General features: G+C 36.0%; 2 protein-coding genes and 2 non-coding genes across 6 annotated transcripts; all 4 read left to right on the top strand.

The window, feature by feature from the left end:
- Positions 1–39,129: 39,129 nt before the first annotated feature.
- Positions 39,130–121,680, top strand: LOC131855931 (uncharacterized). Of its 2 annotated transcripts, none has more exons than XM_059210875.1 (20): positions 39,130–40,580; positions 66,765–66,899; positions 67,098–67,244; positions 67,381–67,471; positions 77,187–77,305; positions 85,545–85,735; positions 85,945–86,155; positions 109,923–110,166; positions 110,631–110,819; positions 110,931–111,172; positions 116,058–116,253; positions 116,582–116,790; positions 117,410–117,763; positions 119,256–119,348; positions 119,522–119,740; positions 119,832–120,071; positions 120,160–120,369; positions 120,470–120,709; positions 120,794–120,997; positions 121,172–121,680. In XM_059210875.1, the coding sequence occupies exons 2-20, from the start codon at positions 66,786–66,788 to the stop codon at positions 121,331–121,333; spliced, it is 3,675 nt and encodes a 1,224-aa protein (XP_059066858.1). In that variant the 5' UTR covers positions 39,130–40,580; positions 66,765–66,785; the 3' UTR covers positions 121,334–121,680. The 2 variants fall into 2 exon arrangements, with proteins under 2 accessions (XP_059066858.1, XP_059066859.1); XM_059210876.1 differs by having other exon boundaries at positions 39,133–40,580; positions 110,946–111,172.
- On the top strand, positions 102,534–102,604 carry TRNAI-AAU (transfer RNA isoleucine (anticodon AAU)). The gene has a single exon. It is a non-coding gene; the product is annotated as a tRNA-Ile (tRNA).
- A 2,715-nt stretch (positions 121,681–124,395) lies between the features above and the next one.
- On the top strand, positions 124,396–157,411 carry LOC131061900 (uncharacterized). Of its 2 annotated transcripts, none has more exons than XM_059210877.1 (7): positions 124,396–124,988; positions 149,186–149,429; positions 149,894–150,082; positions 150,194–150,435; positions 155,321–155,516; positions 155,845–156,053; positions 156,673–157,411. In XM_059210877.1, exons 2-7 carry the CDS (start codon positions 149,312–149,314, stop codon positions 157,042–157,044), a joined length of 1,326 nt encoding a protein of 441 aa, XP_059066860.1. In that variant the 5' UTR covers positions 124,396–124,988; positions 149,186–149,311; the 3' UTR covers positions 157,045–157,411. The 2 variants fall into 2 exon arrangements, with proteins under 2 accessions (XP_059066860.1, XP_059066861.1); XM_059210878.1 differs by having other exon boundaries at positions 124,398–124,988; positions 150,209–150,435.
- TRNAI-AAU (transfer RNA isoleucine (anticodon AAU)) lies at positions 141,797–141,867 on the top strand. The gene has a single exon. It is a non-coding gene; the product is annotated as a tRNA-Ile (tRNA).
- Positions 157,412–268,113: the final 110,702 nt, after the last annotated feature.

Here is a 268,113-nt window from a genome sequence, read left to right as displayed (position 1 = left end):
TCAGGCAATAAGTAAACCTTGTAATGTCCCAATTTGTGCATCTCTAGCATAAATTACACCTGCAAGGTTGTTCCCTATCCATCCCCTCCTACCTGTACTTGGGGCATGTCCTATCTTTGACCTTCTTATCCCTTACCCTAAGCGTGTACCTATGGCTAAAGACCTAGTTGGGGTTATCCACCTCTCTCACTCAAAGCCCTAGGAGGTAGTGGTGTTGCTACAACAAGTACTAGTCCTCCTCCATCTCCATCTCTCCCTTGTCCTCCATCCCCACCTTGACCTCCACATCCTCCTCTTCTCCATCTCTGCCTCCTCAACTAGTGTCCCTCTCCCTCTATATCCTCATCTATATGCGGGTGTAACTCCTTTGTATTTGTCATTCGTGAAAAGGGGTGTGTTATAAATCAAGCCTCAAAATCTGAAATCATGTCCCACTATACAAGAATCGAGGCTTAAAACTCTGCAACAACCACATCATATGATAATATCGGACCCCATTGAGGCATCTCTCTAGCTATTCATGCAAACTTTGCAGTACTTTATGGCTGACCCTGCACTGAGCCAAACTATCTCAAAAATTTGTTTGATAGATGGTTCTTAATTATATATTGTGTGTGCCTAATCAAACATCAAGTCTAGGAGCAAAATAGTAGCTCTATGTCATCGTCCTCCCAATCCTCATAGTCTAAGTATGGCCTCCAAATCACTACATCAATACCATCTATTACATGTCACCAATACTCCATCTTTTCCAAGTTGGGTTGGGAAGTAACCATGTTGTACATAAATATATAAGGCTATCCCACTCCACAAAACCTCATACATATTGGTCTCAAAACTGCAATATGCTCATAGGCCCAAACATGTAGTAATGTCACCCCAATTGATAAGTTGCACCTACCCATGTAGACAAAATGGTGAAGATCATGATATAGATGAGTCAATAAACATTGGCCCTACGCCAACCGAGTACCTCATGTGATCATCATCTCCATAGTCTAACCCTAATTGACAGACAATTCGTGAGTCATCCTGTTTGGACAGATACAACCCCTAATGATCCCACCCAAAAATGTGTGAAGTACCTCACCAAATCTCTCCGTCTCAGCCCAACTCACATATCCCCCTTAGATCTCCAAGTCATCATCTCCAAATGCTCGATGCAGAGCATCTACATCTCCATCCCTATCATATGTCACCAACTCTCCTACTATTAGAATCCATAGTTTTTGCCATACATCCTCCAAGGTGATGGACATCTCTCCCATCAATAAGTAAAAGGAATTGTTCTCAATGTACCATCTCTCAGCTTGTGAAGAAAGCATCCCTAGGTTTCCCCTAATCTCAGGCATAAATGTCACATTTCATAACCCTATCGAGCCAAGGACCATGTGCTTTGTATAAGTCACCTCAAGTCTCAATGTTTGTGTTCTTGGGAATCTCTCCCATGACTCTAATGGTGACAAATTAGCCTATAATCATAACAAGCACTACATCAACAATAACTTAATCAACTAATCACATTTGAGCACTTGTTTGATTCTATCAATTAGACAGTTATTGTTCTCAATTGCATCTGTCTATTTCATTTACATCTTTATCCCCCAATTGACCAACTACACATTTTTATTTATCATAAACATGTTTTTAGACCATTGACACACTTTCATGGTGCATATATGCACTTTAAGCCATATAAGTAGTTTTACCTACCATATATGTGGTTTCTAACCACATACGCATCTAAATACCACACATGTAGTTTTAACAACCATAGACGTGTTAAGAACCATATACATGCTAAGACTTACCATATACATGGTTTCACACCATATATGTGTCAAAAAAGACCATACACACATTTTTTCCTAAACCCTAATCTTGTTGCATTTTTTGCTATCCTAAATTTGACCCTTATTAATGACACAACAAATGCATGAAATCAACAAAAGGAAGATGTATTTATCGACTCACTATACTCCTCTGGCCATTTTTATCATCGCATGCACTTGAACCCATGGAATCACTCTGTAACACCAACCATCTCTGCAACTACTCTTCTCTCCTTTCTAAGCTCTTCTATGTGTCTTGATCTCTAAAAGTGTTAGATGCAAATGAGGAGATCCTTCCCCAAAGCTCCTATATATAGGCATTGTAACCCAAATCGGTCATGATACCCTTTCATGGTCTCTGTGATCCCTTGTGGCCTCTTATAACCCCATTTTTTGCCAAACTAAACTGTATCTTTTGTTGCTTTGTCTACCTAATCCTCTCTTTCTATCAAGAGATTTTTTGAACCTTTTCTGCTTCTTCACCCAATCTCTCAAGGGGGCATATACCACCTTCCAAACTGAGACATGTATGAGTTAAAATCTTATTCTTTAAAATAATGTAATAAATTGTGTTGTCTCAAAAAGGGACAAAATGTAGACACCTAAAATTATCCTAACCCAATTAAATAAATATTTATTTTTTATTTTTTATTATTTTATCTATTAATTAAATAAATATTTTTATTTATTTAACTAATTCATTAAGCATATTTTTTAATTTAAATAAATTTTTATTATTTATTTAGATCCCTCGTTTCCTAAATCAGATAAATATCTTTATTTGTTTAATTTATCATAACCTTTTTCCTTTATTAATTAAATAAATAATTTTATTTATTTAATTAATTCAATTGCATTTTTCCTCTTTAATTCTAGCCCTCCAACTTGTTCACATGGATCATAATCTAAATTCATAGGCATGCGACAAGTGTCAACTGTCTCTTCATTCACTTTGTGTTTTCTCCAAATTCAACTCATCTATTAATCTCATCCCTTCATCTTTACCTAACCTCAAATCTTATTGATTCTCTTTCATCTATGAGATCTTGACCATTCATAATCTCACCTTTTTAATCCAAACCCTCCATTCTTAGGATGATCTCTATAAAAGAGGCTTTCTCCTCTCATAACCCAACACATATAGTTGGAGCATACTTACATTTTGCCAAAATCACTCCAACAATACATCATCACAACCATATCTAGTCTTCCTTGATCTCTTGTGCAAGTGCATACAAATTTGATAGCACCCATCATCAAATGCAAGATCATGAAGGATAGGAGAACAATCGAGACAAGCCTCCTATGCATGTGAAGGTATATTTTTCTTATTTCATTATCATTTGCATGCATTTATAGATCTCCATTGAGTTTTGTTGAATGCATTTGTAGACCTAGGGTTTGATTGGATCTTAGTTAGGGTTTGAAAGTAGGGTTCAAATTCAGCCTAAACATTTCGACACGCCAATTGGGACTCTTGTCCCTTGTTTCTAACATTTTTTCTTGAGTTTTTAGGTGTGTTCAAATTTGTAGGATAGATTTGCGACGATTTTCTTTCGTTTTTGCATTTCTAGCAGTTTTTGTTGCATTTCTATATCTTCTATAAAAAAAAAATGTTGTCGCGTATTTGATCTTTTTTTGCACGTATATGGTTGTTTTCAACACGTATTTGATAGATGGATGTGTGCAGGATCATGGAGGTCCAAATTAGGCCCTTGAGTGGCAAAGAAAATTTAGAAAATCAGACCTGAAATAAAAAATTGAATAGGTTATTAACATAATTTGAAAAATATGTAACAAAAAAATTTATAGAATATTGAATCCAATTCCTAAGCTACTAGTTGTCTTTTGGAAAAATCTAAATCTATTTGGTGAAAATTGAAATTTCAATGCAACAATACTAAAATTCCAGGGAAAAAATAAAAAGCAAGTGTATGTTTGTGAAACCTAAGTACAAACAAAACATAATATATTTTTCTAAAACTTTCAATATAAGTAGAGGACACATGCCCAAATGTGCCACATTTTTAAAAAAAAAATTGGCAACTAAATAATTAGTTATGATTTTTTTATTAAAACATTTTTAAAAAAAAACCTTGTATGTTTGTGGACCATAACTTGGTCAAAAATCCATGAAATTCAATTTTATTTTATTTATCCTATAGTAGATAAAGCATAGAATGTGCAAAAAAAATTGATTTTGAAAAATGTTTAACCATTTTAAAGTTATAGATGTTTTTCAATCAGCCCATCAATGAGGACTTTAGACATATTGTATGTATAAAATCAATAATTTTTATTTATTAAATTCAAAATAAGGAAAAAATTATATTGGTGGAAAGCTAGCAATTTCCTTAAAAAAACTTTTTTGTTTCATCAATTTTGGCTAAAAACAAAATCGTCAATGACATGGACGAAATCAGGAAAACCAAGGAAAACTTCTAAACACATTTTTTGTGTTGACTTTCTAGGATTGGCATGTCCAAGCCAAATCCCAAAGCAAACTCAATGGAAAAATAGAGAAAAAAAATTATGCTAAAATAATAGATATCTGTTTCCTAATATCATTGTTGTGATTTCATGTTTACGAAAATGGATATCCATTTAAAACAGATATTTGTTATAAAAACCAAAACGGGCATTTGTTTTGAAAAGTCTAAAAAAACACATGTTAGTAAAATAGGCATAACTTTTACATTTCTTATCAAAATTTTGAATTTTTATAGGCGTTGGAAAGGTGATTTAGATCTCTACACAATAGAATAGATAATTTTTCTATGTTATGTATTAAAAAATAATTATAATTAATTTAAATTCATCATTCATTTTTGAAATATAAAAAGCTCACAACTTTTGCATATGAATTCTCTCTTTCGTGAGTTTTTTTGTAACATTCATTTCAAAATAACTGAAATATTAAATGAGTAATTAATAATAAAACATTTAGGCATTTTACTAAGGAGTGTAGTAAATTTTGGTGAGCCATCATATCTCTCTTTGTTCCTTTCTCTACCTCTCTCTCCTAAGATCTAAACCTATCACTCCACTTGTCTATTGCTCCCTCCATCTCGTTTTGTCCATATTTTTACATCTCTCTCTGGGTCTTTCTCTCTAACTCTCATTGAATCCATCATTTGTTCTCTTTCTCTCTCAATCTCTACACATATTTCTACCTCTTCATCACTCCCTCCATCTCACTCTCTCCCATAAGATTTAGACTTGTCTCTTTACATCTCCCTCCCATCCTTAGCAACAAAATTCAGAGGGGAGGAAGAGAGGGGGAGAGAGAGAGAGAGAGAGAGAGAGAGAGAGAGAGAGAGAGAGAGAGAGAGAGAGAGAGAGAGAGAGAGAGAGAGAGAGAGTTGGGGGTAATTAGGTGATAGGAGGGGAAAGTATCAACAAAGGGAGAGAGAGGGAGATCTAGGAAGAGAGGTGGAGAGAGAGAGAGAAAGGGGGGAGATGGAAGTATCAACAAAGGGAGAGGGGGAGAGAGGTTAGAGAGAGAGGTTGATTGGGGTGAAGAGAGAATGAGAGAGAGAGAGAGAGGTTAGAGAGAGAGGGTGATTGGGGTGAAGAGAGAATGAGAGAGAGAGAGAGAGTTGGGGATAATTAGGGGTAGGAGGAGAGGGGAGAGGGGAAAGTATCAAAAAGGAGAGAGGAGATATGGGGAGAAAGGTGAGGAGAGAGAGAGAGAGGGAGGGAGTAATTATGGGGAGGGGGAGAGAGGGAGAGAGGTGAAAGAGAGAGGGTAATTGGGGGGAAGAAATAATGAGAGAGAGAGTTGGGGGTAATTAGTGGATAGGAGGAGAGAGAGAGGGGAAAGTATCAACAAAGGGAGAGAGGGAGAGATGCGGAGAGAGGTGAACAAAGAGATATATAGAGAGGGTAATTATGGGGAGGGTAAGGGGGAGAGGGAAGTATCAAAAAAGGGATAGATAAAGAGAGTGTAATTAGGGGAATCTCTCCCCATCTCTCTCTCTCTCTCTCTCTCTCTCTCTCTCTGGACCTCTCTCCCCATATCGCCCTCTCTCCCTCTCCTTCAACCCCCTGATTACCACCAACCCCCTCTCCCATTCTCTCTTCCCCCAATTACCCTCTATCTCTCTCACACCTCTCTCCCCCTCTCCCTTTACCCCAACTCTCTCTCTCTCTCCCCCCCCCCCCAATTACCCCCTGTCTTTGTTGATACTTCCCTCTCCCTCTCTACCCCTCCCCCTAATTACTCTCTTTCCCTCCCTATCTCTCTCATTCTCTCTTTCCCCCTAATTACCCTCTCTCTCTCTCACACACACACCTCTCCCCCTCTCCAATCCCCTTAAATATAGATATAGATTTATAAATATAAAGATACAGATACAAAGAGATATAAGGGTGAAGATAAATAGAGAGATAGAAGGAGAAATATAGAGAGATGGACATACCTAGAAAAGAGATAGAGGCATAAATATAGATATAGATATTAAGGTCTAGGAAGAGAGAGGGAGACATATCTATAGATAGAAATGAAGATAAAGGGAGAGGAAGATGAATAGGTATAGAGAAAGAGATAAAGACAAAGATAAATATATAAAGAGATAGGGAGGTGCAGATAGAGAGGGGTACATAGAGTGAGACACAAAAAGGAAGAGATAACTCAAGATATAAAGGAAGAGGAAGATGGATAGATAGAGAGATGTAGATAGTGTGATAAAGAGATAAATAAAAATTATAGATAGGGATAGATAGAAAGGGAGAGAGAAAGAGGGAGAGATAAAGAGATATATAGGGGGTATAGAGAAGGACAAAGGGAGAGAGCCAAAGATATGTCAAGAGGGAGTAAATAAAGAGATAAAGGGAGAGAAAGGGAGAGATACATAGAGAGGGTGATAGAGGAAAAGTAGGAGAGGTAGATTAATCATGTATAGAGGAAGAGATATATTTATAGAGGAAGATATAAAAAGAGAGATGGATAGGGAAAGAGATATAGATGTGAAGAGGAGGTAGAGATAGATATAGATAGAAAGTGATAGAGATAGTAGGACACACATAGGACAAATGGAGGTAGAAATGGAATGCAAAATAGATATTTAGAGATAATGAGATATAGAAACACATGAAAATAGATCTATAGGGAGATAGAGATAGAGGGGACAAGAGAGTTGATAGAGACAAGTAATAAATAGAGAGAAGAGAGATATAGAAATAGGGGGTGATAGGGATATAGTGGGATAGGGAGAAATAGGAATAGAAAGAGGGAGACATATGTAGAGATAGATATAACTTGGGAAAAATCTAGATGGGATGAGAAAAGGAGTGAGATAAGTAGAGGAGGAACAGATAGATGAAAGATATGTTTGTGTGTTTGTATATATAGAGACAAGAGAACTTTGGAGAAGACTCTCACCAAGATATCACTGAACTAGTGAACGTGAGAGTATAGTGCTTATCATATAGAAAAATAATAACATATACATCCAAGAGGTGCATTAAATCCCACCTCCATAAAAAGTGGGAGGTTTTACCTACTACCCCAAAAAATGTGGGAGGTTTTTACCTACTTAGTAAATGTCAAAACATGTGGCATAACCTCCTTACATGAAAACAAAAAAAAGGAGTTATAAGAGGTGACACATAAAGCTGAAAGACAGTGAGAAACCCAACTACACCATAACCCACTTAGGAAATGACAAAATAGTTATTATGAGAGGTGGCACAACAAGCCAAAAGAGGGTGTGTAACTCAACCAACCATGTGAGGTGGAGAGTTACACATGTATTTGAAGTATTTTGTCGTGTGTCCTCATATTAACCACTCCTAATAACCTAAGAAAGCTTAATATTATATGTGCAGGAAAAATAAATACCCCCTAACATAAGGAAAATAAAAAACCTACACTAACACCCCCCTTTTAAGCATAGCTTAGGTGGGTGAAAAGATGGGTCCCAAAAAATGAGGCCATGTTAGGTACCCATGTACATAGATATCCCCCCAAAAGAAGAAGCCCCCCATAAGAGGAATAACCGCTCTCCCCTCCCCACCCCCCTAAAGAGAGAGAGAAAGAATGAATGACTAAGAAACCCCTCTTGAAGTAGACACCTGTCACATCCCAAACAAATCTTGCAAATGAAGAAACTTGCTTTCAGTGAAGGGTTTGGTGAAGATGTCTGCAGTCTTCTCTAAAGTAGAACAATACTTAAGATAAATGGTGCCTTTCTGAATCAAATCCCTTATGTAGTGCATATGTATCTCAATGTATTTCGTCCTCTGGTGATGAACTAGATTTCTTGAGATTTGTATAGCACTCTGATTACCACAAAAGATGATAGTAGGATTTCTGATTGGAATACCAAACTCGGTGAGAATATTCTGAAGCCAAATAGCCTCATTGGTGGCATTGACTACCCCTTGATACTCAGCCTCTGTTGATGAAACAACACTTGTAGACTACTTCTTGCTCTACCAACAAATTGGACTAGAACCAAGCGAGAAGAAATACCCTAAAGTAGACTTGTGATTCTGAGAATCACCTGCCCAATCTGAATTTGTATATCCCACCAAGTCAATATCCATGCATGTTGAATATTATATTCCATAATTGTGAGTACCCTGAATGTAGTGGAGGATCCACTTAGCTGCTTCCCAATACAATTCACGTGGCTCTAACAGGAATCTAAAGACCATCCCACAACATATAAAATATTTTTTCCTGTGTGGGTCAAGTAGATGAGGCTCCCAACAAGTTGTTGGTATAAAGTGCCATCAACAAAGGGTGAAGAACACTTAGCCTCAAGTTTGACCCCTGACAAAATGGAATTGGTGCAGGCTTACAATCAGTCATGCAAAATCTAGAGAGTATATCAAGTGCATACTTCAGTTGTCTAAGGAAGATACCTAAAGAAGACTGAGTGATCTCAATCCCCAAGAAGTAATGTAGAAGACCCAAGTCTGACATCAAAAATCTATCATGTAGAGCAGTTTTCACTGCCTTAATGGTGGATGAGTGACCCCCTGTGATCAACAAGTCATCAACATAGAAAACCAAAAAAGTGAGTATCATCCTATTGTAGAATGTATGTGTTTAGATAAGAATGACATCGAGTGAAACCAATTGTTAGAAGGAAAGAGTCCATCTTGGCATACCAAGCTCGAGGAGCCTGTTTGAGGCCATAGAGAGACTTTAGAAGTTGACACACAAGTGAAGGATCCTGAACAAACCCTTATGGTTACTCCATGTAGATTTCCTCCTAAAGGTCACCATGAAGAAATGCACTCTTCACATCCATCTAATGAACCTCCCAATGATGGGTTGTAGCTATAGCAAGGACAAGTTGGATGGAATTCATCTTAGTGACTAGAGAAAAATTCTTAGAGTAATCAATCCCTGAAACTTGGGAAAATCCTTTTACTACCAAGCGAACCTTATACTTATCAACTGACCCATCTGCTACAAATTTTGTTCCATAGATCCACTTGCATCGAACAATTTTCCTTCCCTTAGGAAGAGGATCTAAATCCCATGTGTGATTCCTTTCCAATGAATTAAACTCTTCTTGCATTGCAACATCCCACTCAGGAACACCTGAAGCTTCTCAAAAATATTGTGGATCAAAAGTTGAAGCAATGAAGAGATGTGGAGCCTATTGAAATTGTGCCCTTCTTCTTCTAGTATTTGATGGATCACCAAGCCAATCTCACGCTGACTCAAATGTTTGTTGAGCCCAAAGAGGCATTGAGACTTGAGAGTTTGGGGGAGAATCATCAACCTCTTAATGATGACAATTAGAGGAATGTGAATCCTCATCATCATTGTCGCCATCTGAAGTAGAAGAAGAAGATTCCTCATCTAGATTAGGAGGATTAAGATCCTCTGAAGAACTGAAGAACTATCATCATGATGAAATGTCTCTAATGTGACAATGGATGGAGAAGTGGTATGAGAAGAACTAGAGGAACTCTCCTCAAAACAAACACTCCTCTTAATGAACAACTCATGAGTAGTGGGCTGGAGAAGTCTAAACCCTTTGACATCATTTGGATATCCAACAAATATACAAGGCTTGCTCTACGAATCCATAGCCTTGTGTTTCTCTATTGGAATGTGGGCCCATGCAAGAGAACCAAACACTATGAAGTGCTTAACTATAGGTTTCCAACCAGTCCAAGCTTGAAAGGGAGTTACCCTCTTCACAGCTTTGTGAGGAACTCAGTTTTGGATGTAACACACAGAGTTGATCGCCTCCACCCAATACTAAGGTGCTAAAGACTTGGAGTGAATCATACAATTGGCCATCTCCTTCAAAGACCTGTTCTTGCATTCTGTGACACCATTTTGCTGAGGACTATATGAAACTGTGTGTTGCATGTTGATACCTTCAGAAGCACAAAAATTTTCAAACTGATAATTAACATATTCACCCCCATTATCTATACGCAAAATCTTGATGAACTTCGCAAATTGTTTCTTTGCAAAAGATTTGAAATCTAGAAAATTCTCCAAGACTTCAAAGTTTTGTTTTAGAAAGTAAACCCATGCTTATTTAGAAAAGTCATCAATAAATGTCAAGACATGTCTAGCTCTACTGAAAGATGGTTATGGAAATGATCATGCCAAGTCATTGTGTACCAACTCTAATAGTTGTGTAGCTCTCCATGATTTGTCTTTATCATACTTCTCCTCAGGATGCTGACCAAGAATGCATTCTTGGCAAACTCCATCTGAAAATTGAGTAGAAGGCAACCCTGAAACCATGCCTTGTTGACTAAGCTATTTCAAGTAATGGTAGTTCAAGTGGCCAAACCATTTATACCACAAGCAACTCACCTCATCTGCAAGAGTGAGTAACGATGTCGAAGGAGAGTCAAGAATAAAGTGAGAAAACTAATATAATCTAGAATAATTATATGCTTTTCCCATAAAAAAAAATAGACCCATTATGCATTTCATTGATTACCACTGTATTTGGTGTGAACTCAACTCGCTTTCTAGAACCAATGTGAGTGATCTGAAAAACAGATAGGAGATTAGTTGATAAAGATGGAACACAAAGGACATCCTGAAATGTTCCTTTGCCCACATCAACAGACCCTCTCCCATGCACTTAAACAACAGTGTCGTCACCCATTAGGGTGGAAAGCATAGAACATGGCTCTAAAGAGGTGAAATCATCTTCTGAAGAAGCCATGTTGTGCGAAGCACCCAAGTCAATTATCCAAGAATCGGTTTGTGAAGCAACAACAACTAGGGCCTTACCCTTTCCTTTCCCCTTACTCTTATCTATGTCCTTCGAAGATCCTTCTAATGAACTTTGTTTGACTGAATCAGACACCTTGATATTATTCTTTTCAAGAAGATGTGAAAGGTGATCAATTTGTTTCTTTAAACATTTATGTTCATCACGACCAGGCCTCTTACAATAAGAACACTTGACCTTCTCCTTCTTAGGTTGTTCACCTTTTGATGAAGAAGTCCGATTATCTGCTTTTGAAGCAAATTTCTGATCTTTCTTCTTCTCTCCTTGGTTCTTTTGTTTTTTATCTTTCTTATTAGATACTTTATGTTCTTTTGTGCCTTGATTTACAACTAAGGCACATGACCTAGAGGGTTTTATTGTACCTATTTGAACCAATTTGTCTTTCTCCCTAGTGAGTTCTGCAACAAGTTCATCTAGAGAACACATTTTGAATGTGGTACCTAGGGCACATTTTATAGTATAGAATGTAGAAACAAACATTGAATAGTTAGGACCAAGCTTAGAAACAATACTCAAGATTAGTTGCTTATCATCTTTCTTAGTTCCACATTGTTCCAACTGTAATCTTACAGACTTGAATTTTGTGAAGAAGTTTTGTATAGTGTCAAAATTGGTTGGATTCAACCCTATGAGTACATTCTCCAACTGATGACCTTTTAGCTCATCTTACTTACCCAAGAGATTTTCCAAAGTGGTCCACACTCCATTTGGTGTAGTGGTATATTCAATGTGAAAAAGAAGGTCAAGGGAGACTGACATACACAGAGTACCAAAAGCTTCATCACATTTATTAAACCATTTAATCTTTTTTGCATCACCCTGAGGTTCAGTTTCAAGTCCCATAGTAACATGATGATATCCATGTCTTTTCAGATATATTATCATCTTAGACTTCCATTCAAAATAATTATATGATGTTAAAACAAGAACTGTAGATGCATCCATGATAGCAAAAAAGAAGATTGCAAAGAACTGGAACAAGAGCAAGAAAGAAGACACAAGAGACAACCCCCCTTTCCACTAGTCTCCTAAATCACTCCCACTTTCCACTAGTCTCAAAAATCACTCCCCCTTTCCACTAGTCTCAGTAATCACCCCCCCGCCCCCACCACCCAAATATTACAAGGTTGGCACTTTATAATTAGTGTGTTTACAAGGCTTTTTATCTGATTATAATGCTTTTGAAGGCTCCAATGGCCAAAAAATAGAAAGTTTTAATACAAATAAATTTGATACAAAATCTGAAAAAAATAGCCTTATAGTTGCATCATACTTTTCAATACCTTTCCAACAATTATTTGTTTTTAAAAAATAGAGTTGTGAGGTGAAAGATATGACTTGTAGAAAAAAATGCAACTGCTTGAACCTGCAATATCTGATGGAAAAAGGAAGAATTTTTTCATGAAACCTATGTGAATGGAAATTTCTTATTTCCATCTTTCCATCAAGTACTCATTTGCAAAAATATGACACCCGAGGCAAAAGCTATGCAACTTTTAAGAGAGGTTGTTGAATCTGCCAGCTAGAAAAATGGATCATGCCCTGTTCAAACTTGATTTATGCAAAAATTATTTATTTTTTGGGAGCAAAACCAAAAGTTTTTCGATACTAGGAAGAAAACCCAAAAATATTTGTTCCTGCAAATGAGAAGAAGCTGAAATTTTGAAGCCAAAATGAAAACAGCTCCAGTAAAAAATAATTCACTCTAGTTTTTTTACAGTGTCCTCCAAACTCTAATTTTGGTGAAATAAAAGTCACTTTTGACTTTCTCAATCCTTTTGGACACTCTGGAAATGTTGAAGAATCTTCCAATATTACCAAAAATTTGCAATCACATAGATCTCAAAAGAACACATATATATAAAACCAAATTAGAAGCTTATTTTCCTTTAAACTGTTATGATTCTCTAGGTCACATGAGAATGCAGGAGAAGAGAATTTTTGGTTTATAAGGAAAATATTAGCTATCTAATAGTCTCGAATCTCTCAAATATATTAGAAAAATAATGAGCTACACCAGACAACACAACTCTGATACCATGTTAGATTCGGCGAGAACTAACAACCGAGCCAAGATCTGATGTTGATCATAGATCAGATGAAACTCCAAGCAACAGATGATCAAAGATCAAAATAGCCAAATGAAGATAAATCTAATATGAGAAGAAAAAAATAGAGTTAGAATAGAATTTTGGAGAAGACTCTCACCGAGTTATCACTGAACTAGTGAAAGTAAGAGTATAGTGCTTATTATATATAAAAATAATAGCGTATACATCCAAGAGGTGCATTAACTCCCACCTCCATAAAAAGTAGGAGGTTTTACCTACTACCCTAGAAAAGGTGAGAGGTTTTTGCCTACTTGGTAAATGCCAAAACATGTGGCATAACCTCCTTACATGAAAACAAAAAAGGAGTTATAAGAGGTGTCACATAAAGCTGAAAGAGGGTGAGAAACCCAACTATCCCATAACCCACTTAGGAAATGACAAAATAGTGGTTATGAGAGGTGGCACAACAAGCCAAAAGAGGGTGTGTAACTCAACTAACCATGTGAGGTGGAGAGTTACACATGTAGTCAAAGTATTTCGCCACGTGTCCTCATATTAACCACTCCTAATAACCTAAGAAAGCTTAATAATATATGTGGGAAAAATAAATACCCCCTAACATAAGCAAAATATAGAACCTGCACTAACAAGTTTAAAATTTGTTTGTTTCCCTGTTGCCAATTTTTTGACCCTCATGATCCTGCACACACCCCCAAACAAGATAAAAAATAGATAATCCAAATAATAGACATGAAATAAATGGATGTGTGGTAGAAACAAACCTTGTTATGGAGGAAAATTTCTATCATGCTAAATAAAAGATGTATAGACAACTTTGTAAAAGACAATAAAAGAGAGCATTACCAATAGCTTGTGGATCCTCTCTCGAGACAATCTGATAGACATGACATTCTGGAAGATGAGAAAAGTCTTGACAGTTGTTGATGCTTTAAAGACATAAGAATATTTTGATAAAGCTTCACTATGAGAAATAAAGAAAGAGTGAAATGAGCAATAAATGTGTAAGAGTTGTGAGAATGAAGGAGAAAGAAGGTTTTGTTTGGTCAAATGGTGAGGGAATCTATTAAACATATGTTTGGTTGCTACAACATGCATGAAGGACAAAGTACGTAGAATATTCTAATTTAATTTTAAAAAATTATCGAGACATAGTGTGTTGTGTAGATGTCAACACATCACACTATTGTTTGAATAAAATGTGTTGATTTTCAAACCAAATACTGATTAATGCTTTGTCATTACCAAAAGCAAAATATGTAAGTGTGAAATTGACATCAAGTGTAATTTTTTTATCATAGTGGTGATTGGAGGGTCCAACTAACCATGACTCGTTGTAAGTTTGATTTTAGCCAATAGTATGAAACCTTACTTTCATCTTCTAAAAGGTCCTCTAAACACACACAAGCCATATATCTTCTTTTAACCTATCAAGATCAACGATTGCCTCTTTGTTATGCCCATATATACGAGAAATACAACTTTAGAGATCCCAAGAACACCTGCAAGCAAAATACCTATCACAAGAGAAGAATGGAGGCAAAAAAGCAATAATGGCTCTGAAGAAAAAGATTATCATTAAGAGAGGGAATCAACAAAAAAGTACAATACAATCCTTATAAAAGGATATTAGCAACCCTGAAGGTGTGCAACCCTAAAGAAACCCTAAAGGGATAAAGTGTATTTAATAATTAACATAATTATTAAATACCTACCATATTATTAAATGCCTAAGTTTAGCTTAAGTGTAGAGGATAATAGACTAATAATTAAAAAAATAATTATTAGTTAATACATGATAACTCTAACACCCCCCCTTAAGATGAACTTAGGGAGTAGCTAAAAACAACTGAGGACTAAAAAATGCATGTAAAAAAATGCATGAAAGTAACAATGGATCCCAACAACTAGGCCTAATGAGGTACCCAAGTACAAAAGATCTTTGTAAAGTGAAGAAATAGAGAAAACCTCATGGGAAAAAACTCTACTCCAAAAAGAGATGAAGGCTAGTGAAGGATCAAGAAGCCTCCGAACTAGGAAATGTCCAAAAAAAAAGGAATAAAGGATAAACATGAAGAACACCACTGAAGCATGAAGCTGCAAACATTGTCAAAGAATAACTATCGATCTCAAGAACCTCCACTGAAATAGAAAATGATCAGGTAGAGAAGATTGTAATATGCATGAGTGCCCTCAAATAACACTACTCAAATCAGATGGCAAACAAAGGCAAACAACTGAACTCGAAGATACAGATGGCAAAAAAACACCAAATTCTGAAGAGCTGATGAATCGAAGATGGAATATTGCCTCCAAAAATAGGAATTAAAGAGTGTCCATATGGTAAATGATCCATCTCACTGAAATAGATAGGTAACCAGCCACTGCATCTGCCTAGTACATAAGAACAAATATTGAATACATAGCTCACTCCAACGAACCAAGGAAGCATTAGAACCAACAACCAATAGGAGAAACCCCCCCATAATGCTGACAAGGGAGAGGTGTCAGGTACACTGAAACTGAATGCCAAGAAAAACTGCATGACGAAGAACCAGGAACATCGAGAGTGCAACAGAAAGTACAAACACATATAAAAGCTAGTGTCGTGGAAGGAACACTCACATGAAAAAATGTAGATGGCAAACAAAGGCAAACATAAACCCCCCCCCCCCATGGCACTTTATAATGGAGTGCGAGTACAATAAGGCACAAGATGTGCAAGATCCCAAGCATGCAAGGCATAGTGGCACTTTATCTTAGTGTGTTTGCAAAAAGGAAAATTCCTACAAAAATAATGTATACAATGCTCAAAGAAGACAAAAGGCCGGAAATACATGAAGAATAGCCAAAAACAAGTCATCCCACGCAAACGAGAAGCTTCCACGATCTCATATGTCCAAGTAACTCGCCAAAGTGTGAAAACACAAAAGATTGAATAAAATGTACCTGGAGCAAAATTTGGAAAAGTTGCATAGATGGTTGTGAAGAGCTCTGAAACACCGTCCCAACGCCTCTAGAATCGCAAAAAACGGAGAAATTGGCTAAAAGATATGAGCTCGGGACTGAAAACAACACCTTTGACTTCAAATGGCTATAGAATGTACCAGCAACAAAATCAAGTGATAAAACCCACAAATCTAGAAAGTAGACGAAACCATCTTTCTGACGATATCTCGTTTGCCAAAAAACGATATCGTATGCCCAAGTTATGTCCAAAAGAAAGAAAAAAAACCCTCTTTTAGGCCACAAAGAGGGTCTCAGGGGCCATGCAAAGTTGTCCATACTGCTGTCATGCTAACGTCAATAAAATATTCCTGGAATATTCCCTACCTGTTGGAAAAAAAAATGTTGCTTGAAAAACACGCCTGAAAAAAAATGTCGCCGGAAAAATTTGACGGCTGCTGGATAAAATACCACCTATCAGAAAGGGATCGTCGGTCAAAAAAAACATCGTCGGAAAATATTGTTAGGCATCGAGAAAAGAGCTTCTGGAAAAAAAATCTGATGGGTGGGGGCCTCGGTGGCAATGACGGCTGGGAGGTGGGAGCTAGGGGCCGGAAGGCGATGGGCAAGAGGCGACCGAGCAGGTGGGCAACGGGGGCACAACAAAAATTGTCGGCCTTGCTGCAACCGGAGGGAGCACGAAGGGGGGGGGGGGGGGTGGGGTGTATTGCAGGCCATACGGATTAGCAAAGACCCCCCCCCCCCCCCCCATTTGCTTTGCAAAAAAACTTTATTTTTTGAAAAAAATTTACAAGTTTTTCATTTCGCCCTGGGTATGTCGTAAAACTACCCCCCAAAAAAAATTTAATAATTTTTTTAATGAATTTCGAGTTATTTTTTTCCAGAGGCTAAAGTTGTCCAATTTGGACAAATTTTATATGAAAATGGGGGTTTTTGGGTGTTTTGAGATCAACAGTGAGGTCTGTTTGAGCCCAAAATGCCCAAAAATAAAGAAGCACCCCAGATCCAAATACAAAGCTCTGAAAAAACTTGAAACCCTAGCCTCAAAAAATCTTCTAAAAAATCAAGAATGGGCAGCAACAGATCTGAACTCTGATACCATGAAGAAGTTGAGAAATACAACTTCAAAGATCCTAAGAACACCTACAAGAAAAATACCTGTCACAAGAGAAGAATGGAGGCAAAAAAGCAATAATGGCTCTAAAGAAAAAGATTATCATTCAGAGAGAGAATCAATAAAAAAGTACAATACAATCTTTATAAAAGGAGATTAACAACCCTAAAGAAACCCTAAAGGGATAAAGTGTATTTATTAAATGCCTATGATATTATTAAATGCCTAAGTTTAGCTTGTGTAGAGGATAATAGACTAATAATTAAATAAACAATTATTAGCTAATACATGATAACTCTAACAATTATGCCCATATATACGATCAAAATTTAACAATAACTTTGGTAGATGACACCAAATCAAGAACTTTTGAAGTAATAAATAGGAAAACAACTTAGAATCAATTATGTGATCCATTTGTATTTATAAAAAATTGCCACATATGGTATTCTTTGCATTATCCTATATACAATTACTTTTCCTCTTTGTAATTTGCTTGATTGAAGACCTTCAACATTGGTTTATTTAGATGCATGCTCCTTATTACTCTCTTAAGAAAGAAAATATGTTTTGAGTGATCATTTTATCAAAGAAGTTGATAATGCACTTTGAGATGTTAGATCTTGAACTTGTTGAAGATGAATACTTGAAAATCTTGGGATGTCTAGTTCTAGAATCCATTTCGACAGAAGATTACTTAACCGAGAGAACCAAGAAGACAACCTAAGCACAAAATGACTGATATCGGGTGAATTGACCAAGCAAACATGAGAGATCTAGAAAATACATGCAAGAAGACAACTCTGGACTGACAGAGATATAACCCCATACAACAGTTTAATAAGCTCCAGATGACAATTTAGATAACAGTCCTCTGGAGTGACTATAATCTCACTCGTAGCTAAGTGAAAAGTGTTGGTGTCACTGTGCCACCTCTTTGCCAATGTTGTCAGTAAACCTCGGTTAATGATATACCGAGGCATGTCCAACAAAGAGGACAACCCACATCTCTCAATAATATCTCTATCTGCCTATGTCAATCGTGGAATCAGAGACCATGGCCTCGAAAATCGCTCTCGCGACTGAAGAACCCCAAGCCGCTCCTATAACAAACAAAAAATGTCCAAATATCAGTTCCCACATCAAATCTGATATATCCAATCACAATTCCATATCAACTTGAAACAACGAAAATCAAATCAAGTTTCATATAAGAAATTGAACCCATATCCAATCACAAATTCCATATCAACTTGAAACAATGAAAATCAAATCAAGTTTCATATAAAAAATTGAACCCATATCTAATCACAAATTTCATATCAACTTGAAACAACGAAAATCAAATCAAGTTTCATATCAGAAATCAAACCCATATCCAATCAAAAATTTCATATCAACTTGAAACAACGAAAATCAAATCAAGTTTCATATCAAAAATCGAACCCATATCCAATCACAAATTTCATATCAACTTGAAACAATGAAAATCAAATCAAGTTTCAAATCAGAAATCGAACCCATATCCAATCAAAAATTTCATATCAACTTGAAACAACGAAAATCAAATCAAGTTTCATATCAGAAAATCCAACCCATGTCAAAATTAAGATTCATATCAACTTGAAACAAATCCAAATCAAATCAAGTTTTATCTATCAAATCCATATCGAGAAATCAACTCAAATCCATATCGAGAAATCAAAATCCATATCATAAGACTCATATCAGGAACCATATCAGAACTCATATCAGACATCATATTCACGACAAAAAAAAAATCAAAGATCTAAAACAAAAGACAATCAGGATCATCATTCAATCACTCAGCTTGGAAATTCAACAACAAAGACAAATTCAAAATCTATCAAAAAATCAGACATCTGCACAACAGACACAAAGATTGGCTACCACACCCATCCAGGAACACTTGGCAGACACCTACTCACCCCAACCTATCTCCCTTCCTCTAATTTTACCCCGCAACATCATATTTTCCTCCTAAATCACTGTATTTTTTGCCCACACGCTAAGACATCTTCCCTATGCACTAAGTTGTCACCTATGTGCTAGCTAAACTCAGCTACGTGTTGTAAACTTTACCCTACGCGCTACCCTATTCCACCCATGCGCCACCATCTTTCCCCTACATGCTAGGTCTACTCTATGCGCTACCCTTTTCCCGCTATGCGCTATCCTGCTAGCCATATGTGCTATCCTACCCCCCATGCGCTAGCCTAAACCTGCTATGCACTACCCAACACCCCCCCCCCCCCCCCAAGCGTTAACACGTGAAAATATGACAACAAAAAATGAAAAACGTGCTCAAAATCGACCAAACAAAAAGCAAAAGGGGCAAAATTTAGATGACTTATAGGTGGACCATATGTGGCGGGCCTCCAGTATCGATGAACGTGCTCGAATCGATGCAAAGCACAGGGAACCGACATTTTGTCACTCTCCAACTGTCACTATCTCCAAAAGTCAACAAGCACAAATGATGCAAATAAAATCACTTTTCACCTTTTTATAGGGTAAAAGGAAATTAGGGTTAGTAGGAGGGGCATGTATTTTTCTCGTGCTCTCGCTTATAACCCTAGCAAACATCATTATCAGGAGATGAATCAATTAGCACGCATTCAACACAAACAAAATTCTAAAATGCGCTTAAATATACAACAATTATCAACAACAACCAACTTTCAATTTTTTGATTCATCTCCCGAGGGGGCATCATCAATACCATTTATCAAATCTACGGCATGACGTCGATAATCTCGACACACGATATCACACCAATCAAATTTTGGCGACGCATCAATTTTCTTTGAATCAACATGTGCACACACGTCACTTCAAAGAGGGGCAAAATGTAGACGTATAAAAATGATCACTTTCCTAAATGAATATTTAATGTTCATTTTATTCTCATTCCTCTATTTAGTTAAATCTAATTTAATTAAATCATCCACATTCCTCTATTTGATTAAATAAATTATTCAATTTATTTATTTAAATTCACCTAAGTCTTTCATGTCATTTAATTGAATAAATCATTTTATTTAATCCCTTCTCTCTCCTTTTAATTAAATTTACATTCAATTAAATTATTCACTTCAAATAAATAAATCTAATTTATTTAAATCCCCCACTTGCATCTATTTTGTTGAAATAAAGCAATTTATTTTAAATTAAAATTATCCTCCATCCACTTGCATTCTCCTACATCTCCCACATGTCTCCTAACCCTCTTTTTAGATTCTTCTAGAACCTATCTAATCCTAATCAATTAGCCTAAACCCTTCAATTATCCCCTTTCCCTAAATTTGAGGATGTCATTTCTCAAATTTGGAGTAAAGTTTTCCAAAGGCATTAAAGCCTTTATGCCTTCAACAAGCTAACTTGTTGAGTTCCCCCAAATTTGGAAGGACTCTTACAAATTTGTCCCCAAAGTCTTCTAAACCATTAATGGTTAACTAACCCTTTTGGCATGGTTAGAGACTTTTTGCCTAACTCAACCTTCATCTAACCCAAGGGTCTCATCAAGCATTCATGGCTTTATCCTTGGTTATCCCTTTAACCCTTGCACAAGAGTTTATCCTTTGGGTAAAAGCTTTATCCAAAAGGTAATCTTAACCTAACCTTAACCCTTACCCCCTAGGGTAACCATGAGGTCTTCTCAAGCATTTAATGCTTCTTACATCTCCTCTCAAGTAGTCTCTTGTTGACAGTTGTCACCATTTCATTGGTGAGAATTGTAAACATGGATTGATAACTTTCAATCCTGACCCTTGATAGGATCATCCAATCTTGACCCTTCATTGCCCTATTTTCCCTATAAATAGAGCCCATTCCTTCTTCAAAAGAATCAAGTCTTTAGCATCAAATTTATAGACATTTTACTAAGCATCTAAATTATTTTTATATAGCATTTAACCTCTCTTTGATAGAAATAATCAAATCATCTTTATTTGTATAATCATGGTAGACTAGTATGATATGCTAGGATAGTCTTGTTACCAATCCTTTCATCTTATCATCATACGCATGCTAGTTAGTTCATCTTTTAATATCATGCACATTAGGATTGCATTCATGTTAGATTGATCAAAAGTATCCCTCATTCTCATGATTGTCATCCCTAAGTCACTTTACTCAGTGATCTGAGAGCAAAGGCATTGGCTTAAGGGGTCTTGTGAGATAGAGAATAATGAAACATCCCTTGGGAAGTTGAGCTATTCCATATAGCTCCATAACTTGCACCAAGAGTCCCAATGGTGTGTGGACTAGTCATGATTTCATAATTTTTGTTTCATTGCACCACTTTTCCCACATACAATAACAATGCTTGGGATGGGATCCTTTGTGCTCCAAAATGGGGAATATTTATAGGATTTCCAAGGCCAAGGGTGAGGTGGCAGGAATCAATGGTCAAGATTGAGTCTAGAGATATTAAGAGTCAAATTGGAGGAGGTTGGAGAAGAGGTTGGAGGGGGGACACTTGTCATCTTTGTGGTGACAAGTGCCAAGGAATCTTGCTCACGAGAGGGCAGGTGTCCAAGGGAAGAGACATGGCAAAAGTGTCATGTGTCTCAAGGGGAGAATATCCAACCCATAGGAGGTTAGGACAAGGAGGTTAGGATGTGCAAGATAGGATAGGGTTAGTTAAACCCAGGATTAGGTGGAATGGGTTAGGTTAGGGGGTAGTTATAAATTAGGAGGCATGTGGGGAATTTGAATTTAAAAATTCAAATAATAGGAAAAAGTTAATTAAATTTAAACAACTCGTAAATTGATTTGTTTTAATTAATTAGGGGATTAGAAGAATGAATTGAATGGGGGGGGGGGGATTAATTAATTTAGATTATTAATCAAAGGGGACTATTGAAATGGACTTATTAAATAAATCCTTAGATTTATTAATAAGTAGATGAATGGGGAATTTAATCAAATTGCTAGTGAATTCAATTAAATTGGGAAGGGGGATTAATTAAATAATTACTTATTTAATTAATTATCTTGAGACCATTTTTAGGTGTATACATTTTGCCCCTCTTTGAAGCGAGGTGTGATAATGCGTTGATTCAAATAATAACTCGATTGATGATGTTGATGTGATATTGGTTCAATGGGATGCCCCAACCATTGATTGCTAAATTGCGATACTATGATGCCCCCTCGGGAGATCAATTTAGATAATTGACCTTTGGAGTGTTTGGATATTTGCGAAATTGATTTCCTGATTAGAAATGATTTGATTTCTGCAACGTTAATTGATGAAAGTGTGAGTTCTTCGATCACTTTGATGTGGTTCTTGATGTGATGATTGATATATTTTGATTGAATTGATAATATTGATTAGATTGATGAGATTGAGATCAAGTCTAGTTTTTGGAATGACACCTCCTATATAAGACAAAGATGATCAAAGCGACTGGTTTCAGGAACGATATATCCTATATAAGACTTGATAAAAACATCTGGCTCCAGGAAGGATACATCCTGTATAAGACATGATAGAATGGATCAGATGAGATGGATTGATAGAATTGATACGATTGATAAGATTGATTGGATAAAGAACTAACATTTTGCTGATATCCTGTTGCAGGAAGATTTAGATGTGTTGATGTTGGTGCATTCGCGGGAATAACATAAGATTCACTTTGGGTCGACAACATCTGGAGAGAGATGAGTCATTGTTCTGATTGTGTATCCACCTATGATGACACATTGATTATTTTTGTGATAGATTTGGCCTTGGATAAGATGAGCTTTTGTGATCCTATGCAAGAATGAAATGCAAGCTAAATGCAAATGCAATGCAATGCTGCGATCAGACCAGTTACTGGGTTATTGCTTTGTGTCATCATTGAGCTTTTTAAAATGTGGGAAGTGAGTGCAAACATCGATGGTATAATTGAACCATGATGATCTGAGAACTACTTTCCTGGATTTTGATATTGCAAGTTAGCACAAGCATCGAGGTATAATTGAACCTAGATGACCTAAGTGTTGCTTGCATAAAACAGGCAGTATTAACCATTTCTATATGCAAATCAGAAATGTCTTCGATGATACTCCAATGATCATGTCCTGAGACAAATTTGCACATTAATGATTAATTTACAGACAACAGACAAGAAATCATGTTTCTTCCGTGTTCCTCTAGTCAAAGACATCCTCGAGTCACTCAGAAATCATGATAGTGAAAATCAAGATAGACAAGTTGAACCAAAGTGTTAAAATCATTAGTCAAAAGATATCAACCATTGATATGTGTGTGATGTGCTTAGACTGGCATGTGATAGTTTGATGGTTGACAAATTGATCTTGTGTGCAACGTTGGTTGTGTCTCAGTTTTCGCTCGACAAGTGTTGGCTAACAGTTGTTCTACCTTTTTGATTAAGCTCAAAACGATTGAAAATGTTTGCCCCTGACTAGGTGCAGAATTTTGCCCCAAGCTTAAAAACAAATTTATTAGGATACACCCAATGATCCAAACCATGGTGAGAAATCACTCATGATGCTTGCATATTTACAAAGGCTTTATTATGAATACGAACAACACTGATGAAAATAAATGCAATCGGAAGGATGCACGAACTAACAAATGGAAGAGCTAGTTGATAGATAGCACCTGTTGCCAGGTTTTCACCATCTGTGTTTATTGCACTTTTTTCTCATATTTGATTTTTTTTCCTCTGTTTTCGTTGTTTTTGTATTTTCTGATTTTCCACTATTTTTTATTTTTCTTCTTTTTCACTGTTTTTTATTTTTTTTATTTTTTAGACATAAAAATTCTTCAGATGCATGCTATTGATGGGTTCTTCAAGATGATCCTCGTCTGGCATTGATAGTTGATATGCTCCTGACCCAAATGTTGTTGTGACCACAAACGGACCCAACCAGTTTGGTTCAAACTTCCCTTTCTTTTTTTTATCTAACTGGTTTCGTGGATTTTCCTTTAGTACCAGTTCTCCAACTTGAAAGGCTCCTGGTTTGACCTTGTGATTATAACTTTGACACATTCTTTGTTGATACACCTTTAAATGATCAAAGACATTTTGTCTTTGTTTATGGATCAATTCTAACTCTTGCAGTCTAGATACTCATTGTTCTTCATCTGGGATAAAGCCTTTTAACGATACTTGTAGAGAAGGTATCTCTAATTCTATTGGCAGTATTGCTTTTGATCCATAGACAAGAGAGAAAGGTGTGGCACATGTTGGTGTGCAGATACTGGTACGGTAGGCCCATACAGCAAGGTTTAATTGAATATGCCAATCTCTGCCAACATCATTCACTCTTTTTGAGGATTTCCAAAATAGTTTTGTTTGATGCTTTTGCTTGCCAATTCCCTTGTGGATAGTAGGGTGTGGAGAATTTGTGTTGGATCTTGAGTTTCTCATATAGCTCTTGTACATCTTGATTCTTGAACGATCGCCCATTATCAGTGATAATGGTCATGGGTATGTCATAGCGACATATGATGTGGTTCGAGATAAATGTAGCAATTGTTTTCCTATGATATTTGTGAGAGGTACTATCTTAATCCATTTTGTGAAATATTTTGTAGCTACAAGAATGAATTTGTGACCATTGGGTGAAGGAGGGTTTATCTTTCTTACTAGATCAAGACCCCTTGGCAGAAAGGCCATGAGGTTGCCAAAGCATGAAGTTCTTATGCTGGTGCATGAATTAAATTTCCATGGATCTGACATTGTTTTCATGTTTTAGCTATCTGAAAAGAATCTTGTTCCATAGTTGGCCAATAATAGCCCAAGCGTATGAGTTTTTTGGAAAGGGTAAGACCACTTGAATGAGTGCCACAAATGTCATTATGGACTTCATTTAAGGCCTTCTCAGATTCTTCTTGCTCGAGACATCGTAAAAGAGTACCGTCCAGACCTCGTTTAAAAAGGGTATCCACAAGAAGAGTATAATGGGAAGATTGGTGGATGAAATTTCTCTTTTGGTTTTTTGACAAGTCAGGAGGGAGGGTGTTATCTTTCAGGTATGTATAATTTTGGCCATAGCGGGAGGAATCATGCCCAACAAGGTGACAAATAGTTTGGGAATTAGGACAATTATGAATAGGGTAAAACAACTCTTCCACTAGGAATTCGTAACACTCTTGATTTTCCCGTGTTTGAAGTAGAGAAGCAAGTGTTGTCATGGCATCTACTTCTTTGTTGTCATTCCTCATAATCTACTCAAAAAGTTATTTCGACAAAGTACTTCTTGACATCATCAACCCTCTTCTTATAAGGCATTAGCTTTTCATCCTTTTTTTGGTAATTGTCATTGATTTGATTGATGACGAGTTGAGAGTCTCCAAAAACCTGTAATTGTGTAATGTTCCATTTTATGACCATTTTGATTCCTGTGATCAAAGCTTCATATTCTGCTTTGTTATTGGTACATGGAAAGCTTAATTTGTACACTTTTAAAATTGTATGACCTTGTGGCGTGATGAATAGAATGCCTGCTCCTGATCCATGTTGTGTATATGAACCATCAAAGTACAATTTCCATGTCTTTGTGCTGGCCGTTAAGATATCAACATCTAAAAATTCAATGTGTAAAGGACAATCATCTTGAAGTGGTGCCTTTGCTAGATGGTCTGCAATGACTTGTCCCTTGATAACTTTTATGTCCACATACTCAAAATCAAACTCGCTTAGGATCATGATCCATTTTGCTAATCTTCCTGTTAATGTTGCCTTGCTAAGAAAATACTTTAATGGATCGATTTTAGCAATCAGCTTGATGGAGTGAGAGAATAGATAGTGTCTCAATTTCTGAGAAGCAAACACTACCGCCAAGCATGTTTTTTCTATTGATGAATAGTTGAGCTCATACCCCACTAATGTTCTACTGATGTAGTAGATAGCTCGTTCTTTTCCTTCATTATCCTATTGTGCGAGCAAAACTCCTAATGATACTTCTATGATTGATACATATAGTAACAACATTTTTCCTTGAATTGGTGACATTGGGACTAGTGGTTGCATGAGATATTCCTTGATTTTGTTGAATGCTTATTCACATTGATTATCCCATTTGAAATGGACATTCTTGTGCAATAGATGTGTAAATGGTTGACATTTATTTGCTAGCTAAGCAACAAATCTTCTGATTGACTGCAGTCTTCCTTGAAGTGATTTGAGTTGACTGATATTTCTGGGAGATGCCATTTCCATGATTGCTTTAACTTTAGTCGGATCTACTTCTATACCTCTAGCTGAAATAATGTATCCCAATAGCTTACCTGAAGTGACACCAAAGGCACATTTCTTGGGATTGAGCCGTAGCTTGTATTGTTCTAACCAGTCAAATATCTTTTCCAGTATTTCTAAATGTTCTTCTTTGTTGTATGATTTTGCCAATATGTCATCCACATAGTCTTCCATGAATGTATGCATCATGTATGGAATATCATTGTCATAGCTCTCTGATATGTAGCACCTGCATTCTTTAATCCAAATGGCATGATGTTCTAGCAAAAAGTACCCCATGGACATGTGAAAGCTGTCTTTTCTTGATCTTCTAGAGCTATTTTAATATGATTATATCCTAAGAAATTGTCCATTAGAGAAAACATGGAATGTCTAGTAGTTAAATCCACGATGATGTCAATATTAGGCAAAGGAAAGTCATCCTTTGGACATGCATTATTGAGATCTCTGGAGTCTGTACATAATCTGATACTTTTATCTGATTCAGAAATAGGAACTATGTTTGATACCCATTGAGGATATGCTACAAGCTTGATGAATCCTGCATCCAGTAATTTCTTTAGTTCTACTTTGACAAGAAGAGCAATAAGAGGATGCATCTTCCTTAATTTATGTTTTACTGGTTTAGCTCCTAGGGTGACATTTAGGTGATGCATTATAAGATCTGGATCCAACCATGGCATGTCTGCATATGACTAGGTGAAATTGATTTGTCATCTTTTGAAAAATTCTAGATATTTATGCATTTCTTGTTCTGATAGGGAGGTTGCCGGATGTAGAACCTTTGGTTTATCTGTTGTCCCAATGTTAACTGCCTCTGTTGGTTTGATCAATATGGATGACCTTTCTTTATGATATTGAGGTAAGGTGTCAAATCTCCCATCTTCCGATGCCTCGAGGAGGTTTTCACCGTTAGATGTGTCCTTTCTTTTTACTTTTTTTTGGTCTAATGTTGCAAATAAATGGTTTTCAGCATTAGACCTAATATTGTTTTCTTTATTTTCACTTTTGCAACTGGGAGATTTGGCACCCACTTGACTGGAAGATGTGTTGTTGAAATCCTTGGTGAAAGTTGTTGCGGGTTCGATTGGATTAAGATATAAGGATATGGCATGGTCATTGGGAAAGGTATCAATGGCGGTATGTCTTTCATTTTCCTAGTCAATAAGTTCAGGATGGATTAGAGGTAAGGGGTCCTCGGGTTGAGATGCTTCAAAGGTATTAAGGGTCATGATAGAGATGTCAAAGTTTTTGATATGTATTTCAATGTCTAGAACGACACTCTCGTCAGAATGACCTCTCTCAAGTAGCTCCTGATTGTCCTCGATTAAGTCCAAGTCAACCGAATGTGATTCTAATTCAAGTGGGCTAGTTCCTAACGTTTGTCCTGCATACACATGAACTACATCAACACCTACATCTTCTTCAAAGCAAGTTTCTTCAGTTGATTGTTTAGAATGATAGGAATCCCATTCCCATTCATTAGAATTTGTCTCACTTGCAGCTTGCAATCTGCAAATTTGTTCATATAGTGTTTGATTTGTTTCTTTTGTTTTTCTTACTAAATATTTTCTTCTCTCATATTCAGCTTCCTATGGGCTGATATTGAGTTTTGTCAACCTTGCTATCAACTCTCCTTGATTTATGCTAGCTTCTTATCTGTTATGATTAGGAGTTAACTCTTCTTGGGAAGTGCCTTTAGTTTGTTTTTCCTGTTGATTAGAAGCTTTCTTCTTTTGCCATTTCATGTTTGCTTGTTCTCGTTGTTTGGCAGATGTTTCTTCCCTTTCAATTGCAAGTTGCTCTTGTCTGTAATCATGTTCATCTTTTTGTTGCCTGAAAGATGTGTCCTCTGGTAGATTAACTTGTCTATACTCTAAGCTTGATTTGTCTGTATCCTGCTGAGTACGAGGTTGTATAGGTTCTGAGATATGTTCTCCCACATGACCTATTCCAGTGTATCCCATTTTCTGAAGGATTTTAAATCCTTTTCCATTTTTTTTTGTGGGTATTCTGACATTGTTGATTTTTTGTTGAACTTCTTCATCCTTATATAGACACTGTAGCATATCTTTGTCTTTTGTTTCCTCAGATAATGTCCCAGCACTAACAAATGCTCCATCAAATATTGGAAGATGTTTCACAATTGGTTGTTGTTTAGAGTTTGATGGTTTTCCATAGGATTTAGGAGAAAGTGGTAACTGTGACAATGAATACTCTTCACTCCCTCGATCTCTTAGCTGCATTTGTTTTTCCATACTTGACAAAATTGAGGCAAATGATTTTTCCTTGGATTGTGTGCTTGAAGATGATGCCTCCCTATCATGAGGAATAGTGATCTCTTGAGCCAGTTTCAGATTATTGCAGTACTGGAATGGATTTAAGTCTGCTGAGATCGTGATTTCCTTCCCATTGTATGGAAAATTTAGGCAATGATAATATGTTGACGGAAAAGTTTGTATGTCATGTATCCACGGTCTTCCCAAGAGTATGTTGTATGATAAATCCAAGTCTAGAACTTGGAATGTTGTGTCTTTCTGCAAAGGTCCCACTCTGATGGGTAATACCACAATTCCTTTAGAGGAACGCTCTTCTTCATCATATGCTTTGATGTTGATATTTTTTCGGGGATCAACTGCATCTTCAGAATAACCTAGAGCACAAACAAGACTTAATGAGCAAATATTTAGGCCAACTCCCCCATATAATAAGACACGTTTAACACGCGTCTTATGAATGAGGACTTCAATATGCAAGGGAGCATTATGGGGATGTTGCAAGGACATGCCATCTTCTTCAGTGAATGATAAGCAGTGAGGGGTTGTGAGGAGTCCCGCCATGGGTTGGAATTGATCTACATCACGATCTTTGGACACTATTGTATCTACTAATTCTCTTTTTAGAATTTCTTTGTGTGCAGGTGAAAGCCTTAAAATTTCTAAGATGGATATTTGTGCGGAAGTTTTCTATAGTTGATCCACTAGACTGTATTGTTTTGAAGTGGATGACGTGCTAGTTGTAGGCCCAGACAAAACAATTTTGGCTTCACTTCTTGTGATAGCATGAGCAAGTTCTTGTTGTTGTTTTTCTTTAACCGCAATCACATTTACCACATTGTCATATGCACGAGCATAGTTCACCTTTGCTTTACCCTTACCATTTTGTGTTGCTGATAATTCACCCTTCTCATAGTTAGGAAGCAGAGTTTTGAAAGATGTATGCGATTTGTTTGTCGTGTGTCCATCCACAGTTATCACTCCATTATCAATCAAACCTTGGATGACATGTTTCAATTGCTGATAATTATCCATTTGGTGTCCTTTATTTCGATGAAAATCACAATAATGGTTGTCATTCAACCGAGAAGGTTTCACTTGGGGTTCAAATTTTCTTCCTTCTGGCAAGGTAATCAACTTGTTCGCAAGAAGCGTCTTTAATATTGACCCAAGTGGTTCACCAATGTTTGTAAATTTCCTACAAAAGAAATTGTTGAAAGTTGATTTGTGGTGATTGTTGTTTTGTTGAGTCACTGCTGAGTGATTGGATAAATTGAAAACTAGTTGCTTTGGTTTCACATTATTGTTATCAACTATCCCATCATTGATGACATTTCGATTCCTGTTCCAAAATTTGGGCTTATCATTGTTGTTGTTGCTAGTATTGTTGTTAGGAGGATTAACTCCTTTGCATAGCTTCAACTCGCCCTTCTTTATCATGGCTTCCTCCATCTTGATTCCATTATCAATCATCTTTTCAAAAATTTGATGACATTGCATTTTTAGATGATAGCTCATTTGTTTGTTTAGGTTGTCAATGAATATGTCCATTTTCTCATATTCTGACACCGTACGAGGATATCGTGAAGCTAACTGTCTCCATCTCTGTAGAAACGTCATGAAAGGCTCTCCACTCTTTTGTTTAGTATTACATAGGTCTAGTATTGTGACCTCATGTTGTATGTTGTAAGAGTATTGTGAAACAAACTTATCCACCAATTTTGTGAATGATCTAATTCCAAGTGGAAGTTTGGAGAACCTAGTCCACTTAAGCTCTTTGGAAATAACCTCAACAGGTATGTATCCTCATGTGCAAACTCCATACCCATCGTGCAAAATTCTCATATATGGTCTTGGGGATCAGTGCTTCCATTATATTTATCATATCTAGGAGTTTCACAACCTATAGGAAATGGTATCATGTTTAGATTTTTGTCAAATGGGTAAGTACATATCTCTTGAAGTGAGTACCTTCTAACTATTCCTCTCTACATATCTTGAATTCGTGTTTGCAACGTTTGTATTTTTTGTGTAAGAGTTGTGAGAGGATTATCAACATGATTTTATTCTTGCATAACCATGAGTTTGCTTTCTAGTATGATCTCGGTCTCTTCTCATATCATCCCGACTCTTTCTTGTGTCCTCATTAGATTTGGCATTGTTGAGAATTTCTACATCATCCTTTTTGGGAATGGAAGTTTCCTCATTAGATCTTGTATTATCAGGAATTGATGTGTCATCCTTTTTGTGACCGGAAATCTCCTCATGTCATTCGTTATCATGGAAAGGGTCACTTCTCCTTTGTCCTAAATTGCTCACATCAAAATCTTGGGGGAGTGTAGCACCAAATTTTTCTAACATTAGGAAGTATTTTTCTTTTTCTCCCTCCAATATTTTCTTCATAAATTTATTGAATTTAGGATCTTGTTTGATTTATCTGATATGTTGATCTGTTATGTCCTCTTCTTGTATTTCGCTTTGGTATGTCATGTTCCTATGATCTTCATCTATTTCAAATGTTTCTATTTCTGTTTCTTCGATCTTTCACCTTTACGCTCTAGTTAAAACGAGCATACACGTGTGTTGAATATTGTGCAAGGATTCAATTGTCTAAAAGGTGTTTCGATAAGTGATCGACTATCAATGTAGATATGATAGAGTGATATGACACGAAAAGATAATTCAAGTATTTGTAAGTTTGTAAGGTTTTCGATCTGAGGTTGGAGTGCAGTGATGACGATTTTGATAAGACCAAGTCCAATAGGAACGATATATCTTATGATATGGGATGAGGTTATCTTGATCAAATGTTGTAGTTTCGTGATAAAGAATGATAGATCCTGATGAGAAACTATTTTTTGAGTGATCAGTTTATCAAAGAAGGTGATAATACACTTTGAGATGTTAGATCTTGAACTTGTTGAAGACGAATACTTGAAAATCTTGGGATGTCTAGTTCCAAAATCCATTTTGACAGAAGATTACTTAACCAAGTGAACCAAGAAGACAACCTGAGCACAAAATGACTAATATTAATTGAACTGACCAAGCAAACATGACAGATCTGGAAAAGACATGCAAGAAGACAACTCTGGACTGACAGAAACAAAACCTCGTACAATAGTTTAATAAGCTCCAGACGACAATTTAGACAGTCCCATACGATAAAGACAAAACCTCATACGACAATTCAGAAGCAACCATACGACAAACCGATAACAAAGAGTCCCTACTAATCTGACTCGTACGACAATTTAGACAGAACAAAATAATGAACTAGCTTTCTCGTACGACAAAGTAGGAAACTCGTACGACTTATGACAGAGTAGAGACAAAATTTTGACTTTGACAAATTTTTGACCAATGATGTTTAATGTTTTGATAATGTTTTCCAGTTTTAGATGTTTTAGTTTCAGTGCCAAGGATGAAAACACATCAAACACGTGATATGATAAGTGATCTCAAGCACAACATGCTAAATCCTAAGGAAGTTGGTTGAGAGAGAAAACCTTTGCTTGCAAACTTAGGTACACAACCAATAGCTAATCAAAATATGGCTATTGAGTCTCACGCAATGGATTGTCAACGTTGTATTATCCGACTCCAAATGCTAATGGGGGCATGATATGACAAGTGTCTTGGGAGAGTTACTATCTCTCTTACACAAAGATTATCCCCCTTTCGGAGGTGAACTGAGTAGCTTCTATCTTAGGGTTCTTAGTAAGGTTTTCTGTTTGGAATTACCCCTTGCAGTCATGCAAGCGTGATTTAGACACATAGCCCAACAAGGTATCGAAACAAGAAGTAGTCATGCAAGCGTGATTAAGATTGTGAGGCCCTACTAAATGTTCGATATGAGAGATCTCAAAAGAGAAAACTCAAATAATCCCATCCTCTGAGACTTTAATCCCGAGAGGCCTATTTTTTAGAGTGAGTCAAAAAGCTTAGGTCTAGTTGTACTCACTTGGGTCGTTCTCACAGGGTGATTACTTTTTCCCACTATGACAGGCTCGCTAAAGGTATTCAAATCTCAAACTAGAAGCGCTTCAAGGGTTGGGATTTCTGATTGTCCATACGGACAAGAGCATACTCTCCTACCATTAAGACAACTTCTCAAGCATAGAAGACAAGATTGTTCATTTACCAATAGCAAATTAAGTGTGCCTAGAAAACTTTAAGAAGACATAAAGTTTGGTTGATTTTCCTTAGGCAACCTACAAAACCAATACATTAGTAATCACATTTATTTTGAGTAATTGATTCTTTGGCCCGCGTAATCTTGGACAAACGTTCTGCAGAAAACCAGTTAGGTTGCTAGAAAACTCACTAACAAACCAGGGTTAGCATTAGTAGTAGCCAATTTTAAGCATAAAAACCCTAAAATGAAGTCTGTTTATGAACAGATAGAAACAGAAACTCATACGAGTTTTCTCACCTAGCAGTACGAGTATTCCAACATACCCATACGAGTGCACAAAGAAACTCGTATGGTACTAAAAAGGTACTCGTACGAGATTCTAAAGACAGTACAACAAGATATCTGTGAGATTGAAGATTTAAAGATGCAAGAGGCCAAGAATGAGATTTCTTGCCCCACGGTGGGCGCCAAAATGTCGTGAGTGTGAAGTAGGGTACCTGCAACTACAACACAAACACTCAATAGAACATTACAAGCATGGTTAGCAAATTGAAATCAAATAAAAGATAAACCATGGCAAAGCGACCTATCACCTCCTAAGAGATGCGAGTGTGGATTTGCTCTCAAATCTACATGAGCAATCCCAGTGATTTGACTACACCAAGATAGAGGATTTAAAATGATATGATGTGCAAGCAAGATGAATACATGATTAAGCTAGATTGATCCAAGAAGCTAAACATGCTAATGATATGCATGATTATGCTAAATGATAGATGCAATTAAACTAGATAAGAGATTGATTATGCTATATGATTAAGCAATTATCCTAGAAGATGATCAAATTAAGTTATATCTAAGATGCAATAAATGACAACAATGCCAAACTAGAATGCTAGAAATGATATACCTATAATAACAATGCTTGAGATGGGATCCTTTATGCTCCAAAGTGAGGGATATTTATAGGATTTCCAAGGCTAGGGGTGAGGTGACAAGAATCAACGGTCAAGATTGAGTCTGAAGATATCAAGAGTCAAATTGGAGGAGGTTGAAGAAGAGGTTGGAGGGAGGGACACTTGTCATCTCTGGTGACAAGTGCCAATGAATCTTGCTCACAAGAGGGCAAGTGTCCAAGGGAAGAGACATGTGGCAAAAGTGCCATGTGTCTCAAGGGGAGAATATCCAACCCATAGGAGGTTATGATAAGGAGGTTAGGATGTGCAAGATAGGATAGGGTTAGTTAAACCCAAGATTAGGTGGAATGGGTTAGGTTAGGGGGTGGTTAGAAATTAAGAGGCATGTGGAGAATTTGAATTTAAAAATTCAAATAATAAGAAAAAGGCTAATTAACTTTCAACAACTCATAAATTGATTTGTTTTAATTAATTAGGGAGTTAGAAGGATGAATTAAATGGGGAGAGGATTAAATAATTTAGATTAATTACCAAAGGGGACTATTGAAATGAACTTATTAAATAAATCCTTAGATTTATTAATAAGTATTTGAATGGGGAATTCGATTAAATTGGGAAGGGGGATTAATTAAATAATTGCTTATTTAATTAATTATCTTCAGACCATTTTTAAGTGTATACAATTATTATATTATATTTTAATATTTTTATTAAATTTTAATGTTGCGAAAAAATCTATAAAGACTATATTATTATTATTATTATTATATTATTGTATCATTATATTTTTATTTCATATCATTTCTTATCTTATCTTGAAAAAAATTAGATTCTATGTAAAGACATTTTTAATCTCCATAATTAATAATATTATTTCATCATTAATTATACTATTATTTTATTTTGTTATTTATATTTAAAACCATGTATAGATATATTTTTTATTTTTATATATATTTATTAAAAATATTAATATATTAATCTTATAATAAAATAATATAAAATTAAAAAAATAATAATTAAAAATATTATATTTAAGCCGATAGGCTTTTTGTATGGGGGTTTGCTTGCCGAGAAAGTGTCAGCTATCCGGAAAAGGCATCGGGAAAAAAGGCGGCTTATAGTTCACTTGTCGGAAAGTTGCCACTTGCTTGGCAATGACATTTATTTGACCGGACACACATTTATAATTACCATTTGGAATGATATTTCACAGGTTGCAAATTCGAAGGTAAGCTCTGGGTTTACACATATCTATTTGTCAACATAGTCAGCATCTTATATATCTTCTTTCGAAAGGTTTTTTTTGTGTGATTAGCCATTAACACTTAGCCTTACTAAATCTTTTTGCAGCAATGGAAATTGCAGTTTACAGAAGAGAAGATAACTGCACAATGCCGTTTGCTTGCTATGGTTAAAATCCATGTCGTATCACTGGGTGAAATTGCAGCGAACCTAAAGAAAACCCAAAAACATCGCTTTAATTCGCTCTAAAATTCGGACGGAAAAAGGCTTAGGGTTTTGTTCCTTGTTCGTTCTGCAAATCTTTGACATTCGAGAGTTTATAGCCTGTTCAAACACAACGTGATTTTAGTGTTGCAGAGTCCAGTGACGGCTGCTGGAAGAGGTAAGAAGCGTCTCCATTGCTATTTTAGGTTTGGTTTTTATTTATATTTAACAATCTAATACATACTTCTGGATTTCATTATTAATCGGCGATACCTATATTGTTGTGTATTTTTTCCCGAGCAGACGGAACTTTCCTTGCCTCATGCTTGAAAACAAATTTCACCGTCAGATCTCTGAATCAAATGGGATTGAATAGAATGAAGCAGTAACTCTAGGGAGATTTGTTTTTGTTCGTTTTAGTTTAAAATAATTATGGCATGTTAGGGTTTCGTAAATTTCTCGTCCAAACTCTGCCCATTTTTCCTCATCGACATTGTTGACGGAATCTTGAGGTAAGTCACTTGCCATTGTTTCAGTGAGTTTAATCTTTTGGAATTTGTACACGGCTGGATTATTTTTTTCCTTGTGTTTTATTTCATCCTAAAACAATTCTTCTATTTTAATTTTTCATTCCCCACTTGACAATAGCTCCATTGTTCGCCATTTCTGTGAGCATTGAATTTTGTGTTGTTAATAATTCTGGAGTAATGTTTAATTTCCCATCATTTCAATTCTAGGTTGTCGTTTCATCACTCTCATGGGAAACTTTTTGACTTGTATGGGACTGAAACAAGACATCTTTTTTTTTAAACCTCTTTCATCTGGGTAACGATAAATTTGTTTTTGAAATGTGAGAGAATGGGTATGTTTGAAGTAAGTACAAGGTTTGATAAAGTGGTTACTGCATTGGAGATCTTGTTAGATACTCTGATGTGAAATGGGTAGGATTCAATGTCATTTCATTGGCCAAATTTGCTGGTAAGATTGTTACTGAAGCAAGGATTTGTTTTTGAGCTCGTCTGTTTGGAATAGGGATTTGTAAAAATAGGTGCTAAATCTGAGGGCTTGATAGATATCTTGATGATCATAAATGAGTTTTTTTACATATGGGTTTTAGTTTCATGGTCTAAAATCTAGATTAGTAATGGTACAAGGATTGTTTTCGTTCCCCTTTCATTGGCTAGGGTGTATTTGCATTGAAATGTGAGAGCAGGAGGTAGGAGGTAATTCTGAATAGTGTAAATGTTTTTGCAAACTATTTGTTGTGTTTGAGGACTCGTTTGATAAATGGATGCGAATAAACTGGGATTTGTTATAATGGGTGGTGGATTATTGAGCAAGTGAAAGATATTAAACCCCACTTTTTTAGAATATGCTATTTGTTGCTTGTGAATTTATTGAAGCAGAAGCTGTAGGGAGATTGGTTTTGGTTCATCTCATTATTATAAAATTTCTGACTTGGTAGGATTCCATAGTATTTTTCAAATCCTGCCCGTTTTTCCTCATCAGCATGGTTGATAACTTGATAGCAATACACAATTTCTGCATAATCTTAAGGCAATTCACTTGCCATGGTTTTGGTGTTTTTTTATTATTGGGTATCTGTATGTGGCCAGATCGTTTTTTATTGTGTTATCTGTTATTAGAAGGGATTGCTTCTCTGATTTTATTTCAATTTAGTTTCTCCTCCCATAGCATTGATCCCTGTGTCAATTGAAAACACAGGCTGCTTGCTATTTATGGTATAGTGGGTACAAGCCTATTCCTCCATATGTGAATGGCCGTGGTTGCCCACTTACAATTTCCCTAAGTCAGCATTCACAATGTTAAGTTCCTATTAATAACCAATTTTTCATCAGAATATTTTCCGCCATGATCGCTCCAAATATTCTTCTAAACAACAAATTGTCATCTAATCAGAGTCAATCTCTTGTCAAATTTTTCCTGTCACCAAATATTTGAGCCCTATATATTGGTAGAGAAGTATGTAACACATTGTAGCATTTAGTGAAATGACCATATTAGCATATTAATCTGATTGAATTTGCAAGGGTAGCTGTTTGCTGGATAATATTTAATTTATTTTGAATCATTTAGGAAAGGTATAGGTTAGCTGAATAATTAGCATTTTATTCTGTGATTTGCAAAGAAAGGAGTTTTGCTGGATAATGTGCATTTTATACTGAGTGATTTTGCAAAGAAGGGTTTGGTTGAATAATGATTGTTTAATTTTAAATGAGTTTTTGCAAAAACAGGGGTTTGCTCGATAACGAGTGAGGTTATTTATATACATTAAGGCTGTTTAATTTGAGTGATTTTCTTATGGCAGAGATTTACAGGATGATTATGAGAGGCTGTTTTATAACGTGAAGGAGTGTCTAAATGTAGTTTTGACGGATTTTTGAAAGGCAGGGGTTTGCTTGACACTTACCGAAAGGTTATATTCAGAGGCAAACATAGTTTTATTTGGATTATGGAGAATTTGTTTTATAGGTAAAGCTGATATGTATAGGATAATTAGTGAGAGGCTGTTATATGGGCAAAGTGAAATTTAAATATACTTTTATTTTGATTAATTTCATTAAGACAGGTGTTGTTGGATACTTAGAGAAGTAGAACACATTTTTTTAAGTGTGTTGAATTATGATATTTTATAAGACTTGCAAGGGTTGGATAATTAGTGAGATGTTACTTTATAGATAACGGTAAAGGCAGTTTTTGGGTTGTGGTCAACAGACATTCTTTAGTTATATGAGGCTGCCTTTATGTAAGCATTTCACAATGGAATTGTTTTTTTGTTTACCATCTATATTATTCAAATGAGGTGGGTAACCCATCAGGGATTCTATTTCAACCAGGGAAACACCATTTAATTTTCCATTTCCTCCTTACTGTTTGAGGTATCTCTTTATCTATATTACACTTCCTCCCATTTGTATGATTACATTGCTGCTTGTGCTTTATTAATAACAAAAAAACATATTGAATTGATCTTCCAATCTACATACAAAGATAATAGTCGTTCACAACTTGATACTTTTTTTTTCAAATTAGATCTATTAAAAGAGGCCTAATTACAAATTCCTTGAATTCACAGTTCACTGCACTAAAAATTTGTTCAATAAATAATACAACCTTTCAATCGTGTTTATATTTCCATTTTATACATGGTTTCTGATGAATATTTTGACAATTGTAAGTGGATGTCACAAGTTCTGCTCATCTCATACAATAGATTCCTGAGATTGATGCTTAACACCCTCTCTGAGACCAAAATCAACTGGTACGCCGTTCTTCCTTGCATTAATAAGATTCTTTGCATTCTTCTTTCTCATTTTTAACTATTCTGCTCTGCTAATGATGTTCCCTATTTCAATTCACTACTTCCTTTCTCACTTTATCAGTAGTATAACTAATTATTGTCATTTTGTTTCACAAATAACATTACAGGCCCCCTCTCAACCTTTCTCTTTTGTGAACGACCACCACCACACTACTCTTCTCGGTTTTCAAATCTTTGCCTCTTCTCAATTCTATTATATTTGAATTTTCTATTTTATGACGTTTTGCTTACGTCAAGGTATTATCGTACTGTACAAACCTAAGTCCCATGTGTTAACTTTAGTGTTCTCTCTTTTAGTGGAGTTCATCATTTAGTGGATTCCAACTCCCATATAAGTTTTACTTGTAATTTTTTAATAAGATGTTATTTGTTTCAAGGATTATTTGTTCAACAATCTCCATTGTTATTATTTAAATATTCGCAGAATGCTCCATCTCTGGCTATATAAATTCACATTACAAATGTGATGTACCTACTTCTCATTTAAAATGGTAACGAACATACCTCCAACTTTAGAGATGATTTTAGGACAGCATACTGTATGGTTAGATAGAATCCTTAAGATATAAATAAACAAGAGATCCTATCATTGATTAGCAATTAAAACTTGGTTGGCACTTAGAATTATATGTTTCATAAATTCAATAGTTCATTATTTTATAAATCGGTATGCTTGGAAAAATGGTTTCTATTACCACATTAGAGTCTAACAAACTATTGAGATGGTGAGCACCGAGAGTATTTAATTATATTTTGTTCATAGATAACCTCTTTTTCAAATACACAATGGGTGCTTATCTTCACTTCAGGAAATTGCTTCTGGTTTTGGTCATGATGTAGCTATGCCTAGGCATACAAGTAGAATGTTACTGTATTTAATAAAAGTCGCTTTTAAATGAATATACTTTTTATTCCAGTAACTTATAATCTTCACTGGAACTTCCTTTTTTGAAACTGCTCTGGGGATTTGGAAAACCACTTTCTGGGAAATAAATAGACTATTATGAGATAAATGAAACATTCTCTGTAAGTTTGATTTATGTAAATGCATACTTTTCTATAATGCATCATTGCCAATCTTAATGATATTTAATTTTGGACATACTACTTTGTGCTACACATTTTTTTAAATGGCATCCACACAACACTCCACAGTTCCAACTTGTATTTTCAACGATTTAGAACAACTCTCATATTTGAATTTTTATTCACTTGTTTAGACTTCGTCATACAATGTCCACTTCCCACTGTTCCATTTTACTGCAAGAAAATTGCTTTTCTATATTAAAATATTTCGAAATGCTTGAGTAACAATCTCGTTTTATACATTTATCTCCTTCTCTTCTACTTCCCTAATAAATAAAAAAGATCAAATATAATGAGTGGTACACTTTCAAAAGTACCCATCTTCCATTTACACAAACTCCGCCTATCGGCTTCCTGTTGCAGGCACAAAGCGTGCAACTGCTAGTTAATACATTTATTTTTCATTCACTGGGTAGTGTAATAGGCCTTCGGCATAATTAAAATTTTTTATGCCCAAATACAGCGCTTGTGATGTTTGGAGGAAAGGGCGTATTTTAATTATGCCTCTATTGTGGGTATTGGGGTTTGGGAAGCTCACAAGAAGAGGAGGGTTTATCAGGCTTGTTTCAAATCCTTTGGAGGTCGATCATTTCGTTCGTCGTACTCTCTGCAAATAGAAACCTAAAATCAGTGTTGAGAGATTGAAATCTTGACCAGGACTTGGAGAGGATTTGGAATATATTTGGAATAAGCAGTAAGGAAATTTTTGCGTCCAGAATAGAGGGAAGGGAAGGGCAGATTCATAGCGACGCTGTTGGTCTTGCCAGGGCCGTAGAAACCTATTCCTTCTGCTCCACATGGTCAACGATTGAAGCCAAAGTTCCATTAAGGGGTGCTGCCAACCAGTCACCATTTGTTCAAAACCATACTAGATGAAGGATAAAAGATAGTAGCCGGAAGAAAACAATCGGGAAGAGGTAAGCTAAATAAATCCCTTTGCAAAGTATAGGAAAACTACTGTTAATATAAATATTCATTTACATTTTAATAGCAGTAGCTGAGACGCGACTCCATTATTGTTAAAACCTCGTTCTCAAACTTGGCACAACACAGGGTATTTGAACTTGTTTACAGAGTTTCATTTACTGTTCTCTACTTTGTCTTAAAATTTTAAGGTGCAAATTTGTCGACATGACTTTATTTTCTTCAGCGATTTTACACAATTAAAGGTAATGTGCTGTTGTCGTTGTACGTTCGTAACATGCCTCTGTCACCTTCAAAGTCTCTTAGATTCAGTTTACTTTTGCCATGTTGTGATGGATGCTTGGGAATAGTTTAATACTGTCATGCCTCACCATAAAGAGCAAAATCCAGATTTACCTATAGACCTATTAATACAAACTGGGCGGGGGAATTGATAAGGGCCGACCCAGTTTTTTAATTGAAAAATAACAAGTACCAGCAAAGGGCCGACCATAATTAAAGGACATCATTATTATCTAAAGGGCAATCAGCAAACAAATGATAAGCAGCGATTACTTTAATTAATGAACAGCGATTATACTTCACGAAGCAATGCTTAGAGTTGTGTCTCTTAGAAACGAGATATTCAAAGAGTGTTGTAACACTTCAAATTGAAAAGTTATGACCCCACCGTTGAAGGTATAAGAGTAGGAAGATTCATTTTTTCCATCCGATTCCTAATATGGTTGACTATGGGAATAATCTATGAAATAGATATGAATGATCTTTGGATACTTCAATTTTTTGTATATGATCATAGATTCTTGATATTAATGCCTTTATATTAATTAATATTGTTTTTCTTTAAATTTATATTACAATTATGTAATTTTATTATAGAATGCTATTTGTAAATGAATTGTAGTTGTTGGAATTGCTATTTTTTGGCAAAATCAGGTTTATCCCAAAAGGGGACATAACAATTGGTATTAGAGCATTGATCCTGCCAGCCTGCAGGGGAAAGATAAAACAATGGATGCATTCTAGTCAAAGAGACTTGAAGGTCTAAGAAGGGATCTATTAATTCAGTCCAAAAATATAGTTCAAAGTGTATAATGATCATATGATATACTAGTGCTTATAAGTAGATGACGGTAACCAAGTAACAATGGCAAGTTATGAGGGAGCTTAATTCCCCACGGTTCAATATAGGCCAGTAAATGATAGTATTATGTTTTAAAGTGTCAAAGGGTAAAATGAAAACCAAGAGAGCCAAAAGATTCGTGACATTGCAGTGATGTTCACTATTCCTTTGGTATCTTGTTCTTCAACACATCTTTGAGGACACGTGTTAAGAATAAAGACAATTATAAGATATGCATCTACCCAAAGATACATCGGTAGGTCTTGATCATGGACCATAGGTTTGGTTGTCCCTATGGTGGACCTGTTCTCCCTTTTTTGATGTTTGCTTCCCTGCAATAAGTGTCAAACTCATTTAGGGAGCAGTTTGCATTTATAAATAGCTGCTCCATGTCTTCTAAAGATTTGATGTAGCTCATCTATAAGAAGGGTATACGCTACACAATTTTGGTAATGACTGCAGTTAACCCCAGCTACCACCTAGGATTACCTGTACGTCCTATTACCTATTTTCTCCCCTTTGAGCCAAAAATAGCCTTCTAACGAGTCATAGGTCATATTTAAAAGTTTTAAGGGGTTTTGAATGGTTAAGAATGTCAAAGTATTAATCAAATGCTTTGGGTTTTATTGGGATGAGTGTTAGAGCATTAAAATTCCGCTTTTGTTGGCCAAAGTCTTGAAAAAAGGCAAAAATCATGGTTCCCACATTGAACAAACCAAAGAAAACTCATGTTTTAATGCAGGGAAAATAAAAGTTTAAAACAATAATCTTACGTTGCATTTAGGGTTTCTCTGAGTTTCACTTTGAGTTGGCTTCACATCTTGCCCTTTCATTGTGGAAAATGGAAGTTTCTGAGAATAGGAGCTGCATGCAAGCTTTTCACACTGCTGTTTCATCGCCTAAGATTCACCAATAAGCTGTGATCTGAATCATGCAAAGGTTTTAAACGTGAGAAGAGCAGTTCCAAGGTTGTTTACAGTAGCTTCAGAGCAGTCACGGGTTTATTTCAAGTGTTTTGGAAATGAAGCATGCATTATGACAGTGAGATACACGTTGGAAAACCTTCTTTGAACCTGCAATCAGTCATGCAAAGCCAATGCACACCATCAGCTTTAAAGAAGGTCAGTTTCATCTTTCAAAAACCTTCCCATTGTCATTTGTAGAAGAGAACTTAAGGGTTGCATGCATAGGAAAGGATTGTATCTTTGTATCCTTAATGCAAGATCATTGTCATATGAGTAGATATTCATAAAATTAATGTTTTGTCTCAGTCATAAAGATAACGGTTTCAAAAGAGTTGTTACAGTCATAATGCATAAAGGGTTTGTTATTGATATATTTCTATAAGATCTTTTCCCAAAACCCTACAAAGACATTGAAAAAGAAGGGCAAAAAGATTGTCATGTAGCCATGAAACATCAGAAATAGACAAAGATCAGAAAGACAGCCCTCAAGAAGCTACAAAGCATGATCATATTCAAGGGAAATCAATTTGAACTTCAAAGCCATTATAAGAAATGCACAGTGTTAGTGCCAAGATTCCAATGTAAAAGACGGATGTCACTATTAAAGCATAAGATACTCAAGGAGCCGCTGTCCTAGTAACATTCTCAAGGAGGAAAATAGTCTTGAAAAACCCTTCAAAAACTTTCTGAGGATCTTCCTGCACAACCAAGAGTAAGAGCAGATTAGACCAATGAAGTCAGATCTAGAAAATGTTTGACAGTCACTCCATAAAGAGTGAATAAGGAAGCAATACTAAATAAGGTGCAGAGACAGCTCGCAAGAAGAAAGAAAAGTACAAAGGCATTAGTTAGAAATAGAACTCATCATGACATGATGCAAGAGTGACCTAGGATAGTGAGATGACTGCTCAAAAGGGCAGAGATATAACAATGCTTGGGATCATTATTGCAGCACCATACCTAGTTGGCAGTGAAAGGGACAAAGTGTATTGGAACGGGCAAAATGACAGAGAAAAGAAGTTGCAGAGATCCCAGTCAAAGCAATCCAAAGATCCACAGTCCAGTGGCAGATTGGGGAAGAAAGGACAGCTTGAAGAATGATGAAATGCTGCAATAATGATGGACTGCCAATAATAGTGACAGTCATAATGATAAATAGAAGATGCAGGCCTGTCAAGGTTCTTAGGAGCCATAAATGAAGACATAAAAGCAAAGAAGGAGCCACAACCAAGGATCAAGACCTAAACAATGAGTTTAGACAGTGCTATGATGCCATGGATATAAAACCATCAAGAGCACTCTTATCAAAGACTCGCTGCCATCGGCAAAAGATAGATATGAGAACATGGTCACAAGAAAGACAGAGATCAGTTTCCAAGAGACTGTTAAAAGAAAGAATAAAGATTGCAGTCCATGTTAGGTTACAGTCTCTGAGAAATTATATCATCATAAATCTCAAGAATAACAGTCCATATGACTGTCATAAGTTTTGACAGAGATAAAGATCAAATGCATAATACAGAGTAAAGAGCAGACGGCATTCTTGAAGATTTAGGGTGGCGATTCATAAAGAGCAGTCCTAAAAAAGACACAGAGTTGCAAGTTGAAGATTATCAAACTTCATTCAGAGGATGTCAAAGACCTATAATAGTATGCTATGGACATTTCAAAGAACTTGTCACAGCCACAAGAAGACAATGAATGACAGAGAGAATAAGAAAGTTTTAAGTGCATGACAATGATTGTGAAGAAGTGTATGAAGAAAAGGCATTGTTGCAACATATGAAGGCAGGGGACAATATAAAACCAGAGCAAAAGGACAGTAGCAGCATCTCCGAAAGACAGTGGGCATGTAACAGTTGAAAAGACAGTCCAAAAGATAATGAATGTGCAGAGGTTTGGATTGTGAAAAGATAGAATTCCATACAAGAAGAGAACAAAAGAAAGACACTCCTATAGAAGGCCATGACAAAATCCAATCCTAAGGATAAGATGCAATGAAACAAGGAGACAAAAAGCTTGATGACAGTCATAGGATCTTTTTCATTTCCATTTCAACATTGAAAATGCACAAAACAACAAAGGGCATGACAGTCACATAATGGAATATGGCACAACATTAAAAGCCATGAATATGACAAAATTTGACAGAGAACAATGGAGGACAACAAGACCCAATTCTCAGAGGTATGAAGAGACATATAGCAGATTGAAGGAGCAAACCCTAGGGCAACCCTAGGTCTGAGACAAGAAAAAGGACAACAGTCGTCAAGAAACTTATGAGAATGTACCTGAAAACAATTCAAAATACAGTGACACAGGGCTCAAAACCATGAATGCAGTCATAAAGACAACAAAAGTAATGCAGTCCCAAAAGAGTATGTTGCAGAGACAATGATGAGTGATCATACATCAAAAAGGCAAAGGATGAAAACAAGGTAAAACAATGGTGTTGAAGATAAGTCAAACTCCATAATCAAGTACACAAGTTGAGGGTCAGTTCAAGGTTTTGAATGGTGGAGTGTCAAGTTGAGGGTCAGTTCAAGGTTTTGAATGGTGGAGTGTCAAGTTGAGGGTCAGTTTGAGGTTCGAGGGTCATGCACCACTTCAATTTCTTGAAGAAAACCCCATGCCTCTAAAGGCTAGTGTGAGTGTCAAGTTCAAATGCAACTCCTCATATCATGCAATCACTTTAAAATCAAGCCATCAATTAAGGATCATGCATCAGGGTCAGTCAGAGAGGCTAAAAAGGGGAGTTTTGAGACTTATGCATTCAGTTTAGGCCCAGTTAGAGTCTCCATATAGGTAGTGCATCAGTTGAGACAAATTTTGGAGCTGCCAACAGTCAGTTTGGGGCAGTTTTAAGGCCTTTTTTGCATATTTTTCAATCTTGTACGACCAAGAAAGGCTTCATCATGCAAATTGACGAGAGAACAAAGCCAAGTCAGCTTCAGTTCAAGTAGAGTTTGAGGACATCATTGAGATCAAAGGTGGAAGTCCACATTAGTTCCATCTTCCAGTAAGAAAAAAAGGCTTCTTTCAGAAAAACATTCATTGTACTCTTCTTTTCTCAGTTCTTTCTTTCTTTTGTGTTGTCAATGAATGATCTGATGGGATTCTTGTGGTTTGTTTAAGAATCTTTTAATTTGTCTATTTTCAATATTAAAGCAAGAACATTCATGTTAGATGCAGGTTATAGGTTGTGTTATTTTGATTTCAGTAATTTGAAGTTGTGAAATGTGAATCAAACAAAACCTCTTTGATTGAAGTTGATTGTGAGATTAGGCCAGCAAGTAAATTCATCATTTCGGTGCATTAACTCCTAGATTAGTAGTTTTCAGCTCAAAAGCAGTCTTTATATCCTTTTTCTTGTCAAGTGCAGTAGTTTTAGGAGGTGTTTTAGGGAATCAACTCTCTCTAGAGGTTCATCCTCACCACAGGTCACCCATAGCTTGAGGATGATCCCATGTTTTACAGAATAGTTGAGTTTTACACTAGGCCAATTTTTGATCCCATGTTCCACAAGATAGTTGAGTTTTATACTTTGCTTGGGTGCAATTTTTTGTGACAACATGCCCATATCTAGCCATAATAATCTCATGCCAAAGGGGAAGATCAGATAATTATCTTATCCAAGTAAGTCTTGACATATCTAGCTTCACAAGGGTATAACATGTACATGTCAATCATTTTCGTGTCATATAAGAGCCTAAGGCTGAACCATTCATTGATCCTAAGGCTGAACCATTCATTGCTATGCCTATCACTAGCTTAGAAAAGAAAAAACAAGTTTAATAGCTACAAACAACTCACTCTACAATTTGCTAGGGAATTGCCATACAAAAATGAAGATAAAGAGAGCGAGACTTCAATCATCTTCTAGATGTATCTTCTTGCTTTAGAACTCGGTCATTTCTTTCATTTCCTCTCAATGGGCCCTCCTTGATCCATCTAAGTCCAAGCAAGACTTGTATGAGAATCTAATGCAACGCGGCGTGGTTTGAAGCCATAACAATTCTCAATATGCTGCATGCATAAAGACGCGACACAATCAACAAAGCCCCAAAGGCTTCAATATAGGAACACTATGATCTAAATCATGGAATGCCAATTCCACCAATCTGAAACATTACAACAATCACAAATTCTAGAAAATGTTGAGCTACTGGGGCCTATCAAAAGACACATGCAAACTTCGGGAACCAATTATTTAGATCTTGTGAAAATTCATAGAGCATACTTGTAAGTTAAGTAAAACAAAATAGTCAAATCTATCTCCAAACTAATAGTGCAGGTATACTCAAACTCATCTTTGGAATGTCACCAAAATTCGTATTCAATATCCCAATTACAAATTGACATGTCCAAGTTAAAATATTCATGCAAACTATGTGATACAAAACTCAAGATTGTATATTACAAAATGTATCCACAACTGATTAGATTCACTTATATCCTAATAAAATTAGAACCTCAAGATCTAGAAACACTATCCAATTGATAAGATTGATCTCAACATCAAATTTTGAAATATATCAAACTTGAAATCTCAATCCTAAAATTTCTTCTATTAGATGAAGGAAAAAGCTCTTCATGGATTCCTCTAGAAGACACGGAGAGTCTAAAATACAAATGCCAAATCCATGATTCAAACTTATCCCATGTATAAATAAAATGATATAACCTAGGTGATGAATTTTTGGGTTTCCAACTTAATGAGAGGATTCAGTCAAATTGCCCCTTTGAGTTTTCAATTTTTTAAAACAACTTTACAGTTTAGATTACCATATTATGGTAACATGTCTAATTGAACATGGTACAAGATCTATCATAAATATAAATTCTTTATCAAATTACTTGTTGTCATGAAGGATTGCACCCAAGACAAGTGTAAAACTCAACTATTTTGTAAAACATGGGAACATCCTCAGGTTGTGGGTAACCTATGATGAGGATGAACCTCCAAAGAGGGCTAGTTCCCTTGAAAGACATCCTAAAACTACTGCACTTGACAGAAAAAGGGATAGAAAAAATAACTTGAATTGAAAAACTATAGCCGTAGGAGGTGATGCATCGAAATTAAAGAATTTGATTGCTGTCCTAACTCATAATCAACTTCAATCAAAGAGGTTTTGTTTATTTATGACTCAAACTAGATCATGAAATGCACGAGTAGCCTATGACCTACATCTAACATGAATGTTCTTGCTTTAACACTGTAAGAATGAGACAAATTAAAGGATTCTTAAACAAACCACAAAAATCTCATGAAATCATTCATTGATATTACAAAAAAACAAGAACAATTGAGAAGGAACCTGTTGCGTTTGATATTGAAATAAAAGGATTTTTTCATACAATACTGAAAAATTGAAAAAATAATTGAGTTACAATGCTTCTTGTTTTTTGTTGTGTGTTGAAAGCAAAGAGACAGAATTGAAAAAATAAGATTACAATGAATGCTTTATAGGAATGAAGTCTCTTTTCTTGACTGGAAGATGGATCTGTTGTGAACTCCACCTTGATTTGCATGAAGGACTGGAACTCTGCTTCAATTGATGGTCTTCATATTTGGTTTCTCCTCAATTTGCATGAAAAAACCTCCTTTGTTTGTGCAAGATTAAAAATCATGCAAAGAAGGTCCTGAAACTGCCCCAAATTGACTGTTAGTGGACCTAGAACTATCCTTGATTGATTTCACACCCAGGTGGGGTCTTGGATCATGCTTAAACTGATGCATTTGCCTTATGAAATCAACTTTTAAATCTTCAAACTCCTCCTATCAGTTTGCATGATGACTTCAACTAACTGAATGGTCTTCTTAACTGCTCCTTGGTGACTAGGACAAAACACCCCCTCTTTGATCTGCATGAAGTTGAATTCTCTTGGTCGCGCAAAATGAAAAAGCACCTATTTTAGGGATCAAAATCACCTAAAACTGCTTGATTACTCTTCCAGAACTCCCCTCATCAGATGCTTGGTCAACATGGGACTCAAATCAGGCCTAAACTGAGTCTATGACCCCTTAAACTCATCTTAATGCATGGGAAAAGGATCTGCCTTTAATCAAAGATTATGTATCATTTTATGGCCTTCAATCCAACTATATGTATGTATTCTTTTCTCTTGTTACCTCTATTCTTTTAGGCATATGCATATACTGTCATATTGCACTGTAACCTTCTTATGTGCAATTAAGTTTCTTTGAAGCCCTGCAACTAACTCATCAAGGTCTCTGTATGATGGTGGACTGTCACTACCTTTGTAGCTCTATATCCCTTATTCATTGATATGACTGCAAACATTGGTATAATCATTCTGCTCTTTGTACCTTTATTGCCGTTCTAAATACCTTCATACTCTTGTGACTGTCCTTCCATTCATGATTGTGCCTTTCATACTTGTCTTTTGTAGAGTTGAGCATATCACACTTGTCCATTTGGTGTCACCGTTCATCATTATAGTCTCTTGGAAATTCTCATACTTTGGCTCTTACCGTACAACCATGTTTGGCTATCAATTACTCAGTGTGACTTTGATCTTATGCATTTCATGCCATTTACTTGTCTTGTAGCCCCATTAGGACTAATCATTAGATATGCATTGTACTTTTATATGACACTTAAGGTCATGTGTTTCATGACTGTGATTGGCACTGCTTTTTCTTTATTTCTTTCAGCCTTTCAGACCTGCAAATCTATATGTCATTATTACCATGACTACATTACCAAACCTCCTTGAACAGTCTTCTTGCCTTTTTAATAGAGATTGTCCTTGCATGCACAGTAATAGATTGTCCTTTATAAATACTGCAAGTCACTGTTACAAGAAATTGAAAACCATTGTTATCCATCAAAAGGTCAAGTAGAGTGTTATTTCTTCATGCCTTTGAAGGTTTGCTCTTAAAGTTTGCTTTCTATTCTCTTTTCTCTGATATGAATGCTGCTCTGTATCAAGAGTTTACCAATCATTGATCTTCTGTCACTGTTTTTCACAATGGATAGACTTTGCTTTTCATCCTCTCACAGCTCTTTGAAGAACTGTAATTCTTATCTCTGTCTTTCTTTGCTAGGAACTGTCATAACTCCTCAATTTGACTGCACTCTTCTCTTCAATCTCTATGCCAATCTCCATGCATACACTTATCATTGGCTTTTCAGTCTTTGTAGCCCACCAAGATGACTGTCTTCTACAAGGACTGCACCTCTGTCATTGAATCTCATGGGGATCCACCGTCTTTTGATTGCAAGAAGCTTTTGTGACTGTGAATGAAAACTAAATACTGCAACTATGTTATGACTGTGGATATCTTCCTTAAATTGCTTTCTTGCATTGTGACTGCAAACTTGAGATCTCATTGACTGTTCTATGCTCAGTCATTTACTCATTGTCATCAGCTTACAAAATGCTTTTTAGGTGGCTTCCCATACCCACTGTCAAGGTCTTTGCTAGTAGATTTGTCTTCCATTATTATTGTTGTTTGTTATGGGACTTTCATAGTCATACAATACAAGAGACTAAAGACCATCATTGTTTATGCCTTCTCCTTGGACTGTCATTAAGCTATTTCATTGTGTCTCATGACAGTCAAAATAACTGTGGCTGCATATGGAGGTCTGAAAATTGTATCCATGCTCTAATAATGCTTTTAGATTATTGACCTCTTCAATATATCTAGAACGTTGACTATCTCTGATTCTTGACTTTGGTGACTGCATTTTACATTGTTTCTTTGGACTGTCATTTGTAGGACCTGTCCTTTGTCACATCCTATTATGCATAGGAGACTGTCATGTTTGTGACTTCAAGGTCACGAAGTTTCATTACTGTATATTAAGGTCTGCTTACTGTCCTTGACTTGTCTTTCCACATGCTTACTATCATCTACACCTTTTGGTCTTGCTTCAAGGGGTTTCCAAAACAGTCCTTTTCTATGGTCTTTCTTCTGTCCACTATCCCTGATCACTCTTCTCAATCTTTGACTGCATTGATCTTATAAAGCATAACAATAACAAAGCTTTCTTCCTATCACAACTGTAGCAGTTTTGATATTTCTCATATGATGAATCTGCCTCAAGAATCAAATACAGAAAAACCCTCCATGATGTGCACAAATGACTATATTCTTCCTTTGTTCTTAGAAAGAACAACAAGAGAGTCTGAGAGATGAAAACAGACCTGGCACATGAGCTATGCATGCATGATCACTTTGCATGGCATAACTATAATGATCTTCATGTCTTGCTCAAGTCTTTCCATTCTCTCTTCTCTATCATATAAGCATATTTCATATTCAAAACCCTTACATCAACTCTTTGGCTGCTTTGAAACTGTTCTTTGAAGCCTTAGGACTGCTCTTCACACGCATAGATCTGAACTTGCTGCTTTTCACCATTCCTTGGTAAGTCTTTGATTATGAAACAGAGGTGTAGAGGGTTTGCATGGAGCTTGTTTATCAGGAAACTTCATTTCCATGATGGAAATACCAAAACTGAAAGAAGACTCAATGCGGACACAAAGAAAACCCTAAATGCAACGTGAAGTCTAATGATTCTCAACTCCTACTTTCCTCCAAATGCTAAAATGAACTCAACCTTGACCTCTTTAACGTGGAAAACTTAAAATATATAAATATTTGGCTCCTTCCATGTTAAGCACATGACTCTTCTTTTGAAATAAATGAGGTTTTTACAAAACAAAGGCTTGGATTTTTATTAAAACCACCTATACATAAGAAATAAAAGGTTCTTGATACAAATTTTTACCTTTTTAATCTCCTAGGGCTGTATGAAACCTCCTAATAGGACTTAGGACCTTGTATGATGTTATTTTTAACTTGAAGGTGAAAAATAAGTAATAGTACCTGTTGATGTGTTTTTTATGCACCTCAAACACAAAATAAAATACCAAGGTATCTTATCTTTTCTTGAACAAAGTCTCTCAAATGCTATGCTTCACGATCAAATGAGACAACTCCAAGGTTCTGAAATGTTAGGTCTTGACGTATGGATAATGAATGCTAGAATCACAAGGGGACTTACGTTGTACATGAATGCTTGAATGTTGCTGGAACTTGATCATCCGATATTGCAATCTTGTGATGCTTTCTCTCTTAAACTAACTTGAATTGGAAAAAAAGGACAAAAGGGGAAGGGTTTAGGAAGACCAATCTACTCCTAGGAATGTAAGTAGTGAATGACTTGGTGAAACTCTACTAGGCTTTGCTTTGCCATGCAACGAACAACTCCACTAAGTTTAGTATGATCTTCTAAGGTAAGCATAAGGCGTTCAAATCACCATCACCAACTTAAACACCATCAAGACGATGCATATCAATGAAGAGATAACAATTGAAGTTAAGCTTGAATAAAAGATCTAGTCAACTATGCAAAACACTTTACAATCAGCAAAATGCTAGTAGTATGGATATACGAATTTCACCATTAAGCACCCACTAATTCTTCCTTTAATCTAATCAACATTAAAACAAATGAGAAGTAGAAACCATGCAACTTGTTGAGACAACACATTTCACCATATCTTCAATGAAAAGAGTATATTCATTTACAAGTCTTAGCAACAATTTCTTCTTCTCCTACTCTACTCTAACTTCTAACTTCTAATCTATCCATTCTCCTAATTTCTAGCTCTTCAACTATTAACTCTTAACCTTTACAAATGAGAGAACTGAGCCATATATAGAGGTCTCATTACAATGAATGGCTCAGATTGATTCAAGATCAATGGCCAAGATTACAAGATAAAACCTTAATGAGGGTTTGTTACAACCACCATTACATTGACCAGTGAGAGATGAGGTTAGTTGAGATGACCAATATTTGATGTAGTGCCACGTGTCACTTGTTTCATTCTTGAATGAATGGTGACCTGGAACCCTTTGATTGGACGAATTGTGATTGGGATGCCACCTCAGCTTGCCTTGTAGACTTGATCATCTCTTCTGAAACTATCTTTCTTCTAGATCAAGTTTGTATTTTTATCTCATACTTGTAATTTCGTCCTTGTGTAGTATTTCACCTTGAGTCCTACATTGATCTCCACTTAGACTGGAATTCTTTGTGTTCACCCCTTCACTCTTCATCGCCTTGTTATCTTTGAGTCCCTTATCTTTAGTTTATCATCCTCTCATGATTTCAAACCTCAATCCCTCTTTCTTGCATTGTATTGTTGATGAGAATCCAACTGCGTGGTAGAATCCACTCTTCATTATGTTGATTGCTAAGAGGGAGGGTAGTTGGTTCTTCGTTCCATACATCCTTCGTTTCATCTTTTTCCTGTCCAGGTACTCCATGTTTGTGTCTCCAACCTTCTTCCATTTGGAAGATATCTGGGATTTCAGGTATCCCTCAAGTACTTTCTTCAACTGGATCTTCCTTGCAGCTATCCCTGCTTTCGACATGGTACTCGTATGAAGCTAGAAGTCAATAAATTTGAACAAGTAATTTTCCAAAATTAAATTAGGTTCTGATTTTAATTGATTTTCAGACTTATCAGCTTTCTAAAATCAGAAAATTGAAACTATGCAATGCTCATTCTGGAAAATACAAAGGATTCAATCTAAATCTAGAAATTTTGCTTTAAGGAAACCTGATTTTCAGACTTATGAAAGGTTTGATTATAACTTTTAAGTCTGAATATATCCTTCAATTCAGAATTAGGAATGATGCTGCAACCAAATTCGCTGTCTAAGTCTGATTTCTGAGTGTGAAAGGTCTGAGACAAAGTCTGAAAATTGTTCCTTATTAGCCAAATGTTATTCCTTTCCTTGTGCGACTCATGTAGCTGATACAATTTGCATTTGTATTGGCTGGAAATGATGCAATTTTCCCTTTAGGTGATGGCTGGAAATGGTGTCTTCAGCTGGCAATATTGCCCCCCTCTATGTGTTGCAAGACATCTTCAATGGTGGCATCATTAATGCCTTAGGCAAATGTCATACCCCTTCCTCTCTCTTGCTGACTTAGGTGATTCTAATCCCTCTTTCTTCCAGCTCACTTGGCATCGAATCAGCAACTTAATGATTATTTTAATGCTGTGATTTGTACTTTATTCAGCGTTTTACCTCTTGTTTTCACCATAGAGAAAATGTGGGAAAAATAAAATGTCAAATCAACAAGGTAGGAAAATTGATGGGTGCAAGGACATTTAAATTCGGCCATGTTTCCCTTTGCCTTTGCCCACCAAATGAAATGGTGGAGAATCGATCTCCATCCAGACTATTTAACTTCCAATATCATTTTCTTTTTGGCCTTTGAAAGTTCATTAAATTTGCAAGGGGAAAATCGATAGCCATTGGGACTTTGTCTTTCATCATTAATTCACTTTTCCTTGCATATTCCCTCCTGAGTGGAAATCCACCTTGCATCGGGATTGATTGTCCTTAAAAATCTCATGCCATTTTAGTCTCCAGTCCCTTGGTGGAAAATCGATGTCCATCAGGATACTTAATTTTGGTCAAATCCTTGTAATTCAGGCCCAAGTGGAGAATCGACCTCCATTAGGGGCACTCTATCCATGTTGTTTTTGCATCATTTTGATCCTTTACTCTCCAAGTGGAAAATCGATCCTCATTAGGATTCATGTTTCCTTGTGCATTTCATCATCGTAAGTCAAGTGGAAAAACGACCTCCATTGGGACTCTTAATTTCCATTGTTTTGTCTTGAGTGGAGGATCCATAGTCATCAGGATTTTCACAATAGAACCTTCATTTACTTGTAAATTAAAGTCTTGGAGTGGAAATTTGACCTCCATCACGACTTTTCTTGTCCTTAACATTGAATTGGTAATTTGATGCTCACGAAGAGGTGGAAAATGTCCTCCATCGGGACTGTCTTGATTTTCATGCTTTTTAAGTCCAAACTTACCCAATTTCATTGATTTAGGCAGTATAAATTCTATTTTCATCGGGACTAATAACATTTTCAAGTTCATTGCTCTTCCTAGGAGTGGAAAAACGACTCCTATAGGGACTTTTTGCATTTTGACACAAAATTCACATCAATTGGCAACATTTTCATCATTTTTGCTCAAATTCAAAGGAAACATGGAAATTCAATTTTATCAGGACAACTTGACTCATCTAGGCAATTTAGCACTCAAGATGAATTCTTTGCAATTTAACAACTTTTACATCCTCAGCCAGGTGACAACTTTGATCCCGATATGACACCCTCTCATAAGCAAAGGCTAAAACCGAGAGATTATTGCTAAGCCAAGACAATCTACGCAAAACACCTACCTAAAAAGTGAAAAAGTGGGGGTCCCCATTTGCAAAGGGGCGATGTGTGAAAGCGTCACAACAGTACCCATTGTCAATCCAAGTTAGTCATTGAACACAATCTCTACTACAAATAAGGCAAGAAAGAAGACAGTTCCCGGAACTATCTCTTAACTTTCTAACAAAGAACATTGCATATAAGGTTATAGATGTGTCATATTACTAATCCTCATCTTAATATACAAAAAAAGCCCATCCCTTGCTTTCAGTTGAAGAGATATCTATGACATTATGCAAATGTTGGATCAAGCAAATTGGTTCTTTGCAAACATAAGTGATGCCAAAGAAAGAAATCGATCCTCAGGATTGATGACCTTTTCTCTAAAGACTTAGGGACCTTGCTGATTTCCAACTCTTGGTGATGTTGTTGAGAGTTATTGACAAAATATATCATAGTTCATATTTGTAACTTGAGATAATATCAGAGCTGTGCAGCAGAAGCTAATTACATCATAAGGAGGATTACAAATCTCCAAAGGTAGGCAAAAGATTTAGTTGATAAGATTAAAATTGACATTGCTTGAAGACAAGCAATCTTGGGAAGGGTGGACTGTCATGCCTTGCCATAGAGAGCAAAAGCCAGATTTATTTGTAGACCTATTACTACAAATTGGGCGAGGAAATTGATAAGGGCTAACCCAGATTTTTAATTAAAAGACAACAACTACCATCAAAGGGCTGACCATAATTAAAGGACATCATTATTATCTAGAGGGTGAGTTAGGTTCAATGCACCTAGACATGTTGATTTGGAATGACTGGATTGGTTGATGATGAGTGAGCGCCACCTCAAGCCTTTCACTTATCCCTAGCAATATCTCTTGATACTCAACATTACCAAGCCCTCGATGTGATGATGATGGGTCACATTCCCTAAATTGCATCATCTTGATCAAGTTTTTAACTTTGATTAACTTTGATCATATTTCACTTTCCATTTTCATGTTTTGGAATTCACCTTCTTGTGATGCATTTCCACTTTCAACCTTGGTTTCTTTAACCTTGAATGTTCTTGACCGAGATTATTTCCTTGTTGCGTTGACTTTGATCTTGAAAAATCCTTGATTTCCTTGATGTAGAATCCTGTCAATTATATCTTGAATGTCATCGACTTTGACTTCAAGATTGTTGTAAAATCCCCTTCATCATTGCAATGTTGAATCTTGCTCTTGTTGCAATGTCTTGATCACTCTCTTCAAGTGATGAAGTCACTCTTCATGTCATGTTTTGTTCATCTTCTTGCATTTGTGGATGTTGTCTATTATTGGTGATGAATTCCTCTTCATTTGCCATCATTGCTTGTAAATCTCAAACTCTTTCTTGCCTTGTGAAGTCTTGCTGTTCATCCTTTGCAAGCCTTAGCATATACATTTTTAGCCACAATTCCTTGACAAGGGCAAAATTGCAAGGACCTAGTGGATTAGTGCCCTTCTTGGTTAGGATTGCAAGTAGAATGTGCAATTGTGCCCTCTTCTCTTGACTTATCAATGCTACCTCTTGGGCGAGATTGCAAGCTTCATGTGCCATTGCGCCCTTAACAAAGCTATCCCTTGCACTCTCAATGTTGTCATATTCCTAAGCGGGATTGCAAGGGATACAAGGAATTTTGCCCTTTTCATATGACTTAGGCAATTTGCATTGTTGAGATTCCATGACTTGAAAGGCGGAATTGCAAGGGGAAGAAGAAACTCTTCTTGAGCGGACTTGGATCATGGAAAGGAAATGTATTTCTTTGGCGGGATTGCACTAGGAAGGTGAAATAGCGCCCTTGCCAAAATTCCTCTTTCTGATTCCTTCATGTTGCAATACCTCGAACTGTTGAGTTCTTGATATCCTTGCAAGTTGCGTCTTCCTTCTTCTCAAGCTTGAACATTGACTCCTTTTGTTGTCATTGTTGTAGAATGTAGAGTCCTTCAATTTGTATTGTTGAATCTTCCATCTACCTCTTCAAGTTTCGATCCTCTAGAATGCATTGATGACATCCTCGCCCTCAAATGCAAACCCTCATGCTTTTCCCCTTGCACTAAACCTGAAAAAGAACACACTTTGAATCAAGAAGAATGAAATAAAATTCAAACTTACACATTCATAATTCATGAAATAACATTAGCACTTCACTAATCATGTTTCCTCTCTAAATTTTCCTTGAACTCGCTTAAACAACTTCTGATTTTACCCTTCAATGCTGGAAGTCTGCTTGAGAAATCTGGAAATTACTTGGAAAAATCATAAATTTCTGGAAATGCTACTCTTTCAAGATCTGAAATTGTCTGATTAATGGATAAACCTCCTCAAGACTGGGTATATTCCAGTTTGTATTCTGCTTGAACAGCCATCCCTTGCAATTTAATCATCATCTCCTTTGTCACCGTACTAATTACTCGATCAAACTCAGGTCTCTTGCTGATAATTCTTTATGAAATATTCTTGACAGTCTGCCGTAGGTCGCATTTTCTGCTCTGCTCCTTAAATCAGATCGAATTGCTTTGAATGAATGAGAAATGGTTGATTTTGAAAATCTTATAGCATCTCTCAACTTTGAATTAGTAATTCCCCTATTAGGCCAACTTTTTAATTTTTGCAATTAATTGCAATTGAATCACCTTTGGGTCGGCTGTCTCTGTTTTGGAGCACTCAGACCTTAAACCTCTTGCACACGTTCCTATAGGAGATTTAATTATCCTAAACCTTGGGTCGGCCAGCTTCATTTCACCTATTTTTGCCTTTTAAAATTTGATCCCAATTTAATCAGTTCGGCTGGGTGAGAATTTCCCTTGTTTGGATGTATATAAATATGAGATGGGCACTTACCTTGGAATTCACATCTCAACCATTGCATTCCCAATCTGAAATTAAACCTAGGTCTGCTTTGCTATGCGAATTTAAATCTGTTCTTTAGGATAAACTCAGATTTCTTAGATCTGATCCTGCTTCACTTTAGGATGATTTGAGATCATCTTCTCTGCAAGAGCCGACTTGTTGACTTGATTGATTGAAATTGAATGGGTGTCATTAAATTGTATGCCTTTTCTTTAAGGGACCAACCTATCAATCATTTGGAGCACAATTTCATGATGGTGAGGAAATCATGCCTTGGGTTTGAGCTCAATTGCAAGGCAATGAGGGAATTCCACTTGGAGTTGAGTGCAGTTGTAAGGCCATGTTGAAATTCTGCTCTCTAACCATTAACTTAGTCCATTTTACATTGCAAGCCTTGAGTGCATTTCTATGTGGGAAGGAAATTTTCATGTTTTGAGTGCGGGATTGCACTAGGGCTTGGATATTCCACTCTTACTTAGTGTTTTTCTAGAGTGCACTTTAAGCATGGAAAGGAATATTGATACTTGGAGTGCAATTCCACCATGTTTGTCAAGAAATTTCCTTGATTGGGGCGTAAATTAGAGGTTAACAAGAAAATCTTCAAGTGCAATTTCATATCCTTTAAGGCGTTGAGCACATTTCCTATAGTGTCAAGGAATTTTGCCTAGGAGATGAGCGCCTTTGAGACATTGTCAAGGAATTTTCAAGTTAGAGTGCATTTGCACACTGGACAAGAACACATGTCACCTTGAAAGGAAATTTTGTTGGTTTGCAAGGAAAACTTGATGATTTAAAAGGAAGAATTTGAGTGCAAATTCCTCTTAGAGAGGAAAACTAAAACTAGGAAGGAATTCAAAATTTTATCCCTTGGAGAAGGAATTTTCATATTAAGAATGTGGGATCACTTCACTTTCCTTTCAAATAAACCTAACAATAATTTTTTGAGGAATAAATTATAAAACCTAATAGTAATTTTTTGAGGAATAATTTATAAAACCCAGAAGCAATTTTTAAGGAGAAAATCGAAAAAACCGAGGAGAAAAATTGATAAAAACCCAGAAATGATTTTTAAGGAGAAAATCACACAAAACCCAGAAAGCCGAAAAAACAGATAGAAGAAACGACCGTTAGAAAATTGCAGAAGAACAGAGTTATCGTGGGAGAAAAAAACAGCTTCATAGGACCTAAAAATAGTGCAAAAACATTGAAACCTAGGTAGAATGGGCAAACACTTGGATTGCAGAAGATACGAATGCGAGAATGGAGAAAACTTGCCCAAAAGAAAAACATGGTAAGGGTTTTTGTGATTTTGCAGAGATCTCCAATGCCAGAAAACCCTCAAACGCACCAGAAGGAAGGAAAGCGGCTCACGAAAACTCCACTTGAAACCCACTACCAGAAACCCTAAAAAAAAGAGTTGTTCTTTCCATTAAAAAAATGATTAAATTTTTTTGGAATAAATTCTAGGCAAGAGGTTGTGGATTTTTTTATTTATTTTTAAATTGCCAAACTTTATAAAAGCACATTGGTCCATTTTGATACCATGTAATGGTAATTGTATATCCAATAATGAAAACGGAGTTTACATATATAGGCAATTACATTATGATGTTTCTAAACGAAGCAAATGTAAACAAAAGGCAGAATTAGAAACTACCTGAACTAACTAAGATGACCATTAGAGAAACATTACATTATTTTAATAATTTTGGCACTTGTATTTTCCTTGTTTTACTTTTCCTAATGACATTCCTCGACAACAATTGACAATTTTTAGACAACTTGACAACTCTCTTACTTTAACAACTCTTCATCTTGTAAATCTCTTCATCTCTAATCACATTTCCCAACATTTTAAAGATCGCTCTACTAAGGATCCTATACTTTAAGTCTTCAAATCAGTGATTACCCCTGGCAAGGACAAACTTTTACATTTACTCTGTGGATTGAACAATGCATTCTCATCCCAATCGACAAAACATCACCTTCCTTATTAGAGCTAGGAGACAAGATTGACTGCCAAGCCATGCAAACTAAGCAAAAACACCTATGCTAACAAGCAAAAAGAGGGTGTCCCCCTTTGCAATGGGGCAATGTGTGAAAACATCACAACAGTAACCCCTGATGTCATTTTTCTTGCATTGAATTGATTCAAGATGGATACCAAGCACCCTAGATTTATACTGAACTTTTTTATATTGTGAAGGTCATATGCCTCAATATTCCTTATTGTACATCATCTTATTAGTTCACTCCTATCAGCTATTATTTCATCTTAATTCTGAGGCAATGGATCTACCATCCAATGGGAGAAGTCTCATTTATTACAATATTTTTTTATTGCATTATGTTGTAGGACACTTGAAGTTTTACCTAATTGTATGCCTCCACATTTTGCATACATGTCCACTAGGATAGTTGCAACTATAACATCTGACAAAAACCCCTCTTCCTCTATGCTTTGATAGATATCCATACATTTTTCCAAAGCTTCCATTTTGGCACAGGCAAGGAGAATGCTGGTAATGGTTGTTGAGTCTGGCTTTACACCTGCTAATTGCATTTGATCAAGAGTTTCTAAAGAAACTCATTTTTGTGCATATCCTAGAAACATTGGAGTCCATGAGACCACATTTCAATGAGGCATTCTGTCAAATGGTTCATTTGCTTTGTATATACTTCCACATTTTGCATATATGTCTATTAGAGCATTTCCAACTATAATATCTGACAAAGTTCCCCCTTCCACTATGCTTTCATGGATTTCCATGCTCCATTCCAAAGTTTCCATTTTGGCACAGTTAGGGGGTTGCTGTGTAATGTCCCCTAATTGGCCCTAATTTAGCCCTAAATCACAATTTCCAAGTAAAACAAGAAATGGAATAGAGGAACATTAACTTAATCATATGATATACCTCATTTATTGATGGAATTCAATTGTAGGGAAGCTAGGATAAGGTGAATCGATAAGGTACCTTAGAGATCCTCTACCCTACGCCCAAGAGCAGATATACCATCCCTTTTGCCTCATGTGGTCCGTGTCATCCATATGAGGTGGTGTACCTAGTGAGGTGTCCTATAACCATTCCCCTTCATCTTGTCATCTAATCCCACTTCCTATGATTGGACTCCTTAGCATGTTGATCCACCATGACAGAGGGTTGAGGTGTATTTACAATAGGTTGCCCTGGGAGTTCATCCCTTCTAGGCCCAAAGGCAGTACCCTTTGTACCCCCTTGGCCTAATGGGACCATTTGGTCACCACCATGAGATGGCGTACCTAGAAGAGTACCCCGTCGCGGTTCCCCTCCTTGTTCTCTCATTGCCCCTATCATGACTGAATATAACAATCAAGCAGGATATGCAATGAACCCTAAGCAGTCATAAACAGTAAAATATATATTATAAACAGTTATAAACAACAGCATATTATTAATCATCAATGAGCAGATAATATTCATCATGCTGCGCATAAAGAACTTATACCCAAACCCACAAGTATATTCGAACTGCTGTATATTTAATTATTAATATTCAATCTAATTTCATTCCCTGATTTAGGTCTGCTCCTAAATCTGCTCTTTCTTCCTGCCCTTCCTTTAAATGATCTCTCCTTTACACTTTATTGGTGGAAGAGTCACCACCTTTTAATAGGAATTGAGGCCACCTTCCATAACAATTAGGTCATTTCTGCTTTTGACAATAATATATTATTCTCCAAATTGACCTCCCTCCCCCCTTTTACTGAAATGAACTTTCTTCCTGTTATATCTTCCCATGTGAGGGAGAGGTCACATCTCTTCATCATGCCTGCCCCTTGGCAAGAGACACAACCTTTTACAATTAGTACCCTTTGAAATAGTACAACCCTTCATAATTCTTGCCCTTTGAAAGAGACACAATCTTATCTACTTCCCATTCCTTTCTTCCTCCTTTAATCCTTCCTTGATTCGCATGCTTCCTTCATTTCTTTCCTCCTCCTTATCACTTTTCAAATGATCTCTTCGCCCTCTTATATCTCATGTTTGAAAGAGACAACTCTTCATTCCATGCCTTTTGACCGTTCATTAACTTAATTACATTTTAATTATATTATATTATATTATTTATTATTTTATGTCTAATATTATTTATTATTAAATCCTATTTCAAAATGGGGACATTATATGCTGGCAAAGGTTGTGGCTTTGCACCTGCCAATTGCATTTGCTTGAAAGTGTTTAGAGCCTTGTAGACAAATCCATTTTGTGCATATCCTGCAATCATTGCATTCCATGAGACATCTCTTTGAGGCATTCTGTGAAACACTTCACTTGCCTTGTCTTTGCTTCAACAATTTTGCATACACATCTATCGGGGTAGTGGCAACTATAACTTTTGACAAAATCCCCTCTTCCTTTATGCTTTGATGAATGTCTATACCTGTTCCAAAGCTCCCATTTTGGCACAGCCAGGGAGGATGCTCACAAAAGTAGTAGGATTTGGCTTTACATCTGCCATTTGCATTTGCTTCAAAATTTCTAAAGCTTTTCCAAAAAATCTATATTGTGCATATCCTGCGATTATGGCATTCCATGAGACAACATATCTTTGAGGCATTCTGTCATGCAGGTCACATACCTTGTCTATGCTTCAATGTTTTGTAAGCATCTCTATTGTCTACCAGAGTATTTCCCAATATAAAATCTGACAAAAATCCCCCTTGTATCATGCTTTCATTAATGTCCATACCCTGTTACAAATCTTCCAGTTTAGCACCGTCGGGGAGAATGCTGGCATAGGTTACGGATTTTGCCTTCACATTTCCCAATGGTATTTGCTTGAAAGTTTCTATAGCCTTATCAACAAGTCCATTATGTGCATATCCTGTAATCATTGCATTCCAAGCGATTACATCTCTTGAGGCATTCTGTCAAGCAGGTCACATGCCTTGGCTATGGTTCCATATTTTTCATAAATGTCTACCAGGGAAGTTGCAACAATAAGATATGGCAAAAATTGCCCTTCCATTATGCATTGATGGATGTCCATACCCTGTTTTAAATATCCCATTTTTGGCAGACAGGGAGGATGCTTGCAAAGATCGTTGAGTCTGTCTTTAAAGCTGCCAATTGCGTTTGCTTGAAAGTTTCAAGAGACTTTTCAGCAAAATTATTTTGTGCATATCTTGCACCCGTTGCATGCCATGACATCACATCTCTTTAAGGCATTCTGTCAAACAATTGACATGCCTCGTCTATGCTTCCACATTTTGCATACATATCTACTGGAGGATTTGTAATTACAACATTTGACAAAATTTCTCTATTCTTTATGCTTTGATGTTAAGTTACCAAGTAGCCCTTAAGGCATCCCACACCCATACTAGGTATGTTTGGGTATGGATTTGTTGGGGGTATGCCCAGGGTATGTACCGGGCATACCCAAAGGCGATGAGTGCCAAAAAGCGACAAAAAAGATATTTTTTGACCCTTTTTTTGCATCCAAAAACCCTAAATGCCCCTAAAAGCATTATTTCACCAATACAAATATCATTTTGCTCTCTTCACTGTCTCTTTTCTCATTTTCTGGTTAGGTTTTCTCACATCTAACACCTTGTGCAACTTAACACTATAAAATGAAGTATCATACTATCAAGAACTTACACAACTAAAATTATCACCTTTAAATGCCAATTGATAAAGATAAATATTAAATATTTAACTATAAATTGGCATTTAATAATTATCTTTAGCACTATAATTTTGGCATTTGGCATTCATGCATTGATCAATGGTGAAGTCTCATACTATCAAATTTATTTAATTTTACAATTCTGTATATATCTTTAAATTTTACACACACACACACACACACACAAAGTCATAGGGTTCGCCAAATTTCGCCCATGAAATTCAAAATTCAGTGAACTTCAAAGAATTGCTGAAAAATCGTTGAAATTCACTACAAAATTCGTACGGATTATATGGCCTAGCATTTTTAATAAAATATATTTGAGTAAAACGCTTTCTATAGGTGTTTTTCCCGCTTCTTAAGGGTTACATAGGATTTTTTTCGCCTTTTTAGGGTTCCGACTTTATCGAGGGTTTCAATAGTATTTCCTGAAGATGGACATTTTGAAGCATTTGAAATATGGCAGCAGACGGACATTCTGAACCATTGGAAATGTTGCGGTAGGCTTTTCTAAGGACTCTGCAACAATTTGCGTTGAGAGATTGATTACAAATATTTACTCAACATAACTTTCAAACTAGTTTTTATATTATTAATTTAGGAATTTATTAGACTTAGATTGTTTCGAAATATTTAACATAACTTTTAAACAATACATTAAGCGATAGTTTTATTATTATTAATTTATGAATTTTTTAGAATTAAACTTTATTATTTTTATATTTAATACATTTATATTTAAAGTTAAATACTTCTAATTTATTAGTGTAATATTATTTGTCTAAAATATTAATGTAAATTTTAATATTTTTAATCAATAAATATAATATCATATATATTTAAAATTTAATATATTTTAATTTATAAATTATGTATTTAATTTTATTAAATATATGGTATATTTTATGTATGTGGTATTAAATTAATATTTTAATTTTATATGTTTTTGTGTGAACAAATTTAAATCTATTTATTAATTTTAAACTATTTTGAGCATTTTGTGAAAATAATATTTATATTTTAAATAATTAAATTTATATAAGGCAACTTTAATGCCAATTTTTGTTTCGAATTGTTTTACCCTCTTCGAACTTCATTTGAATTTTATTGTTGCGGACTCGAACTTGAATTCGAACCTTGTGACTTAGGGTGCATGCACACGCACACACACACACGCACATGTACGGACGTATACAAACCCACACACCCAAGGGAAGAATTTTTTTTCCCATACCCACGTAATGGGTTCTTGTACCCGTACCAGCAACTTAGCTTTGATGGATGTCCATACATTGTTCCAAAGCTCCCCTTTTAGTATAGGCAGGGAGCATGCTGGAAGAGTTTGTGGAATTGGGCTTTACACCTGCCAATTCCATTTGCTTGAAAGTTTTTAAAGTATTTTCAACAAATCCATCTATACATATTCTGCAACCACTGCAGTCCACAAGGGCACATCTCTTTGACTCATTCTGTTAAACAGTTCACGGGCCTTGTCTGGCTTCCATATTTTGCATACACGTTTGTCAGAGCATTTCCAACTACAATATCTGACAAAAATCCTCTTCCATTATGCTTTGATGGATGTCCATGGCCTGTCCCAAAGATTCCATTTTGGCACAGGCAGTGAGGGTGTTGGGAAAGGTTGTCAAGTCTGGCTTTGCACGTGCCAATTGCATTTGCTTGAGTGTTGTTTCTAAAGCCATTTCAACAAATCCATTTTGTGCATATCCTGCAATCATTGAAGGCAAAGAGGACACATTTCTCTGAGGCATTCAATAGATGGTAGGTTCATTGTTTTCCCCAATTTTATGATGCTTGATATTCATGGCCAGCAGTTCAGATTAAGTGCAACATTTTTTTTTATAAATACCTTGCTGCTTGATGTGTTGTCCATTACAACTGAAGGTCTGACCAGGGTTGGGGAACTGGAAGCACTTGTAAAATCATCCAGTTTGGGTGAACATGTTTTGGGTTCAATCCCAACATTTGACACTACTCATCTGTATTTTGTTTTAAAACACTCAAAATTTACATATAATCGAGACAAATTGGATAAGACAACTCAACACTATATAGGAATTGATCGCATTCTTAAACTAAAAGAATTCAATTAATTTTTCTCAAGCACATTGGACATTCTTTGCTCTTTCTTTCATCTTGTTGACCTCTGGCTTTAGATACAATGAAAGTGACAGTGTTTTTATTTTCTTTGCCACATTTACAATTTCTCTCAGTTGAGGAACACCTAGAGTAACATTCTTGGCATTAGCACCAGCATAATGGAGAGTATCCAACATCATCTGAGTAGCAAGTCGACTGATGGATTGTGCTGCAACACATCCCATCTTTTCCCCTGGGGCAACTAGAGATTGAAGGAAACAAGATTCATTTGCACCAACAACCCATTCAATGCTTCCTTTGTGAGGTGGTACTCCTTTTGGATACATTTACTTGCAAATGTACTTGAAAAAGAGTGTTGCATTCTTCCATGCACAAAATTATATCAGATGTCTTCTCTACAAGAAGCTTTCACCTTTCTCCCCTGAAAGTCTAAGATCTGCATTCCCATCATCTTCCTCCACAATGGTAGCTGCATTTTTTCTCCCTGAAAATTTGTCATCCTCGTACTCAATTTTCTGAAATGACATCCTTGCATTAATAACCTTATTTTTCTTGAGCAAAAGTGTCTGGTCCAGATCAACCTCATTTTTTTCTATTAGAAGAAATGCATTCACATTGCATTTATTTTCTTTCTCTGAAGTGATGGGCTCTGCATCCCCATCCTCCTCCTTGTCATCCACACCAGCCCCCTTCACCTCACTTGAAATTTCAAAATTTGCACTCCCATCATTGTTCCTATTGCTTTAAATCCCCAATTCTATGCACACATATCTCAATCTTGTTTGCTTGAAACCCTAAATGTGGAGCTTCCATCCTCTACAAAAACCTTACTCAAGCCTCATTTTTCTCTCTTGAAATCTCAAACTCTGCACGCCAATCGTTCATGTCAATCTCAATTGAGGCCTTGTGGTTCTCTATCTTCTCCACAGGGCTGCCATCAATTTCTGGGCCATCATCAGCCTCTCCAGTGGGACTCACAAAACTAACCCTGCCCTTTTCCTTTCCAGACCTCCCATTCAGAAAACAAAATCCCTCGTCAATAACACCCGTGTTTGCAAGTCTCAAATATACTCATATAGTTCAAATATTAACAAAAAATGTATCAGTTGGTTAGTCAATCTAGGCCGAAGTGTTTTATGTTTCTAAAATTGCATATTTGACATTTTATTATTGCAGGTTTGCAGACTCTAGAGGGCAATGGAGCAGTCTCACAAGGCTCACAGAGGCCGCCAATCAGGACCTTCTGTAAAGAAAAAGGAGAGAGCAGACAAGAAAAAACGTGGAGTTTCTAATGACAAGCATAATCCCAAGGTTTGTTGCCTACACATGATTGTCTTCACTCTTCTCTAATTAAAATTTCTAGCCAAATACCCTTAACTTCATTTTTCAATTGAAAATTTTAGATTGGTAAGCATTTGAGTACAAGGTTGAACCTGATTGGATAGATATAGACATTATTATCATCCTTGAGAGCCCTAAGTTACTATGATTATCATTTTGCTTTTACAGGCATTTGCTTTTAACTCTTCGGTAAAGGCCAAACGTCTGCAAGCTGCAGCAGCAGAGAAGGATCAACGACGACTTCATGTCCCCACAATTGACCGTTCTAATGGGGAACCAGCTCCCTATGTAATTGTGGTACAGGGTCCTCCGCAGGTAAAAATGCAAAAGAGTATTAAAAAGAGCTTATAGTTATTGATGTGCCACTAGCTTAATTTACTGACTTTCTAGTGTGCAACCTTTATTCTTAAGTTCTTGATAAACTGCAGTGATCTTTGGAGTCTTTTTTCAGGTCGGGAAGTCTCTAGTGATAAAATCCCTTGTAAAGCATTACACCAAGCAGAATCTTTCAGATGTTCGTGGTCCAATAACTGTTGTCTCAGGTTTGTTTCTAAACTGGTAGAATATTCAAAAGTGATTTTTTCATCTTCACAGATATATTTGGTTTTCTAAAATATTAAAAGATCATTTTTATTGCTAAAAGGACATTGTTAGAATGAACTTCTAGATGCAAAGTGGAGAGATTCTTAGTCATAAGAGAGAGGTTGTTTGTTTGTTGTATATAATGATTACTGGGCTTTCTTTTAGGCTTGGATTGAATTATATCAGTCATTACTTGCCTTTATTTTTGAGCTTGTGTGCTTAGTCATTTTAGTTTAGTTTGGTGGACACACCGCTATTTTATATGCATGCAGTCAAAAGAACAACAGTGATTGTCAGCTACATACAAGTGGGATGATTTCTAAATGAAAATAACTGCATTCACGAGGTTCGTCACTCTAAAAGGCACTAAACACCCACTTAATTGATGCAAGGGCTGGCTTAACTAAAGGAATCAATTAAATCCTTGTAACACCCCTTCTATATGTACATAAGAAATGATCAATTCTTATGCAGTTTGCAGTCTGTGAAGTCTTCAGACTCATGATCAATCAATCTCTATATTGCACAAGTAGTAAAGGAATCCAACACTTTTTAGTTGTCGTATTAATGGAGAAACAGAAATGAGCCCAAATAATAATAAAATGAAGGTTGTGGCTGTATGTTCCAGTAACATTTTTTGTTCAAATGCACCTGGTTCAAATTCTTATGAAGGGTTCCAATCCATTTTGCTTGTTTGCACCTGATTCTTAAAGGATGGACAAAAGATGCAACTTCTTAGAAGATGAGGGCATTTGCAATTCTTGTATGAATTCTTTTGATTCGATGTCCTTGATTGTGACATCTAATCCGAAGGTTGTGCCCTTTAAGAGTATAGATTCGAATTAAGGAGAGGATACTATTAAAAAGATATTGAGACAATACTAAATTAACACATACCAAGGAAATATCAGTTCAAGGAGTTGTGTGATGCATGTGTTCTTGCATAATAATTAATAAATAAACAGAGGAATAAACTCTAAAGTAATAGCAATGGATTGAATTATTAGTGAAATAATAGCACAACAAGAAGTTAATATAAATTATACATAAAATTTATTTTCTTGATAGTTATACTTATTTTCTATCTCTTTGTTCTGGCATTTGTCTAGATTCGTTATGCAGATAGGCATTATTTTGACTCTTGAGGATGACCTAGATCAGAAACATAGGATCCTAGCAATCATTTAAAATCTCTTAGTTGGGATCTTAGTCTATTTTCACTTGTTTCAAATTTTTGTAATATTTTGGCATCCAAACTGAGTTTATAAAGGAAAATTTCCATTAAATCCATAATATGTAAGTCTTTGTATGGATCTCATCTGCTGGCATGTTGAATGGTTTGTCTGGACTGGTGTGCATTATTAATGTAGAGCGTTGGACATAAGACTGCATGGTCAAAGCAAAGATGTTGATAAATTCTCTTTTATGGTTAAAAGAGATTCAGATTTATACTGTCACGAATCATTTTATTTAATATTGTGCAATTTAAAGATGTAATGTGATTTTGAAATTTAAAATGGATTAGATCATTCATAATCTAGTATGAGGAAATATAATATGCTTTTTACTCCTGCAAATGATATGAAATTCAATATTCTTTTGGGTTTGTCAATGCTGATAAAATTTTGAGTGCAAGTAATGCAGGATGAGGTGAAGGAGGTCGAAGGCGAGAACACGAATCAGGTAGAATTGCTTTTAACTGAACGACTTCGATAGAAAAGGGAATCTTTCACACACCACATTAGGATTTATAATTTGCATCTTGAAAATGTGGATGAATTAAATGACCTCATTTGAGTGTTTGTTCAAATTGAAATGATGAATTTGGAATGAGTAGTAGATTGATTTAAATAATTATACATGTGTATTGATTGTATGATGTGAGTGGCGATTGAATTGAATTTAAGTTGCATGAGTAATGGTGAAATATTAAGCTTTATGGTTAAAAGAGATAAAATGTGTAGATGATTCCAAAACGAATATCGACCCTAGGTTTTTATGTCCTTCTTGTTCAGGTATGTAAATGTATGAAAAGAGTACTTACGAGTTTAAATTTTGTAAATTGAATAATAGTCTAATATATATATATGAGAAATTTATTCAATCATATACATATATCAATAACCAATTATCGTGAAATTTGACTTCGTCAAATGTTTTGTCTATTCATACGAAATTTGTCTAATAATAATTTGATCATCTATTTGTAAATATTGAATATGTATGTATGAAATTAAATTAGGAAATGAAAATCCGATATATATATTTCTTTATCAAAGAATATATTAAAAACAAAGTTTAATGTTTAATGAAAAGTCATTTATAAATAAATTATAAAACAAACCATACTACACATATAATATTATATATCACTTTATTAAACATGTTAATAAAGGTGGCAGGTTGAAAAAGGTGGTCGACCGTCGAAGCCAAAGGAAGAGCCGCTTTGGTCGGTTTGTTGAGCAGAACCCCCTCCATCCACGATAGCCGCTATCAAAGCATTAACGCAGGTCAAATGCGGTGGGAGGCAATAAGGTAAGATGTTTAAGGTAGGCGTAGCTTAAGGGAGATACTACCGACTACCACTACTCCCATTTGAAACGTAAACAACATGTAAAACACTCCCATGACTTGGCATGCAACATCACTCTGCGGTGGATAAGCTAAAGTCGACAGATTCCATGCAGCAATAAAGCTCCAACTGAAACAGTTGGAAGTTTTAAACAATAAGACTCGAACTTGCCACGAAACAAGGGTGGTATTTAATCCATAAGACTACGTGGAGATTATAATTACAACCACTTGACAATAGAAATAGTGGAACAGTAAATAAGACCCAGAGGATAGCAGCAAACATAGCCAAAGATTAGAATAAATAGATGTATGCACACACTCATTCATTCATTCTTTCTGACACGAGATTAGAAGAGCGATAATTTCTTGAAGGGAGGGTTAGAATAGTTTGATAGAGAGGAAGAATAGTTTGAGATAGAGGAAGAATAGTTAGATGTAGAGGAAGAATAGTTGGATAATATCGTGGAGATTGAGCGATAGAGAGATAGTTGGATAGAGATAAGAATAGTTGGAGAGAAAGAGAGACTTGCGATCAAGGCGTGGAATCATTTGACGAAGAACGACAAGGACAAAAGCTTACAATCCACTCTAAAGTTTCCAAGAGGTTAGAATCCTTTGTTTATGTTTTATTTTATTTGTTAAATTTGGTACAGAATGTGTAGAAATGGAAGTTTAGATAATAGATATGTACGTCCAAATGGGTATCAATTATTAATATCGTATTTGAAATGCTTTATAAACCATTATGGAATAGAAGAAAAGAATTTAGAGAAAAGATGTTGTTAATATCGTATTTTGCACAAAAATAATTAGTTAAAATTCTATTTTTAGAATGTGTTTGCGTACTTTTGGTTACATATGAGATTAATTTCATACATGTTTAACACCTTCTATTCTATGTACTTTATTTTGGTCAAAAGATTGATTTTAAGATTATTGCTTATAAAAGTTTATCGTTTTTATGAAAGATTGTCTTCGAAAGATATATTAGACAAGTAATGATTAGTAAGCAACAAAAATGATATCTCTATTTTTGTTTTAAAAGAAAAATTGTATTCTCAAAAGAATTTGTGTTTGAGGGAATCAAGCTAGGGTTAAGCTTGAGTTGGAAAAATTTACCTTTCGGGATGGGTGTCGAATGTGGATGCTTCAGGGAGAATAGTTGCTTTTTCCAACTATTATTTTGCTGTGCATGGCATATACTCGGCCGAGTTATTGTTTGAATTATCCGTAGAAAAAGATGGAAATTCCTTATTTATGCTCTCTACCACATCCTAGTATGATAGCGAATGCTTGTTTCTTAGAATGAACTAGGAAAAATGAAAATGCATATATTATCTAGGCATGCACCAGATTCCCTCTTGCTTTCGAATTTCTTTGGTTAAACCAATTCGTGTAGGGTCGGGTATTCTTGATTGACCAAGAATTCCGGGGAAGCGTAAGCTTCAAGAATCAGGCGCTTTTCCGCCCAACCTTGAAGCTTACGCTTCCCCGGAATTCTTGGTCAATCAAGAATACCCGACCCTGCACGAATTGGTTTAACCAAAGAAATTCGAAAGCAAGAGGGAATCTGGTGCATGCCTAGATAATATATGCATTTTCATTTTTCCTAGTTCATTCTAAGAAACAAGCATTCGCTATCATACTAGGATGTGGTAGAGAGCATAAATAAGGAATTTCCATCTTTTTCTACGGATAATTCAAACAATAACTCGGCCGAGTATATGCCATGCACAGCAAAATAATAGTTGGAAAAAACAACTATTCTCCCTGAAGCATCCACATTCGACACCCATCCCGAAAGGTAAATTTTTCCAACTCAAGCTTAACCCTAGCTTGATTCCCTCAAACACAAATTCTTTTGAGAATACAATTTTTCTTTTAAAACAAAAATAGAGATATCATTTTTGTTGCTTACTAATCATTACTTGTCTAATATATCTTTCGAAGACAATCTTTCATAAAAACGATAAACTTTTATAAGCAATAATCTTAAAATCAATCTTTTGACCAAAATAAAGTACATAGAATAGAAGGTGTTAAACATGTATGAAATTAATCTCATATGTAACCAAAAGTACGCAAACACATTCTAAAAATAGAATTTTAACTAATTATTTTTGTGCAAAATACGATATTAACAACATCTTTTCTCTAAATTCTTTTCTTCTATTCCATAATGGTTTATAAAGCATTTCAAATACGATATTAATAATTGATACCCATTTGGACGTACATATCTATTATCTAAACTTCCATTTCTACACATTCTATACCAAATTTAACAAATAAAATAAAACATAAACAAAGGATTCTAACCTCTTGGAAACTTTAGAGTGGATTGTAAGCTTTTGTCCTTGTCGTTCTTCGTCAAATGATTCCACGCCGTGATCGCAAGTCTCTCTTTCTCTCCAACTATTCTTATCTCTATCCAACTATCTCTATCGCTCAATCTCCACGATATTATCCAACTATTCTTCCTTTACATCTAACTATTCTTCCTCTATCTCAAACTATTCTTCCTCTCTATCAAACTATTCTAACCCTCCCTTCAAGAAATTATCGCTCTTCTAATCTCGTGTCAGAAAGAATGAATGAATGAGTGTGTGCATACGTCTATTTATTCTAATCTTTGGCTATGTTTGCTGCTATCCTCAAGGTCTTATTTACTGTTCCACTATTTCTATTGTCAAGTGGTTGTAATTATAATCTCCACGCAATCTTATGGATTAAATACCACCCTTGTTTCGTGGCAAGTTCGAGTCTTATTGTTTAAAACTTCCAACCATTTCAGTGGGAGCTTGATTGCTGCATGGAATCTGTCGACTTTAGCTTATCCACCGCAGAGTGATGTTGCATGCCAAGTCATGGGAGTGTTTTACACGTTGTTTACGTTTCAAATGGGAGTAGTGGTAGTCGGTAGTATCTCCCTTAAGCTACGCCTACCTTAAACATCTTACCTTATTGCCTCCCACCGCATTTGACCTGCGTTAATGCTTTGATAGCGGCTATCGTGGATGGAGGGGGTTCTGCTCAACAAACCGACCAAAGCGGCTCTTCCTTTGGCTTCGACGGTCGACCACCTTTTTCAACCTGCCACCTTTATTAACATGTTTAATAAAGTGATATATAATATTATATGTGTAGTATGGTTTGTTTTATAATTTATTTATAAATGACTTTTCATTAAACATTAAACTTTGTTTTTAATATATTCTTTGATAAAGAAATATATATATCGGATTTTCATTTCCTAATTTAATTTCATACATACATATTCAATATTTACAAATAGATGATCAAATTATTATTAGACAAATTTCGTATGAATAGACAAAACATTTGACGAAGTCAAATTTCACGATAATTGGTTATTGATATATGTATATGATTGAATAAATTTCTCATATATATATATTAGACTATTATTCAATTTACAAAATTTAAACTCGTAAGTACTCTTTTCATACATTTACATACCTGAACAAGAAGGACATAAAAACCTAGGGTCGATATTCGTTTTGGAATCATCTACACATTTTATCTCTTTTAACCATAAAGCTTAATATTTCACCATTACTCATGCAACTTAAATTCAATTCAATCGCCACTCACATCATACAATCAATACACATGTATAATTATTTAAATCAATCTACTACTCATTCCAAATTCATCATTTCAATTTGAACAAACACTCAAATGAGGTCATTTAATTCATCCACATTTTCAAGATGCAAATTATAAATCCTAATGTGGTGTGTGAAAGATTCCCTTTTCTATCGAAGTCGTTCAGTTAAAAGCAATTCTACCTGATTCGTGTTCTCGCCTTCGACCTCCTTCACCTCATCCTGCATTACTTGCACTCAAAATTTTATCAGCATTGACAAACCCAAAAGAATATTGAATTTCATATCATTTGCAGGAGTAAAAAGCATATTATATTTCCTCATACTAGATTATGAATGATCTAATCCATTTTAAATTTCAAAATCACATTACATCTTTAAATTGCACAATATTAAATAAAACGATTCGTGACATCCTTCCCCTCTTGGAAGAGACATCGTCTCAAGGTCTTGCCACTCATCAATATTCACAAAACCATAATATCTCACAAAATGTCAATCTTACCTCAAATTCAAATACCAAGAGCACACAGGCTATCCAAGTTTACATCATAAAATAATAATAATTGTTTCAAAATATCCAAAATTAAATAGCAGTTATTTCCTAAGAAAGCAAATGAGGAAAATGACGGTCAATTGTCTCAGCATCCTCCCAAGTAGCACTATCCTCAGAATATTGGTCCCACTGAACCTTAACTGAGTGAAATCTCTACTACGTAGCTTCACACTACGCTGATCTAGGATTCGGATGGGCTCCACTAACATCACCCCTGGATCTTGAACCTGTAAGGATTGCCAATCAAGAATATGAGATGCATCAGCATTGTAAGGTTTCAATAAAGACACATGAAACACATTATGGATTCGAGCTAGAGCAGGGGGTAAAGCTAATCTATAAGCAACTGGATTGATAACCTCCAGTACATCAAAGGGTCCCACATATCTTGAAGCCAATTTTGATGATTTTCCAAACGAGATAGAGCTCTTATGAGGTTTGACTCTCAAAAAGACTTTATCTCATGCAGCGAATTGTCTAAAAGTTCTATTTCGGTCTGCATAACTCTTTTGTCGGTCAGCTGCTTCCTTCAATCTACTCTTAATCAACACCATTTGTTTATCCATTTCCTTAAGTAAATTTGGACCAATAATGATCCTATCCTCTAGTCTATCCCAGCTGATAGGTGTTCGACACTTTCGCCCATAGAGTGCTTCAAAAGGTGCCATACCTAATGATGCATGAAAGGAGTTGTTATAAGCAAATTCAACTAAGGGCAAGTACTCCTCCCATTTGTACTGCTGATCCATGCAATACATTCTCAAAAGATCCTCTACTACCTGATTAACCCTTTCTGTTTGGCCGTCAGTTTGAGGATGATATGCTGAGCTAAAATTTAGCCTTGTTCCCAATGTTGCATTCAATGTTGTCCAAAATCTGGAAGTCATCCTGGTATCCCTATCAGATATAATAGTTTCTGGAACTCCATGTAACCGAAAAATTTCTTGCACAAATTTCTTGGCAAGAACAAATGATCCATCTTTTAGATTACCAGGTATGAAATGTGAAACTTTAGTCAACTTGTCCACCACTACTAAGATAGTGTCATGCTTATTCTTACTCATCGGTAATCCTTGGATGAAATCCATACTGATTACCTGCCACTTGTATTCTGGTATAACATGTTGAAATAGAAGTCCTGCTAGATGAACATGTTCAGCTTTTACTCTTTGACATTCCAGACATTGTGCTACATACTCAACCACTTCTTTTCATGCTTATTCTTACTCATCGGTAATCCTTGGATGAAATCCATACTGATTACCTGCCACTTGTATTCTGGTATAACATGTTGAAATAGAAGTCCTGCTAGATGAACATGTTCAGCTTTTACTCTTTGACATTCCAGACATTGTGCTACATACTCAACCACTTCTTTTCGGAGTTTAGTCCAGAAATACAATGTTTTCAAATCAGCTACCATCTTTGTTATTCCAGGGTGTCCTGAATAAGGTGTATTGTGCATCTCATGTAAGATCAACTTCCTCAACTCTCCTCTTTAAGGTATATACATCCTTCCTTGATATCTCAAAATATCCTCTGGTTCTATCTCATATCCATCATAGCGATGGTCTGAAGAGTCTCTTTCCAAGGCTTGTTTAACTCTTATATAATGTTCATCTTGGGAAAGATTCTGCAACACTTGTTGCTTCAAATTTGTCCTTGTTGTAACCATTGCAGATAGGTGTCTTCTTCTGCTGAGAGCATCAGCTACTCTATTTTCCTTCACTTGGATATATTCAATACCAAAGTCATACTCACTTAGAAATTCAAGCCACCTTCTCTGTCTTGCATTTAGGTTAGGTTGTGTAAAAATATATTTCAATCCTAAATGATCCGTTTTAAGCTCAAAAGGCTTCCCTAAGAGGTAATGCCTCCACATTTGCAATGCATGCACAATAGCTAGTAGTTCTAAATCATACAGAGCATAATTCATCTCATATTGCCTTAGCTTTCGTGATTCATATGCAACCACCTTTCCTTCTTGCATCAATACTGCTCCCACACCTTCACGCGAGGTATCTGTAATAACTACAAAATGTCCCTTGGGATTTGGTATTGTTAATACTGGTGCTCTTGTCTATTTTGCAGTGAATTAGAACTTCCTAGTTTCCAAACCCAAGTTAACCTTTATGTTGCACCACTAGGATCATATGATGTGATCTTAGGTATTAATTGGTTGACTGAACATAAAGCCATAGTGAACTGTGAAGATAAGGTCATTAGTTGCATGGATGATTTTGGGAAAAAGCGCCTGATTCTTGTTCTCGTCTGCGTTCGAAAGACAGAAGGAAGCGACTCAGACTAAAGATCGACGGATGCATCTTCTTGTATATTCTTAAGGCAATTTGGAAGCCTAAGTAGGAAATAAGAACTTCTTTGTATTGGATATTGTATTATTCATGTGCATTATTATGATATATTCGATGTTTGCTTATATCTTGTATAAAATATGCTTAGAGATTGAAATTTTAAGTTTATTTATGAATAAAGCGTAGTTTAGGGTTAGATCCTAGATTGACGTCTTTACATATACGTTTCCTCTATCACAATGTAAAAAGTGTTATCTCTAGAAAATATGAATTATTCAACCATTAGTGTATAGGTTCACTTAAAATCTATGTTTTTGCAAAACCATACAAAAATGTGGCCAAAATTGATGTTCTAATTTTTTTATATTGAGAAAATAAAAATACTATGAAAGCTAAATTAGCTAATCGATGTGCCAGTTCTTGCACCATGATTATCACAAAGTGCTTAATATCTTTATAGAACATAAGGTGTCTCCACTTTTGATTCTACGATTGTATATTGAGGAAGGTTGCTTGATCTTAGATGTTAGAGACATAGCCTACTGGTCAGTCTGTTTGTTCCTATTTAGGCAATAATAACACTTGTTTTTGGATTGTGGTTCAGGTAAACAGAGGCGACTGCAATTTGTGGAGTGCCCAAATGATATGAATGCTATGATTGATGCAGCCAAAATTGCTGACCTTGTATTGCTTCTCATCGATGGAAGTTATGGTTTTGAAATGGTGAGTGCAACAAAGTGTGCATGGATATTTGTAGAAGGGTTCAATGTATAATTCATTGTTCTCATAGCATCAATACATGTAACTCTTTCTTGCAATGCATGTTTCAAATTGTATTTCTAAGGAACAGATTGTTATGGTTCTTATTATGTAATTTGTATTGAAATTTATCAGATACATTCTTCTTAATCATGTATTTGAATTTTTGTATATACCCTGCCTTGATAATTTGTTATGCAGAACACATTAAGAGTTTTATTTTGAAGTTGCAGCCTATCTTGCTTTAAATGGAGTTGCTGGATGCTTCATCTGCTTGACCATACACCTGTATATATGTATTGGATATGAGCATGGATGCAGTCTGAATATGGCTGGAATACTGTTTTTGGACACATCGGAATAGTAGCCCAAATTTAGATCATATCTGGTGTTTCTGGATAGGGTACTGTTGATGTGTTTTTTAGGCACATGCAAATACATAATAAAATACCTTAAGTATCTTATCCTCTCTTGAACAAAATCTCTCGGATGCTGAAGATTAGCTTAAGGATCATTCGAGACGACTCCAAGGTTCATGAATGTAGGGTCACTACGTGTGGATAAGCTTTGTTGGTTGATGTCATTATGCTGGAATCATAAGGGGATTTACATTCGAATGTCTGAATGCTTGATTTGCTTGAACTCGATCATCTGATGTTGCTATATGGTGATGCTTTTGATCCTAAACTAGCTTGAATTGAAAAAAAGGGCAAAAGGAAAGGGCTGTGAGAGTCTATTCTAAGACCTAGAATGTAAGAAGATAGTTGAATGATTAGCTGGAATCCTACTGGGCCAGGTCTCACTATCAAACTGAACAATTTGACACAAGCTCAGTGCAATCTTCTAAGGACGTTTCAAAGATACTCAAATCATTACCATCGAACATTGATCACCATTCAAGTTGATGCATAAGCAATGGATGTATAAGGATTCAAAGTTAAGCTCATATCACTCTAGTTGACCACGCAAGGTACACTTACAATCAACAAGAAGCTAGTGGTATGGACAAAACGGATTCCACACAAATACATTTAATAAATTCCTCCACTCAATTTAATTAATTTATCATCTAACATGAAGATCCAACAAGAAACCATGCACATTGTAAAGAAACAACACACTTCACCATAACTTCAATGAAAATGGAGTTCATTTACAACTTAGGCAACAATTTATGCCTTCTCCTTCTAATCTAACTTCTATTCTAATTGCTATTCTATTCTCCCCTATTCTATTCTCCTCTTGCTACTAACTATTCGCTATTAACCTTTACAAATGAAGAGTTTGAGCTTTATATAGAGAGCTCATTTACAATGAATGGACAGTATTGAATCTTCATCAATGGCCAAGATTTTATAATGAAACCCTAATTAGGGTTTGTTACAACAAACTCTCCTTAGCCAATGAGAAAATTACATTCAGTGAGTGTGGACCAATAAATATCAACGGTAGGTACATCGGAGTTTGTGCATCCATGGGTGAGTCTGGTGCATTGAATCAAGACTTGTTGAGGTAGACCTTTCAGATTGGTGGAGTAGTGACTGGGATGCCACCTCAATCTTTCACTTTGTAGACTTGATTTGATTCATCATCATGAAAGGATGTTGATAGATATCTCTTGATACTCAACATTATCCGGTTTGCTCAGTGTAATGATGATGATGAGAAGCAAACTTTGATTAACTCTTTTGAAACTATCTGCTTCTTAAATCATGTTCGACATAGGTCCTGTGATGACTTTGGTCAATCCTCCTCTTGCTCGTGATATACTTGATGAAAGGTGCATGTGGTTGAATGTAGTCCTTCCTTGTATTGACTTCGATTCTTGGATTCTCGAAGGGAATTCAAGATTGTCAAACATTCCTCCATCATGTAGGTTATCTTTCTTTATGTACCACGGCCTTGAGGTAGTTGAATGATCTTTCTTTACAGTCCGTGATAACCTCATGCTTCCATGATGTGGTGAGAGCCTTCGAACACCTTGAGATCTTTTCTTCTTTGATGTTTGTTGATGAAGTTCTTTGAAGGCATTTTTCTTGTATCTAGTCCTTGGTGTTGAAATTTTCTCCTTGAGATCCTTGTTACAATCTTCCTCCAACTTGGTCCTTTTGATCTCCTTCCTATCTCTTGCAAAACAAACAAATGGGCATCAAACATACATGATATATAAGCTTTACATACTCCCATCTTAACTTGATCTTTTATTCTATATGTTGCAGATCTGATATGTGCAGGCTTAAGCGGGGTCAATCCTTTGCTTGAGCAAATTTGCTGTCCTTTGGATGAATTCACTCCTTCCTTTGTGAATTTGCTGTTGTTCTGATAGAATTCTCCCCTTAAAGTGACTGATTCTGCTCCTTTGCCAATCAGATTTGCAAATGATGTTGATTGGGTTCCTTGCCTTGCTGATGAAGTTCGCTGACCTGCCGCTGACCTACTCAAATTCGCACTTGTGCTGCCTCAATTTCTCTAAGATGCTGTTAAATCTGATAAATTTGCTTTCTTGTCGAGGAAATTTGCTGTCTTGCTAGTCAAATTCTTCTATTTGCTGGGTAGATTCAGTAGGTCGGCTGTTTAAATTGATAGTTGTTTTGAATGTTTTGACCCTCCCCTTATAGGTGTTTAGAGTAACGGTTATGTCTTTTGGGGTGCAAGGCTGACTTGATAACAAATTACCTTTCTCATGCTGGCCGACTTGATAACAAATTACCTTTCTCATGCTGGCCGACTTCACCTTCTTGCCAAAATGCTTGACTTCATCTTCTTGCCAAAATGCTTGAATATGAGGAATTCGCGCAAAACAGGGGGCAAGGTACATTATTTCACCAAATTCGCTTGGGACCTTGGACAAGGTACATTATTTGACAAACTTCGCTCCTGACCTTGGGCAAGGTACATGCTCTTGACAGATCTTGCTCCAATCAATGAGTGAGGTACATGTCCTCAAGGTAAGATTTGCTCCAAACATGATGCAAGGGACAGATTCAAGACAATATTCGCTCCAATCTTGAGGCAAGATACATGATCTAACCAAATTCACTCTTGGTCTTGGGCAAGGTACGGGACCTAAATGAAAAATTCGCTCTGATTGGAGGGCAAGGTACATGACCTAGGGAAAGATTCGCTCTCAATCCTTAGCAAGGTACACAACTTGGTGAGAATTTCACTCTAGACCCTTGGCAAGGTATGCAACTTGGTGAGAATTTTGCTCTGGACCCTTGGCAAGGTACGGGGTTTAAATAAGAAATTCGCTCAATGTCCTTGACAAGGTACCCTGCCTTAAGTTATTTCGCTTCAGCTGGTAGCCAAGGTACATGAGTCTTGGAGAAATTCGCTCCAAAGTTGAAGGGACCAAGCCTCAAGGTGAATTCGCTCAATTTGGAGGGCAAGGTACATTGTTTTAATGAAAATTCACTCCAAATTGAGAGCAAGGGACAGGGTCTTAGTAAATTTGGAAATGAGGGGCCCCAGTCTTTGCAAGCAAAAATTTGAAAGAGCTTTGCAAGTTGATTTTCATGTCAGAATTTTGATTCCCCTTTGCTTCTCCAACACTTGATTTGCTTTATTTGTGTGCTTTGATTGATATCTTGCTAAGCAGAAGTTTCATGTCCATTTGCATTGACAAGTTTACTTGATCAGATTTCGATTATCTCACCTTATTAAGACCAATCGGCTTTAATGGCTTGATTTGTAGGAGTTGATCTTATTGATCAAACTTTAGTTGCTCTTTTCCAATCCGTCCTCTGGCACATCATCTGCACTTGACAACTTAGTTGGTCATTATCATTTGGTTTGCACAAGGAAGCCTGATTGTATTTTATCCTTGATCAGATTTTGATCACCTGCCCTGTGAAGACCTCCAAGCGGTTGAGCTAGTTTTCATTGCATTGTTGAGAAACATTCATGATTGTGAATGCAAGAACAAATTGTAACAATGAAAACATTAGTTCATAATCTTGCATTTAAAATAACTTTTATGAAATCACTTTTTAAAAGGAGGTTTGTAAAGCAAATTTCATCACGTAATCAACTGTTTCACCAATCCTTTCCATGATGTCTAAAAATGTGGAACTGATGATGTTGATAATGAAATCCACTCAGATTTGTATGTAATCCAATTGTTTCTTATTCACAGTTGCTCTCTATCGAGTTATTAGCATCTTGATTGTTCAATCATACTTTGGAAATTATAGAAATGCAACAGTAAAAAAAAATGATGAAACAAAGTGCTCAAATCTGGGCATGAATGCCCTATCGCTTCTTCCAAAATCCTCCTCCTTGGCTGGCCTCTCCCTTATTCAATACTTGTCTTTGAATTCTAATTTGTATGTTCAACTTCGTACTTAGCGATTCCCTTTCTGCTTTGGAATTATTTGAATTGCCTTATGCCAGGTAGGCCTCCATGAACAAATTCACCCTTGAATCACCTTAATTCTGCTATCAAATTGCTGGACTTGATCTCCTTCAACGTCTTGTTCTAAATCCGATTCTGCTTTGTAATAAGTATGCATCTATATCTACCTGTCATCACTTAAGATTGACAGAAGAAAGTGATGGCTTTTGCACACAGATCACTCCTGCTGGGAATTCGTATTTTGAGTCTGGCTTAAACCTGCACCTTATGTGAAGTGATTGCTTGAAACAGTCTGCTCTTTTATAATCTGATTTTGGACACGTCTTTTGTTTCAAGGGCCAGCTTCCTATCCTTTTGTCGCCACACCTTGCATTATGTATCATCGTGGCATGTGCTGGGATATTAGGAGCCAAATAGAATGATGAGGTGGCTCTTTTCTTTTTTTAATTATGCCTTAAAATTTTTTACCTTCTTTCATTTTTAAGCTTTGATGGGCCCAAACAATGATATGGTAGGAAGTCAAAAGAAATGCTCTAAGCTTTAAAAGAACCCTTTTAAAATCTCCACTTCAGATTTGGTGGGGCCCAGCATGTGATGAGGCAAGGATGGATGAAGAAATGTGAGGTGTTGAGGAAAGGCCACGGGTGAAAGGGAAGAAGAGGATGTTGGGGGAAAGGGAGACATAAGGGGTATGGACGTGGGAGATAGGTGATACGTGGGGGAAGGTAGATTTAGGATGTGGGAGGTATAAGAGATAATGGAAGGAGTTAGGATACATGGGGAGTAAAGTGGAGTGGGAGGTATAAGGGGGTGCTGCGGTAGATAGTAAAAAGGGTAAAGGGGAGGTATGGGTGACGTTGGGAGTTATAAAGGGTAGGAAAATGGTAATTAGGAATAAAGGTGGGAAATGGGAATAATTAGGTAGGTAGGGAGGTTAGGATAGGGATAGGATAGGGGTAGGCTAAGGGGTATAGAGGTAGGAGGGTGGAAGATGTAGGTGTGGGCAAAGGTAGGTATAGGCGAAAGTGAAGGTATGTGTAGGTCATAGTATAGGTAGGTGTAAATATAGGTGAAGGGTAGTGGATGAGTATACTAGGATGGGAAGGGGGTTAGATAAATGAAGGCATAGGTGAAGATATGGTAAATGGAAGTGAAGCATGGTAGGGGGGTGGAAATGGAAGGAAATGGAATGGTGAAATGGTGATGGTAATGATGAGAAATGGAAATGGGAGTGATTGGGTTTGGGCACCCACCGACAAAACTGGGAGAAGTGGAGGGGATTATATTTTGGCTGGGCAAAGGGAGTGTTGAACCTCACTTCATTCTTAAGAGGGAGACTTGATCAGCTCCTGAGCAACTACAAACAAAAGGTTAATAGCAAAGACTCGACAACAACTAACAATTAAGCCAAGACGACTAACCTAGAAAGCGAAAAAGTGGGGGTCCCCATTTGCGATGGGGCGATGTGTGAATACCTCACAACAGGTACCAGGCCATGTGGAGCCATAGGGCTATAAAATAACATCAAAAAACCTCAGAAAAGATGAACTATTGAAAAAAATTGTTATAAAAACATGAATTACTAGAGTGAACTTCTCTCTATGTATGGCTAATTTTATGTAATATGCACCCCTTAGATTTTGGTTTTTTGAAAGTTTGCCAAGTAACTTAACAATAAACAACATCCCTGTAATAGGTCACTGCTGAAATAAATATTGTCATTTGAATCCTGCAAGTGCTGAGTACATCAAAATTTCAATTGAGATGTCATTTGCAGGCATATGGTCATTTCATATTAATTAGTATTGAAATAGACATAAGCAAGTACATTAAATACCTCATATAAGCATCATAAATAGCTCGTTAAGGTCTGAACCATTGAGTAGAAAGAAACAGGTCTGAAACTCGCACGAATACACTCAGCAACAGCTTGGAATCTCCAGCAATAAACTCCCAATACTCCAAGGCAATAACCATGTAATCACCAACATAGGAGTTAAGTCTCCAACTGATTTGTCACTCCAAGAAAATTCTGAAATAAGCTTTTGCGGGTCTGAAATTACAACAGCAGCACTACCAATTCTGAATGTAGCACCCCAACAAGACCACTATGCATGAAACCCTCACCAACACAGACCAAAGTATTCACAATGGAAAGTGGATCTAAACTTAACTGAAACCCTCACAAATTCTCATGGAAGGTGGTGACCCAGCTTACCAGAATTGTTTGAAGCAATACCCATAAACATGGGATCAACCCACCAACTAGAGCATCAAGATTGTAGGTTTACGGACCAGCTTGAGAACAAGGATTTGACCAGCAACATAACCCTGCAAACTTAAATCAAACACACCAAAAAACAATGCCGTAAACAACATGGAAAATTTACCATAAATATGGGTCCAAACAGCCATCAAAAACCCATGAATATTGAATCCTTTTGAATACCCGAATCACCAAATTCTCTGAAACTCAATTTATTTTCTGAATTCCAACAACATTCTGTTATGTGTGGAGTGCGTAAACCTTGTATGAATAAATGAGAGCCCAAACTCCAATTTATACCGTTTGGAGGAAAATTTAGGGCTTTCAAATTATAAGTATTTTATCTCCCTCCAAAAGGGTCCCCATAACACCTTTTTAAAACAACTTTAGTTCCCCACAACCTGCACGTCCAATTTGGGAACATTTACTTTACAAAACATTTAACACTACACTTGATAATAAAACACCACTTTAATACTTAAATTTAAATATTTAAAAATAATTCCAATCACCTTATGGGAACTTGCCAATACACCGGGAATGGAGAATCTAACATGCCTGAACCGATTGAAGCTGGAAGATGATAAGTGATGTTGGCACAAGCACATACTATAAATAGTGGCGTTCTCTGAGAATCAAAAAGAACAAACCCCAAAAAACCTATAAATATCTATGCCATGCAAGCATTTACTATAAATAACAATGTTCTTTGAGGACCAAAGCGAACAAACCCAAAAAAACCCCAAAAAACCCAAAAAGATCGATGCCATGTAAGCACTTACTATAAATAGCAATGTTCTCTAAGAACTCGAGAACAAACCCAAAAAATCCCAAAAAGATCAGTGCCATGCAAGCACTTGCTATAAATAGAAGTGCTCTCTGAGGACCAAAGAGAACAAACCCAAAAAACCTAGAAAGATCGGTGTGATGCAAGCACTTACTATAATCAGTAATTGCTGTTGAAACCCATTGAACTTGAGAACTGAGCTCACCAAGAACATTAGGACACTTCTTGCACATCTGAGAATCTAAGGAAACCCTGAAAACTGGTCAACACTCGCAGAACAAGATGGCGTAAAAATAAGGACATTACATTTTATTTAGTATTCTAAAATTGTTTTTCTGTGCTCTGCTAGATCTATCATATTATTTAGCTTCAAGTTTTAGATACCTCCTTATCATGAGTCTCATATCACACCATTCCATTGGGTAACCCAGGAGCTTTACATGTAGATTCAAGATTTTATTAGTGGGCCACGTTATCTTCTAGTTGATAGTTTAAATCTTTCTGGAGTCATTGGATGTCACTAGCTGAAGCTTATTTCCTGTCTTTCCTCCCTGATCCGTAAGTCATTTTATATGGTTAGTTCTTTGGTTATGAAAGCTTCTCTGTAAAATGTTACATAATCTTTAGCATGTATTGAGAACATGCAACGTTATTTGTGTTTTGGACCTAACAATTGGTTTATTCACATTTGAGGCTAGAATAATATATTTTCTTATAGTTAATTTGGTGTGTGTGTATTATCTAAGTGAATATGCTGTTTTATTTACCTTTCAACTGTAACTTGCTTTTTTGACAGGAAACATTTGAGTTTTTGAATGTTCTTCAAGTTCATGGATTTCCCAAGGTCATGGGAGTTCTTACACATTTGGACAAGTTTAAGGATGTAAAGAAGCTGAGGAAGACAAAGCAACGTCTCAAACATCGGTTTTGGACAGAGATATATGATGGTGCAAAGCTATTCTATCTTTCTGGTCTAATTCATGGAAAGTAAGAGTTTGTGTCTTCCTAAACTTTTTGCTTTAATTACTGCTGTGATTGTGAACTTTTAACATTGAGTAAATGCTATTTTTGTTATGAGATGGTGATGTAGCTACCAGTATTGAAGTTACAAGTATTTACTGAAGAAGAATTTATTAAGTGGCCATTGTTAGTTATTTAAATATTTTAACTTTTTTGTATTTACATTTTTCTTTCAGGTATCCTAAGCGTGAAATACATAATCTTGCAAGATTTATTTCTGTTGCAAAGTTTCGTCCCTTGTCATGGAGAACTTCTCATCCATACATATTGGTGGATCGTTTTGAGGATGTCACTCCTCCAGAGTGTGTACAAGAAGACCAAAAATGTGATCGAAATGTTACTCTTTATGGTTACTTGCGTGGTTGCAATCTGAAGAAGGGAACAAAGGTAATTTTCTGTTTTTGCACTCATGTTTTTGTTCAATTGGTGAATTAGTTTGTCATTGGTTCTCTCACCTTAAAAAATTAAAACTGAATGCTTATCATCCGTAAAGCCAGAAAATTTGAATTGTCTTCAAGGCCACATTTTTATTTGACTAATCATTTTTTTATAACAAAGCATGACATCTCCCCTGCAGCTGGCAGTATTTGCAAATATTCTTGAAACAAAACTGATTTAAGCACCTTTTGAGATATCTGATGTATTGCCCTGTTTAACAAAATCTACAAATCGTAATGAAGGCAACTGCTAAGTGATTGAACATCATCTTGCCCTCCATAATCTCTGAAGAGCAAGCAGTCTATATACAAGAGAAGTAAATCTTGGAAGTAACCAATCGAAGCCACAAAATGATGCAGTCACCAAACCTCTCAAAAGAGAAGGGTGTGATAGCCAAACTTGACATCAGCAAAGCCTACAACAAAGTGAGTTGGAACATTCTAAGATTTTTTTTTGAACTTGACACCATTGATCCTGTATGCTTCTCTCTCTCTGGAGATGCTCCCTTTTTGATCCAACACATGAAATTTCAGTTAGGAATGCAGGCAAATCATCTCGCACAATCTCATCTGAGCTCAATGATGGGACCACAACAAAGTAGCCTGAGGACCATTAAATTATGGTTAATGGTTTGGATGGATTCTAGTAGACCTTGAAGGAGCAAAGGGACAGTGTTGTAAGAGACTACTGCAGAATTGAAATCATCAATTTCTAGGATTCTACAACACATAAGGATGTTTAAAGCTCTATTTGACAAACAGCTGAAGCTAAATCAAATAATGAGATAAACAAGAGTCACTTTGAATGGGCAGTTAAACACACCATTGTGGTGCATCTAGAACTTGATGTTACTCAATCTTTCCAGATACTCGGCCAAGGCAAGTTTGGAATAGGATGGGAATTATGGTAGCTTGTATTCTCAAAGTTGATGCCTTCATGTGGCTAGCCTCAAGATATTTACACTAGAGATGCTGTGAAAAGGGGATTTAAACACCCTAGTAGGTGCGTCCTCTATTGACAACTCAAGGAGTGCGCATAGCACCTCCTTTTGGTGATTTTGATCTTCAAATCTAGTACAAGGCTTTAAACAAGTTCAATTTGAATTAGGTAATCCCGAGTCATTTCTTAAATTGCTATTGGCATGGTCTTGTCCAAACAACAAATCCCAACTTGAGGATCTTTGGAAGGTCTCCCCTCTCTGATTACATGGAGCATTTGGCTAGAACATAAAAATAGGAGTTTTCCATGATCAAAACCTCTCTTTGGAACATTGTGTTGCCAAAATTGAAGTGGCCATTTTAAAATGGGTATCCTCCCAAGCCAAGATCCACCCATATGAATTCAAAGACAAAGGCAAATAAAGAAGACTCAAATTAATCTTATTACCTCTAATGGGACAAGAGATTTCAATGTCAACAAGATTGAAATAAGATGGACTCCTCACCCACTATATTTTGATGGTTTTAGAAGATAATCATGGAGTTGTTGGTGCAAGTGTCACATCAATGATTGTACAAGTAAATTGGTAACGAATTCAGTTGTTCATATACTGAGGGTACTTGAACAATGAAAAATAGGATGTTGCCTTAGTTAAAGGCTTAAAGGTACTTGTTGACGTGTATTTTGTACACTATCAAACATAGAATAAAATACCCAAGGGTACCTTATCCTCTCTTGAGTAAAGCCTCTGAATGCTGAAGATATCGCGAAAAGGATCAATCAGGGTGACTTCAAGGTTCTTCGTTGTAGGATCTCTACGTGTGGATAAGCACCAGTGGTCGTTGTGAATGCTGTTTCTTCAAGGGGTCTTACGCACTTTGAAAGCTGGTCCGTGTTACTCTTGCTTGACTGCAGGAATAGGATTTTTCCTAATACTAACAAATTCTCAAAAAAAAGATCAAAAGATAGGGTTTGCAAGAGATGAATTCTAATCTAATCCTAAGAGTGACTCAATGTAGGCTAGACTTGGTAAGATTCTACCAATTTCAGTATTGCCAAGGAATTACAACTTTATTGGAATTGATGCGATCTTCTAAGGTGATTAGTGATTTTCAAATCATCAAGAATTATAGATGCTACCATAAAGATACATATCAATATTTCAATAATGACTGAAGGTTCAAGCAATCTAAATATCTCCAGCTGACCACGCAAGGCGTCCTTACAATCAGTAAAAAGCTAGTGGTTTGGAACATGAATCTCACCAAAGATCAAGCACAATACTTAGTCCTTTAAACTTAAATACTACTTCGACTGAGAATGATTCAAGAAAGTAAACAACCATGAAGATAGCCACAAGATTTGCAATAAAACACCATAACTTCAATATTTTATTGATCTCAAAGCCAAAATAGACAACAATTGTTTGAAATTCTTTCTTCACTACTCAATCTTGCTACAAAATAACTTTCTTCTCTCCAAAGCTCTAACTATCTATCTCCTTAATATCTAATCTCTAATGACAAAATGAAAATGAGTGAGGGTATATATAGCATCCTCAATTACAATGAACGGCCCAGATCAAAAGAAGATCAATGGCTGAGATTCTGACACCTAAACCCTAATTAGGGTTTGTTACAAAAAGTTCCCCTTTTAGATGAACATTATTAAATGCATAACCAAATATTTAATTTGCACAAAAATCGAGGAAACATAGACCAATGATAATTAAGATGCCACATCATTCTATAACAACCTTTCTTCTAGAACCTTATTCCCTTTCCAATGCTCTTTCTTAGCATATGCAATGAATCTGGACACAATTCCTTCAATCTCAGCAATGGGAATCTCAGGAAGATTCTTCATGCGCTCCTCCAAGTGGATAACTTGATCAAAGGCAGTGAGAAGAGCAGCTTCCCATCCAGTTCGAGTTCTTTGATCTTCTCAATCAGGAGCATAGTAGTGAACATTAGATCCCGTTGCTCATCTGTGATGACATTCTCATCCTTGCAAAAGATGACCTTGACTCTCTCTTCCAACTCTTGGAGGTCCACATCCGTCTCAACTTCGATCCTCCTGCCGAGAATGGTACATAACACTTCAAACACCTTATCCTGAATTGGATGGATGACACCTTCAACTTGATTGCATTTGCTGCTAATGTCCTCGAAAAGAACCTCTTTCATCTGGAGTAGAGTTGACCACTGAAGTAGGTTATGAGCTCCTCCATCCATTATCTTTTCTTGTGCTAGGATTTTCCTTGGTGTTTGCTTGATTGCTTGCAGAGCAAGGATGATAACATCTCTAGTGTGAGTGAAAGCGGCTACAGTTATCATTAGATTGTGGATGATCTCAAGGACCTGGATAGCTCAATGGATTGTCTTCATCATTCTTGTTGTAAATTCAACGGCTACTGTGTGGGATTTGTCAATCCAAGAGCTCATAAGCTGAACCAAGCTCTTGACTCTTTCTGCCTCGCCAACTGATTCGAGGGGAAGTGCTTGCACAAGAGATACTGCCGGATCCTAACGTCCCAAGGGCTGATTGAGATGGGTAAAGTAACCTCTCCAAGCACCGACTTCTCTCTCAAGCTTTCTATTCTTTTCCATTTCTTCTTTAAGCTTGTCTTTAAGTGCTTCAAATGAATCGGTTGCCTCATCCAGTGCCTGTTCAGTAGTGAGGGGACCAAGCTCAAATGTTTCTACTTCATACTCATCTGCAAGGATTTCACCTTCATCCTGTCTCATCTCTGATCACCTTGGACATCTTGGTGGCCGCCTTCTTCTCCGTTACTTCTTGAGAATTTCCTATAAGGCTCTCTAAGTCAATTACATCATCTTCATCTTCAATCACAATCACCCTCGTTAGTCTCTCCTTCAACCAGTCCGGGATGGTGGATCTCGTCTCTCTAACTTGTATTTCTTTAGGCAATGGTTCATCTTCTCGGAGAGGAGATGTCGCCTCATCATCATTCTTCTCTTTATGTAGCTCATCAACTTGGGGAGATTGACTTGATGAATGCTGAGGTGCCTGCCTTTTCTCAGGTTTATCATTCTGTACCATGGACTCCATAGATTCATCAACCTCAGGCACCGTCTTCTCTTGTCCTTCAGCTTGACTTGCCTTTTTTCAATGTCGAGAAGATGTGCCTGATGAGCGATCTCGATTGGACTCTTGCTTCTTCTTGGAGGGCTCTCTTTTCTCATGTCTTTCTTTCCTCTTTGCGCCTCTAGGATGAGAATTGTCTTCACTTACGCTTGCTCCTCCTTCTTTTGGTCTTCTCTCCAAAGTAAAAGTCATTGGTATGCTCTGCTCTCTTAGCTTCTGATGTTGCACATCCACCCATTTGCGAGTACATGACAAAACTGGAGCCATTAAAGCTCTCAAGTCCAAAACCTCAGGTTCATTCCAATCTATCTTCACTGGTTTGTCTTCTCTGTCATAAGATGACTGGAGATGTCTACCGCTATCCTGTGCTTGATCTGCTACCCTATAAACTTTGCATTTCCTGATAAGATCTAAGGGTAGCCTGGAATGCATCTTTCTTTTAACCTCTAAATCACTTGAGAGATTCATCCAAAAGTCCTCTACTTGAAATTCGTGTTTGTACTTCTTACCAACTGTCCCCTCCATATAACCATGAGGATCAAAATTCTCCCTCGAGGCAAAGAATGTGAATGAATATAAAGCCAATTCCTTCTCTGCATCCTCCAAGGCTTGAGTATTAGGACATACCTCAACTGAATTCCCCAATATGATGGGCACGGGAACTCCATGTCCATGCTTGTGTCTGGATGCCTTTGCATAAGCTGCTAACTGTCTAGTCACCTCAAGTAGCACTATCCTCTCTGTCGGATACCTCGACAACATGTAGGGAGGTGAAGGACACCCATGAACTCTGATATATGTAAACTTTTGAAACTGGATGAACCATGCACCATACTTCTTCACAAGTTCTTGTGCATCCAGAGATAGTCGATTATGAATCCCACCTTGCAATATCCTAGTGATGTTCATCATGAAGGTGTCATTGACTAACTTGTAGTCACCTCTGGGAGGATGATGCAAATGAACATAAGAGTCACAAACTCTCACTTCTCCGGGTCCTCTTCCAATCACTCCTTTGTGAGGTAGCCCTGCATACTCGAAACTCTTGATCAAGGCATATATGACATATGAGCTCATGTGGAATGATTTAGTAGGTCTTAGCCTTCTCAACTGCACATCCAGACAATGGCTAATAATTCTAGCCCAATGAATCGTTCCTTTTCCTTGGACTATCACTTGGATGAAGTAGAACATCCACTTTTCGAAGTACAAGGCCTGAGGAGCCCCTGTAACTCGATTGAGCAAAGTTATCAAATCTCTGTACTCCTCCTGGAAGTCGATCCTATGTGGTGTATTGGGAATCTTGCTCGGGCGAGGACGACTTTTGAGCAACCAATTCTTATTGATGAGATTCAGGCAAGTGTCAGGATCATACTCATACATTGACCTGGCTCCTTCTAAACTTTTGTAAATCATATCTTTATGCTCTGGAAGATGGAGAGCCTCACTTATAGCCTCCTCTGAAAGGTAAGCCATAGTGTTTCCTTCCTTGGATACGATCGATCTTGATTGTGAGTCATAATGGCAGGCACACTCGATCATCAGCTCATGACACTGGACTGCTGGAGGGAAACCGGCTGCCTTGATGATACCACTTTCAATTATCTTCTTTGCGACAGGTGATGGCTTGCCGATGTAGGGGACCTCTTGAAACTTCTTCATACTGAAGTTTCCCAAGTTGGTATCTCCGATGTTGCTCCATTTGGACATGATCTTGGTCTCCAATTCTTCATTCTTCTGATCTTCCTTCATGAGACCTGGACGACTAGTAGATGCTCTTGCCTTTGGAGTCGCCATCTTGACACCTACACAACATTTCACAATTAGTAATATACCTTGAAGCGTAGAAGTATAGAGTAGAAAGGAAGATTTAGGATTTTAATTAGGAAACTTCATGATAAATCTTGAGTTATCATTTAAAATTAACTATGCAATACTTGGAATTTTCAAAACCAAAGTTCAAAATTCAAATCTTCAACAATGGTGTCAAGATGATTTCGCCATACCTCCTCTTGAGTATTAAACTCTAAGAAATGATGCAAAAATAGATGAATTTCGCTAGGCAAAATGTAGATCAAAGTTCTCCCTTGAATAAAAATGCGCCTCCTTTAGTCTTCACAAGAATCAATTTCACTTCCTTCTAGTCTCCAACTCTTGAAATAAATTCGCTCCAAATAGACCAGATTTCGTACCTCCTTCTTGCTCTCCAAATTCGCACTTGAAGCAATGATTGAATGATGAAAAAAACACCTCCAATATATAGAGCGCCCACCCCTTTGCTCCCTCTAGGCTGACTTGGCAAAAAGAGGTTAAAAAAAATAAATAAAATTGCAAAAAGGAGGGGCCGACTTGATAAAATTAATAAAAATAAGACCTTAAGCGCTCCATATTTAATTTTTATTTCATAAAAATTAATTTTAAATGCCTTAACAATAAAAGTTCGATTTTTTAAGACTCAAAATTAATTTATTAAATGTCAATATGTCCTTTATTAAATGCCAATTTAATTTTAATTAATTTCTTTTTCAAAGGCTTCGAAATTTTGAGGAATTTGGGGAATATCAATACTCAAATATGGTAAAATAAAGAATGCCACTAACTTCGCCCTGGACCCTTGGCAAGGGTCAGGAGCGAACTTTCAATTTTGCTCTTGCATTCCTCATTTTTCTTGCCCAAAACTTCATCTAGTCATTTAAATGGCATTTTTTATTGGAGATTTGAAGTTGATTTCATTTGATCTTTAGGAGGAAAATGCTATTAGGATTTTTTCGCCCTGGACCCTCAGAGAGGGTTAGGAGCGATTTTTCACTTTTGCTCTTGATCCTTCATCTTTTAATTGTCAACTCTCCTTGTGGGATAAGCGATGATCTCCTTCACTCGTTCCATGCATGCTTGATTTGCTTTTGCAATGCAAAATAAGGACTTCAAAGATTTTTGCTCTGGGCCTCCAGTGAAGGTCAGGAGCGACTTTTGCAATTTAGGCCAAGATCATCAAGTTTTGGAGGTAAATCCTTGTTCATCATGTTTTGGAGGACCTTTCCACCTTAGCACAACCTTGCCTTAGCGCGATCTTGAACGGAAGTTGTTGGTTTTGCAAATTTTGCCCTGGCCCTTCAGTGAGGGTCAGGAGCGATTTTGCACAAATTCTTGATCATTCCAACTTCAAATTACTCTTAAGGCGTAGAACATCATACTTCACTCCCTGCTGAGTCTTGAGAACAAAAATATCATCTCGAAATGCAAGGAAAGTGGGCATACTTGGAAATTTCGCCCTAGACCCTTGAAGAGGGTCAGGAGCAATTTTCCCTTTTGTCATCAAAATTTGCAATCTTAGCATCTCAATTCCACCTCAAGGCATTTCAAACATCGTTTCAACCTTGTGCCTAGGCTTAGCTTTGCTCAATTTTGGAGAAAAAGGTTGGATATTAGGTTTTTCGCCCTGGGCCCTTACTGGAGGTCAGGAGCGATTTTGCAAATTCAAGCTTATCCATCTTTTGCTAGCCCTCCAAATTATCTTCAACGGGCAAAACACACTCTTCCTCATTCATTCAAGCAAGATTTTGTCTTAATTCTTCAAATAAAGGAGAGAATCTTAGAAATTCGCCATGGACCTTCAGAGAGGGTCAGGAGCGACTTTTCAAACCTGGCTTGATTGCCTCCTTGTTGATCGTCCAAATTATATTCAATGGGTAAAACACACTTGCCTTTATCTATTGCAATCATAAAAAATCACTTTGACCTAGCAAGAAATGTGCCATTTGAAAATTTCACTCTGGACCTTCAGAGAGGGTTAGGAGCGAATTTACCCTTCTTGGGCAAAACTCCATCATTTCATCATCTTCAATCAAGTCCGGATGCTTTATCATGCTCATTTCGTCCTCCACCACGCCTTTGATATCTTAATTTGACCAAACAAGGTTAGGAATGACTCTAATAAGTTTTTTCGCCCTGGACCTTCAGAGAAGGTCAGGAGTGATTTTGATGATTCCAACAAGATCGTTCATCATCTCAAGTTAAAACTCCTTCAGGTGGATGGAGAAAGTCATTGATTTTCCACTCATTTTCAACACTTGGTCCTTTTTTCACTATAAGATGAGGGAAATCAAAATTTCGCCCTGGGCCCTCAGCAAGGGTCAGGAGCGAATTTTCCCTTAGCCTTCAAAATTCATCATTTTCCATGCCTTCAAATCTTCAAAAGCATCAAGTCACGTCCAATCATCTCTCTTGGAGACCTTGCACAAAACAAATTAGAAAAGTCAGTGACAAATATGCCTTAAATAACATTTTCGCCCTGGACCCTCAGCAAGGGTCAGGAGCGAATTTACCTTTTCTGGCTAAACTATCCAAAATTTAAGTCTCCAATCACTTCACAAGGCAGAGTTAGGTCATTCTCAAGGCCAGGAACCAGTTAGCAAGCCTTCTCAAAACAAGAATTTGGACTCAGGATGAATTTCGCCCTGGACCCTTAGCAAGGGTCAGGAGTGATTTTTGTGTCTCAGGCATCATCTTACTTCAAAAAATTGATCAAAACTCACCTATGCAAAAACACACAATTTCACCCTCAAAATGCTAACACTTAGTCAAAATTTGGATTTTTACCCCCAAAAACCTTGATTAGACCTAACCTAAGACCTACTTGACTCCCCTGAAAGGCTTACCTCACTTCAATCGTCTCAACTCTTTGGGAGGACACTTAATAACTTTCAAAATTTGACTGGACTCTGCTTGAAAAACATCCAAAAGAAACCCCTAAGGTTTAGCCCTAGCCCAGACAGACAACTCACTCACTCAAAACCCTAAAAGTAGAGAGAAGAAAAAACAAAACAAAAGCAAAAAAGAGGGGGTCCCCATTCTAATGGGGCGATGTGTGAAATGGTCACAACAGTACTTTACCACCAGTTGTGAATATTTCATCCTTAGTAGTGTAAGATCTCTTAGTGATCTTCATCTATGCTCTCACTCCATGTCAGAGCTTGAATAAAATTCTGAATGCAGTCAGGCTTCACAAGAAAATCTTCTTCTTTTATTGCATACATGAAGCTGATAAGTTGACAGATCTTCGAGTCAATGTCAACTTCTTCCATGATGCATTCTCCTAGGTTACAAATTGAGTCATGAATGTTCGTGTTTGTTTTCATGGTTTGGCAAGGAATTTATTTTGGCACAATTTCGTTAGTTGACAAATATTGGGAAAAAATAGTAATTTACTTTCAGTATATAAATCTACATTTTTTAAAAATTTGAACAATAAGAATACAAGGAAAATTAAATTGTAAGTCTGTAGTATAAGATTTAAATTAATAAATTAAATAAAACTTAATAAAAATCTGGAAGCATAAAACTTTATAAAATAAAAAAATTAATAATTCTAAATTAATCACTAAATAATTATTATTCAAATTTCAAATAATCATATAGTAATATATGAATTAAATTTGAAAACTAATTTGTTTCCTAAAACTTAATAAAATATAAAAATAGAATAAAATAAATATTAAAAAATTGAATCTTTAAAATGTAAAACCAAACTGAAAACAGAAATAAAATTTCATGAAAATGTAAATCTTTATAAAACTTTTATTTATTTTTGATATGTAAAGGTGGACTTGGGTTCATTCTCTTTGCATTAAACCATAAGTATCTACACATAAAAGGTATTTAAGAGTTTAACTATCTTGTGGCCATTGAAAGCTAGAAAGTTAGAGCTTTCTTGGCCAGGAAGAAGATACAAACCATAAACACTTATAGACATATGCTAAAACCTAGACCAAAACAAAACATAGCAACAACTATGACAATCCAAACTAAAGAAATGAACCAGCTTCCTCCATGTTACTCAATGTCGTAGTCAAAGTTACCTCACTTGCAACTAGACTAGTATTCTTGATCTTCTATTTGATGGAAAGCTTAGCCTTTAATGCCTTGTCTTGATCCACATGAGGAGGAGGTGACTAGGCATCTTTCACTTCATGTAAAATATCATCAACAAAGTTAAAAAAATAAAACAAAAAAAGTAGTGCTACAACATGACCCATGAGACCACAAATAGATAGCTCATTTAAATAAGATTAAAGACGACATTTTATTATTTTACTAGTGGAATAGGAAATGCAAGATATGATAGCCTTGATTTTGTGGACATTGATATTTAAAGATCTTCACCAATGTTCCATGGGTCTTGGGATAGGGGGATGGCAGTGGGATGGTGGTGGGGTAGGAGTTTGGGGGCAGAGCCCCTAGTGGGGTTGAGGGATAGCATTTCTAGTGTGATTAGGAGATGTGATTGAGTCCCCTAAGGGTCTTGGGGACGTCTTGGAGTCTCCTTGTATTATCCAAAATAGGGGAACATTTTAGAAATGTCCCTTGGTATGTGGTGGTAGTGGTAGACTGAAAGGGGGATATTTCTGCCAAGACCATCTTAGAATCCTCATCTTAAAAACAATTTTTTTTTTTTTTTTTGCAGGGGGGGTGGCAAACACATCCTTGTAGAACACCTATCTTCACTAAAAGGTCTAAGATGATAAGAAACCAAGGTGAAGTGTGGTATGTTTTTATCCAAACTTATTAATAGTTTATACTCAATGTCTAATATTATTGAGATGTGTAGTATTTGATATTTAAAACAATTAAAATTCATTTTTTTCCATGTATTATGTTTGTTAGAGGTTGCATGAGGTGAGGTAGTTATGAGTAAAATTTAGGAAGAAATTGCAATTATGAATGGTATGAACCTCAATTATTCTTCCTGATATAGTTGAGGCTAAAATGATTTCAACTGTCTATTAATTCCTTAACAATTTCTTATTTATGACAAACTTTAGTCTTCTTTGGGCTTGAACATGCTAGGTTTGTTCCAATTTGGAGAAGAACAAAATTGGTTTGGATTGTAGGTATGCCCAATGTTGATATTTAGTATTTTTGTAATCTTTTATACCTAAATAGAATGAAATTTCAATGGAAATTAAATGGAAAGTGTCATTTTAAAGAAAATGGAAGGTTTGATTTTCCAAGTTCTATTTAAAGGGACAAGGGAGTAGTTGCAATTCACCAATTAAAATTATATGCCAAAATTTGTTTTGGCTTGTGTTGATGTGGTTTTTATGACACCTCGAACACAGAATGGATAGTGTCATTTTAAAGAAAATGGAAGGTTTTATTTTCCAAGTTCTATTTAAAGGGACAAGGGAGTAGTTGCAATTCACCAATTAAAATTATATGCCAAAATATGTCCTGCCTTATGTTGATGTGTTTTTTATGACACCTCGAACACAGAATAAAATACTAAGTATTCTATCCTCTCTTGAACAAGGAAACCTCATATGCTAAACTATGTGATCAAATAAGGCAATCCCAAGGTTTACAATGTGAATAGTCGACTTTAATGTTGGATAGACTTAGTGAAAATAATGTGATATTGCTGGTAACACAAAGGGTCTTACATTTTGCTGGTACGTGGAACACTAAACCTGACTTGAAAAATAAAAGACAAACGAATAAGGTTAAGGAAATATAAGCTAACACCTAACAATGCAAGAAATGATTGCTGACTTAGTGAAATCAAACTAACTTTTGCTTCTCCATGAGGAAACAACTACACAAAGATGGTGCAACCTCCTAAGGGTACTCAAATGATTTTCATATCACTTATGCACATCAACACAATGAACAATGAACATAGAGCGATTGAAGTTAAGCTTTCAATATAATTTTAGACTAACCATGCATTGCAACTTGCAATCAACAAATTCCAAAAGGTATGAACATGCAGGCTTCACCATTAATCAACAATAAGATCTTCCATTCAGCTAATCAACTCCATGTAAAATTGATTTAAATTAACTTAAATCCACCATAGTTTTCAATGAAAATCATTTGTTTATTCCAACATAGTCTTGACAACAATCTCTAATCTTCTCCTACTGCTACTTCTACTCTACCTCCTATTATTGCTTTGACTATTGATCTATTTACCTTTACAAATGAGAAGGCAAAGCCTTATATAGAGGTCTTGATTGCAAATGAGGGGCAATGATTGATTACAAATCAATAGCTGAGATAATTCAAGATAAACCCTATCTAGGGTAAGTTACAACTAACTCCTCTTTGACCAGTGAGATCATTACAATATTTTGGACACATGTCCTTTGAATGTGGAAGAGTGAGAAATGAGGTTAGTGTTGTGACGTTTTCACACATCGCCCCATTGCAAATGGGGACCCCCTTCTTTTTAGGCCCTCCTGGTTTTTTGGCTTGTGTTTTTGTGGTCTTTTCGCAGCAGTCTCTGTAGTCTCTCTGCTTTGCAAGTGTTTGGGGGTCATATTGATTAAATCTGCTTTTTGTTTGAGCGAATTCGGCTAAGTCTAGAACTCGTTTTGTGAATTTTAGGTTTTTTGCCTTCTGTCCTAGATTTTAGGGTTTTTGGAAAAACTGAACATACGACTGGAATTAGGACCCTTCAAGGAACCTCCCAGTAAAATTTGAGCCAAAACAGAGCAACTTTCTGTTTTTAGAAAGTTCCTATTTTTTAGGGATTTTACTGAGTCCCGGATTGGTCTAATTTTGCCAAAAATTAAACTTACTTTTTTTAGTAAGTTCTATTTTTAGTAAGCTTCTATTTTTAGTAAGTGCTTTTCTGACCTATTTTGCCCAAACCTTGACATTTTGAAACACTTACTATTTGGGAAAATCTATTTTTAGCAGGATCTTCATAGGAAAACACTGAAAGCTGAATATCTCCGAAGCCGCTGAAGACCGAACGTTCCTGAAGACCATTTCTAAATCCGGAAAAGTCAGAAGGCAGACAAGGTGGATAAAAAATGGTTAAGTTTGGAACTCCTATTCCATAAGAGGAAAGCATGCAAAATCATCCAAGGCCAGAAATTCACATCAATCCACCAATGTCATCCTGATCCGAAAATGGCCTGAAATTTGACTAAGTCTGGAAATTTGGAAGATCTTCCAAAATCCAGAATTTGCATTATGATTCCTATGGACCTGAAACCACTCTCAAACATCTTGACAATATATATGAAATATAACTTAAAGTATAAGAAAGGAAAAAGACATATTGAAGATGCATGGACATGGCCAAAATGCGCCCAGGTCAGGGCTGGGGCGCCAAAACCAGAAATGCATTCACAAGTGGAAAATTCCACCTCTCCATGGACATGTTGAAAATGCTCCCAGATCTGGGCTGGGGCGCTGAATTGAGAAAGCCATTCACAGAAGGAAAATTCATGAATCCTTGGCGTGGTAAAAAATTTCACTCAAGCAAAAAATTTGAAATTTTGCCTAAGGCACGAAATCCAAGAAGTCAAGGAGGAATAAAAAGCAGAATTCCCCTCGGGCGAATTTTCGATTATTCTATTTTTAGACACCAAATCCCGACCAAATGTGGAAAATTTTATAGATTCAGAATCGGGGTGAAATTCTTCATCCAATGACCCTGGCTCCTAAATTTTAGGAGGATCCCTAAGAGATAGGGATGTTGAAAAGGAGACATGGACAATTCACCAAACAATGAATTCCTTCCTCAGGAGGAATTTCCGCCTCGACCTTGTGGAGGGCGCCAAAATGAACAGTGCACAAAGAGATGAATTCCTTTATCCAGGAAGAATTGCACCCAAGAAGAAGAAATTCCTGGAATAGATGAAAATTTGGCTTAGTGTTGGAAATTCCTTCCTTCGGGACAAAATTCCAAGCAAGGAAGAAATCACACCCAAGGATGAATTGAACATAAAATTTCTAAGGCAAGGAAGGAATCAGGGATGAACTGAACAAGAAATTTCCCCCCCAGGGAAAAAATTTGAAAAAGTCCATTCTCGGGCATCAAATCACATCCAAATTTCAAAAGTTTTACAAATTTGGATTCGTAGGAGAATTTTCTCTCTCCTGGACCGTGGAACCCTAATTTGGAAATTTTCCTAAAAAGTAGGAAATGTGCAAAATCGATGAAAAACCTTCTTCAAGCAAGGAAAGTTGAGGAGACTTCAAGAAAATTCTTCCTGAATCGAATTTTCCCTCTCCAACAATTCCGGATGTGCAGGAGCGGATATACGACGACAGAGTCCATTTGCATGGCGAGGATCTATTGAACGCATGGCAATATGGTGGCGCATTCATTGCCGGAATATTTGACCAAATGGCAAATTGGTCATTGCATGTTGAATTTATGGCAGATTCCTTTTGCATGCAGCTGCCACATGTGGAAATGATGGAGCATTTATGACATAAAGGGGTGATTTTTGCATGGATGAATATTCAACGCATGTTGGGCGAATTTGAAGGAGGTGGTCCATTTAATGCGCAATGGATGCTATTTTGGTTACTTTTGAATTAATTGTATATGGCCATGATGGGTTATTAATTGGAGATTCCCACCTTGTTGCATCTTGAGTGGAGAATCTTTTAGGGAAAACCCTAATTAGGGTTTTGCGTGTAGCCAGGGCTTGAAGCCTATATAAGGGGTGACCCCCCTCATTTGTAAAAAGGGGGAGCTTGTATGAAATTGTTGCGATAAGTTTTTGAGAAAATAATAGTGAAACATTGTTCTTTGATGGTGTCCACTTGAGTTAATTTTTTCAAAACTTGCATGGTTTCACCTTCCTCACTTTAGAAGTAGTAAAGTGCTTTGATTTCAATGGAGAATGTAATGGTGTCTGATGAATTTCCATGGTTCATACTTTTTGTATCTTGCTGATTGCAAGTTGCAGTGTAAAGTTAGCCCGAGCCACTAAACTTGTGCTAAGTTTGGTTGTGGACAGTCGTTTGGATTGCGCCGTTTTGGGTATTCAAATGCACTTTCTCGATTTGAAAATCCTTCAATATCCTCAAAAGATTGCACCAGTTCTTGTGGAGTTGTAGTTGAACTTGGCGAAGCAGAGCTTGGTTTATTTGAAATTTGTCCACCAGAGCACTATTCATTGTTATCAATGCCCTTAGGAGTAGATTTAGATCCTTTTGAACCCTTTCCCTTTTCTTTCAGTTCATTTTAGTCCGTTCGAAGCAATAGCATCGCAGAATTGCCATATCCGATGATGGAGTTCCAGCCACAGCAAAGAAGTGAAAGAACGATGCACACGTAAGGCCCCTTGGATTACTAGCAATCACATCAGCCAACTGAGTCATGTCCACGCATTGAAGGAATCTTGGAGTCGATTGTTTGAACTTCTTGCAATCTTAGCATGCAATCGTACTTTGATCAAGAGAGAGTGAAGTGACTGTTAGGCAACTTTATTCTGTGTTAGACGCTGTCATAAAAAACACGTCAACATTTTGGTACATTGAATGATATTTGATGTAGTTCCACGTGTCACTTGCTCCTTCACTGTATGAGTTAGGTTCAATGCATCTAAACATGCTGACTTGGCATTGCTTGGTTGGTTGGTGATGATTGGGCCCCACCTTAGCTTTCACGTACCCCTAGCGATATCTCTTGATACTCAACATAACCCAATTTCTTGATTGATTGTTCATATTCCCAAATTGCATCATCTTGATGATCAAGTTTCTAACTTTGCTTAATTCTTCTGAAACTATCTTGTCTATTACTTGATCACACTTCACTTTCACATCTTCATGTTTAGTAATCCTTCTTGTGATGTTTTGCATTTCATTCTCAATTTTGGAATCTTGAAACGTGTCTTTGTGATGCAATTCTTGACTTCATGTTGTGGAATTCTTTGTGTCTACTATCATTGTGAAGTCTTCCTCATGTTCGAGCTAATTGTTATCTTTGCTTTGATCTTGTGCATCGTAACGTCCCCTTGAAAGATGGAACATGTCCTCAACGTCTTTATCTTTACTTTTGGAATTCGTGGTCTTGAAAGTCCTTGATTTCTTTGTTGTTGTAGAGTCCTTATGTTGACCTTGGATTTCCCTTGGAAATCCAAGTTCAATGTAAAATCTTTCCTTGTAGAGCAATGAGAATTCCAACCTTGATTCCTCTTGTCTCTTCCATGTTGCATTTTGCAATGTTGAGGCTGTGAAATCCTCCTTCTGACACATGTGCATCTTCTTTGAAGTTCTTGAGCTTGTTTTTCCTTAGTTGAGCAATCCTCCTTATTGTTGACTTCCTTCTCTTGATGAAGTGTGGATCTTGACTTCCTCATGGTTTTGTGCCTTTATTTTGTCGTTGAATCTTTCATCCGCATCCTTGAATGATCCTGTTGAGTCCTTCATCTTCCATGCCTTGAATGTGTGGATCTTGTCTTTGTATTGGTGAGTCTTGTTGGTGTTGGAAATAATCCACACCCAGACCGACGATGGACTGGTCCAAGAGGGGCCAGTAGCTCAGTGGTAGAGCACTCCAACAATGTTGGAAGGTCCTAGGTTCGAGTCCTAGCTGGTCCATGTCTCAACATGGTATCAGAGCCAAGTCTAGGCTAGGAGTCCCAAGCACATGAGAGGTGTGGCTTAAGGGGGGTGTTGGTGTCGGAAAGGATCGACGATGGACTGGTCCAAGAGGGGCTAGTAGCTCAGTGGTAGAGCACTCCAGCAGCGTATGGAAGGTCCTAGGTTCGAGTCCTAGCTGGTACATGTCTCAACAGGTACACCCGCCTAGGTTCTGCAGAGCCTAAAGTGAGGGAGTTAGCAACCTAATTGGTTCACTCCATAAGTTGGCCAAATCAATTGGAAGGTTCGAAGATAGGATTCAGCATAACCTTAGAACTTATCCAATTTGTTGATTTGAGATCCAACAGTTACCTTGATTTTTTACTTTGGTAAATTTTGAACTTTTCATGTTTAGTGAAAGAATAATTGTTGTATTGCTTATTAAGTCAGAAGTCAGTAATTGTTGGATGCGTTGGCACATGCCCTAAATTGCAAAAAAATTCTTTTGGATGTGTTATGAAAGATGTGTAAGAGCATACATTATGAGGCATACAAGCATGATTAAGAGGGAGGTTTCAAAGTGGATTGGGAATCTTGACCCACTAATGACATGCCTTAAGTCATCTTTCTAAAGGTGGTAAATGACAAATAGAGTGTGGGTGGTAGGGATTTATAACTTATTATTTCGGGATCTTGTTTGGACCCACGATATTGCCTTTCAGTGGTTATTTGTTCCCCCACGAGTCTAAATATTGAAGGCTTGAGATGGAGACATAGGAGAAGAGTGTTTTGTGGGGTTATGATGTCCACAGAGGCAATAACTTGATACTAAGGGAAATACATCTATCCAAAAAATGTTGAAAGATTTGAGTCAAGATCTATTTTACTTAGTGTTAGCCCAATTTTACACTAGTCAAAATTTGAACTTTTGAACTAAATTTATCACTTGACTAGTCAAATACTAATGTTTCTTAAGAAATTTCAATATTTCTTGTCATATGGTTTCGCTCAAAAAGACTTTATTGAGTCCAAGTTGATGGTCGTCATATGTTAACAGGTTGTGCATAATGCTTGATTGTCAATGCGATGAGATTCTCCAAATACTATTGGCACCAAAAGTGTAATCGGCTAGTTTGTGTGTTTTTAAAAGTTGTCAAAATAAGGAGAAGTTGGAGAAGTTGTTCACTTTAATCGCCATTCAAATATAATTGATAAGTTGGCCAAGTTTGCCAAGACATGGATGAATCTATTGAAAGTTCTAGCAATCAGTTATTTTGGTTGATTCATCAAAGTCATCATAGTGCTGAATATTGGCAAGTTGTGGTACTTTTACAAATCACCGATGGGATAAAAAAGAAGTAAAGGATATGCGAGGTGATATAAGATAGTTTACTTGGTTTACAAAGAAGTTGATACATATCACTATCAGTGAAGTTGGTTGGCTTCACTAAAATACCGACACATTGAAATATAGCCAGTCCATTTCAAAAGTTGGTTTTACTTCAAACTGTTGAATCACTCATATGTCGACAAGTTAATTCCTTCTCACAAGTCATCGATGAAGTGAAGACATGAAGGATAAGTGAGGTTATCGGAAAGTTGGCCAACTTTCACAAATCATTGACGAAGGGAGTTTCTTGTTTGTTTACGAAGACCAAAGATGAGGTAGTTATAATAACTACTTATAGATAACTACTTCATTGAAGCATTATGTGCAAATTCATGGTGAAGGTTTTACAAACTATCAAGCAAACTCATTTGACATATGAAAAGTTGGTTCCACAATCTTTGTTACCATTCTCCCGACTTGCGCAAATATGAACATTCATTGAAGCATAAAGGACATGTCACTTCCATTTAATTTTGTAGTTGCAAGGCACTAGTCGATATACATGCAAACTTGGCAAGCACGTTCAAAGCATATGAACAGTTTGATGGGCCATCTCAAAGAAATATGGGCGCATGGTGTAAAGTCAAATTCCACAACCGCTGCTGGCATTCTCCCTGTCTGTGCAAAATGAGAGCTCTCGAATGGGTTTTAGTCATGCATCCGAATATATTGCGTACACTTCAAAGAGAGGTTATCTCATGAAATGCAATGTTGCGGATTTTGCACTAAAACATATTTGTTGAAAACAGTTATAAGAATTTCAAAAAAAAAAAATGCGATTCACAGTTGTAAAGCCGAACTCTGCAACCTTAGCTAATATCCTCTCTACCCGAGAACTGAAAATGGGAGCTCTGGTGCAGGGCATGGACATCCATCAAAGTATCATGTGAAGTGTTTGACACAGTGCCTCAGACAAATGTCGTCTCAAGGAGCACAAGGACAGCAGCGAGTGCACAAAATATATTTGTCAAAAAGCTTTGGAAACTTTGAAGCAATGCAAAAAGTAGGTGTAAAACCGTATTATGCAGTCACGTTGTCATCTTCCTTGCCCGCGAGTTCGGTAATGTAACTCAGAGAAATATGGTCTAATGACAAGCAAATAGTGTAGGATATGCGCATCAAGGATTTGTGCAAAAGTCTTTAGAAAGTTTCAGGAAAACTGTGCCAATGGTCTCCCTGTCTACGCAGAATGGGTGTTCTTGAACATGTTATGATTATGCATGCAAAATGTACAAGCGACGAGAGGTGTGAAGACAAGATTTGCAATGTTAGCCGCCACCCTCTCTGCCAGTGCAAAAATGGAAGCTTCGAACGATACACAATGTGAGAGCACAAACAAGGCATGGTGAACTGTTTGACAAATGTCTCAAATCGATGTCATCTCATGACATGCGATGATTGCAAGGTATACAAAGATGAAACTTCGCAGCAAATGCAATTAGCGGGTGTAAAGTCACATTCCACAACCTCAGCCAGCAATGATTGCACGACATGCTCAAAAACGAGAAGTTGAAATGGCCTTAGGAACTTGCAAGCAAATGCAACGTGCGAACAAAGAATGGAGGCATTGACAAGTCTCATTAATTGCATGATCAAACACCTCAAGAAGATGTCGTTTCCAGGAATGAAATAAAACGATTGCAGATCGAGCACAAAATGGAGCTGTTGAAGAGGCTTTAGAAACTTCAAAGCAAATGCCAGGCCAATAAGGCCGATTCATACAACCTTCACTAAAGTCCTTTCCGTTTGTTCAAGATGTGAGATTTTGACAAAATGCTTCCAAGGGATTCAATCTCATGAATTTGATGAATGCATATAAGCTCTGTTAAAGATCAAAACATTCTTGAAGAGACCTTTCAAATATATGCAAATAAGTCAACCTTTAATGATAGAGGGTACAACAATTTTAATTGCAGTGGGTGAATATATTTATTTTGAAGCTATTTGGAAAAATGCTTTGGAAGGACACGCTCAACACATACAATTGGAAGTCTTCTCATATTATGCATACACAAAATGTGGAGACAATGTCAAATGGAAGAAAAGGTTGATCATCAATGTGATTATGGTGGATTTCTTCCAAGACCAAGTTCTTGATGATTACAAGCAGACACATTGCCACTTCGACATGGCCAATATCTCACTTCTCTCTTTGATGTTATGGGCCTCAAGTTATCTCTTTTTGTAAAAGTGATATACAACTACAAGTTATCACTGTGAAAGTTAGGTAAATCCTAACTTGTCTCCAAAAACGGTAGTTATCCCAAGTGATTAAATTAGATAGTTATTTTAAGTGATTCTCCTAGGGTAGTTATCCTAAGTAGTTGCGAGGTAGTTATTTCAAGTGATCACTTGGGTAGTTATTTTAAGGACTTATGCTAAGGGATTATGTTAGGTGGTTATCCTAAGTGTTTGCTTATGATAGTTATCGTAAGTGGTTATTGTAAGTGGTTACCAAAAGTAGTTATGAGTTGGTTATTAAGGTGGTTATTGCAGGATGCCTATAAATACAAGGCCAATTCATTTGTAGGGGAGATACTCGGACAGAGGGGAGACTATGGAGAAATTCTTAGAGAAGTAGTTTGATGAATTTTGTGTTTGGACTTTGTATAGAAGAGTTCTTGAGATTGTATAATTTCATGAAGATAATGAAGGATGTATTTAGCTCGTATGTGCTAGATGTGCTTCTTAAGTTATTATTACTAATCTTTCATATGTCAAATTGGTGATATCTTTTGTCTATGTGTAAATCATTTGTCATCTATTGGATTGCTTACAATTCATGCAATTGATGTAATGAAACACAATCAAGCTCTGGTATCTTGGTTTGGATGTGCTAGAGTTACCCATCTCTTCGTATGTTGAGATATTTGCGTGTCAAACTTATATTGTGCTTAAATCCCCCTTTGTAATTGTTATCTATTGTGAAATCTCAATTGGTATTCATATGTCTATTGTTGGGTTTTCTGTTCTTTAGTTCTATGTTTTCTCCTTTGTGTACTTTCAGGTTAAAAGTACACGAAAATCTCAAATACCCCCATCATACGAGGGAGCTGCCCCTGTCAAATGCAGAGGAAGATTGCAGATTGATTGCAATCTCTCCAACTGTTGGAATGGTTGTCACTTCTCTTCGGGCGAATAGGGTCAATTTTAAAGGAGAATTCACAGTGACAAATCTGTTTCAACACTTAGCTAAGAGTTATTTTATTTTATTTACTTTATCAACACAATTTTTTATTTTTTATTTACTTTTTTTATAATTTTATCTACACTTTTTACTTTTTTTAATTTGAAAAACTATTTTCAAATAATATACTTGCTCTTCTTTTGTTTCATTTTGTAATTCTTTTGTTTCATTTTTACTTTAAAAAGTGTAGTAAATATTATATACATATATTTACTTCTAAATAATTTCATATTAAAACAGATTTTAAATTTTTGATGCCTTTATATTTAAAAAATAAATATTTGCTCTAAATAGTTTTTCATTCACCTTTGTTACCTTGATTTTTTACTTCGGTAATTTTTGAACTTTTCATGTTTAGTGAAAGAATAATTGTTGTATTGCTTATTAAGTCAAAGTCAGTAATTGTTGGATGTGTTGGCACATGCCCTAAATTGCAAAAAATTCTTTTGGATGTGTTATGAAAGATGTGTAAGAGCATACATTATGAGGCATAAAAGCATGATTAAGAGGGAGGTTTCAAAGTGGATTGGGAATCTTGACCCACTAATGACATGCCTTAAGTCATCTTTCTAAAGGTTGTAAATGACAAATAGAGTGTGGGTGGTAGGGATTTATAACTTATTATTTTGGGATCTTGTTTGGACTCACAATAATGCCTTTCAGTGGTTATTTGATCCCCCATGAGTCTAAATATTGAAGGCTTGAGATGGAGACATAGGAGAAGAGTGTTTTGTGGGGTTATGATGTCCGCAGAGGCAATAACTTGATACTAAGGGAAATACATCTATCTAAAAAATGTTGAGAGATTTGAGTCAAGAGCTATTTTACTTAGCTAAGAGTTATTTTATTTTATTTACCTTATCAACACAATTTTATTTTTATTTACTTTTTTTATAATTTTATCTACACTTTAATTTATTTTTATTTGAAAAACTATTTTTAAATAACATACTTGCTCTTCTTTTGTATTTCGTTTTTTATTTTACTCTTGAAAAAGCCACCATTTATTATTTTGGTAATTCTTTGTCTTGTTTTTACATGAAAGAGTGCATTAATATGCATTTTAAAGTTTTGATAATTCTTTATCTTTAATAATATTTAGAGCCAATATTTATTTTTAAAATACAAAGATATCAATTTTTAAATTTTTTTTATAATTCTGTCTTTGTCTTGTTTTAAACTATAAAAAATTATAAGCTACAATTTTTTAAGAAATTAATGTCTTTTAATCAGTGAACCACATGGATGCATTTCCTCCCCCCCCAAAACCTTGTGTTTCTGGGACGAGGACATCTTCGAGACATGGGGAGGGGGACTGGGTGTCCCCTGTAGTCTCACCACCGCCATTAGGACGTCTAGAGATGTCGAGGATGTCCAGACGTCTCTAGGATGTCTCGGGGACTCCTAGGAGTCTTTTGGCCATCTCGTGGATGCTTAGGAGTCTCCCATAACCACCACTTAGAAATTCGAATGCTAAGCAAAAATGGTCGAAAATTTGTGAAAATGGCATCCTTGTCTTCAAGCCAATCTCATTCTCTTCATCAGATATATACATGAAATATAACATTTAAGTATAAGTACTTTAAGTTATATTTCATGTATATATTGGCAAGATGTTTGAGAGTGGTTTCAGATCTCGAGGAGTTATAATGTAGATTCTAGTTTTTGGAAGATTTAAAAAATTTCACAGTCATATTTCAGTAATCAGCAACTTCCTATCAGCATTCTCTCTCTCTCTCTCTCTCTCTCTCTCTATCTCACTCTCTTTATCTCCCTTGAACGCTAGGCCTATATATAACCTATCACTCTTCCTCTATCCCCTCTCTCTACCTACCTCTATCTCACTCTCTTCTCTCTCCCCCAAGATCTAGACCTATCTCTACATCTCTCTCTCCTACCCAGGTCCCTGCCAGGGGTGCTACCTTCAACCTCATTTTGGTGTTGCCCCCAAACCCCCCATCAAACTATAATTGTAAGCAAGTAATAAGCCAATGATGAATCATGATCATAAATCATATTTTCCATATAATAGAAATCTCCAATTTGACAATTTCATTTGTCAAATTTTATTTTGAAATTAGCATTCAAGAAATCTTAGTATTTAGTATTTTTGCAATTTTGCTATTTTACCAATTTCCCAAAGTTTCATTTGAAATATAATTCTTATACATCTTTTTATAACTAGTTTTTCAAGTACTATATGTATATCGGCATCGCCCCCTTGCCACCCCCTTGCCACCGTCCCCCTGCCGTTTCCAAACGGAGGGTCCTCGAAACCTGTCCCTGCGTCCCCCTGTCCCCAACGGCTGTGGAACATTGCTTAAATTTAAAATTCAAAATAATAAGAAAATGTTAACTTTTATTGTTTGAACTTGAATTTGTTGGGCGAAGTAAGTCGCTTTGAATTTTTTTTTTTAGTTGTAAGATTTAAACAATACTGATGCCACATACTATCTGTTATGTATATTTTGCCTGAAACTGAATACTAAAAAACTAATTATCTTTGGTTATGTATAATTTACCTGGAACTGAATACTTTAAAACTAATCACATAAGAACTTTTCTTTTTAAATAGAAAGAAACAACTTATAAAACAATGAACAACATGACAAATGTACTGAGGTGCATGGTTCTAAATTATGACAACATGGGGCATGCTGTAAGTAGAACTTTGTCACCTCAAAACTACACATTATATCATATTCTCAAATCTTTTATATTGTAAGAAGAATTTTTGGTTGACACTTAGACTTCGGCAGGTACATATTGCAGGTGTTGGGGATTGTCATTTGGCTGGTGTTGCTAGTTTGCCTGATCCATGCCCTCTGCCCTCAGCAGCAAAGAAAAAGGGACTGCGTGAAAAAGAGAAACTCTTTTATGCACCAATGTCAGATCTTGGTGATCTCCTGTACGATAAGGATGCTGTTTACATAAACATTAATGATCACATGGTTCAATTTTCCAAACAAGAGGATGATAATGAAGCAACCGAAGAAAAACAAGGTACTTTGCTATTTTCATCATGTTAACAAATAGGTCTTCGACATCCCGCAACTTTTCATTTTTTTGTCATTTTTCCTTTGATGTTTCTTTTTATTGAGGTGAATTTTTCTATGTATCTTCTATATTTATATTTAGGTCAGGAAATGGACTACAGATGACAGGGTAGAATAGTATAGGAGAGGATTAATTAATAATTAACACAAATATACTGTGTACCTACTTCTATTTTTTTAAGCCACGTCTTTTAGTATTTAATCATTATAGCTTTCAGAATATTGTGCTGATTCAAATAATCACCCCGGTTTCTTTAATATAACCCTTCTATCTTCCTATTCTGCTAACTTACATACTTGGATGGCCTTGGTTTGTCATTACATCCTGAGTTGCTGTTCAGTTTCCAAACCACAAAATTTGGTAGATGTGTTGCTGCAATCTAATGGAAAAATTGTTTTCTGTTTATTTAGGAAATGCTCCTGATGTGGGTGAAGTCCTTGTAAAAACACTTCAGAATACAAAGTATTCTATCAATGAAAAGCTGGAGCAGAGCTTTATACAACTTTTTCGAGGAAATCCAAGAAAAGGTGCTAATCATACAGATGAGGGAGAACAGTGCAGCAGTGAAGAAGAGAATAGTGATAAAGAAATAGAAAATGGTAATCGAAGTGCTGGTCATGGCAAACATAGAGAAAACAATCAGGGCTTATTTATTTGTATTATTTTAGCGGATACTGTTGATTCTGGTTCGTGTTCTGATAGTTTTTCAGATGATGATGATACAGGGAGAAGCAATGAACTTAACCATTCCCCAGACAAAGAATTGTCAAATGGAAATGATAGACATGCCATTATCAGCGCCAATCTTCCAGAAGAGAAGGTCACAGACATGTCTGATAGTGAGGGGGAGCCGCATCTAAAATGTAATATGAGAGAGGTATCAGAATTTCAAAATGGAAGAATGAGGAGAAAAGCGATCTTTCTTGAAGATGAGAAGGAGAGCAATCCAAAGGTATGCTTATTATTGTTTTTGGTGATTTGAGCCTTTCTTGTCATCTAATTAGATGTTAGTGTAGGCCTCTGATGCCATTATCTGTTAGTATAGTCTTTATCATCTGTCTTCTTTCTTTGTCAACGAGACTTCAATTTTTTGGGCTTTGGCTGCTTTATCAGGTGCCTTTTTCTTGTCATATTTATGAACTTTCTCCCATTCTGTGGGAACTATAAACCCTTTCTTTCATGGAATAATTATCTTAGGAGTTTCCCTTCTTGAAATCAAGCATATATGTCAGAGAATGCTTATAAATTTGTTTACTAATTTGACCCTCTTGCCTTGTAATTAGTATTTGTTTAACGGCTATGCATAGAGATCATCTTAAGATGACTAAAGATACATAGTTCAAATCAGGGAAAATGTTTTAGTTTAATGACTAGGCATAGAGGTCATCTTAAGATAACTAAAAATACGCAGGTCAAATCACACAAGAGTTAATTTCAAATCATCAATGATGTATAATTAAAGACATTACATGATGTGAATTTAGGAAACTAAGGTCCTATACAATAAAAGTACAGAGGTGGTCATCTTAAGATAACTAAAAATATGCAGGTCAAATCCCACAAGAGTTAATTTCAAATCATCAATGATGTATAATTAAAGACATTACACGATGTGAATTTAGGAAACTAAGGTACTATATAATAAAAGTACAGAGGTTCCACACAACTAGACCGTATTTGTTAAATGGTTGCTGTTAATAAAAACACTGCACAAAAGAATTTAGGTCACTAAGGTCTCATTTATTAAGTACATGGCGACTGCATCACTAGATCATTTTTATTATATGACTCTCTTACTAAAACGCATTTAATTAATGTATACAGTATAACATAACACGAATATGTAAAATCCCCTTTTAATCTTTTTATTTGAATTAGACAACACATTTCTAAATTTTCAAATTTATAATTATAGTAGAGGGTTTATTGAATGTCTACCTCTAGGTCCTCTACTTAGTACTTACATTAAAACAACTTATTACTTCATATGTACTCATAATGCTTTTTTCTAAGTTATGTTCTAGCAATGAGAACAAAATATTTGGCTCACTTTAGTTTTACTTTAATTTTACTGTGTCAAAATTGTGCTTGAGTCATGGCTCTCTTATGCATTTTGGCTGTATGCCCATCATAGATTCATATATAATCAACCTGAGAAGTCATTGTACAAGCCTCATTTGGTCAATTTTGTATTAGTGTTCTCCCTCATCATCCTCCATGTGCCTACCATGTTTTGGAAGTTGCGAAGGTCCCAACAATTCTAAATGTGGAGGTCTTTTTGTTCAAATTCCAATGATTACGCTAAATGCTGGAGTTTCGGAGTTTTCCATCTTGTCATACCTTTCCCTCGACCCTCACTTTTTCCCTTGTCTTTGTTGGAGCTCCAAACTTCCTCTTACCAGCATACTTTTTCCCCAACGCTTGCATTTTGGCACTTTGCACTAATTTATCTTTTGGAGTTGTAGTATCATTCATTCTTTATGGCACGAGTTCCTTGGTATTTCCAACTTTTGACATTTCTCTTTATATACATTTTGGGAGTTGGAGGCATGAGAATACCTTTAACATGCTACTTTTGGCATGGGTTATGAAGCATCTTTGACTTTCGATCCTCAACATTCTACACTATGCTACCTTATTGGGTTTAGGAGTTCAGACATATCCTTATTTGCATGCCTTGTGTGATCGATTCCTCAGTATCCTTGATCCTCAACTCTCAATATTTTCTTCATGTGTCCTTTTGGAATTAGTGATATGGAAATACCTTTATTAGCTCACTTTAGGCATTAGGTAGGATGTACTGATGATCCCTGACAAGTGGTATGTGTAATGAGGCATCCCTGACCCTTGAACCTCGAAACCTTGAAACTCTTGCATTTTGCACTGTTTACCCCACACCTACCTCTTTGCATGACTTAGGTTGCCATTAATGACCAAATTTGTTGCCGCAACCACTCCAAGAAGGTTTTGTACTAAAAAATAGTCGTTCATCTTAAGGGTGCAGATTCACATGTACTTTCAGCGATGAAGGATGGAAACAACCTATGTAGTAATTAATATTGTGGTCGAGTTTCGGCTCTTGATAGTCTTTGTTCCTATTCTAGATTGCTCATTTAATGAAGTTTGCACTATCAAATGAAGTTCTTCATCGATTCTTGAAGTGACAGGGCAACCAACAAAGCACTACATATGCTAGTTCATTTTCCAGAAAGGCTAGTCATTTCTCTCTTCAAGGAGAGTCCACCATTTCTCTTTTCCATGTGACTGCAAGTGTGGAGGAGCTTCTAGGTTTTCAAATCTTGCAAATCTAGTTGCCGTTAGAGCAACATCATTTGGAAATCACAAAGAGGTTAATACCATGAATGATTCTTGCATTTGAATGTCCCCACAGTTCTCTTTGTGGATCTTTTAGGAAATAATAGCTTAGGGTTTCCTCTTGCCACTTCACTGTTATGAATGTAATGACTATTTGATTAATGGGACAATGTGCTAAAGCATTGCAAGGTTTGTAATAGTCATATCTTCATTGCATAAGAATTTCTGCAGTTTGAGATGGATAACTAAGAATATTCAGTTGCTTGTTATCATTATTTGTGAAGTATGTAGTTGCACAACTCATAGTCCTTTTGATTTGTGTGTGTTGTTTTTCATGGTTTACTATAACTCCGTAACCCAAAAAAAGGCACTGGTCTTGGAAGTAATGATCCACCAATATTAAAAAAATAAACATTATTCACTAGTAGATTAGGAGTAGGACATTAGTTTTTATGCACCTCATGGCCCAGTTAGCGATCCATAACTGTTCTCACCTTTAGAAAATCGTGTTGTTCATTTCCACATCCTGCAGTTGTGTTGATGTGCTTAATAGCTTAATAAGAATTCTTATACACAGTAGGTTAGTCTATTGTCTAGTGACAACTTTTGGAACCAAGCATACACTGGGTGCTATTGCAAGCTCATCTATTTGTCAATATTCAGTTTGAACAATTCTGTTAAAGATACCTCTAGGGAAGCCCCCCTTGATCTAGTTGAGCCTGAAGTGAAGGAGAGTTTACCCACTCTCAATAATTGCTCCATTATTGCTCTGCCTGATCATAAATTAGAGGTTTGTTACTCTGGGTTTGACACCCCTGGTGCTTCAGAGAAGCTTACCTTAAGGAATTTAGTAACCTACAACTTTGAGCATCAACAAATTCTTGCACCAAAATATTGTAACTTGTTTTTGATGAATATCTAGAGTTCTAAAAATCTTTTTAACCAAAGTGCTCCATTATCTGCAGCATATGACAGAAAGACAGAGACACAATTTCTATACCCACACTGAAGCAAACAAATCATATAAGAATTTTTAAGCTGGCAGTGTTTGGAGTTAAACAAACAAAAAAATCCCAACAGATTTCAACCTTGATTCTTCCTTTTCAATCATATCTTAGATTAGTTCATTTGGCTTCAGGGTAAGAATCATGTGCTCACCTTGCAAGCTGTCATTTTGCAGTGAAGCTTCAATGGGCCCTCTATCCCATAAAACAAATCCCACACCTTCAGAAACAACTGGCTTGTCTCCTGCAACCATGACTTACCTGAATGATTTACCCTTTTCAACATCTTTTGTAGTGCATTCCTCCATATTCAATGTCATGAGCCAAACATCATATGGAACCGTTACTGAGCAACAACTGCCAATAGGGCCTCAGATTCTTGACCATTAACAACATCCAAAACTAAAAACTTTGGTTCTCTCAGAAATTTCAATACAAAAGGTGACAAAATACAAAATAAAGCTAGGGAAAGACATTACAAGGTAAAAAATCAAACAACGCAAAATTAGCAAGGAAATGCAAAACCTATAACACAAAATACAAAAACTGAACAAGAAGACAACTGTCAGCCGGCATAGAGGGAAGTGGCAACAATGGAGGGTGAATCTACACCAACTCCTTTGCACTCCGCTCACCAATCTTTTCAAAATATATAGTTTTGGTTGAACACTAGTCTATTCTTGGTTTCCTTTAAAAAGGCTTTAGTTGAAATGCTATTAAGCAAATATACCATATACACTTCTTCAGTCCTAAATTTGTTTGCTAAACATTTTCCTTGAAACATGCATCTGATCATTTCACTTACAGCTGCATTTCTTTTCATTGACTTTTTTCTGCTTTGGAATATAGGCAGCTATTAGCTGTTTTCAAATCCTATGGTCTTTGAAAAATTAAATAATCTCTTTTCAGTAAATTTCATCGTCATTCTTGTCCTTAATGCATTGACATTCTGATCAGATTGCATTTTGATCCAACTTTGAAATTTCTGAAAGTAATCATATGCCCATGACTTATTTTGAGAAAAATCATGAAATTATCTTTGAGCTTTAGTCCACAAAATATAAGAAAATATCTTGCATGTGCAATGTCATTGACCTTCACAAGCACACAAATCCCTCTAAACGAAAGAAAGAAATAAATAGCTTATATTGATATACATGAATGACTAGAGTAGGTATGTGGGGCTTGAAGTCAAAACTACAAATTATACTAGCATACTACTAAAGTTAAAAGAATATTTAATGAATTAAAAACATAACCACACACACATACATGCACGCTTGCAGTCTCTCGCACAAAAAAATGAATCCAAAAATGTTATAAATTTGATACTTTATTTGGTTACGAGCTTGATACACTAAAGATATGGCGCTACTATTTCAGCTATTCCTAAAACTATTATACCATAAGTTGTTATTAGCATTTTGTATATGTTGTGCTTCTTGAAAAGATTTATTTTACAAGAAAAAGGAGACTTTGACATGTACACTATTCAAATATGTTACCTATTGTTTACAGGATTCTTCTGGGAGTGACAGTGAAGATGGCTCACAAAGTGAGAAGAATATTTCTCCAAGTGACGAATACAACAGTGAAGATGAAGAACAGGAGAACTGCATTGCAACTAGAATAAGCAGAATGCCTGATTCTGAAAGAGGGCAGGGTGGAGCATCAGATAGATGTGAAGGATTATCAGAAGATGAAGATATAGATGGTACTTGTTACTACCGTGATTAAACTTTGAGTTTTAAAAATAAATAATCAATAGGATTTGAGGAAATTTATATGATGTAATATCTATTTAAAGTTAAAACACTGATAATGCACCAGTCAAGGATAGCCTCACATAGTATCCTTTGCTTCTAAATTGCAGGGCTTGTCCAATGTTTAAATTTTAGACCTATTTTGTTTCATGGATCTTAATCATACTGTATAAATATCACTGTAATGAAGTTATACGTCATCATTAAATTTACACATCATATTTTGAAATGTCTAAATATTGTTTGCTTGCTTTGCATGCCTGGTTCACTCTTTTCAAGATACAAGTTTGATGGGTGATGCTTCAAAATGGAAAGAAAATTTGATTTCTCAATCATTTTTGAAGAAGAAAATAAATCTGATGGACCTTGTGTATGGTCAATCTGCATCAATTCCCACTCCAAAGTCCTTTCAAGGACTTACAGAAGATAGTGACAGTGATGGTAGTGATGAGGAGGAAGTGTTCAAGCTAAAACGGAATTCTGAAAAGGTAATTGGTAATCTATTGTCTTTGGTGATAGTTTTGCCAATGATTTAACTATTTCGTCTGAAACATATGAAATGTAGCTTAAAATAATTGACTGCATATAAATTAATTACCTTTTTGAAAATGCTAACGAGCCATTATGTATGGGATTCATATTGTTCTTGGCCACTGAACTATCACCTTTAAATGTTGAAGTTCCTTGTAAAACATGTATCACCAAATATAGTGCCATATTTTGAATCTCTGTTGCTTCAATTTTGACCTCTAGATGGAGATGTTTCTCATCAGAAAGTAAGTCCCATGTTGTAATCATGTTTTGGGTCTTGGAGACTTGAATTTCAGGAAAATGTATACAATAATTAGGAAATGGAGATTTAGGTGGCCTCAGCAAATGATATCAGCACATTGAATCTAACTGATGATATGGTATATGTTTTATGATGCTTCCTTGTGTATTGGAACCTCTCCACATTCTTTCTTTTCCTCCAAACAGGTCACGTTTACTATGGAGTAAGCTAATTGTGCAATGGAAAATCATTTGCAATTTTTTGCATGTTTTCTGTTTTGTAAGCAATTACATTTACACCAAAGACTTAATATTTTTCTGCTTGTACTTTGACAGAAAAAACATGATATGCATCTCAATGTTGAAGATCCAAATGCTGATGACTGCACTAAGTCACAGGTAGACGATTCACAGCTAAGTGATTGGTTAAATCAGGATGTCATTGAAAGCATTCGCGACCGCTTTGTTACTGGTGACTGGTCAAAGGCTGCTCGCCGAGGTGAAGAAATGGGTGGGAGTGATGAGGATGATGATTCTGCCTTTGGAGATTTTGAAGATCTGGAGACAGGAGAGAAGTACGGAGGAGATGATGCTAATGATAATTTGGAGGACAGTAAAAAATTGAAGTCTGCAGAAGAACAACGAAGACTGAAAAAGCTTGCACTTCGTGCCAAATTTGATTCTCAATATCCTTTTTGTTTTCCGTAGTCATACAATGGCTATATTCTTAAAGATTTTTAGTTTCCATAGTTCATAATATTGAGAAACAAAGTTTTTGGAAAGCAGTGTGTATCTAATCTCCATCAAGATCCATCCTCAGGATGATGCAGGATTACAAGTCTAGAGTTCCCCTTGTATAGGTGACTACAAGAGTTGGGAAAATCCATTTCTAAAGAGTTAACGGTGATTAGGGACACATCCAGCTTGGGCACAATAAATATGAGTGGAAAAAGCTAAATGACCACCTAATTCAAGAAAGTTCGGAGACAAATACACTGAATGTGAGCATTAGTTTTAAATATTAAACCCAAAAGATTATTAATTAAGCATAAAGTTAATTTTTTTAAATGATTAATCAATACATTGGCAATTATTGGTCATACACTTTATGTATAGCTAGCCTTAAGGAATACCCTAATCCAGCAACATCATCCTCATTCAAGTTTATGGGTTTCTTAGTAATTTCAGTAGCTTCTCTGAGACAGTTCTCCCTAACTAGTACGTTTGCCTGTAGTCTTTATTTCTTTGCAAATTCTCAACCTGAACTCTTCCATTTCAAACTTAAATAGGAGCCCTTTGCTTTGCTGCTTTGTAGAATAATGCAAAAGGTTCCACCCCTATCTGATCTGGACAATTCTCCCTAAAGTTGCCTGTATTCTTTATTTCTTTGCGAATTCTCAACCTGAACTCTTCCATTTCAAACTTAATAGGAACTCTTTGCTTTGCTGCTTTGTAGAATAATGCAAAAGGTTCCATCCCCATCTGATCTGCCCTCAATATCACTAGTGTGTATAATAAGTTCCACAATGGTTGAAATGTTCCTTAAATGGTTGCAAGACAATTACACCTCTTTTATGTGTCCGTTAATGTGTAATCCTTGGTTGTTCTGTTTGATTATATCAAAGGTAATTTGCTCTTTCTGTTATTCTTTCATGTTATCTATTTTCTTCAGTCTAAAGATTTTTTCTTTTCTGAACAATTTTTCTTCAGTCTAAACACTTTTAGTTTTCATTGTAAGGGGGGACTCTTATATTCTTATTCCTATTTCCCTGGTAAGTATCCCAGATATATTCTGACCTTTATGCTGCACGTAAGTTTAATAATAACATTTCTTTGTCTAGTCAAGTATACTCGTTAGACTACTAGCATGACAGTAGTCCTTTGTACTTGCAGCATAGGTTTGATCTTGCGATAATGATGGAAGGTTTAAAAAAGTGAAGTCTAATTCCATTTTGAATAAAACAACATCCATTTTATACTTATGCAAATACTAAAGGCGGCATTTATTTTTGGTATTGACCTTAAAAATTACCTTACATATTTCTTTTTTGATTGACTACTTGCTTATTCAAATCATGCAGCTGCTTCATGCTGCCTTTATTACATGGTGTTTTTTAGTTCAATTATTATCCAAGCTAGACTTTTCTTTTCTGGATTTATCCTTGACTACTGCCTTACATATGATGGATCTGAGCCTTTGGACAAAGAAGAGGAGGATGTGAAAAAGACCAAATATCACACAAGTCAAGCTGGACAAAGTGACTTCTTAGATAAGGTGAATGGCATCTAATTTCTTTAGGACTGCCTATAGATGACCAGATGTCTTTGCAGAAATTATTTGGTTGCAGTGCTATCTTTTTATATTACAAATGGGAGTCTAGCATGGTGATAGCATTACAAAATCTTGAGTACATTAGATTTAATTAACGGAATGTCTTCCTTTTTCAGATTAAGGAAGAGATAGAGCTTCGTAAGCAGAGGAATTTAGCTGAGCTTAATGAGATTGATGAGGTTACTCGTCTTGAAATGGAGGGATTTCAAACTGGTTCATACTTGAGGTTGGAGGTGCATGCTATGCCTTTTGAGATGGTCAAATATTTTAACCCCCAGCATCCAGTCCTGGTTGGAGGGATTGGTAGAGGGGAAGAAAGTGTGGGATATATGCAGGTTTGTCATCTGTCATCTATCACTGAAACAATCTTTCTGAGAATGATATGCTGCTTAGACTTGAGGATTTCCTTTGCTTAACTATTTTCAGGTTCGATTGAAGAGGCATAGATGGCATAGGAAGGTATTGAAGAATCGGGATCCCTTTGTAGTGTCTATTGGTTGGAGGCGCTATCAAACATTGCCGGTTTACTCACTCGAGGATAGAAATGGGCGCCATAGAATGCTTAAATACACACCAGAACACATGCATTGCCTTGCAACATTCTGGGGCCCTCTTGCACCTCCCAATACTGGGATGGTTGCTTTTCAAAATTTATCTAACAATCAGGTTTTGAAAATTGCACCTTTTTTTATCTGGCACAAATTAGATTCTTTCAGTGTTGGGTTCACTTAAAATAATTCAATTATTAATGCAGGCATCCTTTCGGATCACTGGAACCGGTGTTGTATTAGATTTTAACCATTCGGTTCAGATCGTTAAGAAGCTCAAACTTGTGGGGTACCCCTTCAAAATTTTCAAAAACACGGCCTTTATCAAAGATATGTTCACATCAGCTCTAGAAGTGGCTAGGTTTGAGGGCGCTTCTGTCAGAACAGTTAGTGGAATCCGAGGTCAAGTGAAGAAGGTATTATAAAAAGAATTACAAACACAGCAGAATTCTCCTTTAACATAAACATAGAAATTGTTTTTGATGTGACATGAATATGATCTCATGTTGCTTGCAGGCTGTAAAGTCTGGACAAGGGAAGGAAGGTAGTGTGAGGTGCACTTTTGAGGACAAAATCCTCATGAGTGATATAGTTTTCTTAAGAGCATGGACTCGAGTTGATATTCCTCGTTTCTTTAACCCTGTGGCAACATCTCTTCAATCTCGTGATTATGTTTGGAAAGGCATGAAAACTGTTGCAGAACTCAGAAGAGAGCAATCTCTTCCTATTCCTGTTAATAAGGATTCTTTGTACAAGGTGAGGAAACTAGCATTATACTGGGAGACTATTTTGTGTTCTTACATTTGATGACCTTGTTACTCATATTGGTTTTCATTACAGCCTATAGAACGACAACCCAAGCAATTCAATGCATTGAAAATACCGAAGAAACTGCAACAAGCCCTTCCATTTAAATCGAAGCCAAAAGATCTTCCAAAACGAAAAACCCCTATACTTGAAAATCGTCGTGCTGTGGTTATGGAACCTCATGAACGGAAAGTTCACACTCTTGTCCAACAACTGCAAACAATAAGAAATGAAAAGGTAAATATTAACAGTAACAACAGTAAGCAATTATTTTGTAATTTTCTTTCAAAGATTTTAGGTCAAGAAAATTGTATTGGATTGAATGCCATTTTCTATGAGAGATACCTGATCAGAAAGGTTTACACTGTATCTCGATTACTAAAATGCTATTTAACTCTTATTTACTTGCAGATAAAGAAGCGTAAATTGCAGCACCAGGAACAAAGGAAAGCATATGAATTGAAAAAGGCTAAAGATGAACAGGTCACAAAGCGACGACAACGTGAGGAACGGAGAAAACGGTACAGAGAAGAAGCAATGCAGGAAAGACGCACAAGACAAAAAAAAGAGTAATAACTTGTCTGTAAATTCAGAAAAGTACACAGGTTTCAACTGTTTCTGTTGAATTCTATGAAGCTACAGTACCGGCAAAAAGCATTTCAAAAGAGAGTTGGAATTTCATGAATTTTAAGAAATTTCAAACACCCAAACAGAAGTGCTGTTGTTCTTTGCGGCAGTATCTGCCCATGATTGGTCAATGGATGTGCCAGCAACTTAACAGCCCCTGGGCAAAACCATAGCAACTATTTTTAGCATGGAATTTTTCCTGTCACCAAATATTTGAGCCCTATATATTGGTAGAGAAGTATGTAACGCATTGTAGCATTTAGTGAAATGACCATATTAGCATATTAATCTGATTGAATTTGCAAGGGTAGCTGTTTGCTGGATAATATTTAATTTATTTTGAATCATTTAGGAAAGGTATAGGTTAGCTGAATAATTAGCATTTTATTCTGTGATTTGCAAAGAAAGGAGTTTTGCTGGATAATGTGCATTTTATACTGAGTGATTTTGCAAAGAAGGGTTTGGTTGAATAATGATTGTTTAATTTTAAATGAGTTTTTGCAAAAACAGGGGTTTGCTCGATAACGAGTGAGGTTATTTATATACATTAAGGCTGTTTAATTTGAGTGATTTTCTTATGGCAGAGATTTACAGGATGATTATGAGAGGCTGTTTTATAACGTGAAGGAGTGTCTAAATGTAGTTTTGACGGATTTTTGAAAGGCAGGGGTTTGCTTGACACTTACCGAAAGGTTATATTCAGAGGCAAACATAGTTTTATTTGGATTATGGAGAATTTGTTTTATAGGTAAAGCTGATATGTATAGGATAATTAGTGAGAGGCTGTTATATGGGCAAAGTGAAATTTAAATATACTTTTATTTTGATTAATTTCATTGAGACAGGTGTTGTTGGATACTTAGAGAAGTAGAACACATTTTTTTAAGTGTGTTGAATTATGATATTTTATAAGACTTGCAAGGGTTGGATAATTAGTGAGATGTTACTTTATAGATAACGGTAAAGGCAGTTTTTGGGTTGTGGTCAACAGACATTCTTTAGTTATATGAGGCTGCCTTTATGTAAGCATTTCACAATGGAATTGTTTTTTTGTTTACCATCTATATTATTCAAATGAGGTGGGTAACCCATCAGGGATTCTATTTCAACCAGGGAAACACCATTTAATTTTCCATTTCCTCCTTACTGTTTGAGGTATCTCTTTATCTATATTACACTTCCTCCCATTTGTATGATTACATTGCTGCTTGTGCTTTATTAATAACAAAAAAACATATTGAATTGATCTTCCAATCTACATACAAAGATAATAGTCGTTCACAACTTGATACTTTTTTTTTCAAATTAGATCTATTAAAAGAGGCCTAATTACAAATTCCTTGAATTCACAGTTCACTGCACTAAAAATTTGTTCAATAAATAATACAACCTTTCAATCGTGTTTATATTTCCATTTTATACATGGTTTCTGATGAATATTTTGACAATTGTAAGTGGATGTCACAAGTTCTGCTCATCTCATACAATAGATTCCTGAGATTGATGCTTAACACCCTCTCTGAGACCAAAATCAACTGGTACGCCGTTCTTCCTTGCATTAATAAGATTCTTTGCATTCTTCTTTCTCATTTTTAACTATTTTGCTCTGCTAATGATGTTCCCTATTTCAATTCACTACTTCCTTTCTCACTTTATCAGTAGTATAACTAATTATTGTCATTTTGTTTCACAGATAACATTACAGGCCCCCTCTCAACCTTTCTCTTTTGTGAACGACCACCACCACACTACTCTTCTCGGTTTTCAAATCTTTGCCTCTTCTCAATTCTATTATATTTGAATTTTCTATTTTATGACGTTTTGCTTACGTCAAGGTATTATCGTACTGTACAAACCTAAGTCCCATGTGTTAACTTTAGTGTTCTCTCTTTTAGTGGAGTTCATCATTTAGTGGATTCCAACTCCCATATAAGTTTTACTTGTAATTTTTTAATAAGATGTTATTTGTTTCAAGGATTATTTGTTCAACAATCTCCATTGTTATTATTTAAATATTCGCAGAATGCTCCATCTCTGGCTATATAAATTCACATTACAAATGTGATGTACCTACTTCTCATTTAAAATGGTAACGAACATACCTCCAACTTTAGAGATGATTTTAGGACAGCATACTGTATGGTTAGATAGAATCCTTAAGATATAAATAAACAAGAGATCCTATCATTGATTAGCAATTAAAACTTGGTTGGCACTTAGAATTATATGTTTCATAAATTCAATAGTTCATTATTTTATAAATCGGTATGCTTGGAAAAATGGTTTCTATTACCACATTAGAGTCTAACAAACTATTGAGATGGTGAGCACCGAGAGTATTTAATTATATTTTGTTCATAGATAACCTCTTTTTCAAATACACAATGGGTGCTTATCTTCACTTCAGGAAATTGCTTCTGGTTTTGGTCATGATGTAGCTATGCCTAGGCATACAAGTAGAATGTTACTGTATTTAATAAAAGTCGCTTTTAAATGAATATACTTTTTATTCCAGTAACTTATAATCTTCACTGGAACTTCCTTTTTTGAAACTGCTCTGGGGATTTGGAAAACCACTTTCTGGGAAATAAATAGACTATTATGAGATAAATGAAACATTCTCTGTAAGTTTGATTTATGTAAATGCATACTTTTCTATAATGCATCATTGCCAATCTTAATGATATTTAATTTTGGACATACTACTTTGTGCTACACATTTTTTTAAATGGCATCCACACAACACTCCACAGTTCCAACTTGTATTTTCAACGATTTAGAACAACTCTCATATTTGAATTTTTATTCACTTGTTTAGACTTCGTCATACAATGTCCACTTCCCACTGTTCCATTTTACTGCAAGAAAATTGCTTTTCTATATTAAAATATTTCGAAATGCTTGAGTAACAATCTCGTTTTATACATTTATCTCCTTCTCTTCTACTTCCCTAATAAATAAAAAGGATCAAATATAATGAGTGGTACACTTTCAAAAGTACCCATCTTCCATTTACACAAACTCCGCCTATCGGCTTCCTGTTGCAGGCACAAAGCGTGCAACTGCTAGTTAATACATTTATTTTTCATTCACTGGGTAGTGTAATAGGCCTTCGGCATAATTAAAATTTTTTATGCCCAAATACAGCGCTTGTGATGTTTGGAGGAAAGGGCGTATTTTAATTATGCCTCTATTGTGGGTATTGGGGTTTGGGAAGCTCACAAGAAGAGGAGGGTTTATCAGGCTTGTTTCAAATCCTTTGGAGGTCGATCATTTCGTTTGTCGTACTCTCTGCAAATAGAAACCTAAAATCAGTGTTGAGAGATTGAAATCTTGACCAGGACTTGGAGAGGATTTGGAATATATTTGGAATAAGCAGTAAGGAAATTTTTGCGTCCAGAATAGAGGGAAGGGAAGGGCAGATTCATAGCGACGTTGTTGGTCTTGCCAGGGCCGTAGAAACCTATTCCTTCTGCTCCACATGGTCAACGATTGAAGCCAAAGTTCCATTAAGGGGTGCTGCCAACCAGTCACCATTTGTTCAAAACCATACTAGATGAAGGATAAAAGATAGTAGCCGGAAGAAAACAATCGGGAAGAGGTAAGCTAAATAAATCCCTTTGCAAAGTATAGGAAAACTACTGTTAATATAAATATTCATTTACATTTTAATAGCAGTAGCTGAGACGCGACTCCATTATTGTTAAAACCTCGTTCTCAAACTTGGCACAACACAGGGTATTTGAACTTGTTTACAGAGTTTCATTTACTGTTCTCTACTTTGTCTTAAAATTTTAAGGTGCAAATTTGTCGACATGACTTTATTTTCTTCAGCGATTTTACACAATTAAAGGTAATGTGCTGTTGTCGTTGTACGTTCGTAACATGCCTCTGTCACCTTCAAAGTCTCTTAGATTCAGTTTACTTTTGCCATGTTGTGATGGATGCTTGGGAATAGTTTAATACTGTCATGCCTCACCATAAAGAGCAAAATCCAGATTTACCTATAGACCTATTAATACAAACTGGGCGGGGGAATTGATAAGGGCCGACCTAGTTTTTTAATTAAAAAATAACAAGTACCAGCAAAGGGCCGACCATAATTAAAGGACATCATTATTATCTAAAGGGCAATCAGCAAACAAATGATAAGCAGCGATTACTTTAATTAATGAACAGCGATTATACTTCACGAAGCAATGCTTAGAGTTGTGTCTCTTAGAAACGAGATATTCAAAGAGTGTTGTAACACTTCAAATTGAAAGGTTATGACCCCACCGTTGAAGGTATAAGAGTAGGAAGATTCATTTTTTCCATCCGATTCCTAATATGGTTGACTATGGGAATAATCTATGAAATAGATATGAATGATCTTTGGATACTTCAATTTTTTGTATATGATCATAGATTCTTGATATTAATGCCTTTATATTAATTAATATTGTTTTTCTTTAAATTTATATTACAATTATGTAATTTTATTATAGAATGCTATTTGTAAATGAATTGTAGTTGTTGGAATTGCTATTTTTTGGCAAAATCAGGTTTATCCCAAAAGGGGACATAACAATTGGTATTAGAGCATTGATCCTGCCAGCCTGCAGGGGAAAGATAAAACAATGGATGCATTCTAGTCAAAGAGACTTGAAGGTCTAAGAAGGGATCTATTAATTCAGTCCAAAAATATAGTTCAAAGTGTATAATGATCATATGATATACTAGTGCTTATAAGTAGATGACGGTAACCAAGTAACAATGGCAAGTTATGAGGGAGCTTAATTCCCCACGGTTCAATATAGGCCAGTAAATGATAGTATTATGTTTTAAAGTGTCAAAGGGTAAAATGAAAACCAAGAGAGCCAAAAGATTCGTGACATTGCAGTGATGTTCACTATTCCTTTGGTATCTTGTTCTTCAACACATCTGTGAGGACACGTGTTAAGAATAAAGACAATTATAAGATATGCATCTACCCAAAGATACATCGGTAGGTCTTGATCATGGACCATAGGTTTGGTTGTCCCTATGGTGGACCTGTTCTCCCTTTTTTGATGTTTGCTTCCCTGCAATAAGTGTCAAACTCATTTAGGGAGCAGTTTGCATTTATAAATAGCTGCTCCATGTCTTCTAAAGATTTGATGTAGCTCATCTATAAGAAGGGTATACGCTACACAATTTTGGTAATGACTGCAGTTAACCCCAGCTACCACCTAGGATTACCTGTACGTCCTATTACCTATTTTCTCCCCTTTGAGCCAAAAATAGCCTTCTAACGAGTCATAGGTCATATTTAAAAGTTTTAAGGGGTTTTGAATGGTTAAGAATGTCAAAGTATTAATCAAATGCTTTGGGTTTTATTGGGATGAGTGTTAGAGCATTAAAATTCCGCTTTTGTTGGCCAAAGTCTTGAAAAAAGGCAAAAATCATGGTTCCCACATTTAACAAACCAAAGAAAACTCATGTTTTAATGGAGGGAAAATAAAAGTTTAAAACAATAATCTTACGTTGCATTTAGGGTTTCTCTGAGTTTCACTTTGAGTTGGCTTCACATCTTGCCCTTTCATTGTGGAAAATGGAAGTTTCTGAGAATAGGAGCTGCATGCAAGCTTTTCACACTGCTGTTTCATCGCCTAAGATTCACCAATAAGCTGTGATCTGAATCATGCAAAGGTTTTAAACGTGAGAAGAGCAGTTCCAAGGTTGTTTACAGTAGCTTCAGAGCAGTCAGGGGTTTATTTCAAGTGTTTTGGAAATGAAGCATGCATTATGACAGTGAGATACACATTGGAAAACCTTCTTTGAACCTGCAATCAGTCATGCAAAGCCAATGCACACCATCAGCTTTAAAGAATGTCAGTTTCATCTTTCAAAAACCTTCCCATTGTCATTTGTAGAAGAGAACTTAAGGGTTGCATGCATAGGAAAGGATTGTATCTTTGTATCCTTAATGCAAGATCATTGTCATATGAGTAGATATTCATAAAATTAATGTTTTGTCTCAGTCATAAAGATAACGGTTTCAAAAGAGTTGTTACAGTCATAGTGCATAAAGGGTTTGTTATTGATATATTTCTATAAGATCTTTTCCCAAAACCCTACAAAGACATTGAAAAAGAAGGGCAAAAAGATTGTCATGTAGCCATGAAACATCAGAAATAGACAAAGATCAGAAAGACAGCCCTCAAGAAGCTACAAAGCATGATCATATTCAAGGGAAATCAATTTGAACTTCAAAGCCATTATAAGAAATGCACAGTGTTAGTGCCAAGACTCCAATGTAAAAGACGGATGTCACTATTAAAGCATAAGATACTCAAGGAGCCGCTGTCCTAGTAACATTCTCAAGGAGGAAAATAGTCTTGAAAAACCCTTCAAAAACTTTCTGAGGATCTTCCTGCACAACCAAGAGTAAGAGCAGATTAGACCAATGAAGTCAGATCTAGAAAATGTTTGACAGTCACTCCATAAAGAGTGAATAAGGAAGCAATACTAAATAAGGTGCAGAGACAGCTCGCAAGAAGAAAGAAAAGTACAAAGGTATTAGTTAGAAATAGAACTCATCATGACATGATGCAAGAGTGACCTAGGATAGTGAGATGACTGCTCAAAAGGGCAGAGATATAACAATGCTTGGGATCATTATTGCAGCACCATACCTAGTTGGCAGTGAAAGGGACAAAGTGTATTGGAACGGGCAAAATGACAGAGAAAAGAAGTTGCAGAGATCCCAGTCAAAGCAATCCAAAGATCCACAGTCCAGTGGCAGATTGGGGAAGAAAGGACAGCTTGAAGAATGATGAAATGCTGCAATAATGATGGACTGCCAATAATAGTGACAGTCATAATGATAAATAGAAGATGCAGGCCTGTCAAGGTTCTTAGGAGCCATAAATGAAGACATAAAAGCAAAGAAGGAGCCACAACCAAGGATCAAGACCTAAACAATGAGTTTAGACAGTGCTATGATGCCATGGATATAAAACCATCAAGAGCACTCTTATCAAAGACTCGCTGCCATCGGCAAAAGATAGATATGAGAACATGGTCACAAGAAAGACAGAGATCAGTTTCCAAGAGACTGTTAAAAGAAAGAATAAAGATTGCAGTCCATGTTAGGTTACAGTCTCTGAGAAATTATATCATCATAAATCTCAAGAATAACAGTCCATATGACTGTCATAAGTTTTGACAGAGATAAAGATCAAATGCATAATACAGAGTAAAGAGCAGACGGCAGTCTTGAAGATTTAGGGTGGCGATTCATAAAGAGCAGTCCTAAAAAAGACACAGAGTTGCAAGTTGAAGATTATCAAACTTCGTTCAGAGGATGTCAAAGACCTATAATAGTATGCTATGGACATTTCAAAGAACTTGTCACAGCCACAAGAAGACAATGAATGACAGAGAGAATAAGAAAGTTTTAAGTGCATGACAATGATTGTGAAGAAGTGTATGAAGAAAAGGCATTGTTGCAACATATGAAGGCAGGGGACAATATAAAACCAGAGCAAAAGGACAGTAGCAGCATCTCCGAAAGACAGTGGGCATGTAACAGTTGAAAAGACAGTCCAAAAGATAATGAATGTGCAGAGGTTTGGATTGTGAAAAGATAGAATTCCATACAAGAAGAGAACAAAAGAAAGACACTCCTATAGAAGGCCATGACAAAATCCAATCCTAAGGATAAGATGCAATGAAACAAGGAGACAAAAAGCTTGATGACAGTCATAGGATCTTTTTCATTTCCATTTCAACATTGAAAATGCACAAAACAACAAAGGGCATGACAGTCAGATAAGGGAATATGGCACAACATTAAAAGCCATGAATATGACAAAATTTGACAGAGAACAATGGAGGACAACAAGACCCGATTCTCAGAGGTATGAAGAGACATATAGCAGATTGAAGGAGCAAACCCTAGGGCAACCCTAGGTCTGAGACAAGAAAAAGGACAACAGTCGTCAAGAAACTTATGAGAATGTACCTGAAAACAATTCAAAATACAGTGACACAGGGCTCAAAACCATGAATGCAGTCATAAAGACAACAAAAGTAATGCAGTCCCAAAAGAGTATGTTGCAGAGACAATGATGAGTGATCATACATCAAAAAGGCAAAGGATGAAAACAAGGTAAAACAATGGTGTTGAAGATAAGTCAAACTCCATAATCAAGTACACAAGTTGAGGGTCAGTTCGAGGTTTTGAATGGTGGAGTGTCAAGTTGAGGGTCAGTTTGAGGTTCGAGGGTCATGCACCACTTCAATTTTCTTGAAGAAAACCCCATGCCTCTAAAGGCTAGTGTGAGTGTCAAGTTCAAATGCAACTCCTCATATCATGCAATTACTTTAAAATCAAGCCATCAATTAAGGATCATGCATCAGGGTCAGTCAGAGAGGCTAAAAAGGGGAGTTTTGAGACTAATGCATTCAGTTTAGGCCCAGTTAGAGTCTCCATATAGGTAGTGCATCAGTTGAGACAAATTTTGGAGCTGCCAACAGTCAGTTTGGGGCAGTTTTAAGGCCTTTTTTGCATATTTTTCAATCTTGTACGACCAAGAAAGGCTTCATCATGCAAATTGACGAGAGAACAAAGCCAAGTCAGCTTCAGTTCAAGTAGAGTTTGAGGACATCATTTAGATCAAAGGTGGAAGTCCACATTAGTTCCATCTTCCAGTAAGAAAAAAAGGCTTCTTTCAGAAAAACATTCATTGTACTCTTCTTTTCTCAGTTCTTTCTTTCTTTTGTGTTGTCAATGAATGATCTGATGGGATTCTTGTGGTTTGTTTAAGAATCTTTTAATTTGTCTATTTTCAATATTAAAGCAAGAACATTCATGTTAGATGCAGGTTATAGGTTGTGTTATTTTGATTTCAGTAATTTGAAGTTGTGAAATGTGAATCAAACAAAACCTCTTTGATTGAAGTTGATTGTGAGATTAGGCCAGCAAGTAAATTTCATCATTTCGGTGCATTACCTCCTAGATTAGTAGTTTTCAGCTCAAAAGCAGTCTTTATATCCTTTTTCTTGTCAAGTGCAGTAGTTTTAGGAGGTGTTTTAGGGAATCAACTCTCTCTAGAGGTTCATCCTCACCACAGGTCACCCATAGCTTGAGGATGATCCCATGTTTTACAGAATAGTTGAGTTTTACACTAGGCCAATTTTTGATCCCATGTTCCACAAGATAGTTGAGTTTTATACTCTGCTTGGGTGCAATTTTTTGTGACAACATGCCCATATCTAGCCATAATAATCTCATGCCAAAGGGGAAGATCAGATAATTATCTTATCCAAGTAAGTCTTGACATATCTAGCTTCACAAGGGTATAACATGTACATGTCAATCATTTTCGTGTCATATAAGAGCCTAAGGCTGAACCATTCATTGATCCTAAGGCTGAACCATTCATTGCTATGCCTATCACTAGCTTAGAAAAGAAAAAACAAGTTTAATAGCTACAAACAACTCACTCTACAATTTGCTAGGGAATTGCCATACAAAAATGAAGATAAAGAGAGCGAGACTTCAATCATCTTCTAGATGTATCTTCTTGCTTTAGAACTCGGTCATTTCTTTCATTTCCTCTCAATGGGCCCTCCTTGATCCATCTAAGTCCGAGCAAGACTTGTATGAGAATCTAATGCAACGCGGCATGGTTTGAAGCCATAACAATTCTCAATATGCTGCATGCATAAAGACGCGACACAATCAACAAAGCCCCAAAGGCTTCAATATAGGAACACTATGATCTGAATCATGGAATGCCAATTCCACCAATCTGAAACATTACAACAATCACAAATTCTAGAAAATGTTGAGCTACTGGGGCCTATCAAAAGACACATGCAAACTTCGGGAACCAATTATTTAGATCTTGTGAAAATTCATAGAGCATACTTGTAAGTTAAGTAAAACAAAATAGTCAAATCTATCTCCAAACTAATAGTGCAGGTATGCTCAAACTCATCTTTGGAATGTCACCAAAATTCGTATTCAATATCCCAATTACAAATTGACATGTCCAAGTTAAAATATTCATGCAAACTATGTGATACAAAACTCAAGATTGTATATTACAAAATGTATCCACAACTGATTAGATTCACTTATATCCTAATAAAATTAGAACCTCAAGATCTAGAAACACTATCCAATTGATAAGATTGATCTCAACATCAAATTTTGAAATATATCAAACTTGAAATCTCAATCCTAAAATTTCTTCTATTAGATGAAGGAAAAAGCTCTTCATGGATTCCTCTAGAAGACACGGAGAGTCTAAAATACAAATGCCAAATCCATGATTCAAACTTATCCCATGTATAAATAAAATGCCAAATTCGCACTTGAAGCAATGATTGAATGATGAAAAAAACACCTCCAATATATAGAGCGCCCACCCCTTTGCTCCCTCTAGGCTGACTTGGCAAAAAGAGGTTAAAAAAAATAAATAAAATTGCAAAAAGGAGGGGCCGACTTGATAAAATTAATAAAAATAAGACCTTAAGCGCTCCATATTTAATTTTTATTTCATAAAAATTAATTTTAAATGCCTTAACAATAAAAGTTCGATTTTTTAAGACTCAAAATTAATTTATTAAATGTCAATATGTCCTTTATTAAATGCCAATTTAATTTTAATTAATTTCTTTTTCAAAGGCTTCGAAATTTTGAGGAATTTGGGGAATATCAATACTCAAATATGGTAAAATAAAGAATGCCACTAACTTCGCCCTGGACCCTTGGCAAGGGTCAGGAGCGAACTTTCAATTTTGCTCTTGCATTCCTCATTTTTCTTGCCCAAAACTTCATCTAGTCATTTAAATGGCATTTTTTATTGGAGATTTGAAGTTGATTTCATTTGATCTTTAGGAGGAAAATGCTATTAGGATTTTTTCGCCCTGGACCCTCAGAGAGGGTTAGGAGCGATTTTTGACTTTTGCTCTTGATCCTTCATCTTTTAATTGTCAACTCTCCTTGTGGGATAAGCGATGATCTCCTTCACTCGTTCCATGCATGCTTGATTTGCTTTTGCAATGCAAAATAAGGACTTCAAAGATTTTTGCTCTGGGCCTCCAGTGAAGGTCAGGAGCGACTTTTGCAATTTAGGCCAAGATCATCAAGTTTTGGAGGTAAATCCTTGTTCATCATGTTTTGGAGGACCTTTCCACCTTAGCACAACCTTGCCTTAGCGCGATCTTGAACGGAAGTTGTTGGTTTTGCAAATTTTGCCCTGGCCCTTCAGTGAGGGTCAGGAGCGATTTTGCACAAATTCTTGATCATTCCAACTTCAAATTACTCTTAAGGCGTAGAACATCATACTTCACTCCCTGCTGAGTCTTGAGAACAAAAATATCATCTCGAAATGCAAGGAAAGTGGGCATACTTGGAAATTTCGCCCTAGACCCTTGAAGAGGGTCAGGAGCAATTTTCCCTTTTGTCATCAAAATTTGCAATCTTAGCATCTCAATTCCACCTCAAGGCATTTCAAACATCGTTTCAACCTTGTGCCTAGGCTTAGCTTTGCTCAATTTTGGAGAAAAAGGTTGGATATTAGGTTTTTCGCCCTGGGCCCTTACTGGAGGTCAGGAGCGATTTTGCAAATTCAAGCTTATCCATCTTTTGCTAGCCCTCCAAATTATCTTCAACGGGCAAAACACACTCTTCCTCATTCATTCAAGCAAGATTTTGTCTTAATTCTTCAAATAAAGGAGAGAATCTTAGAAATTCGCCATGGACCTTCAGAGAGGGTCAGGAGCGACTTTTCAAACCTGGCTTGATTGCCTCCTTGTTGATCGTCCAAATTATATTCAATGGGTAAAACACACTTGCCTTTATCTATTGCAATCATAAAAAATCACTTTGACCTAGCAAGAAATGTGCCATTTGAAAATTTCACTCTGGACCTTCAGAGAGGGTCAGGAGCGAATTTACCCTTCTTGGGCAAAACTCCATCATTTCATCATCTTCAATCAAGTCCGGATGCTTTATCATGCTCATTTCGTCCTCCACCACGCCTTTGATATCTTAATTTGACCAAACAAGGTTAGGAATGACTCTAATAAGTTTTTTCGCCCTGGACCTTCAGAGAAGGTCAGGAGTGATTTTGATGATTCCAACAAGATCGTTCATCATCTCAAGTTAAAACTCCTTCAGGTGGATGGAGAAAGTCATTGATTTTCCACTCATTTCCAACACTTGGTCCTTTTTTCACTATAAGATGAGGGAAATCAAAATTTCGCCCTGGGCCCTCAGCAAGGGTCAGGAGCGAATTTTCCCTTAGCCTTCAAAATTCATCATTTTCCATGCCTTCAAATCTTCAAAAGCATCAAGTCACGTCCAATCATCTCTCTTGGAGACCTTGCACAAAACAAATTAGAAAAGTCAGTGACAAATATGCCTTAAATAACATTTTCGCCCTGGACCCTCAGCAAGGGTCAGGAGCGAATTTACCTTTTCTGGCTAAACTATCCAAAATTTAAGTCTCCAATCACTTCACAAGGCAGAGTTAGGTCATTCTCAAGGCCAGGAACCAGTTAGCAAGCCTTCTCAAAACAAGAATTTGGACTCAGGATGAATTTCGCCCTGGACCCTTAGCAAGGGTCAGGAGTGATTTTTGTGTCTCAGGCATCATCTTACTTCAAAAAATTGATCAAAACTCACCTATGCAAAAACACACAATTTCACCTTCAAAATGCTAACACTTAGTCAAAATTTGGATTTTTACCCCCAAAAACCTTGATTAGACCTAACCTAAGACCTACTTGACTCCCCTGAAAGGCTTACCTCACTTCAATCGTCTCAACTCTTTGGGAGGACACTTAATAACTTTCAAAATTTGACTGGACTCTGCTTGAAAAACATCCAAAAGAAACCCCTAAGGTTTAGCCCTAGCCCAGACAGACAACTCACTCACTCAAAACCCTAAAAGTAGAGAGAAGAAAAAACAAAACAAAAGCAAAAAAGAGGGGGTCCCCATTCTAATGGGGCGATGTGTGAAATGGTCACAACAGTACTTTACCACCAGTTGTGAATATTTCATCCTTAGTAGTGTAAGATCTCTTAGTGATCTTCATCTATGCTCTCACTCCATGTCAGAGCTTGAATAAAATTCTGAATGCAGTCAGGCTTCACAAGAAAATCTTCTTCTTTTATTGCATACATGAAGCTGATAAGTTGACAGATCTTCGAGTCAATGTCAACTTCTTCCATGATGCATTCTCCTAGGTTACAAATTGAGTCATGAATGTTCGTGTTTGTTTTCATGGTTTGGCAAGGAATTTATTTTGGCACAATTTCGTTAGTTGACAAATATTGGGAAAAAATAGTAATTTACTTTCAGTATATAAATCTACATTTTTTAAAAATTTGAACAATAAGAATACAAGGAAAATTAAATTGTAAGTCTGTAGTATAAGATTTAAATTAATAAATTAAATAAAACTTAATAAAAATCTGGAAGCATAAAACTTTATAAAATAAAAAAATTAATAATTCTAAATTAATCACTAAATAATTATTATTCAAATTTCAAATAATCATATAGTAATATATGAATTAAATTTGAAAACTAATTTGTTTCCTAAAACTTAATAAAATATAAAAATAGAATAAAATAAATATTAAAAAATTGAATCTTTAAAATGTAAAACCAAACTGAAAACAGAAATAAAATTTCATGAAAATGTAAATCTTTATAAAACTTTTATTTATTTTTGATATGTAAAGGTGGACTTGGGTTCATTCTCTTTGCATTAAACCATAAGTATCTACACATAAAAGGTATTTAAGAGTTTAACTATCTTGTGGCCATTGAAAGCTAGAAAGTTAGAGCTTTCTTGGCCAGGAAGAAGATACAAACCATAAACACTTATAGACATATGCTAAAACCTAGACCAAAACAAAACATAGCAACAACTATGACAATCCAAACTAAAGAAATGAACCAGCTTCCTCCATGTTACTCAATGTCGTAGTCAAAGTTACCTCACTTGCAACTAGACTAGTATTCTTGATCTTCTATTTGATGGAAAGCTTAGCCTTTAATGCCTTGTCTTGATCCACATGAGGAGGAGGTGACTAGGCATCTTTCACTTCATGTAAAATATCATCAACAAAGTTAAAAAAATAAAACAAAAAAAGTAGTGCTACAACATGACCCATGAGACCACAAATAGATAGCTCATTTAAATAAGATTAAAGACGACATTTTATTATTTTACTAGTGGAATAGGAAATGCAAGATATGATAGCCTTGATTTTGTGGACATTGATATTTAAAGATCTTCACCAATGTTCCATGGGTCTTGGGATAGGGGGATGGCAGTGGGATGGTGGTGGGGTAGGAGTTTGGGGGCAGAGCCCCTAGTGGGGTTGAGGGATAGCATTTCTAGTGTGATTAGGAGATGTGATTGAGTCCCCTAAGGGTCTTGGGGACGTCTTGGAGTCTCCTTGTATTATCCAAAATAGGGGAACATTTTAGAAATGTCCCTTGGTATGTGGTGGTAGTGGTAGACTGAAAGGGGGATATTTCTGCCAAGACCATCTTAGAATCCTCATCTTAAAAACAATTTTTTTTTTTTTTTTTGCAGGGGGGGTGGCAAACACATCCTTGTAGAACACCTATCTTCACTAAAAGGTCTAAGATGATAAGAAACCAAGGTGAAGTGTGGTATGTTTTTATCCAAACTTATTAATAGTTTATACTCAATGTCTAATATTATTGAGATGTGTAGTATTTGATATTTAAAACAATTAAAATTCATTTTTTTCCATGTATTATGTTTGTTAGAGGTTGCATGAGGTGAGGTAGTTATGAGTAAAATTTAGGAAGAAATTGCAATTATGAATGGTATGAACCTCAATTATTCTTCCTGATATAGTTGAGGCTAAAATGATTTCAACTGTCTATTAATTCCTTAACAATTTCTTATTTATGACAAACTTTAGTCTTCTTTGGGCTTGAACATGCTAGGTTTGTTCCAATTTGGAGAAGAACAAAATTGGTTTGGATTGTAGGTATGCCCAATGTTGATATTTAGTATTTTTGTAATCTTTTATACCTAAATAGAATGAAATTTCAATGGAAATTAAATGGAAAGTGTCATTTTAAAGAAAATGGAAGGTTTGATTTTCCAAGTTCTATTTAAAGGGACAAGGGAGTAGTTGCAATTCACCAATTAAAATTATATGCCAAAATTTGTTTTGGCTTGTGTTGATGTGGTTTTTATGACACCTCGAACACAGAATGGATAGTGTCATTTTAAAGAAAATGGAAGGTTTTATTTTCCAAGTTCTATTTAAAGGGACAAGGGAGTAGTTGCAATTCACCAATTAAAATTATATGCCAAAATATGTCCTGCCTTATGTTGATGTGTTTTTTATGACACCTCGAACACAGAATAAAATACTAAGTATTCTATCCTCTCTTGAACAAGGAAACCTCATATGCTAAACTATGTGATCAAATAAGGCAATCCCAAGGTTTACAATGTGAATAGTCGACTTTAATGTTGGATAGACTTAGTGAAAATAATGTGATATTGCTGGTAACACAAAGGGTCTTACATTTTGCTGGTACGTGGAACACTAAACCTGACTTGAAAAATAAAAGACAAACGAATAAGGTTAAGGAAATATAAGCTAACACCTAACAATGCAAGAAATGATTGCTGACTTAGTGAAATCAAACTAACTTTTGCTTCTCCATGAGGAAACAACTACACAAAGATGGTGCAACCTCCTAAGGGTACTCAAATGATTTTCATATCACTTATGCACATCAACACAATGAACAATGAACATAGAGCGATTGAAGTTAAGCTTTCAATATAATTTTAGACTAACCATGCATTGCAACTTGCAATCAACAAATTCCAAAAGGTATGAACATGCAGGCTTCACCATTAATCAACAATAAGATCTTCCATTCAGCTAATCAACTCCATGTAAAATTGATTTAAATTAACTTAAATCCACCATAGTTTTCAATGAAAATCATTTGTTTATTCCAACATAGTCTTGACAACAATCTCTAATCTTCTCCTACTGCTACTTCTACTCTACCTCCTATTATTGCTTTGACTATTGATCTATTTACCTTTACAAATGAGAAGGCAAAGCCTTATATAGAGGTCTTGATTGCAAATGAGGGGCAATGATTGATTACAAATCAATAGCTGAGATAATTCAAGATAAACCCTATCTAGGGTAAGTTACAACTAACTCCTCTTTGACCAGTGAGATCATTACAATATTTTGGACACATGTCCTTTGAATGTGGAAGAGTGAGAAATGAGGTTAGTGTTGTGACGTTTTCACACATCGCCCCATTGCAAATGGGGACCCCCTTCTTTTTAGGCCCTCCTGGTTTTTTGGCTTGTGTTTTTGTGGTCTTTTCGCAGCAGTCTCTGTAGTCTCTCTGCTTTGCAAGTGTTTGGGGGTCATATTGATTAAATCTGCTTTTTGTTTGAGCGAATTCGGCTAAGTCTAGAACTCGTTTTGTGAATTTTAGGTTTTTTGCCTTCTGTCCTAGATTTTAGGGTTTTTGGAAAAACTGAACATACGACTGGAATTAGGACCCTTCAAGGAACCTCCCAGTAAAATTTGAGCCAAAACAGAGCAACTTTCTGTTTTTAGAAAGTTCCTATTTTTTAGGGATTTTACTGAGTCCCGGATTGGTCTAATTTTGCCAAAAATTAAACTTACTTTTTTTAGTAAGTTCTATTTTTAGTAAGCTTCTATTTTTAGTAAGTGCTTTTCTGACCTATTTTGCCCAAACCTTGACATTTTGAAACACTTACTATTTGGGAAAATCTATTTTTAGCAGGATCTTCATAGGAAAACACTGAAAGCTGAATATCTCCGAAGCCGCTGAAGACCGAACGTTCCTGAAGACCATTTCTAAATCCGGAAAAGTCAGAAGGCAGACAAGGTGGATAAAAAATGGTTAAGTTTGGAACTCCTATTCCATAAGAGGAAAGCATGCAAAATCATCCAAGGCCAGAAATTCACATCAATCCACCAATGTCATCCTGATCCGAAAATGGCCTGAAATTTGACTAAGTCTGGAAATTTGGAAGATCTTCCAAAATCCAGAATTTGCATTATGATTCCTATGGACCTGAAACCACTCTCAAACATCTTGACAATATATATGAAATATAACTTAAAGTATAAGAAAGGAAAAAGACATATTGAAGATGCATGGACATGGCCAAAATGCGCCCAGGTCAGGGCTGGGGCGCCAAAACCAGAAATGCATTCACAAGTGGAAAATTCCACCTCTCCATGGACATGTTGAAAATGCTCCCAGATCTGGGCTGGGGCGCTGAATTGAGAAAGCCATTCACAGAAGGAAAATTCATGAATCCTTGGCGTGGTAAAAAATTTCACTCAAGCAAAAAATTTGAAATTTTGCCTAAGGCACGAAATCCAAGAAGTCAAGGAGGAATAAAAAGCAGAATTCCCCTCGGGCGAATTTTCGATTATTCTATTTTTAGACACCAAATCCCGACCAAATGTGGAAAATTTTATAGATTCAGAATCGGGGTGAAATTCTTCATCCAATGACCCTGGCTCCTAAATTTTAGGAGGATCCCTAAGAGATAGGGATGTTGAAAAGGAGACATGGACAATTCACCAAACAATGAATTCCTTCCTCAGGAGGAATTTCCGCCTCGACCTTGTGGAGGGCGCCAAAATGAACAGTGCACAAAGAGATGAATTCCTTTATCCAGGAAGAATTGCACCCAAGAAGAAGAAATTCCTGGAATAGATGAAAATTTGGCTTAGTGTTGGAAATTCCTTCCTTCGGGACAAAATTCCAAGCAAGGAAGAAATCACACCCAAGGATGAATTGAACATAAAATTTCTAAGGCAAGGAAGGAATCAGGGATGAACTGAACAAGAAATTTCCCCCCCAGGGAAAAAATTTGAAAAAGTCCATTCTCGGGCATCAAATCACATCCAAATTTCAAAAGTTTTACAAATTTGGATTCGTAGGAGAATTTTCTCTCTCCTGGACCGTGGAACCCTAATTTGGAAATTTTCCTAAAAAGTAGGAAATGTGCAAAATCGATGAAAAACCTTCTTCAAGCAAGGAAAGTTGAGGAGACTTCAAGAAAATTCTTCCTGAATCGAATTTTCCCTCTCCAACAATTCCGGATGTGCAGGAGCGGATATACGACGACAGAGTCCATTTGCATGGCGAGGATCTATTGAACGCATGGCAATATGGTGGCGCATTCATTGCCGGAATATTTGACCAAATGGCAAATTGGTCATTGCATGTTGAATTTATGGCAGATTCCTTTTGCATGCAGCTGCCACATGTGGAAATGATGGAGCATTTATGACATAAAGGGGTGATTTTTGCATGGATGAATATTCAACGCATGTTGGGCGAATTTGAAGGAGGTGGTCCATTTAATGCGCAATGGATGCTATTTTGGTTACTTTTGAATTAATTGTATATGGCCATGATGGGTTATTAATTGGAGATTCCCACCTTGTTGCATCTTGAGTGGAGAATCTTTTAGGGAAAACCCTAATTAGGGTTTTGCGTGTAGCCAGGGCTTGAAGCCTATATAAGGGGTGACCCCCCTCATTTGTAAAAAGGGGGAGCTTGTATGAAATTGTTGCGATAAGTTTTTGAGAAAATAATAGTGAAACATTGTTCTTTGATGGTGTCCACTTGAGTTAATTTTTTCAAAACTTGCATGGTTTCACCTTCCTCACTTTAGAAGTAGTAAAGTGCTTTGATTTCAATGGAGAATGTAATGGTGTCTGATGAATTTCCATGGTTCATACTTTTTGTATCTTGCTGATTGCAAGTTGCAGTGTAAAGTTAGCCCGAGCCACTAAACTTGTGCTAAGTTTGGTTGTGGACAGTCGTTTGGATTGCGCCGTTTTGGGTATTCAAATGCACTTTCTCGATTTGAAAATCCTTCAATATCCTCAAAAGATTGCACCAGTTCTTGTGGAGTTGTAGTTGAACTTGGCGAAGCAGAGCTTGGTTTATTTGAAATTTGTCCACCAGAGCACTATTCATTGTTATCAATGCCCTTAGGAGTAGATTTAGATCCTTTTGAACCCTTTCCCTTTTCTTTCAGTTCATTTTAGTCCGTTCGAAGCAATAGCATCGCAGAATTGCCATATCCGATGATGGAGTTCCAGCCACAGCAAAGAAGTGAAAGAACGATGCACACGTAAGGCCCCTTGGATTACTAGCAATCACATCAGCCAACTGAGTCATGTCCACGCATTGAAGGAATCTTGGAGTCGATTGTTTGAACTTCTTGCAATCTTAGCATGCAATCGTACTTTGATCAAGAGAGAGTGAAGTGACTGTTAGGCAACTTTATTCTGTGTTAGACGCTGTCATAAAAAACACGTCAACATTTTGGTACATTGAATGATATTTGATGTAGTTCCACGTGTCACTTGCTCCTTCACTGTATGAGTTAGGTTCAATGCATCTAAACATGCTGACTTGGCATTGCTTGGTTGGTTGGTGATGATTGGGCCCCACCTTAGCTTTCACGTACCCCTAGCGATATCTCTTGATACTCAACATAACCCAATTTCTTGATTGATTGTTCATATTCCCAAATTGCATCATCTTGATGATCAAGTTTCTAACTTTGCTTAATTCTTCTGAAACTATCTTGTCTATTACTTGATCACACTTCACTTTCACATCTTCATGTTTAGTAATCCTTCTTGTGATGTTTTGCATTTCATTCTCAATTTTGGAATCTTGAAACGTGTCTTTGTGATGCAATTCTTGACTTCATGTTGTGGAATTCTTTGTGTCTACTATCATTGTGAAGTCTTCCTCATGTTCGAGCTAATTGTTATCTTTGCTTTGATCTTGTGCATCGTAACGTCCCCTTGAAAGATGGAACATGTCCTCAACGTCTTTATCTTTACTTTTGGAATTCGTGGTCTTGAAAGTCCTTGATTTCTTTGTTGTTGTAGAGTCCTTATGTTGACCTTGGATTTCCCTTGGAAATCCAAGTTCAATGTAAAATCTTTCCTTGTAGAGCAATGAGAATTCCAACCTTGATTCCTCTTGTCTCTTCCATGTTGCATTTTGCAATGTTGAGGCTGTGAAATCCTCCTTCTGACACATGTGCATCTTCTTTGAAGTTCTTGAGCTTGTTTTTCCTTAGTTGAGCAATCCTCCTTATTGTTGACTTCCTTCTCTTGATGAAGTGTGGATCTTGACTTCCTCATGGTTTTGTGCCTTTATTTTGTCGTTGAATCTTTCATCCGCATCCTTGAATGATCCTGTTGAGTCCTTCATCTTCCATGCCTTGAATGTGTGGATCTTGTCTTTGTATTGGTGAGTCTTGTTGGTGTTGGAAATAATCCACACCCAGACCGACGATGGACTGGTCCAAGAGGGGCCAGTAGCTCAGTGGTAGAGCACTCCAACAATGTTGGAAGGTCCTAGGTTCGAGTCCTAGCTGGTCCATGTCTCAACATGGTATCAGAGCCAAGTCTAGGCTAGGAGTCCCAAGCACATGAGAGGTGTGGCTTAAGGGGGGTGTTGGTGTCGGAAAGGATCGACGATGGACTGGTCCAAGAGGGGCTAGTAGCTCAGTGGTAGAGCACTCCAGCAGCGTATGGAAGGTCCTAGGTTCGAGTCCTAGCTGGTACATGTCTCAACAGGTACACCCGCCTAGGTTCTGCAGAGCCTAAAGTGAGGGAGTTAGCAACCTAATTGGTTCACTCCATAAGTTGGCCAAATCAATTGGAAGGTTCGAAGATAGGATTCAGCATAACCTTAGAACTTATCCAATTTGTTGATTTGAGATCCAACAGTTACCTTGATTTTTTACTTTGGTAAATTTTGAACTTTTCATGTTTAGTGAAAGAATAATTGTTGTATTGCTTATTAAGTCAGAAGTCAGTAATTGTTGGATGCGTTGGCACATGCCCTAAATTGCAAAAAAATTCTTTTGGATGTGTTATGAAAGATGTGTAAGAGCATACATTATGAGGCATACAAGCATGATTAAGAGGGAGGTTTCAAAGTGGATTGGGAATCTTGACCCACTAATGACATGCCTTAAGTCATCTTTCTAAAGGTGGTAAATGACAAATAGAGTGTGGGTGGTAGGGATTTATAACTTATTATTTCGGGATCTTGTTTGGACCCACGATATTGCCTTTCAGTGGTTATTTGTTCCCCCACGAGTCTAAATATTGAAGGCTTGAGATGGAGACATAGGAGAAGAGTGTTTTGTGGGGTTATGATGTCCACAGAGGCAATAACTTGATACTAAGGGAAATACATCTATCCAAAAAATGTTGAAAGATTTGAGTCAAGATCTATTTTACTTAGTGTTAGCCCAATTTTACACTAGTCAAAATTTGAACTTTTGAACTAAATTTATCACTTGACTAGTCAAATACTAATGTTTCTTAAGAAATTTCAATATTTCTTGTCATATGGTTTCGCTCAAAAAGACTTTATTGAGTCCAAGTTGATGGTCGTCATATGTTAACAGGTTGTGCATAATGCTTGATTGTCAATGCGATGAGATTCTCCAAATACTATTGGCACCAAAAGTGTAATCGGCTAGTTTGTGTGTTTTTAAAAGTTGTCAAAATAAGGAGAAGTTGGAGAAGTTGTTCACTTTAATCGCCATTCAAATATAATTGATAAGTTGGCCAAGTTTGCCAAGACATGGATGAATCTATTGAAAGTTCTAGCAATCAGTTATTTTGGTTGATTCATCAAAGTCATCATAGTGCTGAATATTGGCAAGTTGTGGTACTTTTACAAATCACCGATGGGATAAAAAAGAAGTAAAGGATATGCGAGGTGATATAAGATAGTTTACTTGGTTTACAAAGAAGTTGATACATATCACTATCAGTGAAGTTGGTTGGCTTCACTAAAATACCGACACATTGAAATATAGCCAGTCCATTTCAAAAGTTGGTTTTACTTCAAACTGTTGAATCACTCATATGTCGACAAGTTAATTCCTTCTCACAAGTCATCGATGAAGTGAAGACATGAAGGATAAGTGAGGTTATCGGAAAGTTGGCCAACTTTCACAAATCATTGACGAAGGGAGTTTCTTGTTTGTTTACGAAGACCAAAGATGAGGTAGTTATAATAACTACTTATAGATAACTACTTCATTGAAGCATTATGTGCAAATTCATGGTGAAGGTTTTACAAACTATCAAGCAAACTCATTTGACATATGAAAAGTTGGTTCCACAATCTTTGTTACCATTCTCCCGACTTGCGCAAATATGAACATTCATTGAAGCATAAAGGACATGTCACTTCCATTTAATTTTGTAGTTGCAAGGCACTAGTCGATATACATGCAAACTTGGCAAGCACGTTCAAAGCATATGAACAGTTTGATGGGCCATCTCAAAGAAATATGGGCGCATGGTGTAAAGTCAAATTCCACAACCGCTGCTGGCATTCTCCCTGTCTGTGCAAAATGAGAGCTCTCGAATGGGTTTTAGTCATGCATCCGAATATATTGCGTACACTTCAAAGAGAGGTTATCTCATGAAATGCAATGTTGCGGATTTTGCACTAAAACATATTTGTTGAAAACAGTTATAAGAATTTCAAAAAAAAAAAATGCGATTCACAGTTGTAAAGCCGAACTCTGCAACCTTAGCTAATATCCTCTCTACCCGAGAACTGAAAATGGGAGCTCTGGTGCAGGGCATGGACATCCATCAAAGTATCATGTGAAGTGTTTGACACAGTGCCTCAGACAAATGTCGTCTCAAGGAGCACAAGGACAGCAGCGAGTGCACAAAATATATTTGTCAAAAAGCTTTGGAAACTTTGAAGCAATGCAAAAAGTAGGTGTAAAACCGTATTATGCAGTCACGTTGTCATCTTCCTTGCCCGCGAGTTCGGTAATGTAACTCAGAGAAATATGGTCTAATGACAAGCAAATAGTGTAGGATATGCGCATCAAGGATTTGTGCAAAAGTCTTTAGAAAGTTTCAGGAAAACTGTGCCAATGGTCTCCCTGTCTACGCAGAATGGGTGTTCTTGAACATGTTATGATTATGCATGCAAAATGTACAAGCGACGAGAGGTGTGAAGACAAGATTTGCAATGTTAGCCGCCACCCTCTCTGCCAGTGCAAAAATGGAAGCTTCGAACGATACACAATGTGAGAGCACAAACAAGGCATGGTGAACTGTTTGACAAATGTCTCAAATCGATGTCATCTCATGACATGCGATGATTGCAAGGTATACAAAGATGAAACTTCGCAGCAAATGCAATTAGCGGGTGTAAAGTCACATTCCACAACCTCAGCCAGCAATGATTGCACGACATGCTCAAAAACGAGAAGTTGAAATGGCCTTAGGAACTTGCAAGCAAATGCAACGTGCGAACAAAGAATGGAGGCATTGACAAGTCTCATTAATTGCATGATCAAACACCTCAAGAAGATGTCGTTTCCAGGAATGAAATAAAACGATTGCAGATCGAGCACAAAATGGAGCTGTTGAAGAGGCTTTAGAAACTTCAAAGCAAATGCCAGGCCAATAAGGCCGATTCATACAACCTTCACTAAAGTCCTTTCCGTTTGTTCAAGATGTGAGATTTTGACAAAATGCTTCCAAGGGATTCAATCTCATGAATTTGATGAATGCATATAAGCTCTGTTAAAGATCAAAACATTCTTGAAGAGACCTTTCAAATATATGCAAATAAGTCAACCTTTAATGATAGAGGGTACAACAATTTTAATTGCAGTGGGTGAATATATTTATTTTGAAGCTATTTGGAAAAATGCTTTGGAAGGACACGCTCAACACATACAATTGGAAGTCTTCTCATATTATGCATACACAAAATGTGGAGACAATGTCAAATGGAAGAAAAGGTTGATCATCAATGTGATTATGGTGGATTTCTTCCAAGACCAAGTTCTTGATGATTACAAGCAGACACATTGCCACTTCGACATGGCCAATATCTCACTTCTCTCTTTGATGTTATGGGCCTCAAGTTATCTCTTTTTGTAAAAGTGATATACAACTACAAGTTATCACTGTGAAAGTTAGGTAAATCCTAACTTGTCTCCAAAAACGGTAGTTATCCCAAGTGATTAAATTAGATAGTTATTTTAAGTGATTCTCCTAGGGTAGTTATCCTAAGTAGTTGCGAGGTAGTTATTTCAAGTGATCACTTGGGTAGTTATTTTAAGGACTTATGCTAAGGGATTATGTTAGGTGGTTATCCTAAGTGTTTGCTTATGATAGTTATCGTAAGTGGTTATTGTAAGTGGTTACCAAAAGTAGTTATGAGTTGGTTATTAAGGTGGTTATTGCAGGATGCCTATAAATACAAGGCCAATTCATTTGTAGGGGAGATACTCGGACAGAGGGGAGACTATGGAGAAATTCTTAGAGAAGTAGTTTGATGAATTTTGTGTTTGGACTTTGTATAGAAGAGTTCTTGAGATTGTATAATTTCATGAAGATAATGAAGGATGTATTTAGCTCGTATGTGCTAGATGTGCTTCTTAAGTTATTATTACTAATCTTTCATATGTCAAATTGGTGATATCTTTTGTCTATGTGTAAATCATTTGTCATCTATTGGATTGCTTACAATTCATGCAATTGATGTAATGAAACACAATCAAGCTCTGGTATCTTGGTTTGGATGTGCTAGAGTTACCCATCTCTTCGTATGTTGAGATATTTGCGTGTCAAACTTATATTGTGCTTAAATCCCCCTTTGTAATTGTTATCTATTGTGAAATCTCAATTGGTATTCATATGTCTATTGTTGGGTTTTCTGTTCTTTAGTTCTATGTTTTCTCCTTTGTGTACTTTCAGGTTAAAAGTACACGAAAATCTCAAATACCCCCATCATACGAGGGAGCTGCCCCTGTCAAATGCAGAGGAAGATTGCAGATTGATTGCAATCTCTCCAACTGTTGGAATGGTTGTCACTTCTCTTCGGGCGAATAGGGTCAATTTTAAAGGAGAATTCACAGTGACAAATCTGTTTCAACACTTAGCTAAGAGTTATTTTATTTTATTTACTTTATCAACACAATTTTTTATTTTTTATTTACTTTTTTTATAATTTTATCTACACTTTTTACTTTTTTTAATTTGAAAAACTATTTTCAAATAATATACTTGCTCTTCTTTTGTTTCATTTTGTAATTCTTTTGTTTCATTTTTACTTTAAAAAGTGTAGTAAATATTATATACATATATTTACTTCTAAATAATTTCATATTAAAACAGATTTTAAATTTTTGATGCCTTTATATTTAAAAAATAAATATTTGCTCTAAATAGTTTTTCATTCACCTTTGTTACCTTGATTTTTTACTTCGGTAATTTTTGAACTTTTCATGTTTAGTGAAAGAATAATTGTTGTATTGCTTATTAAGTCAAAGTCAGTAATTGTTGGATGTGTTGGCACATGCCCTAAATTGCAAAAAATTCTTTTGGATGTGTTATGAAAGATGTGTAAGAGCATACATTATGAGGCATAAAAGCATGATTAAGAGGGAGGTTTCAAAGTGGATTGGGAATCTTGACCCACTAATGACATGCCTTAAGTCATCTTTCTAAAGGTTGTAAATGACAAATAGAGTGTGGGTGGTAGGGATTTATAACTTATTATTTTGGGATCTTGTTTGGACTCACAATAATGCCTTTCAGTGGTTATTTGATCCCCCATGAGTCTAAATATTGAAGGCTTGAGATGGAGACATAGGAGAAGAGTGTTTTGTGGGGTTATGATGTCCGCAGAGGCAATAACTTGATACTAAGGGAAATACATCTATCTAAAAAATGTTGAGAGATTTGAGTCAAGAGCTATTTTACTTAGCTAAGAGTTATTTTATTTTATTTACCTTATCAACACAATTTTATTTTTATTTACTTTTTTTATAATTTTATCTACACTTTAATTTATTTTTATTTGAAAAACTATTTTTAAATAACATACTTGCTCTTCTTTTGTATTTCGTTTTTTATTTTACTCTTGAAAAAGCCACCATTTATTATTTTGGTAATTCTTTGTCTTGTTTTTACATGAAAGAGTGCATTAATATGCATTTTAAAGTTTTGATAATTCTTTATCTTTAATAATATTTAGAGCCAATATTTATTTTTAAAATACAAAGATATCAATTTTTAAATTTTTTTTATAATTCTGTCTTTGTCTTGTTTTAAACTATAAAAAATTATAAGCTACAATTTTTTAAGAAATTAATGTCTTTTAATCAGTGAACCACATGGATGCATTTCCTCCCCCCCCAAAACCTTGTGTTTCTGGGACGAGGACATCTTCGAGACATGGGGAGGGGGACTGGGTGTCCCCTGTAGTCTCACCACCGCCATTAGGACGTCTAGAGATGTCGAGGATGTCCAGACGTCTCTAGGATGTCTCGGGGACTCCTAGGAGTCTTTTGGCCATCTCGTGGATGCTTAGGAGTCTCCCATAACCACCACTTAGAAATTCGAATGCTAAGCAAAAATGGTCGAAAATTTGTGAAAATGGCATCCTTGTCTTCAAGCCAATCTCATTCTCTTCATCAGATATATACATGAAATATAACATTTAAGTATAAGTACTTTAAGTTATATTTCATGTATATATTGGCAAGATGTTTGAGAGTGGTTTCAGATCTCGAGGAGTTATAATGTAGATTCTAGTTTTTGGAAGATTTAAAAAATTTCACAGTCATATTTCAGTAATCAGCAACTTCCTATCAGCATTCTCTCTCTCTCTCTCTCTCTCTCTCTCTATCTCACTCTCTTTATCTCCCTTGAACGCTAGGCCTATATATAACCTATCACTCTTCCTCTATCCCCTCTCTCTACCTACCTCTATCTCACTCTCTTCTCTCTCCCCCAAGATCTAGACCTATCTCTACATCTCTCTCTCCTACCCAGGTCCCTGCCAGGGGTGCTACCTTCAACCTCATTTTGGTGTTGCCCCCAAACCCCCCATCAAACTATAATTGTAAGCAAGTAATAAGCCAATGATGAATCATGATCATAAATCATATTTTCCATATAATAGAAATCTCCAATTTGACAATTTCATTTGTCAAATTTTATTTTGAAATTAGCATTCAAGAAATCTTAGTATTTAGTATTTTTGCAATTTTGCTATTTTACCAATTTCCCAAAGTTTCATTTGAAATATAATTCTTATACATCTTTTTATAACTAGTTTTTCAAGTACTATATGTATATCGGCATCGCCCCCTTGCCACCCCCTTGCCACCGTCCCCCTGCCGTTTCCAAACGGAGGGTCCTCGAAACCTGTCCCTGCGTCCCCCTGTCCCCAACGGCTGTGGAACATTGCTTAAATTTAAAATTCAAAATAATAAGAAAATGTTAACTTTTATTGTTTGAACTTGAATTTGTTGGGCGAAGTAAGTCGCTTTGAATTTTTTTTTTTAGTTGTAAGATTTAAACAATACTGATGCCACATACTATCTGTTATGTATATTTTGCCTGAAACTGAATACTAAAAAACTAATTATCTTTGGTTATGTATAATTTACCTGGAACTGAATACTTTAAAACTAATCACATAAGAACTTTTCTTTTTAAATAGAAAGAAACAACTTATAAAACAATGAACAACATGACAAATGTACTGAGGTGCATGGTTCTAAATTATGACAACATGGGGCATGCTGTAAGTAGAACTTTGTCACCTCAAAACTACACATTATATCATATTCTCAAATCTTTTATATTGTAAGAAGAATTTTTGGTTGACACTTAGACTTCGGCAGGTACATATTGCAGGTGTTGGGGATTGTCATTTGGCTGGTGTTGCTAGTTTGCCTGATCCATGCCCTCTGCCCTCAGCAGCAAAGAAAAAGGGACTGCGTGAAAAAGAGAAACTCTTTTATGCACCAATGTCAGATCTTGGTGATCTCCTGTACGATAAGGATGCTGTTTACATAAACATTAATGATCACATGGTTCAATTTTCCAAACAAGAGGATGATAATGAAGCAACCGAAGAAAAACAAGGTACTTTGCTATTTTCATCATGTTAACAAATAGGTCTTCGACATCCCGCAACTTTTCATTTTTTTGTCATTTTTCCTTTGATGTTTCTTTTTATTGAGGTGAATTTTTCTATGTATCTTCTATATTTATATTTAGGTCAGGAAATGGACTACAGATGACAGGGTAGAATAGTATAGGAGAGGATTAATTAATAATTAACACAAATATACTGTGTACCTACTTCTATTTTTTTAAGCCACGTCTTTTAGTATTTAATCATTATAGCTTTCAGAATATTGTGCTGATTCAAATAATCACCCCGGTTTCTTTAATATAACCCTTCTATCTTCCTATTCTGCTAACTTACATACTTGGATGGCCTTGGTTTGTCATTACATCCTGAGTTGCTGTTCAGTTTCCAAACCACAAAATTTGGTAGATGTGTTGCTGCAATCTAATGGAAAAATTGTTTTCTGTTTATTTAGGAAATGCTCCTGATGTGGGTGAAGTCCTTGTAAAAACACTTCAGAATACAAAGTATTCTATCAATGAAAAGCTGGAGCAGAGCTTTATACAACTTTTTCGAGGAAATCCAAGAAAAGGTGCTAATCATACAGATGAGGGAGAACAGTGCAGCAGTGAAGAAGAGAATAGTGATAAAGAAATAGAAAATGGTAATCGAAGTGCTGGTCATGGCAAACATAGAGAAAACAATCAGGGCTTATTTATTTGTATTATTTTAGCGGATACTGTTGATTCTGGTTCGTGTTCTGATAGTTTTTCAGATGATGATGATACAGGGAGAAGCAATGAACTTAACCATTCCCCAGACAAAGAATTGTCAAATGGAAATGATAGACATGCCATTATCAGCGCCAATCTTCCAGAAGAGAAGGTCACAGACATGTCTGATAGTGAGGGGGAGCCGCATCTAAAATGTAATATGAGAGAGGTATCAGAATTTCAAAATGGAAGAATGAGGAGAAAAGCGATCTTTCTTGAAGATGAGAAGGAGAGCAATCCAAAGGTATGCTTATTATTGTTTTTGGTGATTTGAGCCTTTCTTGTCATCTAATTAGATGTTAGTGTAGGCCTCTGATGCCATTATCTGTTAGTATAGTCTTTATCATCTGTCTTCTTTCTTTGTCAACGAGACTTCAATTTTTTGGGCTTTGGCTGCTTTATCAGGTGCCTTTTTCTTGTCATATTTATGAACTTTCTCCCATTCTGTGGGAACTATAAACCCTTTCTTTCATGGAATAATTATCTTAGGAGTTTCCCTTCTTGAAATCAAGCATATATGTCAGAGAATGCTTATAAATTTGTTTACTAATTTGACCCTCTTGCCTTGTAATTAGTATTTGTTTAACGGCTATGCATAGAGATCATCTTAAGATGACTAAAGATACATAGTTCAAATCAGGGAAAATGTTTTAGTTTAATGACTAGGCATAGAGGTCATCTTAAGATAACTAAAAATACGCAGGTCAAATCACACAAGAGTTAATTTCAAATCATCAATGATGTATAATTAAAGACATTACATGATGTGAATTTAGGAAACTAAGGTCCTATACAATAAAAGTACAGAGGTGGTCATCTTAAGATAACTAAAAATATGCAGGTCAAATCCCACAAGAGTTAATTTCAAATCATCAATGATGTATAATTAAAGACATTACACGATGTGAATTTAGGAAACTAAGGTACTATATAATAAAAGTACAGAGGTTCCACACAACTAGACCGTATTTGTTAAATGGTTGCTGTTAATAAAAACACTGCACAAAAGAATTTAGGTCACTAAGGTCTCATTTATTAAGTACATGGCGACTGCATCACTAGATCATTTTTATTATATGACTCTCTTACTAAAACGCATTTAATTAATGTATACAGTATAACATAACACGAATATGTAAAATCCCCTTTTAATCTTTTTATTTGAATTAGACAACACATTTCTAAATTTTCAAATTTATAATTATAGTAGAGGGTTTATTGAATGTCTACCTCTAGGTCCTCTACTTAGTACTTACATTAAAACAACTTATTACTTCATATGTACTCATAATGCTTTTTTCTAAGTTATGTTCTAGCAATGAGAACAAAATATTTGGCTCACTTTAGTTTTACTTTAATTTTACTGTGTCAAAATTGTGCTTGAGTCATGGCTCTCTTATGCATTTTGGCTGTATGCCCATCATAGATTCATATATAATCAACCTGAGAAGTCATTGTACAAGCCTCATTTGGTCAATTTTGTATTAGTGTTCTCCCTCATCATCCTCCATGTGCCTACCATGTTTTGGAAGTTGCGAAGGTCCCAACAATTCTAAATGTGGAGGTCTTTTTGTTCAAATTCCAATGATTACGCTAAATGCTGGAGTTTCGGAGTTTTCCATCTTGTCATACCTTTCCCTCGACCCTCACTTTTTCCCTTGTCTTTGTTGGAGCTCCAAACTTCCTCTTACCAGCATACTTTTTCCCCAACGCTTGCATTTTGGCACTTTGCACTAATTTATCTTTTGGAGTTGTAGTATCATTCATTCTTTATGGCACGAGTTCCTTGGTATTTCCAACTTTTGACATTTCTCTTTATATACATTTTGGGAGTTGGAGGCATGAGAATACCTTTAACATGCTACTTTTGGCATGGGTTATGAAGCATCTTTGACTTTCGATCCTCAACATTCTACACTATGCTACCTTATTGGGTTTAGGAGTTCAGACATATCCTTATTTGCATGCCTTGTGTGATCGATTCCTCAGTATCCTTGATCCTCAACTCTCAATATTTTCTTCATGTGTCCTTTTGGAATTAGTGATATGGAAATACCTTTATTAGCTCACTTTAGGCATTAGGTAGGATGTACTGATGATCCCTGACAAGTGGTATGTGTAATGAGGCATCCCTGACCCTTGAACCTCGAAACCTTGAAACTCTTGCATTTTGCACTGTTTACCCCACACCTACCTCTTTGCATGACTTAGGTTGCCATTAATGACCAAATTTGTTGCCGCAACCACTCCAAGAAGGTTTTGTACTAAAAAATAGTCGTTCATCTTAAGGGTGCAGATTCACATGTACTTTCAGCGATGAAGGATGGAAACAACCTATGTAGTAATTAATATTGTGGTCGAGTTTCGGCTCTTGATAGTCTTTGTTCCTATTCTAGATTGCTCATTTAATGAAGTTTGCACTATCAAATGAAGTTCTTCATCGATTCTTGAAGTGACAGGGCAACCAACAAAGCACTACATATGCTAGTTCATTTTCCAGAAAGGCTAGTCATTTCTCTCTTCAAGGAGAGTCCACCATTTCTCTTTTCCATGTGACTGCAAGTGTGGAGGAGCTTCTAGGTTTTCAAATCTTGCAAATCTAGTTGCCGTTAGAGCAACATCATTTGGAAATCACAAAGAGGTTAATACCATGAATGATTCTTGCATTTGAATGTCCCCACAGTTCTCTTTGTGGATCTTTTAGGAAATAATAGCTTAGGGTTTCCTCTTGCCACTTCACTGTTATGAATGTAATGACTATTTGATTAATGGGACAATGTGCTAAAGCATTGCAAGGTTTGTAATAGTCATATCTTCATTGCATAAGAATTTCTGCAGTTTGAGATGGATAACTAAGAATATTCAGTTGCTTGTTATCATTATTTGTGAAGTATGTAGTTGCACAACTCATAGTCCTTTTGATTTGTGTGTGTTGTTTTTCATGGTTTACTATAACTCCGTAACCCAAAAAAAGGCACTGGTCTTGGAAGTAATGATCCACCAATATTAAAAAAATAAACATTATTCACTAGTAGATTAGGAGTAGGACATTAGTTTTTATGCACCTCATGGCCCAGTTAGCGATCCATAACTGTTCTCACCTTTAGAAAATCGTGTTGTTCATTTCCACATCCTGCAGTTGTGTTGATGTGCTTAATAGCTTAATAAGAATTCTTATACACAGTAGGTTAGTCTATTGTCTAGTGACAACTTTTGGAACCAAGCATACACTGGGTGCTATTGCAAGCTCATCTATTTGTCAATATTCAGTTTGAACAATTCTGTTAAAGATACCTCTAGGGAAGCCCCCCTTGATCTAGTTGAGCCTGAAGTGAAGGAGAGTTTACCCACTCTCAATAATTGCTCCATTATTGCTCTGCCTGATCATAAATTAGAGGTTTGTTACTCTGGGTTTGACACCCCTGGTGCTTCAGAGAAGCTTACCTTAAGGAATTTAGTAACCTACAACTTTGAGCATCAACAAATTCTTGCACCAAAATATTGTAACTTGTTTTTGATGAATATCTAGAGTTCTAAAAATCTTTTTAACCAAAGTGCTCCATTATCTGCAGCATATGACAGAAAGACAGAGACACAATTTCTATACCCACACTGAAGCAAACAAATCATATAAGAATTTTTAAGCTGGCAGTGTTTGGAGTTAAACAAACAAAAAAATCCCAACAGATTTCAACCTTGATTCTTCCTTTTCAATCATATCTTAGATTAGTTCATTTGGCTTCAGGGTAAGAATCATGTGCTCACCTTGCAAGCTGTCATTTTGCAGTGAAGCTTCAATGGGCCCTCTATCCCATAAAACAAATCCCACACCTTCAGAAACAACTGGCTTGTCTCCTGCAACCATGACTTACCTGAATGATTTACCCTTTTCAACATCTTTTGTAGTGCATTCCTCCATATTCAATGTCATGAGCCAAACATCATATGGAACCGTTACTGAGCAACAACTGCCAATAGGGCCTCAGATTCTTGACCATTAACAACATCCAAAACTAAAAACTTTGGTTCTCTCAGAAATTTCAATACAAAAGGTGACAAAATACAAAATAAAGCTAGGGAAAGACATTACAAGGTAAAAAATCAAACAACGCAAAATTAGCAAGGAAATGCAAAACCTATAACACAAAATACAAAAACTGAACAAGAAGACAACTGTCAGCCGGCATAGAGGGAAGTGGCAACAATGGAGGGTGAATCTACACCAACTCCTTTGCACTCCGCTCACCAATCTTTTCAAAATATATAGTTTTGGTTGAACACTAGTCTATTCTTGGTTTCCTTTAAAAAGGCTTTAGTTGAAATGCTATTAAGCAAATATACCATATACACTTCTTCAGTCCTAAATTTGTTTGCTAAACATTTTCCTTGAAACATGCATCTGATCATTTCACTTACAGCTGCATTTCTTTTCATTGACTTTTTTCTGCTTTGGAATATAGGCAGCTATTAGCTGTTTTCAAATCCTATGGTCTTTGAAAAATTAAATAATCTCTTTTCAGTAAATTTCATCGTCATTCTTGTCCTTAATGCATTGATATTCTGATCAGATTGCATTTTGATCCAACTTTGAAATTTCTGAAAGTAATCATATGCCCATGACTTATTTTGAGAAAAATCATGAAATTATCTTTGAGCTTTAGTCCACAAAATATAAGAAAATATCTTGCATGTGCAATGTCATTGACCTTCACAAGCACACAAATCCCTCTAAACGAAAGAAAGAAATAAATAGCTTATATTGATATACATGAATGACTAGAGTAGGTATGTGGGGCTTGAAGTCAAAACTACAAATTATACTAGCATACTACTAAAGTTAAAAGAATATTTAATGAATTAAAAACATAACCACACACACATACATGCACGCTTGCAGTCTCTCGCACAAAAAAATGAATCCAAAAATGTTATAAATTTGATACTTTATTTGGTTACGAGCTTGATACACTAAAGATATGGCGCTACTATTTCAGCTATTCCTAAAACTATTATACCATAAGTTGTTATTAGCATTTTGTATATGTTGTGCTTCTTGAAAAGATTTATTTTACAAGAAAAAGGAGACTTTGACATGTACACTATTCAAATATGTTACCTATTGTTTACAGGATTCTTCTGGGAGTGACAGTGAAGATGGCTCACAAAGTGAGAAGAATATTTCTCCAAGTGACGAATACAACAGTGAAGATGAAGAACAGGAGAACTGCATTGCAACTAGAATAAGCAGAATGCCTGATTCTGAAAGAGGGCAGGGTGGAGCATCAGATAGATGTGAAGGATTATCAGAAGATGAAGATATAGATGGTACTTGTTACTACCGTGATTAAACTTTGAGTTTTAAAAATAAATAATCAATAGGATTTGAGGAAATTTATATGATGTAATATCTATTTAAAGTTAAAACACTGATAATGCACCAGTCAAGGATAGCCTCACATAGTATCCTTTGCTTCTAAATTGCAGGGCTTGTCCAATGTTTAAATTTTAGACCTATTTTGTTTCATGGATCTTAATCATACTGTATAAATATCACTGTAATGAAGTTATACGTCATCATTAAATTTACACATCATATTTTGAAATGTCTAAATATTGTTTGCTTGCTTTGCATGCCTGGTTCACTCTTTTCAAGATACAAGTTTGATGGGTGATGCTTCAAAATGGAAAGAAAATTTGATTTCTCAATCATTTTTGAAGAAGAAAATAAATCTGATGGACCTTGTGTATGGTCAATCTGCATCAATTCCCACTCCAAAGTCCTTTCAAGGACTTACAGAAGATAGTGACAGTGATGGTAGTGATGAGGAGGAAGTGTTCAAGCTAAAACGGAATTCTGAAAAGGTAATTGGTAATCTATTGTCTTTGGTGATAGTTTTGCCAATGATTTAACTATTTCGTCTGAAACATATGAAATGTAGCTTAAAATAATTGACTGCATATAAATTAATTACCTTTTTGAAAATGCTAACGAGCCATTATGTATGGGATTCATATTGTTCTTGGCCACTGAACTATCACCTTTAAATGTTGAAGTTCCTTGTAAAACATGTATCACCAAATATAGTGCCATATTTTGAATCTCTGTTGCTTCAATTTTGACCTCTAGATGGAGATGTTTCTCATCAGAAAGTAAGTCCCATGTTGTAATCATGTTTTGGGTCTTGGAGACTTGAATTTCAGGAAAATGTATACAATAATTAGGAAATGGAGATTTAGGTGGCCTCAGCAAATGATATCAGCACATTGAATCTAACTGATGATATGGTATATGTTTTATGATGCTTCCTTGTGTATTGGAACCTCTCCACATTCTTTCTTTTCCTCCAAACAGGTCACGTTTACTATGGAGTAAGCTAATTGTGCAATGGAAAATCATTTGCAATTTTTTGCATGTTTTCTGTTTTGTAAGCAATTACATTTACACCAAAGACTTAATATTTTTCTGCTTGTACTTTGACAGAAAAAACATGATATGCATCTCAATGTTGAAGATCCAAATGCTGATGACTGCACTAAGTCACAGGTAGACGATTCACAGCTAAGTGATTGGTTAAATCAGGATGTCATTGAAAGCATTCGCGACCGCTTTGTTACTGGTGACTGGTCAAAGGCTGCTCGCCGAGGTGAAGAAATGGGTGGGAGTGATGAGGATGATGATTCTGCCTTTGGAGATTTTGAAGATCTGGAGACAGGAGAGAAGTACGGAGGAGATGATGCTAATGATAATTTGGAGGACAGTAAAAAATTGAAGTCTGCAGAAGAACAACGAAGACTGAAAAAGCTTGCACTTCGTGCCAAATTTGATTCTCAATATCCTTTTTGTTTTCCGTAGTCATACAATGGCTATATTCTTAAAGATTTTTAGTTTCCATAGTTCATAATATTGAGAAACAAAGTTTTTGGAAAGCAGTGTGTATCTAATCTCCATCAAGATCCATCCTCAGGATGATGCAGGATTACAAGTCTAGAGTTCCCCTTGTATAGGTGACTACAAGAGTTGGGAAAATCCATTTCTAAAGAGTTAACGGTGATTAGGGACACATCCAGCTTGGGCACAATAAATATGAGTGGAAAAAGCTAAATGACCACCTAATTCAAGAAAGTTCGGAGACAAATACACTGAATGTGAGCATTAGTTTTAAATATTAAACCCAAAAGATTATTAATTAAGCATAAAGTTAATTTTTTTAAATGATTAATCAATACATTGGCAATTATTGGTCATACACTTTATGTATAGCTAGCCTTAAGGAATACCCTAATCCAGCAACATCATCCTCATTCAAGTTTATGGGTTTCTTAGTAATTTCAGTAGCTTCTCTGAGACAGTTCTCCCTAACTAGTACGTTTGCCTGTAGTCTTTATTTCTTTGCAAATTCTCAACCTGAACTCTTCCATTTCAAACTTAAATAGGAGCCCTTTGCTTTGCTGCTTTGTAGAATAATGCAAAAGGTTCCACCCCTATCTGATCTGGACAATTCTCCCTAAAGTTGCCTGTATTCTTTATTTCTTTGCGAATTCTCAACCTGAACTCTTCCATTTCAAACTTAATAGGAACTCTTTGCTTTGCTGCTTTGTAGAATAATGCAAAAGGTTCCATCCCCATCTGATCTGCCCTCAATATCACTAGTGTGTATAATAAGTTCCACAATGGTTGAAATGTTCCTTAAATGGTTGCAAGACAATTACACCTCTTTTTGTGTAGATTTATATTGATTTTTTTAATTTTCTTTCCATTATTATATGCCCTAATGATTTTTGATTTTGCACATTTATGTAATTTTATTTTTTCTCATTTGCAATCTTATATGATTCTTGTTACTCCTTCCATCATAATAATTTTATTTCTTACATACCATAGATTTATTCTCTCCCTTACTTATCTATAACTATTTTATTTATGGAACTGTTGAAACAATGAGTTCTCAACAAAGGATCATCTCCTTATCTATAAACATCCCTTCCTAAATAATGATCTAGTTTCCTCCCACCTCATGAATAACCTATACTATTCTTAACTACTTAAGTATAGTCTAGGCCATCGCAACCCAAAATTCCATGCTCCCACTCAATTATGTAAGGAAGTTAAGTAGCAGAACAACTTCCTATGCTAATTTCAAGCGGAGGCCAATGCAAATATTTTTCAGATCATTACAACAGTTAATAAAACATAAAAAAATAAACATAATAGAATTCATACCACAACATAGTGATTTACATGGGGAAAATCCTTTCGAGAGAAAAACTCCACACTTGAAAAGTTACCTAATATATTATTTAGAAATCAATTAAAGATTACAATATACTTGTAGAGCAAGCTCTTTACAAGAGTTCCAACAATAAAAAATTTAGAGGTAACTTAATAGCCATAAGACTCTTCCACACAACCTTAATTTCACACATCTCATATATAGGAGATACAATATAAGTAGTCATCAAATGGTATTACAAAACTATGTGCTAAAACCACCCAATAAAGTATATCTGACCTTATCTCCAATCTAGATGCCATATGATATGTCAAAATACACATCAACATGTGTCTCTCGCATTTACAACTCATTTATGTGTCTAATACATTTAATATTTATTATTTTAGGAGTCCAAACTTTCTAAGGCTATAACTTCTGAACCATGTGTCCATTTGATAAATTGTTTAAAGCATCAAAAAGCTCGTGAATTGCTCTACCACCTTGTAAAAATTTATACTATTTATGCCCACATTTCAAGGCATTTTGGAGGGTCTCAACTTGTTAGAATTAAGTTTAAACCTTTCATTACAACCCTCCAAAATGTAAACTTTAATATCTTCAAAACTGGTTGTGATCTTCTAAAGAAACTTTATCAGTATGCTTATCTAGCCAACAAGAAGCTTTGGGGAAAATTTCACACTATTTTTTGCTGAAATGAAAACTTACTATAAATAGTAACCTGATGTAAATACAAGGTTGAGACACCATTCTCCCAACATTCTGACACTTGTCAAACACCTTCTAAGAGAAAAGGGAGTATCAACACAATAAAGTACCTGCTAGGGACCAAAATGCCCATAAACTTAAGAACACCATTTGAACTTCTCTATGCTCACAACTTTAGATAAAGAATCAATACCATCTATCAAATTTTCCACCTTAACCATCTTCACCGTACCATCTTCGACCACATCTTTGACCAAATGATACTCAATATCAATGCGTTTCATCTGAGCGTGAAATGTTGGGTTCCTATCTAGGCAAATCACACTCTAACTGTCACAATAAATTATCACTTCTCCTTGTTTTATTCTAATATCTGAACATAGTCCCTTATTCCAAGTGGATTCTTTATAATAATGAGTAGCTATCATATACTCTACTTTAGTAGTGGACAAAGAAGCCATTACTCATCCAACTAATTTCACCACCAAATAAAATAAACATATAAGAATTGGTGGATAATCTTCTATCAATATCACCTACCCTACCTAAATCCACATAACCATGAATATAAAGGGAAATCACATCTCCAACCAAATTACTGTTATAACACAAAGGATACTCTGAGGTACCCTTCAAATATTTGAAGACTCTTTTGACTACATCCCAATAAACTCTACTAGGATTAGACATATATTCAGAATGAACTCTCATTGCTTGGGGAATGTTTGGTCTAGTACAAACCATAGAATACATCAAACTTCCCATTGTGCTCTACTAAGGAACTTCTCTCATGTTCTCCATCTTCGATGGGGATGTAGGACAATTGGCAATAATTTTTTTTGCTCCAACTATAAAATTAACGCGCAATGGTCTATAATAATGCATGTTAAACCTTTGTAACATTGAATTCACACTTACTCTAGCCTAGCCATAACTATTTTTTCACTCTATCTCTTCTAATTTCCATCCCAAGAATGTGCTTTGCTACACAAAGATCATTCATTTCAAATTTAGCAACAAGTTGATTCCTTAGTTTTGAAATCATACCTTTCCCTTTACCAATAAATAACATATCATCAACATACAATGCAATCTATAGGAAATGATAACCATCAAATTTATAATAAAACATAATGATCTGGTTTAAAATACTCAAATCCCAAACTCAACACATAAGTATCATATTTCTCGTACCACATCCTAGCACTCTATTTGAGGCCATACAAATATTTCTTTAATTTACAAACCAAATTACTTTTACCTTTCATGACATAGTGCTCTGCCTATGTCATATAAATATCCTCCTCCAAATCACCATTAAGGAAAGAAGTTTTAATATCCATTTGGTCAACCTCTAAATCATAAGCAGTAGCAACAAAAAGAAAAAATATAATGGATGCCATTTTTGCAATAAGAGGGAATATCTCACCATAATCAACACCCTCAACTTGAGAGTAGCCTTTTACAACCATCCTTGATTTATACTCCTCAATACTTCCATCCGAACTAATCTTTTTCTTGAATAGTCATTTACAACCAATAGGTTTCTATCCTTTAGGCAATGGTACAAGATCCCATGTATCATTATTTTTCAAAATTATTGTTTCTTCTCCTTTACCAATCTTCTGAGATTCTGCATCATTCTGTTCTACAAATATAGGTTCATCCATATTAGTATCCAAAGCTATAATAAATCTCCAATCATCAGGTTGATACCTTTTAGGTGGTTATCTATGTATTATAGACCTTTAAATAAGCTAAGTTGGACATTCTTCATCCTCTTCAAAAGATTCAGAGCTAGAGGAGCTCTGCTCAACTTCTTGCCTATCTAGGGGTCTTGATTTAGCTCTTTCAATCCTAGAGGGGAATTGAATCACATCTTCCTATTTAGTCTACTTTGGCTACAATGTAACAAATGGAGACTTAGTTCTCTAAAAACAACACTTCTACTATAAATTACCTTTTGTCCAATAGGGTTCCAAATCTTGTATCCTTCCACACCATAAATGTAACCAATGAAGATACATTTCACATCCTTTTTCTCCAACTTCGTTCATTTCTCCTTTGGTACATTTGCATATGCCTCACAACCAAAAACTCTAAGATTTCTTAATTAAGGCTTGTCTCCTGACCATGGTTCCATAGACATTTTCTCCACAATGTTCGATGTAGGAGACCTGTTAATCAAGTAGCAAGTAGTGGCAACAACTTCATCCCAACAATTTTGTTCTAGACCATCAGTACTTAGGATACTCCTAGCCTTTTCCATCAGTGTTATATTCACTCTTTCTACAACTCGACTCTGCTATGGAGAACATAGAATTGTATTCCCTCTATTAATGCAACAATCTATAGAATCTATCAAAATCATTAGAGAAATATTAACCACTATTATTAGTCCTTAAACATTTAATTTTGTTTCCAATCTGCAACTCAACCATTCCTTTAAATTTTTTAAATCAACCAAAAACTTCAGATTTACTCTTTAAAAAATATTCCCATGTCCTTCTACTAAAATAATTAATAAATGAAACATAATATGTGCATATTTCAATTTAAGGAACATCTACAAGACCAAACACATTAGAATGAATAACATCTAAAACACTATAAGATTTATGATAACTTAAGTAAAAATAAATGTTGTTTCGTTTGCTATAAATGTAATACTCAGATAAATCAAAGTCAAGATTACAATCATTCAAACCTTCAAAAAGGTTTTTATTTTTCAAGGTCCTTAGACCCTTCTCCCTAATGTGGCCAAGCTTTTAGTTCCAGAACATAGAGTTCTCTATAGGTAACTTGGATTCAGAAGAAAGAGCAGCCTTAGGTACCAAAAACCCATGTCCATCCACTATCTAGGTGAAACCCTCAAATCTTCCAATGAAGTATCCATAGATTTACTTTTTACAGAAATACTATTTCATTCAATAGTGTATTCCTCTAGCTTATACAGAGTGCCCAACTTGACACCTATAGAAATCACCATAGCACCCTTAATCGTCATGCATCCTGCATCAGAAAAGACTATCTACACACCTACATCTATCAATTTTCTCACATATGATAAATTTCATTTTAATCGAAGGATATGAAACACACTTCCAAACTATTTTATTCTACCATTACGAAACCTGATCCTAACTTTACCACAACCAACCATATCTAAATGTGAATCATCATGCAAGTACACCTTACCTCCATTAAATTCTTCTTATTTAGAAACCCAATATCTATTGGAAGTCATATGAAAAGATGAACCTCAGTCAATTAAGCATGCATCATTACCTACATGAGTATCTAAAGCCGCAATGAATGCATCACCATCTTCCTTCTCGGAATCAGACTAAGAATCATACTTCTTTTTCTTCTTCTTTTTTTCTTTCTAGTTCTTACATCCATGTGTCTTGGTTTACCATAATTCCAATAGATCTTTTAATTTGATCTTCCTTTGTACTTGGACTTATTATGCTTCTCATTCTTCTTACCTTTTTCCTAAGCTCTTCCACAAATAGTTAGGGCTTCCTTCAAACTGATGGATACCTTTTTCTGCATCTCTTCACCAAGTAGGGCACCCACGATGTCTTCAAAATTCAAAATAATAGAAGTACTATTGATAACCATAACAAGATAATCCCACAAATCAAGCAAATAACAAAGAAAGACTTAGCATTTATCCTCTTCATCCATCTTTATAGCAACAGATACCAATTGAGCCACCAACATATTAAAATCTTCTAGACATTCTACAATTCATCCACTCTCTTCTATCTTCAAAGAATATAATTTCTTCCTTGTCAAAATCTGATTTAATAAAGATTTTTCTGATACATCTCACCAGGCTTAGTCCATATCTTTTTTTTCAATATTCTCTTCATGGACATTGATTAGAACAGATTTTACCAAGCACCGTCTTATTAGACTTTTGGTTTTATGATCCATAACATCATATTGATCAGCCATAGTAGGATCTAAGGGTCTTTCAACATTTACATCAATAACATCTCACAAATCTCAATCTATTAGTAGATCTTCCAACTTTAGCTTCCATATATCAAAATTACTTGCATTAAATCTCTCTACCTCTATTCTCTCTGATGAACTTTCTATCTAAAAATTGCTGCAACAAGATCAAAAAGTGCCTTCTTCTCAAGATCCCACTCAAATATGGATTAGCTCAAAAAAATGAACAACCAACAACTAAAACCAAAGCTAATGAGGCTTTGATACCACTTTTAAATAAGTTAAGTAGTAGAACAATTTCCTACACTAAACTTTAGAGGAGGGTAATGCAAATATTTTTTAGATTGTTATAATAGCTGCAGAAATTTAACGAAAAATAAACCTAATAGTATTCATACCACAACACAGTAATTTATGTGGGGAAAACTCTTTTGGGAGAAAAAATTGACAATCCAAAAGTTGCGCAATATTTCATTAGTTCATTTCCCATGATTGCCCACCTTGCTACTAGTTCAATCTCTCATTCAAGGTCTCCTACCATACCCAGATCAGTTGGAAGGTGCTGGGGTGGGAGAAATATTGATTTCTGGCAAGTTGGAGAGGCCATAACATGAGATAGAAGAGTACCCTCCTCCTTCATCTCAAACCTATTGGGGAATGATTATGAAAACTCCTCCTTCCACCCATGATTCCTAGTTAGCAAGATGAGGGGTGCACGTCCTCTCCACCATTTCTCCTAATGTTGCAGCCCTAAGTTACTTATTGGGGTGGGAGGCCCTAAAGTAGAGATTGATTCTTGAAAAATTTAGAACTGGGTGCCTATATTTGAGCAATCAATTGAATATTAAATATTCTTGCTCAGAAAGGTCATTATAGGAGTACCACTAATCAAAGATTCATAGGTAACTCAATTTCCATAATAATTTTAAACACAAGCTCTTTCTTGTGCATCTAATATATAAGACATACAATACAAAAAATCATCAAATAGTATTATAAAATCATGGGCTAAACTCACCCAATAAATTCTAACCAACCTTTTCTTTAATCTAGATGTCATATGACATGTCAAAACACAAATCAACATGTGTGTCTCTCTTTTAAAACTCATTTATGTGTTAGATGCATTTAATATTTTCTATTTCAAGAGTCCAAACTTCTAGAGGCCATAACTTGTGAACCATGTGTCTGATTGATGATTTATTTGAAGCATTAGAAAGCTTCCAAATTGCTCTATCACCTTGTATACATTAATGAATTTTAAACCCACTTTCCAAAGTATTTCAAAAGGTGTAAATTCATCAAATTTAAGTTTAAATCTTTCATTATGTTATTATAAGGATCCAGTTACTACTGATCAGTAACTGATTAAGCAATCATTTAAACTAATTTACCATACCATTCAATTAAGTGTTCATCATTATGAAAACAAAGTAAAGACATCAAATGCATGTATCAACAATGCATCACCATATGAACACAAAGATTTTTCACATGGAAAACCAAATGGGAAAAACTACGGTGGGAATTAGCACCCACAAAATATTTGCAGTCTTTTGGAATGCACTCGGTTAAAGGCCTAGCCCAGTTAAGAGATTTACAATATGCGGGGTTAAGACCAGACCTTTTTAGGAGTCACCCAGTCAAGTGATTTCACCTTAGCATTGTTAGGTTCTCTACCCTATTAGGAGTAACCTTTCTAGAAGATTCGAAACTCAATTTAATGAGCCACCTGGTGAAGGGATTTACAATCTCGGACTTGTTAAAGTTTACCCAGTTAAGCGATTTCAAAGTGCTACAACTTTTAGGGAACAACATGAAAAATGATCTGATCACAACACTTCCCTTTTTATTGATACAGATACTTTCCATCTCAACTTTTCTTCACACATGTAGACACTATAATCTAGTTCAACAATACCTTCTTCTCAAAACCACCGACACTAAAACCCTTCTCAAATTAGTCCTAAATATATTTTATAGTTAGGGTAGTAACAAACCCTAATTACATCAATGATATTATATTACAGATCATTACACATAATTACAACAAATTTCTAGATGATTTCCATTGTTGAATGATCACCTCACATTGATTTGATAAGAAATGAAACCCTTGCCACATTTTTCTAAGCCCTTTGTCATTTCCGAAGAAATTTGTTCCTTATACGCTCTCAAACAACATCTTATCATTACAAAAGGATTGTGACATGCCATCACTAAGTTATGAACATGATAAGATCCACTACCAAACCTTAAATCATTACCGGTTAAAGATATGTCATTGGTATTCATTCTTCTTCATAAAGTTTGTGATAGTCAATCATAACTTACTCAATACACTAGATCTGTTGATGTAGTTTTGAACATAGGTGCATGTTTCTATATTTAATAGTTCTATAAAATTACAATGTTTACCTCTTCATCGATCATCTATACCAGTCTCTTGATCGTCGCTATATTCCTTCTTACCTTGCTTTCAACCGGGTCCACTACTGGTTAGGCTATACTGGTAGGTCTATATGACTTAGATGACTAAACAAACATGGTTTCCATTAATGAGAACACACATAAAGTCACAAAATAGCTTATTACATCAAGCCAACCATCTCCTCACTTGACATCATATACCTAATCATATCTTTACCAATCATCTTCAGATCTCATCATCATCAGTTATGCCAACACATTGCACCCCTCCAAAATGACAACTTTAATATCTTAAAAATTGGTTGTGATCTTGTAATGAAACTTTATCAATATTCTTATCTAGCCAACCATAATATTTGGGGATAATTTTTTCACAATTTCATGCTCGAATGAAATCTTACTATAAATAGTAACCTCATGCAAATGCAAGGTTGAAACACCATTTTCCCAACAAATCAAGTCCTAATTTCAAATAGGGTTGGGGCTACATCTCATCAATAAGATTTGATCCTTATGGCTCTGCATGAATGTTGGAGGTTGGCCTAATTGATAAATTACCTAGACATCCCTATATAAAGTTGTCATATCATTTCATTTTTTTAAATCCATAATCTACCTAAAGTAATCATGCATATATGAAGCATTCATAAATAAGCATATTTAGAGATCTTCAATGATGCACATTCATCATTTACCAATTATAAAAAAAAATAATTAAATCTTATGCAAATATGTGTGTGTTTGATTAGGGTTTTAAGTTCGCCATGCCATTTCATACAAAATTTGTGATTACATTCAAAGAGTAAACCATCATCAACAACAATTGCAAATATGAGGTATATCTATTCATTATTTATTTCAATATTTGTATTATTTTATTCGAGGTTAATTACTAAATTGAGGTTTATATTAGGTAAGCCCCTATTCCCAATAATTTCTACCTTATTTATATGTGCATGAAAAAGGTACAAAGATTCATTAGGGAGGATAGACATAATTCACTGAGATTAATAGGTTCAAGTTTCAATGGTAAAAAATCCAAAGGATTGTGGCAAATTAATGCTACTTGTTCCCAAAAAATTAGGGCAAACTTCTGGTAATAGATTTGTGACATCTTAGTTTTCCCAAATCAAGGTTGGTGTCTTTGTAGGATATTTGTAGCTCACTATTTCTACTAGAACACTTCAATAATCAACTATTTCTCCCTAACCTTCAACAATTGAAATCAATTTAATTTAAGGAGGATAGAGCCCTATCAAAGGAGCCTAAAAATTGATCAAAATCTTTGTCTATCAAGTCTATATATTAGATTCCTCTTCTCCTTAATATAATGGTTAATTAGGTAGTTAAGTGGTTTTATTATCTTATTTTAACCCTAAACCTAATTTTTAACCTAATATATTTTGGTGATCTCATCTCCTTAGATGACTATTTCTGACTTGTGTTCTCAGATCTGATTTGTAGGAATTTTAATTTTCAACGTTGCACTCATAGATTATATTTGTAATAAAAAATATAGAAATTTAGAAGTTAAACTCATCAAAAACCTAAATTATTTTGATTAATTTGATTTGTGGGTTACATAATTTGTAAATTTTGTTTTTAGATCTAATCTTAGATATTCATAATGGAAGCTAATAGATCTAAACTATTTTCCATTAACATATTATTACTTTTCTTTTCACTTATATTTAGCGTAATCATGTGTTGGATAATTCCTTCTTTCACTTTACATTTCTTCTTTTCATTCATAGAACTTTGGCATATTTTATTCTTATAATTTTAAAATCCTAACACTTGTACCTCTGCTACGGTATATCATGCAAATGAAGATATATAGCCACTACTCCTATAAATGATCTGTAGTACCCCTGCCCTAATCAATTTCTAATATTGGTTTAATCTTGGTTAGTTTATCTTAATTTAATGTTATAGTCAGATGTTTAATTTAACGCATAGTTGTTGATGTGGTTTTCACGCTAGTTGTATGCAAGTTATTCAGTGTTCCTATTTCGTGGTATTAATATCGGGCTAACGCTTTCATTAAATTTTATATATGTATGCATGTATGACTCTTGGTTGCAGGAGATTTTAGGTACAATGCCGCATGAGTGCGAGGTTTGTCTTCACCTGGATTTGCAGGTTTGAGTGTACCTCTTTTATCCTTAGAGTTGGATTAGGTGGTCGTAAGACCCTAGTTGACCATAGTCATGCTCAAGTGAGCATCGCCAGTCGTCGTTGGTATCCTTTTTTGTTTGGGTTTGCGAGTCATCTGTTTGGTTGACCTTCTCGGTTTGCGTGCTTGGTGTGTATGGTTAAATTGATTAATTAGTCCTTAGTAATTATTTTGATTAAATATGTATTTGTGCATTAGAGATTAATGGACTAAATTAATCGGGATTTCGTTATGCGATTTTCGTTGATATTGGATTGCTCATTTTAAATTGGGAGTAAGTTCGTTTAAATGACTGATTTTGTATATTAAATGCATTTTGGATATGCTGTTGAAAAGAAAGTTTTGTATTTAATTGCAATAGATTTAATTGTATTCTGTTGGTTTTTGAAATTAGAAAGGTTAAAGTGAATTAAATGAGGAAATCAATTTGGAATTGAAAGGCAAGTTTAATTTGTTGTTATAGATAGAAAAGAATTAATTTTGAGAATTATTTTTAAATAAAAATTTTAATCCCAAAAATGGAATTTTGGTCAACTCTTCCATATAACCTAATTTTTGGGGAAAATTTTGGAGGATGGAGTTTTTTTGGAAAAATGTTTGGTTGGAAAATATTTTGGAATGAAATTTGGGGGTTTTGGATGGGGAAGGATTCCTTGAGCTGCAAATTGGGGCTCTTCAGCAGATCTTGCCAGGAATGCGAGATAAGGTAGGATTCAGATCCATCTTTTTAATTTCTGGTTGTATTGTTCTTGTTTTTTTTAAAACCATATATTGGATATCAATTGGAAATGGCTGTTCATGAGGAACTTTTGTTTAAATCTCCATTTGGGTGCTTTCAAATTCGAATTCTATTTTAGAAATTAGATGTTGTTGGGAAGAATGGATGAGTTATTTAGTTTAAATGCCCATTTTGCCCAAGTATGGGTTTTGTTGAAGAAATTTTTATAATTTGACATTCTTCAGATTGTTGGGGTTTTTGTTATTCCTCAAATTTTATCCTTTTTGTGGGTGTTTGGAAAAAGGAAACCAAAATACTTTGCTTATAAACCGGATTTCTATGTATACCGAAATTTATAAAAAAATTTTGATTTGTTGTTTAAAAGAAAAAAAAAATAAAAAAAATAACGTACTGTGCGAAATTTATTTGAGTTTTTATTGGTTTGGGGTTTGGAGGGCGAGGAGTGGAGCTCCACCCGCCTCCTCCTCCCCTCCCCCGCTCATGCTCGCCGTTTCCAGTGGCTGCGGGCTCACTATGGTGGCCGCAGGGCGCCGCGGAGCCTGCGTGCACCACAGTGGCGCCGCCCGCTAGGTCTCCCCAGCCCTTCCTATGGGGAAAGGGAAGCCCGCGTGGGAGAAGCCCACGTGGCCCTCACGTGGGTTGCCCTTGAAGTTTTAAAAAAAAAGCAAAGTAATTCATGTTCTTTTTTTTTATTATTTTTTTTTATATATAAAAAAATAAATAAATAAATTTGTTAAATTAAAAGTATTTATTTTAATAAAGTTTTCAATTAATTATTAAGTATTTTATATATATTAATTAATGGAAATTAATATGTATATATATAAACTAATCGATATTTAAATTGAAAATTTGTGCAATGCATTAATTATTGGTAAAATATATTTTATTAATAAAGATCAATAATTATATATTAGCTGATAATTAATTGGGTGATTGTGCTCTAGTAGTTATTACTGGTGTATATTTTTTTATCATGGATTGATAAATATACTCTTTAATTAACAGTTAATTTTGGATTCTTCTATACGTGCGTAGGGAAGTAAGATTTGGATTTTGGAAATGATTATCTTCATTTGGATTCCCTTTTTATATTTATATTCCCATGATCCGTATAGTGCATCTAGGATTGAAAAATATGAAACTGTAGAGGTGGTTTTGAACCAGTATGTCAATGATGTTTTATTGGAGATTAAATATCTTATTTAATTGATTAATGGTTGTCTGAGTTTTATTAATATGAATTTGGTTTAAAAACTCATTATGGCTTAATATGTCTATTCGATGCTTTGAAGTTTAGAGAGTTAGAAAACCAAGAACAACCTATTCCTAGATGAGGTAGATAACTGTAATCTAATATAGATCATGTAGAAAACTTGATCGACTCTTAATGTTTAGATCAATTCAGAAAGATTGTATCTGTCGAATATTCCTATGCGAGTTTAATTTCTGTATTCGCTTTTGCTTATGTAATGGCAAGTCATGCTTGTTTTGATAGGACCCTGTCGTATGGAATGATTTGGAGTACCTGTTTTAGTCCTTGGTTCCGAGTTGACTGTTGTTTTGTGGTAGTGTCGTATTTGGTCATATCCTTTGTGTGGGTGTCGAATGTTGAATTGTGGTTGACCATTGTTGGTCGGGTCTCTAGTTAGAGTACCGTCAGTAAGTGTTCATCTTTTGAGTCGTGTTTGACCAGGTGGTTGTTCCCTTCTTGAACTCCGTTCGTCTGACCATGTCTATTCCTTGGTTTTGAGTTCATCCGAGTATAGTCTAGTGTCGTATGGGAAAGTGGCTTTCGATTGGGGGCCGCGCCCAAAGTGGCTGTTGGGTAACCCGTCAAAAGTGAGTCTAATAAGTGATAACCTATCAGTAGATTAGAATGTAATCTCTAAGTAAGATAAATGTGCCTCACACATGGGACGAGTGCTAACATAGACCCAACATGTTGTGAGAAGGCCTGAAATGGCAAACCATCATCCTTGTCTTCACGAGAGGATGTGTGGGTCCACATGAGGCTTGGATGGGCTGGAAGCTCGGATTAGGTTGCCAGGGTAACCCAGTGTATGGGGCCGGGACCTATGAAGACTTGCCATGGTAACCATACCAGGTTGTGTGATGACACTTGTCCCTACGTTCGCTAGTGTGTTGTCGTTTTGTCCTGTTAGGAGTACCTTTGTGGGTCGTTCTTTTGTCTCTGCCCTTGTGAGTATCGGTTTCATGTTAGACCTTGGGTGGTGATGGCTCAGTTTGTGGATGCTCCAATGGACTTTTATTTTAGCTTTGATTATGTTCAGCTGGATCCTTTCCTTTTCAGGGATCGTTTATGTAATATTGACCGATGTGGTCGTTTGTATATTGTTTATGTTTTTCCTTGATGGCCGGATTGTAATGGTGTAACCTCTTGTATTCTTAACTTTAATAATTATCAGAGGGGTCTTGTAGTTGAGCAGACCCAGAGATGTAGCCCTTTAGGGGTGAACTCCGAGATCATTATGGTGTTATGTGATGTATTCTCTTATGTTTCCCTTATTCAGCTTTATCATGTATGATTAGCTTATGTTAGAATGCTTAAGTGGATGAATGGAATTAACTTTAAATGCTTATATGTAGTCCTTCTCGAATGCCATGTTGATCGAATGCATAAGTGGTTTAGATGAGATTTATCATAGATGCATGTATGTAATCATCTTTTAAAATGCAATAAGTTGGAATACAAAAGAATGTAACTTAGAGTAATGGAATATATTTAGTCGTTGTTAAGAAAATTAAGTATGCTTGAAAAGATCTCTTATGTTTATGATGAAATTCTAGTGTGTTAGGATATTAGATGTATGGCTTGTAATTTTAAATGAAAAGCTTGAATGAAGATTATGAATAGATCTTAATGGATGAATCTTTTCTTGTGATTTATATTTCCATCTTAGAAAGAAATTATCCTGATTAAGAATTATCTCGTTATTAAGATAATCAACTTATCGGATTAATTGTGTGAGTTAAGTGAATTGTGAAATTTAAGTAATCTCATTGGGAAACTCTTTAGGTGTTAGTTGATGTCTTCTGCTATGTAATTTGAATCTTTGATATCTTGTTGTATCTTAATGTGGTATAGCTTTAAAAAAAAATTATTGCACTCTATTCTTGTGTTTTGGCTTATCCCTTCGGGGTTTCCTGGCGGGGCACTACATGATCTCTCCAATGGAGAGAGATCATTCAAAATAAACATGGCACCATCTTATTCTTATATAGATATCATATCACAAGGGGGCCAAGGTAAAAATGTTGGTGTTTTAATCTCTCTAGATCACCCTTATTCTCTTAGAGCTTATCTTAAGCATCAAAACATTTATAGAGAAGATGATGTTATCTATTTTATTCATGGTCTATCTCCCCACATAATATTAAGTAAATGGGAAGCCTTATATATATATATATATATATATATATATATATATATATATATATATATATATATATATATATATATATATATATATATATTCCTTCCTAACCTATTAAAGAAGACATGCATGATGATTGAAAAGATTTTTTTTTAACAAAGGATATTCTTTACTCACCTACTTATCACTTTGTTCCTTATAGGTGTACACAAATAAAAAATATTAAATAAATTTAATATCATACTTCTCAATTAAACAACTCTAATAGGAGTCCCTATATAACATAATATCAAAACAAGGTTGTAGAGGACAAGGACTAAGAAAATTTGAACAATGATTCAAATTCCCTATAAAGCCTCCTACACAATCTATTACCAAAGGTCTAGGACATCCTCCCCAGTCACCTAAGGCTGATATCCTTAGTGTTGAAAAGCTTAAGGATTACTTTTCAAGACATAAACTCTATCATCTATCCTAAAGTGCTTCTTCTTCAAACACTCATTTTCTCTCTCATCATCTAACTTATGATCCGGTTACCAATGATTTTCCAAATTTTTAAAATAGAATGCAAGTACTCATTGATAGTGGAATGGTTAAAATCATAGAAATCAATCAATATACTTCTTGCAACTCTTGTCCTACTCCTATTGATTATCAAGAGAAATTATCTAATAGAATATTTTGGAGATTTAAGTATTATAAGAATGTTGTCTTTTCTTTCATTAGACTTATTTAAAACTATGAGCCGAAGGAAGATGATCCACATTGTCTTCTTCATCATAGTTATTATCATTCTCTTGAAAATTGTAAAACATTTTAAATATTTATTCAAGAACAATATGATCAATCTCATATAGCTCTTACAACTAATATTGCACTCATCCTTGGTGAAGAGGTAGTTCCTTAGCATTCTGTTCACTCTTGATGTTGCTCCTCACCTTGTGACAATAGTAATTAACTTTATTGAAGGTTCTTTGTCATAAGAGGTGATGATTTATCAATATCACTCATCTTGGGGTAACTATATAATTCATTCTTGCTTCTATGCTTTTGGGGGTGAGATTATTATCCTATCTTTTCTCTCTATCTAAGGTTTCTCTATTTATTTTTTTGGGTTATATTATTCATGTGAGTATATTATGAGTTTTACTATGTATAATATATCATTAGAGGTTGTTTAATTCTTTTCATTGTCCCTACACTTGGTGGGTATTGATCTTTCTTATCATTTCTAACAATATACTTTTCCAATGTTGAGCATCGTTTGCTTATGATTTGATGTCATTCCTGGTGTGAAGATGTTTGTTTTCTAAAGGATTCTCTCTTATGAAAGAGGTGTGCATCCTTGACTACAACATCCTCTTCATTTTGAAACGTATATCTTTTATAAATAAATCCTTCACTTTGGGTCAAAAGTGTATCATCCTTCATCAAGAATCCTTTTACTCAGCAATAGAAAGAAGGTAGGAATTATTGTTCCCCTTCCCTTATTTTGATAGAAGATTTTATATTTGTTCAAAGTATCCTCTTGGAGGTAGACATTTGACAAAATATCTCTTGTTCTATAAGGATCCGATTTAAAATTGTGGCTAGATATCTCTTTTTCAATTATCGTATCCTTTCTTGTAAGAGTATTGCATGTTTAGGTCAAATTTATGAACATTGTTTCCTAAAAGGATATCTCCTTTGTTTTGAAGGTGGGTATCCTTGTTTCTATATTTCTTAAGACATCAACATAAGGCTATTTTAACATCTTAAGGGGGGCCAGATTATATCACCCTGTTTGTACTGTATTTTTGCATGTCTTAAACCTATTTTTTATTATTAAAACTATAGAAAACAAACTCTTAAACAACATGCCTCATGTACAAAACTATATGAAAAAATTATCTCTTAAATGGCGTGCATATTCTAAAAAATAGAGCAAACAAACTCTTACATGAGATGCCCTCAAAAGAACACATATATTTATCTTACATAGGGTTACAAATACCCAAAACTAGAGAAAAACAAACTTATACAAGATGTTCCCAATACCATACACACATTTGTATTTTTCATTTCATGTCTTACATAGGTTGGTGCATGCTCAAAACTAGAGACAAAAAATCTTTATGGGATGTTTAACACCTTAAATCAAATAATTGCATACAGAATAGGATGACTGGAACTAGGAAAACATAGCTAGACTATTCCTACTAACCTCCCCAACATGGATGACCAATAAAAACAAAACTATAATGTGATATACATGTCTTCTCTGATTTTTCTTCTCTTAGATCACCTAGAAAAGAACAATGAACCCATGTCATCCATATTTCCTCTTTCTTCTCTCCATGAGCTTATAGATTTTCTATTTTTCGTTCATAGTTTGGTGCATGCTCTTTCTCTTTTTATGTGATTACTTATCTCCTTCCGATGTGATTTTCAAGAATGGTATTAATTTTTGAGATATTTTATTATCAAGGTATCTTCGGCTAGTTGACTCGAGGATATATTTTGGTTTTTAGTCAATGTGCTTTGTGTCATTTTTCCTTTTTTTCTTGTTTTTCTTTGTTTGAAAATTTAATCTTTTGTCTTGTTTTGTGTACCCTTGCATGTGGTTGTGTAATTTAAGGTCCTAATATTCAGGGCTTGGTTCCTTGAAATTAGTGATGTCTTATCTCATTTTGATTGAACTCCTAATTTATTACATCTTTCATCTACTTTACCACAAGTGTTCACACAAGCAAATATTCCATTTAAGTGTAGGTTAAATTTAGCATTGTAATTTGTCACCAGGTAAATTTATACCTCATATTTGTGCCCCTACTTTACCATGCCCTATCCTCATCTCTTTCCGAGGTCTGCTTATGCCTATTCTCTACCTTGGAGTCGATGAACAACCTTTTGTGGGTCTTACAATGGGATACCAACCTTATCAAAGCATTGTTGTGGTCATTATTATGGTGATACCAAGGCGTGGAACTTCTTGGTATAGAATGGGGTACCTCAAAGCACCATGGTCCTACTCAATTAGACCCCAATTTGAAATGGGATTAGGGCTATAACTCATCAATAAGGTTTGATTTTAGTGGCTAGGCATGAGCATTGGATGTTATCCTAATAAGTAAATTACCTAGATACCCCTATATAAAGACATTATATCTATTCATTTCACATCAACAACCTAACTAAAGTACTTATGAATCCATGAAGAATTCATAAAAAATCATTTTTTGAGATAATCAAGGCTACATATTCATCATTCAACCATCATGGAATAAAATTAATTCAATTTTGAGTTCATTATATCATTTGATACAATATTTGTGATTAGATTCAAAGAAAAAAAATTGATCATCAATAATCTCAGATCTAAGGTATATCTATTTGTCATTTTGTTTTAGTATTTTTGTTAATTTATTCAATGTTAATTCCTAGATAGAAGTTACACCTAAGAAAACCCCTATACCCAACAATTTCCCCTTTTTATATGTGCTGGAAATAAGTACATAGCTAAGTTTGAGAGGATCGACATAATTCATGAAAACAAATAGGTTTAGCTTTCGACAACAAGAAATTTGGATGAACAAGGTGAATTGATATTACCCAATCCCAAAAAATCATGTTGAACTTTCGGGAATGTATCTATGACATCTTAGTTTACCTAGACCTAGGTCTATGGCCTCATATGATATTTGTAGCTCATTTTTTATGCCAGTATACTTCAATAATCGCTTATTTTTTCCTAATCTTCAACAATTCAAATCAATTCAATTTGAGGATGGATCACTATCAAAGGAGCCTACAATCTTATCAAAATATTGGTCTATCATTGTTAGATCTACTAGATTCCTCTCCTTGATGTATTGGTTAATTAAGTAGTTAAGTGTTTTTATTATCTTAATTTAACCCTAGCCCTAATTTTCCACCCAATATAATAGTTACATAGGGAATGACCATCTTAAAACTAGAATCGCAGAACCTAAAAGTGGAATGCAATGAGATGCAATGAAAAACATGAATTCGAAAGTCACCAAAAAACTCGCTATGAGAAAACTTGGAGTTTCTTTTAAATTTCCAATAGTGGAACATAGACCATATAGTCAAAATATATATATATATATATCAACTATAGTCACTTCATTATATTAATATGATATAAACCATTTGAATCAAGGCATACAATAACCTTTAGAATAACTTGAAACCATCTAACTCATTTCTAGACTACTTTCTACAACATTGATCAATCAAATATGGCACAAATTGTCCCAAATGTCTCCAACATACATAATCTTCTCCAAAAATGTCCATGGAAAAAGTTCCATCTAACCAATTTAGAGATAATACATATTTTTAGACATCCATGTTCACATTAGTGACCCCATATTGTTGTCACTCTCTCAATAAGTTTCCAATACTCTTAAACTCTAGTACAATAGGATTGAAAGAGTGAGAACTAAACAAAGGGCAACAACAACCCCCTTACAACACCTACTAACTTCTTGCACAATACTCATCCCCACATCTATTAGAAGAATAAAATAAAAATAATAATAAGGTTCTAGAAAACAATACAACTTATCGACACTCTTTTCACCTTAATAAGAGAAACTAGATAGGCTATCAGAAAAGGGGAGGGTAAACCCTCTTGCAGTATCTCTAGATATTAGAAGTAATGATATCTAAGAGTAATCTAAGAGAAAACCATTGAAAAGACACCCATATCGATTGCTAAACAAAAATCCTTCAAAAATTGGCACAAAAGAGGTAGCCAAAGTAACACCAAAAGCCAAAATAGAGGCCAAGGAACCTTTAATAAGTACACATAAAAATTGGCTAACATATGCATACCCATCAATGATGAAGGTCAAAGTTCCTTTACTAAAGCCAAATAGGTCAAAATGCCCTCAAAACAGAAATCCTGAAAGGCCCAAAATAGTAGCAACGTCATCAAACATAGTGACCAAAAAAGAGTCAATCATACCCATCATCAAACCCTTATAGAAAATATGAAGATTTTACTCACAAAAGTTAACTCTAGTAAGCAAAATGTCTCAAAAAACATCCAAAATAGAATTAATATATCCTTCAAATAAGTAATAAAAGATAATATTATTGATAATAGAATAAGGGAAATACATATGTCATTTAAGTCACTTTTCAATAATATAGGTAATGGAGAATAAGAAAACAATGTTTTTTGGAATCCTTGATGGTTCATGTATTAGGTTATATTCTATCTAACAAAATGTGTGCCTAAAATTGGGACAACTCAAAGGAAAGTCCTTCAGAAAGAGATATAACATCCCAACAAATAGTTAATGTTTATGGAAAGAAATATTAATGTCTCTTAGGGAGTCATTCCTTTCTTTTGAAAAAAATATAGTTTCACTATTGAATTTTTAATATCAATATAAATTTGTTGAAAATTTTAGAGAGTATTAGTAAAATTTAGGAAACTTAATTAATTTCAAAGATAAATCATTCCATTTCAAAATAAGTAATTTATTTATAGAAAAGTAAAGGTCCAAAGGTGAAAATTATTCATGGGATTGAAGGGCAAAAATTTTAATATTTAATTTATAGAATTAATTTAAAATATAATTTAACATATTTGATTGTGTTATGTTTGATACAATGTACAAAAAAGGTTAATGCTCACAAGGCTCAAAATTAGTTTTCAACCACTAATTTTTATTTAGATCAACATTTCAAAAGCAAATTCATCCCCCTTGAGCATTACACATTGTAGGTATATTTTACCTCATGGAATACATGAGAACTATTATATTTAATTTTGAATCAATGATGGAAATTAAAAATTGGTGATGATTCAATAGAAAGTAATAATTTTGATATATTAAAGTTGAATTGATTTATATTTGTTCAATTTGTGGAAATTTTTTGAGTAAAATATATAATAAATTAAATGATCTAGCAATTTAAATAATACTAAGCTATAATTTTATAAAAGTCTAACATTTCAAATAATCTTAAATATTTATCTATTAGGTAATTGGTAAATATTAGGCTTCAAATTTTCAACTTCTATCGTTGAGAGTGTTCCTTACATAATTGATAGAAAATAGCTATATTGCTTGTTTAAATTTCTTCCATAGAAACTCTAATTGCATCCTCACTATACAAAGAACACTTCTATGGTCTTCTTTTAATCCGGGACATCGTATATTTTGGTGACATGGGATCTTTACCATAAGATCTCAGTGTGCACTAGCTTTAAAACATGATTTATATTTATATAAGAATAAAAATAAATTTTATTTATTTATTTTGATTAATATATATAAATTTATTTAAAAGGAAATTATTCTTGGTCATTTGCAGTGCAATCGTTCAAAATAAATTTTGAGGAATATAAGTAATACAATAATTTATCACGTTTTAATGTGAATCATAAGAATATTTGACCGTCAACAATAGTAATGCTTAAATAGAATAGTAAAACAAATCTAGTCAAATTTTAATATCATCTGCTATTATAAGAAGAGGAGAGCTACTTTTTCCTTACTCAAAACACGAAATTTCGATTAACTCCAAGAAGTTATCCCGAAAAACTAAACGTGAAAAGAAAATCTATATCTATCGATATCATCAGCTCTAAATGCTTCCCTCCAGTATGCCCACCTGTATGCTGGACGCCTGCAAAGTGGACAGTGGCAGTTCTTCTTCAGCCATTGTTTAATACATTCCCTGTGAAATATGTGGCGTTCATGGCAACGCAAATGGCATGCCTCTTCCGCCACTTGAAAATCAGATAAACAGATCCCACACGTAATTTCATTTGGATGGTTTTCTGAAATATTAATGGCTGGTAGGCCCTCTACCAATTGCGTTAACTTTGTCTTCCTCTGTCTCACTATTCTATCTTGCAGATCGGCTGACCAGATTTGAACAATCATAGCATGGACCTCCTGCAAAATAAGAGCGACCTTTGTCAATGGATTAGAGTATCTTCTGCATTCAGGCCTGGGATTATGGGATATGTATCTATCGAGTTCGAGTTCGTAATCTTGTAGCTCCTCCTCTAATAAATAGAGGACATTCCTAAACATGTTAAGATGAAATGCAAAGTTATCAGCTTCATTTTGTGGGTCTGCTTCGTAAGCTGTTTTTTCTCTTATAAAATCACTTTTCAATATACAAGCACGAGCGTTTAGGTCACTTAAACACTCCCTGTCGCTCCAAACCTGTAATAACAATGGTAACCGCCGCCTAATAGCTTGTGCAATGATGAAAAGACCATTATCATCCTCTCCTTCATTGCCATTAACGATTTGATCTGCTTCTCCTTGGTGTGACATTGTTTTGAACTTATTTAGCGACTTCAAATAGTTGAGCAATAATGGATGACGTTGATCTGACGCTCCTTTATATATTACAAACAAATATGTTAAGTGATGCGAGTGAAAAGACACGAATATATAGAGAGTGCGGCAACATCTAATAATTAGGTTTTAATAAACTCAAATAGTTCAGTAGAAGAAATTATCATTTTCTTAGAACATTATCTAGATCAATTCATTATAATAAATACAAATTAATCTTGCTAATCGAAGATCATGGTTAATAATAAGTTTGATAGACGTAGATGATTAGTTTGTTCAACAATAATGATAAAAGGGTTTGGTGTAGAGCATCTTTTGTTTATTGAAATATATGAAATTAGTTCTTTTGATTGTTCTCAATATCACAAATTATGTGTAAGTCTCAATGATCATTGATTTTGAATTTCATAGGTCTAGGTCAATTATTTGTGATGCACCCACATCGAAATTCTAGCACATTATATAGACTTCAATTCATTGGAACTTTGAGTAGTAACTAATAAGGACCAAAAACATTACACTCACCTTATTCACATTGCTATAATTGAATGAGCCATGTTCCTAGAGTTTGGTCACCTAGTTTGGATCAATTTTACATTCATAAAAATAACTAGAAAAAGTTTTCTCCAATAATGCACATATCTTAGAATTTTTTTTTGAAAGATTGGGTTCATAGAAATGCTCTAAGCATAAAAATTTCTAAACTTGTGGTTCTTAAAATGCATTGGTTTGGTAATATATTATTTGATGATAATAAATGCATAGTTGAATAAAATTAAATACAAAGACATCCAACAAAATCATGCAAATGTGTACCAAGACAATTTATAATAGCTAGTGGAATAGGTCTATGATAGAAAATATTTAAAATTTAGTTTTTTAAATTTTATCATCAACAATATATGGTGATATATTTGTATGCGGGAAATAAGGGTGACAAAAATGTAAAAGTCTGATTTAAAAGGCCCACACACCAATGAGACTCCTGGTGCAAGTTATAGTAACTATATTGAAATACCTCAACTTCCGAAGGGGTTTGCCATTGTTCTCTATCTCACAGGATCCCTAAAATCAGTGTCCTTGTTCTCAGATCACTGAGCAAAGTGACTTAAGAATGACAACTCCAAGAATGAGTGATGTTTGATTGTTATGTATGAATGCATTCCTAAGACATGTATGATATTGAAACTATGAAGATTAATCTAGCATAAAGATGATGATAAGATTAACTAATTATCCTAGCAATGATATACTAGTCTAACATGGATATCCTATGATATTAGAATGATTTTAAATGCTATTATGATGATTTAACAAAGAGAGGCTAAAATGCTTAGTAATTAGATTATAAGTTTATGCACAAAGACTTGGATATATCACTAGCAAAATGACTATAAGTTTGATGCATAAAAACTTCTCTATCAAATGAGAGAATGAGAGCTCTATTTATAGGGAAAATAGGGCAATGGATGGTCAAGATTGGATAATCTTAACAAGGGTCAGGATTGAAAGTTAATTGATCCATGTTTACAATTCTCACCAATGAAATAGTGACAATTGTCAACACGAGGTTGCTTGAGAGGAGATGAAAAAAGCATTAAATTCTTGAGAAGACATGAAGGTTACCTTAGAAGGTAAGGGTTGAGGTTAGGTTAGGGTTATCCATTGTAAAAAGATTTTACCCAAGGGTATACTCTTGTGCAAGGGTTAAAGGGATAACCAAGGTTAAATCCATGAATGCTTGATGAGACCCTTGGGTTACATGAGGGTTGAGTTAGAAAGAAAGTCTCTAATCATGCAAGAAGGTTGAGATAACCATTAATGGTTATGTAAGAGCCATAAATGGTTTGGAAGACTTTGAGGGTTAACTTGTTGAGGACATTAAGCCTTTAATGGTTATTGAAGACTTTGGAGGCTTTGAGAAGTGGCTTCTCTTTGCTTAGGATTGTGACAATAATTAAGATATAAATTAGGATAAATTGGAAGTGATTAGAAGAATGTAGAAGGGGTTTAGGAGGCAAGTGGGAGATGTAGGAAAAAGCAAGCGAAGGGGAAAGGATTTTAATTAAAATAAAATTAGTTTATTTCTACCAAAAGAAGATGCAACTTGCATGAATACAAGTGGGAGATTTAAATAAATAAATTAGATTTTGTTTATTTGCAAGGATCACTTTAATTAAATGTAAATTTAATTAGAAAAGGGGAAAGGGGAATTAATTAAATAGACTAATTTATTTAATTAAAGGCTAGAAACGGTTTAGTTGAACTTAATTAAATAAATTAAGTAATTTATTTAATCAAATAGATGAATGTGAAGAAATTAATTAAATAGAATTTAATTAATAGGAGGAATGGGTTTAAAATGAATATTAAATATTCACTTCGAAAAGTGGTTAGATTTATACGTCTACATTTTGTTGCTCTTTGAAGTGACGTGTATGCACATGTTGATTCAAAGAAAATTTTCTAGATATGCTGTCAAAATTTGATCAATATGATGTTGTGCGTTGAAATGTCGATATGATATTGTACTTTGAAATGTTGATATGATGCCCCAGATTTGATGAACGATATTGATGATGCCCCCTCAGGAGATGAATCAAGGATTTAGTGAAAAATTGTCAAGTTGATAAACATTTGTGGATTAATTGCAATTTGATAATATTGATTGTGTTTAATGTATTTTAATGATTCATCTCTTGAAAATGATGTTGATAAGGTTAAAAAAATGAAAAAGTGAGAAAAATACATGCCCCAATTATTAACCTTCTTGATTTTACCCTATAAAAAGGTAAAAACTGGTTTTAAAAAATCATTTGCACACTTGTCTCCTTGCGATTGTGACATTTGGAGCATTGACGACGATGGCAATTCCATACTCACACTGATTTGAGCACGTCAGGTGACATCGAAGACCTGCCGCCTATGGCCCACTAGTAAGTGGTCGAAATCTCTCTCCGTTTTTGATTGATTTTGTTCATTTTGATCACGTTTTTCAATTTTTGTACTGGATTTTGTCGTGTTAGCATGTAGGTTAAGTTTCTTAGTACATACGATAGGAATGTTAACACATAGAAAAAACCTAGGTAGTTTAGCATCTGGGTAGCATACAGTAGCGTGGGTGGGGAATAGGCTAGCGCGTAGGGTTTTTTAGGGCATTAGGTCAACATCAAAGCATAATGGGTAGGTTGTGTAGTGGATAGGGTTGTTTAGCGTATAGGGTTAATAGGGTAGCACGTAGGAGGTTCCAATTAGCATGTGGTATAGATTTAGCGTGTAGGGTTGTATTGCTAGTGCATTGATGAAAAGGGATAGCGCATAGGTGGCAACGTAGTGCTTAGGAGCCCTGGTTTAGCGCGTAGGGTCCAAAGTTGACAAAAAAAGAATGTGAAGAATGCATCATGAGTCGAGTAGATCAGATGGATGTCATAGATATGGGTATGTGTCTGTGATGGTTCCTGAGCCAATGTGAGTCCTTCTTTATTATGATGTCAGATTTTTGACATGCTGGTGTAGGATGATCTAAGTTTGTTGTTGTCGATATGAATTATTGTTGATATGGAGTGCCAAGCTGATTGATTTTTGATGTGGATCATGATTTTGAGTTTGATATGGATCTTGATTTTTCTTTTCGGCATGAGTCTGATTTGATATCCAATATGAGTCCTAATGTGATGTCTGATATGTATCCTGATATGATGCTTGTGATATGGGTCTGTGATGTTATTTTTGGATATGAGTCCCGATTTGATGCTTGTGATATGGATTTGATGTTGCTTGATTGCTCGATATGAGTCCTAATTTGATGCTTGTGATATGGATCTTTGATAGATTTATCTATATGAGTTTGATTTGATGCTTGCGATACAATTTTTGATTTGATGTTTGCGATATGAATTGGATGTTGCTTGATTTCTTGATATGAGTCCTGATTTGATGCTTGTGATATGGATTTGATGTTGCTTGATTTATCAATATGAGTCCTGATTTGATGCTTGTGATATGGATTTGATGTTGCTTGATTTCTCGATATGAGTCTTCATTTGATGCTTTTGATATGGATTTGATGTTGCTTGATTTCTCGATATGGGTCTTTGATTTGTTCACGGATTGATGTGAATATGTTTATGATGTGTTATTGAGATTCTTCCTTGTTTCAAGTTGATTTTTCTTTGATTTGATATATCGGATGGATTTGGGAACTGATGATGGACATTTGTTGTTTTGCAGGTAGAGCATTGGCATGCTCCAGTCTTGAGGGTGATTTCCAAGACCATTGATATTGATTCCCCATTTGTCATAGGCTGGTAGAGATGTGATCGAGAGATGTGGGTTGTCCTCGTTATTAGACATGCCTCGGTTTATCATTAACCGGGGTTTATTGACAACGTTGGGAGAGAGGTGGCATAGTGATATGAACACCTTTCAGTTGGCTACGGGAGAGATGATAGTTACACCAAAGGACTGTTATCAAATAATGTGGATTCCTTTAGTTAGGGCTCTATTGCCTTATAAGAAGACTGAGGAGGGTGGGACAGAGGCTCTCCATCACATCTTCCAGGATGATCAGATTGGTGGGTATGAGATCCCATGGCAGGATTTTTTGGATTTTGTTTACACTTTGCTGCCATCTGTACAAGCAGGGTTCACTGGTGGATTTACGTGTCCCGATCGTAGTTCGAAGGGACTAGTTGTTGGAGGGGGATTTGTGCTAGAGGACATGGTGATGCAGGGGCCCAGGTTTGCATGGGGGTTCTGTATGTTGGCCCATCTTTACAGAAAGCTTCACTAGGTGGTATATCTAGGATATACCAGTTTATCATCTAGAGTGACATTGTTACAGGTGTGGGCCTAGGAGCACATTCCTGTGTCAAGACCACTTGTCACTAGGATAGGCCATTTGGGTAAGCTTATGTTTATGGGTAGACAAGTGTAATTGTCTAGCGTAAGCTAGGCGAACTAGAGCATTGGTGAAGAGCACTGGATGATGTTTATATGGTCATTTGGAGACTATATATGGATTGCAATGTGTGGGAAGAGAATGGGTTAGAGATTCCCTATGGATGATATTTATATGGTCATTTGGAGACTATATATGTATTTGATTGATCGGACACCCTTTATTATCGAGCGATTCTTGCATTGTTGCATTCAGCAACAGTATGTTAGACAGCAGGGGATGCCACAGTGAGCCATTTTATATGCTCATTGGAGACAGGATGTGCTGGAGTGGCGACCTAATTTTGATAGTGTAGCATCGGTGGAGGAGAATATGATGCTGACATGAGAGATCTAGGATTATAAGGCTGGGGTGGTGGATGTTGGGATGATAGAGGAGTTTTCAGTGTACTTCGTGGCACATGCAGTGGCATGTATATCTGATCCGGCAAAGATGCTACTTGCTTTTGATGTTGATAAGGATGAGAAGCTACAGAGGAAAGGGGGAGCTAGATAAAGAGATGGGGAGGGAGAGGAGGTTGGAGAGGGAGGTCGAGATGATGGAGGAGGTGGAGGAGGAGTTGGTGGAGGAGGTGGGAGAGGTTGATTTGATAGACGATGAGGGCTTGTTCTGGGTGCTGGTGGGGTTGGTAGGGTGGGTATAGTCCTAGTGGCGGTGGGTGGTATAGAAGATGATAGGTGACCTTCCCAGAAGAGGAGATCTGATGTTCTACCTCCATCAGTGCCCCAGACAAGGACAGGTGTGGGTGGGACCATGACACAGGTGCCCATTCAGATTAGGGTACCCACCCATCGACAACGTTCACATATTAAAGCACTACAGGTCACAATGCAGGAGCTACAGGCACAAGTGTTAGTGCATCAATGCTAGATTACACAGATAATTACAGAGCGAGATACGAAGAGAGAGCGTCGGGGTCGGGTAGAGGATCTGGCTGATTGGTTGGAGAGAAAAATGGATGGTGACCCAGTTTGCGACACGCTGAGAGAGATACAATACTCAGCCAAGGAGGCTGAGTATTATAGGCATTTATATGAGGAGGTGATCCCTAGAGGTCATAGAGCTCTTAGCTATGCTGCAGTGGCATCCAGTCGATTGGGTCGTAGTCATACGAGGATAGAGAGCAAAGGTGTTATAGGGCCTACCTGTCATGATCCACCTGGTAGAGATCTAGAGGTTGGGACATCTAATGCTAGACCATCAGCCTCAGGAGATAGTCATACTTGAGAGACCTATCTCTATTGTATTTTGGTCATTTTTTTGTATTTTGATAGACATGATATCCCTTGTACATTTCAATCATTTTTGAGATATATATATATATAGTACTTATTTTCTCTGGTCCACATGTGATGTGTTATTGATGATGATTGGTGATATGCATTATGATTTGATATGAGATTAATTCTTAGATAATAATGCTCTTGATCTTGGTGATGATACGAATGTATGGTTCATGATGAGATGAGAATGTGATGATGTATTGCATTGATTACTTTGATTTATGAGGCGTATCTTAAAAAATGAGATCTTTGATAATAATAATTGTATACACCTAAAAATGGTTTGAAGATAATTAATTAAATAAGTAATTATTTAATTAATCCCTCTTCCTAATTTAATTAAATTCATTAGTGTCGTGCTCTGTGAAGTGTACCTGTTCCTGCAAACATAATGCACTCAATAAATCATTACAAGCAATGGTTAGTAAATTGAAACAATGAAAGACAAAACCATAGCTAATCAACTTATTACCTCCTAGTAAATGTGATTATGAAAATGCTCTTAGATCTGATTATGCAAATTCAAGTGACTTGACTACACTTAGATGGAGGATTTGAATGATTAAGATGCATGATCTACCAAGAATAGCATGATTAAGCTATATGAGTTCATGATTGATCTAGAAAATGAAGTAGGATTAAGATGCAATTAAGCTAAAATTGAGCATGATAACATTTCGAAGAATGATAAGCTAAAAGCTAGATGCCTATAGTAACAATGCATGAGATGAGAATGAGATGAATCAAATGATATGAAATAATGATATGAAATTGGGACCCTTTGTTCTCCAAAATCAGGTCTATTTATAGGATTTTCCAAGGCTAAGGGTGATGTAGTAAGAATCAATGGTCAAGATTGATCCGAAGATATCAATGGTTAAATTGGAGGAGGATGGAAAAGCGGATTGGATTAAAGGGAACATTTGTCATCTCTATGGTGACAAGTTTTAAGAGGCTTCCAAAAGAGATGGCATGAAAGGGAACACTTAGTGACAAGTGTCACAAGGTTCTAGAAGATGTTGGATGAAAGGGGACATGGGGGTACATAGAATGGGTTAAGTTTAGGAGTGGTTAGGTTTAGGAGTGGTAGAAGTTAGGAGAATTTGAATTTAAAAATTACCCACATGCCTCCTAACTTATAACCACCTAACCTAACAATCCCTCTAACCTAACTCATTCCACCTAACCTTGGTTTTAAATAACCCTATCTTATGTTGCACATCCTAACCTACTTATCCTAACCTCCTATGGTGTGGATATTCTCCCCTTGAGACACATGGCATTTTGGCCACATGTCTCCTCTCTTGGACACTTTCCCTCCTATGAGCAAGGCATCTTGACACTTGTCACCACAGAGATGACAAGTGTCCCTCCCTCCAACCTCTTCTCCAACCTCCTCCAATTTCACCGTTGATATCTTCAGATTCAATCTTGACCATTGATTCCTGGCACCTCACCCCCGGCCTTGCAAAAATTATAAATATCTCCTATTTTGGAGCACAAAGGATCCCATCTCATTTTCATCTTATGCATTGTTACTATAGGCATGTCCATTTTAGCATATCATTTGAGAATTGTTATTATAGGCAATGGCATCTTAGATCTAATTTAATTTGATCATTTTCTAGCATAATTATTGAATCATGTAGCTTAATCAATCTCTTTTATAGCTTAATTGCATTATCATCATAGCTTAATCAATCTCATCTAGCTTTCTTATCATCATCATTTCATTATATCCTTCGTTCAAGTGTAGTCAAGTCGCAGGGATTGCTTATTTAGATCTAAGAGGAAATCCACACTCGCATCTCTTAGGAGGTGATAGGTCACTTTGTCATGGTTTATGTTTCATTTGCCTTTAATTTACTAACCATGCTTGTAATGATCTATTGAGTGTTTGTGTTGCAGCTGCACGTACCATACTTCATAGGCACGACATTTTGGCAACCACCGTGGGGCCGTGCATCTCATTTTTGGCCTCTTAGCATCATCAAATTTTCAATCTCACAAGTTTCCGGCTGGGTCTAATTCAGAATCTCATACGAGTTCCTTTCTAGTGTCGTATGAGTTTCTTTGTGTACTCATATGAGCATGTCATAATACTCTTACAAGCAGGTGAGAATACTCGTACAAATTTTTGCTTCTATGTTTTCAAAACGGATTATATTTTAGGGTTTTCATGCTTCAATTTAGCTATTACTAATGCTAACCCTAGTCTTTTTGTGAAATTTTGTAGCAGCCTAACTGGTTTTTGCAGGACAATTGTCAAAGATTATGATTGTGAAAGCTTCATTTCATCAAAACAACATGACTACTAACGTATCTGTTTTGCAGGTTGCCTAAGGAGAACTCAACCAAACTTTGTATCTTCTTTAAGTTTTCTAGGCACACTTATTTTGCTAATGGTAAATGAACATCTTGTTTTCTATGTCTGAGAAGTTGTCTAAAAGGTATGAGAGTATGCTCTTGTCCATTTGGACAATGAGAAATCCCTACTCTTGAAGCACTTATATGTTTGAGATTTGATTACCTTTAGTGGGCTTTTCAAGTGGGAAAAAGTAATCATCCTGTGAGAGTGACCCATGTGAGTACAACTAGATCTAAGCTTTTCAACTCACTCTAAAAAATAGGCCTCTCGAGATTAAAGTCTCAGAGGATGGGATTATTTGTTTTCTCTTTTGAGATCTCTCATATCATACATTTAGTTGCACCTCACGGTCTCAATCATGCTTGCATGAGTACTTCTTGTTTGGATACCTTGTTTGGCTATAGGCCTCAATCGTGCTTGTGCGACTGCAAGAGGTAATTTTAAATGGAAACCCTTACTATGAATCCTAAAATGGAAGCTACCTAATTCACCTCTGAAAGGGGGATAATCTTTGTACAAGAGAGATAGTAACTCTCCCAAGACACTTGCCATATTGTGCCCTTGTTAGCATTTGGAGTTGGATAATACGGAGTTGAGAATCCATTGCGTGAGACTCAGCGGCCATATTTTGATTAGCTATTGGGTGTGTACGTAATTTTGCAAGCAAATGTTTTCTCTCTCAGCCAACTTCCTTAGGATTTAGTGTGATGTGCTTGAGGTAACTTATCATATCACGTGTTTGTTGTGTCTTCATCCCTGAAATAGAAAATCAAACATCTAAAACTGAAAAACGGAAGCAAAACATCAAACTTCATTGATCAAAAATCTCTCTAAATAAAATTTTTGTCTTTGTTTTGTCCTAAGTTGTACGAGCTTTCTAGTTTGTCATATGAGAAATATAGTTTATCGTTTGGTTCAGTAATATTTTTCGTATGAGTTATCTTTTGTCATTTGGTTCTCTGAGAAAGCTTGTACGAGTTTATGCCTTTGTCATGCAAGATTTCTAGTTAATCTTATGGCCTATCTAAATTGTCATCTGGGGTTGTCTAAACTAGCGTATGAATTTCTATCTTTGTTAGTCCATAGCTATCTTCTTGCATGTCTTTTTCAGATCTGTCGTGATTGCTTGGTCAATTTATAGTGAGCATAAACACATGATATGCATCTTTTTGTGCTTAGATTGTCCTCTTTGTTCACTTGGTCAAGTTATCATCTGTCAAATCAGATTCTAGAAATAGACACCTCAAGATTTTCAAGTAGTCACCTTCAACAAGTTCAAGATCTAAACATCTCAAAGTGTATTATCACCTTCTTTGATAAACTGATCACTCAAAACATAGTTTCTCATCAAGATCTATCATCCTCTATCACAAAACTATATTATTTGTGTTGGTATTCTAAACTCTCATGAGAATAGTTGATGTTGTCATTGATGGCAACCAACTGGCAACCAACTGGCAACCACCCAACACATACTGACACTGGCAATAGATTTCTACATACACCAATAGGCACTTCACTAGCATCGGCAACAATGCATACTGGCACTCAGGCCAACATGGAACAAAATTTTGTTTATTGTTTTTTAATGTAATTATCTTTTGTAAATTGACATGGTATATTTTATAAGACTCATATATGTATGAGATCCTATAGGTTATTTTGTAAGGAATATGGATAAGAAGTATAAGGTAATTTTGTATAAGGTGATATACTTGACAACGAAGGTTTTGGTTATTATCTAAGCTTAAACCAGTACAGAACTTGACATATGAGATGTTGTTTTGAGTAGGACATTGTATTGGATTTTGATAATCCATTTTGTAGTCAATGTGACTCCCATTTTGTGATTGAGCAGTGAGCTCTAGTCTATTGGCCTCCCTGCATGTGTAGGGCCCTCATTGTAAGTAGTATTTATTCATTGGTCAGTGAGTAAATATTATGGGTCACAAATAGCACTAAGGTTTTTCCCACACCAGGTTTCCTCATTAGATATCTTATGTTATGGTGTGTTTTCTAGGGTGTCTCTATTATACTTATTTACTACATTAATTCTTATTTACTGATACACTATTTTGGATGCAAAGTTATTAATAAGTTTAAATAGACACTGATTCACCCCCCCTCTCAATGTCTTTGGTACTATCATTGAATCTAACAATTGGTATCAGAGCCTAGTCCTCTATTTTCAAAAGACTAATATCCTAAGGAAGATTTTGACACTAGTACAGATGGAGAACTTAAGAAAATAGTTGGAAGGAGCTCTTGAATATTTTGATGCAGATAAATTGAAGAATATAAAACTTGAAGATGATCTAAGGATTGCATAGGATTTCATTAAAGGACTTCAGGAGAACTTTGCTATAGCACAAAATAAAAGAACTTCATGAGTAGATGCAAAATGATGATGATGAAGAAAAAGAAACTCTTAGAGACATTGAAAACAAGTTGAGAAAGGAAAACAGTTATATGAAGAATAAAAGGAATGATATGAATATGAGGTTATGTAAAGATATTGAAGTTAGGAAGAAGAATGAAGAAGACTTGACTAGGAGACTTAATGATGCTAGAAATGAAAATCTGAGACTTAGTCATGAAAATGATACGTTGAAGATAGATTTGATTCACATGCAACATGATAAAACTAAGCTTATGAGACAAGTTGGAATTTTGGAAAATGAGTTGGCTACTGCAAATAAACACAAAGACAAATTCAAGAAAAGTTCAAAGCAGCTTCAGGACATGCTAAAAAATCAAAAGCCTAATGGAGATACTAATGGACTTGGATTTGAAGTAGGAGAAAGTTCTGGTACTGCAAACAATCAAGATTAGAATAAACCGGTAGGACAATCTAATGCTTATAAATTTAATGAAAAATGTTTCAATTGCAACAAGTTTGGTCATAGAGAAAATCGGTGTAGATTTAGAAATAATCAGAATATGAACTCACCCACTGGTTAATGTTCCAAATACAACAAAGTTGGTCATAATTCAAAAAACTACAGAATGAATGTGAAATGCTATGTTTGTGGAAGATTTGGACATTTATCTAATCAATGCAGATCACAAACCAGTCAAGGATATGGAAAGGCTATTCAGAGTAATAATGTGACTGGTTATGCATGTAACAAGATTGGACATATTACAAAATTTTGTAGAAGCAAGAATGCACCAGAAAACAATATGAGATCTAGCTTGAATGGAAAAGAGAAGGTAGAAGAACTAAAGCAAGAATTTTCTAAATAATGAATTAAGAAAAAAGATTAGAGAATAGATGAAACTATATTTTCACCGATAGAACAGAATAATCCTCCACCGGTAGGAGACTCTTCATCTAACTAAGGAATAATCCCTTGGGGGTATGGCAGCAAATTGAAAAACATGCATTCTACCATCAGTTGATGGCGAGAAGATACATTTCTTCTTTACTAGCAGGTGTGTTAAGTTTTCACTTAACCGGAGAGAATTTAATGATGTTTTAGAGAAAATTTTGGCTATAAAGAATTGAAAAACCCCCATTTCAAACTCACCAAGCATTCAAACTTTTCATGAGCGTAAAATAGAGCAAAGGCATTCAAGGCGAATCTAAGAAGTGTTCTTCAAGCATTCAACAAACATTTGGATAAGAGGTATTTTTCATAATGGCTACTTCATCTTCTATTCCCAAATTTATTCCAAACCCTACAATTGTGGAGAATGTGAAACACCCTAGGCTTGTATTCAAAATAATTCCAAAGATTGCAAAGCAAGATGACTCTATAGGAGCTTTTCAAAAATACCTAAGGGTGTACCACTTGCAGAAGACCCTAGGATTTACATACATTGCAAAATAGAAGATCTAGGATCTGAGGAGTTAATGAAAATGTTTAACAAGGTCATTTGTGATGAACATGGAATTGTTAAACCCGAACATAAGATTGTGGAAACTTTAGGTTTTGTGGAGATATTGAATATCCCTCAATTTTCAGAGGAAGTGGTAAGGATATTTCACAAAGTCTTTTGGATCTAAAATTTACCTAACTTGTGTGCTTGCAGGAAGGGGTGATCATTTGAAACAATCCAAACTACTAATAAATCTTTGTTGCAGGTCCTTGGCAAGGGTTTTTGGATTTTTATTGTGTGCCTTGTTTTCATAGACTAGCAAACACTTCAATTGGTGCACTAAAATTGAATCATTGTCTTTTGTGTCTTGAGCAATAGGCTCTTTTTGTTTAATCTTTAGAGGGCCTGTCTTCCCGTGTGGTCATTAGGACTACTAGTGAGAAGAGAACGACCCAAGTGGTAGCGAGGAAAACCCACCTCATCCAAACCACTATAATATAATGTATTCATGGTGAAAACTATGAATAATGTGTGCTGATTAGTTCATACCGACACTATGTCTCCCCATAAACCCGTTTGATCAAATTTATTTGATCATTTGTAGGGCGTAACCCCTACCGGCTGGGAGCCTTCTGTATTTACAGAGCTGAAAGTGCTGCATGTATGGCCACACGAGCGGATGCCCTTACTAGCACCTTTTTGTTTTAGAAGCCCAAATCCTTCTAGTTGTTGGGGTAGGAGGTCGGACCTCTGGTAGCGGCCCACACACATACGGTTCTTAGTAGAGATACAAAGTTCGCCATGGGGAGTTTTCATGGGGACTGATGCTTGGCTGACCCGAGAAGTGAGTGCCGAGGGTGGAGCCAGTGAGGTCAAGCATCTAAGTATCTGCTTTGAATAGCATAGCCTCGGGGGTAAAACCCCATGTGGGATCAACAACTATTGTCTTGGCCAGCCATAAGAATTGTGCTTGACTTATGTTAAACATTCAAACAATCAAGACCAAACAGCAAGACATTGTGTCTTTTGTGTCTTCAAGTGTATGCAAAACAATTTTACATCAAACAACACACTTTTCTTGGAGTCATTTTGGAGTCTAAACACTTGCAAACACTGAGTCCTCATCAACATTGTGTCCTCTTGTCACGAAAAATAGTCAAACATTCAGATTTGGTCACAACCAAAAACTTCACAAATTGAAAAAATTTCACAGTCCAACAAACAAAAGAAATCAGTTTCGGCATACTTGAGCTTCCTAGGTTGTCTCTTCAGATTTCATCTAGCATTCAGCCTGTTCTAAGGTCTCACATAGTCCATCATTGCTTCACATCTCATTTTACATTCATACTTGTCTAAACTTGAGTCAAAAGGTCACTTGCTTGTCCTCATCATACTTTGTCAACACACTACATACAACTACACTTTGCTAAGTGGTCCCTCATCAAGGTTTCTTACCTTTGGGTCTCATTTGGTCTTACTTAGAGTCAAGGTCAGCTTACCTCATCAAGAGAAACGATCATCTCTTTGGAAGTCACACCTACTCTACTACATACATACTTGGTCTTACACTTTGGACATTGCAAGTACACCTCAAGATTCATTTACACTCCATACAACTCTTGGTCTTCCATACTCTTTTCATATTTTTCATCTAGTCTCTCACATATTGGTCAAACACCTAGTTCATGGTTGAAACCCGCCTTCAAAAATCTAGGAGAATAGCTAAAGAAGTTCAAGAATCCGCAAACATGAGTTCTTATGAGTATGACAATGATCTATTCTACAATCCTGAGCACACTACATTACCAGACATGAATGTTTATAGAAACAATCCAAATGTGGAAAGCGCAAACGCTATAAACAACAATACTACACACAATGACAATGTTGACAACTCTTCAATACTATCAGCAGACATACAAGAATCCATAATGGATCCTCAATTCAATAGATTGGTTGAAGAGATAATGAGGAGAGATCGTCAATACTTTTTAAACATGATGGCACAAAGTGGAGCTAAAATACCACATGATTTTGACTTATCTCAACTTATGGAAAGTCGACCCTCACAACAAACTCAATCCAACATGGATCAAAGGAGACCAAATAGTGGAGGAAATAGAGGACCGAATATGATGCCTGAGTCACCATCAGTTTTGCTTCAAAAACCAGCAATCCCACATACACAAGCTGAACCATATGATACTTACATTCAAAGACCATCATGGAGGCCTTATGCTCAAACACATGCTCAAGGTATGGATCAATCAAGACAAGTGGATACTCAAGGACATCCTCAAAATTTTGACACAAGGAGACCTCATGTCAAAATTGGGGGCAACACAATGGAAAATGAAAGGCCTATTGAATATGGTTTATATACACAAAACAGATATGGGGTCCCTCAACAAGAAGTTATGCCAAGTGCTCCATATATGCCACATCAATATAGACCTCCATATGGACATGTCTACGATCAGTATCATCCATACATGCAACAAGTTCCTCCTCAAATGGGTGTTACAAACATGGGGTATGCTACAAGAAATCAATCTCCTCCCAAAAATAATTTGGAGCAACAAATTAGAGATCTACAAAAGAAAGTGGAGGACATGAGTACATCCAAACCTACATACACTATGAGAGATATATGCCCTTATCCCTTCGATAAGAGCATTCCAATGCCTCCGTTTCCTTCGCACTTTGTAACACCAAAATTTGACAAATATAGAGGGAGAGGGGACCCCAAGGCACATATAAGACAATTCTTCACAGCTTGCATTGAGGTAGCGGCAGAAGAAACATACTTGATGAGGTTGTTCCCACAGAGCTTAGGTGACCAAGCTATGGAATGGTTTTCTCAATTACCTCCCGGTATTAAGTCATGGGGCGACTTAGCAGAGGCATTCATTCAACATTTCTCTTACAACATTGAAACAGATGTCTCAGTTACTACCTGTGCAATACGAAACAAAAGGAAGGAGAATCTTTCGCAACATTCTTACAGAGATGGAGAAACCTAGCTAGCAGATGCTCTTGCGAAATTCCGCAAAAACAAATGGTGGAGATGTTCACACAAAATGTTAACAAGGCTATTGGCTATGATCTCAGAAAAGCTTGTTTGTCTACATTCAAGGATGTCATTGAAAAGGGCCTAGCAACAGAAAGAGTCTTAATTGAACAAGGAGTTATCAAACTATTCAAAGAAAACAAAGAGGACTTCAAAGGAAAGGACAAACCAAAATTTTGGAACAAGAACAAGAACACAGTTAATGATGGTGTTGTTGATGCCAACACAGTGAGACCCAAGGTCATCTTTTCTGGATCAAGTTCTACCAACAATCAAGTGAACAATCAAACAACTTCTAAACCACGAAGGAAGTACACTCCATTGGGAGAACCACTTGAATCAGTATTCAAAAAGCTTGTAGCAAACAAAGTGATCACGGTCCCAGATTTTCCTCCATATGAACCAAAGGTAAAACCGAATTGGTGGAATGATGATGAGTTTTGTAAGTTTCATAAGAGCAAGGGTCACAAGACAAGTAATTGCCATCGATTGAAAAACATTGTGCAAGATCTCATTGACAGAGGAGATATAGAGATTGAGGGACATTCATCTAACCAAGAGCATGAGGTGTTTAAGGAACCATTCCCAAAACATGACAAAGGAAAAGGCAAAGTCACAGATGATCAAGCCAATTACACCAGAGCACCTTACAATTATGATTCTACCATCAATCACATCTCAATGGACAATCATATCTCTACCATTACTATCAAAAATAAAAATCCTGAGAATCCTCCTCAACGACCTAAAATTGTCCTAAAGGGTGTGGGATCTTCATCCGAAGCTACCTCTGAATGTCATGTTACAACCCGTCGAGGTAAGATTACATTGCCAGGTGCCTCCACTAAGAATACCAATCCTTTATCAATCAAGCCTGAGTACGACCTTGTAGAACAGTTAGGGAAGACACCCGCGCTCATCTCCATTCTTGAGCTCTTACGTATATCCCCTGCACATAAAGCCATCCTCAACAAAATCTTGAGAGACACTGCTGTCCCTACTGATCTGAACGTGGACCAGTTTCAAGCCATGGTGGGATACCTATCCGTTCCACACTCCCTCACATTCACAGAAGCCGATGATGCCTCCATAAGTCAGCCTCATAATGCACCTTTACATGTTGAAGCCTTCATACATAAACACCGAATAAAGTGAGTCCTGATAGATGGAGAAGCTGGTCTAAACATTTGTACATTGAGCACAATTAAACAATTGGGATATTCTGATAAAGCTGTGAATTCTACAAACAAAATTACTATCAAAGCATATGATGATGAAGAGCGTTCATCCAAGGGTATAGTCACCTTGCCTCTCAGAGTTGGGCCAGTTACAAAGGATGTGGTTTGTCAAGTCCTAGACCTAGATCTCACATACAACATATTGCTAGGACGTCCATGGATTCATGAGATGGAAGCAGTCCCATCTACATATCATCGATGTATCAAGTTTCCACACAATGGAGCTGAAGTGACTGTCAAAGCAGATCCAAATCAATTCATATATTGCAACAATCTACAACGTCGATCAGAAATGACAATCCCAGTCAATCACGAAGCTATTCCTTCATCGGCATATGTGGATCCAGAATCCTTGAAAGCTTCTACATCAAAACAGGCAGAGCTAAAAGAAGACAAGTTCAAGATTAAAGACATGGGATGTGGTGAGTATATCTTTCATGTTGATCAACTCCCACAGTCTCCTAAGCCATTCAGTCAACAGGAGCAACCTACAAACAATTTGCAATGCCAAGGAATTGGGTGTGAACCACCTAGTGTTGTGGCTACTAAGTTTGAATGCAAATATCCTCTAGTGGTGCAAGCAACTCTTGATATCAATAGTCCTAAGAGTGGTTCCAACAAAGAATCTATTGAGCATATCGCCAGCCCTCTTGAGAACTCACATAGCTTTACCATATCATCCACTCATTCCATTTCCACTCCACTTCCAGACTTGGATCAACAAGAATTACAAAAGCCCTTACTCATTGGGGATAAAAAATCAAGCTTCGGAAAGAAAAAACTAAAAGACAAAACTAAAGATAAGTCCTTTAGTACAAATCAAAATCAAAAGCTATTGGACTCTGCAAAAATCAAAGTCAAGGATAAAAATCCTATGAAGCAAAAAGAACAAGATTTGATCTCCCCTAATATCAAAATAACTGGGGGCAAAAGTTCTACAATTTTAAGTCAAAAAGCATACTTGTTGATCCTAAGTCTCCATCATGCTATCCTACTTTCACTTCTTTTCACAGTCATAAGCCTTCATAGCTCATCCACGCGTTCCACACATCCTTTTCCTTCTGGTGATACATCATGGACCTTTAATGGAGCTTCCTCAAAGGACTTTGCTATCAGTGATGCCCAAACTTCTTTAGGTGACACGCATATGGGCCTGTGTATTCCACACACTAGTAATTCTATCTCAATTCCTTCATCAAGGAAGATAGTCACTCAAGCTACACATCATTCAGTCAAGGAACAATGCAGTTACAATCACAAGGTCAAGCCTCGCACATTTGAGGTAGGTGACTTAGTCCTCAAAGAGAACCCCAAGACTCAACAAGACAGAGATAAGAAGGGCAAATTTGAACCCAACTAGCTTGGTCCTTACATCATCACAACAGCATATGGATCTGGGGCATATCAGCTCTCAACTACAGAAGGTGAACCCTTGGAGGATCCTATCAATAGCATGCACCTTCGCAGGTTCTACACATAAGCTCTTCGGAACATCCTCATTCAAAAATACAAAAAAAATCAAAAACGTTGCAAAAATACAAAAAAATTATAAAACAAAAAAATCGTTACTTGGTGAAAACCTGGCAAACAGGCGCCTTGTGACAACAAAAAAATTGAAAAAATCGAAAAAAAAGTAAAGAGAAATAATTTCGTCCAACGGTGAAAACCACTTCGGTGGCGCCCTGGGCAAGTACCATGGTGAAAACTGGGTCACCAGCACCATGCGTAGAGACTTTGCTCCTCCCTCTTTCAGGATTTTCTTTCATCTTTCACTTTGCACACACTCACAACCTATTCGTTCACAATAAACTTACCCATTCCCATCATGGCTTGTTATTGATCTACCTAAGATTGGTTAGCCATCCATAACCCTCCCTTTTCACTCCCTTTTCATCCATAATAAATCAGATCTTATCTGTGGCTAAGGAAAATCCTACGTTTAGTGATGGGTGTGGAACTGAGAACATCACATGTTTCGAGGAATACAGTTTCTTCCAGCTTCCTTCAAGTTTATCCACGCACAATCCGCAATAAAGCAACATCTGCATCGCCAGTCCACAATAAAGTTCCATCTTCTCCACAATAAAGTATCAGTTTCATGGATTCAGTCAGTTTCAAATGAGACACAGCAGCAACAATGAGCTTCAACAAAATCAAATCTTTCAACAGACTCAGACAACATATGGTTCAGTGCTATCTATCCTTTTTGTGAAAGTGAACATTGTGACCACAATCAAACATGACTTATACAAGTGACAAGAGACACTAAACTTGAGGACTATAGTGGATGTTGGTGTCGAGTCTTGGTTTTCTTTTTATTTTATCTTTTGGTGACATGTCTTTTAGCTTTTCCAGGATGTCTTTGACTAGAGATTCTATCTCCAGGATGTCTTTGACTAGAAAGGCGAGGATGGGGTATCGTCACCTATTTGCATTTGCTGCCTGTGGATTGTCTTTTAGTAATGCTATGACTTGTCCAAGGATATGAGGACACTGTGAGTCTAGTATGAACTGGGGCATTCCTTGTTTGTGACTGTCTTATCTCCATGCAAACAGGTACAATGACTTTCTGAGCTGAACAAATGCCTCGATTGTCATAACCTATTCTGCCATAATAAAGCTCAATGATGATAACGCACAAGAAGCTCTTTCACGTTCATATCTTCTGTCTTCCATCCCCCTTTCTTGATTGACTTCCATTGTCCTTCTCGAGTCCGCGTAGCCCGCTATCACATGACTGAGTATAATGACACACCAAAAACATTTGCATTTCATATAGTTACACCTACATCACCACATATAAGCATTTCATACATACATATAGATATCACAATTGCATCACATCCTGCATACAACACATGTTAGCACATCTCACATTTTCATTATGTAAATAATCATTTGCATTATCATATTCATTTGCATTACATACATTCACATTTGCATCATGCATCACATATACAACATAAAAGAACAAAAATATATTGCATTGCATCATATAAGCATCCATATCATAAAACATGTATCAGATAAGAACATTTCATCACATAAGGTACACATGCATATAGCTGCCGCAAAAATGGATCATCTCTCATATATAATCAAAAGTGTCATGATACAATGATGTCAAAAATCATATGGCTACAAAATCACCCGCAGGTGTCTACAATACAAAAATGGTACAATACTGATACATAGGGAGCCCTCTAAGGCTATGATGAACTCCCTCCCTCAGAGCCGCCTGGCCTCGACGGAGTTTGAGCCCTGGAAGGACCCACCCCAAGATCAACTCTCCTGGCCCCTGTGTCCCCTGCAGCCACCCCTCGTGTCGTCCTATCCAGACAGAGGAACCCACTGATAACTCCTGTCAACACTATTGGTAGTGCTAATCCTGTCCATGTCATGGTATCCCATGCCACATGTCCCACCCTCATCCCTAGTCCTGGATCCTAGAACACTCGTCTTAGTGCATCCCTATCTCCGTCTCGATCATAGGGTACTAACTCCCCATCGATCGGTATCCGTAGAATCCTGTATACATCCTCCAAGGTGACTGTCATCTCACCCATCGGCAAATGCAAACTACAAGTCTCTGAGTGCCATCTCTCAGCCAGTGCAGTCAGCAATCCCATGTTCACCCGAAACTCAGGCACATACAGAATGTATCTCAATCCCATAACCTCAATCGTAGCTCAATCCTCGGTTGTCAACTCAGGTCGCAACCTCTGAGTCGATGGGAATCTCTCCCGTGACTCCAGCATCTGCAAGTACTCCTGCAGTCAAGCAAATCAAATCATGTCAGTCATAGTGACACTCACTGTTCATCACAAAGTGTTGCTATCTATCCTAGTAGTACTCCTTGTTCATCACAAAGTACTACGTGTGTGACACTCACTGTTCATCACAAAGTGTTACTCACATTTGCACTCCCTGTTCATCACAAAGTGCTGCTCATATTTTAGTACTCCCTGTTCATCACAAAGTACTCTATCTTGGTACTCACTGTTCATCACAAAGTGACCACTTGCAGGTATAACATTCTATTTTTTTTATTTTCCACATTTTTTTATTTTCTGTCTTCAGACCCTACTACAACACGTATGCAGGCATTTCAGTGCCTGCACAGGTGCTTCAACATGGTTGTCTGCAGAATAGTGTGAGCATTGTTTCTACAGAATTTTGCATATTAATTAGATTTTGTGAGTCTTGTAGGTTTTCACGATTGGTCTAAGACACATTTTCAGACTACTAGCCTGTGTTTCTGCAGAACCTTGGTCCAAGACTCCGCTTGTCAAAGAATTCATTGCTCAAAACCATAAAGACTACTAATACATTGTTTTTGTAGGTTGCCCAAGGAGATACAAACAAACTTTGTGTCTTTTTAATTGTTTTCTTAGGCACTTAAATCTAATTGGGTAAAAGAACAATGTGTCTTATGTGTTTGAGAAAAATATAGAGGTAGGAGAGTATGCTCTTGTCTATATAGACAATCAGAAATCCAGACCCTTGAAACTTTTCTAGTTTGTTTGTGTAGACACTCAAAATTGTCATGTCTAATTAAATAAATATTTTATTTATTTAATTATCTAAGCCTAATTCTTCTATTAATTAAATAAATTTTTATTTATTTAATTAATTCATTTATCCTCTTCTAGCCTTATTTCTAATTTAAATAAATACATTTATTTATTTAAATTATCCCTTTCCTAAATTAAATAAATATTTTATTTATTTAATTGTCCTACTTCTTCTATTAATTAAATAAATCTTTATTTATTTAATTAATTCATTATCTTTTTCTACACATGACACATGTCATTCATCTCTTAATTCATACACTACCTACCTCTTTCATTATTTTGGTATTTCTTTTACCTACCCTCTAATCCTAGCCGACCTCTCTTTTTACACCTCTCAATCTTAACCCTCCATTTCTTATTGTGTCTTCTATTTAAGGAGATGCTTTCTTCATTGTCAAACCCTAATGACTGATTTTGGAGTACTTGGCTACACTACAATTCCACTTGCAACCACATTCCGTTCTTTGTTGAGCTCTTGTGCATACAAAAATCTGAGAGCAAGTATATCAAGCAAGATCAATGGAGATAGGAAGAATGGAGATCAAAACCCTATTGGACATGTGATGGTATAATCTTTGTGATTTTGAGTTATTTGCATTGTCTTAGGTAATCTTCATATGTTATGGTGGATCTTTGTTGTTGTTAGGCTAGGGTTTGGTGGTTGAATTCATTTAGCCTTTCAATTTTGTTATTATTGTTATCCATTTTCACCATAAACAGTTTGTATGCTCTATACCTTTAGCGAGCCTATCCTCCTGAAATGCTTGACACACTCATGTAGGAGTTGGTGAGAAGGGAATGACCCAAGTGAGTATGGCTAAAACCCAATCATTAAAACTCACTATAATAAATAGGCCTCTTGCGATGAAAATCTTAGAGGATGAAGCTACTTGAGCGTTTACTCTCATATTGGACATTTTGTAGGGCCTTTAGGTCTCAATCATGCTTGTGTGACTACATATTTCTTGGTACTTTGTAGATCTATAGGCCTCAATTGCGCTTGCACGACTACAAGGGGTAGTCTTCGAATGAAAATCCTTACTAAGAGACCTAGGAATAGAAGCCACCTGGTTCACGTTTGAAAGGTGGATAATCTTTGTGCAAGGGAGATAGTAACTCCCCCAAGAAACATGGCATATTGTGCTCCAATTAGCATTTGGAGTCAGCTAATATAATGTTGAGAATCCATTGCGTGAGACTCAACAGTCATATTTTGATTAGCTATTGGGTGTGTACCTGAGTCAGCAAGCAAAGCTTTTCCTTCTCAACCAACTTCCTAGGATAGCATGTTGTGCTTGATGTCTCTATTTGAGTCCATGGCTAATGTATTTGCTATGTCTTCTTTCCAAGAGTAGAATTAGTGTATCCAAGTCAACATCCTAATCATCATAGTCCAAGTCCAAGTCAACCTTTTATCACAACATAATCCAAGTCAAGTCTAGTCTAAGTCATAGTCCCTAGTCATCCCCACATCATGTCCTAGTCATACCCCAGTCATGTCCTAGTTTGGTCCTAGTCATATCCTAGTCCAATTTTGAACCAACCTTAATGAAGTTCAAGTCACACTTAACTCCAAATTTCCCAACAAGTCAAACTATGTCGGAACTCCGCCTGCCTCATGTTTCATAAGCCAAAGTTGTACAAGCATCCTAAGAAGTCAATCCATCATCCAATCAAGAAGAAGAAGCTCACACAAGCACAACTCATTAGATGCTGAAAGTTTTGGTATACCAACCGCAAACTCTTGCTCAAGCATATGACCTTTTTTCACCGATATCACAATTATATCCATGGTCATAGAAATGAGTTTGATGCTAGTCATGAAATAAGAGTTTGAGCTTTACACCAAAGATCCAACTTGTCTTTCAATACCAACTATCATCAAAATCAGGGTGGTCGTGTACCTTCATAGAATTTTCCATCCAAACCTATCACTTATTGAGTCATTTCCATGTCAAGGATAATATAATCATCGAAGTTGTCCTAGTCATCACTATCACCCTTATTTAACCTTTCATCATCAACCTTTTCTAAGGACTTAACACATCAATCAATCTTTAATCAGTCATCTTTGATCAAATCAATCTTCAATCAATCATCCTTAAACAATCATCCTTCAATCAAATCAACCTCACACTAAGGTTTTATGCCTTGTGAAGTTCCATTTAGACCTCATCCTTAATCAATTAATCATTTGGTTGTTGTAATTGGGAAATAACCCAAACCCCCCCCCCCCCCCCCCCCCAAGTACCTTTGCCTCATCCTTTGAGCCGATTAAGACTCTTATCCCACGTCTTTATTTTTCTTTGGATCATTAGTCAATCCTTAGCAGAAAAGAGACTTTGATCATTATCCTAAGGTCTAAATTTTACCCAACTTGGTCATTACCTTGCTTGTGGTTCTATCAAAATCTCCCACCTAAAATCCTCATCCAAGGACTAAGGTACAATCTTACTCAAACTCATGTCCTAAATCAAGGACCCCATCAATCAATTTATCCAATTTCATCAAATCCAAATCAAATCCAAAATACAAAATTTTCACTAAGTCCTTTCATCAAGCCTTTTTTTCTTCCAATAAATCTTTCTAAGGTTATTCTTGCATGGTCACAACTCGATACCAAAAGAAAAAGATGGTCAAACAATAATATGGCATGCCAGACATTAGTGTCCTATATCGAGACCCTACACAAAATCCTACAAAAAGTGTGCAACCTGATATTCAAGATCCCCAACCACAAGGGGACCCTAACATGGTTGATCATGATGACCTCTCTCTGTAAGTGCGAACATTCCTAAAAGACTCTTACAATCAAGAAACGATGGAGAAATTCAACCGACATAATCCTAGTGGTCTTCTAAAGACTCTGATTGAAAATGGAGCTTGCCTTCCCCCTGATTTTGATAGATCTATACTTGATCAACAACCACAAGGAGACCTTGCTCCTGCTCACATCATCACACCTATTCTTCAACCTCAACTAATTGTACCCCCACCTATCATTCAACCCCAATCAATACCACCCGCAGTATCCATCCCCCTGGTTTCCATCTCACCTTCTTCCTGACATCCATTCCAATATCCAATCCGATCTCATCTATTCTCCAACATGCTTCTATGCCATCTTCTTCTTCCCAACCACATGTCTCTATTCCACAATCCTCCATTCTTCTCAACAATATCGCTAATTTCATTCACGCTTCACTTCCTCCCATCACAACAATTTGCAGGTTGCGACCAATTGTCACTCAAGTCCCCGTGACATCGGTCATCACATCTCACATCCCCGCTTCTTCATAATATCAATACAATAGTGGTGGTGGTACACCTTCCATGACTCACCTGATATTAGGGGCAAGCAAAATCCATCATGTCCAAAATCCGCAATAAGATATCATAAAGGAAATCCAGGGCATGAAAAAATCATCAAAAACATGAAGGAAGGGACTAACAAAAGAAAACCTTTTTCGTTTGAGGAATTTTGTCTATGTCCTTTTGACTCATCAATATCCATCACACCTTACTTACTAGGGTTTGAGATGCCTAAGTTCATAAAGTATGAGGGCCAAGAGGACCCCCAAGACCATGTCCAGGAGTTTCATATCTTATGTCAAGAAGTCTCCTATAGTGATTTATATCTTCGTAGGCTCTTCCCTAAGAGTCTCACGAGAGATTCTCTTGTATGGTTCTCATCCTTGCCTCGAGGTTATATCACCTCCATCCTAGACTTAGCAGAAAACTTCGTGGCCCACTATGCCTATAACACTATCAATGATGTTTCTATGATGGACCTTTGTAACACAAAACAGAGGCCTGGAGAAACTTTTGCTAACTTCTTGCAAAGGTGGAGACACCTTATCAAGAAATTCCAGTGGGATATGCTAGAGCAACATCAAATTGAATTATTTCAAAAAAATCTAGTGCCCAAACTATCAAAACCCTTGAAATCTCAATGCATAAACTCTTTCCAAAAGTTGGCTAAAAAGGGCCTAGCCTTTGAACGTATCTTGTTAGAGGATTGTACCCTAAAAAAATATCAAAAATCAAGTCAAAATTCCTCCTCTTATCACAATGACAGACCCAAATTTTAGTCTAAGAACAAGAATGTAGTCAATGACGGTGTTACTAATGCAAAGTGGGTTCAAACTGTGGCCACTCCTCCAAATCCCACCACCACTAATCACCAATTTAATACTCATCAAAAGTCAATCTCAAAAGCCTCCCAATAATGTTTCAGTTTAGGGGTGACCACCCCAATCCAACAATAGGACTCCAGGAGAGTATACTCCTCTTGCCGAGCCCATCGAGGTTGTGTTCCAAAAGCTTATCGAGGCACGTGCAATCATTTTTCCAATAACTCGCCCGCTTGATCCTAATCAACCTAAGCCTAGGTGGTACATTGAGAATACGTATTGTGAATGTCATTGTATCAATGGACATGATACACAAAAGTGTATGAAGATGAAGATATGCATACAAGACCTCATTGATAAGGGTGATATTGAAGTAGCGACATCAAAACCTGGTAATAACAATGACAAACTCAAGATGTACAAGGGACCTTTCTTTAAGCATAACAAAGGAAAGGCCTCATCATCTAATGCCGTGAACTACGATTACACCAATCATATAATGGGCTTTGAATTTTTAGTGGGTCACATTGAGCCCATAGATAACCATGTCAATGTCATCATTGTCCAAGGAGCTAACCCTCCCGCTTCCCAAAGTAGACCTAAAATCACTATCCAAGGTGATTCCACCCCGTCTCAACCAACAAGAAGACCTAACCCTACTAAGATAGTCATTCAAGGTGCCACACCTTCCGCTTCCCACTCTCAGAATGACTGCAATGTAACTACCCACCAAGGGAGAGTAACTATCCAAGGAGTCCCTCCTCCACCAAACCCGCCCCTCATGTCATCCAACTGCCAATATGATCTCCTTGACCATCTTGGGAAGGTTCCCACATAAATCTCCATCCTAGAGCTCCTCGAGACCTCCCCTGTTCACAAGGAGATTTTGGAACAAGTCCTCCTTGAGTCGTGTGTCCCTGACAACATCAATGTTTTCCAATGCCAAGCTCTCATTGGAAATATTGCTACCCAACAACACCTTGTTTTCACTTCCAATGATGCTCTCGTATATGAGGACCATAGCAAACCATTGCATATTGAAGCCCTTATCCAAAAACACAAACTTAAACACATCATGATAGACGATGGATATGGACTCAATCTTTGTACATATAAGTTAATAAAGTAATTGGGGCTTTCTAAGGACTTGGTTGATACATCACGAAGAATCACAATCAAAGCCTATGATGATGCATAAAGGGTTTCTAAAGGAATGATCACTTTGCCTCTTCAAGTGGGTCCTGTTACAATTGAGACTCCTTGCCAAGTCCTGGATCTTAATATCCCCTATAACATCCTCCTCAGATGCCCATGGATTCATTCCCTTCAGGTTGTTCCTTCTACTTATCATCAATGCATCAAATTCCCCTTCAATGGTAGAGAGATCACTATCAAAGGTGATCTGAAATCCTTTCAATACTACAAGCTCTTAGAGGGGAAGCATACATATCACTGCCTATTAAATAGACTCTCTCCAAATTCCCCATCTAACACATCTAAAGTCATCTCCACCTCATCTCAAACAGAGCCCAAAGTCAAGATCCTGGACAATGGCTGTGGAGAATACAAACTTGAGGATGTCTTATTATTAGGCAATCTCCCCTTGTCTCCCAAGTCTTTTGGTAAGCCCAAATAAATAAAAAAAGATCATAAACCTATTATACAATGTAAGGACTCTACCTTCAAACAATGGGGTCCACTTGATGAGGAAAGTCTTGAGACATATGTTTCTTTGTGGTTATACTGGGAAGAAGATGAAGATCAAGAAAAAATACCCAAAAAGATATATCCAAAAGCATCACCCATAGTGGAGAAGATGGGTTATAAAGGACATGACTTGGGGCTGGAAGAGAAAGGAATCAAAGCACCAATAAATCCCATCTCATACATGTATAATAGGTGCTTGGTTTATACTCCAGTGCCTACGATCACTATCATTGGTGCCCCTTCAAGTCCTTATTTGGAGGTTGAAGACTCTAATGAAGAGGAGTTCCATGAAATGACTTTTGAATGTGAAGATGGCATCTTCTTTGACACCCATGTCAACACCATCACCCCCATAACCCCTTCCACCCAACATGAACTGCAACTTATTCACTCTAAGCTTATAGATTGGGACCAACGAGACAAATCCACTTTAGACATCTATGTCAATGACAATTCTCTCATGACTCTCTTAACTATACACAATTTAGAAGACTGCAACGGAGTTCATGGGATTCAATTACATGAAAAGTAATACTTTGCTAGTTAGGTCAATACCCTTAGTCGCAAAAAAGATAATAAAAATAAAAATCATGATTCCCTAGGTGAAAACCTCTCTGAGGCACCCTTGGATGAGGAAAAAGTAAAAAAAAAGGGTGTATCCAAAAGTGAAAACCTAGATCAGGCACTTAAGGATAAGGGACTTGACCTCCCTACAATTGTTCCTCCTTAGTAGAACATGTCAACTTTACTGATAGAGGAAACACATTATCAATATGGGCACCGAAGACACTCCAAAGAATGTGCTAATTTCCAAGTCCTTGACCGATCAAGAGAGACAAGACTATCAATTTTCTCACAGAAATGAAGATCAATTTTTCTTGGTCATATGCTGACATGCCAGACCTAGATCCCGACTTGGTAATTCACAATCTTGTTGTTCATCCAAATGCAAAACTAGTAAAGCAAAAGTTACGCAAGATGCATCCACACATTGCACTCCTCGTCAAAGAAGAACTTCAAAAGATGTTGGATGCTGGATTCATAAAACCAATAGCCTATCCTAAGTGGGTATCCAATGTTGTACCTATCGGCAAAGATGCTCGGGGCATCCACATTTGTACAAATTTCTTGGATTTGAATAAAGCTTGCCCTAAGGATGATTTCCCACTCCCCAACATAGACATGATTGTAGATCTCACAATGAAACACAAAATTTTATCACTTATGGATGGATTTTCCAGATACAATCAGATCAGGATCACAGAGGAAGACCAACACAAAACAACATTCACAACACCATGGGCCACCTTTTGTTACCGGGTCATGGCTTTTGGTCTCAAGAACGTTGGAGCTACATATCAATGAGAAATGACAACAATTTTCCATGAACTTTTACACAAAGTCATGGAGGATTATGTGGATGATCTTCTAGGAAAATCCAAAACAAGACATGAGCACATCCCTATCCTAAGGCAAATCTTTGAGAGATTGGAAAAATACAAACTATGCCTAAATTCCAAGAAATGCGTCTTTGGTGTCACATCAGGGAAACTGTTAGGCTTTATTGTTTTGCATAGAGGCATAGAGGTTGATCCTACAAAGGTGAAAGCTATCATGGAAATGCCTCCCCCAAAGTCCCTTAGACTACTACATAGTCTCCAAGGAAAAATCCTATCTATCATACGCTTCATCTCACAAATTGCAGATAAATGTCACCCATTTGCTCACCTATTACACAAGGATACCAAATTCAAATAGGATTGCCTGTGTTAGAATTCTTTCGATAAACTTAAGGAATATCTTGCATCGCATCTAATTCTTATGCCTCCTATTCTAGGGAAGCCACTTCTTTTATACATATCCTCTACTGCAGTGGCATTGGGAGCATTACTGCCACAAACAGATGATCAGGGAAAAGAACATGCTATATACTACATCAGTTGCACACTAGTAGGGTATGAGCTCAATTATACCCCTATTGAAAGAGAATGCTTAGCACTTGTCTTCAGTACACAAAAGCTCTGCCACTACATGCTTAATAATAAAACAAAATTGATTGCTAAGATTGACCCCCTCAAATACCTTTTGTGAAGGGCTGTTCTAACTAACATAACTGCCAAATGGGTCATTTTGTTAAGTGAATTTGACACTGAATATGTAGATAGAAAAGTAATCAAAGGATAGGTTAGAGCAAACTAGTTGGCTAATGCTCCACTTCTAGGTGATCACCCGATCATCACAGAATTTCCAGATGAATTCATAATAATTGTCACTACATCCTTTACATCCCAGTTATACTTTGATGGTTCTTGCATCGAAAATGGATAGGGGGAAGGAATACTGTTGATCACACACCAGGGAGATTTCATCTCTAAATCATACAAGATAGCCTTTGCATGCACCAACAACATCACAAAATATGAAGCACTAATTACTGGACTAAGTCTGGCTATCTAATGGAAGATATTAGAATTACACGTCTTTGGTGATTCCCAACTTGTCATTAAACAAGTCAATGATGAGTATCAAACAAAAGATGAAAAGCTTCTTCCTTATCGCAGTATGGTTGAATACCTTAAGAAGCATTTCACATAAATCAAATTTGATCAGATTCCATGTACCAATGAAAGAGCTTCAAAGGAAATAGCCACTATTGGTTCCCTCCTCCAAATGTCGACACAATCAAAAATGAAATTTTTTGGTTGAGAAACTCTTCATATCGATATATGACCTACTAGAGTCTGAAATGGTGTGCGTAATCATTGGTCCGAATCCCCTTGGTATCAAGAGACCTTCATGTTGGCATTGGGTTGTCATTGATGTCAAGCGGTATGGGATGACTACTGGTATGAGAGATGTATGTGCAACACTGTCAAGGAGGAGTACAGGTTGAGATATCTTTCATATCATCTTGTGTTGTAAACAACTAGTAAGGTAAGGAAGATGACCTCAGGAGTCACTGGTACACAAGTTGGTGCCTGACTTGTGTGGATGAAATGGTAACGTGAGTGGTACCGGTATAGTTCATCACTGGTAAGGAAAGGATGTCAATTGGTCAGTGATGTGTTGACATGGGGAAGTCAAATCAACCAAGTGAGTGGTTGTTAGCCTGCAAAGGTCATGACCAGTGTACAAGCAGGATGAGCAAGGTGCTTGGATGTTGTTTGTGATGAAGAGGTAGAATGTTACCTAAATCACAACAACACTGGAGGAGAAGGATGAATAGATCACAGGTATGGTGTAAGGTTGCAGGACAACATGACTCTCACCTAATGAAGATGCAGTCATCATGAGAAGCAATGAATGACAGTGAATGTTCCCACACTGGATCACATGTGTATGTTTAAAGGTTTGCTGCTCAAATAGGGAAGTCACATGAGTATATTGTAGGATGTAGAAGACAAGGTACCACTCCACTGGTAAGTGGAACTTATCTCCTATCATGCATTGTGTGCATCATAGTTCTATGAGATAAGGAAGAAGAGGTGTGCATTAAGTACATGAATTCAGGGATGTGCACCGGATCGACTGAGAAGTAATGTTGAGATGTCGGTACATATAAAGAGTGATGCATTTGTCAGCATGACAAATCGATTGAGATATGGTCCGAGCTGATTAGAGAGAAGGCACGACTAAGCAGATGCAGTTAGAGTAAAAGGGTTAGATTGAAGATGGAGTTTGCTAAAGGTTGATGACATAGAGTCATCAAGAGGTTTTACCGGTATGTAATTCCACCGGTACTATGAGAAAGGTGCAAATGCAGATGTCTTCCCACCTTGTGGGATTGTGCATGCTTTGGATAGACATGTTTGAAGACCAGTTTAGGTCTACCACCAATAGTTCAGAAAGTGCATACATGATGAGCGAACTAGTAGAATATGAGATACCGGTAGGGTTAGAAAACCGACAAGAAAGAGGAACCGATAGAGTGTTTAGTCGGTGACCCTATCTAGACCAACATGAAGAGTCAAGCTGGTAGTTGGTCAACATGGATGCCATATAGAGTCAAGGTAGTGGACCTACATTTGAATGAAAAAGGAATGTACACCAACGGGGTAGTTACAGAGTTGGTCGACATTAATGGAAGATCCCACAAATCATGAGACATGTTGCAGAGGTTTACGGCTCGAGGTCTGGAGGAGAACTTAGAGCTAGCTAAGAGTGTTTGAAGAGAGCGAGGTGGATGAAGGAAACATCAAGACAGATCTTGGTGTCTGACCAAGAGATCAACACACGAGGTAAAAAGAAGATTGCCAAAGATAGAAGGCGTGGTCAAGAAGTTGCCATAATGGTGAAGGTGTACTGTTGGTTGTCAGAGAGACCACATCGGAGAATATCTAATTGGATTTGGTTTTTCTCAAAGGTGATGAGGAAACCCTAACCTCATAGATTTTTAATTATCTTTTGGTGGGAAAACTAGTCTATAAATATGCAGGCCAAAGACATAGTTAAGCTACTGGTGAAGAGAAGAGGATAGTGCCACTGCGAAGTGATTAAGTGTTACTTCGGCATGTTAGAGAAAATCAGCCTAGTGCTCAACAAGTATCTGAGAAAAGAGGGAGAGTGAAGAGTAGAACTAGAAATGGTTATACTGGTAGAGCAGAAGTGAAGAGAGCTATAGAGAAGGCAGACGGTGGACCGGTAGAGTATAGCACTGATAAAGTGCAGAGCAGTGAAGAGGAGATCCAACAGAGAAGAAGAAGAGTAGAGGTGTACCGGTAGGGTTTTCTAGAAGTAGAACAACATAAGTCTGAGTCAGTGTAGCAGAGAAGGTATCTCACTGGCAGAGTAAGGTATATGAAATGGTTACAAGTTTCACTTGTAGCAAGACAACTACTTTTGTAATTGATGTTTTCATTGTGAACACTGAGTTGTAGCTTGGTGCAAGGGTTGTAGCTCCTTTGGGTTGTAGCCCATAAACAAGTTAGGGGTTGGTGCTCTTTGGGTTGGTGCCTTAAACATTTTAACATAGTTTTCATTTTGAGATTGGATTGGAGCAGTAGTCTCCCGCAACATTGCTCATTGAGGTTTTTCCCATCTTGGGTTTTCCTCATACATATTGGTGTTATGTGATGTCCTCTATGTGTATTTTCATTTGTGTTGGTCTCTCCTCTAACCGGTAAGTCTGCATTGTGTTAGTTCCCATAACTGATACTCACATCTAAGTTGTTAAAGGGAAAAGTTGAGAACCACTGATTCACCCCCCCTCTCAGTGGTACATTATGTCTAACACTTCACTTACCTAAGAGATAACACCATTCCCCCACACCTCACCAAAACCCAACAACAAACCTTTATTCACCATTGTGCTCGTTATACTATCCTTGTTGACACCCTATTCAAAAGGCATTTTGATGGTTCCCTCCTAAGTTGTTTAGACAAACAAGAGGCTGAATGGGCACTACATGAAGTGCATGACGGTATCTGTGGGGCATACTCAAGTGGTCTCACTTTGGCTAATAATCTCTTGTGCACATGATACTACTGGCCTACAATGGAAGTAGATGCATACAATTATGTGAAGAAATGTATCCCTTGTTAGAAACATGGTGACAAGATCCACACTCCATCACAAGATCTGCAGCATTTTATCACACCTCGACCCTTCTCACAGTGTGGGATCGATCTCATTGGGAAAATCCACCCTGCATCCTCCAATGGCCATAAATTCATCATTATCGCCACTGAATACTTTACCAAGTGGGTGGAGGCCATCCCTCTTACCTTCACCACTGGTAAACACATCTCTAAATTCATTCTAAACTACTTGATCTGTCGATATGTAATTCCTAAAGTTATCATCACAAATAATGGCAGACCTTTCAAAAATTGGGATGTTAAAGAGCTTTGTCAGAAGTTTGATATCCAACACTGCTTCTCCACCCCTATTACCTGCAAGGTAATGGCCAAGCTTAGGCTTCTAATAAGACCTTTATCAAAATTCTTAAAAAGATAGTCAATGAAGCTGGTCATGATTGGCACCTCCAACTCCATCTTGTCCTGTGGGCTTACCATACTTCCATCTGCACATCCACAGGTGCCACTCCATATTCCCTCATCTTTGGCTATAAAGCTATCCTTCCTCTTGAGATCGAGATCCCCTCCCTAAGGGTGTCATTGCAGAACATCCTCCTAGATGAGGAATACATAATTGCCAGGCTGCAAGAGCTAGAATTGTTGGATGAAAGGTGCCTCAAGGCCTTAAATCATCTCTGGGTATATCAGAATCACCTACGATTGAGTTATAACAAGAAAGTCAGAACCTGAGAATTTGAAGTTGGTGATCTTGTTCTTATGGAAAATCAGAGAAACCTTCAAGAATGAGAGAAGAAAGGCAAGCTTGAGCCTAATTAGCTTGGACCCTATGTGATCAAAACAAAATATGGGTTAGGGGCATATTAGTTGGCTACTCCTGAAGGAGATCCCTTAGATGAGCCAATGAACATCATGCACCTTGCTGGAACCCTAAAATTTGAATTTTTTTAGAGTTATAGATTCATGCTAAAAAGAGGATTTCTCAATGCAATTGTATGTACTACCTATGACCAGATCCTAAAAACCTATGAACACGTTAAGAGATTAATTTCCAGGTATGTATATGTATTCAAAACTTGAATTTTTAGGTACGCTATTCTGAACCAAAATTCATTTCATTTGAGTGTAATTATGTCATGTTATTGATTTCTTTGCATTTAGTGTACATCCAAGCATTACCATGTCAAATTTTAGAGCCTTATGATATTATTTACTATATCATTTTTAAGTAAATTTAAATAAGTCCATTATGTATCATTTTGAATGTTCTTTAAATAATGACATTTGGATATTAATGGTTCTCTTTCTTGCAAGATCATTACACTAGGCCAACCATTTCCTTGAAATGATTATGATTTATTCAACCTAATGTAGAATTTTGGAACCATATGTGTTCATGTCATATGAGAGTCATTTTATTCACATCTTATTTTAATTTTTCCTGCATAAAATTATTAATTTTGATATTATTATAACATATTCACTTATTTGTGTTATAAGTTTTCAAATGATTTTTTTTATTAACAAAAATTTGAATTGGCATTGATGTGTTATATGCAGGGTTACTATAAAAGTAAATAAAACTTTATTTTCAACAGGGTGAAACATGAATGCTTTTACAAAATATATATCAAGTTCTATGGAGAGCCTATTTTGTAAATCTTTTAAATAAAAGATTTAATATATTGCCAAAAGGAATAAAAGTTTTTTCCAATAGGTAAATCATTTTTATTTTAGAAAACTTTATAAGTAAAAGTGGCATTTGCACTAAGTGGGGCTCGGTGGGTGAAACCCATCAGGCATCGGGGTAACTAAAAAAGTGTTACCTCGATAGAGCAAGCTACCCCGATGGACAAAGCAAAGGTAATGTATTTTAATTTTTGCTTCTGATTTATTTTAAAAAGGTAAAATTGATTTTAAGAGGTTATTAATTAACATTTTACCTTTAAATTTAATTTTTCTTGAAAGTAAATAATCTCATCTGTTTTCTATATAATATATTTACATTTTGAGATTTTTTAAATAATGTATAAAGTGACTTTTATAGATTTATTTTCTTTAATCTTTGATTATTGTAATTTAAGGAATGTTCATTAGATATTTTTCCCTAATGGTTGTGTCATGTAAAGTTAATTTCCTTTTAGGGCAAATTAATGTTTACGAAATATTTCTAATGGCATTATATTTCAAGATAACCATATCAAAGGAAAAGTATTGAGTTTATTGCAATATCTCATTGTGGTATTTTGTGTGTAGAAAATTATATTTGTTTCTTGGGCTAACACTAGGAGGGAGTATTTCTTACTCAAAAGATTAAACACGATTCTTGATACTTCCTTATTTCAAGATAATAATCTCTTATTATTATTGAAAGTATTATTGTAGGGAAATGTTATTATTTCAAAGACTAATGATTATTAGTTTTCCAAAAGTTACATTTCCTTACCAAAAGAGATTATTATAGCAAATTTCTTTTTACTTTGGAAATTATTCAAGTGAAAGTAAATCACTCTCATTGGAATATTTACTCAAGGAGTTTTCATTTACTTTTGGAGCCTTATTATATCATATTTTTAAGAAATGTTTTTACTCTAGTTATGTGTAAAAATTATATATCTCTTTAGGGTAAAGTTTTTTAAATTTTTCCAAAGCGAGTCATTAAGTAATTTTTTTTAGGTTTTGGAAAGTTTTAATTCAAGTGTAATATATTCCCAAAATGTTATTAATACAATAGGGAATATTATTCTTTTTTGAATTTTTTATTTTGGTGAATCTTGTGACTATATCACACAATATTTTGAGTTATTTTTTCCCTAAGTATATATGTTATATTTCCTTTTAGGTCAAATTTGATCTTGCAAAATGTTTCTAATGTTATTAAAGATATTATTTTAGCCCTAGAAGGATAAATGTTTGATTTATTGCAATATCTAAATAGTGTCATTTCATGTACAGAGGAAACATATTATTTCTTCCATGGGACAGGAAGTATTTCTTACTTTAATAAATTAATATAATACTAGAAGATGTAATGATTTTATTATTTGTGAAAAATACATTAAATCATTATATTGGAAATACTTCCTCAATGGATGAAATATATTAAATAGTATTCATGAATAATATTAGATTAGTCAATTGGATGATATTTTCACCCTAAGTGAATAAAGTGGAACATGTATATTAGGGTTAATTTTTTATGCAGAATCAAAGTGTGAATTTTTGTAAAAGTATTTTCTAAAAAAATTGTAAAAACTTTGATTAAGGAGAATTATTATTTATGTATCTGAAAAGATCTAATTTTTAATGCAAAACTTAATTAAAGGAAAATCATGATTTACTTTCTATTTGAGGAAACTGATTGGTTTAATTTATGTGCAGGAAATTTTTATCAAAGCTTGGAAATTAGGAACTCAAGCGGAAACGAAATATTAAATCTGCATTATTAATGTCTGAGTGTTGTATTTTAGGGATTCATTTGTAAATGTTTTTCAAACCAAAGGGTGTGTCCTTTGGGAATGCAACTATCTATAACTCCCTCCTATGTATGAAAGGGTGTGTCCTTTCATATGTGCCTTTTGATTCATATATTTAAAGGGAGTGAGTTTTACAGAAGGGAGGAGATTTTTATAGAACATCATGCTGCTGTAAGGACTTAAAGTCATTTGTACTAGGGAAGTCTGTAGGAAGAAGAAGTACCATTTTGTGCAAGCAATTTTTAATGGAGTATCTACAAGTGCAGCTTATGTATGCAATCATTTCCTGAAGATTAATATACAAGGTTTGTTGTTTCTTTTCCAAATATTATGCACGCTTTTGTGTTGATGATTATCTTTGTCCTCTTGATAAATCTATGTATAGAATTTCTATGACGTGAATCACATCCTATTGCATTAAGTGAAAGATTGAGTTCTTATTGTTTGTGTAACATATACTGAACCTTCATAGTTGATGAGAAATTGTCTCTTGAGTTGATAAGATATTCTGTCCACAAAGTGTCATATATATCCCTAGATAGAGGCACTGGTCTGTTATTGATTTTTCAAGGTTTTGATCTATGTGCATTCAAGGTCCTTGACAAGAAAACATTCTTCCCAAATCCTATATGAACTAATCTATGCATATGTCTTTTAGGTCCTAAAAGCAATCTCATTTTCAATATACATTCACAATCATTTCTTTTTGAGGGAATTTATTTAAAGCACATAATAAAACATAATTACAGACAATGATTCTCCACTTTATAATTTGCTAAAAGGCTTAAATCCACTTTAAATAATCTCTTTTGTGCTTGAGAGTGTGAGGTACACCCGCCTAGGTTTAGTGGAGCTTAAAGTGAAGAGGGATCTAGTCTTTGACTATCACTGTTCGTTGGCCAAGTCTGATTGGACTACTTGAGGATTTGACAAGTCTTTGGGTTTTACAATCTATGGTTTTGGGAACCAACACACTTGAAGAGATTCTATGCCTAGTCCTCAGAAGGTCACCAATTGTCTTAAAGTCTCAAAAATTCAAAAAAAAAAAATCAAGAAAAATACAAAAAAATGAGAAAAAGATCCTAAAGAAAGATTGTCACTCTAGTGAAAACTTGGTAAATAGGCGCCTTGTGACAAAAAAATGGAAAAAGAAAAAAAGTAAAGAAAAATCAATTCGTCCATCAGTGAAAACCACTTTGTGGCGCTATGGGCAAGTACCTTGGTGAAAACCTATGTGCAGGTGTCAAGATAAATAATCTGGATCCATTGTCTATCAAGTCAGACTCGCTCCCCATCACCTACCCATTAGATATCCATTTTCGCTACTACCCAATCCTCTTGCAATAATATTCATCACCCACCCACTCAGCCACGTTCCACAAAATGATCACTTGCATGATGATGAGTTTTTGCCTGAATCGTGAATAAGGATAAATCCCATTAATCTGAGCTTTATCCCACCAAATTGAGCTTTGTCCCGCTTCCTGAGCTTGTGCCTCCATGTGAGCTTCATCAAGTCTTGGTGTCATTCCTGCGTCCACAGGACAATCCTCATGGCCATCTGGTTAATTGCCTAGTCAATCTCATCCACCTTATCCTTTGCCCTTGGGATAAATCCTTCCCTTACTTGGTAGTTTAATTTTTTATCCTAATCCTACTCTTGGCAAGAGATGATAATTGGTCATGTATGGGTGACTTGTTTGATTTTTTTGGATTTTCATTTTTGACTTGCATTTTTTTCCCTATGACTACTCCTATCTATGACTGCCTAGATCCTCTATATCCAGGTATGTTGCATGGCATGGCATGTATGGGATCTCTCTTGTACGAACTAATGACCTAGTACTAGTGTTTATCAACACTTACATTGTCGTTTACAAGGGATATCTATGTGTTTGATGGTTTCCTTGCATGTATCCATAACTTTGTATCAATGTTCTTCAACACTTTCATAGCTATGTGTAGGGAATTCCCACTTGTCTGTGAGTCAGTCCATTCCCTAGGTTTCTCATGGCATTCGGGTTCCTATAGTCAGTGGTGCGGGTTACCTAGGGCAATATCAAACTAGGTTGGCTCTCCACATCTTTTGTGCACAATTCCCCCCATCAGTTTCATCAAGTCCTCAATTTTCCCCATCTAACATCCCCATGGAGTCTTCAATTTTTCTCCTCCTATTTCTTCTATCCTATCTTCAAGTCATTGTATTATGATTGGCATACTCACAAATAAATTTTGCATTATTCATATAGGTGCATTTTTATCTATTGCATTTAGCTTGCATCTCAAATTTTGCTAATCATTTAGGTTGCATCCAAAATTTTTATCCATCACTTAGATTGCATTTTCATCACCTAATTTGCATCCAAATTTTGTTTCATCATTTAGGTTTCAAAATTTATTGCATTATAAGTATATATGTTCATTTCATTATCATTTCATTACATATCCACTTTAGATTAATCCATTAAATCACATTATGCATTCTCAAATCATCAGAAAAATCTCAAAACAATACATCATACAAATATACATATATAAACGCATCATAAAATCTCAAAAACATATAAATCCACATAGTCAATCATCCTGCATTCATCAAAGAGTTAGTAACATATCATAAACACATGCATGTGTATCCATACTGCATCCATCAACATGTCAGTAGCAATCATAAGCATAGATATCTATAATCATCATCCATGCATCACATCATAAAATAATGAATAATGTCCATAACAAATTACATGTATAACCACCGCCAAAATCATATATATATATATATAAATCATATATATATATATAAATAAATCATATATATATATATAAATAAATCATATATATATATATATATATATCTCAAAAATGAATATGTCAGTCATGATACAATGATTCCCCTGAAGGGTCAAAAATAACACATAAGTCAAAATGGAGCTAGCTCTCTCCACTTGTCTCCCCAGCCCCCTCCTCATCACCTCCTCTTCCTCTGGATCCCCCTGCTCCTCCTTTCATAGGTGGTCTGAAACCCGTCGATCCACTTGTCTATTGACTCTGTATGGGACGATGGTTGTGGGTCGTATCAGAGCATACACTCTTGGTGTATGAGGCCGCTCTTTGGTTTGCTGGTACCACCCCGTGGTATAGTCCTTTGTAGTAGGTAGCCTCCTGTCTTGCATTCTCTGCCCTCTCCCACTGCTGCATCATGTCTGAGTACATCTATCATGATGTGTCCCTCTCCCCCTGCATGAGAGTAACATCTGCCTCTTCCCTATGAACTCTTGCTCATAGCCCCTCCAACTCCTCATCCTATTGTTGTAAAGCATCCTGTAGCTCCCCAATGGTAGTCCCTGACTTGGCCTCCTCCAACATCCTCTTTGACTTTGCTTTGTCCATCCGCAGGTCAAATACCTTTGTCCTGGTTGTCTGTAGGCTCTCGATAAAATCACCAACCTCCCATCATAGCCTCTCCACCTTCTCCTCCAAGGTCTCCCTCCTCACCCTCTCAATCTACACCTCCTCCTCGAGCGAGTGTAGCTTCACCCTGGTAGCATCTCTCTTCTGTAGGAGCTTGTCAAAATCTACCTCTGATACCCCTCCTCCATCCTCTACTCCTACACCCTGTACCTGTACCTCTGGTATGTCCATAGGCACCGCCTCACCCATCCCACCCTCTCCTCCCCCAGTTGCCTCCCTATCACTGCTACTACATCATGTACCTATTTTGCCTCTGGATCTCTCCCTCGTACCACCCCCCTCTGCTTCCTTATAGCACCCCTGCCTCCTCCTACCAAAACCCTATCTCCAGGTGCATCCTTCTCCCCTCCGACCAGCTCATCAATTGCAGACTATAACTCATCATCCTCCAAAACTCTAGTAATGGTCAGATGCACTAGTAGGTGCACCTCCCACCAGCTCATGTATCCTTTAGTCATCCCCAGATCCTCCCCTGCTCCCCTCCACTCATCCCACACTAGATAGGCTACCATCTGGAAGCTGGTCCTCCCTTCTAGTGGACTCACCATCTGCTCCCATCTCCCAACCTCCCAAGTCGTTCGAGGGTATAATGGTATGTCCCCCACTATATCCTACACCAAATTGAACTATCGAGCTACTTTGAAAGGTGTGTAGTACTCCATAATGTACAATGACCGACTAGAGAGCCACATCTCTACACTAGCCCAGTGCAGCTGCCAATCCCCCTCCATCTCTCACAATCCAAAAATGGCCACCATGTAAACTCCATGAGCTTGTAAAAAATGTAGCACCAAAACTAGATAGCTCCTATCTGTGTATAGTGCAAAAGGCCCTTGTATTTGTCAATGTAAGGTCATCGGGCTCGCCTATCCTATATACCAAGTGGTCATGTCACCGCAAGGTGCTCCCATGTCCATATGTGTAGAAGGGCGACCCCTACAGATAGACTAGCGTAGTCCCTGTATACGACAAGATACATATAATGATAAAGATGAGCCAACATCGTTGCTCCCCAAGCATACTCTGCATAGTCCTGTATCATCTAGTAGACATAATGGCTCCATCCAATGGGAAATCCATGCCCTCCCAAATCAGGTATCATCTGTCTGCTCAGAAACCCATCGATCACAAGTACTAGGTGAGGAATGTGTGGGATCTCCATCACCCTACCTAGATGCATTCGGCTCCTATCTAGCATGGGTAGTGTGTCATACTCGCAAATCTCCCGAAGATTGAAATCTACCAAATCCAATCAGTACTCAAGGATGACACCGCGAATGGGGATCTTCAAGATCCTCCATACATCTAACAGAGTCACTATCGCCTCTCCTATGGGTAGGTGGAAAGTACAGGTCTTGTTGTCCCATCTCTCCACTAGCACGGTCATCATGACCGTATGTGCTCAGATCCTTGGGTATTAGCTAATGAAATGCAGTCCTACCATAGCTAGTCTCTCCAACTTGTCCTCCCTTAACTACCTATAGAGTTTCATGGTCGCCGACCAGTGCTCCCTCGATGCCAATGGACCAAAATTTGCCTGCATCCATGCAAACCATGTCATTATCTCATGACAAACTTGGTCCTATTCTATCCCCGAGGCATTCATGATCCCCCCTAAGCCATTTTCTTTACCTTTACTTATCAAATTCTTCATCTCCCTCCCCTCCTTGTGCTCATGCCAAACCCATGGCACTCACACTAAGCCACAGTTGCATGCGCTAAAGCATCCTATATTTGGGTCCTTGACTCTGATCGGCGTGGGTGCTCACACCACGCGCCCTCTTCCCCCCCCTGACCTAACCCGAACCTAACCTAGTGCATGCTTGCGCCAAACCCGTCTACCTGCCCCTGAACCCCTTGAGATCCCTTTTGCCCCGCGAGTGCTGGCGCTACCCTAGGGGCATGCACACCGAAATGGCGATCAACACATCCACCCCATTAGACTTCTAAGGCCATTTCTAACCCTACATTTAACCTAAACCTATAAAATCAAAGAGAAGGTTAGTGGTACGTACCAGTGGTCCATAGCGGGCGGGTCTCTCATAACGATGAACCCTCTTGGTGTGGTGCTCATGTGTAGGAACGTGATCTATCTTCTCTTCTCTTCTTCTAGGCTCTGAAAAGCTCTAATGGTTATGTGTGACAATGACCCTTCATTGGGCCCTGTGTGGCTTATATGGGCCCCCTCACGGGCCCACTGTCATCGTCTTCTCCCTTCCCCTATCTCTCCTCATATTTCCTCAATTATTTCTCTCTTTCTTTCTCATTCTCTCATCATTTCTCCTCCTTCCTTCTTCTTTTCGATAATTTTCTGCCAATTTTTCAAAAAAACCCAAAAAATTCTCGAGCGGACATACACCACCTGCGCTTTGCACTGGGGCATCCTTTTTCTTCTCTTTTACCAATCATCAAATTTTGTTGTTGTGTAAAAGATGGGCAAAAATAGACACTTAAATTAATTATTTTAATTAATTTAATTCTCTCACATAGGTAATTTATTTAATTATGTTAATCCTTGTTCTCCTCAGTATTAATTAAATTAAATTAAATTAATATTGTCACTATGGTTCAATAATTGATTTATTTAATAAATCAATTCTCCCCTTTCTTCCAAGGTATCCAAAATTAATTCTTCCTAAATCTCCCCTTTTAATTAATTAATCTCAATTAATTAATTAACCTAGGTGATTCCTACAAATCACCTTTTCTTACTCCATCATCAACCTAATTAATTCTTCTAGAAGCTCTCCTAATCCCACTTATCATTATTCCTCTAATTTCTAATTGTCTCCACTCATTCTCTCTCCTAATCAAATCCTCCTACAAATCCCACTTGCCCTAATCTCACTTAATTGTTCTTCTAATCTCTCCTCTAATGAGTTGCTAGTGGCTAATCCTCACGATTAGCCACAAAATCAACTCCTTGTCCCCACACTCAACCACCTTCCTTAAATGCTCTTTTCCTAAGTGAATGTGAGATTTTCAAAAATCTCACATTCCTCTAGGTATCCCTTCACCCAAGGAATTTTTAATTCCTTTCTATTCCTCCAATCCCCATGCTCCCCTTTTTGGAGAATTTTCAATTCTCTTTCTCATCATCCAAGGAATATTTTTATTCCTTTTGTCTTCCCTAGGTGCATTGGAAAGCCTTCCCAATGAACCTTGAGGACTGTGGAGATAAGAAATACCTTTATGGCATATCTCTTGGACTCCACACTTGTCTTGTCAAATCCTTTGGATCCATGTGTGGGCTCACATGCAATCTTGACCCTCCATTTTCAATCAATCCTAACCCTCCATTTCCTCTCTCCTTCTTCCATAAATTGGAGATTCCACTCCTTCATTATCCATCTCCAAATCAATTAAGTTTATGCTGCCCATTTGAGTTCAAAACAACCATCCAAGCATCCAAAGTCTAGCCAAATCCATACTCATCCATCACTTAGTCATTTATCCATCCATCTCATCCTCCCATCAATCATATTGCGCACATTTGGAGAGCCAACCACATATAATCCAAGAGAAAATCCAATCAAGTCAGAGAAGGGTGCTATTCCAATATCATCACGCTCAATCCAAGGAACAAGAGGAGATTTATGGAGGTATAATGTTTTTTATTAAGTTTGTTTGAGTGTTTCATGTTTATTTATGCTTAAACTAACCATTTACTTTCATCCTATTTTCCCTTGGTTCAACATGCATAATATCTAATCTAGTATGAGTTAAGTACAACAATCTACCAGCCATAGATCTATACAAAGTGATTAATTTTATGAGATTCATCATTCTTAGACAACTTGCATCTAGTCACAATATGAGTTCCAACAGGTTTAGAACTAGCTTACCCAAAAATTTTCAACAATTCCTTCACATACTTAGATTGAGACATGAAAATACCTTTACCGGTCCGAGGAATCTACAATCCTAAGAAGAATTTCATTTCACCTATCATAGACATCTCAAATTCCTTTTGCATATCATCAGCAAACTTCATGCTTAAATCATCATCTCCTCCAAAAATGATATCATCAACAAAGACTTCAACAATCAAAATGTTATCATTCTCAACTTTAAAGTATAAGTTATTTTCAGCAGTACCTTTACAAAATCCCAATTTCAACAAATACTTATCCAAACTAGCATACTAGGCTCTAGGGGCTTGCTTCAGTCCATATAGAACTTTCTTCAAATTACATACCATATCTCCTTCGTTTGATAATGAAAATCCATCTAGTTGCTCAATGTACACTTCCTCTTCGAGATCACCATTAAAAAAGGTTGACTTGACATCCATCTGATACAACTTGAAATTCTTGTAAGCAACATATGAAAGCAACAATCTAACAACTTCAATTCTAGCTACCAGAGCAAAGGTCTCCTCTTAGTCAATACCTTCCATCTGAGAACACCCTTTACATACCAATCTTGCCTTGTTTCTTACTACTTCACCATCTTCATTTAGTTTATTCTGGAACACCCATTTAGTACCAATTACATTCTTGTCTTTAGGTCTCAGAACAAGCTCCCAAGTGTTGTTTTTTTCAATCTGATTCAACTCTTCTTCCATTGATTTTATCCAATTCTCATCTTTACATGCTTCTGCAACATATTTAGGCTCAATCTTTGAAATCAAACATATCTCTTCAACAACGATCCTTTTCCTAGTCATCACACCTTTATTCTTATCACCAATAATTTGATTTTCTGAATGATTCAATCTTACATACCTCAAAGTCTTCTAATTATTCAGATTCCCAGGCTCTTGCAGTTCTTCACTAGCAGCAGAAATATCCGACTCAATTATCTCCACCAGATCATTCTACTTCAAGATCTCAGTTTGCACAGGCTTTGAAATGACATCTTCATCATCAAAATCATTACCGCATGCTATGATCTTCTTTCCAAGACATTCATCTACCTTCACATTTGCACTCTCCACTATCTTTCTCAGTATCTTGTTGTAACACCGACAAGCCTTGCTCTTAGTAGAATATCCCAAGAAGATTCCTTCATCACATCTTGTATCAAACTTTCCTATTGTTAGACACAATGCACCATTGAGAGGGGGGTGAATCAGTGGTTCTTAATGTAGTACCTCTCCTCATTGGAACTCATTAGACTCATATTTTATTATTGTTTGTTTTCAGTGGATACATTACCATGATGTGGTTTTCAGACTTATATGACATTATTTCGTGCTTTATCTGGATATGAGATGCATAACTTATTTGCAGTTTTTTAGTACTTGTGATTTATGGCATTTTTATGGATTAGTGCTATGTACTGACACTTTACTTTATCTATGCAATGTCTAATTATATGTTGTGTGTCTGTGAGTGTATTGGATGCAAGGGGACGATTTTCCTTCACTCATTTCAGTGAGACAGGGAACATCACGATTCTCCTTCATCGGTGTGTATGTCGTGTTTTCTATATTGTATATATGCATGTGTGGTTCAATGATGCAGGATATTGCAGGTACAAGTACCAGGTAGGTACGGGGTATCAGCTCCACCTAGCTTCACAGGTCTGAGCGTGCCTTATATTTTCTGATGGAAGTGGAGGAGATAGTAGTTGACCCTATTATACTCAATTACACTTGTGTGAGTGTCGTCAGTTGGTCATCTTGTCAGTTTGTTCGGCCTTCGTATTTTATGGTTTGATCTTTTTGTGAGTATTTGCTTGAGGTTTGTTCTGTTGTGTGTGTTTTAGTGGATTTAATTAATTAATTAATTAAGTTTATGGAATTATCTCATAGTTGAATTGTTTATGCATTGAGATTATAAATTTAGTTAATTAAAAAAAAATATTAAATTAAGTTGCAAGCTGCAAGATATTAGAAATATATTTTATTTAAATTTTAGTGAAAAATAAATTAGATTAATTTCATTTATTGTTTCCTAGAATTTTAAATAAATAAAAGAACAAATGAATAAATAAATAAATAAATAAATGAATAAAAGAATTAATTAGAATTAAAGTTTTGCTTTAATTTCTTTATTTAGAAAATTAATTAATTTGCATGAGAAAATAAAAGAAAGAAAAATGATTGTTAATTATTGCATGTGAATTTATTTCTTTGTTAATAAATTAGAAAAGAAAATAAAAACTGCTTTTATTACTAAAATTAAATATTAGGGTTTTTGAGGAAAAAGAGATGCAACCTAGAATTTTAGTTTAAAAAGGGAATAGGTCTTCATTTTAGGGGTTACACAGGAAACAGGTCAGGGAATTTAGGAAAAGAGAAATTTTTGGAAGCTTGTTGAAGGATTAGGGCTCTTCTACAGATTTCTTCCAAGAAAGCTATACCAGGTTGGGTGGCTACTTTTGATTGTTTGTTTTTTTAAGAAAATAATTCTATTTCTTCCATTTTTCTTTGAATGATGTGTATGTAAAATTATTGTCAAATCCAAAACCCTCTTCTAGTTAATTCGGGTTTTGATTTAAAATTCTTGCTTGATGTTAATTTCTAGTTTATGGGAGGAATTTAATTTCCAGAAAATTAGGAAAATTATTATGGAAAATTTGTCAAGTTTTTTTTTATGATGCATGAAAATTGCAAAATTTGAGAGAAATAGTATGTACTAGAGGAATTATTCTCTCTTGTTTGATTTGTTCTGATTGTCTTTTAAATAATGGCATCTCTGTGAAATTAGTTGATTACTTTAGAAATAAATTTAATTGTGAATTAAATTTATTGGATTATCTAAATTTAAAAAAAATAATAATTGAAACAAAATTTTGTGAATGAATTTTATTGAATTGGCAATTTTATTTTTATGTTAATTCTGTCGAAGGGTTTTTAATGAATTTGAAATTTATTTTTATGTTTAAAAAAAAAAATTATTAAAAATTAAATTTTTTTGGAGGCATTGCCTCTACCCATGCAGCAGCGCTACCATTGGTAGCGTTGGCTGCCATATGGTAGCAACGCTACCTTAGGGTAGCAATTAGTTGGATTAAAATTAAATTTTAAAGTTATTTTTTATATTTTTAATTTATTTTTTTTAAATAATAATAATAATAATAAGATTGTTTATATATATATATATATATATAGTTGTTTTATTTTTAGCTTATTTTAATTTAAAGTAATTTCTTTATGCTATGGATTAAAATGACTTCTTTGCAAAATATAAATGTGGGAATTTGGTAGTTGAAGATTTTTTGTTTATATATATAATTAATTCAGAATTTAGTTATTTCAAGAAAAGCTTATAATTTAAGATTCCATATTTATGTTTGTAAACACATTAGGAGATTAATTCATATGTGAATTTATTTAACTTTATTGGACAAATGACAAGATGGATTTATTTGTATTAATATAGTTGTATTTCCTTATTTTTTGGAAAATCTTTAATTGCAAGTTATTTATGCTTTTGGATGTTTTGAGAAAAGATTGCCTGTAATAGGATCTTGTGTAAATGGTGTTTTCAGTCAAGCTTGATTTCATTGCAATTTTGGTTGTGTTGTCATTATGTCATATGTTGTTATATCTCCTTGGTCAGGTGTTGTTGTATAACCTTATTGATGTGAGTCATTGTGTGTGTTTGCCCAAATGGTCAATCTTGGGTTAGTGATTGTGTATCCTTCACCTGTGCTTTGTCAGGATTAGTTATGACTATTTGTTTCACCATAGAGTTCTCGTAGAGAGACCTTTCTTGTTAGTGTCTTATGAGAGAGAGTGGCTTTTTAGCGGGGGTTGTGCCCGAAGTGGATGACAGGATAACCCATCGAAAGGTAGTTAAAAAGTGATAACCTAATAATTGATTAGGGGGTGGGTATAATAAATATTAATTAAGATAATATACCTCATGCATAGGCGAGTGCTAGTACAGGGCTCATAATGTAGCAAGAAGACCTGGAATGGCAAACTTACCACCTTGTTTTCACGAAAGGATTGGTAGGGTCTGCATGAGACTTAGTTGGAACCGGAGGCTCGGGAGAGGTTACCAGGATAACCCAGGATGGGGGCCGGGACCTATGGAGGTTGTACCATGGTATCCATCTCAAGCTATAAGATGACACTCTCTCCTTAGAGTCACTAGTGTTTTGTGAGTTGAGTCACATGGATGTTTGCAAAGTCTTGTAGTTCTTTCGTACTTGTCTTACTTTGCTTGCTTGAGGGTTTTCTACTATCTCCTAGCACAATGGGGTGGTTCCATTTCAGGATCACATGGTCGAGTGGTAGTGCCACTTCCCATTAGATGTTTTGGATTATATCTTCAGGTGAGGAAAGGCTTCGCTGGTGTTTCTTGGTTTGTGGTTCATATACCAACTCTTGTTCAAGATCATTGTTTAGTTGAGACCTTGTGGTCATTGTATCAACCTTTTATGTAACCTTGATATTGTAACTTTGTAATCTGTGGCATTATTGGAAGCCATGTATTTATGGATATTGTAATAGTATGTCAGTGGAATGTATGTTATTTTAGTTGCTTTGATCTTATGTTAAAATGTTTTATGGAAATTGGATACATTGGAATACTTTCATTTCTTCATTATGGAATTTAGATGTATGTGTAGTTTTAAACTTAAGCATTTAATTTATCTAATTAAATGGACAACTAGATTAACTGTGGTGTTAATATAATCTAAAAAATTAACCTTCATTGGTAACCCTTAAGAAACCATATGTTAGACTTCTGATGTGTTATTAAACATGCAATGGTTATAATTAATGTACTTAATCTTAAAAAAAAAATTATTTCACCCTTTAGTTGTCTAGATGTGTTGTTTTCCTTTAGGGTTCCTGGCGGAGCATTACACTTAACTTTTTCCCTTTAACTAACTTATGTGTGTATACTGGTTATGGGATCTAACACAATGCAGATGTACCGGTTAGTGGGGATACAATCACAAATGCAATCACACGCAAAGGGAAATCACATAACACCAACATGTACGAGGAAACCCCAAGATAGGAAAAACCTCTATGAGCAATGTTGCTGGAGTCTACTACTCCAATCTAGCCTCACAATGAAATCTATTACAAAGCTTAGGGCACCAACCCAAGGAAATACAACCCCAAATTTAGGGCACCAAACCAAGGAGCACCAACCCCTAACTAATTTATGGGCTACAACCCAAAGGAGCTACAACCCCTGCTAGTTTATGGGCACCAACCCAAAGGAGCTACAACCCCTGCACCGAGCTACAACTCAGTGATCACAATGATAACATCAAATACAAAAGTAGTTATTCTGTTACAAGTGAATCTTGTAACCATTTCATGTACCTTACTCTATCAGTGAGACACCTTCTTTGCTACATCGGTACACCTCTCTCTATGTTGTTGCTTTATCGGTTTACACTCTACCAGTTCTCTCTGCTAGTCGCCTCTCTTCTCAACTGCTTTGCTGCTCTCCACCACCGGTCTTGATAACTCAATCAGATATCTATCATCTAATTCTTGCTGGTCGTCAGGTTCCCTTCTTTGTAATCTCCTATGGCTCTTCTATGTCGGTTTAGTCACCACCGATTTCCTCCATTGTCAGACTCAATGGTCGACTACCAGTTGCCTCACTCTTACCAGTTGAACTCTTCAACCTGATTCTCTCTCCCACTCTGACTCTCAATGATAAATTGACTAATTCTCTCTCTTTTGCAGAAGAAACACTCTCTCTCCTCTAGCACTCAAACACTTCACAGTAGCTATATCCTCTCCCAGCCAGCAACAATTAACAATATCTTTGGCTTGCATATTTATAGTCTAGTCTTCCTGCCAAAAGCCATATTCAAACTTGGCGCCTTAGGATTTTATTCATAGATCATGAATCACATAAAATCCAATCATATCTAATTAGATCTCGACACAGTGATGGACAGCCTGCACATCACCACCATCTTCTCACCTTTCAGAATACGCCTTCCTTTTTCAACAACTTGCAATCAATCTGTCGACACACCTCTTGGTCAATCACCATTAATGACTTGATGGATTGCTTCAACAACTTTGATCTTCATCCAGACAATCTACATCGATCAATGCATACCATGAATATGGTCAGATTCATCCTGCCTCGAGCCGCAACCCCTCTGCAAACATCCCTCCAGCTTCATAGTCACCATTAATGTTGGACCAACTGCCAACTACCTCATCATCACTCTACACCGACCTGTGAAAGTTCTCCACTTCACTTCCATGTTGCATTATTGTCGGTATCCACCTTGGCACACTGCTTTATCGGTTCATCTTAGTCACCGACAACCCACATAACCTGTACACACATACTGGTTCACTAACCCTTCTGACACAAATCACCTTGCCGATTATCCTTCCTGCCATCACCTTTTCTATATTGTTGGTGTAACCCTTATGTCTGCACTTCACTGCTCTACCAGTGAAAGACCTCTGTGAATATGCTCACTTATCAACAGCATAGCAACTCTGGCAACTCTCCTTATCCTTTAGTTTGTTGCACTCCTCTTTATTAGGTGAGAACCTTATCTTCCTTGTCTCTTCTCTAATGTTTCACTGGTTGACATAACATGTCAATTATCACCAATGTAGATTTCGATAGATGTGTCTGCTGATGAGACACATTGATGACACCAAGTGATCACACTCCAACTGTTCTGCATTAACCTTCATTGGCATCCTGGTAACACCATGCATATTCCTGTAGACTCACTAGCATCCTTCATCAAACCATTCTCCTCTCAACTGGTTTGTCAAGATGAAAAACACACCATCTCAACACCTCATTCTTCCTTGAATGTCCCAGTAGTACACCTTGTTTCCACATGCTTATCCGGTGTGTATCTCTGATCACACTCTCTAGAGGCTTAATTGTTCTCAGACTCTGGAAGCATTCTCATCTCCCGCTTGTACATTCGGTCTCTGCATTCAATCACCTGCCTATCTCAGGGAATCAATCTTCCAATACAAGTGTGACTTTATCGAGGGGAGGATACATTTTTAACATGACATATGTCATACTGTGCATAGAGGTGTCATACTTTTTCAGCCTATCACCTAGCCTATGCTAGCTTCTTCATCAGGTGGGAGTCATGTTAGTTAACCTTACACTAGCAATCTGGTGGCCAGCACAAACTTCACCTCTGGTGTTGATGTGATCCAAATAGAATTCCACCTCTTCATCACAATCAGTACCCATCATGTAGTCTCTTCATTCTGATTGTATGCAACACCATATCAACAACCCTTTTCCTAAGTGGTCACTTTACTACACCTCTAGCATATCGGTATATATCAGTTCTTCCTTCTACTTGAAGATGGTCACTTGGTTATCACCAATGACATCACATCATTTCTTCTCCCATGTTGGTCCATCTTCCATTTCGGTTGACATCAAACTTTAATTCCAACAACCTTTTGTTCACTAGCTGACATCAATATCAATGATACCGGTAACATCCTATACCGGTTGACATCAATGACAACACAATGCCAACACCTATATCATTATCTCTCTTGATATAACATTTACTTCCAAAAACTCTGAAATATCTAATTGTAGGAACATGACCAAACCATAGATCATAACGAGTCTTATCGGAATCACCTTTAATATGAACTCGGTTGAATGTGTAAACAACAGTGCTAACAACTTCTCTCCAAAAGGTTTGTGCAACATTTCCTTCAATCAACATAGTCCTGGCAGCATCCAAGATAGTTTTGTTCTTCCTTTTAAAAACTCCATTTTGTTGAGGGGTTATAGGAGAAGATAATTGTCTTCTAATACCATTCCTCTCATAGATGTATCAAACTTTCCTGATGTAAATTCTCCTCCTCTGTTAGATCTGAGGCACTTCAGCTTCAACTCTGTCTTAGTCTCCACTCTATCTTTGAATATCTTGAATGTCTCCAATGCTTCTGATTTTTCCCTTAGAAAGGTAACCCACATCATCCTAGAATAATCATCAATCATCAACATGAAATATCTATCACCCTACATGCTTCTCACTCTTGTAGGACTACATAAGTCAATATGCACAAGATCTAACAATACACTAGATGAATACAGCTTACTCATAAATGAAGTTCTTGTTTGCTTTCCCATCTGACATTCCTTACATACCGAATTAGCAAGCTTCACAATCTTAGGAAAATCTCTCTCATCTTGAGTAGAACTTATCCTTACCATGCATTCAAAATTAACATGACACATTCTCCTATGCCATAGCCAACTTTCATCAATCTAAGCCATCAAATAACTTTTCTCACCAGCATTCAAGTGAAAGATGTTACCTTTAGTCTTAGTCCCTGATGCAATATCTATACTAGAGGCATTTAGGATCTTGCATTTACCATTCTTGAATTGTAAATTATATTATTTTTCAACCATCTATCCAACACTCAAAAGATTATGCTTTAAACCTTCAACATACAAGACATGATCAGAATTATGCTTACCATTAAAAGATATAGAGCCTCTACCACAAATCACACAAGCTTTATCATCTCCAAATATCACTATTCTAGTATCATACATTTCCATACTCACAAATTTACTTTTATCACCTGTCATATGATGTGAACAACCATTGCCAATCACTCATTCATATTTCTCTTCAATCTTAGGAGCCAAAGCTTTCTCCTCAACAATACAGCTTGTAGGATTCACTGGTACTGGATCGTCTTCCTTGATAGCAATAAATACAAATTCGTCTTCTGGATTTCCATTCTCTGATTCTTCATATGTCACACCTTTAGCAACACCATAATGGCATCTCTTCTGATTTCTAAACTTCCAATAGGGCTTATCATTCTTATCATGCTTCTCATATTTATCATACTTATCAGATCTATGATGCCTTTCAAATTTATCATGCTTATCATATCTAGACATTCTCTCAAGGTACTTAGAAGCAAAATGTCATATCTTATTAAAAGAGAAACATTTCAAAGGTAACTTTCCATCATACTTATTGGCTCCCTTAGGCAATCTCCAAGCAATAAGGGCTTCAAGCCCATCCAATTCTCTTTCTTTCTTTTCCCATTCTATCTTTTCTCTTTCATATCTGGATACCCAACATGAAGTTTCTCTCGGATCATACTTCTGCTTCTTGGATATAGAGGATTTGAATGCAGTCTCATATTTTCCATGTGATTCTCCAAATTCGTTCAACTCAAATGCAACCAACTTTCTAACCAACATGTCTCTAGTCATTGTAGTCACACTCTCGATTTCATCAATAGCAACAACTTTATGCTTGTAAGAAGGAGGCAATGATCTCAGCACTTTAGCAACAATCTCATCTTCTTCAAGGGTTCCATCGACACATCTAATGTTCATGACAAGATCATTCACCTTAGCCATAAAGGATGTTATGTTTTCATCTTCTCCCATCTTCAATGCTTCTTACCTTTCTTTCAAACTCTGCAAATTAGCAACTTTAACTTGCACATCTCCTTCATACAAGGTCTCTAGCTTCTTCTAGATATCATGTGCAGTCTTCAAACCCATCACATTAGTCATATCTAAATCGGTCAAGGCACTCAGCAAAGATTCCTTAGATCTTATGTTATGTTCAACATCCTTGATCTTAGTAGTAGTAACCGGTCCATTCTGAGGAACATTTTAGACATTCTTTGTAATCTTCCAATACTCATCTCCAAGAAACTTCAAATGAACTTCCATCTGGTCCTTCCAAATAGTATAATTTCTTCCATCAAATCTCAAACTTTCCTTCTTGAACACATAATATTCCATCCCAAATCTCTTCAAGCGGTTAAGATTCTTCCAGAGGATCTAGCTCTGATACCAATTGTAGGCAGCAACAATGAAGGAAAACTGAGGGGGGGGCTGAATAAGTTTTCACTAGATCTAACAAATTAAGCACAATCTCGGATCTAATTAAGTGCAGCAAGAATAAAGATAAAGACAATAAAATGAACACACATAACTCCAAGATTTTTGATCTGGAAAAATCAGTTAAGGGAAAAACCACGGTGGGAACCTCCCCATAATAAGATGATACTCTGCAGTAGTATGTGTAAATATTACAATGGGGAATGCACATTCATTTAGGCACACTGCCTAGAGCTCATTGCTCAAGATATAATGACCCAGAAGGATCCAACCCTTAGGGAAGGTTCACTACCTTACAATAATGATCGAACTACAATCCGGCTTACATGAACTACAAAAATAGCATTTGCTAATGCTTGATTACAATTCTAGTTAAGCTCATTTTTCCACCCTGCAATAATCTCTGCTCAATACACTACATAGAAAGATAAATTCACTTATGCACACATACACCACTCTTTGATAATGCAGATACCACACCAACACCCAAATTACATGGATCTAACACCTATTTATACAATTCATCAACCTTGACTACAAGGTCGACCAAACCCTCAACCCTCAATTAAAAAATTACATTGCACGATACATATATCAATCACCAAACCAATATAATGCCATATATGACATAGCATGGACCTAAATAGAATCTCTAAACATGCATCACCACCAGAAATCTAGCAGAGATCAACCGCAACACGTTACATCATAAAAAAAAATACCGCATAACACAAAGAATGTCACTAGATCAACAAAATCACCAATACCGTGCACAAAGATCCTTGTGGACCACCAAATAAAATAACACATGATCAAAAAATACCAACAAGTACACTAGAACCATCCAAAATAGTTGCACCAACACCACTTAATCAAATCTTCATTGATCAACATGCTAACTCTCAAGAACACTATACAACAACAATTCGGACTAGAAAGATAACTTGCAGAGCACCAAATCATGAACAACCTGAAATTAAGATACACATGAACATCCAACACATTCTCCCAAATCCGCAACCAAAGATATGATCATACCAGAGCATAATGGATCAAATACCATAGCACTACAACACTGAACATAGAAGAACAATCTTCATACTGGAATCCACAAATCGACCAAATCACCACATAGCATCATGGAATCAATAAAGAATGAAATGTCTTTAGTGATTCAACATCCCAAACAACTAAATCAACTAGATCAACTCAATGCAATCACCAGAACACCAAACATAGGAATATGTTGACAACAATGACAACAACATATCCTAGCAGCAACAATATCCAACAATCTCTCCCTTTGGCATTGATGGCAACATATGAATGTGAAAAATGGTCAATGCAAAGGAATGAATCAACACCATCAATATGCAATAGACTCCCCCTAAGATCATGCACACAAAGATCCAAAGATAAAGTAGTTTTTCACATGCCTCTTTCCCCCTTTGACAACAATGCCAAATACAGAATACAAATCATGCTTCTCTCCCCCTATACAAGATAATCTCTCCCCAAAACTCATCCTCTAAGAAGGACAATCGCTCCCCCTTAGGATAAACTCACAACTAAACATCTGAATAAGTGTGTGTTTCAGACACTGACTACTCCGACTGAGTAGCAACACCAACTCATCAACACAGATAAGAAGACAAGGCTCTAAAATCCCTCGGATTGATGCAACTCCATGCATCTAGTTCTCATCAGGAGGGGCAGAGATGCCTAACTTGTCTCTCAAATAGACAAATGTATTTGTAGAAAATTTTTAGTGAAAATATCTGCAATATGCTTCTTTGTGGATACATATTCCAATCTGACTTCTTCATCAGTAACTTTCTCCCTCAAGAAATGATACTTAATTGATACATGCTTTGTTTTAGAATGCAACACCAGATAATTTGAAATATTAATAGCACTTGAATTTTCACAATATATAACAATAGGCTCATCATAACTCGCTCTGATATCTTTCAATATCCACTTCATCCAAACTACCTAAGTATAGTTGCTAGGAGCAACAATGTATTTAGCTTCAATAGTAGATAGAGATACAACATCTTGCTTATTGTTGGACCATGAAACCAACTTCTTTACCAAAAAGAATGTTCCACCAGTAGTGCCCTTCTAGTCATCAATATCACCTGTCCAATCATTATTAGTATAGGCACACAATAGGAAATCATCATTCTTCGGATACCACAAACCATAGTCAACAATTCCCTTTGGATATCCGAAAATCCTCTTCACAACAGTAACATGAGTCTCTTTAGGATTAACTTGAAATCTAGCACAAAGATAAACAACATGCATAATATCTCTTCTAGTTTGAGTTAAGTACAACAATCCACAAACCATAGATCTATAAAAACTCAAATTAACTTTTTGATATTCATCATTCTTAGATAACTTGCATCTAGTCTTCATAGGAGTTCCAATAGGTTTAGAATTAGCTAACCCAAACTTTTTCAACAATTCCTTGCTAGGCGACATAACTTCAAACATGTTTGGATTGAGGGTAATTCCAAAAATATTATTCATTATCTCAAAGTTATTTCTAGGCCATCTTGGAATGTGGAAGTATGGATAAACAGAGCTAGGGAAATCATTAACTCTTTTGAAAATTGCATTATTTCTCATATTTATAGGGAGTCCAATGTTGTTGCAGACTACCTTGCTAACAAAGGGATCAGTAGTGCTAGGAAAGTGATGTTGACTAATGAAGACAGGATGGATACCGAGCTCTACATTCTTATCCTTCATGATAGAATTCAAGGCAGTAAGGACAATGAATAATATTGCTTTAATTACTAGTAGTGATTCTAGAAAGATTGTCCTCTTTCTCCTTTTGGCATGTGTTGACTGCAGATGATGCAATTGTTGTGCCATTATTTCGCATGCTTTGTGGGCTGATATATATTTTGTTCAGACCTCTCTGTTAAGAGTGATTGTTGTGATTTCTTTGAGCATTATGGGGGGGCTAGGAAGCAGGTTGAGCCTTTGAGTTGTGAGCAGATGAAGAATAACCCAGAAAATTTGGAGGCTTCTTGTGAAAGGGGGTGTTACTCCCTTCATTGAGAAAGTGGAGGGGGTTAACAAGGATGTTACTACTTATTTTGATAAGCATTGGAAAGATGAAACCATTACTCTGCATGGGAGTAATGTTATGGTGGATGAGAATTTGATCATTGAAGTTATGGGTTTTTCCCTGACGACATGAAATACTACAAGGATAGGAATTACATGGAGATTGTGGTGCAAAATTTTCTGAAATCTAAGAAGGAAAGGGGGAAATTGGTGAAGAAAACTACCAATTTTTATGATATCAATGTTCTTAAGGACGTCTGGGTCAAACTCCTAAAGCTACTCATGGATTGCTTTACTCTTGATGGGTGTTTTAGTGGGGTTTATGGCCACCATTTTGTTCTTTTAAACCATTTCCGCCATAATGTCAGGGTTTATTTTTGTTTTTTCTTGTTGTCTTCTCTTCGGGCTAGCTTCAAAGCTCATAGGAAGAATCCAGCCAAGCACACCATCCTTCATGAAGGGTTACTTGTGTTAATTGACAATCATTTTCAGGCCTTTCCTACCCCTTCTTCTTATATCCCCACTTCTTCGGATGACAATACTAGTGATGGGGAGTTTAAGGATGAGGAATCCAGTTTGGATTCAAAGGATGAGACTTTCTCTCCTCCTTAAAAAGCTAAAATGGAGAACACTCCTAAAGCTAAACCTATTCTGGGCAAAGGTAAGAATGGTTCAAAGTAGGTTGTTATCTCCTCCTCTTCTACCTTTGCTAGTAATGGGGACTCTGATTCTGGTGGCCATAGGGGAAATTCTGAGGACAATGTAGTCAACAAGAGAAACAACCTAGAGCTTGGGAGTCAGAATTTTGAAATTCCCTCCCTCATCTCTTCATAAGGAGACCATTAATACTACTGGGGTGGCAGTTCAGAAGGAACTTCATGCCAAAAGTGCTAAGATTAATTATAAAAGGGATGACTATAAGGATATCCTAGGTATGGCAAGAGACCATGCCATTGACACTTTCCGTCTTTTTAAATGGCTCTTTCATAAAATCAAGGAGGTTAAACTTAACCAGAGGCTTTGATCAGTAAACTAGTAAACTAGGAGCTTTGCCCACTTCTACTTGTTAGGATAGACAGAGTGGTGATGGTCAATGAATTGAGCATGAGAAAAAATCTATTGCAGATTGTATCAATAAAGCTATTGAAGGTATTGATCATATGAAGAAAGGTTTTGAAGATAGATTCACCCATGTTTAGGCAAATTACAAGAAAATTCAAGCCACCCTCATGACCATTATGTCTAATAGCCATGGAATTGTCAAGTAGACGACTGATGTTATGAATATCATGGTGAATAATCTTGACAATATCCAACAATACAAGATGTTGATCAATTTGGATGATAATAAAGACAAGACTCAGGGGGATTCTGGCCCTTGTAAGAGGACTAGGGGGAATTTGAAAAAGAAAGTTGCTACCCAAAATGTGGACTATAAGGAGTTGAGGTATGTTACTAATAATATGAGTCTTCTGGAGGTTGAGGTCACTGAGACCCTTAAGAGACTTATGTAGTTTTTGCTCTTTGTTTCTTTGGTTCTGTCTCTTTCTTGTTGTTGGTCTATGGGTCATTGTTAGATTTTCGCTGCCCATTTGGACTTTTGTTGGTTTTTTGGCTACTATATGTATTGTTCTATCTTGTGCAGCCTATTTTTTGGGGGGTTTTGTTTTGATATTTTGATTCTAAACCTTTTAGAATCTTCTATGTAAAGGGTTTCAGGGCCCCCTCAAAACCTATTTTTGCCTTAATCCAAAACAATTCCTTCACATACTTAGATTGAGAAATAAATATACCTTTACTGGTTTGAGTAATCTGCAATCCTAAGAAGAATTTCATTTCACCTATCATAGACATCTCAAATTCCTTTTGCATATCTTCATGCTTAAATCAACATCTCCTCCAAAAATGATATCATTAACAAAGACTTCAACAATCAAAATGTTATCATTCTCAACTTTAAAGTATAAGTTACTGTCAGCAGTACCTTTACAAAATCCCAATTTCAACAAATACTTATCCAATCTAGCATACTAGGCTCTAGGAGCTTCCTTCAGTCCATACAGATCTTTCTTCAATTTTCATACCATATCTCCTTCATCTAATAATGAAAATCCATCTGGTTTCTCAATGTAGACTTCCTCTTCAAGATCACCATTGAAAAAGGATGACTTGACATCCATCTGTTACACCTTGAAATTCTTGTAAGCAGCAATCTAACAACTTCAATTCTAGCTACAAGAGAAAAGGTCTCCTCATAGTCAATACCTTCCATCTGAGAACACCCTTTACATACCAATATTGCCTTGTTTCTTACCACTTCACCAACTTCATTCAATTTATTATGAAATACCCATTTAGTACCAATTACATTATTATCTTTAGGTCTCAGAACAAGATCCCGAGTGTTGTTCTTTTCAATTTGATTTAGCTCTTCTTCCATTTCTTTTATCCAATTCTCATCTTTGCATGCTTCTGCAACATCTTTAGGCTCAATCTTTGAAATCAAACATATCTCTTTGGCAGCAATCCTTTTCCTAGTCATCACACCTTTATTCTTATCACCAATAATTTGATTTTCTGAATGATTCAATCTTACATACCACAAAGTCTTCTCATTATTCAAAATCTCATGCTCTTTCACTTCACCGACAACAAAAAAATCCAAATTAACTATCTCCACCGAATCATTCTACTTCAAGATCTTAGTCTACACAGGTTTTGAAATGACATCTTCATCATCAAAATCATAACCACATGCTCTGATCTTCTTTCCAAGACATTCATCTACCTTCACATTTGCACTCTCCACTATCTTTCTCGGTTTATTATTGTAACACCAGTAGGCCTTGCTCTTAGTAGAATATCCCAAGAAGATTCCCTCATCACATCTTGCATCAAACTTTCCTATATCTTCATCTCTCTTCATATAACATTTACTTCCAAAAACTCTAAAATATCTAACTATAGGAACATGATCACAACATAGCTCATAAGGAGTTTTACAGGATTCACCTTTAATATGCACCTAGTTGAATGTGTAAACAACAGTGCTAACAACTTCTCTCCAAAGAGTCTGTACAACATTTTCTTCAATCAACATAGTCCTAACAGCATCCAAGATAGTTATGATCTTCCTTTAAACAACTCCATTTTGCTAAGGGGTTCTAGGAGCAGATAACTGTCTTCTAATGCCATTCCTCTTGTAGAATGTATCAAACTCTCCTGATGTAAATTCTCCTCCTTTGTCAGATCTCAAGAACTTTAGCTTCGACCCCATCTTAGTCTCCACTCTAGCTTTGAATATCTTGAATTTCTCCAATGCTTATGATTTCTCCCTTAGAAAGGTAACCCACATCATCCTCGAATAATCATCAATCAACAACATGAAATATCTGTCACCATGCATGTTTCTCACTTTTGTAGGACCACATAATTCAGTATGCACAAGATCTAACAACCCACTAGATGAATACAACTTACTCTTAAATGAAGTTCTTGTTTGCTTTCCCATTTGACATTCCTTACATACTGGATTAGCAGGCTTCACAATCTTAGGTAAATCTCTAACATCTTGAGTAGAAATTATCCATATCATGCAATCAAAATTAACATGACACATTCTCCTATGTCATAGCCAACTTTTATCAATTTGAGCAATCAAACAACTTTTCTCACAAGCATTCAACTGAAAGATATTACCTTTAGTCTTAGTCCTTGATGCAATCTCTATACCAGAGGCTTTTAGGATCTTGCATTTACCATTCTTGAATTGCAAATCATATCCTTTGTGAACCTATTTCTACTTCTTCTCATTTTAGATCTACATTTAGCAGCCTTGTGACCAACTTTGGTGCATGTGTAGTAGTGACCATAGAAAAATTGAGTAGTCATAGCATTATTTTTATTTATGAAACTATTCCTCATCATTCTACTGTTGGCATTATGTGAACCGGTATAAGGACATAATGATATTGTACGTTGTCATTGATGTCAATATGTGATATGAAGTGAACTGGCATATGTGATATGTGGGAAGAGAGAACTGGCATATGTGTGAACCGGTATAAATGCCAAAGTGAAGCGGTATATTTGTTCAAGGTGAACCAACATGTAGTTATGGGAACCGGTACATGGAAGCATTGTATGACTACCGGTTGGTAGGTAGTTTCCACTTCAAGATTTCCAATTGGAGTACCTCAAGCCTCTGTGACTCAATCGGTGATCTTTGTGTGATGAGTTAGCAGTATAACGGAGAACAGATCGTGTTGCCACATAAGCCCTGTGCGCATGAAGGATCTTGCATGAAGAAGACTATCCCTATCTACCTTGGGAATGTGTGAAGTTTGTTAAACAGTGATGACACGTGATGGGTTATCAGCCGCCATGAAATCGGTGGATAATGGATGATGGATAATGTCTTGAGATCGATTCAAGATTGTTGCATTTAATGCAGTATGATTCAATGGTCAGGATTGAATCGTTTGAATTGCTTAACCTAACAGGTTTAGGGTTTAGTTTTTTTTGCTACCGACTTGTCTGTTTCCTATAAAGTCGATGTTGTGTTTCTTTCTAATGTTGTTGGCAAAAGTTGTATGAGTGTATCCAAGGGAAGTGATACATGATTCTTACCAGACCAAAAGAGAGAAGAGATACCTGCCAAGTGAATGTGTAGAAGGTGAAGAGGAGCCAAAACGGATTTGCATTAGCATTGAGTGTTGTTATCAGATCATTGTAATTCCTGTTGATCCTTAACCACTTCAACAGTTGTGAAATCCCTTAACAGGGTAGCCTTAACTGGCTTGATACAAATCCTTTAACAGGGTAACTCAAAGTTATTGAGTTCTAGGAAGCTATAGAGCTCTGGAGATCCTTTAGCTATTGAGTTCTTGAATCCTCTAACAAGGTAACCCTAACCGGGTTTAACCCTTAACTAGGTATTATAGCCATCCCTTAACTAGGTGATCCCTAACAGGATCAGTTCCTAGAAGAACCTATTGTAATATCTTTAACCGAACAAGGCTCCTAACAAAGCGGACTTCTAAAGAGTTCAAAAATAATCTTGTGGGTATTCATCCCCACTGTGGTTTTTTCCAGTTGGGTTTCCACGTGAAAAATATGTGTGTCATGTGTGATGCTTTTATCTTGTGATGCTTTGTTATTACCTATTAAGCATATGATGGTTTTGTGTTTTATGTTTGTCTATAAAACATATTGAACTAACTATTGTGAAGATCTGATGATAGTTTACCTGTTCATGCATGAGGGTGTAATGGTACTGTAGTATTGAGCTAAGAGGAAAGCTAAGTGAGTAACTGGTTTATGATTGTTTTAGTTGTTCTAGGTCTTATCGGTTACACTTTGTTTCAACCAGTGTCACTGCTTGCCATTCATTTGGAGTATTTGTTGTCAAACTAGTTTTGGATAGTATTTTGTCTATACTGATTCACCCCCCCCCTCTCAGTACCGGTTTGGTACTATTCGTTCATCATTGAGTTATCAATTGGTATCAGAGCACTCTAGGTCCACTGTGTTGTAAGCTTAACCGCTTGAGGTAAAGATCCCAGTCAAATGATGAAGAGGGAAGGTCCAAAGTTTAACAGGGAAAATTTTGGTATATGGAAAGATACGATGAAGATATTCATCAAAAGCATGGGTGCTCAACACTGGAGTTATGTTGAGAATGTCTATGTTGTCCCTATCGGTGCTCTCACCGATGATTAAAAGAGAGAGATACAAGAAAATGGGCAAGTCATGAAAGCCCTTATTAGTAGTCTATCTGACATTGAGTTTATTGATGTTCAGGACAAGGTAAATCCCAAAGAGGTATGGGATGCTCTTGAAAATATCTATGGTGGTGATGAACATGTAAAACAGGCTAAGGAAGAAATCCCGAGAGGGAAGTTTGAAGATATGCGGATGGTTGAAGCTGAGACCATCCAGCAGTATGGAATAAGAATCAAAATAGTTGTTGGAGAAATCAAGAGTGCAGGTAGTAAAATAGAAGATTCCACTGTGGTAAGAAAAGTCCTGAGATCCCTGTTGTTGGTCTATGCAATAAGGGTTGCTGCTATTCAGGAGCTGAGATCAATAGACAAGACTAAGGTATCTTTGGACTCCATCATAGCCAAGTTGATAGCCTATGAGCTAAATAGTTTTGATGGAAGTGTTCAAAAGACTAAATCAGCATTTATAGCCTCTTCTATACCACCCAGAAAAGGAAAATAAGCTAGCACTAGTGGTGAACCTAGACAAAGCAGAGAAATGAATGATGAGGAGGTTTTGATGGCATTTGAAGCTCTCCTTGCCAGGAATCTTCCTAAAGGAACTGGTAAATACAAAGGTAAGCTACCTTTGAAATGCTTTTCTTGTAACTGGATAGGACATATTGCTATAAACTATCTTAATGGCGATAACAAGGACAAACTAGAAAGGTTCAGGAAATTCAAAGGAGGAAACCGAAGAAACTATTTTGTGGCAGTTGATGAAGGTGTCACAGATGAGGAATCAGAAGATGAAGAGAATGAAGACATTGTGTTTGTTGTGGTAAAGGAAGATGTGGGAGACAAGAAGGCTCTTGTCTCTTAGTTTGATAATTCCAATGAGTGGATCATTGACAGTGGCTATTCTCACAATATGACAGGTGACTGGAGCAAGTTTCTATCCTTAGAGGAGTATGATGGTGGTGTGGTTCGCTTTGGCAATGATGCACCATGCATGGTCAAAGGCAGAGGGTCCATCTCTTTGAATGGAAAGAGTAGTGTTGACAATGTGTACTGGGTTGATGGTCTCAGACACAACCTTCTGAGTGTTACGTAGCTGAATGGCAGTGGCCTCACTCTAGAATTCAAGAATGGAGTCTGCAGAATCAAAGGAAAAGATGGTGAATTGGTGGCCACCAGTATGCAGACCAAAGGTAACCTATTTCATCTAAATTCAAATATAAGTACATGTCTTATGGCTAAGTTTGATGATAGCTGGATATGGCATAGGAGACTCTGCCATGTAAACTTTGATAACATTGTGAAGGCTAGTAAGATCAAGGCAGTTAGAGGGTTGTCAGTGCTAAGCAAACTGGATAATACCTTGTGCAGAGAGTGTCAATTAGGGAAAATTTCTTCCTCAACCTTTAAAGGTAAATCTTTCACTATTGAAAACTTGCTTGATCTTGTGCATACTGATTTGTGTGGTCCTATGAAAACTAGAAGTGTGCAGGGTGATAGGTACTTCATGATTCTCACTGATGATTGCTCAAGAATGATGTGGGTCACATTCTTGAAAGACAAGTCTGAAGCCTTTGTAAAATTCAAAGCTTTTAGAGCATTAGTGGATAAGGAAAGTGGTAAAAGGATTAAGTGTCTCAGAACTGATTAAGGAGGGGAATTCACTTCTGATGAATTCAACAAGTAATGTGAAGAATTTGGCATCAAGAGGCAACTGTCTGCCCCCTGGACTCCATAGCAGAATGGCCTAGGAGAGAGGAATAACCAAACTATGGTTGAAGTAGCTAGAAGCATGTTGATTCAAGGAAAGGTAGCTCACACCTTTTAGAGAGAAGTGGTGAGCACTGCAGTCTACACAATTAACTGGGTACTCATCAAGAAAGGTAAGGACAAAACTCCTTATGAGTATTGGACCGGTAAGACACCTATGGTTAGCTACTTTAGGGCGTTTGGTAGAAAATGTTACATCAAGAGGAGTGAACATCAGGGAAAATTTGAAGCTAAATGTGATGAAGGAATATTCCTAAGATATTCCACCAAGAGTAAAGCTCTCAAGTGTTACAACAATAGGACTCGGAGAATTATGGAAAGTATCAATGTAAGAGTTGATGAGCCCTCTAAGAAAACTAAGGAAACTGGTAGTGAGCAAGCTGTAAATGAACCAGTTGCAACCTTCTGGGAACCAGTTGTCAGTCAACCAAGTACCAGTAACAGTGTTCCTGAACCGGTGAATGTTGATATTGATGAAGATGAGGATGAAGAGGAAAAGCAAGAAGAACTAGTAAAGACCATTCCTCGGTATGTCAAGTTGAATCATGATCATAAGCAGATCATAGGAGATAAGGATGTAGGAATCCTTACAAGAAGAAAGATTGGAGAAAACTCATGTATGATCTCTGAATTTGAGCCTAAATCATTCAAAGAGGCTCATAAAGATGAAGACTAGATCAAGGCAATGGAAGAGGAACTTGACCAGATAGAGAAAAATGGTACATGGTCCTTGGTACCCAGACCAAAGCATAAAAATGTCATTGGCACCAAATGGGTGTTCAAAAACAAGCTGAATGAGGATGGCACAATGATTAGGAATAAATCCAGATTGGTGTACAAAGGATATGCTCAAGAAGAAGGAGTAGACTATGGAGAAACCTTTTCTCCCGTAGCCAGATTGGAAGGAGTTCGTATGCTTCTTGCATATGCAGCATTTAAAGGATTCAAGGTATATCAAATGGATGTAAAATCTGCATTCCTAAATGGTGTACTTGAAGAGGAGGTGTATATAGAGCAACTAGATGGGTTTTCCCTATCTGAAGATAGTGATATGGTGTGCAGGCTACATAAAGCCTTATATGGTCTAAAGCAGGCACCTAGAGCATGGTATGAATTTCTACATTCCCATCTTGTGATGATTGGATTTGAGAGAACAAGTGAAGATAGTAATATCTACTTGAAGTCTAAAGGAGATCAGATCTTGATCTGTGAGGTTTTTTTTGATGACATTATCTTTGGTGGAGATGACAAGATGAGTCATGAGTTTGCTGATGAGATGAAGAAAGAGTTTGAGATGTCACTCATAGGGGAGATTAAGTTCTTCATTGGACTGTAGATCCAACAGATGAAAGATGGAATCTTTATCACTTAGTCCAAATATGTCAAAGAGGTGTTGAAGACCTTTGGCATGGAAGATAGCAAACCGGTTGGTACACTAATGGTGACCGGTTGCAAATTGTCAAAAGAGGATGATTCCGCACTGGTTGATGAGAAAGAATACTGATCAATGGTCGGTAAGTTGCATTATGTAGTGCATAGTAGATTGGATATTGCACATGTAGTTGGCATTACTACAAGGTTCCAGAAAAGTCTAAGAGAATCCCACTTGGTTGCAGTCAAGCGGATTCTTAGGTATCTAAAGGGAACAGTTGACTATGGATTGTGGTACCCATACAGCAATGATTTCATTCTAAAAGTATTCACAGATGCTGATTGGGTAGGTAATGTGGATGACCGGAAAAGCACAACCAGTGGTGCATTCTTTCTCGGTGGTAGACTAATCTCATGGATGAGTAAAAAGCAGAGTTGTATCTCTTAGTCTACAGTGGAAGCAGAGTATGTTGCAGCTTTCATGAACTACACTCAGACAATCTGGATGAAGCATGTTTTAAATGGCTTCAAAATCCCTGTATCTGAACCAGTAAGTATATTCTGTGATAACACAAGTGCTATCAATATTTTAAAGAATCCAGTTTTACATTCTAGAACAAAGCATTTTGAGCTTAAGTATCATTTCTTGAGGGAAAAGGTTCAGAATAAAGAGATCGCACTGGAACATGTTTCCATTAAGGAGCAGTTAGCAGACATATTCACCAAGCCTCTCCCAAAGACTACATTTGTGCATTTAAGAGGTGAATTGGGGGTACTGCCCCTTCAGGAGGTGAACTAAAAGTATGTGTTCCACATCAGTCAGGTATTACATAGTCAATTTTTTGTTGATTGATGTGTTGAAGGATGCTACTCCTTAGGGGGAGCAGCATAATGGAACGGGGATGCTTGTGCCTCCACTTTGGCATTGTTGTCAAGGGGGGATAAGGAGTGAAGAAGAAAAGATATCTGCAGAAAATGGGGGAGAAGATGTGAAGCAGAGAGATATCTTTGTATATTGCCATCAATGCCAAAGGGGGAGATTGTTGGCATTATGTGAACTGGTATAAGGACATAATGATATTGTATGTTGTCATTGATGTCAATATGTGATATGAAGTGAATCGGCATATGTGATATGTGGGAAGAGAGAACTGGCCTATGTGTGAACCAGTATAAATGCCAAAGTGAAGCGGTATATTTGTTCAAGGTGAACCGGCATGTAGTTATGGGAACCGGTACATGGAAGCATTGTATGACTACCGGTTGGTAGGTAGTTTCCACTTCAGGATTTCTAGTTGGAGTACCTCAAGCCTGTGTGACTCAATCGAAGAACTTTGTGTGATGAGTTAGTAGTATAACAGAGAATAGATCATGTTGTCACGTAAGCCCTATGCACGTGAAGGATCTTGCATGAAGAAGACTATCCCTATCTACCTTGGGAATGTGCAAAGTTTGTTAAATGGTGATAATGCGTGATGGGTTATCAGCTGCCATGAAATCGATGGATAATGGACGATGGAGAATGTCTTGAGATCGATTCAAGATTGTTGCATTTAATGCAGTACGATTCAACGGTCGGGATTGAACCGTTTGAATTGCTTAACCTAACAGGTTTAGGGTTTAGTTTTTTTTGCTACCGACCTGTCTGTTTCCTATAAAGTCGATGTTGTGTTTCTTTCTAATGTTGTTGGAAAAAGTTGTATGAGTGTATCCAAGGGAAGTGATACATGATTCTTGCTAGACTAAAAGAGAGAAGAGATACCTGCCAAGTGAATGTGTAGAAGGTGAAGAGGAGCCAAAATGGATCTGCATTAGCATTGAGTGTTGTTATCAGATCATTGTAATTCCTGTTGATCCTTAACCACTTCAACAGTTGTGAAATCCCTTAACAAGGTAGCCTTAACCAGCTTGATACAAATCCTTTAATAGGGTAACTCAAAGTTATTGAGTTCTGGGAAGCTATAGAGCTCTCGAGATCCTTTGGCTATTGAGTTCTTGAAATCCTCTAACAAGGTAACCCTGACCGAGTATTATAGCCATCCCTTAATTGGGTGATCCCTAACAAGATCGATTCCTAGCAGAACCTATTGTAATATCTTTAACCGGATAAGGCTCCTAACATAGCGGACTTCTAAAGAGTTCAAAAAGAAGCTTATGGGTATTCATCCCCACTGTGGTTTTTCCCAGTTGGGTTTCCACATGAAAAATATGTGTGTCATGTGTGATGCTTTGTTATTACCTGTTAAGCATATGATGGTTCTGTGTTTTATGCCTGTCTATAAAACATATTGAACTAACTATTGTGAAGATCTGATGATAGTTTACCTGTTCATGCATGAGGGTGTAATGGTACTGTAGTATTGAGCTAAGAGGAAAGCTAAGTGAGTAACTAGTTTATGATTGTTTTAGTTGTTCTGGGTCTTACCGGTTGCACTCTATTTCAACCAATGTCACTACTTGCCAGTCATTTAGAGTATTTACTGTCAAACCAGTTTTGGATAGTATTTTGTCTGTACTGATTTACCCCCCCCCCCCCCCCCCCTCTTAGTACCAGTTTGGTACTATCCGTTCATCATTGAGTTATCATCTACTTCTACAATCAATATCTTTATGACCAAATTTATTGCAAGTATAGTATTGACCATTACATGGTTGTCCTTAGAGGCCTAAATGAATTCATTCTCATTCTACTTCTACATTCAACAACCTTATGCACAAATGTTTTATAAGAAAATAAATTACTATTAAAATATTGATAATTCTTGGTCAAAGTTGTTTTATCTAGTGTTGACCTCCTAAAAATTTTCTTGCTCCAGACTTGAGGGAAACTATTCATATCTCCTATCTTCTTGCATTCATCTTGTGACTTCTCTTTTTCTTTCTCATTCTTGACATCAGTCTTAAAGATTTATCCCTTCTTAAAACCAAGACCACCCTTGTCTTTATTAGATTTTTAATAGTTGAGTACCTCATCAAGGAGGTCACTTCCACATTTGAGTTTCAAACCTTTATTTATTTGTTATTTCGTATTTTCTATTTTTTTTCTCAATGCAACAATATCTTCTCCAAGCCTGGTGCATTTAGTAGATTTGTCATGCAATTTGGTTTTCAAGCAATCAACAGTGTTCTTTCCTTCCCCAACTTGGATTTTTAGGTTGATTATGTCATTCTTTGCCCTCTTGAGTTTATCATCACATTCTCTACTTCATTCTTATTTTCCAACTTGACAATTTCATCTTCTACTACTTTTAGTTTGTCTTTGCATTCCTTGCTTTCCACAATCTAAGCTTTCAATCTAACAATTATAATTTTTTTACTTATTGAATTTGGTTTTGTATTCTTCATATTATGCCCTTGCAACATCAATCATCAAGAACAAACTAGAGTTCTCCTTCAAAATCTACTTCAAAATCAACTAGATCAATATCCCAACTACCATTACGTTCAGTTGCTTCTAAATCATGTTCCAAAATAATTTTAGTATTCAAAATTGCTTCAGTATCTTTATGTTCAAATCCAAGTTCTACCTCAACTATTAGGTTGTTACCTCAAGAACCTATCTCTGATACCAATTGTTTAACAAGCCCAAATTTTGAGGGGGGTGAATTATAATTAACTAAAAATTACATACTCATTAACAACTTAAACACAAAAATAGTTTTACAGAAGGAAATAACAAAAATAAAGTATGAACCATAAAATAACACCAATATTTTATGTGGAAAATCCAAGGAGATAAAAAACATGGTGAGAGTTAACTCACACTATATGAAACATATATTACAATGTTTGTTTTAGGGCTTATTGCCTAGGGAAGCTCACTGCTCCCGAAAAAAATTGTAGATTGAGGTCCACTACCTAAGGCAAGATACAAAGGACTTTTTGAGGAGAGACACTATCTCTGATCAAAATACATGAAAATTACAATGAAGAACATAATATGAACTATTATAGAAAAGGCATTTGACATATGATGATGTTGCAATCTTTGTAGCACAATTACTCTATCATACTGATTTCACAAACTGCATACTCCACTGATACATCACCAAATTATTTTTATCATTATAACACACAACCATATCTTCCCAAATGATTTATCATTCCTTATATACCATCTGCAATACACAAAACATCAATTAGGTTGGCCCTAATACAACCTAATAATTGAAACGTGTGACCTAATATAGGTTGACTCAAGATTAGGTTGTAGATTAACCCAAGGAATAGTTTAACCTCAAACACATCTTATCACATCATTCAAAGAAATTTGAGTAGGTTAGTATAAATTGTAAATAAGGGAACTCACATTGTTGGCCCAATTATTAATACCACTGTCAAAACTATTAACTATTTGCCTTCACACTACCAAGAAAATACTAAAAAATCATGAGGACCAAGATGAGATCAATGTATACCATATACAACCTCTCTAAAATCATCTCTTAAAGAAATCAATCATTAAATGTTAGTGAAAAAGAATAAAGTCACTAAATGGGTAGAAACAAGACAACCCGAATAGTCTGTGACACTTCAATGCATATAAAGTGGCATTGAAAAGAACCAATTTATCTAAACCTCACATCATTGAATCCTTATACCTTCCTAAACATGTTACCAAATCTACACAAGCATACCAATCATTGTAGAAGAATGCAGAGGATTCTAGTAAGTTAATTGAGACACATTACATTGTCAAATTATAATTCGGAGAATAGACACTTATAAATCTTGTTGCACAAATGTGAATGACATGAAATCCAAGAATTAGACACCTTATACACTACCAATCCTAAAACCATAACCACATAACCAATTCATGGAATGCAACAAGATGCAAACCAAAATACCAAGTCCCAAACATAGAAGGGTGTATTGTTCATGCCTTAGATAAATTTCCTTAATCAAGCAAGTTTGAATCTAACTCAAATATTAATTCATAGACTCCTTGAGCATGTATCCAACAACCAATGCAACTACATCCCATAACCAATACATAAAGCATATTTAAAAATGTGTACCAATATACTTACCATACTTCTAGACTAATATTCTACCATAGATATAATTGGTGATTTTCCAGACTGTCTAGAATCATGTTCATTATGTCAAAAATAAATTAAAACAACTCTATCAAATTTCAAACCATATCTCTTAAATGTCTCACCACACATGATTTTTCAACCTCTTCTATGTTACCAATGATCTCAAGTTGACATCAATTACAACACATATTGAGTTGACATCAAGGACAACACCAGGAAACACATATTATCAACACAACATATCCACTAAGTGACGAAGCGACAATCCAACAATTTCACTTTTACCATTAAGTCACATTTCAAAAATAAGGAACACAATTTAACCACAATCAAATTTATTTATACATATGCATTTATACCTAATTTCATAACATATTCAAAATTTCAATGTTTAATTACTCATACTTGACCAAAATATAATCATATTCTTAAATCAGTTCATCCTGATTATGCATACAATAACGATATTAACACCAAAAATAAACACCATGCACTATTCAATCTTACCAAGAATAAGGATAATACCATAAAAAAGTAGAAAAAATAATCACTATGAAAAGAGCCTTACATCCTCCCATAGGATTAGACTTACTCTCAGAAGTCCTCAAGAAAGAGAAAATGAAAGGTCCCGACTACACATGCTTTAAGCCTTTAAATTATAGCAAATTTGTTTATTTTTAGAGACTTCTTAAAAAATATATTGATTTCACTTGTTGGAAAATACCATAATACTTGATTTGAATGAGGATGGAGTTTGACAAAGTTTATTTGCATGATGAAGGTAATGCCAAAATATGTATATACTTCTTGAGGAAAAATAAATTGAGAGATGAGCATGAATTAAAGACCCAAATTAACTAAACTAATTATGGAATCAACTCGAGAAAATAAAGATTTTTCATTTCAAAGTGATGAGAAAATAATGAATTATCTAATTTTATCGATGGATAATAGTGAAGAACAAGTTTCTATTCAAAGTTAAAGTACAAAGATCACTAACAAAGAATTTTTAAAAATAGATAGATTTAACTAATTAGGAGATAATTGAATTAAAGATGTAGTTAACTAATAAGATAGAAAAAGGAAATTTTATTTAAAAAATGAAAATTGGTTTTCAATTAATTGACAAAAAAATATTATTTAATTAAATGATTATCATTCGATGAATGCTTAATAAGAAATAGTAAATTAATTGATAAATGTATATAATTAATAAATAATGATTATTGTTATGGTGAAATAATATGATTAATGATCACGAAATGACATCATGATGATTAGGGTTAGGTTAAATAATTTGTCTACATGTTCAATTAAAATTGGTCATTATCTTTGTGTTGTGTGTGATTGATCAAAATTTGGCATTCCCTTTGTGTTGTGTTTCTATGTTTGTTTAATGAAATTTGGCAATCCTTTTCTATGCATGTGTGTATTAAATGATCTTAAGGGTCAGTACTTTCCAAAGTAAGATATAAAATGAGCATATTATAAATAACTCATATTTTTTTGTATAGAAAATATATAATGACCTTAAAACATATAAATCTCACAATTTTTAACCCACATTGCTTGACTAATCTATCACCTTTTCTTCTTCTATTGTCATACAAGATTAACGTTATATATTTTATTTTGAATTTGATAATTGATAATATGCATAATTATTTTCATATTTTAAATATTTTGAATATTTTTTAATGTTTCTAAAATTTCAGTAATAGTTTTTACTTTTTATATTTAAATTTCATAATTACAAACTGTTATTTTTATAATTTTGATCAATTATTCAACATCATACCAAAAAAGAATGTGCGTGTTATAATGTGATTGCATATCTATGTATGTAAAAAATGAATAATGATTTTAGAGTGTGTGAATCTCATAATTGTCAATTAACCCGCTCTATTTTCTCATACAAACTACATATCCTCTAACATGTTAATGTAATTTTTATGGTTTTAAAAATGGTAATCATTATTTGAGTAATATATCACATTTTTTTCTTCTATTAATGTAAAATATTAAAATACCATGTTTTTAAATTTGATTTGATAGTATGGATCATTATTTTATTCCCTTTTTATCAATAAAAAGTGGGGATACCACTATATATTATATTCATAATATGAAGATTTACAACATATTCATTTCCAGATCCAAAATAAGGATATTTTCAACAGAGTTTATAAAAAATCTATCCTTGAATTGAAACATAGATACAAGGCCATATCATTAAAAAGAAACATATTTATACCAAGTTATCTCATGAAAATTCTACCAATTAAACAACACAAGAAAATTCTACCAATTAATCATCACAACTACTAATAAAAAATTCTATCTCAAATAGATCTTTTAAAGGAAGAATATAATGACCATGGATTTCCTTCTCAAGATGTTTAAAAAGTAGATGAATAGACTTTAAAATATTCTAAACTTGAACATGGAGAATTTTATGAATGTCTAATTGCAAATTATTCAAATAAAGAAGGGAATCTAAAAGAGTTGGCAACAAGGCCCATTCTAATAGATGTAAAAATATTATAAAATTGAACATAGAGACTCTCACCAATATCTAACTGTAGATGATTTAAAGAAATAAGGGAAACTAAATGAGAGTTAACAACATAAAAAAGCTACCAACTAACCATCATAACTACCACTAGAAATTTTTATCTCAAATAGATCTCGTAAAGGAGGAACATAATAACCATGTAGATCCTCCTCAACATGTTTTAAAAGGAGATGAATAAATTTTAAAATATTATAAACTTGAACATGGAGAATCTCACCAATATCTAATTGCAAATGATTTGAAGAAAGAAGGGAACCTAAATAAGAGTTCGCAACAAGGACCATTCTAATGATTTCTAGAGATGAGAGAATAACATGTGAATTCACCACATCAAAAATTGAGAAAATTCCACCCATTAGAGAAAAACGCAAGCCAACCTTATAACTCTCTAAAGCATTATCAAAAGATGAATTGGAGAGGATAAAGGGATAAAGGGCTAGATATAAGTTCTTTCTAGGAGTTTGACCAAACCTTGTCCCATATAGTATTCATACAATAAGAGAGGAACATTTGTGAGCTTGAAAATGTAAAAGAATGTAGAACCTACTATTATACCACAATAAACTACAAATCCTACTTTTCACAAGTACATCATGAAACTATAAAGAGAATCAACAAAAACAAAAACAAATATTATGCCTTGACTCCTCTTTCATGTCCCATTGTTCTCTATCTCTTGAGATCTTGTTGTTAATATTTTCTCTCAGAAATTCACACAAATGGTTCAAGATGACTTCAATGAGAATGAGTTATGTGGTACTTGGAATGCAAAGTGGAGTATTCCTACAATGCAAGAGCTAAGATGATGATAATGGATTTGATATAAAAATGATGTGATATGAAGCTAAATGATTATGCAAGATATGACTATGATGAAGTTATAGTGATAATATAAAAAAATAAGCTAAAGCTAATCATAACTAAGCTAAAGGAACACTTTTTGAAGTTGCTATGATCTCTAGAAAGCATAAAAAGCACACTAAAAACACTTGCTAATTAGCCAAAATGAGGATGTGAGATCTCCTTTTATAGAAAATTCATGGCTTTGACCCTAGGTTGCAAAGATCAATGGATGAGAACTGGTCATCTAACAATGGAGGGTTGGAATTGAGTTGGTTGAGTTGTGAGAGAGAAAGGAAGAGGATGTTCCTCCTACATTAACAAGGTGGATGAAAATGTGGAAGGAGAGGCCACATGTCATGAGTCTCTCAATGACCATGAGGAATAAGACAAAGAAAAATTTAAAGTTGTTGGAATGTGAGAGTGAAGGTAGGCTTCATAGACATGTGTCTCATGAGTCACTTTTGACCATGATGAGGTGTATAAACCAAAATCTTGAGAATAGGGAAGGTGGAGAATGAATAAGAAATGGGATGACACATAAGTCTTCATTTCCTGTTGACTAGGGAAGGGTGTTGAAGATAATTAGGTAATTAAATATTAAAATATTTGATTTTGTTAGCCAAGTGAGGATGAGGTGACAAGTGAAGTGGAAAGGTGGTGTGGATTTTAGGGAATTGACTTTGTCTTTCAGAGGAATAATTAAATAATTTTGAGTTATTTAATTAATGGAGACTTTAGAAGACTTGGGACTTAATTAAATAAATTAGCATTTATTTAATTATGATAAGAATAGGATAACGTGAATCACATGAGTAAATTAAATAATTTATTTAGTGCTAGAGGAATAGGCATTAATTAAATAATTAATATTTAATTAATTTATCTCAAGTCCATTTTAGGTGTATACAACATTGATGCCACCTCCAAAAGTATAGTATTATAGTTATATTTCTTACCATTTTTTCCCAATGCTTGTTTAAAATTCATCCTTGATAGGAATACAAGGTTATATGGATGCATGACCTTGTGATGCAGGAGCATCCCCGGTCAATGAGCAATCTTGCATCAACAAAAAATATTTCCTTTCAGTTTTGTTCTTGTTTAGTTCTTTGTGCAGTTTTTTGTGTTCTTACCAGTTGGTACTGGTAGTTTCTTATTCTTCATGGAAGATCTTATTTTTGGTTTCAGATGGTTTCATCTGCTTGATTCCAGATTTGTAGTTCATTTGGGTTCTTTACCAGTCAGTTATCGCTTCCGGTTGACTGTTTCTGGGTTCCGGGATAGTTCTTGTGCTTACCAGTTGGTTTTCCTTCATTACTAACGCGGTTCTTAGCGTGTGGATCTATCTTGGTTCTTGTTCGATGTTATCTGGCATGTGGCCGACCTTCCTATTGAACTGCATCACTTGTTATTATTTTCCAAAAATATTTCTTAAATCTTAGGGCCGACCTACTTACACGTTTCATTTTACTACATTGATGAATGTAATCTTATGAGGTTGACTCGGATGTGTTCCGATGGGTATAAATATTATGTTATGTAATCATTTTTAGGGGCGGAGGAAGTAGAACTCAGAATAAGGATTGAGATTCATATGTTGTGATCCAGTTGATTTTTAGAGTCCTAGTTGGATTGTATCTTGCTTGCAGTTTGCATGTAACCTGTTAACTACCGGATGTTCTTTAATAATAATATGATGATTGTCAGATGATTGTTAGAAGTCCTAAGGATTTTATATGATATGTCTATGTGAACTTGTTATATTTTCTTTTTGCTTTCATTGTGTCTCTTTTGTTACATAATTTGGTTGACTCTTTTGAGGGTTTTTACCGGTTATGGTTGCATCAAGTAGTATCAAAGCTAGTTTGTGAACCTATTGTTGGATAGAGTGTTGTTTGTGCATCGGTTGGATTGAAAGAAAATTGAGACAGCTTGTGGACTTGTTCAGATCATCAAATGTGAGGTAGAGCATGGTTTGCAGGTAGACAACTGATCCTAAAGCTTGAGCTTGAGGCAGTTAGTGGGTGGAGACTTGAACTGATGGCCAATTGAGGAAGGTTGTAGTTTGGATTGGTAGATCATCATGGAAAGGAAATCAGAAGTTGTAGACAGATCACCAAACCTCTGAGGCGGTTGCAAGTACCTTTTGACAGATTGCCAAACCAAATCAAGTGATGGGACTCACTTTTCAATTAACCCTGAGAGTCTGATGTAGGAGCACTTATCTAGTTCTTACCAGTTGGGCATTTTTTCAGTGGAATTGCTTAACAGTATGGCATTTCTTCTTGTTTGAGAGTTTAGCATTGTGGGTTTGGGTTTATTCCCTTGTATTTGTGATCTTTGTCATATTCGATTTTCATGGCATTTGGCTTTGTTTCCGGTGAGATGTGGATTTTGGTTTTGGCCCAGTTGATATGTTCTTACCAATTAGTCTGGCAATGTGTTGAACAAAGTTGGATCGGGTTGTGGTTGATCTCCATGACTTGTGGATCATTGGAGATATTTATTTGGACCTTGGACAATATTCTTGAAGGTTTGCACATCATTTTTGTGTTTGTTCTTAGTGATTTGAGCCGATAGGTTATTATTGCACGTTTCATGAATTGGTTGGTCTTTGGGCCGACTTGATTTAGCGGTAAATATTATTTGTGGACGGTATAAATGATAATTGGTGAATCATTTGAGGGGACATAAATCAAAAGATAGAAGACAAAATTATCAGATCGAGTGAAGATGTAGATCCAGAAAGATTTTGAACCGGTGGACTAAGGCTGGAAGGTTGAGGTTCAGATTAGGGTAGAACTGGTAGACTGTTCTCGGAAGCTAATATGAAATGAGCATGATCTGTGGATCTTGTAATTGTGTTGTAAGCATTATTTGTATCTTAGACTATGATCTAGCATGTCGCATATGTAATTATTTAGATTGTAATAAGATTTATTCAAGTTATTTACTGGTTATGTGTTCTATGTTGTTATCGGTTGGTCTTGCTACTATTTTTGGCATCATGTTACCGGTTATCGGTATCTCTTGCATGGTTTATGTGTTAAGCTGCAAGGTTGGGTCATCCTTCATTGGATCTCCCTACCTTGACTGCATCAAATGGTATCAGAGTTGGTTATGGATTGGCTAGTGGAAGAATCATTTGTGAATATTGAGGCATTCCTTGAGGTGGACAGATCATCGATCAGAGGCAGGCTGCGCATGTGTTCAATAGATCGTCGAGGGGAGGCAATTGAAATTGGTAGTCAGATCATCGAGTTGAGGCAATTCACTAGAGTGGAAGAAGAGATGTCAGCAAGGAGGGCAAACCCCCAGAGGGTAAAGAAGATGATGAAAGACTTCAAGAATGAAGTGAGGAATGAAATATGAAACAATTTGGCTGGTTTGTAGAGAAACCTTGATTCTGAGAATGAATATGAGGAAGTCAGTGAAGAGCTTGAGGAAGCCAAAGGACCAGAAGATGAAAGATAGAAAATATTCCTAAGAGCAGTGGTGCAAGTGACTAAAGTTCATAAAGTTGAGGTTTCCAACTTTTTTGGAACATTGATCCCGAATGATCTAATTGATTAGATCATAGAATTGGAGGACTACTTTGAGTTTGAGGATGTCAAGGACTTGCACAGAGTCTGGTTGGCACATACCAGGTTGAAAGGGCATGTTGCCTTATGGTGGAAAGAATTGCAAAAAGACAGAGTGGAGAATGGTGAATTTAAGATCATCTGGTGGAGACAGATGGGCGCAAGATTGAAGGCCAAGTTCATACCAAGAGACTATGAATTGGAATTGTTCAAGAAGTTGTAGAACCTCAAATAGAGAAACATGACTGTGAAGGAATATACTAAGGAATTCTACAAGGGGGTGATTATATTTGGACATAGAGAGATGGACAGAGAAAAGGTAGAAAGGTGTGTCAATGGACTTTCTTTTAACATTCAAGATGAGATGAGTATGTTGAAGGTTTCCACAGTTGAAGAAGCTTACCAATATGCTTTGAAGGTTGAGGAGAAGGTGAGAAGAAGACAACCAAATAAGGGAAAGGAGAAATTCAAGATTAATGATAGTATGATGAAACCGGTTGAAGAAGACTCAAAACCTAAGTGGAGTAAAGAATTGGAACTGAAGACAACAAGGAAAGGTAGCAGCAGCACCAGTAGAGAATTTCTTGGCAAATATTTCAAGTGTAGAGAAACTGGACATAGATCTTATGAATGTAAAAAAGGAATGGCAAGAAGTTGTGTGGCAATTGAGGGACCAAAAGGTGATGGTACTGGATATGACTGTGCACCAGAGCAAGGAGAATCCCTTATGTTCAGAAGAAAGGATACCAGATCTACTTAGAGGAAGAGTCTTTTTCAGACTGTGTGTAAATCAGGTGGCAAGTGTTGCAAGGTCATTGTAGATAGTGGAAATATTGATAATATGGTATTTGAGGAGATGGTTGTGAAGCTTGGGTTAAAGAGGCTTAAGGATCCTTGTCCTTATGAGGTGAGTTGGTTACAAGATGATCAGAAGATAGAGATAAAGGAGCCGTGTTTGGTGAGTTTCAATATCGGGCCTTTCAGAGATGAAGTTTTATGTGATGTTGTGTCCATGAGTGTTTGTCATGTCTTGTTGGTAAAACCTTGGCAATATGATAGAGGAGCTATTTATGACTGTAGGAGAAACCTAGTTACTATTGAAAAGGATGGGAAGAAGTTCACATTGATTTCTTTGAAGGAGAGAGAGAAGGAGGTGAAGAATCTAAGTCTTGAGAAAAGTTCAGTACTAAGAAACTAGTTGAAGAGGTTATACCAAAAGGTTTGATAGAACCGGTTGCAGAGGTCATCCCGAAGGTTTTGAAGAAAGATCTAATAGAAATAGTTGTGGAGGTTATACCGGAGGGTGACATGTGTTTGCAGGTCTAACAATTGAGTTTGATGGACAGGTGGAACCAGTTGATAGAGAGCTGATGGTGACAAACCAAATGAAGTCCAAATCAGAGTTGCAGGAACAAAGACAATGTGTAGATCTGAAGAAAAGAAAAAGAAACAAAGGGAGTCAAAGGTTAGAGATGCTAGTTGAGGCATCGAAGGAGCTAAAGCAAAGGTTGGCAGATAAAGAAGATGTTTGGATCATAAATGAGAATGAGATCTTTATTCTAAATCCTTTTAGATGTTCATGAGTTTCCTCTCATGGAACATCTTTTTCTACTTGGGTTGTCTGATGCAGGATCATCCCTGGTCGATGAGCAATCTTGCATCAACCAAAAATATTTCCTTTCAGTTTTGTTCTTGTTTATTTCTTTGTGTAGTTTTATGTGTTCTTATCGGTTGGTATTGGTAGTTGCTTGTTCTTCATGGAAGATCTTATTTTCAGTTTCCAGATGGTTTCATGTGCTTGATTCTAGATTTCTTGTTCTTTGTGGAAGATCTTATTTTCAGTTTCTAGATGGTTTCATGTGCTTGATTCCATATTTCCAGTTTATTTGGGTTCTTTACCAGTTAGTTATCACTTCTGGTTGACTATTTCTGGGTTCCGAGATAGTTCTTGTGCTTATCGGTTGGTTTTCCTTCATTACTGGCGTGATTATTGGTGTGTGGATCTATCTTGGGTCTTTTCCGGTGTTCTTTGGCATGTGGTCGACCTTCCTGTTGAATTGCATCACTTGGTTATTATTTTCCAGAAAGATTTCTTAAATCTTAAGGCCAACCTAATTACACGTTTCATTTTCCTGCATTGGTGAATGTAATCTTATGAGGCCGACCTAGATGTGTTTCGGTGGGTATAAATATGATGTTATGTAATTATTTGTAGGGTCAAAGGAAGTAGAACTTGAATAAGGATTGAGATTCACATGTTGTGATCCGATTGATTCTTAGAGTCCCGATTGGATTGTATCTGGCTTGTAGCCTGCATGTAACCAGTTAACTACCAGATGTTCTTTAATGATAATATGATAGTTGTCGAATGATTGTTGAAAGTCCTAGGGATTTTATATGATTTGTTTATGTGAAATTGTGATATTTTCTTGCTTCTTTCATTGTGTCTCTCTTGCTGCATAAGCCGGTTGACTCTTTTGAGGTTTTTTATCGGTTATGGTTGCATCACCTTGTTTCTCCTTATCATATAAATGAGAGTCAACAAACTATTAGAAATATTTTAGGAGATAAAACACACCATGGAGAGACCATATTTTAGAAGAGGAATATCCATGAAGAAATGAAAATGAAAGTGGGCCTTTATTAGTTGAATAATCTTTTAAATATTAGCTTGCATTATATTTTCAAATGAATAAATTTTTCTAAAAAAATTAACATCATCACAAAATCCTCTAACCTAGAACTCATGACATAACATAATATAGAGCAGTACAAAAAGTATGATTAAAATCACATCGATGACATATCAACTAAGAGGATCCTACACTTATATCAAAAAATGAAGTTATCAGTAAAAATATTGACAAATACAAGATTTCAACACTAAGTAGTCAATGTAATGGATCCATCCACAAAAGTGTCCACCTTGTCCAAATTTAATCTATTTTGTTTAGTGCCATAATGGAGAGAGTGATATCATTATAGTCCTCCAATTTTGTACCTTTAAAATTTATTAAATCTCTTCCAATGACCAAATTGGATAGCCTATAAGTCATCCTATTTGCTTGCTAAAAATAATGTATATGTTCTATAATGGATAGAAAATTAGGGTTTCACAAGTTAAGCCTTGTAAATGAGAAAAATTAGCTAATTTTTTAAATAAAACATTAAAGGAAGGGAGAACTCAATTGATCTGATGCAAGAGGATTGAATCTAGATCAAGTTTTTTTTTCCTTTGTTTGGTTAAAACTGTTTTGAATGTATTTGAATGCTAGATATAGGGTTAATGATGAAGAACTGACATGAAACAACAAGCTACAGACACAAAATGTAGACACCTGGCTAAGTCTAAGCATAAGAAACAAAAGAGACAATGTGACAACAAGTTTGGCCCATAAATATGGAACCGTGTGGAAATTTGCATCCTAGTCCCTGATGTTGAATGTGGATAGGTTGGAATCTTTTGGAATAAGGATGTTGCTTACAATCTATTCCCAAAATCTCATAAAACATTATTTGGAGCATGGCAGTTTTCATCATAGTCCTTTGATTTTTGCCTCTATAAAAGTTAGATATGATCATTGTTGTCTCCTTTGTCAAAATATTTTTGTATGGCTCCTGGATCTATCACCTACACACACAAAAGAAGGTAAATGATGTTGTTGATAGGGGTTTTCCTTAGGTCAAACCTTGGGTTTTGAATTAACCCTTGAATTGAATTGAATTTGTAAATGAAAATGATGAAGTAAATATTAAATGATATACCTTAGATATATTATAATTGATGATGGTTGATGATGTGATGCAGGGGCATTCCCGGTTCTTCGCAATCTTGCATCAACAAAAAATATTTGTTTTTTGTTTTTTTTCTATTTTGTAGTTTCAGCATTTCATTCTGCATTTTCTGGCATTGGCTCACCAGATCTTCAGGAGTTAAATTTTTCTTGAGGACTTGATCATCTCCCTTATTCCTAAACCGTAGATCATTTGGATCATTTACCGGCAAGTTACCAATTCCAGTTTCTAAGATAGTTTTCTAGCACCGGAACCGTTGGACCTATTTTCCTTGATGAATCTACCAGATCCCTTTCGTAGCTTGTGAAGCTCAGAACGTTGATTCTGATGTTCCTTGGCGTGTGGTCAACTTTCCCTTTGATCCACACTTCATCCTTTGTATTTTTTGCAAGAATCTCTTTAATGGAGGTCAACCTTGTTGGTTTTACATGTTTGGTCTTATTCTTGGGCATTTGATCCTTTTTGGGATGATCGGATCCCGTTGGACTGTATAAATCAATGTAATTGAGCATTAGAATAGAGATCGGAAGAAATATAGAGAATAGAAGCTAGATCAAAAGTTTTGAGGTCCCGGTTGTGACCTATTCGGTACTTGAGCATGTTTGTAGTAGGCCAGTGAGCCTAATCTTGTATCCTGGATGTAACCGGTTATCTGTAATCAATTTTCATGACCTAATATATCTAGTTCTGCATTGCATATATCATAATTTCTTGTTTCCATTGTGTTTACTCTTGCTGCCTAGTCTAGATTGATCTCCTTGAGGTCCCTCCTAGTCGGTGACTGCACCAAGTGGTATCGGAGAAATATTTCATTCTAGAGATTCAATTGTCTTGAGAATTTTATTGTAGGGTGGTAGACTTTGGATCTGACCTGCAGCTATAGAAGACTGGCGTGAAGATGGCGCGAAGAGGAAATAGGAATGGTGGAACACATGGGAATGTAGACCTTTCTATGATGGAAATATTGTGAGGAGTTGCAACCCGGTTGGAATTCGTTGAGACAACCTAGAGAAGAGGCTAACATATTGAATATGTGAGTGAAGATGAAGGAGAAGAAGCCCCAACAGAACAATAAACCCACTGGCAATTGATCTGGATGAAGAAAGATTCTTAAGGGTTTTGAGTAGGGTGAATACTAAATCACATTTTACCCCATTAGAATTTGATGGAAAGTTGGATTCAGATGAATTGATGGATTGGATCTCGGAGATGGAGAAATATTTTGATTTTGAGAACACCGCAGAGGAAAGGAAGGTGAAATATGCCTACACCTAGTTGAAAGGTCATGCATCTCTTTGGTGTGAGCATTTGCAGATTGATAGATAGAGAAGAGGTAAAGAGAAGATCAAAACATGGGATCAGATGGTTGCTAAGTTAAAATCAAAATTTATGCCAGCTGATTATCAAGTGAATTTGTTTCAGAAGTTGCAGAATTTGAAGCAGAATGAATCTAGTGTAAGGAGGATACCGAAGCATTCTACAAGTTGAATATCAGATCCAGACATGTTGATGATAAGGTTGAACAAGTTGCAAGATATTTTAATGGATTGTAGATGTCTATACAAGATGAACTCAATTTGATCAAATTGCAGATTGTTGAAGAAGCTTACCAATATACCTTGAAAGCAAAAGACAAGCTGAATAAAAGAGATGAGCAGAGACAGAGAGGTAGGGATGGAAGGTTTTTCGAAGGAAGATTTCAAGGAGGAAGAGGATATACCAAAGTAAGAGGAACCTATATGGACTAGAAAAAGGACAAGGAAGTAAGGAAAGATGGTGGTTCATACCAGAAGGATGACAGAAATTTCTACCGGAGAAGAGAACCTGATGGTTACTGGAATGAGAATTTTGGAAAAGATGATAGAAGAAAAGACAAGAGAGTGTTCAAAGGAACTTTCTTTAAGTGTGGAGGAGAAGGACATCATTCTTTTGAGTGTAAGAAGGCGGAGAGCACCGAGAGAACAACAGTGGTGGAAGAAATCCCCACTGGATCAACTAACAAAATGGAAGATGGATAATTGTTGATGATGAGGAGATATTTGTGTCATATTGGAGAAGTTGAGGAGCCCTTGCAAAGGACAAATTCATTCAAGACCAAATTTAAGGTATCCAATGAGTGTTGTAAAGTTGTTATTGATAGTGGTAGTTCAGATAATCTTGTTTTAGAAGAAATGGTGAATAAGTTGAAGTTGGAAAGATTTAAACATCCTAAGCCTTATTAGATAGCATGGATCTAGGATGATCATAAGTTGTTAGTAAGTTAGAAATGTTTGGTGAAATTGAAAATTGGAAATTATCATGATGAAGTCTTGTGTGATATTATTCCTAGGAATATTTGTCACCTTTTGTTGGGTAGACCTTGGCAGTTTGATAGATAGGAAAAATGGCTTCACTCTTTAGGAGTTGTTTCTTCTACGCTTGATGGTTTAGTGAAGTTTGTGGAAAATAATCAAGTGGTTACAATCAAGGCTAACCTTGATGATGTGCACCCATGTCAAGTAGCGGCACTGGGTTAGATTTCAGTTACACCTTCATTTCAGAATTATGTTCCAACATTGTCCTCAACAATGACGACTTCTGCCTTTGTCATGTCCCCTAAAAAGGAAAGTTAGAAGGGTGAAGAAGTCCTAAAGAAGGAACCACTTGAGAAACAATATTTTCCCAAAGTGGATCCTTTTAAGGAAAATCTCTTGAAAGAACAAAGCTCTTAGTCTACTCCTGATAAGACATCTTTTATTGAACTATCTTCTTCATCTAAAGTGAATGCATGTTTAGTGTGTCATGTTAACTTTGACTACAAGATTAAGATAAGTTCTACTCAAGTTGTTAGAGATCTACCTAAGATAGTAAATCCTACTAATTTGGTGTGTAAAGAATGTCAATTGGGAAAGAGAACAAGAATTTCATTCAAGAGAAAATTGTATACATGTAATGGGTTATTAGATCTTGTGCATACTAATTTATGTTGTACTTCTAGAGTGAGAAGCTTACAGGATGATAGATACTTTATGTTGTTGATTGATGACTATTCTAGAATGATGTGAGTCACTTTTCTAAGGGAGAAATTTGAAGCACTGGAGAAATTCAATGGTTGGGATTATTTATTAGGAACATTTGGATTCGGTACCTTAAAATGAACCCATCTTATTGGTAGTATTGATATCTCTTGGATTCTTGTTTAAATGATAATATGGTTAATGGATATTCTTATTTGTCTATAATCCATGTATGTGATATGATGTAGTTAAATATTCATTTTCTATGTTCTTATGATGAAATGGATGTTAGGAATATTAAAGGGAAAATTATGCATTAGTATTATTTGATATGATTCATATCTTTTTGTTATGTTAAGTGATGGCATTGGAATACCCTAGGGGATGTTAATCCATGTGTTGTAAGTTAATTCCACTTGCGTTATTATGTTCATAGGTTTCTAATTAACTGATGTATGCATTTATTGGAGATTGTGATAGTTATGTATGTGTTGTAATGGATCTTTGAAAAATAAATTTATCTCTATTCCTTGTTACTTGGTTAGTTTCTATAGGGTATTTTGGCAGGCATTACATCTTGTATCAGAGCCCATGTTCATACACTGGGTACTCTAATTTCATGTTGAGCCCATTGTGCGCAACAACAGTGTAGCTTGGGTTAGCCTTGACGTTATCCTTGTTAGTTGTTTTCTTTGTAGCAGTTACCCTATATTTTATCTTATAGTTGACTTGTGTCTTGTTTATACAAGATGCCTCATAGAAATAGGGGTTATGGGTGAGGTGACCGTGTGGGTACTCGATAGAACCCTCATCCAGAGGTTTTTGAAGAGGTTAGTCGGGAGGAGAAATGACTTGACCAACCTGAAGAGGAGGCCCAAGGTGAGAATCGATAAGGTAATGACACATTTCCTTAGTTGATCACTGTCCTTCAGGAGCTTCTTGCATGTTTGGTACCGAGGCATGAGGAGAATCAGCAAGAATCTCATCAATTCTATCATTAGGATAGAGTTAAATATCAAGGGAGAGAGAGAGTGTTCACCTTGAGAGATGATGTAATTACAGATCGAGATGCTATTTAAGTAGTCCATATGAGGGATATTCTTAGGTCTTGACCTCCTAATTTTGATGGCTCTAGTAGTGGGATAGAGGTAGAGACTTGGCTCTTGGATTTGGGTAGGTGTTTTTCTATGCATCTATGTAGTAGTAACACCAAGGCTAGGTGCACTATTATGCATCTTTATGGATTTGCTTCCCCTTGGTGGCATCTTGAGGAGCTAAAGTTTCATTTGGATATTGCATTATTATCTTGGGAGATGTTCCTAGAGTGGTTTTGTGCTTGTTTTCTATCAAACCTTTGGAGGCAGACGAAGGCATATGAGTTCCACGACTTGAGGCAGTTGACCAGGATAGTTGACAAGTATGAGCATAAGTTCTTTGAACTTAAGCAGTATGCAGAGATAGTAGATGATGAGGTTGTACTTGTGCAACATTTTGTTAGGGGCCTTAATGCCCATATTAGTGGAGGTGTTCGGGTCTTTGAACCCAAGACTATGGATGTAGTTGTGGAGAAGGTCCGATTGGTTAAGGAGAATTTGGACTTGGCTTTGGGTGATCAAATAGGAGTGCAGCTTGGTAGTGCTCGAGCTTCAGGTTTAGATGCAAGAGGCATGTAGTCATAGGCATTAATATTTTCTAGGAGTCATCATTCATCATTCAAGGGTGGATGCTTTCAACAAAAGAAAAATTTTCAGTCAAAATTTTGCTCGGGGACATAGATTGTCATAACCCCTCTTTGGACATTGGATTAAATAAATACAATAATTAAAACATTTATTAATTAACATTTAATAATATTAAAAAAATCGTCTCATTTATGAGACTTCACGATTTTCCTCTAATATATGATTATTAATGTTTATTATTTGTTATGACTATTATTTATTATTATTGTTTTATTTTAATGTAACGTTCATATTTCAATTATTAATATTATATTAACTATTAAAGAAATTTTACCATAAAATACTATTAAAACATAAAATAGATATATTGAATATATTACACTTATCATATAACGTGCTATTTAATAAATATAAAATATAACATAAATTGTCAAAATACATTATAAATAATATCATATTAATACGATACCATAAATAGAACCAATATTAAAATACAATACAAATTTTGATCAGATTATGGATAGCTGTTCAATTTCTACCAATGAATCTTAATTCAAAAGCTAATGTGTATTTAGTCTCTGATTTATGTGAGCTATTATTATTATTAATGTTTGTTTGATACTATTATTAATTTATTAATATTTGTTAAAGTTTGTTTGATATTATTAATAATTAATTAATAATAAAGAATAAGTCAGCCTCCTTTAAATAGTGGTGACCCTTCCTTGAGTCACCACCCTCCCTTTCTCCTATAAAGCATCGAAAGGGAGGGGCAACGAAAGAAAATAAGAAATAAATTAGGGAAGAAGAAAGGAAATAAGGGAATCATTGTGCATTCACGTTAGCCATAAGAAACGGAAAAGAATATCATATCGACAGCAATGAAAAAGAATCATTTTCAACAATTGCCAATGACTCACACAAGAAGTGATCCATTCATTAGAAACAGTTAGACAAAAGAATAGATTGTCTTAAGAAGGCCCCATTCAAGGAGAGGGTGCGATCTTAAGGAGAAATTAACAAATTCGTTGAAGGGTGCGATTTGATTATGGTTGGCCAGCATTGTTTTTCAAGAGGTGGAATTTATTATATGCAAAGATAATAATAGTTTTCGAAGGATGTCAGTAAGGATAATAAAAGAATGGTGCGATCTAAATTAGTAAGAACTTAATCAGTTTTTTTATTCAACATGATGTCTCTTATGAAAGAGTAAGTTTGGAGAAGTGCGTATAATATAAGAGTTGTCTCCTTTGGTAAAACAATGCAACCCTTGGATTCGGTGGCATAAGTAAAGGTAAAAATGGTTGCAAGTTGGGGGGAGGATAAAAGAAGGGGAAGAAAATAATGGAAGACACATCAATAAATAAAGATTGTGAATTAAGAGCAGATTGAAAGGGGATAAAAAAAAGGGAATATAAATATCTGGCAGCCATCGATAAGATCAGATCAGAGTTTTTATTAAGTTACAGGCAGTAACATCCTTGTTTTGAGTGGTATGCACGAGGATGTGCTTAATATGAATTCTTAATATACGAAGCATGATAATGTTCTTATGTAGAATTTAATAATAATATAATAATAGAAAATAATGTAATCTAATTACTATAATATATTATAAGAACTACTCTTCAATGAAATATAAAGTATAGTACTATACATATATATATAGAAATAGTGATTTGAAAGAACAAGTAAAACTGAGGTTATAAATCAGATTGAATTATCAATTCAATATCAGAAAGAAGATTATGTTGTCACTAATTGGATTCATGTTAAGATAGTTTTGTCCCCTAATCATTTTAGTTTAAGTCATAAGTAGGGGACATTACAAGGAATAAGCACTCTAATTATGGTTATCAACTTACAGGCCTAAGTTTAGTAGGGGACATTACAAGGAATAAGCACTCTAATTATGATGAATATTACCTGTTTCTAACATCTCTTCTACCATCTTCTCAATGTCACTCTTCTGCACATATGGATACATGTTAGGTGTAATGTTAGCTAGTTGGCACTCTGGGACTAATTGAATGGTGTGATCATGATCCCTTTTGGCAGGAAATCCTTTTGGCATACTTTGAAGACTACTAAGTACTAATGTTTCTTTACAATAGCCTATAGGTCTAGAGGTGCAGACCCCTTCTTTAGTCGTACCTCTATTGAAATTAATTGAACCACAACCCGATCATGACTCCATTCCCCAAACAGAGTATGATTAGGAGGATAAGACCCACACCATGTTAGTAAGACTCGGGGGGCTTAGCATGGGTTGGCTCGGCAACCCAATCATTACTCCATTTCCAAAACATTAATCTGCAACAAAAAAATATTTATAATGAAAACAACTATAAGAATTCAAATTCAATATGCCAAATGAATATAATAATTTGAATGTTTTCTGCAGGGTATTTTATAGGGAATTTTTAGAGGTATTAAGTAAGAAGGTAATTTGTCTTGTCTTAGTTCACCAACTATTTGTATTCTTTCCAAGGTACTAAGTAGGGACATTACATAGATCTCAGGAAGATAGGGAGCGCAACAAGTAGCGTATCAAGAATTTTCACACTACTTGGTCAATGCAGATTTCTCAACCAAAATATAATTGAGGCAATTACTAGCAGTCTAATGCACCTTCAGTGAGCAGAGGTTTTAGTAGGGGAGGTTGCTTCACGTGTGGCCAACAAGGTCATATAGCAATGCATTATCCTTAGAGACCATCATAAATGTCTGGTTAGAGGCCAGTGGTTTCAAAGCCTACTATAGGAGATGAAAGGAGATCTCACCAAGTCTTTTTGGTAGTTGATAATCATTAAGTTGAGCATCAGGGTACAATTATGGATACCACAGGTGAGATAGGTGGTATTTATTGCTCAATGTTGTTTGATTCAGGTGCTTCAAATTATTTTATTTTTCCATCTTTAGTAGACCGATGTGGACTCTTGATGGCAAAGAAAGTCGATAAGTGGTATGCAGAGTTAGTAACAGGTTCCATGGTGGCAGTGGACACTCTTGTTCATGATTGTATGTTGGATTAGTAGTTTTTTCCACCATTGTGGACCT

Source organism: Cryptomeria japonica, chromosome 9, assembly GCF_030272615.1.
Source record: "Cryptomeria japonica chromosome 9, Sugi_1.0, whole genome shotgun sequence".
NCBI lineage: Eukaryota > Viridiplantae > Streptophyta > Pinopsida > Cupressales > Cupressaceae > Cryptomeria > Cryptomeria japonica.
Note: the sequence above shows the minus strand (reverse complement) of the source record. Positions and strands in the feature narration are given on the sequence as shown.

Bases quoted from the DNA above. Each gene is read 5' to 3' on its own strand.
- LOC131061900 (XM_059210877.1), top strand. From the start codon at position 149,312: ATGTCAGATCTTGGTGATCTCCTGTACGATAAGGATGCTGTTTACATA. The intron at 155,517-155,844 runs GTACTTGTTACT...ACTCTTTTCAAG, and splicing joins AGAAGATGAAGATATAGATG to ATACAAGTTTGATGGGTGAT. The intron at 156,054-156,672 runs GTAATTGGTAAT...GTACTTTGACAG, and splicing joins TAAAACGGAATTCTGAAAAG to AAAAAACATGATATGCATCT.
- LOC131855931 (XM_059210875.1), top strand. From the start codon at position 66,786: ATGGAGCAGTCTCACAAGGCTCACAGAGGCCGCCAATCAGGACCTTCT. The intron at 120,710-120,793 runs GTGAGGAAACTA...TTTTCATTACAG, and splicing joins ATAAGGATTCTTTGTACAAG to CCTATAGAACGACAACCCAA. The intron at 120,998-121,171 runs GTAAATATTAAC...ATTTACTTGCAG, and splicing joins AAACAATAAGAAATGAAAAG to ATAAAGAAGCGTAAATTGCA.